The following is a 288,358-nucleotide window of genomic DNA, read 5'->3' as shown; positions in this document are numbered from 1 at the left end:
GTGCATCAACAAATCTCTGACTCTTTCAAATGACGTTAATTTTTATATAAACAACTTGCAATTCTTGGGATTTGTTCAGTAAATGAATTTATGCATTTATTATTTTATCTTATTCTGTAATGTCCGTAACTATGTGTGATGAGAATGGTTTAATGTTCCGTCTCGCTTGCCGTAGCAAAGCAGATGGTGATGTGACGAATAAGGAAATACGAAAGTTGAATACATACATGTTACAGAGTGGACTGCTAATAAAGAGCTCGTTGCTAAATCTCATCCTTGTCGCACGTCCATTTCATGACACTATGCACGGTCCCTTAAATGAAATACATTATACATAACTGCTTCAATATTTTCTGAAAAAAAATATTCATTGTGTATTTTTTTTAAGGCCATGCTGTAAATGAACTGATAAAATAATACAATAAAAATTATCTCAGTTCAAAATACAAACAGACTACACATCGGCGATGTCCCCAAGTGACATTGTAAAGTTGATTTTTATATCGTATAGAGAAGAGCAGGGGTTAATTTGAGCCGTAACACGCCGGAAAAAGTTCCGACACCTCTTGATTTTGGCCTGTGTGTTCCGGTACTTATTTTGGCACATCTGTCACCTATCGTGTATAGAAAATAATAATAGGATAGAAACGTTTCTAAAAGATGTATTGTAATAGCCCCGAATGGGGGGAAATAAGGGAAGGGGTCGTTGATGGCTTTCTCCACTTTATTGTGGCGACAATAAACAGCGGACTACCGCCACATTTGACCGCTAACTTTTGCTTCTCGACCGTCTCCCCCTCGATTCCTACTACCTTACAGCTTTTCAGTCCTGGCGTCTCTTTAAGCAGTGGCGGACTTGGCAATTTTGGGGCCTAAGGCGAACATATCCAGGGGCCCGCTTCATGGGTCAGGGGTTAAAAAGATGAGAAGAGTGTGGAGGAAATATGTTCCGGTACACTAGGGCTGTCCTAAACGACAAATTTACTCCTAAATTAGTCAGCCAACTAGTTTTACGATTAGTCGACTAATCTAATAATTTTCTTTTTTTAAACTATTTAAGCTATGAAATTTTTGTTGACGCTTATTAATTCACAAAACCATTTTGGAACACTTAAATTCTTTTTTAAATGTACAAATAATCATGTAAATAACAATAATTAATCACAATTAAACAATGAGGTTAAATGCTGACAGCATTTACTAGTGCAAAAGAATGGAAAGTAAATAGATTCAGAACACTGACTTTGCCCTTCCAACATTATTCAAAACAATTCTTAGCATTATTACTATAGTATACTACTATATATATAATAGTAGTATAATAATTACAATAATTATTCATTGCCAATCATATTTATCATTCAAGTGGCTTTCTTTTTTGTTTTGTTATTTGTTTGTTTGGTATGCTGACATAATTATACATGACAAATAGTTGGGAGTGATGCTGGCTCCGGTGGCCCAAGCCCTTGCTCGTTGGGGGCCCCCTACTGGTTGGGGGCCTAAGGCGATCGCCTACTTCGCCTGAATAGTAGATCCGCCTATGCATTTAAGTCAAATGACGCAAACTGCTTAGAGTGGAGTCTTCTTGCCAACCTCTCCTGTCTGTTCTTTGCGTCTCGATGTAATTTTTCTTTGCACTCTAACCCCCCCCCCCCCCCCCCCCCAACCCCCGGATTTTTGGAATTAATTAATCAGTGCTCATGGCGAGCGAGAAAAGCTAAACCAAGTGAGCCTAAATCGAATGCTTTAAAATGAAGCGAGTTCATTGTTATGGTCCATGATAAAAGAAGTTGTGAAGCAGTACAGTAATAACTTGGATAAAGACGGAACTTTCTAAGTATAGATTTACGGAAAAAGTTATGAGCCTTCAAAATTGAGACATTTGTAGTAATGACTCAGTTTCAGATTCATCATATTTTTGGAGTCGAGTGATGTGAAGGAGTTTGAGTTCCAAACGCGTCCTGAGCGTTTCTACTTCCGGTTCACGTGACGCAACGTTTGTGTACCCTCGCCACACTTGCAGTTCTTTCGTCTTCCGCTCTCTTAACCAAACGAGCTCCTTCAAAGCACTCTCATCGGGTAAGTACCCAAGTAAGAATTTAATGGACCAAAACGTTCTATCTTAAGGCTTAATGGAAGTCGTTTGACTTTATGTAATAGCTCCCTGGGCTTGCAAAACTTTATTTTATAGCTTAGCTCTCTAGCTAAGACACGCTAACGCATTTCGATTGCTTTGGCTTAAAGTGCCTGTGACACGAAAAGGCATGTTTATTTCATATTGCACGCGGTATTTTATGCTTCTGAATTATATTGGCCCGCTTGGATGTGTGTGGAAGCGATCGCTATATTTATTTAGTTTTCTGAATCCCTCGCCATGAAAATGAGTGACTTCCGGCAACAGTCTCGAGTTGAGAAAGAGGGCGCTGTGACATGTACGGAGATAGGAGTCCTCTTCACTATACAACCGTACTGTTGTATGAGAAGGACTAAGGATTCAGCTGATTTTGCGGATTAATAGGCTTATTTTTCGCATCACGCCAGCCAAACGGCTGCAGAAAAATCTTGCTGTATGAGGGAGAGGCATGTGCGCCTTTTTGGGGTTTCAAAAGGTTCCCATTCACCGGTAGATATTGGCCAAAACAAGCCCTACTACTGTGGGACCACGGGACTTACGAGGACGTGAGTAAACACTCTAGAGCTGAAACGAATACTCGAGCAACTCGAGTAACTCGAGTTTAAAAACTGATCCGAGTAATTTTATTCAACTCGAGTAATCGTTTATTTTGACAGCTCTAAGCATCACGTTTCGCTCGACTACTTTTAATGCGGGACAACGCGTTGACGTCACGTGCGTAGAGGAAGAAGCAATAAAAAAATATAAAAAACATTTCCGCAGCCGACAGCCGCTCCAAACTACGCTGACGTTGCTAAAATCTAGCCCGCATGATGTTAAGTTCGTAGCAGGTAGCATCTGATGAGTCTCATAGAGATCACATGTATGTTGAACTAGATGCGCAATGACAGACTCGGCCGCATCTGGGCAGCGTTAATAAACAGCCGCCATCTTAAAGCAGTAGAGCGCTAAGCACTAATAAAGAGCGCTAAGCGCTAATAAATAAGATTAAAGTTACTGTCTGAGTCACTAGCTCACGTAACGTCAGCCCTGCGGAGGGCTAGGTTTCTATTAATTATGACCACTTTCGATGCGTGGCTAATGTGGCTACAGGCTTTAACATAACATAGCTTTGTGGAGTGATGAGGGTGTAAAATAAAAACTCAATAATGCTAACTATCAATTTTAGCTTAGTAGTCATTGCTGGATAAAACACCAAGTAGCACTGGTCCCTAATGTGCTCCAATACAGCCTCTATCATACATTTATTTTGAACACTGCAAAAACTCAAAATCCTATCAGGACTTACAGTTTAGCGTAAAACTTAACTAGAACTTAAAAATGGCTTGACACAAATAGAAATTCAATTGAAACACATGGGAAAAAATCCTAACTTTTAAGTGATGTGTGTTATCAAGCGTAATGGCATTTTTAGGTATACATAATATATATACATATATATATATATATATATTTTTTAAATAAGATCTAAAGGTTTTTTGAGTGAAAGTGAATTTGTCTTTTTTTTTTTTATTCTAGTTACATCTGAGATGCAATTGTTGGCTGTTTTCAACAATATACATCGAAAATAAAGACATTGATTGACTGAAAATGGTTCAAGATTAGATGAAATGTCTTGTTTTCTCATGTATATTTATAATTGCTCTTCACCTAAAAATATATTTGTTTTATCCGATTACTCGATTAATCGATAGAATTTTCAGTCGATTACTCGATTACTAAAATATTCGATAGCTGCAGCCCTAAAACACTCTGTGTTGTATTATGTCAAATACTGGGATCATTTTAATATGTAGGTGGCTTGCATTTTGTGGCTGACATGCATGTGGGGCGGCTATTTTTCGGCACAACACAGGCAGCTTGTCGCACATCCACCCATCGGGAGAGCACTATATTCGGCTTATTGTGCTCATGTGCCCAGTGTTCTGTCAAATTTTCTGAGTTTGAATTAAAAATAGCCGCGAATACAGCGACTACAAAGTAAACACTACAAACTTTCTTTAAATAAAGGACTACTTCAGTTTGATCATGGATTGGCATGTAAATGTTCAGCGGTCATTGTCCAGCTGTTTCCTCAGCGAGGTCTCCTGTCCATATTAGCAGGGGAACGAGCTGTAAATTGCTCTCCGCCAGGCGTTTTGCCGATCGGCGAAGACAATCGACAACCCAGTCGTCATGTGAAAAAATCCGGGCTAGTTATGTGTGATTTTCTGCTTCGAAGACTTTGAAACATCACTCGGTTCGGGTTAGCGTGTCGGCTAGCTGTCACCCCTCTTGGTTTGTTTACATTCTCCGAAGCCGGGGAAGGGAAATGACATAAAACCGATTTAGGTGGCATAAAATATCGTTCGGGAGGTGCGACAGTAAAGGTGAAGTCGACAGTTTTGACCATTATGGAGTAATTTTGCCATGTCGTCTTGAAAAAATATATTTTTATTATTTCATATTCCATTTAGCACAAGACTGCTGTTTATCATGACCATGCCATTTATTTAGCTATTGGGAAAAAATACTTGGATAAAAAAGAATATCCTGTAAAAAATATTGGCATAGAGAGACTGAAACAATGACATTTTGCGGCTCTCTTCGTCACGTTTTCCTCGTTCTGAATAATTCCCCCTCAACGGGCTGACTGGTCCTTCTCAAGCCATTTATTTAGCTGTTGGGGAAAAATACTTGGATAAAAATAATATCCTGTAAAAATATTGGAGTAGAGAGACTGAAACAATGACATTTTGCGGCTCTCTTCGTGTTTTCGTCGCTGTGAATAATTCCCACTCAATGGGCTGCATACGAAATCAGATGAAATCGTGACTCCACTGACGTCATCCACCTGTTGGGGACGCTACAGCCCTATAATGGTAGGCGTGGCTAGATTTAAATACTATTTTCTCGTCATCTGCGCTTTGCTAAATTGTTGTATACAGTCGAATCGTCTCAAAATTAGATTCTAATTCACATAATAATCCTATTTAAGACGTTTTTTCTCGTGTCGTACGCACTTTAGTGGAATGACATACATGGCTGTCAATGGCATCCCGTTAAAAATGAATGGGCAAGTTTTTGGCGAATATTGGGGGAACAGTAATTTTTTATGCAAATTCTGTATACAACATTTATGCCCCTTACCACACTGCCAATGGGAAAACCCATTGGCATTGTATCAAATACTTGTTCTCCCCACTGTATATATACATTTTTAAAAATCGTACTTTAGGGGGAAAAGGGAGAAAAAAAACATGCCTTATATGTATCTTTTTCAAATGCTAAATCTGAATAAATACATTGAGCACACACACAAAAAAATAAAAATTTGAGTGGCGGGGTGCGCAACTTCGTGGTTTTTCACTTATCGCGGCGGGTTCTGGTCCCCATTAACCGCGAAAAACGAGGGATCACTGTACACTGTGGTCATTGTGAGTCATCCAAAGTCTTTCCAAAAAGCTATTCAAGTCATCTAGTGAAAATTTCTTTAAAAAAAAAAAAAAAAAAAAAAAAAACATTTAATATTGCATTATAATATCGCAAACCCCCCAAAAATCGCAGCAATAGTTTTTTCCAATATCGTTCAGGCCTAATTCCCATCGACTTGAAATGAAAGGAAGTTGACTCACACAGCCCCCTACGGGGCCGGCGGTGCGCGGGGAATACATGAAATGTCCTGTCAAGTAAATTTATGAAGTCTATGGCAAAGCCCTATATAATACAGTAGAGGAATTCTCCCACCAACTAACATGAAAATCACTGGAAAAGCTCAACTTACCAAATCACGTGATTTTTTTTTTTTTCTTCCCACCCAGTGTCCCACAGACGTTACCGAAGAAGACCTTCACCCTGAGAAGCACAATCCCCCTCCACTTTAAACAGGAGGAGGCGTCGGAGATGTTGTGTATTAAACAGGAAGTGGAGCCAGACACCCCCTACATTAAAGAAGAAGAACAGGAAAATGAAATCCCCAAGTTTCCAGGGACCGTCAGTGTGAAGAGCGAAGAAGATGAAGGCCCAAGAGAAGAGAGCGAACCAGTGAAACAATTGAATGACTGCTCATTTCAGCACCCAACAAAAAAAGGAGAGGAACAATCGCAACCGGATGACCTATCAGCACCGCTCTCGGACAGCGACGACGTAACGTCACACTCTTCTGACACTGACACAAATGAGGAGGATGTTGACTTTGACCAAAATGCTTTGAAATCCTTAAACAAGTCAACATTGAAAAGAGAGGCAAAAGAATGCGTGTTTGGGAAACCTTTTCCCTGCACACTTTGCGGCAAAAGATTTTCACAGAAGTCTCATTTAATAACGCATATGCGTACACACACTGGAGAAAAGCCTTTTGTTTGCAAACTTTGCATCAAAAGATTTTCTCTGAAGTCTCATTTAATAGCCCATATGCGTACACACACTGGAGAAAAGCCTTTTGTTTGCACATGTTGTGGTCAAAAATTCGCCGAGAAGCGAAATTTAATCCAGCACACAGGTACGAAATGCGGTGAGAAGCCTTTCGCCTGCTCACTTTGCCATAAAAGATTTTCTAAGAAAACTAATAAAGAAAAGCATATGCGTACACACACCGCAGAAAAGCCTTTTGTTTGCACATGTTGTGGTAAAAGATTTGCGGTAAAGAGAAATTTAAACACACATGAAAGAATACACACTGGAGAGAAGCCTTTTGGCTGCTCACTTTGCAACAAAAGATTTTCTCAGAAGTCTAATAGAGAAAGGCATATGCATACACACACGAGAGAAAAGCCTTTTGTCTGCCCGTGTTGTGGTGAAAGATTCGCCGAGAAGGGACATTTAAACCAACACACAAGCACACACAAAGTCAAGATTTTCACCTGTTCACTTTGCGACAAAAGATTTTCTCGGAAGTCTAATAGAGAAAGGCATATGCGTACACACACTGGCGAAAAGCCTTTTCACTGCTCAGTTTGTCATAAAGGATTCTCTCAGAAGACAGACAAAGAAAAGCATATGCGTACACACACTGGAGAAAAGCCTTTTGCCTGCTCAGTTTGTCATAAAAGATTCAGTATCAAGAGATCTTTAAAGAAACACGCAAGAACACACACTGGAGAGAAAACCTTTTAGTTTCTCACAAGCAGTGATGTCACAGATTACTTAAAAGTAATTTACTGATTAATGATTGCATCTCAAAAAAGTAATGTAGTTATTTTACTGATGACTTTATTATCAAAGTAACATAGTGTTTTCTGAAATTTCCAGGTTCGCGGTGAATCAGTAACAGGCACACTTTTGCAAAATAGACAATGTTTATTGATTAGAAAATGCAGAATAAATGAGATTTATTGATTACAATCCCACAAGAGCAAGAAAACAAGTATCAACAAATGTCAACGATGACGCTAGATTTGAGTTTGTCAACCCCAGAAGTTACCGTTACAGCAAAACGAAATGTCCCTTAGCAATTAAAATGGCTTACCATGACAAATGAGCGGGAAGCCAGCAACACTCCAGTAAAGCGGCAAAAGGACAAAGCTGGGCGATCTGTACGCTTAATCCACCAGCGGACTTTGTACGGATCGCCCAGCTTTGTCCCTTTGCCGCTTTACTGGAGTGTTGCTGGCTTCCTGCTCATTTGTCACGGTAAGCCATTTTCATTGCTAAGAGTTGATTTCACACGAACAGTGTCAAGATGTATACATATTATCGACCAAAAGTTTGGAGACACCTCAAGGGTGGATACTTTGAAGAATGTAGAATATAAATCCTGTTTTCAGTTATTTAACTTTTTTTTTGCCAAGTACATGATTCCACATGTTCCTTCATAGTTTTGATGGCCTCAGTGAGAATTTACAATAGTAGTGAAAACAAAAGCAAAAATGATCAGGTGTGTCCAAACTTTTGACTCTTGTTTCAGAGTCATCAGAGTCATAAACATGTTTTGCCCCCCCCCCCCCCCCCCCCCAAAAGAAAAACTCTGCGTATGCTTACAAACTGTAACTATAAAATGTACGTAAAGGCTGGTTACAAATTGTAGAAGTGCTAGCTGTCTCGTTACCTGTAGGCTTTGTTTTGAGTTTTGTCGCGTTGTGCTCTAATTCCAAGTGGTTCCTTGAATTGGATGTGGAGTTTTTAGCGGTTGACAGTTTTCTTGAGCCAGCGCAATGTTGGCACCGCACAGAGATATTTTTGTCATCTTTACTAAACAGAAATGTGAAGTAATGGCTGTATTTCCAGTGAGCAAATGCAGCCGTTTGTACCTCGTCAGAATGCTATGTTGTTGACCGCCATGGCAGACAGCGCTCACAAAGCATGGTAATACACGTGACCCTTTTTTTTTTTTCCTGATGAGAAAATGTGAGATGTGATGTCGTTGTTACTCCCAAATTCAAGACAATTTTTTTCATCCAAATGCTCTTCGTACATGACTACAGTATTTTTCATTCTACATACATTATGAGGCAACAACAAAATAGTAACACTAAGACAACTACGACACTAAGGAAACTAACTTTAATTAGATTACTGACTTGGCAAAATGAACGCGTTAGATTGATCGTTCGTGAAAGATAGTAATCAGATTACTAAGTAACGCGTTACTGACAAGACTGCTCACAAGGAAAATTTAGTGAAAAATGCAAGAAGCCGCACTGAGGAAAAACTTGAATTGCACTGTTTGAAAAGGTTTTTAAATTCCTGCAACACATTTACAGTGGAAAAGGATTTTTAATTTTCTTAGTCAGTTCCCCCTGAGTTGCTTTTGAAAAAGTTGTTGAAATGATTTTGCTGGTGCTGGTCTTTTTCTGATTTTTGTTTTGTTTTGTTTTTTTAATCGAATTAATTGGGATTAGGTTAGGTTACTTCATATCAAAGATGATTTTCTGTTTTATATTATGACTTTTCTCTGACTTTGATTTACTAGGATTTAGCTTTTGTCTCCTCTATTTGTTGCTTTTGTAAACTCTGTAGTAAAGTGACCTTGAGCGTCTTTGAAAGGCACTTTGAAATAAAACTTACTACACTGAACAACAACATCAAATTTGTGCATTAATTATTGATACTATTTGTAACTAAACTGAGCTCGTTGAATGCATTGCAAGTGTCCAAATATTTTTACGGAAAATATTGAAGCACATATTCTATTTAAGTCAAGTGACACAACCGGCTTTGAGTTGAGGCTTCTTGCCTACAGCGACCTCTCCTATCTGTTCTCTTCGAGGCAAGTCATTGATAGTGAACAAATCCGAATTGAGTCATTATTGTTTTTTTGTTTTATAAAAAAATATTTTTGGAGTCGAGTGATTTGCAGTTGGTTCCAAACGCTTTGTCAGTCTCAGTTACGCACACACCAGAGGTTGCACTAGACTTTTTCGTTGTCTGTCATTTTGACTGACAGGGTCATAAAAATCTGGTCATAGTCTATTTTTACCCGTCACTTAATTTTTTAAAAATGACTATATCTTGATGCAGTCACTATATGTATATACACATTAATACAATAATACTTTATAATATAAAGTAACTAACATTAGTGCAGTCATGGATTCAAATAAGCAGGCCAGTACTGTGTTTCCATATATTTTTTTATTATATTATGTATATACATGATATCTATCTCTATATATATATATATATATTTTTTTTTTTCCCCCAAGTGGGACCTTCCATGATCCTAATACATTTAATAATGATAATATATATGTATATATTTTTTAATTATTATTATTAGATAAAAATGCACGTTGATACGACGCACATAAAGGCAACTTCCAATTTTTTAAAAAATCGTTAGAATGTTGTATGGACTTACAATCCGCTAGCTTGTTGTTTCCTGTTGTCTTCCGAAATACACCTGGGTGACGGCGCGTCAAGTGTTCGTTCATAGCCGACGTGCTACCGTGGTATGCGAGCTCAGCTTTGCAAAAAGAGTACACACAGTGGTGGCACCCTCCATATTTTCCTTGAAATAATTTCAGGCTCTGGCTAGTCTGGTCCGCTTTTTTGGCTTTATGCCGCTTTCACCGTGTTACCAATTCTGCCCTTCTTGGTAATTGGCGGCGTTTTCAACTGCTCGCCGCAGTGAGGAGTGAACCGGCGATTCACTTGATTCGTTGTCATCCTCCACTGCATCAGTCCCTCTTTTTTCACCACTTTTATCAACACCATCGTCGTTTTGGGGCTTTTTGAAGAAACTTCGCACACTCAGTTGCCTTGACATTTTTCCGAGTAAGGCCAACGACGTCATGCATCAAGAGAGACAATAGCTAATTAATATGCTCACTCGCCACCCTGTGGTCTGGGGTGTGAATTGCAACCTGTCAAAATGACAGATGGACTTCAGTTTTTTCCGTCACCGTTTTAAAAAACCGGTCAACGACGGAAAATATTCGGTTAACGCGACCCCTGGTACACACACTAGAGAAAAGCCTTTTCTCTGCACATAATGTGGTAAAAGATTTAGCCAAAAGAGAAATTTAAACACACAAGAACACAGACCCAGCTGCAGAAAGAAATTACAGGGGGGCATTACATTTTTTTTGGGGGGGCACACTTCTTCAATGTAAATTTAGCCATAACAGTGGTGTTTTTACCCGTTATATTTTCTGATGATAGTGTCAGTCAGTGAAACTGTAGGAGGTGGCAGCGCTATCCCTTCATGTTGACTTTCGGCCGTGTCTTTGTCATGGCTTGAGTTCGTCTTTAGTTTCTTGAAAAAAACACGGATGTCCATTCCAATTTGAATTAGCAACGGAGGAGCCGCTCAATCGCCATTTCTGTAACCGGAGCAATCCCTATCCAATCGCAGTACACAATGGCCGGCTACTCAGCCCGCCCCCCTTATCTGTGATTGGCTAGAAATTGCCTACATTCGCTGCTCTGATTGGTTGAATTGAATGACGACAGATCAAGATAGGATGACTAGAGCAGTGTTTTTCAGCCTTTTCTGAGTCACGGGACGTTTTTACGTTGGAAAAAATCTCGCGGCACACCACACCAAAATGTTCCAAAATTACTTTCTGTATAGTATATTTAATTATAAAATATTTTCTCAGTATTTATACTTACTCAGTGTGAAACGTTTAGCAATTAGGCTTGAAAAACTATCAGACAGGGGACTTGAGCAATGCATTTAAGCACATCAGGGCTGGTCGTCTCGCTGACAATGGCTTTGCAGACAGGTAGTATTAACGTCTCTGCCACAGTTTGGGACTTTTAGGATTTAGCAACAAAGTAACTGGCTTTCAGGGCGTTCTTATTTACCTTTGTAGTTTTTCTCAAAAAAGTTGCCCATTTCTCTGTGTTTTCACGAAGGCGTACAAAATAATCCATCGACTTGTTCTGAAGCGATGGGCGTTCATTTGGAAATGACGTTTAAGGTTGTATGGCGCCATGGCGCTAGATAGCCGCTCGTGTCGCGTTCAAGAACTGCTCGGATTTCTAGGCATCTCCCACCTAGCTGTCCTCGATAATGTGTTGGAATAAAACAAAGAGGGAGGATTAACGGTCATCACATATGGATAAAATGGAAAGGACACTTTTGTATATATCGACACTTGACGAGTCAAATAATGAACAGTAGAAGTGCTGGGGTCCACATTGTTACGGAGAGCAAGGTGGCTGATGGCTAGAAATCGGAGCAGTTCTTGAACGCAACATGACTCTTCTGCACACAACCGAGAACTTTTTTTCCCCATTCCTTCCTTCCTACTGCAACTTTGACCAACGATGTTAAAAAAAAGCGACATTGGATAATTTCTCGCGGCACACCTGACGATCTCTCACGGCGGCGGCACAATCGGTTGAAAAACACTGGAATATAGAGTTCATTCTCCCCGTGTGTGTGTGTGTTTTTGTGGAAGATTTAAAAAAAAAAAAAATTACACAGTACAGTTTAATCGAGCTAGGGCGGGCACAGCCGTCTCTCAGGGCGGGCACGGCCCCCTAATGCCCGCCCATGCCGCCGGGTCTGCAAGAACACACACTGGAGAGAAGCCTTTTGCCTGCTCACTTTGCGATAAAAGATTTTGTCATAATATTAATTTAAAAACGCATATGTGTACACACACAGGAGAAAAGCATTTTCCTGCACATGTTGTGGTGAAAGATTCGCCAAGAAGGGAAATTTAAACCAACACACAATGTAGAGCTTTTTGCCTGTTCGCTTTGCGACAAAAGATTTTCTCAGAAGTATAATAGAGAAAGGCATATGCGTACACACACTGGAGAAAAGCCTTTTGCCAGCTCAGTATGTCATAAAAGATTCCGTCAGAAGAGATCTTTAAACAAACATGGAACAGCACACACTGGAGAGAAATCTTTTGGCTTCTCACAAGGGAAATTTGGTAAAACACGCAAAAAGCCAGACTGAGTAAAAAACTTGAATTGCGGTGTTTGACAAGGTTTTTAAACTCCCACCACACATTTACAGTGGAAAAGGCTTTTTAAATTTCCTCATTCAGTTTCCTTTGAGCCAGTTTTGAAGATTTTGCAGGTCCTGGTCTTTTTCACAACTATCCAATATATTTTTTTAATCGAAGAAATTTTGTTTACTTTAGGTTAGGTTACTTCATATCAAGCTTGATCATTTGCTGTTTTATATTATGACGTCTTTCCTGCTACTTTGATTTACTTAGATTTAGCTTAAGTCTCGTCTATTTTTTGCTTTTGTAAACCCTGTTTTAAAGTGACCTTGAGTGTCTTGAAAGGTGCTTTGAAATAAAAGCTATTACTCTGGTCAACAGTCAAATTTGCACATTAAATATTTATACATTTTTGGCTAAATTGAGGTCGTTGAATGCATTGCAAGTGTCAGAATATAGAAATTATCTCTAGTTTGCGAGTCCATACAGTTTAAATGTTCTCAATGACAATATTTTTGAAATATCTATGGAATATTTCCTTTAGGACTCAAAAGGCTGATCAAACCAAGAACAATGTATTACAATAATAAGCTCGTGTTATTATTTGAAAAACTTTTATGCTGCGCTTCCCTTTGTTTATTGTTTGTTTAGTTTCCAAAATGTATTTAAATGGTTTTAGGGATGATGTCTTTAGTAGTCCTGTGCATTGGATTATTTTCAAATCTGATTCATTTTAAAAGTACTTGACCTTTTATTTTTGTATTGCTGTTCATTTCCCCCCATACTTCCTCGACTGTGAGCCATTTTTGGAACTCTTTCCTTTTCAATATCAAAATAGATTATTAAATTAAAATAAAATAAATACAATTAAATTACAGTGTCAATTGGGGACGTAGCTAATGTGTAGTCTAATTTGAATTAAATTTACTTTTCTTTTTTTTTTTTTTTTTTATCATTTATGGCATAGAATTGAAAAATATACAAAAGTAAGTTTTCTTCCTGAAAATATTGGAGCAGTTATATATTTAATTTATTTAAGTCAAGTGACACAACCTGCTTTAAGTGTAGTCTTCTTACCAACAGTGACCTCTCCTGGCTTTTCTTTGCGCCTCGGTGTAATTTTTCCTTGCACTCTTTAATTTTTTTCGTATTTTTGGAATACATTAATCAGTGCTCATGGCTCGCGAGCAAGGCTGAATTAAGTGAGCCATAGAAACAGAATGCTTTAAAATGGAGCGAGTTCATTGTTATGGTTCTTGATGGAAGCTGAAGCAGTACAGTAATAAGACCGAACTAATGACTCGAATTCGGATTTATTTGCTTTATTGATTGAATATTTTTGGAGTCAAGTGATGTGAAGTTGTTTTAGTTCCAAACGCTTCGATATTTGCTTTATTGATTGAATATTTTTGGAGTCAAGTGATGTGAAGTTGTTTTAGTTCCAAACGCTTCGATATATGACACTGAAGTTTCAGAGCCTCAACGTATCTACTTCCGGTTTACTTGACGCAACGTCCGTGTACCCTCGCCACACTTACTTGTTTCGTGTTCCCTTCTCTTTACCAAACGAGCTCCTTCACAGCACTCTCATCGGGTAAGTACCCTTGTAAGAATTTAATGGACTAACGCTTAAGGCTTAGTAGAAGTCGTTTAGCTTGATGTAATCGCTTCCCAGGCTTGCAAAACTTTTTTTTTTAGCATAGCTCGCTAGCCAAGACACGCTAACGCGTTTCGATTGCTTTGGCTTCACGCCACTTCTAATGTGTAGATTTAGTTGTCGGGGGGCTCGCTCGGTTAACATTACGGTGATTACATTTTTAATTATATAAGATGCTTCTCGACTTGTCTTAAAGATGCTACAAAATATGACTGAGTGAATGCTAACTGTGGCGTTTTCGTCATTGGCGGAGTTTGACTTTCGAGCCAGGGGGGAACAACATGTTGATGACCCCAAAAACGCAGTGTCAGCAATAAAATCAACTTACAAGAATATTTATAATAATAAGTTGAAAATGAGCTTTTTTTCGCTATCATGAGTATTAATGAATGCTTACAACAGATGTCATTTAGTATTATCCGGCAAATTATCTCGCTTTTGAAGTGATCCAAACTGGACATGAATGGAGTTAGTAACATAATTTGCCAGATGACACTTAATGACATCTGTCATAAGCATTCAATAATGCTCATTATAGTGTCATGTCATAAATATGACCGTCTCATGGCAGTCCTATGACGCCACTGTCAAATAAAGTGTAACTAAATACCATAACAATCAATCTATGAAACAACTGGAACAGTAACTGAAGAATCAGCATAGAACATTGAATTTGGATTGTTATTTACATCTGTAGCGCTCCAATGTAGGGCTGCACCTATCGAATAATTTAGTAATTGAGTAATCGACTGAAAAATCTATTGATTAATCGAGTAATCTATTTTTAGGTGAAGAGCAATTATAAATGTACATGAGAAAACAAGACATTTCGTCTAATCTTGAACCATTTTCTGTCAATCAATGTCTTTATTTTCGATGTATATTGTTGAAAACAGCCAACAATTGCATCTCAGATGTAACTACAATAAAAAAAAGACTAATTCACTGCTTTCACTCAAAAAACCTTTAGATCGTATAAAAAAAAAAATATATATATATATATATATATATATATATTAGGCATGTGCCGGTATGAGATTTTGACGGTACGATAATCGTGAGCAAAAATACCGCGGTTTCACGGTATCACGGTATTGCAATTATAGCTCCAAAATTTTGAGATGTATGGGGTTTAAAAAAAAAAAAAAAAACTTTTTTCCATTGAACAGGTTTTTTTTTCAGAACATATTTGCAAATTGGAACATGAATATAATGTGAAAATAAATTAATGTGAAAATAAATAAATTAACAAAAAATAACAAATATTTTATATAAAATTAAAATAGATAGAACCTAGACTATACCCACAGCCAGAGCTCAAGTTGCTCAATAATAGAGCAAGAACAAAATAATTGCTATAAAAAAGTAAAAACACTTCTAAATAAAATTAAAAACATATACTGTATGACTTTTTTTGAGGGGGAGAAGCTGAAGTTTCGCCATTTTCAGCCACTGTGTCAACTCTCTTCTACATGATGTCATGCCTTTGTGTTAAAAAGAACAAAGAATTCATAAGTTAATAAGTTAGTTAAAAATGTATAAGTTAGTTTTATAAGTTAGTTAAAATGTAAATATTGTTGAGGTTTCAAGGTTTCATCTAAAACAAAAAGGGAGGAGTGAGACCTCCTTTCGCAATTAGCGATCTTTGGCGCGATCCTTTTTTTTTTTTTTTTTCTCCCCCCTTCATTCAAGCTTGTTTCTCACTCAGCGGCTGTGAGATATGAAACGTCGACGAAGCTGCTCTCCCAGCTTAGCCTAGGCTAACATTCGTCTTTGTAAGTTTTAGTTAGTTTGTATATTGAATTTGAAAGGAAAATGTATGTTTTGTTTTGGCGACATTTTTCATGGTGCTACTGCTATCCTGTTGAACCTACTCACATGTGGAAAAATACAAATGTATAACGTTTTAAATGTATTCATTTGTATATTTCACCACGATTTGAGAGCTCAATAAATTGAAGAAAAGTACGCCTTGTGTTTCGAGGGTTTGTTTTTGGGTTTGCTGGCTGTTTAGCAGAATAGCATTACTGACACTCACGGCAACAAACGGAAAGGGTGAGCGCTGCCGCACGAAGCCACTTCGGCTGCATTTTGGCACATGAAAAATGGCGAATACCGTACGAAGGTATGACGGAAAAATTTTGTGGTTTCTAGTGGTTTTGAAACCGCGACGTTTTCACACCACGGTAAACCATGAAACCGGTAACCGGCACATGTCTAATTAATATATATATATATATATATATATATATATATATATATATATACCAAAAATGCCGTTACGCTTGATAACACACATCACTTAAAAGTTGGATTTTTTCCCCACGTGTTTCAATTGAATTTCTATTTGTGTCAAGCCATTTTAAAGTTCTAGTTAAGTTTTAAGTTAGTCAGTTAGTTAGTTACTGTAAGTCCTGATAGGATTTTGAGTTTTTTGCAGTGTTCAAAATAAATGTATGATACAGGCTGTATTGGAGCACATTAAGGACCAGTGCTACTTGGTGTTTTATCCAGCAATGACTACTGAGCTAAAATTGATAGTTAGCATTATTGAGTTTTTATTTTACACCCTCATCACTGCACAACGCTATGTTATGTTAAAGCCTGTATGTAAGACACGTTAGCCACACATCGAAAGTGGTCATAATTAATAGAAACCTAGCCCTCGGCAGGGCTAACGTCACATGAGCTAGTGACAGTAACGTTAATCTTATTTATTAGCGCTTAGCGCTCTTTATTAGCGCTTAGCGCTGTACTGCTTTAAGATGGCGGCTGTTTACTAACACTGCCCAGATGCGGCCGAGTCTGTCATTTCGCATCTAGTTCAACATACATGTGATCTCTATGAGACTCATCAGATGCTACCCGCTACCAACGTAGCATCGTGCGGGCTAGTATTTAGCAACGTCGGCGTCGTTTGTAGCGGCTGTCGGCTGCAGTAAGTTTTTTTTTGCTTCTTCCTCTACGCATGTGACATCAGCGCGTTGTCCTGCAATAAAAGTAGTCTGAGCAAAACGTGATGCTTAGAGCTGTCAAAATAAACGATTACTCGAGGTGAATAAAATTACTCGGATTAGTTTTTAAACTCGAGTTACTCGAGTTGCTCGAGTATTCGTTTCAGCTCTACTCCAATGCATGCTCGGAGGCATAAATCAACAAATAAGCTGCACTGGACTACAAGCCGCAGGATTCAAAATGAAGGAAAAAAATAGCTGCTTAAAGTCCAGAAATTACAGTATGTTTTTATGGTACCGGTAAAAAGGTTTGGGCTCTGCGGCGTATTAAGAAGAAGAAAGTTGACGAATGTTCCCATCAATTAACATGATCATCACGAAAAAAGCTTGACTTTAGCAAATCACTTTTTTTTTTTTGTCCATCCCACCCAGTGTCCCGCAGACGTCACTGAAGAAGATCTTCACCCTGAGAAACACTATCCCCTCTATTTGGAACTGGAGTTGGAGTCGGAGATGTTGTACATCAAACAGGAAGCGGAGCCAGACATTCCCTACATCAAAGAAGAAGAACAGGAAGAAGAAATCTTTCCATTGACCGTCATTGTGAAGAGCGAAGAAGATGAAGGTCCAAGCGAAGAGAGCGTAGCAGTGAAACATTCCAGCGACAGCTCCTTTCAGGACCTGACAACAAAACAAGAAGGACGATCGCAACCGGACGGCCTCTTCGCTCCACTTTCGGACAGCGACAATGTAACGTTACACTCTTCTGTCACTGACACATATGAGGAGGAGGATGACTTTGACGCAAATGCTTTAAAATCCTTAAACAGGTCATCATTGAAAAGAAATGCAAAAGAATGTGCGGGTGGGAAACCGTTTGCCTGCACACTTTGCGACAAAGAATTTTCCCATAAGACTCTGTTAGAAAGACACACGCGTACACACACTGGAGAAAAGCCTTTTGTCTGCACACTTTGCAACAAAGGATTTTCTCAGAAGTCTCATTTAAAAATACATAAGCGCACACACACTGGAGAAAAGCCTTTTGTCTGCACATTTTGTGGCAAAAGATTCGCCGAGAAGGGAAACTTAAACCAACACACAAACATACACAGTGGAGAGAAGCCTTTCGCCTGCTCACTTTGTGATAAAAGATTTTCTCAGAAGACTCTGTTAGAAAGACACACGCGTACCCACACTGGAGAAAAGCCTTTTTTCTGCACACTTTGCAACAAAAGATTTTCTCAGAAGACTAATAAAGAAAAGCATATGCTTTCACACACTGGAGAAAAGCCTTTTGTCTGCACATGTTGTGGTAAAAGATTCGCCAAGAAGGGAAATTTAAACCAACACACAAGCACACACAGTGGAGAGAAGCCTTTCGCCTGCTCCTTGTGTGAGAAAAGGTTTTATTTTCAATCTCAGTTGACAAGACACATGCGTATACACACCGGAGAAAAGCCCTTTGCCTGCTCAGTTTGTCATAAAAGATTCTGTCAGAAGAGCTCTTTAATCAGACACGCAAGAACACATACTGAAGAGAAACCTTTTGACTGCTCAGTTTTGGCACAAGATTCACTCAGAAGGGACATTTAGTATTTCACGCAAGAAGCCACACTGAGGGAAAACCAATGAATTTCAGTGTCTGACAACTTATTCTGATTCCTGCAACACATTTACAGTGGAAAAAGCTTTTCAACTGCCATATTCAGTTTCCCGTGAGCCTCTATTGAAGGTCCCGGTCTTTTTCACAACTATCCAATATTTATCATTTTTTATTAATCGAATAAAATTGAGTTTTCTTTAGGTTAGGTTATTTGATATCAAGCTTGATCTTTTGTTTTAATTTGTATTTTGACTTTTCTGCTACTTTGATTTACTCAGATTCAGCTTCTGTCTCCTCTATTTGTTGCTTTTGTAAATCCTGTTGTGAAGTGACCTTGAGTGTCTTGAAAGGTGCTTTGAAATAAAACTTTTTACACTGGTCAACAGACAAATTTGCACATTAAATATATATTTGTAGCTAAATTGGGGTCATTGAATGCATTGCAAGTGTCCAAATATAGAAATTGTCTCTAGTTTGCGAGTTCATACAGTTTACTCTAAATCTTCTCAATGAGAATAGTTTACATATATCTGTATGGAATCCGTAGGACAAAAAAGGCTGATAAATTCAAGAACTATTTACAGTGGTACCTCTTCATACGAAATTAATTCGTTCCAGGGCCTTGGTTGTAAGTCGAAATGGTCGTACATCGAGCAGGATTTTCCCATGAGAATGCATGATAATTTCATTAACACAGCCCGAAAACCTACACTAAATCCTTAATAAATACTGCTGTTACTATTGCAAATCGCAATTACAAAGAGCAAAACAAATAAATTATGAATAAAAATCGGAATAATAATATAATAATAAAGGGATCGTATGTTGAGGTACTACTGTATTTCAATAATAAGCCTGTGTTATTATTTGAAAATTAATGCTGCGCTTCCCTTTGTTTATTGTTCGTTCAGTTTTCATAGTTTGAATTGTTTCAGAGAAGACGTCTTGATTCGTTTTGTGCATTGTATTATTTCCCCCTCTGATTCATTATTAAATTGCTTGATGTCAAGTTAAAAAAATAGATACTTAGGTAGACATTTGTAATATTACCCAAAAATAAGGAGAGAAGATACTCAGTTTTCTTGGCCAAGGAGAGCAAGGAGGGACTAGACAGTGAAATGCTGGATTACGCTGTTTAGTCACCAAAATTGATCTAAAACTAAACTCCTTGCTCCTTCTTTTATTAGGGGCTTGTCCTAACACAGAAAGGTGTCGCCCTAAAGGGAGGGGGAAACCAAGCTGGAGACACCCATGTGATTTTGATTGGCTATGTGTGAGCATGTAGGTGGAACTAACTAAATACACGTGTGTAAGCAAAGGCACTTAGATAAAGTGGTCAGAATGACCCAGACACTTCAGTTATGCAACGCTGCGGCCATGGAAGATGTCCTCGAATGGAAGATGTGCTCGAAAGTCTAGACCAGGGGTCCCCAACCTATTCCACTAAGGCACACTGTGGGTGCAGGATTTCATTCTTACCAAACAAGATGACAACACTTTTTCCCCAATCTGGTGTTTTACAAGTGCAATCAGTTGATTGCAGTCAGGTGTGGCTTGTTTTAGCAGAAGCCTCATTGGTTCAACTGTCTCTGCTGGATCGGCTGGAACAAAAACCAGGACCCACAGTGTGCCTTGAGGACTGGGTTGAAAACCCCTGGTCTAGACGTAAGATGCTGAAGATGTCCCAGAAGGTCTAGTTACGCAATGTTGCGGCCATGAAGCAAGGCAGTTGTCACCCCGACCCTCTTTAACACTTTATAACACTTAAACATTATACTACAACCTAGTATAGCAAGCAATAATCATTTACTGGTTATGTCAATAAGAAAAATATGGCAATTTGTATTATGTATGTATTAGGTATATATGAGCACAAGCAAATATTTAATCAATCAAGCAAATATTCAATCAACCCTCGATAATTAACTCAACACTTGACCTTTTATTTTTTTATTGCTATTCATTTTCCCCCAGACCTTACCTATTGTGAACCTTTTTTTTTTTTTTAGAGTTTTTTTCTATTCGATATGAAAATCAACTTTTGAGTATCACTTGTGGACATAGCCCATGTGTAGTCTGTATTTTGAATGACTTTAGAATAGAATACCATTGTATAAAATTATCAATTCACTTCTTGCATAGAACTGAAAACACACAAATGATTTGTTTTTTCATAAAATATTGAAGCAGTTATATATTTATTGAAATTGAGTGACACAATCTACTTTGAGTGGCGCCTTCTTGCCAACAGCGACTACTCCTGGCCATTCTTTGCGCCTCGACTGATTGATTGATTGATTGATTGATTGATTGATTGATTGATTGATTGATTGATTGATTGATTGATTGATTGATTGATTGATTGATTGATTGATTGATTGATTGATCGCTCGCTCGAGTAAAGCTAAATCAAGTGAGACTGGGAAGCTGAGATGCTTTAAAATGAAGCAAGTTCATTGTTATGGTCCTTGATGGAAGAAGTGCTGCGGAAGCGATACAGTATGTTTGATAAAGACTGAACTTTTAAAGTATAGATTTACGGATAATGTTCTGAGCTTTCAAAATTAAGTTATTGATAGTTATAATTCAGACTTATTTACTAATATTTTTGGAGTCGAGTGATGTGAAGTAGTTTTAGTTCCAAACGCTTCGATGTATGTAACTGAAGCCTCAGCGCCTGAACGTTTCCACTTCCGGTTCATGCAGGGCACAACACCGTACTTTCCGTTTTTTCGTTCCCCCTAACCAAACCAAACGAGTTCCTTCACAGCATTCTCAACGGGTAAGTAACAAAGTAACAATTTAATGGTCTAAAACGTCCTATCTTAAGGCTTAGTGGAAGTCGTTTGACTTGATGTCCGAGCTTCCCAGGCTTGCAAAACTTTTTGTTGTTGTTGTTGCTCTAGCCAAGACACGCTAACGCAATTCGATTGCTGTGTCTTAATGTCACTACTGATTTGTAGATTTTGTTTTCAGGGGAGCTCGTTGGTTAACATTACAGTGATTACATTTAATTGTATATAACGCTTTTTGACCTGTCTTACAGATGCTACTAAAATACTACTGAGTGAAGGCTAACTGAGGCGTTTTCGTACGCGTGTAATCTTACTTTAGATGAGAAAATAGGGCACTGCGAGACTCTTTCGTGGCGTTGTTTCACAACAACAACAACAACAACGACTATTCTTTATATAACAGTGAGGGCAAGGCAAGCCCCTTGGTTAAGATAAAACACAGGTCTGGCAAAAATAAGGAAGCAACAGAGGTGTTGGCACTGTGAAGTTTATTTTCGTGAATTTATTTTAACAATCATAAATAAAAACACTTTATTCAATGAATTCCTTAAAATCTTTGGGTGGATAATTTCGAAACCAAACCACAGCCAGCAACTCAAACGTGGGAGCTTTGCCCTGGGAGATACAGACTTAAGGCCCACCCAGTTGATTTCGGGACGTTTTGGAGTCACTTCCTGTTTATATTTAGTCGCTTCCTATTGAGTTGAGGACAGTTCGGGGATACTTCCTCTCGCTATCAGGTCACTTCCTGTTGATTTGGGGATATTTCAGGGACTCCCTGTTGATATCTGGTCATTTCCTGTTGATATTTTGATGTACATGGCGGTCAGAGGCATCGACTTACACATGCATCAATGGAATCCAAGTAAAATGGCGTCAATAGAATGGACATACATGGCCATCAATGGCTTGGACGGACTTTGGTACAGTGGTCCCTCGACATGCGATCGCTTCGGCACACAATCTTTTCGACATCCGACCTAAAATTTGACTTTCTTTTCTACATCCGGATGTTCGAAATAAGACGATTTATGACAGCGCCGCAGTTACTTTGTTTTCCCGCAAGACGGATGCACACCGGATTTTCTTGTGAGAGAAATCAACATGGGTTCCAAGAATGTTAGTGCAGGTGGCAAAAAAGGAAAAAGGAGAGGCTTACCATGGAAATGATACAAAAAATGAGCATAGTGGGCGCGTCCGTGAACTGACTTGACAATACCGCCGTAGAATGTCTAGAATCTCGACAGTCCTCCTCCGACCTCCGTTCGCCAGTTTTATAAGTTAAGGTTTCAATTATTATTGTAGTAACATCGCCAAAATGTCCCCAGCTTCGTCAGGTTTTAAATCATTTATTCCAGAACTTGTGCAACAAAACATGCCCGCCCCTGCTGGACAAAGTGAAAGTAGAAGCCCTCCCTCCCTCAGTCAAGTCAGCCACGAGGTGCGTTCAGGTACACCACACATAACACATCCGCCACATTAGAACGCCATTCGTTACATTATTACAGGTATTATGATTATTATTACTGTTATTATATTATTATTATGATTTTTATTCATTATTTATTTTTTTTGCTCTGTGTAATTGTTATTTGCAGTAATACCAGCAGCATTTATTAAGGATTTAGTGTAGGTTTTCAGGCTGTGAAACGAATTAATGGCATTATAATGTATTCTTATGGGAAAATCCTGCTCGAAATACGACCATTTCGACTTACAAACAAAGTCCTGGAATGAATTAACTTCGTATGAAGAGGTACCACTATATATATTTCATGGACCAGATGGACATGCATGGCTGTCAATGGCATCGACTTACTTGGTCACCAGTATTATGTCAACGGGATGTAATGGTATATGTATGGTCAAAAATCACAACCACACAGGTTTTGCAGCCGTTCAAAATGAATGGGAAATTGGGACGTACATGCCTGTCAATGTCATCGACATGGGCGCCAGTTGAATGTCAGTGAGCTGCATTGGTAAGTGTAAGGCCAAAAGTCAAAACCGCATATTTTTCTGCCATTTGTGCACCAGTCGAATGTCAATGGTCCGTCATCGTAAGTGGTAAAATCAAAAGAACCTATATTTTTACGGTACCAGTCAGTCAAACGTTTGGACTCTGCAACGTGATGTAAAAACGTAGAGAATAAGATGAATAATTATAAGAAGATAGTTGAGGAATTTTCCCATCAGTTTACATGAAAATCACGGCAAAAGCTAGTCTCATAGACTTCGTTATCAGTTGACAGGAAACGGGGAGCGGGGCCGCTCAGTTGGTGGCCTATTTTCAAAAACTTAAAATTCAAATATTTTGAAAACCAAAGCCGCTAGCGACCTAAAACCAAAACAGTTACCTCGCTTAGGCATATATGAGTCTCCATGAGCAGCGGCATAAAAAAACTTCAAGTCGTTCCTGCATAAAATCCCAATTAATTATGTTTTCTATAGTATAGCAAAACTTAAAATGGCTATAAAATTCTCAGATTTTATGCTAGATGCAAAAAAATCACCAAATGCAGAGATAATCACCTATATTTTTAGGATCAATAGCAGTATTTAGCACATCATAAGTTTTATCCCGAAATAGCGACTTAATTTTTGTGTGTGTGCAATTTTGGCATAAGTTTTCAACAGTTAATAAAGCACTCAATTTTTACATCAGAAACTTCATACTTGAGGAATGCATGCAGAAGCATCTTAATTTTACTCAGCAAAAGTAAAATTTGCATTTTCTGGATACAGTCACAACTTATTTGGGTTGAATTCTGATGTCATTATTGCCTCAGCACGTCTTACCAGCTATCCGGCCCTCATCGTTTTTAGTTTTAAATGTTACATAAAATCAAGCACGTAAAAGGCTAGTTTTTTTTGTTTGGACACAGAAATGTCTTAATTACTAGTTTTTTGCCCAAAAAACGGGCAGTTGCCCAAAAATGACCTGATTATTTGAATGTGAAGTTAGGCTATTGTGTATGGATGCAAAGTCCAACATTGCGGTCATCAGAAAACAAAGAGCTTTTTAAGTTGAAAATTCTTGTAAATAAATGCGTACATGCGTGAATTTCTATAGATATGAATGTAAAATAGTCTAGATTCTTGGTCAAAGCAAAAAACTGGGCAGTTATCAATCATTTCACATAAATATTTCAAGCTAAAGTCGAGCTAATTTTTTCCATTCATTTCAATTTTTCCACAACGTTTCAAAGTGCATGCATGGTGCTATTTTATACAATTACCTTGAATCCTCTACCTAATCACTCTTGAGACACTCCAGCCTGCTTGTATGCACTAAACTTTCGCCCTGTTTCCACCTAAATCCGGCGTTAGATCGCAGCTGGTGTTTGTGTTCATCGCAGTGAAAGCCGCCTCGACGCTCTGCCTGGCCCGCCCCCCACGGGAAGCCGCGATGCAATGTCTGTCGGAGCTGTCTCATCAACTGATGGTGGAGTCTATGCTAGACTTTAGCAAATCTCATGATTTTTTTTTCTTACCCAGTGTCCCGAGGATGTCACTGAAGATCTTCACCCTGAGAAACACCATCCCCTCCACTTTAAACAGGAGGAGGAGTCGGAGATGTTGTGCATCAAACAGGAGGCGGAGCCAGAGACCCCCAGCATTAAAGACGAAGAACAGGAATATGAAATCCCCAAGTTACCAAACACTGTCAGTGTGAAGAGCGAAGAAGATAAAGGTCCAAGCGAAGAGAGCGAAGCAGCGGAACATTCGAGCGACAGCTCATTTCAACACCTGACAGCGAAGGGAGAGGGACGATCACAACCGGTCGGCCTCTTACCTCCGCTTTCAGACAGCGATGACGTAACGTCACACTCTTCTGACTTTAACACTGATGAGGAGGATTATGACTTTGACCAAAATTCTTCAAAATCCTCAAACAAGTCATCACTGAAAAGAGACGCAAAAGAATGCGTGATTGGGAAACCTTTTTACTGCACACTTTGCAGCAAAAGATTTTCTCAGAAGTCTAATTTAATAAAACATAACCGTACACACACTGGAGAAAAGCCTTTTGTCTGCACACTTTGCAACAAAGGATTTTCTCAGAAGTCTAATTTAATAAAACATAAGCGTACACACACTGGAGAAAAGCCTTTTGTCTGCATATATTGTGGTCAAAGATTTGCCGAGAAGAGAAATTTAAACACACACGCAATTACACACAGTGGAGAGAAGCCTTTCGCCTGCTCCTTATGCGAGAAAACATTTTATTACCTGTCTCAGTTGACAAGACATATGCGTACACACATTGAAGAAAAGCCTTTTGTCTGCACCTATTGTAGTAAAAGATTCGCCGACAAGGCAAATTTAAACCAGCACACAAACACACACAGTGGAGAGAAGCCTTTCGCCTGCTCACTTTGCGATAAAAGTTTTTCTAAGAAGACTAATAAAGAAAGGCATATGCGAACACACACCGGAGAAAAACCTTTTGTGTGCACATGTTGTGGTAAACGATTCACAGAGAAAAGAAATTTAAACACACACGCAAGAACACACACCGGAGAGCATTTCGCCTGCACACTTTGTGAGAAGAGATTTTATTGTCAGTCTCAGTTGACAAGACACAAGCGTACACACAGTGGGGAAAAGCCTTTTGTCTGCACATGTTGTGGTAAAAGATTCACTGAGAAGAGAAATTTAAACAGACATGCAAGAACACACATTGGAAAGCAACCTTTCTGCTAATCACTTTGTGGTAAAAGATTCACTCGGAAGGGAGATTTAGTATCGCACGTGGGAAACCACACTGGGGAAAAAACTTTGAATTGCAGTGTTTGACAAGATATTCAAATTCCTGCCACACATTTACAGTGCAAAAAGCATCTCAATCTTCTTATTCAGCCTCCCTTGACCCTCTTTTGAAAAAACATTTGAAATGATTTTGCAGGTCCTGGTCTTTTTCCACAACAATCCAATATTCTTTATTTATTTATCTATCTATTTTTAATCTAATGAAATGGGTTTAGGTTAGGTTACTTTATATCAAGCTTGATCTTCTGTTCTGTAATATGTTTAGACTTCTTTGCTGCTACTTTGATTTACTTTTGTAAACTCTGTTGTAAGTGACCTTGAGTGCCTTGGAAGGCACTTTGAAATAAAATGTATTACACTTGTCACCAGGCAAATTTGTGCATGAATTATTTAGACTATTGGTAGTTAAATTGAGGCCATTGAATGCATTACAAGTGTCAGAATATGGCAATTGTCTCTAGTTTGTGAGTTCATACAGTTTAAATGTTCTCAATGAGAATATTTTAATATATCGGTATGGAATACTGTATTTCCATTAGGATACAAAAGGCTGATATATCCAAAAACAATTTATTTCAATAATATATTCTGTGTATTTCTAAGCCTTCTATTTTGTTTAGTTTTAAGCCTCTTTTTAACTTACTACCTTTGCACTGTATAGGAGAAGCTCCCCCAAATTTCGTTGGGCATTGTATGATGACAAAAGCTATTCTATTAGATTTTTAAAAGTTTGTTGCTGCACTTTCCTTTGTTTATTGTTTGATCCGTTTCCAAACTTTATTTGTATGATTTCAGGGAAGGCATCTATCATTATTATTATTGTTATTAGTCATGTGCATTGTATTATTTTTCTCTCTGATTCATTATACAATAGACGTTTGGTTGTAGTTTTGGTTTCAAACGCCTATACAGATTACACTGATGTTTCAGCGCCTTCTACTTCCGGTTCACTTGACGCAACGTCCGTGTACCCTCGCCACACTTGCAGTTCTTTCGTGTTCCTTTCTCTCACATAACGAGCTCCTTCAAAGCATTGTCATTGGGTAAGTACCCAAGTAAGACTTTAATGGACGAAAACGTCCCATTTTAAGGCTTCGTGGAAAACGTTTGGCTTTATGCTTCCCAGGCTTGCAAAGATTTTTGTAGCTTAGCTTGCTAGCCAAGACACGGCAACACATTTCGATTTCTTTGGCTTAACGCCACTTCTGGTTTGTAGATTTTGTTTTCAGGAGAGCTCGCTCGGTTAACGTGAGAGTGATTACATTTAATTGTACGAGACGCTACTCGACTTGTCTTAAGACGCTACAAAATACTACTGCGTGGAGGCTAAATGTGGCGTCTTCGTACGCTTGTAATCTTTAGATTAGAACATAGGACTCTGCGAGACTCTTTCGTGGCGTTGCTCCACAACAACAACGACAAATCTCTATTATGTCTGCGAATCATTCTCACAACCACACAAACCGGCGTTCGCGCATGCGCACAATAAATTAGGCGTATGTAGTTGCCGTGTATATTTCATACGGACAATCCTAAACATCAAGTCAAAGTGTAACGACGTACTTTCTGTTTATCTCAGGTCATTTCTTGTTAGTTTCGGGGCCTTTTTGGGTCACTTCTTTATCAGTTCATTGGCTGCCTTTGGCGGCACTAGACGGTCAATTCCATTTTGACTGGGAGGGGGCGAATGACCGAATTTGACTGCCGACACAAAAGTGAGCCAAGTGCAGAAATGCACAAATCTCCAGTTTTATTTTTTATTTATTTTTATTTATTTATTTTTTCCCTTCAGGCACGACAAATACAACAAACATACAGCAATTATATGTGTTTACAATTAATTCAACCCGAAAAGAAAAGGGCAGACGGGAGAAGCCGAAGCATATTGAAACATGCCCCCAGTATACCTTAGGACGCAGAAAATATCGAATAACAATTTTTGACATTCAGATTGCGTGGTGATTACAATGTTCTTTTTTTATTTTTTATTTTTATTTAACCATCCCCCTTGATTGTTCATTTTCCCAATAGTCCATGTCGACCGTGCCCATGTGAATTCAGCCATAATTTGCTCTAATTTTTGCATAGAAGATTTAAAATTTTCCTTGTCTTCAGACTTGTCACCTTTTTCTCGTTGTATTAGTGTAACGGGTACACGCAAGTCCATGTGGAGCGTGGAAACCTCCCTGCCGATTCCTTCATGTAAGGACGCTAGCGGCTGTGCTGTTGGCTCGAGCTTATTGGTGCAGTGGTTACCGATCTTGCCTGCCGAGTGGAAGCGTCGTTGGCGCGCGGGTTCGCGTCCCGGCCTAGTCAGAGGTGGGAGCGGAACGCGGGGCGTCGCTGACACAGGGGTTACAATGGTGCCGTGACCCGGATCGGCAGCGAAGGTTTCGGGGGGTGAGTGTAACGGGTACACGCAAGTCCATGTGGAGCGTGGAAACCTCCCTGCCAATTCCTTCATGTAAGGACACTAGCGGCTGTGCCGTTAGCTCGAGCTTATTGGTGCAGTGGTTACCGATCTTGCCTGCCGTGTGGAAGCGTCGTTGGCGCGCGGGTTCGCGTCCCGGCCTAGTCAGAGGTGGGAGCGGAACGCGGGGCGTCGCTGACACAGGGGTTACATTAGGCATATTTGGAAAGTTTCCTTCCAGCTGGCGCCTGAGTTATCACAGACAGATAAAGGGAGCTCAGGAAAATGCATCCTTCGTCCTCGAGTGTCACTGTTATGGCGTCGGTGTCAAAATAAAATCATGATATTCTCTATGCACGGTAGGGGACGGAACCTCAGGGCACCTCATTATACGATCCGATTCGCGATACAAGGCTCACGATAGCGATCATCTCATGATGACGCGATACAGTGATTATCGCTACACTTGGTCAGAAACTCGATATTCTACAATACAACTGTTAAAACGAAAAGCAAGATGTTTCAAAATACCGCTCCCGTTTTTTTTGTTTTTTTTTACTTACACCTTTAAATTGTTCATTTTGAAAGTCAATGGATTATTGACCCAAAAAAATGATTATCAATGTTTGCTTTGCTAAACGCCATATAATAAAATTGAGTAATTTTCCCATTAACAAGAAAATCATGGCAAAAACTCGACTTTAGCAGATCACGTGATTTTTTTTTTTTTTTTGTCCTGCAGACGTTACTGAAGAAGATCTTCACTCACCCTCTCCACTTTTAACAAGAGGAGGAGTCGATAATGTTGTACATCAAACAGGAACCGGAGCCACACACCCCCTACATCAAAGAAGAAGAACAGGAAGATGAAATCCCCAAGTTTCCAGTGGCCGTCAGTGTGAAGAGCGAAGAAGATAAAGGTCCAAGCGAAAAGAGCGGGGCAGCGAAACAATCGAGTGACTGCTCATTTCAGCACCTGACAACAAAAGGAGAGGGACAATCGCAACCAGACGGCCTCTTAGCTCCGCTCTCGGAGAGCGATGACGTAACGTCACGCTCTTCTGACTTTAACACTGATGAGGAAGATGTTGACTTTGAGGAAAATGCTTCGAAATCCTTAAACAGGTCTTCATTGAAAAGAGACACAAAAGAATGTGCGGGTGGGAAACCATTTGGCTGCGCACTTTGCAACAAAAGATTTTCTCGGAGGACTAATTTAGAAGTGCATAAGCGTACACACATTGGAGAGAAACCGTTTGACTGCTCATTTTGTGGCAAAAGATTCACACAGAAGGCACATTTAAACAAACACACAAGAAGCCACACTGGAGAGAAGCCTTTTGCCTGCACACTTTGCGACAAAAGATTTTCTCAAAAGACGAATAAAGAAAGGCACATGCGTACACACACAGGAGAAAAGCCTTTTGTCTGCACACGTTGTGGTAAAAGATTCGCTGAGAAGGGAAATTTAAACCAACACACAAGCACACACAGTGGAGAGAAACCTTTTTCCTGCTCCTTATGTGAGAAAAGATTTTATTGTCAGTCTCAGTTGACAAGACACAAGCGTATACACAGTGGGGAAAAGCCTTTTGTCTGCACATGTTGTGGGAAAAGATTTACTGAGAAGAGAAATTTAAACAGACACGCAAGAACACACACTGGAAAGAAACCTTTTGTGGTCAAAGATTCACTTGCAAGTGGAATTTAGAACCACAAGCAAGAAGCCACACTGTGGGAAAACCTTTAAATTGCAGTGTTTGACAAAATAACCAAAATAATACCACACATTTACAGTGGAAAAAGCTTTTCAATTTTCTTATTCAGTTTCCCTTGAGCCTCTTTTGAAAAAAGTGTTGAGATGATTTTGCCGGTCCTTGTCTTTTTCGCAATTATCCAATATTCTTGATTTTTTATTAATCGAATTAATTGGGTTCAGTCTAGATAAGGTTACTTCATATCAAGCTGGATCTTCTGTTCTGTTTGAAATTATGACTTTTCTGCTTCTTAGATTTAATCAAATTTGGCTTTTATCTACTCTACTTGTTACTTTGGTAAAATCTGTTGTAAGTGACCTTGATCTTCTTGAAAGGCGCTTTGAAAAAATATGTATTCCACTGGTCAACAGTCAAATTTGTGCATGAAATATTGAAACTATTTGAAGTTAAATTGAAATCATTTAATGCATTGCAAGTGCCAGAATATTGAAATCCTCTGCGAGTTACAGAGTTACACAGTTTATATATATATATATATATATATATATATATATATATATATATATATATATATATATATATATAATTATTATATTATTATATATATTATATTTTGTGCATTTTTTAGCCTTCTATTTTGTATATACAGTATATATATATATATATATATATATATATATATATATATTTTTTTTTTAACTTATTGCCTTTGCACTGTATAGGAGAAGCTCCCCCAAATCTCGTTGTCCATTGTATGATGACAATAAAAGCTATTCTATTAGATTTGAAAAAAAAAAAAAAAAACTTTGTTGCTGCGCTTCCCTTTGTTTATTGTTTTTTTTTCAGTTTCCAAACTTTATTTGAATGGCTTCAGGGAAGACATTTTATGTGCAGCGTATTAAAATATTGAAGAAGATGTGTAGTTCTTTTATTAGTGGTGAAAAACTTGGTTTGAGTGGAGGCTACTTCCCAACAGCGACCTCTCCTGGCCGTTCTTTGCGTCTCGATGTAATTTTTCCTTGCACTCTTCTTTTTTGCGATTTTTTTGGAATAATTATGGCTCAAGGCAAGTCATTAATAGTTATGACTCAAAATCGGATTTGTTACGATATTTATAGAATATTTTTGGAATCGAGTGATTTGAAGTTGTTTTGGTTACAAACACTTCAACAGATTACGCTAAAGTTTCAGAGCCCCGACGTTTCTACTTCCGGTTCACTCTACGCAACGTCCGTGAACCTTTGCCACACTTGCAGTTCTTTCGTGTTCACTTTCTTCACCAAACGTGCTTCTTCAAAGCATTCTCATCGGGTAAGTACCCAAGTAAGAATTTAATGGGCTAAAACGTCCCATTTTAAGGCTTTGTGGAAGTAGTTTGACTTTATATAAAAGCTTCTCAAGCTTGCAAAACTTTTTTTTTAGTTTAAGAAGACCACTGAGTGAAGGCTAAGTGTGACGTTATCGTTCCCTTCTAATCTTACTTTAGATTATAACATAAAATACTGCGAGACTCTTTCGTGGCGTTGCTCCACAACAACAACGACGGGTCTTTATCATGTCAGGTTCTTCGGCCAATCATATAGCGAGAGCGAGTGGATAGTGAGGGGAAGAGGATAGTGAACCTACACCGGCATTTATTCTCACAACCACACACATACCGGCGTGCACGCATGCGCACAATAAACAAGGCATAGGTAATTGGTGTATATATTTCACACTAACGCAATCACAAACATCAAGTCAGTGTAGCGACGTATGTTCTGTTGATCTCAGGTCACTTCCTGTTTTTTGGGGAGCCTTTTTGTGTCACTTCTTTGTCAGTTCATTGGCTGCCATTGACGGCACTAGACGTCAATTCCATTTTGACAAGGAGGGGGCAAATGACCGAATGTGACTGCCGACACAAAAGTGAGCCAAGTGCAGAAATGCACAAATCTCTAGTTTTATGGCGCCAATGTCAAAATAAAAGTATGTGATTCCGTATGCACAGTAGGGTTGAGATCCTCAGGGCACCTCAAGGTACGATTCGATGCAAGGCTCACGATAACGATTATCTGACGATTTCATGATAAAGCGTTTATCGATACATTGGTCAGAAAATCGAGATACGGTATTCTACGATACACCTCTTAAAGCGAAAAACAATATATTTTAAAATGGAAAAAAAGTTTTTGAGTCCTTTATTACACAGTTATACATTTTCTATACAACATTACTGTAAAATATAAATATACTGTTTTTTTTACCTGCATATATACAGTGAGGAAAATGAATATTTGAACACTCTGCGATTTTGCAACTTCTCCCACTTGGAAATGATGGGTGGGTTTGAATTTTTCATGGTAGATGCTTGTCCACTGTGAGACAATCTAAAAAAACAAATCTAGAAATGCCAGTGTATGATTTTTTAAACAAATTATTTGTATTATACTGCTGCAAATAAGTATTTGAACAGCTGAGAAAATCAATGTCAATATTTGGTACAGTAGCCTTTGTTTACAATTACAGAGGTAAAACTTTTCCTTCAACTTTTCACTAGAGTTTGCACAAACTGCATCAGGGATATTGCACTACTGCTCCACACAGGTTTTTCTGGGTTGTCACTGAAAAACATGGAGTTTGAGCTTCATCCTAAGATATTCTTTTGGGTTTAGGGCTGGAGACTGGCTAGGCCCCTCCAGAACCTTGATATGCTTTTTACCAAGCCACTCACTGGTTATTCTGGCTGTCTGCTTCAGGCCATTGTCATGTTGGAAGACCCAGTCACGACCCATCTTCAATGCTCTAACTGAGGGAACGAGGTTATTCCCCAAAATCTCACAATACATTGTCCTGGTCATCTTTTCCTTACTACAGTGCAGTCGCCCAGTCCCTTGTGGAGCAAAACAACCCCAAAGCATGACGTTACCACCACCATGCTTCACAGAATGGATGTTGTTTTGGGATGGTACTCATCATTCTTCTTCCTCCAAACACTATGAGTGGAATTAAGAGTTTTAGAGAATTAAGAGGAAAAAGTTACATTGTAATCTCAAATGACCTTATGACTTACTCCCATGACTCCTCTGGATCATCCAAATGGTCATTGGAAAATATTAAACGGGCCTAAACATGTGCTGGTTTAAGCAGGGGAATATTTCGGCCATGCATGATTTTAAACCATAACTTCTTAGTGTTTTACCAACAGTAACCTTGGAAACGGTGGTCCCAGCTCCTTTCAGGTCAATGACCAGCTCCTCCTGTGTAGTTCTTGGCTGATTCCTCACCATTCTTAGGATCATTGAGACCCAGCGAAGTAGATCTATCATGGAGCCCCAGTCGGAGGAAGATTGACAGTCATGTTTAGTTGTGTAGGTGTTCTAAAATTAGCTCCAACAGTCGATCTGCTGCTTGGCAATTGCCCCGTAACTCTTTCAAGCCTTGTCAAAGTCTACAATTCTGTCTCTGATGTCTTTAGACAGCTCTTTGGCGTGTATGGCGTGGACAGGTGTTTATATGCAGCTACAGGTCAAAAAGTCAGACTCAAAAAGTCAATCTGCACTTATTTAGGATAAAAAGTGGAGCAGAGGTGGACTTTTAAAAGGCGACTAACAGGTCTTTGAGGCTCACAATTCTACAGGCATGAAAATCTCTGACCTTTCGGCGAAATTCGCCGTTTTGAAGTCAAAAAGGGTGACCTACGTGAATTGTGTAGATTCGAGGAGAAGATTTTTTAGTGGGGGGGGGCCTTAACAGAGTTTAATGTTGGACGCTTGGTATGTAAGCGGGGAAAGCGGCACAAAGCCAAAAAGCGCACCAGAGTAGGCATGTGCCGGTATGAGATTTTGACGGTACGATAACCGTGAGCAAAAATATCGCGGTTTCACGGTATCACGGTATTGCAATTATAGCTCCAAAATTTTGAGATGTATGGGTTTAAAAAAAAAAAAAAAAAAAAAAAACTTTTCCATTGAACAGGTTTTTTTTTTCAGAACATATTTGCAAATTGGAACATGAATATAATGTGAAAATAAATTAATGTGAAAATAAATAAATAAACAAAAAATAACAAATATTTTATATAAAATTAAAATAAATAGAACCTAGACTATACCCACAGCCAGAGCTCAAGTTGCTCAATAATAGAGCAAGAACAAAATAATTGCTATAAAAAAGTAAGAACACTTCTAAATAAAATTAAAAATATATACTGTACTGTATGACTTTTTTGAGGGGGAGAAGCTGAAGTTTCGCCATTTTCAGCCACTGTGTCAACTGTCTTCTACATGATGTCATGACTTTGTGTTAAAAAGAACAAAGAATTCATAAGTTAATAAGTTAGTTAAAAATGTATAAGTTAGTTTTATAAGTTAGTTAAAATGTAAATATTGTTGAGGTTTCAAGGTTTCATCTAAAACAAAAAGTGAGGAGTGAGACCTCCTTTTGCAACTAGCGATCTTTGACGCGATCCTTTTTTTTTTCCCTCCCCCCTTCATTCAAGCTTGTTTCTCACTCAGCGGCTGTGAGACATAAAACGTCGACGAAGCTGCTCTCCCAGCTTAGCCTAGGCTAACATTCGTCTTTGTAAGTTTTAGTTAGTTTGTATATTGAATTTGAAAGGAAAATGTATGTTTTGTTTTTGGCGACCTTTTTCATGGTGCTACTGCTATCCTGTTGAACCTACTCACATGTGGAAAAATACAATTGTATAACGTTTTAAATGTATTCATTTGTATATTTCACCGCGATTTGAGAGCTCAATAAATTGAAGAAAAGTACGCCTTGTGTTTCGAGGGTTGGTTTTTGGGTTTGCTGGCTGTTTAGCAGAATAGCGTTACTGACACTCACGGCAACAAACGGGAAGGGTGAGCGCTGCCGCACCAAGCCACTTCGGCTGCATTTTGGCACATGAAAAATAGCGAACACGGTACTAAGGTATGACGGAAAATTTTTGTGGTTTTGAAACCGCGACGTTTTCACACCACGGTAAACCGTGAAACCGGTAACCGGCACATGCCTACACCAGAGTGATCAAAACATTGACTTATTTCAACGAAACAAAGGAGGGTACACTGTTGTGTCCTGTCTCTTCAATGCCAAGCTTGGCTGCACGTCGCCCGTGAATGAACACCTAAAGCGCCGTCACCCAATTGTAATTTTGGAAGACGACAGGAGAGTCCATCTAACTAACGACATTTTTCATTGAAGTTGCTAAGCCTGTCGCGATATGCAATAAGTCAATTAATTGCGCACTAAATAAAAATGAGGGTGGTAATTTTCACGGCTGCGTTTTATCACCAAGTGCGTGCCTGCGTGCATACATTTGTGCGTGCGTGTACACGTGCGTGTTGATGGCATATGAGACTCCAGTTCCTTTCACAGATGTTCATTGGTCATCAACACGCCGTAGAATTAAAATTCAGACATACAAAATCAAGAAACACATCGATATTAAACACTGTAAATGTTAGGTTTGCTATATTTAAGCTAATGGGGGGGGGGGGGGCAACCTACTTTAGCCTGCTATAAAACATTGGCAGTCTCCTACAAAACGCAAACTTTCGGTTAAAAGGTGACACTTAAAACATGAAAAATGCTGGTTAACAGCATTTGCAAACGAAAAAATGAAGAAAAAAAATCTTACTGACACCACATTCGATGACAAAAAGTGCTTTTTTTTGCGGAGTGTAACGGTTAGCAGTTTAGCGAACGTACTTCCGGGGAACATTTCAAAATAAAAGCACGTCATGTTCATCATATAAATAACGATATCTGGAGTTAATCCCATATACTTCAAAATTCAGATTCTACACTAAGAATAGCTTTCAAATGACACCCTTTATGAAAAATCTGATAGGCAATGAATAATTATTATAATACAGTGGTACCTCTACATACGATCACTTCGACACACGATCTTTTCGACATCCGACGTAAAATTTGAGCCGCCATTTGTTTCTACATCCGACGAGTTGCTCGAAATACGACGACATGACAGCACTGCAAACGAACGCACGGTGGATTTTCTTGTGTGAGAAATCAACACAGTTTTCAAAAAAAGTTGATACAGTTGGAGAAACAAGGAAAAAGTGATGCTTACCTTTGAAATGAAGATGCAAGTTATAGAAAAATATGAGCTTCGGGTGCGCGTCCCTGAACTGGCTCAACAATACAGCTCCATGGTCCTCTTCCGACCACCGTTCGCCACTATTTATAAGTTAAGGTGACAATTATTATTGTGGTAACAATGCCAAGGAAATCGCCAGCTTCGTCACGTTTTTATCATTTATTTAAGAACTTATCCAACACAAAACGCCCATTGTCTTAAGCAGTTGACTGCTCTCAAGAAAACGAAAGTATTATCTCTACCGCACCGGCCTATCTCACTGAGACGTCAGCTTCGCGGTGCGTTCAGGGACAGTAAAAAGTGTCCGCCATATTAGAATCCGATTCGTTACATTATTTACAGGAATAATTATTAATTATTCTTCTTATTAATATATTATTCTGAATTATTTATTTATAATTTATTTGTTTTTCTATGTTTAATTGCCATTTGTAACAGTGCCAGCAGTATTTATTAAGAATTTAGTGTATGTTTTTAGGCTTTGGAACGAATTAATGGAATTATAATGTATTCCTATGGGAAAATCCTGCTCGACATACGACCATTTCGACTTACAAACAAGGTCCTGGAACGAATTAAATTCGTATGTAGAGGTACCACTGTACTATTTTATATAGTAGTATACTATAATACTAATGCTAGATATTGTTTGTAAGAATTGTTTTGAATCATGTTGGAAAAGCGAAGTCGGGGTTTTGAATCTGTTTACATTCCATTCTTTTGCACTAGGGACAGCCCTAGTTGGACAGTGTACCGGAACATATTTCCTCAACACCCTTCTCACCTTTTTAACCCGTGACCCATTTTCATGCCTGATTCGAGCTCACAGACAGGTGTTCAGATACTTATCTGCAGCAGTAAAATATATATATATATGTATTTTTTAAAATCATACACTATGATTTCTGGATTTTTTATTTGGATTTTCTCTCTAAGTTGACATGCACCTACCATGAAAATTTCTAACCCGCCCATCATTTCGAAGCACTCATAGGGTGTTCAAATACTTGTTTTCCTCACTGTAGAAGGGAAAAAAACCACAACCACTGATATCTCTTGTAGAGATCACGATGAATGGCAACCTTAATTTCTATAACAAGAGGTGAATCTTTAGCAGTGCTGGAGGCATTTAATGATACTTTTTTGCCTTGCAAAGCTCCATGTAATAAACTTGAGGAATTTTCCTATCAATTAACATGAATGTCACGGCAAAAGCTCGACTTCAGCAAATCATTTGATTTTTTTTTTCTTCCCACCCAGTGTCCCTTAGACGTTACTGAAGATATCTTCACCCTAAGAAGCACAATACTCTCAACGTTAAACAGGAGGAAGAGTCCGAGATGACGTACATCAAACAGGAGACGGAGCCAGGGACCCCCTACATTAAAGAAGAAGAGCAGGAAGAGAAAATCACCAAGTGTACAGGGACTATCAATGTAAAGAGCGAAGAAGATGAAGGCCCAAGCGAAGCGAGCGGAGCAGCAAAACAATCATGCGACGGTTCATTTCAGCACCTGACAACAAAAGGAGAGGGACATTCGCAACCGGACGACCTCTTAGCTCCGCTCTCGGACAGCGACAACATTACGTCACACTCTTCTGACTATAACACTGATGAGGAGGATGTTGACTTTGACCAAAATGCTTGGAAATACGTCAAGAAGTCATCATTGAAAAGAGACACAAAAAATTGTGCGAGTGAGAAACCATTTGGCTGCACACTGTGCGACAAAGTATTTTCTCGGAAGACTAATTTAGAAGCGCATAAGCGTACACACGCTGGAGAAAAGCCTTTTGTCTGCACATGTTGTGGTAAAAATTTCACTGAGAAGAAAAATTTAAACAGACATGCAAGAACCCACAGTGGAGAAAAGCCTTTCCCCTGCTCAGTTTGTGGTAAAAGATTCACAGAGAAGGGAAATTTAACAAACACGCAAGCACACACAGTGGAGACAAGCCTTTCGCCTGCTCGTTATGCGAGAAAAGATATTATTGTCAGTCTCAGTTGACAACACACACGCGTACACACACTGGGGAAAAGCCTTTTCCCTGCTCATTTTGTAAAAAAAGGTTCTATCATAAGAGAACTTTAAACAGACATGCAGAACACACATTGAAGAAAAGCCTTTTGTCTGCAAATGTTGTGGTCAAAGATTCTCCGAAAAGGCTAATTTAAACCAACACGCCAGCACACACAGTGGAGAGAAGCCTTTTGCGTGCTCCTTTTGTGAGAAAAGATTTTATTTTCAGTCTCGGTTGACCACCCACACGCGTACACACACTGGGGAGAAACTTTTCATCTGCACACTTTGCGATAAAAGATTTACTCGGAAGGCTGATTTGAAAACGCATATGCGTACACACACTGGAGAGAAGCCTTTTATCTGCACGTTTTGTGGGAAAAGATTCACCGAGAAGAAAAATTTAAACAAACACACAAAAAGTCACACTGGAGAAAAGCCTTTCTCCTGCTCAGTTTGTGGTAAAAGATTCACCGATAGGAAAAATTTAAACACACACACACAAATCCACAATGGAGAGAAGCCTTTCCCCTGCTCAGTTTGTGGTAAAAAATTCACCGATAAGAAAAATTTAAACAAACACACACAAATCCACACTGGAGAGAAGCGTTTTGCATGCGCGCTTTGCGACAAAGGATTTTATCGGAAGACTCAATTAGAAGTGCATAAGCGTACACACACTGGAGAAAAGCCTTTTGTCTGCACATGTTGTGGTAAAAGATTCACCGAGAAGAAAAATTTGAACAGACACGTTAGAACCCACAATGGAGAGAAGCCTTTCGACTGCTCACTTTGTGATAAAAGATTTTGTTGGAAACATCAGGTGACAAAACACATGCGTACCCACACTGAAGAAAAGCCATTTTCCTGCTCAGTTTGTCAAAAAAGATTCCATCGTAAGGGAACTTTGATTAGACACGCGAGAACACACACTGGAGAGAAACCTTTTGGCTGTTCACTTTGTGGTCAAAGATTCACTCAGCAGTGGAATTTAGTAAAACACTTAAGAAGCCACACTGGCGAAAAACCTATGAATTGCAGTGTTTGACAAGATATTCAAATTCCTGCCACACATTTACAGTGGAAAAAGCTTTTCAATTTTGTTACTCAGTTTCCCTTGAGCCTCTTGTTGAAATGACTTTGCAGGTCCTGGTCTTTTTAACAACTATATAATATTCTTAATTTTTTATTATTTTTTTTATTGAATGAATTGTGTTAAGGTTAGGTTACTTTATATCAAGCACGATCATCTGTCCTGTTTTATATTCTAACTTCTTTCCTGCTAAGTTGATTTAGTCAGATTTAGCTTTTGTCTTCTTTGTCTTATTGCTTTTTTAAAACCTTGCTGTAAAGTGACCTTGAGTGTCATGAAAGGCGCTTTTAAATAAAACTTACTCCACTGGTCAACAGTTAAATTTTTGCATGAAATATTGATACAATTTGTAGCTAAATTAAGGGCATTTAATGCATTGTAAGTTTGAGAATATAGAAACTGTCTCTAGTTTGCAAGTTCATACAGTTTAAAGTGCCTGTGACACGAAAAAGCATGTTCATTTCATAATACATGCGGTATTTAATGCTCCTGAATGAAATGGACCACTTGGATGTGTGAAGAAGCGATCGATATATTTATTCAATTTTTTTGAATCCCGCGCTACGAAAATGACAGACTTCCGGCTTCGGTCTTGCATTGAGGGAGCGCTGTGATGTATAGGGGAAGAGTACTCTTCAGTAGACAGCTGTACTGTTGTATGAGAAGGACTAAGGATTCAGCTGATTTTGCGGATTAATACGTTTATTTTTCGCATCACGCCAGCCAAACGGCTGCAGAAAAAATTGTGCTGTAGGAGGGAGAGGCGTGTGCACCTTTCTGGGGTTTCAAAAGGTTCCCATTCACCTGTGCATATTGGCCAAAACCAGCCCTATTACTGTTGGACCATGGGACTTACGAGGAAGTGAGTAAACATCGTGTTTTGTATTATGTTAAATACTGGGATCATTTTAATATGTACATGGCTTTCATTTTGTGGCTGACATGCTCCTTGTCTCTTTGGCCGACAACCGGCGGCTTGTCGCACATCCCCCCGCTGGGAGAGCACGATACTCAGCTTATTGCCCTCTTCATGTGCCCGGTGTTCTGTCAAATTTTCCAAGCGATCAGAAATTGCAACTTTCTGTTAAAAATAGCCGCGTATACAGCGAATACAAAGTAAACACTACAAACTTTCTTTAAATAAAGGACTACTTACGTTTGATCATGGATGGGCATGTAAAAAGCTCTCCTCATACACATATTGTCATGTTAGCTGCATAACCACTGCAGCCGCTCTCCTACGAGTCTCTCGCTGTTTACGACTTCGCCGTGTAGTAAAGCATTATTTTGCCATATTCGTGTTAACCATTTGGCCGCTGCACGCTCCTCCGATGACGGCCGGTTTGTCCGGCGGTCATTGTCCAGCTGCTTCTCCGCAAACGAGCCCTCTGCCCTCAGCAGGGGAACGACGAGCTCTAACTTGTTCGCTGCCGGGCGGGTTGCCAATCGGCAAAGACAATCGACAACCCAGTCATATGAAATGATCCGGGCTAGTTATGTGTGATTTTCCGCTTTGAAGACTTTGAAACATCACTGGGTTCAGGTTAGCATGTCGGCTAGCTGTCATGCCTTTTGGTCTGTTTACATTCTCCGAAGCTGTGGAAGGGAAATGACATAAGCCCGACTTAGGTGACATAAGATATTGTTCGGGAGGTGCCACAGTAAAGGTGAATTCGACAGTTCTGACCATTATGGAGTAATTTTGCCATGTCGTCCTGAATAAATGCATTTTTATTTCATATTCCATTTAGCAAAATTTGTCATGACCATGCCATTTATTTAGCTATTGGGGAAAATACTTGGATAAAAAGAATATCCTGTAAAAATATTGGACATGATCGGATGGGACATCGCTATGAAATCCTGCATTTTTTTTAAATTGCAAAAAAAAAAAAAAAAAAAAAAATCGGCGATGGACTGAGGGTGCAATGTTTGAAGCGCGAAGTAACGAGGGATTACTGTATCGGTATTTCCTTTAGGACACAAAAGGCTAATATATCAAAGAACAATTTATTTCAGTGATAGCCATGTGTTGTTATTTGAAAAATGTTGATGCTGTGCTTCCATTTGTTTATTGTTTGTTTAGTTTGTTCATTTTATTTGAACGGTTTCGGGGAAGACGTCTTTATTAGTCTTGTTCATTTTATGATTTTCCACTGTGATATATTATAGAATTACCTGACCTTTTTTGTTTGACTACTATTGCATTTTTTTCTCCTTACTTCCTCGATTATCAATCACTTTTTTTTTTTTTTTTTTAGAGCTCTTCTCTATTCGATATAATAATGAACTTTAGAGTGTCACATGGGGACATGGCCAATGTGTTGTGTCTATTTTGAATTAATTTAGATTTTATTACCATTGTATTAATCTATCAATTCATTTATAACATAGAATTGAAATAAATACACATTTTTTAGAGAAAATATTGAAGCGGTTATATACAGTATTTCATTCGTTGAAGTTAAGTGACACAACCTGCTTTGAGTTGAGGCTTCTTGCCAAAAAACGACCTCTTCTGGCTGCTCCTTGCGCTTCGATGTAATTTTTCCTTGCACTCTTCTTTTTTCGTGTTTTCTGAATAATTAAGGCTCAATCCAAGTCATTAATAGTTAAAACTGAAATTCGGATTTGTTTACCCGATTTATTGAACATTTTTGGAGACGAGTTGTGCGAAGTAGTTTTAGTTCCAAACGCTTCAATGTATGACACTGAAGTTTCAGCGCCTGAACGTTTCTACTTCCGGTTCACTTGACGCAACGTCCGTGTACCCTCGCCTCACGTGCAGTTCTTTCGTGTTCCGTGTACCTCATCGGGTAAGTACGCAAGTAAGTTAATAAAACGTCCAATCGTAAAACGTAGTGGAAGTCGTTTGACTTCATGTAATAGCTTCTCAAACTTGCAAAACTTTTTTTTTTTTTTTTTAACTGAGCTCGCTAACCAGGAAACGCTAACGCATTTCGATTGCTTTGGCTTGCGCCTCTTCTGAGTTGTAGGTTTTGTTTTGAGAGGGCTTGCTCGGTTCATATTAGAGTGATTACATTTAATTGTATAAGAAGCTTATCGACCATCATAGGACACTGAGAGACTCTTTTGTGGCGTTGCTCCACAACAACAACGACTATTCTTCATTATGTCTGCCATTCATTTGCCACTAACACGTGCTGCGTTTCAATAACGGTTTTATGCGCCCTCACTCACTTGCCCTAGGCACTTGCCCTTTGGGGAAATGCCCGTCGCCATCTTAAGGGCTGTTCTCTAAACAACTGAAGTGAACTTAGTGAGATCGACCCTTCGAGGGCTTAGTGATCAGGTCAACAACGATGGTCACTTAAGAGGGCCATATAGACCCTACCCACCGACGTCACAAAATCACGTGATCGCTGTATTGTTCCACCCCCTTGTCCGTCATTTTGTGTCTGTATTATCAATGGTCTCAATTGATCGAGCAATTTATAATGCATTTCATGGAAGACCCGGTGCTTTCGGATGCCGTAAACTCACTTGATGCGTTGCATAAAAGGCGTTATGTGGAAAAGCTTCAGTTTATCCATTCGCCAGATCCATATTTGATGCCTAAATCGATGTTTTTCGACCCGCTGTCTCCGCCGTATTTGCCTGACATCTGCTAGCTACCCTGATATGTACAACTATCTTGTCCACACAAAATCAGCCTATTCTCACGAAAGTTTGAAAAACTTTAAGAGCTTGGAGGCTTATAAATACTTCGTTCCTGGTTGGGTGAAACAGGTCCTCGTCCACGAAAATTCGGCAGGAATCTATCTTGTGCTTGGAAAGGTGAGTTACAAAATTTTCAATTCAAAATCTTTTGTTCTTGCTAACATCCACTGTCAAGTCTAATGTATTTCATGTCATTTGTCAATGGAGCTGGGGCTTTTAATGTTTATATGGTTTAGCGATAGCACTCTCACTACATACATACGTGTATGCTGTCGGCCATTAGCCTTGCAATGATCTTAATTGTGGTTGTCAGCCCAAAACCCTCTAAATATATATTAAATGCATCTTACCAGATATAAAATGACTACTACATAATATGTGGTAATCGTTTGGAGCCCAGTTTTCTTGTCGAATTGCAGCAGCCCATCTCGCTCTCTCCTCTCCGGGTCTCTCGGAATCCGGTAGAACTTCAAGTCTCTCCGTCTATCTTCTGTTATTGCAACCGACCGCCACACACGCCTTCACCATTTTGATTATTTTATGTTAACGAGCAGAAAAACACGCCGTAAATAGGAGGAATGTACGTAGCCGTAACAGGTAAACACGATGTGTTGACGGACAATTGGGCGGCACCAGTCAGGAGGGCGGAGTTGTGACGTCACGTGGGTAGGGTCTATACCAGGGCCAGGCCATTTGGGGGCCCTAAGCAAAATAATGCCAAGGGGCCCATGTTTTTGTAAAAATGTATTAAAATTGTAACTTAATATGTATCTTTTTTGACTCTTTATCTTATAACTATGTACACTATGTACACTGCATTGCCAAGCATTACCTTGAGTTGTACATTTGGGGAAATCATCATTTTGTGAAGAGCTATTTGCTATTCGTGCATCTACTTTCCAAGCAAGTTTGAGCACCAATCATGGCAAAGCAGGTTCAACGTCACTCCCCAGGTTGCCAGATTGTAATGACAAAAAAATGGATTTTTGCATAGATAAACGGCAGTGCGCGCCACATTATTCACGATGCTCTATTAACTCATTTGCTCCCGGAACCATATAAATACGTTCTATTTCCAAATGCTTCAGTGTCCCGATTACGTATTTATACGTCTTTTGCGTTTTTTTGTACAAGAAGCATCTAGAGCTTTCGATCTATCGCCAAAACAAAAAACAACCCTCAAAACCCATTTTAAAGCAATAAAACTGGCCACTGGAGGGCAGTAGCGCATTTGTTAAGAGCCCACAACTCAATTCAAACAGTACAACTTTATTAGGGAAGCTAGCAGAGCCCCTCCGCAGCTTGCTGCTCATGTCCACCGCACGCTCGAGGGTCCTGCACGGAAACGCGCACGGCCAAACCAGTTCCCCCCCAGGAACATAAGTTCCCCTAGTGAACGAGACAGTGGTCACCACAAAAAAAGACTTTAAAAAAAATCCATCTTTACGAGACAGTCGGCAATGAGGGAAAAGTTTAACCGCTGTCGCAGCCACCAAACGTCATCTCTCAGTTAGGTAAGTGTGAATAAATTGTTACTTTGCTATGAAAAGCTCTATTTGGCTGGTTGTTCATGTTATTTTGTAAAAGGAAAACATTATTCAGATGTTTGGGATGACACTGAAGCAAAAAATAGCCGTGTTAAAGTCAAAATTATGTTTGAAATTTTTGCGTTTACAAAAAGCTCATTTTCTCCGTTTTTTCATCAGAAATTGGAAAAATGCTCAAACTAAGCTATTTTCTAATGCTGATTTCTAAAGAATGAAATAACGTATGAACTTACTTTTTTTTTCTGCTGAAAGAAGAGAGTCTAATCTTTCTTTTGGTGGGTTCCATGTTTATATAGCAATAGAACAGAATTTTTTGTGGGCCGTGCAAAATCAGTCAAAATCCAGTAAAATGGCCGGGAGCGAAGGGCCTTGCTCCGGTGAAAATGGCTGGGAGTGAATGAGTTAACAACGTATAAATGAGGCTGCCAGATTGGGGCCCCCTAGTGGTGGCCCTAAGCAGCTGCATAGTCTGCGTATAGGCTGGGCCAGCCTTGCCCTATACACCACAACGCATTGGTGGTGGTGCACTGAAAATATGTACATGCAGTGGTGCTAAGGAAGCTCAAACACCGTTGCCCACTGTCCATTTACCACCAAAGAAGAAGAAAATGCATTTTTAAGCTGCCAGCACGGTGTTTGAATGTTTTGCTAAACAGCCTTTCGAATTTTAAAATTCATCATTGTTGTTAAAAAAAATTGACTTGAGTAGTATGGAGGTAGATTTGTGTCTTTATTGTTCAATAAAAAAAAAACTTGCTTCAATCAAATAAAAAGTTGCTTCAATCAAAATATATATTTTCAATCGAAGAAAAAGTCACTTCAATCAAAAGAAAATGTGTTTGAATGCAAAAATAAATTTGAAACTCAAAAAAATGTATTTGAAAACTATTTTTCCTTGATTGAACATTTTTGGGGGGGATTTAAGTCAAGTTTTTATTATTTTTTTATTGAAACAACATTTTTGATTGAAGTAATGTAATTTTGCATTTGGACCATATTTTGGCTAGGACATTTGTGTCTTTATTATTCAATCAAAAAATAAGTTGCTTCAAACAAAAAATATATATATTTTCAAAAGAAAAATCACTTCAATTAAAAAAAAAAAAAAATCGTAGAAAAAAAGGTTTGAATGTAAAAAAATATTTGACTAGGAAATTTGCATTTGAACACACTTTTGTGTTTGAGCCACATTATGGGTAGGACATTTGTGTCTAAACCATTCAATCCCAATAAAAGCTGCTTCAATCAAAAAAAAATATTTTTAATCAAAGAAAAAATCATTTCTAAAAATATATATTTTTTGAAAATATTTTTTTATTTGAAATATATATTTTTTATTGAAATGTCACTTTTTTTTTTAAAAGCAAAAAGTTTTAAACTTTTTTTGTGGAAAAAGTTTTGAACCCACTTTTTTTTTTTTTAAGCGGAAAAAGGTTTGAAGGCACTTTTTTTCGATTGAATAATTTTGACACAAAGATTGAACTTCAATGCTACTTCCGACATGTTTGAGTGGCAGGTGACTAGGCCAATGGCATAAAAGTATGAAGCAAGAATAATGGCCAGGCACCGGTACCGGGGGGTGACATCGGCATCTCACCGGAGTGCCCGCAATGGTATGGTGGTGTGGTACTTCGCGCTTCAAACTTCACGCCCTCAGTCCTTCGTGGATATTTTTTCCAATTAAAAAATAAATAGGGATGAGCTGTCCCGAGCCGATCGAATAGTCTCACTCTCCCTCCCTCCCTCTACCTGCTGTGAATTGTGAGTGAATTGGAGTTGCTTATGAAAAGTAAATGATGATTGACAGATGGTTAAGCTTTGATCTTGCCAGAGACTCGACCTTCAAAGCGCTGCATGCGTCAATCATCGTTTAACTTGTTAAACAGTTGCTGTGGCAGCTCGTTGTGTGTAAGTAAGCAGCCGTAGCAGACTCACTCAATGAAGCATTTAAGAAAGACAATCTTTTTTTTAAACTTTTTTTTTTTTTAAATGGATTGGGCATCAACTTTTTTACTTGTTCGAAAATAATTTTGTGGGATGGGACAGTAACACTAAAACCTATCATAGTTATTACATTTAAAGTGCTTAAAAACCATTTATTAAAATATATATATTTATACATAAAAGTTTTTTTAATTATACATTGGGGAAAAGTGTCTTACATGTATGTTTTTCCAATGATAAATCAAAATAAATACATTGAACTCACAAAAAAAAAAAAAAATAGGGGGGGCATTACTTTGTAGCTCTTCACTTATCGTGGTGGTTTCTGGTCCCCATTAACTGCGGAAAACGAGGGATCACTGTAGTTCCTTCATAGTTACTATTATAAAATTAAAAGGAACATATCTCCGCTTTCGAGTCATGTTGAGGGCAGCGCTCTATGTCAAATACTTCATTTGTTATAGTGCTTTAAAGATGCCACATGATTGAAGAGGCTGGCGTGATCACAGAACAGCAAGCTTGCATCTGATTGGTGTAATAGAGTCATGTGATGATTGTTGCGCCGTCTCATTGGTGAAATTAGAGCTACTCTTGGCATTGCTGGCAAAAGAAATAATGAATCTAAGAAGTAGAGTAAAGAGAAAAAATGTAACTATTCTTGTGTAGCCCAAAATATTTTTTCTTCACAAATCTACTCAAGTAAAAGTAAATTGTATGGCTTAGTAAAACTACTCTTAGAAGTACATTTTTCCAAAAAGTTACTCAAGTGAATGTAACGAGTTACGACCCATCTCTGGTAGTTTGGCATGTATATTTCACTTTACGTGACACTAACGCAATCCCAAACATCAAGTCAAAGTGTAGCGACGTAAGTCCTGTTGATTTCAGGTCACTTCCTGCTGGTTTTGGGGCCTTTTTGGGTCACTTCTTTGTCATTTCATTGGCTGCCATTGACGGCGCTAGACGTCAATTCCATTTTCCTCACAATCCTCACAAAAGTGAGCCAAGTGTAGTTGCACAAACCTCCAGTTTTATTGTCCCAGTGTCAAAATAAAAGTGTGATTCTGTATGCTCATTAAGGGTGGGAACATAAGAGCACCTCACTATACGATACGATTCGCGAAGCAAGGCTCACGATAACGTTCTCACGATTTCGCAATCCAGCGATTGTTGATATGTTGGTCAGAAAATCGATATACGATATTCTACGATACAACTGTTAAAACAAAATACAAGATAGTTCAGAATTAGAAAAAAAAAGTTAATTGAGTCCTTTGTTACACAGTGACACATTTTATGTGCAACATTGCTGTAAAATATATTGCTAAATTTTTATCTGCATAAAATGCACTACATAATCACTCCCGTTCCGAGTCAAACTTACTCCCACTATCTTTTTTTTTTACTTACACCTTTAATTTGTTCATTATGAAAATCAATGGATTATTGGCAAAGAATATGATAAGTTGAGGAATTTTCCCATTAATAAACCTGAAAATCACGGGCAAAAGCTCAACTTTAGCAAATCACGTGATTTTTTTTTTTTTTTTCATCCCACCCAGTGTCCCACAGACGTTACTGAAGAAGATCTTTACCCTGAGAAGCACAATCTCCTCCACGTTAAACAGGAGGAGGAGTCTGAGATGCCGTACATCAAACAGGAGGCGGAGCCAGAGACCCCTTACATTAAAGAAGAAGAACAGGAAGAAGAAATCTTTCCAGTGACCGTCAATGTGAAACGCGAAGAAGATGAAGGACCAAGCGAAGCGAGCGGAGCAGCAAAACAATCGAGCATCGGCTCATTTCAGCATCTGACAACAAAAGGAGAGGGAGAATCGCAGCCGGACGGCCTCTTAGCTCCGCTCTTGGACAGCGACGATGTAACGTCACACTCTTCTGACTACAACACTGATGAGCAGGATGTTGTTGTTGATGACTTTGACCAAAATACTTGGAAATCCGTCAACAAGTCATTATTGAAAGGAGACACAAAACATTGTGCAGGTGGGAAACCGTTTGGCTGCACACTTTGCGACAAAGAATTTTCTCGGAAGACTAAGTTAGAAGTGCATAAGCGTACACACACTGGAGAAAAGCCTTTTGTCTGCACATGTTGTGGTAAAAGATTCACTGAGAAGAACAATTTAAACAGACACGCAAAAACACACACTGGAGAGAAGCCTTTCGCCTGCTCACTTTGCGACAAAAGATTTTCTCAGAAAACTCATTTAGAAAAGCATAATCGCACACACACTGGAGAAAAGCCTTTTGTCTGCGAATGTTGTGGCAGAAGATTCACAGAGAAGGGAAATTTACGCAGACACGCCAGAATACACACTGGCAAGCTCTTCGCCTGCACACTTTGCGACAAAAGATTTTCTCAGAAAACTAGTCAAGAAAAGCATATGCGTAAACACACAGGAGAAAAATCTTTTGTCTGCCCATGTTGTGGTAAAAGATTCGCCGAGAAGGCAACTCTAAACCAACACACAGTGGAGAGATGCCTTTCGCCTGCTCCTGATGTTAGAAAATATCTTATTTTCATTCTCAGTTGAGAACACACACGCATACACACACTGGAGAGAAAGCTTTCTCCTGCACACTTTGCGACAAAGGATTTTATTGGAAGACTAATTTAGAAGTGCATAAACGTACACACACTGGAGAAAAGCCTTTTGTCTGCATATGTTGTGTTCATAGATTCTCCGAGCTGAGAAATTTAAACAGACACGCTAGAACACACACCAGAGAGCTTTGCGCCTGCAAACTTTGTGAGAAAAGATTTCGTTGGAAGTTTCAGGTGACCATATAAATGCCTACCCAAACTGGAGAAAAGCCATTTTCCTGCTCAGTTTGTCAAAAAAATTCTGTCAGAAGGGAACTTTAAATAGACACGCAATACCACACACTGGAGAGAAAGCTTTTGGCTGCTCACTTTGTAGTCAAATATTCACTCAGAAGTGGAATTTAGCAAAACACACAAGAAGCCACACTGAGTAAAAGCTTTGAATTGGAGTGTTTGACAAGATATTCCAATTCTTGCCACACATTTAGAGTTTAACGGGCTTTTCTATGTTCTTATTCAGTTTCCCTTGAGCCTCTTTCGAAAAAGTTGCTGAAATGATTTTGCAGTTCCTGGTCTTTTTCTCAACTATCCAAGATTCTTGATTTTTTTTTTTTCCCTTATTGAATGAACTGGGTTTAGGTTGGGTTTCTTCATATTAAGCTTGACCTTCTGTTCTGTTTGATATTATGACTTTTCTGCTACTTTGATTTACTCGGATTTGGCTTTTGTCTGCTCTATTTGTTGCTGTTGTAAACTCTGATGTAAAGTGACCTTGAGTGCCTTGAAAGGTACTTTGAAATAAAACGTATTACACTGCTCATCAGTCAATTTTGTGCATGAAATATTAATACTATTTGTAGCCAAACTTAGGTTATTGAAAGTGTCAGAATATAGAAATTGTCTCTAGTTTGAGAGTTCATACAGTTTAAATGTTCTGAATGAGAATATTTTAAAAATATTTGTATGGAATATTTCTTTTAGGACACAGAAGGCTGATATGTCCATGAACAATTTATTTCAATAATAGGCCTGTGATATTATTTGAAAAACTTTGATACTGCGCTGCCCTTTGTTTGTTTGTTCAGTTTCCAAACTTTTTAAAAATGTTTTGAGGAAAGATGTCTCTATTAGTCTTGTGCATTGTATTATTTCCCACTCTGATTCATTAAAGAATTACTTAATCTTTTTTTTTTTTCAATTATTATTCATCTTCCTCCCATACTTTCTCTATTTGAAACCATTTTTAAAGGTCTTCTCTATTTGATGTATAAATCAACTTTCGAGTGTCACTTGGGGACATGGCCAATGTATTGTATTTTGAATTTAGTTTGTATTGTCATTAATTTATCAATTCATTTACAGCATAGATTTTTTTTTAAAATTCCCCCAAAAATCTGAAAATATTGTAGCAGTTATATATTTCATTTATCAAAGTCAAGTGAGACAACCTGCTTTGAGTGCAGGCTTCTTACCAACAGTGACCTCTTCTGGCCGTTCTCTTCGCCTCGGTGTAGTTTTTCCTTGCACATTTTTTTTTTTTTTTAACCGTGGTTTTTTAATCATTAGGGCTCACCCAAGGCATTGCTAGTTATGGCTCAAATTCAGATTCCTTTCCCATATTAATTGAGTATTTTTGGAGTCGAGTGATTTGAAGTAGTTCTGTTTTCAAACGCTCAAGAGATTACACTGAAGTTTCAGAGCATGAACATTTCTACTTCCGGTTCACCTGACGTAACGTCCGTGTACCCTCGCCACACTTGCAGTTCTTTCGTGTTCCCATCTCTTAACCAAAGGAGCCCCTTCAAAGCATCCTCGTCGGGTAAGTACCCAACTAAGAATTTCATTCACTAAAACGTCCTATTTTAAAGTTTAGTGGAAGTCGTTTGGCTTTATGTAATAGCTTCACAGGCTTGCAAAACTTTTTCTTTTAGCTTAGCTCGCTAGCCAAGACACGTTAACGCATTTGGATTGCTTATCTTACGCCACTTTTGATTTGTAGATTTTGTTTTCGTGGGGGCTCACTCGGTTAACATTAGATGATTAGAGTGATTACATTTAATCGTATAAGACGCTTCTCGACTTGTTTTAAAGATGTTACAAAATACTACTGAGTGAAGGCTAACTGTGGCGTTTTCGTACGCTTGTTATTTGACTTTAGATTGGAACGTAGGACACTGCGAGACTTTCGTTGCGTTGCTCCACAACAACAACGAAGGGTCTTTATTTTGGTCTGCCTATCATTCTCACACCCACACACACATAGTGGCGTGCGCGCATGCGCACGTTAAACAGGCATGGGTAGCTGGGCATGGTCCGTGTACCTTTCGGCCTTTCGTTTTTCTTTCTTATTTTGGAAAATGAAAAATGAGCCCAGTTCCGTTTTTCGTTTTTATATGAGTTACCAAAAACTGAAAAACGAACCGTTTCTCAATTCAAAACTGGTCATGCAATAACGAAAAAACAGTCTTAATCTGTTTTTTTTTTTTTTCAATATCAGTTTACTGAACGGAAGTCAAAAAACAAAACACAAACAATTTTTGTTTTCAACCATGCTCGCTTCAACAGTGAGCCATGACCCGGAAGACGATGTTCTTCTTCTTATAAATTAATATTATGAGGCTGAAGCAGGGTCTTGTCGCCCCCCGGTGCTACTACGACGATTTTGAGGTCCCAAACTATTATATTGGAAGAAAATCTGCAAATTTTAACTCAATTTTCATATGTTCACAGTAATCTCGCACAGCGCTACTTACTTCAGGAGAAACGGAAGCAACTTCATCTTGCAGTTGATCATCAGTCACATAGCTGGAGAGGCCTTGCTCTGAGATCCACCTTCGGACATTTTGCTCCAAAAACCCTCTTGTCTGGCCAAATTGGCTAGACAAGTGTGCAGCTATTTCGTTTGATGTCTAGCCAAATTTGGATAGCCAAAGCCATTGTTCAAAGACTTGGAGTACCCACGCTAATTATTAGCTGTAGAACATCATCTTCCGGGGCATGGCTAATTGTTAAATTGAACTTGGTGGAAAACAAATATTGGGCGTGTTTTGTGTTTCGACTTTCGTTGAATAAACTGATATTGGAAAAATGGATTAAGGCTCGTTTTCCGTTATCGAATTATCAGTTGTGAGTCAGAAAACGGGAAACTGTTTCTCTTTTTTTGTTAATACACATAAAAACAAAAAACAGAATTGGGATCATTTTGCGTTTTTTTTTTTGTTTTCCAAAATTAGAAAGAGAAACGAAAGGCCGAAATGTACTTGGACCTGGCATGTATATTTCACTTAACGTGACACTAACGCAATCCCAAACAGCAAGTAAAAGTGTAGCGACTGTTGATTTCAGGTCACTTTCTGTTGGTTTTGGGCCTTTTTGGGTCACTTCTTTTTCATTTCATTGGGTGCCATTAAAGGCACTAGATGTCAATTCCATTTTGACGGAGGGGGCGAATGACCGAATATGACTGCTGACACAAAAAGTTTTGAGGGTCATCCGAAAAATTCCATGCGTTGTGCGAAATTTCGGTTATTTTGATATTCGAACGGTAACGGTCGGTCAAACGGTTTAGGCTGTGTGGCGCGCCAAAGAAACATTAAATCACAGCAAAAGCTCGACTTAAGCAAATCACGTGGTTTTTTTTTTGGTTTTTTTTGTCTTCCCACCCAGTGTCCCGCAGACATCTCTGAAGAGAAACACGATCCCCTACACATTAAACAGGAGGAGGAGCCCGAGATGCCGTACATCAAACAGGAAGCGGAGCCAGAGACCCCCTACATTAAAGAAGAAGAACAGGAAGTGAAAATCCATAAGTTTCCATTGACCGTCAGTGTGAAGAACGAAGACAATGAAGGACCAAGTGAAGAAAGCGGACCAGGGAAACAATCGAGCGATGGCTCATTTCAGTCCCTGACAACAAAAGGAGAGGGACAATCGCAACCAGACAATCTATTAGCTCCGCTCTCGGACAGCGACGACAAAACGTCACACTCTTCTGACTTTAACACTGACGAGGAGGATGTTGACTCTGACCTAAATGCTTGGAAATCGTTAAACAAGACATCATTGAAAAGAAAGACAAAAGAATGTGCGCGTGGGAAACCGTTTGGCTGCACACTTTGCGACAAAGGATTTTCTCGCAAGGCTCATTTAGAAAACCATAAGCGTACGCACACTGGAGAAAAACCTTTTGTCTGCACTTGTTGTGGTAGACAATTCGCCGAGAAGGGAAATTTAAAACAACACACAAGCACACACAGTGAAGACAAGCCTTTCGCCTGCTCCTTATGCGATAAGAAATTTTCTCATAAGACTTATTACGAAAGGCATATGCGTACACACACAGGGGAAAAGCCTTTTGTCTGCACATGTTGTGGTAAACGATTCGCCGAGAAGGGAAATTTAAACCAACACACAAGCACACACAGGGGAGACAAGCCTTTCGCCTGCTCCTTATGCGAGAAAAGATATTATTATCAGTCTCAGTTGACCGCACACGTGCGTACACACACTGGAGAAAAGCCCTTTGTTTGCACACGTTGTGGTAAAGGATTCTCCAAGAAGGGAAATTTAAACCAACACACAAGCACACACAGCAGAGAGAAGCCATTCGCCTGCTCCTTATGTGAGAAAAGATTTTATTTACAGTCTCCTTTGACAAGACACATGCTTACACACACTGAAGGGAAACCTTTCGCTTGCACACTTTGCGACAAAAGATTTTCTCTGCGAGCCGATTTAAAAAGGCATATGCGTTCACACACTGGAGAGAAGCCTTTTGCCTGCACGTGTTGTGGTCAAAGATTCAGCGAGAAGGGAGGTTTAAACAAACACACACGCACACACAAGCACACACAAGCCGTTTCCTTGTCATAAAAGATTCCTCCAGAAGTAAACTTAAATGTATTTAAGCAGATATTTACAAGTTTCTTGAGCGAAACATAGGCAACATCATTTTTTACATTTACTGCTACGGATTTCCGGTTTAAGACAGAACCACAGGAATTGCGGTCGAAATAAACGATGTGTAGACGAAGTTAAAACTGCAAAATCAAACCAGAGGAACCCACGAAATCTCCAAAAATGGATTTAGGACAACGTAGCGTAACGTGCATATGGATCACTTCATTGATCGCTCGTGGACAAAATTCTAACAATTTGTTATGGTGTGCAACGAGAGGGGATCCAAATGCAGACAATCGGGTTGTGGCGAGTAATATTTTATCGGCGACAATAAGAAAAGTGGTGGGTGTAGATCGCTCTGCTGGCGTAGCTGAGGCAGGTGTGTAATCGGACGAGCGTGGATAAAACAGGACCTGGGGTGAGAGTAAAGTAGTCATGAGCTGTTGATCAGAGATATAATGAAGGAATGTGAGATAAAACTGACGGAGGACACAGCCGAAGTCATCAGGCGACAAGGTGGCAGCGTCCACTGGCTTTTAAGGACGGAGAAATTTAACATTAGTCGAGCCTTCCATCATTAAAGTAGAATGCACAGTCTTGATATATGTGCATAAACGTACAGTAAGGGCCCAAATGCACCAGATGCATCATTGTTCCGGGTCCAGTCCGGCTCTGTGTTGACTGCGTGCCACACAGTATGTCAAAAACAGGCAAATCATACCGGCTGCAGTCTGCCAACTCCGTCCCCTCGTGAGCTCTCACGTGATCGCGCGTGATAATGTGGCATTTAAAACAACGACAAACACACGGAGTCTGTACCCATCAGAAAAGCAGAGAGAATGCACATTTTTTTTCCTTGCATATTGTTATTTTAGTTGTGTCTGTCTCTTAATTCCAGATTGACTGCATCATGTTGAGATCAGGGCTCCGTGTGTGGGAGCTAGGGTGGGTGGGGGCCTATTATGCCCCTGGTTGTGTCGGTGGGCTTGTATCTTTGTGCACATTTAAAATTTATGGCACATAACATCTGATAGAGATGTTATAAACAGCTGTTAAATAATCTGTAATATTTATAAAATGGATAGCGAATTATATACTCCACGAACTAAACAACAGCGTACTTGGAATTGGTGTCTCATCACTGCAGATTCCTGTGCCCAGGGTTTTCAGCCAAATAAAAAAATAACAATTCTATTAGTCTTTCGCATGGTCCATTTGGTGTAAGTGGGAGAAAGAGAAAAACCACAAAAAAATTATAAAATAAAAGGATGAGTTGATGCAACACTCAGTCTTTGCTATAATTCCAAGGAGAAAAACAGTTATGTTTGACTGTGTCATAAACAACTCGTCTATCTGTTTTACATGAAACACACATACATCGCTAAGAAAAACAACAACAAAACAAAAGAATGATAGCAATTAAAATGAAAAATAAAATAATAATCACAATAACTTTAAGGAGAACTAAAAACAAAATTCAAGCATTCCATAACACAATAGGTAGGCATGAATATTATGATAAAACTCAATTAACCCTTTAAGGTCTGGGCCTATTTTGTCTGATTTTGCATGCCTTTGAAGTTGCCTTTATATTTCAAAGACAGAATTGTTTACGATGGCCTGGTTTGGTCCCTTTTTTTGTGACACCTTGAACTTCATGTCCAAACTGTTGTTTCCTTCACTGACCAATTATAAATCATAATTTTGGGCCCAAAAAGACCAAAAATTCCAAAATCGTTTTGTCAACATTTTTAATATTGATGTCCAATTGACAACCAAACATGCGTAACGAACCGTTTTGAAACTTTGTAATATTTATTCAACATGTTAGGATGAACATTCAACCAAAAAAATTTAGAATAAATAGTCTTTTATTTGACAATTCAACATAAACAACAGGTATAGCCATAGGCGTTTTTTGCATTTATACATGCTCTAGTCAAAACAGGTTATATACAGCAGACCAAACAGTGAAGAACAGTGAAAAAATATACCATCTAACACAAAAAGTGTTTAGAGGCCATCTTTTTATGAGTTTAGGTATTGCGGCCCATCACCTGATGAAAACTATGTACACACAATCAAGCTTCTTGAACACACATTTATATACACAAATTGAGAAGACTGATTGTGGGGAAAAATATATATATATATAACATTGGGGAAAAAAGTATTTTCAAAAATATTTACAATAAACAAGTTAAATTTTTTTCAGGCATGCCACTCCGAAAAGCAGTTTCGTCCTGGAATTAGACACAGGGCTACATCACAGCCCACACTTCCATGGGGTGTCGGTCCTCTTTCCACCCTTCCATTTTCATTTCACTTTACTTTCATTGTCACTATAAATGTACATGAAACAAAAGTCAATATTTATGAAAATAATAAAGTATAAAATAAAAATATATACAGCAATAAATAATAATGGAAATCTATATGTATGACAATAGAAAGAATACCGTAGCTGAATATGTGCTAAATCCCTAATCTTCATATAGAAAGAAGACCACAAATTATACTTTGATCTGATATGCACATTTTATTATTACATACACAAACACGCACTTATATTGCATCAAAATTAACTTTGTCTTGCAATATCAAAAGAAACTTTTACAGCATTTAAAAAAAAAAAAAAGTGAGTTGGCTTACCTCTGCTCGTCGATGGCGTCACCCACGTGTTCAAATCCGTCACTATCTTCACTCGAGGACTCTTCCGAAGAAGACGATGATGACGAATTTGGACCACCCTCTTCCTCAAGTTGATCAAAAAGCACAATTGCTTGCGCTAAATTTAGTTTTCCGTTCATCCTCAAAGTCACACAAAGTCGCTCGCTCGCTTGCTTGATTCAAACGGCCGTCGCTCGCCCCCTCGCTGCTTCAGAACACTCCTGCCTCTCGTTCGGTGGAACCTCGCACGGCAGTTATATTTATTAAAAAAAAAAACCGCATTTTGTGCTTCCACTGTGACTTCGAAAGGGTTCGTTTGATTTGTGTTTTTTTCATGGAGCTTCCGTTTTGAAAAAGGACAAGAAATGATGGAAATATAGACATAAACAAATGATCCATGCAGCGTTTTAATGTTTTTTTGAGAGGACAATAAAACTATAAAACTTAAATGACAATATCTCACGTTTTAGTTGGTCGATTGACTTCAAATAACAACGAGAGTAAACCGCAACTTCCGCACTTTAAAACGAGACCAACCAACGGCATGTGGGTGACGTAATTAAAAGGGTGCTTCAAAGACGACGTGCGCTGAAGGACGCGCCGGCGCGTCCTTCGACTCTCAAGGGTTAAAAAGGGAAGGGGTGGAGCAGGGCATGTAGTTGCTATTCTGTGGAGATTATTCATCCATCCAGATAGTTTCTGAAGGGCTGCCAGGTTTGGTGAAAGATATTATTAAGCTATTGTATAAAATATATTTTTCCCTACCAGAAAGTGAAAATCTTATCTTTTCTAACTCTAAATCCGTCAGAACCTCTTTGAGTCAACTGTTATAAGATGGGGGAAGTGCATGTTTCCACTTAAGTAAAATAAGACGTCTTGTTAATTAGGTCGTGGAAGCAATTAAATGTGGTATTGGCGTGGATAGGACAGGTGCTAGAGGATGGCAGTTATACACATATTAAAATCAAGTGGCACAACCTGCTTGAGTGGAGGCTTCTTGCCAACAGTGACCTCTCCTGGTCGTAAAGAGATGCCTCAATGTATTTTTTCCTTGCACTCTTCTTTTCCATTGTATTTATCAATTCGTTTACAGCATAGACATTTAAAAAATAAACATGAATATTTTTTCTTCCAGAAAATATTGAAGCAGTTGTGTATTTCATTTATAAAAGTCAAGTGAAACAACCTGCTTTGAGTGGAGACTTCTTGCCAACAGTGACCTCTCCTGGCCGTTAAGAGATACCTCAATGTAATTTTTCCTTGCACTCTTCGTTTTTCGTACATTTTGGAATCATTAGGGCTCAAGGCAAGTCATTGATAGTAATGACTCAAATTCGGACTTGGATCCTATATTTATTGATTTTTTTATTTTTATGGTCTAGTGATTTGAAGTAGTTTCGGTTGCAAACGCCTCAACGGACTACACTGAAGTTTCAGAGCATGAACTTTTCTACTTCCGGTTCACTTGACGTAACCTCCGTGTATCCTCGCCACACTGGCAGTTTGTTCGTGTTCCCGTAACCCCAACGAGCTCTTTCAAAACATTCTCGTCGGGTAAGTACCCAAGTAAGACTTTAATGGACTACAACGTCCTATTTTAAGGCTTAGTGGAAGTCGTAATTGGCTTTATGTAATATCTTCCCAGGCTTGCAAAACTTATTTCATTTTTAGCTTTGCTCGCTAATCAAGACACGTTAACACATTTGGATTGCTTTGGCTTAACGCCACTTCTGATTTGTTGTTTTTATTCCCAGGGGGGGCTCGTTGGTTAACATTAGAGCAATGCTTCTCAAACATTTTCTGTTACACCCCCACCTCCCCTCCACGAAAACGTAAACGTTTCGCGCCCCCCAACTCTCTGCTGCCGCTGTAAATAGTACAGTTTGTCTCAAATTATTAGAAGTATACCTCGGCATAACATTGTGTCCTTTCTTATATTAAAGGGGAAAAAATAGATCAACTTAGAACAAGGTACAACTTTATGAACATTGTTTTGTCTGTAACATAAGAGAGTTATAGCGCATCATTTTGCCTGAATAAAAAAGTCACATCCAAACTGTAAAAATACACTCAACGTACATTTTTTTGACCATCTGATAATAAAAAAATAAAACTTAATAAAATCAATCAATCATAATAAATTCAAAATGATTAGCAATATTAACTTGAGAAAACAATACGACAAACAATTTGACCGAAAAAACAAAAATACTACTAAAACGATAGCATCATTGGACAGAGGGACAGTTTTTATTTTTCCTGCAGGCAGTATCAACTCCTTTGCTATTGTGTGGGGTTATTTTTGCACTGAGCATGCTAACCGTGCATGCTGGTTAACTGATGTAACACTGACAAAGAAGGACGATTGTTGGCGATTTTCGGCACGTTTTCACTGAAAAACAATCAAGCGGCTTATCAAAGTGATTGGACTCTAATGTCTTTAAATGACGTCTTAATTGATTTTCTGACCTCCCATGAACAGCAAGGACACCCCAAAACATTGACGTGGTGAGACAGTCGTTTTTGAGATGTCCCTGATGGTCTGCCTGCAAACACACATCTGCTCTTGGGCTGTCTGCTCGTTCTGTGAGACGAATCCTTCATGAAGGATTGAAATTTCATTCCTACAAATTAGCTATGGTGCAGGAATTTAATCCACACCATTTGGGGTGTCCTTGGTGTTCGTGTGAGGCCAGGTTTCTTTTTCTTTCCATCACTCGTTTCCCTGAAGTTGTTTACCCATGAAACAATCGACTGCCGGCCAGGAACACGACCATGGGGGGCAATATTAAAATGTCTATAGAATGAGCGTAGCGTTGCGACGATAGACCCTACCCACCGACGTCACAAAATCACGTGCTCGCTGTATGGTTCCTCCCCCTTGTCCGTCATTTTGTGTCTGTATTATCAATGGTCTCAATTGATCGAGCAATTTATAATGCATTTCATGGAAGACCCGGTGCGTTCGGATGCCGTAAACTCACTTGATGCGTTGCATAAAAGGCGTTATGTGGAAAAGCTTCAGTTTATCCATTCGCCAGATCCATATTTGATGCCTAAATCGATGTTTTTCGACCCGCTGTCTCCGCCGTATTTGCCTGACATCTGCTAGCTACCCTGAACTGTACAATTATCTTGTCCACACAAAATCAGCCTATTCTCACGAAAGTTTGAAAAACTTTAAGAGCTTGGAGGCTTGTAAATACTTCGTTGCTGGTTGGGTGAAACAGGTCCTCGTCCACAAAAATTCGGCAGGAATCTATCTTGTGCTTGGAAAGGTGAGTTACGAAATTTTCAATTCAAAATCTTTTGTTATTGCTAACATCCACTGTCAAGTCTAATGTATTTCATGTCGTTTGTCAATGGAGTTAGGGCTTTTAATGTTTATATGGTTTAGCGATAGCACTCTCACTACATACATACGTGTATGTTGTCGGCGATTAGCCTAGCAATGATCTTAATTGTGGTTGTCAGCCCAAAACCCTCTAAATATATATTAAATGCATCTTACCGGATATAAAATGACTACTACATAATCTGTGGTAATCGTTTGGAGCCCAGTTTTCTCGTCGAATTGCAGCAGCCCATCTCGCTCTCTTCTCTCCGGGTCTCTCGGAATCCGGTAGAACTTCAAGTCTCTCCGTCTTCTCCGTCTATCTTCTCTGTTATTGCAACCGACCGCCACACATGCCTTCACCATTTTGATTACTAATGTTAACGAGCAGAAAAACACGTCGTAAATAGGAGGAATGTACGTAGCCGTAACAGAGAAACATGATGTGTTGACGGACAATTGGGCGGCACCAGTCAGGAGGAAGGAGTTGTGACGTCACGTGGGTAGGGTCTATTGAGCGATCGCTTGAAAGAAATGCCTCAACAGCGAAAGCACGTTCCAACTTCGTCCACTCCATGATGGTCACTGGAGTTCCTAAAAAATAAGCACAGAATATATAACGCACGCTAAGAACCAAACTTTAAGCCCTTCATCGACTTACTTGGGTGCTAGTTGAATGTCATTGGGCTGTAATGGTAAGCTTTTGGTAAAAAATCACAACCACACAGGTTTTTCTGCCATTGAAAATGAATGGGAAATTTAGACGTGCATGGCTGTCACTGGCACCGACTTACATGGACGTTAGTTGAATGGCACTGGGCTGTAATGGTAAGGTATTGGTCGAAAATCACAACCACATGTTTTTCTGCCATTAAAAATGAATGGGAAATTTGGACGTGCATTGCTGTCAACGGCACCGACTTAGATAGGCACCAGTTAATTGTCACTGGGCTGTAATGGTAAGCGGAAAGAAATCGCAACCACCTGTGTTTTCTTGCCATTGAAATGAATGGGAAATGTTTGTCGTTATAAATCAGGGGTCCTCAAATACAAATCTTGAAGGTCCACATTTTTTTTTTTATACAAGCATGGGTCCATTTATTAATGTCGGTAAAGTACAAGGCAGGTCGAAGGTGGTAAAGGTAGTTTTCTTTTGACCAACCAAAAATACAATGTACATTCTGATTAAATAAAAATAAATTAACATTTTTACCTAAAATAAAAATACAACAACAAAAAAATGCAAGTACAATGTTTACTCATGTACACTAAATAATTGACTAGATCTGTCATTAAGGTGCAAACAATAACTATTGAAAGCATATTTTGTAACTAAAACACTGCTGGACAGAAAAGAAAACGTGCAAGTAGTACAATACATGTTCACTTGTTCAGAACATAAATGACAAGCTCTGTCATTAAGGTGGAAACATAACAATTATTGACAGTAACTTGAACTGTAAAACACTGCTCAATGAGAGAAATGGCATTTGGGGTCACAAAGCTGTTTACTCACATCATCAGCCAGTACTTCAGTGAGTCTTGTGGTTGATAAATCTTAGAATGAGATTTGATTTTTGTTGTCATTTCCTCCTTTTCTTTCCCTTTGAACATTGCTGTCATCACTTCAGTCATGCTCTTTTATTATTTCTCCATCAGAGAACGGCTTCTTATGTCTGGTCAACACCCACGACACTGAGTGAGCACTCCGTTGCAATTTGTTTTTGTGTCATAAATATAACAATAACCTTGCTTGACTCTTGATATGGATGCATCAACGTGTTCATTTCTTGCCTTCTCAATTCTGATTTAGGACGAAACTTCTCTTCAAAAGAGCTGTGCTCTTTAACATAAAGGCGCTTCACATTTTCACTTTTTATCAGAGCAACTGTCTTTAAGCATATTAAGCACATAGGTTTGGTACTTGCAGTTGGTAAAATGGACGCATATTTCCCATTCCCATTTTCCATTCCTCATTGAAACAGTGATTTTCGTTGTCCACTTTTCTTCTCTTGGTCAACTTTGAGCATGCCACTTTGTTAGATTCGGTCTTCTACTGGTGGTATGTGTGGTGTTAGTGAACGTTGTGATCTCGAACGTTTCCTGCACGCAGCGAAAGTGCCAGGGTAACACGGGGAAATAAAAAAATAAATCATGTTTGCTCATAGTATGATTCATGTTCTTGAATGAAAAATAAAGTACACGACAGCATGTACAAACAGATTGCAAAGTGCCGGGTGCGACTCGTGTTTGAGGTTGCTGACACTGCTGCGGTCCGTCCAGGTAGCTAGTAGCATGCAGGCTCTCTCAGCCAATCAGCGCATCCATGCACACTCTCTCAGCCAATCAGCGCATCAGCGTTGTCATAGCGATGACAGCAGAAGTGAGAACATGGAAGATATTTGATTAAAAATGAAACAGAATTTAGCGATAGAATAGTAGTGCAAACATAGCGATAGATCGGCAATTCATACAAATGATGTATGTTGAAAAAAAGTTGTTTTTTTACTCTCGTTCGTCCGTGGGTCCGCAGTGAGGTGTGCCGTGGACCGCACTCCGCTAATTGAGAACCCCGGTTATAAATGAATGGAATGACATGCATGGCTGTCAATGGCATCCCATTAGAAATGAATGGGCACGTTTTTGGCGAATATGGGGGAACAGTAAATATTTGGCAAATTATATTAACAAAATGTATGCCCTTTAACAACATGGATTTATTATTATTATTGATATTTAAAACCCGCGTTTACAGGCGAACGAAAAAAATTTGGGGGCCAGCCGAAGAATTTTCCTGCTAATGTGCGAAAATTCTGTTCATTTTTATATTTGAACAGTGATCGTTAGTCAAACGGTTTGGGCTGTGTCGCACACCAAAGAATCATTTACTCTATGAGCCTTAAAGTGCCTGTGACACGAAAAAGCATGTTTATTTCATAATACACGCGGTATTTTATGCTCCTGAATGATATGGACCGCTTGGATGTGTGTGGAGGCGATCGCTATATTTATTTAGTTTTTTGAATCCCGCGCCAGGAAAATGAGTGACTTCCGGCTTCGGTCTTGCATTGAGGAGGAGGGCGCTGTGACGTGTACGGTAGAAGACGTCCTCTTCACTATACAGCGTACTGTTGTGTATGGGGACGAATGATTCAGCTGATTTTGCGGATTAATACGTTTATTTTTCGCATCACGCCAGCCAAACGGCTGCAGAAAAATCATTCTGTATGAGGGAGAGGCGTATGCGCCTTTTTGGAGTTTCAAAAGGTTCCCATTCACCGTGGATATTTACCGTGGGACCATTGGACTTACGAGGAAGTGAGTAAACATCTTGTTTTGTATTATGTCAAATACGAATACAGCGATTACAAAGTAAACACTACAAACTTCCTTTAAATGAAGGACTACTTACGTTTGATCATTGATAGGCATGTAAAAAGCTGTCCTAATGGTCATTAGCAGCAGCCCGTTAGCTGCACAACAACTCCAGCCACCCTCCTCCGGGGAATGAACTGTAAATTGCTCTCCGCCGGGCGGTTTGCCGATCCGCGACAACAATAGACAACCGGGTCGTCATGTCAAATAATCCAGGATAGTTATGTGTGATTTTCTTTTTTTTTTTTTTTTTTTTTTTTTTTAAACCTGTCCTGTTCAGCTGTTTGACACAGAGAATGGAAGTCTAAGTGCCCGGATTCTGAACAGTTTTAATGTTTCACATTGAGAGTCTGACATACTCCCATTGTGATCATTCAAAATACCTTTTTATTATGACAAAGCAGCGAACAGGAAGGGATTATGGGGGGACAGAAGAAAAGAAATACAAGAGAAGAAAGAAAAGAAACACATACACAAACAACAACAAGAAATACATTGAACATCTAAACTAGTTACTAATATGCTGGTGCTATCGTCAGCGAGATGTATTTCTGGTTTACACCATGTGGGGGCCTATTGGCCAGTGAAAGAGGAGAATGGGGGTGGGGGTGTCTATAAGACTATAAGCTAAGTGATTGAAAGGGGTAGAGTGTACACAAATCAGTTCTGTGATCTAGAACCCAGTAATCGTGTGAATCTCTTATGAGTGAAAGCCCGTTGGCGACCAACCCTACGCCGCCGCATCGCCAATCCCGGCACCGGAACCCCCAACCCGAGCATGCCCTACCACATCCAGCAGCACGCAAGCCCCACCGGGCGCGCGACAGCCAGCCAGTTATGTGTGATTTTCCGCTTTGAAGACTTTGAAACATCACTCGGTTCGGGGTAGCATGTTGGCTAGCTGTCAGGCCTTCTGGTTTGTTTACATTCTCCGAAGGCGGGGAAGGGAAATGACATATGTCCGATTTAGGTGTCATAAAATATAGTTCGGGAGGTGCGACAGTAAAGGTGAAGTCGACAGTTTTGACCATTATGGAGTAATTTTGCCATGTCGTCCTGAATAAATGCGTTTTTATTATTTCATATTCCATTCAGCACAAGACTGTTATTTGTCATGACCATGCCGTTTATTTAGCAATTGGGGAAAATACTTGGATAAAAAGAATATCCTGTAAAAATATTGAAGTAAAGAGACAGAAACAATGACATTTTGCCGCTCTCTTCGTCGCATTTTCCTCATTGTGAATAGTTCCCCCTCGACGGGCTGACTGGTCCTTCTCAAGCCATTTATATAGCTATTGGGGAAAAATACTTGGATAAAAAGAATATCCTGTAAAAATATTGAAGTAAAGAGACAGAAACAATGACATTTTGCCGCTCTCTTCGTCGCGTTTTCCTCATTGTGAATAGTTCCCCCTCGACGGGCTGACTGGTCCTTCTCAAGCCATTTATGTAGCTATTGGGGAAAAATACTTGGATAAAAAGAATATCCTGTAAAAATATTGAAGTAAAGAGACAGAAACAATGACATTTTGCTGCTCTCTTCGTCGTGTTTTCCTCGTTCTGAATAGTTCTCCCTCGACGGGCTGACTGGTCCTTCTCAAGCCATTTATATTGCTATTGGGGAAAAATACTTGGATAAAAAGAATATCCTGTAAAAATATTGGAGTAGAGAGACTGAAACAATGACATTTGGCGGCTTTCTTCGTCGTGTTTTCCTCGTTCTGAATAATTCCCCCTCAATGGGCTGAATAGTAAAATCGATGAGACCAGTCTACCGCTGACGTCATCCACCTGTTGGGGACGCTAAAGCCCTATAATGGTAGGCGTGGCTAACCGGCAGATTAAAAGGCTAATTTCTCGTCATCTGTGCTTTGCTAAATTGTTGTATATAGTCGAATCGTCTCAAAATATGATTCTAATTCACATAATAATGCCATTTAAGACTTTTTTTCTCGTGTCGTATGCTCTTTAACCTTGCAAAGTCCCATATAATAAAGTTGAGGAATTTTCCATCAATTAACATGAAAATCACGGCAAAAGCGCAATTTAAGCAAATCACCTGATTTTTTTTTCTTCCCATACAGTGTCCAGCAGACGTTACTGAAGAAGATCTTCACCCTGAGAAGGACAATCCCCTCCACGTTAAACAGGAGGAGGAGTCCGAGATGCCGTACATCAAACAGGAGGCGGAGCCAGAGACCCCGTACATTAAAGAAGAAGAACAGGAAGAAGAAATCTTTCCATTGACCGTCAGTGTGAAGAACGAAGAAGATGAAGGACCAAGCGAAGAGAGCGGAGCAGCGAAACATTCGAGCGAGGGCTCATTTCAGCAGCTGACAACAAAAGAAGAGGAACAATCGCAACCCGACGACCAATTAGTTCCGCTCTCGGACAGTGATGACGTAACGTCACACTCTTCAGATTTTAACACTGATGAGGAGGAGGATGACTTTGACCAAAATGCTCGGAAATCCCTAAACAATTCATCATTGAAAACAGAGACAAAAGAATGTGCAGGTGGGAAACCGTTTGCCTGCACACTTTGCAAAAAAGAATTTTCCCGGAAGACTGATTTAGGAAGGCATACGCGTACACACACTGGAGAAAAGCCTTTTGTCTGCACAAGTTGTGGTAAAAGATTCACCGAGAACAAAAATTTAAACAGACACACAAGAATACATACTGGAGAGAAGCCTTACGCCTGCTCGCTATGCGATAAAAGATTTTCTCAGAAGAATAATCAAGAAAGGCATATGCGTACACACACAGGAGAAAAGCCTTTTTCCTTCACTTGTTGTAGTGAAAGATTAGCCGAGAAGGGAAATTTAAACCAACACACAAGTGCACAGAGTGTAGAGCTTTTCGCCTGCACACTTTGCGACAAAACATTTTCTCAGAAGACGAATAAAGAAAGGCATATGCGTACACACACAGGAGAAAAGCCTTTTGTCTGCGCATGTTGTGGTAAAAGATTTGCCGAGAAGGGAAATTTAAACCAACACACAAGCACACACAGTGGAGAGAAGCCTTTCGCCTGCTCCTTATGCGAGAAAAGATTTTTTTGTCAGTCTCAGTTGACAACACACGCGCGTACACACACTGGAGAAAAGCCTTTTGTCTGCACATGTTGTGGTAAAAGATTTTGTCAGAAGAGATCTTTAAACAGACACGCAAGAACACACACTGGAGAGAAACCTTTTGGCTTCTCACTTTGTGGTAAAAGATTCACTCAGAAGGGAAATTTAGTAAAACAAGCAATAAGCCACAATGAGAAGAAACTTTTGAATTGCAGTGTTTGACAAGATATTCAAATTCCTGCCACACATCTACAGTGGAAAAGGCTTTTCAATTTCTTTATTCAATTTCCATTGAGCCTCTTTTGAAATTATTTCGCAGGTTCTCTTTTTCACAAGTATCCAATATTCCTGATTTTTTTTTTTTTTTTTTCATCAAATACATTGGGTTTACTTTAGGTTACTTCATATCAATCTTGATCTTCGGTTCTGTTTTATATTATTATTTCTTTCCTGCTACTTTGATTTACTTAGATTTAGCATTTGTCTCCTCTATTTGTTGCAATCCTAAACCCTGTTGTAAAGTGACCTTGAGTGGCGTTTTGAAATAATACAGTATGTATTCCAATGGTCAACAGCCAAATTTGTGCATGAAATATTTATACTATTTGTAGCTAAATTGAGGTGATTCAATGCTTTTCATGTGTCGGAATATAGAAATTGTTTCTAGTTTGCAAGTTCAAACAGTTTAAATGTTCTCAATGAGAATGTTTTAAAAAAGTATCTGTGTGGAATAGGCATGTGTTAGTATTTTAAAAACTTTGATGCAGCGCTTCCCTTTATTTATTGTCTGTTCAGTTTCCAAACATTTGTCTTTATTAGTCTTAAGTATTGTATTATTTTCCAATCTGATTCATTATAGTATTACTGACCTTTTTTTAATTTTAAATGTTTTCCTATATTTCCTCTATTTTGAACAATTTTAAGAGCTCTTCTCGATTCGATATAAAAATCAACTTGAGTGTAACTTGCCAATATGTAGTCTGTATTTTGACTTTAGTTTTTAACTGAAGAAAAAAGAACGTTCCAGAATCATCTCAAATTTATTCATTTTAAAATAATTGAAATGGACTGATTTATTATTTAATTATTTAGTAAGAATTAGAAGTCATTTTAACAAGTCATTTTAACAAATTAAAAGTAAATATCGGCACTTCTAAAGCATGAAATAAAAACTTGGATATTGGTTATATACAATTCTTGTTTTTGTTTTTTTTTTAAAAATAGATATACCGCAATGGTTTTGGCACTTTCTTTTGAATCACCCTGTATTTCATTGATTAAAGTCAAGCGACAACCTTCTTTGAGTGAGGCTTCTTGCCAAGAGCGATCTCTCCTGGTCATTCCGCCTCTTAGTTTTTCCTTGCACTCTTTTTTGTATTTTTTGAATAATTATGGCTCAAGTCATTCATAGTTATGACTCAAATTCGGGTTTGTTTACCATATTTAATATTTTTGGAGTCGAGTGATTTGAAGTAGTTTTGGTTCGAACGTTTCAACAGATTACGCTGAAGTTTCAGTGCCTGAAGGTTTCTACTTCCGGTTCTCCAGACGCAACGTCCGTGTACTTTCCGGGACTCGCAGTTCTTTCGTGTTCCCTTCTCTTATCCAAACGAGCCCCTTCAAAGCCTTCTCATCGGGTAAGCACCCACGTAGGAATTTAATGAACTAAAACGTCCTATCTTAAGGCTTAGCGGAAATCGTTTGGCTTTATGTTATAGCTTCCCGGGCTTGCTAAACTGTTTTAGCTTAGCTTAGCTTAGCTCACTAGCCAAGACACGATAACGCATTTCGATTGCTTTGGCTTCACGCCACTTCTGATTTGTAGATCTTGTATTCAGGGGGGCTCGCTCGGTTAACATTAGAGTGATTACATTCAATTGTATCAGACGCTTTTCGACGTTCTTAAATATGCTACAAAATACTACTGAGTGAAGGTTAACTGTGGCGTTTTCTACGCTTGAAATCTTACTTTAGGTTAGAACATATGACACTGCAAGACCCAGCATTGCTCCACAACAACAACAAGGGTTCTTTGTTATTCTGCTGTTCATTCTCACAACCAAACACATACTGGCGCATGCGCACGATCAATTGGCATGTATATTTCACTTTACTTGACACCAATGCATCAAGTCAAAGTGTAGCGACGTACGTCCTGTTGATTTTATGTCACTTCCTGTTTGTTTTGGGACCTTTTTGGGACATTTCTTTGTCAGTTCATTGGCTGCCTTTGACTGTACTAGACGTCAATTCCATGTTGACAAGGAGGGGGGAAATGACCTAATGTGACTGCCGAGTGCTGACACAAAAGTGAGCCAAGTGCAGAAATGCACAAATCTCCAGTTTTATGGCGCCAATGTCAAAATAAAAGCGTGTGATTCTGTGTGAACTGTAGGGGTGGGAACCCCAGGGCACCTCACGACGAGATACGATTCACGATGCAAGACTCTCAATAACAAATTTTCTTACTATGTCGCGATACAGCGATTATTGATTAATTGGTCAGAAAATCGATGTACGATATTCTACGATACAGCTGTTAAAACGAAAAATGAAATATTTCAACAACAAAAAAAAAGTTATTATTGGGTCCTTTATTACACAGTGACACCTTGACTGTATAACATTTCTGTAAAATATAAATGTACTGCAAAATTTTTACCTGCACATATAGCGCGAACAAACCACAACCACTGATATCGTTTGGAGAGCTCATGTTGAATGCCACCCTTAATTCATCGAACCAGAAGTGAATTACAGACAGATAATTTTCCTTGGGGTATTTTGCGGGTTATTTTTATTTTTGTCCGCACTACGGTAATGGAATATGGCTTCAACTCTCCTAAAATATTCTTAAGTCCCCCTAAATAATTTAATGTTTTATTTAAAAAAAAAAAAAAAGATGACAAAAATCCCCTTCAGTGCGTCGCTGTCCAATCCATTCCACTTGTTCATGTAGAAAATGCCCACATCTCTGAAAATCCAGTCCGTGTTTTCCCTGTGAGATTGTTAGCAATCAGTCCTACCTTCTGTTTTTATTTTTTTTCGCAGTCGGTCTCTGCGCATGTCTTACGTTTGTTTTGCGGTCAAAAGTTGCATCCCAGCTCAAAAATAACTGCTACTTAGCTGCTGCTAACTAGTTAGTCTGAAATGCATTATAATGGTCCTTGTAGAGTTAAGTGTGCACGCTTGTTACCACTATCTTTGGAGTGGCTTCCTTCTGGAGCATCAGCTGTGTTTTTCACTTTACACAGAGATGAGTATAGGAGCTGAGCTCATTCACGTATGATTATCATAGGTGGATAATCATAGTAATACACTAATAATAATCATCACTTCACCATCTTTATTGACCTGTAGGAGTCAGAGCAGAGGAAAGAAGAGGGTGACAGGGAGAGACCTCAACTTAGAAGGTGAGTAGGAGAGTAATAATAAGAAAATGGGAAAAAGCCAAGAAGATGATTATATATAGCAAACATACACTTACACACATACAGTACAGACCAAAAGTTTGGCCACACCTTCTAATTCATGGTTTTTCTTTATTTTCATGACTATTTACATTGTTAATTCTTACTGAAGGTAATAAAACTATGGCTGAACACATGTGGAATTATGTAATTAGCAAAAAAATAACTACGTGTAATATTCTAGTACTCTTGCCATCCCTCATGATGAACTTCAAGAATGAGTCACCTAAAATGGGTTTTGACTTCACAGGTATGCCTTTTCAGGGTTAATTAGTGGAACTAATTGCTTTATCAATGAGGTCGGGACATTTATTTGTGTCGTATTGAATGAGGTGTGTCCAAACTTTTGGCCTGTACTGTATGTATGTGAATATGTTGTGTATAATGTTTGGGTATATGTTTGTGTGCATTAGTGTGTGTAAGTCAAATTAGCCTGACCCAGATATTACTTAAATTCAAGTAATTAGTAGTATTTTTCAGGGTTTGAAATTACAGCCGTATTTGTTACATATTTGCCCAAAATGTAATCTGTGCGATTTACAAATATTTGGGTACAAACAGTTTCTGTGTTGTGAATGAAAGTTATGGCATTTGCCTCTCTGATTTCATATGTGTGTGTGTGTATGTATATATATATATATATTTTAAAAATTAGTCTTTGTCAGCTGTTTGTGAAGATTTGTGCTACGTGAACACTACGTTCACTTACATCCTGTGTAATGCCTGAGTTATGCTCCTGTCTTACGGTGACAGCGAAGTGACTACGGCGTCAATGAGCATTCGATAGTTCTGCGGTGAAGGAATGCGTTGCTCTGTAATTCACCGCCAAGCCACTAGAGCAGGGGTGGCCAACCCTGGTCCTCGAGAGCCGCAATCCAGCTTGTTTTCCATGTCTCCCTCCTCCAACACAACTGAAACAAATTATCAGGATTGTTATCGGGCAACTGCAGAGTTTGCTGATGAGCTTATCATTTGATTCAGGTGTGTTAAAGGAGGGAGACATGGAAAACAAGCCAGATTGCGGCTCTCGAGGACCAGGGTTGGCCACCCCTGCAATAGAGGGGTGTGGTGTTACTTTGTACGGTTTTGGGGCATGCTTGTTGACTTCCTCTAGTCTCGTTTAATGGAGAAAAAAATAAATAAACAATGCAAGATGGAACGGTTGAATGTGGATCTTTAGCTCATCAACATTGAATAAATATTGATCATACAAATGTTGAAGCGCAGGCGACGCAGAAGACGGTTTCGAGGCGGTCTGTCCAACTTTTGATGCCGCACAGAGAGTTCTATGTAGCCTCCGGTGGAAAACGGCAAGCTGTGGCGGCTAGCTTCGAACTGGCGTCGAGCACTGCGTCCAGTGTTTTGTCCGAGGTCTGCAAAGCCATCCAGCCCGATTTGTTTGCTGTGTACTACAACCAGCCAGTGGGAAGCCAAAGCAGATTTCTGGCGGCTATGGAACTTCCCAAACTGCGTTGGAAGCCTTTATGTTAACGTTATCATAAAAGCATAGAGGCACTCTCAATCAGTTATGATGTATCGAGTGTGAACTGTATGTTGTTGAAAATTAAACATCAACACAACTCTTTTGACACAAAACCTGTGCTTTCTTTTTCATATACTTGAAGTGTGACACGTAAATAAGTCACAGACTCACAGCAAACACATGTACACAATAAATGAGGAAGTGCACCAACCAAAATACTACATAAAGTGATAAAAAGCCGGCGGTTTTTGGCCAACTGGGTCACCGCTTCGTGTGGCCATTCGATTCCAAACACACACATACTTGTCTCTGTGGTCCTTTCAATTTTTTATTCAATCGCTGGCTGACCTCCAGCCCCGTATTTTCAGCAGTCTCCTCCCAACGAATTGCTTGCCATTTGGCAATCTTCATAATGTCTTGACGAAACATTGTAGAAGTTGTCGTACTTGCTCTTTGTTGATACTCTCGTCGGCTTGGTCCATTTTTGTGTGTAGAAAAATCATGTTTGACAATGTCGGTGATTTCGCGATGAACCGGAAACAACAGTCTGACCGGACCAATCATAGTCTATTTCTACCACGTCGCACACGTTGACGCGACGTAAAGTCAGAAAAATGAGAAGGAGCCAGAGAGGCTACGGTGGGGGGTCGTAAATTGGGTCTTCCTTGATGGCGCAGGTCTGACCCGAAAGCATAACTTGTCCTTAACTTCCGGGGACTAAAAATTACAAAAAAAAAAAGAAATATTCTAAATAAAATTAAAATAAATGCAGTCCATTAATTGAGCCTAAAGCCACAGCTCAACATTATAACAATCAGAACAAACATAATTGAAATATTTTCCATAAAATGCACGTGTGTATGACGCGTATCACGTTTATATTATACACACACTCTCTTTCTCTACACAGACAGTTGCCAGAGGGAAAAAAACATGTTTTACCACCTCTTTACACAATAAACACGCTGCAGTTAACTCTCGTAACTGGTGGGAAATGTTCTTGACAGTGTTTACTAACCTTCAATTTTGTATAAATGCGAAATATTGGAAGTATTGCCTCCTCGGGCAGTCATCGTCCACAAACATGTTTTACATGTCAGTTGGCCCTCTTCCTCTAAACCTTTAACTTTTTTTAAGCCGAAGTATTCCCATAAGCAATTTCGTTTCCTTCAATGGGGGGAGAATATGGGGGGGCAATATCAGTTCTGCCTACCCTCTCCAAGGTTTTAGAAGGAGTAGTCCATCACAAACCCAATAACTATCTAGACAAACTAAACATCATTGTCCCATCACAATATGGATTCAGAAAAGAAAATACTACATATATGGCAGTACTTGACTTAACAGAAAAAGTCTATGATGCAATCGACAAAGGTGACTTTGGAGTTGGCATTTTTTTTTGGACCTATCCAAAGCATTCGACACCATTAACACTGAAATACTCATCAATAAACTGCAGCATTATGGGATTAGAGGCCTAGCACTAGACTGGTTCCATAGTTACCTGTCTGGACGACATCAGTATGTCAACATTAGCTATTTTAAATCATCATACAAACTCATCAAACATGAGTCCCCCAGGGCTCCATCTTTGGGCCGCTCCTCTTCAACCTATACATTAATGATTTTGTTAATTCCACGTCCGTTTTGCATAAGGTAATATTTCCTGATGATACAAATTTGGTTTTTTTTCCCATAAAAATCCAACTGCACTTGAGCAAATCATAAATAGTGAATTTAAGAAAATAGACACATGGTTAAAATGTAATAAACTATCTCTAAATATCAATAAAACAAATTACATTGTGTTTCTCTCCCATAAAAAACAAGCCACTAAACAAATCTGCCTAAACATAAACGGAGAAAACATTGAAAGAGTCGACTCTACAAAAGTTTTGGGAGTCCATATTGATGAGTGCCTTAATTTTAGAAAACATATTGATGATCTTACAAATAAACTGTCAAAATATGCTGCTCTTTTCTTCAAACTGAGACACTATCTCCCACTCTCTGCACTTCTCATTTTGTATAAATCTTTATTTGAACCACACTTACAATATTGTAATGTCATATGGTGCAACACATATCCAACTTATTTACAAAAGCTTGAAATACTACAGAAAAAGTTATACGTGCCCTAACATGGTCTGAGTTTAATACTCCAACTAGAATAATTTTTCACCGCCACCACCTTCTGAGGCTTAAAGACTACAACTATTACCAAAATGCTTGTGTAATGTATCAGATTATCTATAGACTAAACTATAAATTAGGTGACCTCATCCCAGTCTGTACTCCTCAACACACATACAGTGGGGAGAACAAGTATTTGATACACTATTTGATACCCATTGGCTGTGTATCAAATACGTGTTCTCCCCACTGTATACTACCACAACAAAACATCAAATCACAGGGAAAAAACGAAGGCTAAAGTGTACAAGCTTTAGCATTGTGTGCAAAGGACCACAGATTTGGAATGAACTGGACGAAACACTTAAAATGTCACACTCCATCTCCATCGTTAAGAAAAAACTCAAAACTCATCTCCTAGCGATGTATATATAATATGCTGATTCTTTGAATTACACTACTGGTGTCTCATATCAAATCCAATGTAACCAAAATTTTGAAATTATCCACAGTTAATTGTATGTGTGTGTGTGTGTGCTGTCTAACTGGGCCCCTGCTAAAAGCTTTGAATAGCTTCTTTGGAGTGTCCTATTCGTCCATCTTAACATGTGAACTGCTAGTGTATGATCATGTACTGTATTTGATGATGTGCGAATAAACTGAAACTGAAAAGTTCAGGAGTTTCACCTCCACCAACCATCGTATAGCACAGCTGACCCACTGACACTGAGCAACAACTGGTGGAAATGATTTCTCCCTGCACTTTGAGACATAATAAATAGCGAAACCGTTGGGAAGGTATTACATGTAATTTGGTGAAAAATTGTAGAACTTGAATCATTGTGAAAAAAAATTGTTTTTCAAAAAACCCGCGTTTATGGGCAAATGTAAAATTTTTGGGTTCAATCAAAAAATTCCCCGCATCGCGTGAAAATTCCGGACATTTTGATACCTGAACGGTGACGGTCGGTCAAGCAGGTTGGCTTCTACGGCGCGCCGCAGAAACGCCATCCTAAACAAAAAAGCAATTTTCCTATACAGGCCCAATATAATAAAGTTTATGAATTTTCCCTTCAATTAACATGAAAATCAGGGCAAAAGCTCTTACTTAGCAAATCACGTGTTTTTTTTTTTTCTTCCCACCTAGTGTCCCGCACACGTTACAGAAGATCTTCACCCTAAGATGTGCGATCACACCCACGTTAAACAGGAGGAGGAGTCTGAGATGCCGTACATCAAACAGGAGGCAGAGCCAGACACCCCCTACATTAAAGAAGAAAAACAGGAAGAAGAAATCTTTCCAGTGACTGTTAGTGTGAAGAGCGAAGAAGATGAAGGTCCCAGCGAAGAGAGCGGAGCAGCGAAACCTTTGAGCGACGGCTCATTTCAGCACCTGACAACAAAAGAAGAAGGAGAATCGCAAACGGATGGCCTCTTAGCTCCGCTCTCGGAAAGCGGCGACGTAACGTCACACTCTTCTGACTTTAACACTGATAAGGGTGGGAAACCATTTGGCTGCACATTTTGCAGCAAAAGATTTTCTTTTAAGTCTCAATTAATAATACATAAGCGTACACACACTGGAGAAAAGCCTTTTGTCTGCACACGTTGTGGTAAAAGATTCGCCGAGAAGAAACATTTAAACACACACGCAAGAATACATACTGGAGAGAAGCCTTTCTCGTGCTCACTTTGCGATAAAAGATTTTCTCAGAAGACAACTAAAGAAAAGCATGTGCGTACACACAAAGCAGATAAGCCTTTTGTCTGCACATATTGTGGCGAAAGATTCGCCGAGAAGGAAAATTTAAACCACCACACAAGCGCGCTCAGTGGAGAGAAGCCTTTTGCCTGCTCTTTATGCGAGAAAAGATTTTATTGTCAGGGTCAGTTGACAAAACACACGCGTAGACACCCTGAAAAAAAGGCTTTTGTGTGCACATGTTGTGGTAGAAGATTCACAGAGAAGGGAAATTTAAAGAGACACGCAAAAACACACACTGGAGAAAAGCCTTTTGTCTGCACAAGTTGTGGTAAAAGATTCGCAGAGAAGATAGAATTAGACCAACACATAAGAACACATAGCGGAGAGAAGCTATTCGCCTGCTCCTTATGCGATAAAAGCTTTTCTCGGAAGACAAACAGAGAAAGGCATATGCTTACACACACTGGAGAGAAACCGTTTGCCTGCACACTTTGCGACAAACGATTTTTCCAGAAGACTGATTTAGAAAAGTGTCAGCGTACACACGCTGGAGAGAAGCCTTTTGTCTGCACGTGTTGTGGTAAAAGATTCACCCATAAGACGTATTTAAACAAACACTCAAAAATCCATGCTGCAGAAAAGCCATTTGCATGTACACTTTGTGGCAAAGGATTTAATCGGAAGACTCGTTTAGAAGTGCACATACGTACACACACTGGAGAAAAGCCTTATGTCTGCACATTTTGCGGTAAAAGATTCACCCAGAAGAAAAATTTAGACAGACACGCAAGACTCCACACCGGAGATAGGCCTTTCCCCTGCTCAGTTTGTGGTAAAAGTTTCACGGAGAAGGCATATTTAAACAAACACGCAATCATACATAGTGGAGAGAAGCCTTTCGGCTGCTCAATTTGTGATAAAAGATTTTTTGAAAAGACTTGCTTAACGACGCACATGAGGACACACACTGGAGAAAAGCCATTCCCCTGCTCAATTTGTGGTAAAAGATTCAGCGTGAAGGGAAGTTTAAACCAACACGCACGCACACATAGTAAAGAGACGCCTATTTACCTGCTCCTTCTGTGAGAAAAGATTTTATTGTCAGTCTCAGTTGACAACACACACGTTTACACACACTGGAGAAAAGCCTTTTGTCTTCACATGTTGTGGTAAAAGATGAGAAGGCAAATTTAAAGGGGACCACAGATGGAAAGACTTGTAGTTCTTAAAAGAGAAACTTTATTATGAGTTAAAATAATTTGATCTTAAAACCCCTATTGATGTTTTCGTTTTTATACAATTTGTAAAAATAGTTTAACTAGTAGGTCACCGTTGTTATTGAAGTCGCACGACGGTGACGTCACTGGGTTACACTGTCGGGCTTCCGGAGAATGACTCTTGCGACATAAACATGTCATCAGTTCAGCCCTTTGAATTTGAACCAGAGAGGAATAATAATGAGCAAAGCAACACTGTCGAGCTTTCACCAAACAAGCAGCAAAAGCAAAATGAACAGGAAAGACAGGATGAGACGAGATGAAAGTAGGGGGAAAAACGGTGCTCTGCCAAAATGTGCTACTCTGGTGAAACGCCTACAAGAGGCGAACTTGACACCCAAAGTATGACCGTGGGCTTTCAGCTTGTTTTGTTTAGATGCATACAGACAGAACATACTAAATATGACTTAAGAAAATTCTTAAACATAGTAATATCAAATCAGGGTGGATGAAATACGCTACGTGACTAATGTGGTCAACAAATCAATAATCTGCTTTAAAGCTACCACTTCTTTCCTGCTACTTTGATTTACTCAGATTTAGCTTTTGTCTCCTCTATTTGTTGCTTTTGTAAACTCTGGTAAAGTGACCTCGAGTGTCTTGAAAGGCACTTTGAAATGATATGTATTCCACTGGTCAAGTCAAATTTGTGCATGAAATATTTATACTTTTTGTCGTAAAATTGAGGTCATTGAATGCATTGCAAGAGCCAGAATATAGAAATTGTCTCTAGTATGCGAGTTCATACAGTTTAAATGTTATCTATGACAATATTTTTTAAAAAGCTCTATGGAATATTTCCTTTAGGCACAAAAGGCTGATGTATCCAAAAATAATTTATTTCAATAATAGGCCTGTGTTCTTATTTGAAATTATTATTAAATTATTTTCTTATTCAAAACCAATGTATCTCAGTCAGCAGGCTAATAATTTAGCAAACTCCCGTTCAAATTCTTCTCATTTTGAGAGCATTTTCTATAAACGGGTCAAAATTTGAGACCACGCTGCCCATTGGTCTGTTGTATTCTCTCATACCAAGTGAGAGTCAACCTTCCGCTGAGCAAACCAGTTCTTCCCATCAGATCAAGGACGAGCAGTTAAAAGAAATGGATTAAGCCTGTAAATTGAGAGCAAAACAGTCCAAAACCTGGTCTAATAAGCCACTTTGCCTAGATTTGATCAGTATACGAAAATAGGGCTCCGCATTTCTTTACTTTTACTGAACCCCATAGACTTACTCACCAAACCCCTGGGGTTTGATTAACCCAGGTTAAGAACCACTGGTTTTTATTCGTCTTGTGCATTGTATTATTTCTACTCTGATTTATTATAGAATTACGTTACTTTTTTAAAAATTACTATTCATCTCCCTCCTATACTTCCTCTATGTGAACAATTTTTAGAGCGCTCCATTATTTGTTATAAAAATCAACTGAAGAGTGTCACTTGGGGACAAAGCCAATGTGTAGTCTGTTTGTATTTTGATTGAATTTGGTTTTAATTTCCATTGTATTAATTCACTAATTCATTTACAGCATAGACATTTAAAAAAATAAACATGAATATTTTTCTTCAAGAAAGCAGTTGTGTATATCATTTATAAAAGTCAAGTGAAACAACAGGCTTTGAGTGAAGTCTTCTTGCCAACAGTGATCTCTCCTGGTCATTCTTTGCGTCTCGATGTAATTTTCCCTTGCGCTCTTCTTTTTTTTTTTTTTTTTTCCCGTATTTTTGGAATAATTTGGGCTCAAACCAAGTCACTGATTATTATGAGTCAAATTCGGATTTGTTTACCATATTTATTGAATATTTTTGGAGTCGAGTGATTTTAAGTAGTTTTGTTTCCAAACGCTTCAAAAGATTACACTGAAGTTTCGATTCCTTAACGTTTCTACTTCCGGTTCACTTGACGCAATCTCCGAGTACTCTCGCCACACTTGCTGTTCTTTTCGTTCCCTTCTAACCAAACCAGATTCTTCAAAGCATTCTCATCGCGTAAGTACCAATTTAATGGACTAAAACGTCCCATCTTCAGGCTTAGTGGAAGTCGTTTGGCTTTATGTTATAGCTTCCCAAGCTTGCACAACTTTTTTATTATTATTTTTTTTTTTTTAGCTTAGCTGTGTTTAGCCAAAACACGCTAACGCATTTGGGTTGCTTTGGCTTAACGCCACTTCTGATTTGTTTTCAGCGGGGCTCGCTCGGTTAACATTAAACTGATTATATTTATTTGTAGACGACGCTTCTCGACTTGTCTTCAAGATGCTACAAAATAGGCCTCCCACTGAGTCAAGGCCGAGTGCGGCGTTTTCGTACGCTTGTAATCTTATATTAGATTAGAACATGGGACACTGCGAGACCCTTTCGTGCCGTTGCTCCATAACAACAGCAACAACGGTTCTTTATTATTACTGCTATTCGATCTCACAACCACACACATTCCAGCGTGCGCACAATTGCACTTTCTGAAGAAAGTGCGATGAGAGCTTTGCTGTGGGAGATAAAGACCCGCTCAGTTGATATTGAAGCGTTTTAGAGTCACTTCCTCTTGCTATTAGGTCATTTCTTGTTTATATTTTGACGTACATGGCCGTCAATGGCATCGGCTTCCATATGTGTCAATGCAATTTAAGTACATTGGTATCAAGAGAATTGATGGCATGGACGGACATTGGTATCAATTTCATGGACGTACTTGGACGTGCATGGCTGTCAATGGCATAAACGTGCTTGGGCGCCAGTTGAATGTTAGTGGGCTGCAATGGTGCCGTAAGCGTATTGCCAATAGGGCTGCAGCTATTGAATATTTTAGTGATCGAATATTCTACTGAAAATTCCATCGATTAATCAGATAAAACTTATTTTTTGGGGTAAATGGCAATGATAAATACACATGACAAAAAAGACACCTAATATTGCACCATTTTTAGACAATGTCTTAATTTTTATGTACAGTGTATCACAAAAGTGAGTACACCCCTCGCATTTCTGCAGATATATGTCATGGGACAACACTGACAAAATGACACTTTGACACAGTGAAAAGTAGTCTGTGTGCAGTTTCTATAATAGAGTTAATTTATTTTCCCCTCAAAATAACTCAAAATATAGCCATTAATATCTGAACCCCTGGCAACAAAAGTGAGTACGCCCCTCTGAAAAAACGTACATCCATAAATGTCCAAATTGAGTACTGCTTGTCATTTTCCCTCCAAAATGTCATGTGACTCGTACAGGAGTGCTTTCAGTATTGCTGCATAGATTGAAAAGGTGGGGAGTCAGCCTGTTAATGCTCAGACCATACATCAAATTGGTGTGCATGGTTGTCACCCCAGGAGGAAGCCTCTTCTGAAGACCGTACACAAAAAAGCCCGCAAACAGGTTGCTGAAGACATGTCAACAAAGCACATGGATTACTGGAACCATGTCCTATGGTCTGATGAGACGGGCGGGCTTTCTTGTGTACCGTCTTCTCCTCCTAGGGTGACAGCCATACACACCAATTTGATGTAGAGTGCGGCATATGGTCTGAGCACTAACAGGCTGACCCCCCACCTCTTCAATCTTTGCAGCAATACTGACAGCACTCCTGTAACAAGTCACGTGACATTTTGGAGGGAAAATGACAAGCAGTACTCAATTTAGATATTTAGGGATGTACATTTTTTCAAACGGGTGTACTCACTTTTGTGATACTCTGTACATTGTTAAAAACAGCCAACAATTGCATTTGTACTTGCAATCATTTTCTGGGAGATTTTGAGCATTATCAGACAGAATTGCAGTGGTGCCAACTAGAGCTGGGAATCTTTGGGCGATTCGATTACGATTACGATTCAGAGGCTCCGATTCGATTATAAAACGATTATTGATGCAACCCCCTCCTTTTTTTTTTTATATATTTTTTTTAAATAATGTTTTGTACATTAGTTCCAAAATTGCTCAAAAATACTCTCAGGCTAAACCAAACTACTATTTCAGTATCAAGTAAACATATAGCAGTAAACAAATATACAAAAATAACAGTAAATAAAAAACTCCAGTCCCCATTCTGTATCAGCAGCTTTAAACTACATTCAATTAATTTAATGTTGTGAATCAACCGTTAAAGTTGTTAAAATTGCTCCTATTATTCCATAATTTCCCTTTTGTCTAGTTTCGACATGTGAAAGTTTTAAAACTATTTTAAAGATAGATTCAAGTCAATATTTTACCGATTTAGGAGTATTTTAGATAAAAAGTTAATTAGGTTTGCTTGGAAGGTTCGCTACAACAGCCTTGCAGGGAAGTGTACTGCTTTAAGATGGCGGCCGTTTACTAACGTCCGCATCTAGCTTTTTGTTGGTGTGCTGCTAACGCTACCGAATCTATATTGCGTCTATTCATTCATTCATTTTCCATGCCGCTTTTCCTCACGAGGGTCGCGGAGGTGCTGGAGCCTATCCCAGCCAACTACGGGCAGTAGGCAGGGGACACCCTGAACTGGTTGCCAGCCAATCGCAGGGCACAAGGAGACATACAACCATTCACGCACACACTCATACCTACGGACAATTTAGAGTGTTCAATCAGCCTACCATGCATGTTTTTGGGATGTGGGAGGAAACCGGAGTTCCCGGAGGAAACCCACGCAGGCACGGGGAGAACATGCAAACTCCACACAGGAAGGCCGAAGCCCGGGATTGAACCCTTGATCTCAGAACTGTGAGGCAGATGTGCTAACCACTAAGCCACCGTGCCGCCTTATATTGCGTCTAGTCCTATGTAAATGATATCTACCGTAACATTATGTGGATGTACTTTGTAGCAGCTTTTCGGCAGCAGTCAGGTATGGTGTTGTGTTTTTTTTATCTCGTGGCATGAGTTGAGCAAGAGCCGTGAGTTGAGTATTGGCATTACCCGAGGGGCTGGGTAATGAGAAGCATGATGTTTAGCTACTCTCGCTCCGTTCCTCATTGACCGCGCGGCGCGCTGAGTGTGTTGTACTTCTGCTTTAATAGGCATATTTCAATAATCGGAATTTGGATGTTTGTGAATCGTTCTCAAATCTTCCACGGCCGAATCGCGAATAATCTAAGAATCGGAAATTTTGCACAACTCTAGTGCCAACACTGTTGGCCGGCAATGTAATAAAGTTGAGGAATTTTCCCATCAATTAGCATGAAAATCACGGCAAAAGCCCTGCTTCAGCAAATCACGTGATTTTTTTTTTTTCCCGTCTTCCCACCCAGTGTTCCGCAGACGTTACTGAAGAAGATCTTCACCCTGAGAAACACGATCCCATCCACTTTAAACAGGAGGAGGAGTCGGAGATGTTGTGTATTAAACAGGAAGTGGGGCCAGACACCCCCTGCATTAAAGAAGAAGAACAGGAAGAAGAAATCTTTCCAGTGACCGTCAGTGTGAAGAGCGAAGAAGATGAAGGTCCCAGCGAAGAGAGCGGAGCAGCGAAACTTTCGAGCAACAGTTCCTTTCAGCACCTCACAACAAAAGAAGAGGGACAATCGCAACCGGATAGCCTCTTAGCTCCGCTCTCAGACAGCGACGACATAACGTCACACTCTTCTGACTTTAACACTGATGAGGAGGATGTTGACTCTGACCAAAATGCTTGGAAATCCTTAAACAAGTCACCATTGAAAAGAGAAACACAAGAATGTGCGGGTGGGAAACCGTTTGGCTGCATTCTGTGCGACAAAGGATTTTCTCGGAAGACTGATTTAGAAAGGCATCAGCGTACACACACTGGAGAAAAGCCTTTTGTCTGCACACATTGTGGTCAAAGATTCGCCGAGAAGAAAAATTTAAACAGACACATAAGAATACATACTGGAGAGAAGCCTTTCGCCTGCTCACTTTGCAATAAAAGATTTCCTCGGAAGACAAATAAAGAAAGGCATATGTTTACGCACACTGGAGAGAAGCCTTTCGCTTGCACACTTTGCGATAAGAGATTTTCTTGGAAAAATGATTTAAAAACCCATATGCGGACACACACTGGAGAGAAGCCTTTTGTCTGCACGTGTTGTGGTAAAAGATTCACCGATAAGAAACATTTAAACAAACACGCAACCACACACAGTGGAGAGAAGCCTTTCGCCTGTTCGATGTGTGAGAAAAGATTTTATTTTCAGTCTGAGTTGACAACACACACGCGGAAACACACTGGGGAGAAACCTTTTGCCTGCACACTCTGCGACAAAAGATTTTCTCAGAAGTCTGATTTAAAAACGCATATGCGTAGACACACTGGAGAGAAGCCTTTTGTCTGCACGTGTTGTGGTAAAAGATTCACTGATAAGAAAATTTTAAGCAAACACGCAAGCACACACAGTGGAGAAAAGCCTTTCGCCTGTTCCATGTGTGAGAAAAGATTTTATTTTCAGTCTGAGTTGACAACACACATGCGGAAACACACTGGAGAGAAACCTTTTGCCTGCACACTATGCGACAAAAGATTTTCTCAGAAGTCTGATTTAAAAACGCATATGCGTAGACACACTGGAGAAAAGCCTTTTATTTGCACGTGTTGTGGTAAAAGATTCACCGATAAGACAAATTTAAACAAACACACAAAAATCCACACTGGAGAGAAGCCTTTTGCATGCACGCTTTGCGACAAAGGATTTTCTCGGAAGACCCATTTAATAATACATAAGCGTTCACACACTGGCGAAAAACCTTTTGTCTGCACATGTTGTGGTAAAAGATTCACTCAGAAGAAAAATTTGAACGGACACGCAAGAACACACACTGGAGAAAAGCCTTTCTCCTGCTCAATTTGTGGTAAAAGATTCACAGAGAAGGGGAATTTAAACAAACACGCAAGCACACATAGTGGAGAGAAGCCTTTCGCCTGCTCCTTTTGTGAGAAAAATTTTTACTCTCAGTCTCAGTTGACAACACACACGCGTACACACACAGGAGAAAAGACTTTGTCGTAAAAGATTCTATCTGAAGAGAACTTTAAGCAGACATGCAAGAACACACGTTGGAGAAAAGCTTTTTGTGTGCACGCGTTATGGGAAAAGATTCATTGAGAAGGCAAATTTAAACCAACGCACAAAAGCCACACTGGAGCGCAGTATTTTTCATGCACGCTTTGTGACAAAAGATTTTATCGGAAGACTCATTTACAGTGTACCACAAAAGTAAGTACACCCCTTGCATTTCTGCAGATATTTAAGTATATCTTTTCATGGGACAGCACTGACAAAATGACACTTTGACACAATGAAAAGTAGTCGTTGTGCAGTTCATATAATACAATTAATTTATTTTCCCCTCAAAGTAACTCAAAATATAGCCATTCATATCCAAACCCCTTGGCAACAAAAGTACACCGCATGGGAACTACATACATCCCTAAATGTCCAAATTGAGTACTGCTTGTCATTTTCCCTCCAAAATTTCACGTGACTCGTTTAGGGCTGCAGCTATTGAATATTTTAGTAATCGCCTGAAAATTCGAGTAATCTGATAAAACATTTTTTTTAGGTAAAGAGCAATTACACATATAGATGAGAAAACAAGACATTACATGTAATATTGAACCATTTTCAGTCAATCAATGCCTTTATTTTCGATGTACATTGTTGAAAACCGCCAACTATTGCATCTCAAATGTGACAAAAAAAAAGACTAATTCACTGCTTTCACTCTAAAAACTTTTAGATCTTATAAAAAATATATTTCTCACCTAAAAATGTCATTATGCTTGATAACACACATGACTTAAAAGTTAGGTGTTTTTCCTACGTGTTTCAATTGAATTTCCACTTGTGTCAAGCTATAAGTTCTAGTTAAGTTTTAAGTTAGTCTAAACTGTAAGTCTTGGTAGGATTTTGAGTTTTTGCAATGTTCAAAATAAATGCTGTTCTGTATTGGAGCACATTAGGCACCAGTGCTACTTGGTGTTTTATCCAGCAATTCCTACTGAGCTAAAATTGACAGTTAGCATTATTATGTTTTTATTTTACACCCTAATCACTCTACAGCGCTGTTTTCACAGATCAAATAAAGCCTGTATCTAAGAGATAGTCATGCATCGACAGTGGTCATAATGAATAGAAACCTAGCCCTCCGCAGGGATAACGTTACGTGAGCGAGTGAAAGTAACGTTAATCTTATTTATGAGCGGCGAGAAGTGTACTGCTTAAAGATGGCGGCTGTTTTATTAACGCTGTCGAGTCGGTAATTTGGCATCTAGTTCTACGTACATGTGATATCTATGACACGCATCAGACGCTACCTGCTAGGCTGCTACCACCGTAGCAACATGCGGGTGTAGTTTTTAGCAACGTCGGCTCAGTTTGTAACGGCTATTGGCTGCAGTAAGGTATTTTTTTATTGCTTCTTCCTCTACGCACGTGACGTCAGCGCATTGTCCCACATTAAAAGTAGTCCGGGCAAAACGTGATGCTTGGAGCTGGCAAAATTAAACAATTCCTCGAGGTGAATAAAATTACTCGGATCAGTTTTTAAATCGAGTTGCTCGAGTATTTGTTTAAGCTCTAGACTCCTTACAGGTGTGCTTTCAGCATTGCTGCAGAGATTGAAGAGGTGGGGGGAGGGTCATTCCCACCACCAAGCTTGACTTTAGGTATGACACACTTATCTTTGTACTCCTCACCTGGTCGCCGCCACACATGCTTGAGGCCATCGGAACCAAACAAATGAATCTTCGTCTCATCAGACCATAGGACATGGTTCCAGTAATCCATGTGCTTTGTTGACATGTCTTCAGCAAACTGTTTGCAGGCTTTCTTGTGTCCCGTCTTCAGAAGAGGCTTCCTCCTGGGGTGACAGCCATGCACACCAATTTGGTGTAGATTGCGGCGTATGGTCTGAGCAATAACAGGCTGACCTCCTACCTCTTCAATCCCTGCAGCAATGCTGACAGCACTCCTGTAATGAGTCACGTGAAATTTTGGAGGGAAAATGACAAGCAGTACTTAATTTGGACATTTAGGGATGTACGTAGTTCCCATGCGGTGTACTCATTTTTGTTGCCAGGGGTTTAGATATGAATGGCGATATTTTGAGGGGAAAATAAATTATTATATAAGATGCACACAGACTACTTTTCATTGTGTCAGAGTGTAATTCAGTCAGTGTTGTCCCATGAAAAGATATACTTAAATATCTGCAGAAATGCAAGGGGTGTACTCACTTTTGTGATACACTGAAACAATTAGAGGTAAGAAGGGGCCTATAAATCCAGCTCGACCCGGCAAGTGGGTATTAAAGCCCAACCCGGCATGAGCCCGATCATTTAACTGGATTTGCAGGCCTGAGCCCAAAAAAACCCAAAATTTTATTTTTCATTTGTGGGCGCAAGCCCAAAACCCAACCCCCCGAAATTTTATGTTTTATTTGTGAGGACTCCGGAGAAAGAGGAAATGCAGGGATGTGATGCGTTAGTCAGACCTGGACAGAGCACTGCTTGGAAAAAGGGAGTAGGGACTGGTTGCGTTTTGTGTGATCAAATTTGTGACAATGCCTGTGCATAATGATAACAAATTAAAGGCTGTCTTTTGTCACAAATTCTCCCAGTTAAACGAGTATAAGATGCATATTCAATAAACATTTATCTTTTATATTTGTATATCTGTTCTATCAGGCGGATAGTTAATTTGACATTTTAATTTCTTTGAGTTTTCTCAATGTTTAAATAGTCTACATATTTTTATGATCATTACAAATGTATTTACAAAATGAAATAACGCTGGAGAAGTTTTTAAAATAAATTTCTCGTATGAGAGCAAAGCGCCACATTCGTTTCTTTCAGTGAAGCCGATAAAGGTCTCTGTATAGCATCTTCAACAATCAATTTGAAGCCTTTGCGTACCCCACTCCTACCGGTACATGTTTGCCTTTTCAATTCCCCCATCTTTAGTTTGTTTTTCACGTATTGCTGCTCCATATCGAAAAGGAAATACCAGGATATGGACTTGCGGAGGGCGTCAGGGCAGGAGGGGAAGATTAAAAAGAGGGCGGGGCCACAGCGTTCACGTGCGCAGGCATGCACTAGCTCTGCGGCTCCTGTATGCAATTACTATGCAGCACCTTCTCTGTTTTATTCAATTTTTTAAATTTATAATGAGTATTCCTTAGTTTAACATCCATACATCATTTTAGTATACATATATGAATTTTTCTTTATTAAAAAAAAGTCGACTCGACCCAAACGTTAAGAAATTACATTTTGGGACCGACCTGGCCCGAGAGTCCGGTTGGGTCAGGTTCATGTTGTGGTCAAAGATTCTCCCAGAAGAGAAATTTAAACAGACACGCAAGAACTCACAGCAGAGAGCCTTTCGCCTGAAAACTTTGTAAATAAGATTTTGGTGAAAGCTTTAGGCTGTCTATATATTTCAAATTTCAAGCTATTTGCTTTTTATTCATTGTCTGCTTTATTTTTATTTCCAATTTTAATTATCATTATTTTGATTCTATTGGTGATGTGATTCTATGTATTTTTTATTTCCTGTTTCAATTGTCTTTGTTTTAACCTTTTTTTTTTTTAATTGTGATTTTTACAAATTTTATCTCTGCTCATGGATCGTCATGTGATGTAAAGCACTTTGACTTGCCTTGTGTTGAATTGTGCTATACAAATAAATTTACCTTGCCTTGCCTTTAATCTTTATTAGTCTTTTGCATTATAATATTTTCCAATCGGATTAATTATAAAATTATTGGACTTTTTTATTATTCCTATTTTTGTAAAAATCCCAAGACTTCCACTATTGTGAAACATTTTCATTATCTTCTTTATTAGATACAAAAATCAACTTTAAAGTGTCACCTGGATACATAGCCAATGTGTATTTCTCTTTGCATTTATTTTGAATTCATTATTTTCGTTTTCATGACCATTGCATTAATTTCATTGTTCTGTTCTATGATGGAAGATGATAGACGGACGATGGAAGCAATACAGTAAGTGAAAGACCGAACTTAACACGTGTAGATTTACGAAGTTCTCAGTTTTTAAAATTGAGTTAGTGATAGTTACGACTCAAATTCGGATTTGTTTATCATATTTACACAATATTTTTGGTGTCTACTGCTGTGAAGTAGTTTTGGTTCCAAACGCTCGACGTTTTACACTGAAGTTTCGGCGCCTGAACGTTTCTACTTCCGGTTCACATGACGCATTGTCCGTGTACCCTCGCCTGACTTGCAGTTCTTTCTTGTTTCCTTCTTCTCAACAAACACGTTTCTTCAAAGCATTCCCATCGGGTAAGTACCCAAGTAAGAATTTAATGGACTAAAACGTCCCATTTTAAGGCTTAGTAGAAGTCCTTTGGTGTTATACGGAAGTTTTGCAGGCTTGCATAACTTTGTTTGGTTTAGCTTAGCTTGATAGCCAAGACACGTTAACGCATTTCGATTGCTTTATATTAGGCTCGAGCGTTTACGTCACAGCAGCACGGGATCATGCGAGATTTGCGACAACGCAGCCATTTCGGAAGCACGTCTGCATCACGGGACATTTAAACTTAACGGCAAATACAATTCAACTACGAGTGCCAAAGATGGAAAAAAAGTAAGGAAAAAGTAGCAATGTACTTCCGCTGAACATTTAAAAATAAAAGCAAGTTATGTTCAACATGTAAAGAAAGATTTCTGGATTTTATCTCACATTAACGGCATTAACGGTTCCTTTAAAATGACACCCATTACGAAAAATCTAATTGGCAATGAATAATATGGCTTCAAATTAGCAAACAAGTGCACTGTACAGGACAAGATGATAGTCATTTAGGATCAAATAAACACTTTTGATGGGCTCTAATTGGCAGAGAACAAAAATGGCTACAAGTTTGCGCTTCCAAAGTCGAAGCTGCTTGATCTACAGTTCCACAAAATGGAAGTTGAGTTTTTGCAGACACAAGACAGCTCTGAATAGGTTTTTTTTTTCTCAGCCAAGCGCATGCTTGTCAATTGTATTAGGCTCGAACGTTTACGTCACAGCAGCACGGGATCATGCGAGATTTGCGACAACCCAGCCATTTCGGAAGCACGAATGCATCACGGGACATTTAAACTTAACGGCAAATACAATTCAACTACGAGTGCCAAAGATGGAAAAAAGTAAGGAAAACTTCCCAGTTCGATACAGAGACAAACTTGTTACCAAGGCGAAGGACAGATATGTGAGCAATTTTAAGGATATGAACAATGTTGACCCTTACGAGCAAGCCGAACACAAATGGAATAAAGATGTCGACAAGCTTCCACCACTACGCGAAACTGACATCGTGCTGTATTTAGTGTTTGGTGTAAGTTACTACACTCATCAGCAATTCCGAAACTACAAATCGCTACAAAGCTACGTACAGTTTTGCTGCGGATGGGTGCAGGATCTGCACATTATGACCATAGCAAACGGCAACACCATCTTTCTAGCAAAGGTAGGCAATGTGTGTTTACATTAGTCTGTGACCACGGATGTACAAATTTTTTGTTGCAGAAAATGTAGCCTGTGTACAAATTCTTTGCCACTCTCTCACGTCAAAATATTACAGCTTTTTCATTTAGCAACGACAGGAATTATGTCTTATGAAGACAATGCACATGTATAAATGCTAGTTGTTTAGCTGTAGCTATAGCTAACAACAGGCCGACTTAGGGCATAAAATTACCGAAATTTGCGTAAACAAACGAAATTAACTTACCGGAGTGGAAGTGCATAGAGCAAACTCTGTGTGTAACTGGAGAATCAAACGTTATGCCCTTCCTTCTGATCGAGGCCACCCATGCCATTCTTCGACGTTTGTTAAGTTCAGATATGACCTTTCCCTCGCCTTTTCTCCATGTAGGGATCCGCAAGAAACTCAATGGTGTTCCGTCGAGCTGTACATTCTCCTTTCTATTCGATGGGTTGTTGCAATTCTTTACCGCACAATAATTTTCAACCATTTTTAAAGAGCGTCCTGTGTTGAAATGCCTCACTGTTTATGTTTACCGCTTCCATAATGGCAATAGCGGCGGAAACCTCGCGAGTGCCACGTCATACGCTCGAGCCTAATATAGGATCTTGATTCAGGAATCGCACAGGGTGTCCATAGCACACAAACCAACAAAAAATGGTCGCTGCTGGTTGTAATTTACTTTTGAATGACCAGACTGCGAGAGATCCAAGTGGGGCTTTAAACAGTTGCCCAATTAGTCAAAAACACAATCACAGTTTTATACATTTGGAACAGGTAGAAAAGAATACAATTGACAAGCATGCACTTGGCTGAGAAAAAAAACAAACTATTCAGAGCTGTGTTGTGCCTGCAAAAACTCAACTTCCATTTCGTGGAACTGTAGGTCAAGCAGCTTCGACTTTGGAAGCGCAAACTTGTAGCCATTTTAGTTCTCTGCCAATTAGAGCCCATCAAAAGTGTTTATTTGATCCCAAATTATTATCATCTTGTCCTGTACAGTGCACTAATTTGAAGCCATATTATTCTTTGCCAGTTAGATTTTTCATAATGGGTGTCATTTTAAAGGAAGGGCATGCTCGACTTTTCCGAGCAGTCGCAGAGTTGTGATAGAAATAAATCTTTACAAAACAACAAAAGCTTGACATCGGTAGTTGGGATGTTACAAACGATGCTCAGGTGCGCTCTCACCACTTGGAAAATAACAAATACAAACATATGGTGTGGCACTGCATATATTTCCTGGAAGCCGCTGCCAGGAGTGCTTGTGCATAACAGTGGCGATCCTGAAAGTGGCGACAGTTTTGACAGGGGGAAATATAATGGAAAAATACTGACTTGGGGTACCACGCAGGTCACTTTTCGGGGTTTAATTTTCCTCTACGCATTTTTATATACTCATGTTCGGTCGGCATTGAGTTGGGAGGGGCCAGCCCCGCAGCTGAGCGGGAGACAAGCTCTGTAAGAAAACACTCCTCTCTGCGTCATCCACGATGGGACGACCACAAATGGGCACTGAATTGAAGCATATTATTGGGACGTAGTTTGAAGGTTAAAGAAAAGTGTATGGGAAAAAAAGAGGAGCAGAAATGCCACGTCGTGATCGGCCGCCTCCATTGTTTACAATGCCAGCGTGGCGTACTAAAAGACGTCACTTCCTTAGTATCCGATAGTTGTTCTGACACAGCAGTCCTTATTAAGCAGTGGGTAATATTACCCACCTACATTATCCGTGTAACAACTAATCCGGACAAGTGGTGTACTAATGTGGCCGGAATGCCGTATAGTTGAACTAATTACACATTTAAGGCTATTATCCGTTAGCAGTGCAACGGTTTTCGGTACAAAGCCGAACCGTACGGTTCGCCCTGTACGGTTCAATACGCCTTTATGAAACACACCTTTTCGGTTATGCAATTAATTTATTCCGAACGCTTGTGGAATGAATTGGTCAAGCTCTGTGTGCCTGTGTGTGACGGGAAGCACCGCTGTGGAGAAATTCCCGCCCCACAAGTAAATGTCCGATCGCTGTCAAGCACCTGTGTAATAGAAGCCGAGTAACGCCCTCCCTCGCTTACGAGCGAAGTGAAGGTGAAACAAGAAAGAAAACAAAAAGCTATGGCGAGACCGAATTTTGAGGAAGGACCGGCTTCTTTCAAATCTGCGGTGTGGCAACATTTCGGTTTCCCCGTGGACTACAATGCAGAGGGAGAGAAAATTAAAAAAAAAAAAAAAATTTGCAAGCATTGCTCAGCTCAGCGCTTGTTCCCTATGCTAATGCGCCCCAGCCGGCATCACCCACAGATATTGCTTTCTCAGAGCAGGACAACCCCGAAGATGACACCAGTGAAAACACAGGGCGGACTTCCTTAATTTCTTTGCAACGCTTGACCCGCGTTACATTGTTCCCTCGTGGACATATTTCTCCAACAACGTAATCTCCGACATTTATGAAATGGCACTCAAAGCCATCGAAGATGATTTCGCTAAAGCACATAGTTTCGCCCTGACCACTGATAGTTGGACGTCCCATGCTACAGAGTGCTACTACCTAACTGTGACGGTCCACTATAATTCATACCTGTCAAGTTGTACAGTCTAGGAGTAATTTGTACAAGTGATCTATGATTTTTAAATACGTACGCAGTACGTAATGTTCAAAACCTGTACGTGTTTTGTGCATTACGTTTTTTTTCCTCCGTTCGGATTTCGTCACCATTTCAGCATGAGACAATGTGCGCTAATTAGGCCTGTCGCGATAACGAATTTTAGTGTGCGATAATTACAGTGCCTTGCAAAAGTATTCGGCCCCCTTGAATCTTGCAACCTTTCGCCACATTTCAGGCTTCAAACATAAAGATATGAAATTCAATTTTTTTGTCAAGAATCAACAAGTGGGACACAATCGTGAAGTGGAACAACATTTATTGGATAATTTAAACTTTTTTAACAAATAAAAAACTGAAAAGTGGGGCGTGCAATATTATTCGGCCCCTTTACTTTCAGTGCAGCAAACTCACTCCAGAAGTTCAGTGAGAATCTCTGAATGATCCAATGTTGTCCTAAATGACCGATGATGATAAATAGAATCCACCTGTGTGTAATCAAGTCTCCGTATAAATGCACCTGCTCTGTGATAGTCTCAGGGTTCTGTTTAAAGTGCAGAGAGCATTATGAAAACCAAGGAACACACCAGGCAGGTCCGAGATACTGTTGTGGAGAAGTTTAAAGCCGGATTTGGATACAAAAATATTTCCCAAGCTTTAAACATCTCAAGGAGCACTGTGCAAGCCATCATATTGAAATGGAAGGAGCATCAGACCACTGCAAATCTACCAAGACCCGGCCGTCCTTCCAAACTTTCTTCTCAAACAAGGAGAAAACTGATCAGAGATGCAGCCAAGAGGCCCATGATCACTCTGGATGAACTGCAGAGATCTACAGCTGAGGTGGGAGAGTCTGTCCATAGGACAACAATCAGTCGTACACTGCACAAATCTGGCCTTTATGGAAGAGTGGCAAGAAGAATGCCATTTCTCAAAGATATCCATAAAAAGTCTCGTTTAAAGTTTGCCACAAGCCACCTGGGAGACACACCAAACATGTGGAAGAAGGTGCTCTGGTCAGATGAAACCAAAATTGAACTTTTTGGCCACAGTGCAAAACGATATGTTTGGCGTAAAAGCAACACAGCTCATCACCCTGAACACACCATCCCCACTGTCAAACATGGTGGTGGCAGCATCACGGTTTGGGCCTGCTTTTCTTTAGCAGGGCAGGGAAGATAGTTAAAATTGATGGAAAGATGGATGCAGCCAAATACAGGAACATTCTGGAAGAAAACCTGTTGGTATCTGCACAAGACCTGAGACTGGGACGGAGATTTATCTTCCAACAGGACAATGATCCAAAACGTAAAGCCAAATCTACAATGGAATGGTTCAAAAATAAACATATCCAGGTGTTAGAATGGCCAAGTCAAAGTCCAGACCTGAATCCAATCGAGAATCTGTGGAAAGAGCTGAAGACTGCTGTTCACAAACACTCTCCATCCAACCTCACTGAGCTCGAGCTGTTTTGCAAGGAAGAATGGGCAAGAATGTCAGTCTCTCGATGTGCAAAACTGATAGAAACATACCCCAAGCGACTTGCAGCTGTAATTGGAGCAAAAGGTGGCACTACAAAGTATTAACGCAAGGGGGCCGAATAATATTGCACGCCCCACTTTTTAGTTTTTTATTTGTTAAAAAAGTTTAAATTAGCCAATAAATTTTGTTCCACTTCACGATTGTGTCCCACTTGTTGTTGATTCTTGACAAAAAATTTAAATTTAATATCTTTCTGTTTGAAGCCTGAAATGTGGCGAAAGGTTGCAAGGTTCAAGGGGGCCGAATACTTTTGCAAGGCACTGTATTCTCATAAATTATTGCAATATGCGATATTATTGCGCCCCCCCCCCCAATTTTTTTAAACCAATTTACAATAACAGCGAGAATACAGTATATATTAATAGATCAAGTACACCAATTTAAACGCGATAAATATTTACTCTTGAATTCAAAAATACTTTTTAAGAAATCACAACTAAAAACAATAGACCATGCCTCTTAAGTAAAAAACAACAATATTGATACCGCACAGAAACACAGAATAAATAAAATGTTTTAAAAAATAATAATAATAAAATTGCACTAAATAACTTAAGCATTTAGGCAAATGAAAACTTTTCCCGTCATAGCTTCTGCAGTGGTGTTTCATTGGGATGCAACGATACAGTTAAGTCAAGGTTCGGTATGATTTTTGATACGGGGGACACGATTTTCGATCCGACTCAATACATTTAATGCTCTGTAAAAAAATAACAATTATATTTTTTGTTTCATTTTTTTTGTTGATTTTTTTTTTTTTTTTTTGTGCTAACGAGCAAAAATTAAATTGCCATCATATAAACATGCATTTTAGTGCATAATATTTATGTGCTTACTTCTTACTGATCTGGGAAAAAAATGTATAAAAGTGCTGAGAACGATCTTTACTGTTTGTAAAGTGAGACAGGGTACACTGTTGATTGCTACAGCTCTCTTAGCAGCTAGGTTTACTACATGAGGAAGACATCCTATTTGTGGTCCGAATGCATCTGTGTCACGTACTGAATTAACAATATTTGCAACATTATCTGTAATCACTGGTATGGATTGATTTGGCCTTCTTAACTTCCATTCAGTCATAGTGGTTTTTAATTCATCGATGTAGTCTATGGACTACGTGTCCCATAATCACTCTGGGTTCATGTAGCCAATGGCATGAGACAAGGCACATCTAGTTTGCCATTTCATGATATCTAGTGTGTGGGCGCATTAAAAAAGTTAGCAAGCGCTGCTGAAGTCACGTCTGCTCATTGCTACACACACCAGCATATGACAATCGACTTTCATAAACAGGACGGGTTTGAAGCACAGCGCTCTTAATTTCATTCAGCTGTTCGTTGTCAAAGCGAGGTTGTTCGGAGCAGCCAAGTCAGTAACAATGTTTCGGCGGGCTTCGCTGTAAATATCCGGCTTTGTGCCGAAAAATAGCCGCCCCGCGTGAAATGTCACTCCTGACGGGAGCGCCCACACGTCAACAACACCGGCGCGCCGTAGATGGTCCACAACTCCGGAGCACTGACGCGGCCGCTCTACGTTGAACAATAGGATATAATGGGAACGAAGATGCATTTTGCGCAGTTGGTAACGAGGAATCCGAACTTTTAACAGCACGTCTGACGCACCCGCGCACGCACGTGCACGCGAGGCGATAAATCGCAGCGGAAAAATTACCGCCTTAATTTTTATTAATCGCGCGAAAAATGGAATTATTGCATATTGCGACAGGTTTAGCGCTAATACGTTGGTTGAATGATGCGAGAAAAGTCAGAGACACGGAGAGGGAAGAGTGTTTGTTGTGACGCTGTAGCAAACGTGATGCTAGGCTAGGTGGCTCCCATATTTCCTGACTGTAGCCGACAGCCTATAATCTACGCCTAGATATCTCATGCATAAAGAACTACATGCGAAATGACACTCGGTAGCGTTAGTAAACAGCCGCCATTTTAGAGCAATAAACTTCTCAGAAAGGCTCTGTTGTAGTGAACCTTCCTCGCGAACCTCATTAACTTTTTATCTGAAATACTCCTCAAATCGGCAAAATCTTGACTTGAGGCTATCTTTAAAGGATGAAACAGTTTGAAATTTTCACATGTCGAAAGTAGACAGAAGGGAACTAATGCAAAAACCGGATCAATTTAATCAGCTTTAACGGTTGATTCTCAACATTACAATGACCTTCAAACATAGCAAAGGTTACTATGTTTTGGGGTTTGTTTGTTTTTTAATGAAAAAAAAACAAAAAACATGAAAGGTATCACCAGTAACTTTGCCAAGTAACTTTTTTACTACTGTGTGTGTATTTCAGTAGTCTGTCACTACACTAGCCAAAGAGCTAAGAGATATTTTAACAGTTAAAAATGTTTACATTTTAAGTGTTTATTTCATTCTCTTAAAAAGCAAAATAAAGGCAGTTTAAAAAAAAAAAAAAAAAAAAGCAAACCGAAACCGTGATCCCAAAACCGAGCTTCAAACCGAACCGTGGCCTTACTGAACCGTTGCACCCCTATTATCCGTCCTAGTGTATAGACGTAGCCTAGTATGCAATCAACACGCGCGTTTGTCGCGTGCACATAAATGTATACACGCACACACGTGGCAACAAATCACATCCAGGAAAATTACCGCCCTCATTTTTAAGTACCGTGCGATTAATTGACTTATTGAATATCACGACAGGCTTATCGGTGTGAACACACCATATGAGAGAGATATGGAAGATGAGAGGAAACCCAATTCTAACTATTGACTGCAGTTGATTTAAAATGGATGTGCATAATAAAGTGCATTTACTGTATTTACAGCTAAAGGGTTCTTTGTGTCAGTAGAAAACATGCCATATTAAATCAAGGCAAAAGCTTGACTTTAGCAAATAACATAATTTTTTCCCCACCCAGTGTCTCCCAGACGTCACTGTAGAAGATCTTCACCCTAAGAAGCACGATCCAGTCAACGTTAAACAGGAAGAGAGTCGGAGATGCCGTACATCAAACAGGAGGCGGAGCTAGACACTTTCAGCATTAAAGAAGAAGAACAGGAAGCTGAAATCCATCCGTTTCCAGTGACTGTCATTGTGAAGAGAGAAGAAGATGAAAGTCCAAGTGAAAAGAGCGGAGCAGCGAAACCTTCGAGCGACAGCTCATTTCAGCACCTGACAACAAAAGGAGAGGGACGATCACAACCGAACGGCCTGTTAGCACCGCTCTCGGACAGCGACGACATAACGTCACACTCTTCTGACTTTAACACTGCTGAGGAGGATGTTGACTCCAACCAAAATGCTTCGAAATCCTTAAACAAGTCACCATTGAAAAGAGAAACACAAGAATGTACGGGTGGGAAACCGTTTGGCTGCACACTGTGCGACAAAGGATTTTCTCAGAAGATTTATTTAGAAAGGCATAAGCGTACACACACTGGAGAAAAGCCTTTTGTCTGTACACATTGTGGTCAAGGATTCGCCGAAAAGAAAAGTTTAAACAGACACGCAAGAATACATACTGGAGAGAAGCCTTTTGCCTGCTCACTTTGCGATAAAAGATTTACTCAGAAGATGACTAAAGAAAGGCATATGTTTACACACACTGGAGAGAAGCCTTTCGCTTGCACACTTTGCGATAAGAGATTTTCTCGGAAAAATAATTTTAAAACGCATATGCGGACACACACTGGAGAGAAACCTTTTGTCTGCACGTGTTGTGGTAAAAGATTCACAGATAAGAAGCATTTAAACAAACACGCAACTACACACAGAGGAGAGAAGCCTTTCGCCTGTTCCATGTGTGAGAAAAGATTTTATTTTCAGTCTGAGTTGACAATACACACGCGGACACACACTGGAGAGAAACCTTTTGCCTGCACACTATGCGACAAAAGATTTTCTCAGAAGTCTGGTTTAAAAACGCATATGCGTAGACACACTGGCGAAAAACCTTTTGTTTGCACATGTTGTGGTAAAAGATTCACTCAGAAGAAACATTTAAACGGACACGCAAGAACCCACACTGGAGAAAAGCCTTTCTCCTGCTCAATTTGTGGTAAAAGATTCGCAGAGAAGGGGAATTTAAACAAGCACGTAAGCACACATAGTGAAGAGAAGCCTTTCGCCTGCTCCTTATGTGAGAAAAGATTTTACTCTCAGTCTCAGTTGACAACACACATGTATACACACACTGGAGAGAAACGTTTTGCCTGCACACTATGCGACAAAAGATATTCCCACAAGTCTGATTTAAAGACGCATATGCGTAGACACACTGGGGAAAAACCTTTTGTCTGCACATGTTGTGGTAAAAGATTCACTCAGAAGAAAAATTTAAACGGACACGCAAGAACCCACACTGGAGAAAAGCCTTTCTCCTGCTCAATTTGTAGTAAAAGATTCACAGAGAAGCGGAATTTAAAGAAACACGCAAGCACACATAGTGGAGAGAAGCCTTTCGCCTGCTCCTTATGTGAGAAAAGATTTTACTCTCAGTCTCAGTTGACAGCACACACGCGTACACACACTGGAGAAAAGACTTTGTTGTAAAAGATTCTATCTGAAGATAACTTTAAGCAGATGTGCAAGAACACATGTTGGAGAAAAGCTTTTTGTCTGCACACGTTGTAGGAAAAGAGTCATTGAGAAGGCAAATTTAAACCAACACACAAAAGCCACACTGGAGCACAGCATTTTTCATGCACGCTTTGTGACAAAAGATTTTATCGGAAGACTCATTTACAGTGTATCACAAAAGTGTGTACACCCCTCGTATTTCTGCAGATATTTAAGTATATCTTTTCATCGGACAACACTGACAAAATAACACTTTGACACATTGAAAAGTAGTCTGTGTGCAGTTTATATAATAGTTAATTTATTTTCCCCTCAAAATAACTCAAAATATAGCCATTCATATCCAAACCCCTGGTAACAAGAGTAAGTGCACCGAATGGGAACTACATACATCCCTAAATGTCCAAATTGAGTACTGCTTGTCATTTTCCCTCCGAAATTTCACGTGACTCGTTACAGAAGTGCTTTTCAGCATTGCTGCAGAGATTGAAGAGGTGGGGGGGGGGGGGGGGGGTAATTCCCACCTCCATGCTTGACTGTAGGTATGACACACTTATCTTTGTACTCCTCACCTGGTCGCCACCACACATGCTTGATACCATCGGAACCAAACAAATTAATCTTCGTCTCATCAGACCATAGGACATGGTTCCAGTAATCCATGTGCTTTGTTGACATGTCTTCAGCAAACTGTTTGCAGGCTTTCTTGTGTACCGTCTTCAGAAGAGGCTTCCTCCTGGGGTGACAGCCATGCACACCAATTTGATGTAGATTGCGGCGTATGGTCTGAGCACTAACAGGCTGACCTCCTACCTCTTAAATCCCTGCAGCAATGCTGACAGCACTCCTGTAACAAGTCATGTGAAATTTTGGAGGGAAAATGACAAGCAGTACTCAATTTGGACATTTAGGGATGTACGTAGTTTCCATGCGGTGTACTCACTTTTGTTGCCAGGGGTTTAGATATGAATGGCGATATTTTGAGGGGAAAATAAATTAACTCTATTATATAAACTGCACACAGACTACTTTTCATTGTGTCAAAGTGTAATTTAGTCAGTGTTGTCCCCTTAAATATCTGCAGAAATGCAAGGGGTGTACTCACTTTTGTGATACACTGTAACAATTAGAGGTAAGAAGGGGCCTGAAAAATCCAGCTCGACCCAGCCCGTGGGTATTAAAGCCCAACCTGGCCTGAGCTTGATCATTTAACTGGATTTGCAGGCCTGAGCCCGAAAAGAACCAAATTTTTTTTATTTGTGGGCACTAGCCCAAAACCCAACCCCCCGTAATTGTATGTTTTATTTGTGAGGACTCAGGAGAAAGAGGAAATGCAGGGATGTGATGCGTTAGTCAGACCTGGACAGAGCACTGCTTGGAAAAAGGGAGTAGGGACTGGTTGCGTTTTGTGTGATCAAATTTGTGACATGCCTGTGCATAATAATAACAAATTAAAGCCTGTCTTTTGTCACAAATTCTCCCAGTTAAAGAGTGTGAGATGCATATTCAATAAACATTTATATCTTTTATATTTGTATATCTGTTCTATCAGGCAGATAGTTAATTTGACATTTTAATTTTTGAGTTTTCTCAATGTTTAAATAGTCTACATATTTTTATGATCATTACAAATGTATTTACACAATGAAATAACGCTGGAGAAGTTTGTTAAATAAATTTCTCGTATGAGAGCAAAGCGCCACATTCGTTACATTCAGCGAAGCCGATAAAGGTCTCTGTAAAGCATCTTCAACAATCAATTTGAAGCCTTTGCGTACCCCACTCCTACCGGTACATGTTTGCCTTTTCAATTCCCCCATCTTTAGTTTGTTTTTCACGTATTGCTGCTCCATATCGAAAAGGAAATACCAGGATATGGACTCGCGGGGGGCGTCAGGGCAGGAGGGGAAGATTACAAAGAGGGCGGGGCCACAGCGTTCACGTGCGCAGGCATGCACTAGCTCTGCGGCTCCTGTGTGCAATTACTATGCAGCGCCTTCTCTGTTTTAATCAATTTTTTAAATTTATAACGAGTATTCCTTAGTTTAACACCCATACATCATTTTAGTATACATATAAACATTTTTCTTTATTAAAAAAAAAAGTCGACTCGACCCAAACGTTAAAAAATTAAATTTTGGGACCGACCTGGCCCGAGAGTCCGGTTGGGTCAGGTTCAGACTTAATATCTTCCCTCTATTAACAATAAACTGGCGTACACACACTGGAGAAAAGCCTTTTGTCTGCATATGTTGTGGTCAAAGATTCTCCCAGAATATAAATTTAAACAGACACTCAAGAACACACAGCGGAGAGCCTTTCGCCTGAAAACTTTGTGAAAAAGATCTGGTGAAACTTGGTGAAAGCTTTAGGCTGTCTATATGTTTCAAATTTCAAGCTATTTGCTTTTTATTCATTGTCTGCTTTATTTTTATTTCCGATTTCAATTATCATCATTTTGATTCTATTGGTGGTGTGCTTCTATGTATTTTTATTTCCTGTTCCAATAGTCTTTGTTTTAACCTTTTTTTTTTTTTTTTTTTTTTTTTTAATTGTGATTTTTTTACAAATTTTATCTCTGCTCGTGGATCGTCATGTGATGTAAAGCACTTTGACTTGCCTTGTGTTGAATTGTGCTATACAAATAAATTTGCCTTACCTTTAATCTTTATTAGTCTTTTGCATTATATTATTTTCCAATCGGGTTAATGATAAAATTACTTGACTTTTTTATTATTCCTATTTTTGTAAAAATCCCAAGACTTCCACTATTGTGAACCATTTTCATTATCTTCTTTATTAGATACAAAAATCAACTTTAAAGTGTCACCTGGAGACATAGCCAATGTGAATTTCTCTTTGCATTTATTTTGAATTCATTAATTTCGTTTCTATTAACATTGCATTAATTTCATTGTTCTGTTCTATGATGGAAGACGCGCAGCGGAGGCAATACAATAAGTTAAAGACCGAACTTTTAACGTGCAGATTTACGAAGTTCTCAGTCTTTAAAATTGAGTTAGTGATAGTTGCGACTCAAATTCGGATTTGTTTATCATATTTACACAATATTTTTGGTGTCTACTGATGTGAAGTAGTTTTGGTTCCAAACGCCCGACGTTTTACACTGAAGTTTCGGCGCCTGCACGTTTCTACTTCCGGTTCACATGACGCAACGTCCGTGTACCCTCGCCTGACTTCCGGTTCTTTCTTGTTCCCTTCTTCTCAGCAAACACGTTTCTTCAAAGCCTTCCCATCGGGTAAGTACCCAAGTAAGAATGAAATGGACTAAAACGTCCCAATTTAAGGCTTAGTGGAAGTCGTTTGGTGTTATGCGGAAGTTTTGCAGGCTTACATAACTTCGTTTGGTTTAGCTTAGCTTGATAGCTAAGACACGTTAACGTATTTCGATTGCTTTGTATATAGGACCTTGATTCAGGAATCGCACTGGGTGTCCATTAGCACACAAACCAACAAAAAATGGTTGCTGCTGGTTGTAATTTTCTTTTGAAAGAGAGATCAAAGTGGAGCTTTAAACAGTTGCCCGATCAGTCAAAAACGCAATCACAGTTGAATACATTTGGAACAGGTAGAAAACAATACAATTGACAAGTGTGCGCTTTTGCTGAGAAAAAAAATATAAAAACCTATTCAGAGCTGTCTTGTGCCTGCAAAAACTCAACTTCCACTGTAGGTCTAGCAGTTTCGACTTTGGAAGTGCAAACTTGTAGCCATTTTTGTTCTCTCCCAATTAGAGCCCGTCAAAAGTGTTTATTTGATCCCAAATGACTATCATCTTGTCCTGTACAGTGCACTTGTTTGCTAATTTGAAGCCACATTATTCATTGCCAATTAGATTTTTCATAATGGGTGTCATTTTAAAGGAATCCTGAGCAGAATCTGAAGCATGTGAGATTAAATCCAGAAATCTTTCTTTGCATGTTGAACATGACTTTCTTTTATTTTTAAATGTTCAGCGGAAGTACATTTGCTAAGCAGCTAACTTTAAGCTTTACACTCAGTAAAAAATGCACTTGTCTTCTATTTTCCTCATACATGTGGTGTCAGTAATCATTTTTTCACCTTTTTTGTGTGTGCATCATTTGCAAATGCTGTAAACCAGCGAGTTTTCTTGTTTGAAGTGTCACCCTGCCACTGCCAATGTTTTATAGCAAGCTAAAGTGGTTATTACATTGCAATGCTAACATTTTACAATGTTCAATATAGATGTGTCTCCTTTTTTTTGCATGTCTGAACTTTAATTCTACGGTGTGCTAATGACCAATAAACATCTGTGAAAGGAACTGAAGTCTAAGGCTAAGTCTACCCTTGGACATATAATTTTCTCCAGGGTATTTTGTCGACTATTTTTATACCCGTCCACACTTTCGTTGTAGGTGCGTTTAAGGCCCCACCGCTTCTACAAGGTACGCCTGCATTTGCGCAAACTACGCATGCTTAGAAAGGACCAGCCTCATATTTTCCGTCATCGCCGCCCAGTTTACCTCTGAACCGGAAACTCATTACTCGCCGGCGGGAAATTTAGAAATGACTAAACCCTCTAGACCAGGGGTCGGGAACTCCGTTTTGTGATCACAGTTTTTTTCGCGAACACAATTGAACGCATCACGCAGGAGCGAGAGTGAAGGGAGGGCACGCTCGACTTTTCCGAGCAGTCGCAGAGTTGTGATTAGGGCTGCAGCTATCGAATATTTTAGTAATCGAGTAATCGACTGAAAATTCTATCGAGTAATCGGATAAAACAAATATATTTTTAGGTGAAGAGCAATTATAAAAATACATGAGAAAACAAGACATTTCATCTAATCTTGAACCATTTTCAGTCAATCAATGTCTTTTATTTATGATGTATATTGTTGAAAACAGCCAACAATTTCATCTCAGATGTAACTAGAATATAAAAAAAAGACTAATTCACTGCTTTCACTCAAAAAACCTTTAGACCCTATTAAAAAAAAAAAATATATATATATACTAAAATGCCGTTACGCTTGATAACACACATCACTTAAAAGTTAGGATTTTTTTTCCCACGTGTTTCAATTGAATTTCTATTTGTGACAAGCCATTTTTAAGTTCTAGTTAAGTTTTAAGTTAGTCTAAACTGTAAGTCCTGATAGGATTTTGAGTTTTTGCACTGTTCAAAATAAATGTATGATACAGGCTGTATTGGAGCACATTACGGACCAGTGCTACTTGGTGTTTTATCCAGCAATGACTACTGAGCTAAAATTGATAGTTAGCATTATTGACTTTTTATTTTACACCCTCATCACTCCACATCGCTATGTTATGTTAAAGCCTGTATGTAAGACATGTTAGCCACGCATCGACAGTGGTCATAATTAATAGAAGCCTAGCCCTCCGCAGGGCTAGCGTTGCGTGAGCTAGAGACAGTCACGTTAATCTTATTTATTAGCGCTTAGCGCTCTTTATTAGCGCTTAGCGCTCTACTGCTTTAAGATGGCGGCTGTTTACTAACGCTGCCCAGACGCGGCCGAGTCTGTCATTTCGCATCTAGTTCAACGTACATGTGATCTCTGAGCCTCTATCAGACGCTACCTGCTACCAACGTAGCATCGTGCAGGCTAGTATTTAGCAACGTCGGCGTCGTTTGTAGCGGCTGTCGACTGCAGTAAGTTTTTTTTTTTTTTTTTTTGGCGTCTTCCTCTACGCACGTGACATCAGCGCGTTGTCCCGCATTAAAAGTAGTCCGAGCAAAACGTGATGCTTAGAGCTGTCAAAATAAACGATTACTCGAGGTGAATAAAATTACTCGGATCAGTTTTTAAACTCGAGTTACTCGAGTATTTGTTTCAGCTCTAGTTGTGATAAAAAATAAATCTTTACAAAACAACGAAAGCTTGACATCGTTAGTTGGGATGTTACAAACGATGCTCAGTTGCGCTCTCACCACTTGGAAAATAACAAATAGAAACATAATGTGTGGCGCTGCGTATATTTCCTGGAAGCCACTGCCAGGAGTGCTTGTGCATAACAGTGGCGATCCTGGAAGTGGCGACAGTTTTGACAGGTGGAAATATGAAAAAAAACTGATTTGGGGAAGTTGGGGTACCACGCAGGTCACTTTTCGGGGTTTAATTTTCCTCTACGCATTTTTATATACTCATGTTTGGTCGGCATTAAGTTGGGGGGGGGGCAGGGGGGGCAGCCCCGCAGCTGAGCGGGAGACAAGCTTTGTAAGAAAACACTCATCTCTGCGTCATCCACGATGGGACGACCATAAATGGGCACTGAATTGAAGCATATTATTGGGATATAGTTTGAAGGTTAAAGAAAAATGGGGGAAAAAAGAGGAGCAGGAATGCCACATGGTGATCATTCGCCTCCATTGTTTACAATGCCAGCGTAGCGTACTAAACGACGTCACTTCCTTAGTATCCGATAGTTGTACTGACACAGCAGTCGTTATTAAGCAGTGGGTAATATTACCAGTGTTGTTAATCTTACTGAAAAAAAGTAATTCATTATAGTTACAAATTACTTCTCCCCAAAAGTAATTGCATTAGTAACTCAATTACCTGAATGTAAGAGTAATTAGTTACTTGGCAAAGTAATTGGTGATAATTACTTTTTTTTTTTCCCCCCTCAAAAAAAAAAAAAAAAAAAAAAAACATTGGCCACACTATGTGAAGTTTTTGGGAGGTTTTTGGTACAATTGGCCTGAGCCCAATTCTATACCCTAATTTACCCTTTACCCTGAATCAACTGTTAAAAGTTGTTAAAATTGCTCCCATTATTGCATTAGTTTCCTTCTCTCTACTTTCGACATATGAAAGTTTTAAAACTGTTTCATCATTTAAAGATATTCAAGTCAAGATTTTGCCGATTTAGAAGTATTTTAGATAAAAAGTTACTTAGGTTCGCTAGGAAGGTTCTCTACAACAGAGCCGTCCTAAAAAGCCTACTGCTTTAAGATGGTGGCTGTCTACTAACGCATTTAGTGCCATGTCTGTCATTTTGCATCTAGTTATATCTATATACATTACATGTGATATCTACCATGTCTACCATATCTACCATAACATGCGGGCGTAGTTTGTCGGCTATCGGCTACAACATGTATCATTGGAGCTACCTAGCATCGCGTTTGCTCGGCGTCACAACTTTCTTGCCTCCTCCCCGCTCCTGCTCTGCTCTGTCGTCTCGGTGAGTCCGTCTCCCTCAGACTTTTCGACCAATATAGTAACGCATGCCTTTCCGTCCTCAGTAACAGTAACGGCGTTGCCAAGATGAGAAAAGTAATTAATTAGATTACCCACTACTGAAAAAAATAACGCCGTTAGTAACGCCGTTATATTGTTACGCCGTTATTAACAACACTGAATATTACCCACCTACATTATACCTGTAACAACTAATCCGGACAAGTGGTGTACTAATGGGGCCGAAATCCTGTTTAGTTTAACTAATTACACGTTTAAGGCTATTATCCGTTAGCAGTGCAACGGTTTGCGGTTCAAAGCCGAACCGTACGGTTCGCCCTGTACGGTTCAATACGCCTTTATGAACCGCGCCTTTTCGGTTTTGCAATTAATTTATTCCGGACGCTTGTGGAATGAATTGGTCGAGCTCTGTGTGCCTGTGTGTGACGGGAAGCACCGCTGTGGAGAAATTCCCGCCCCGCAAGTAAATATCCGATCGCTGTCAAGCACCTGTGTAATAGAGGCCGAGTAACGCCCTCCCTCACTTACGAGCGAAGTGAAAGTGCAACAAGAAAGAAAACAAAAAGCTATGGCGAGCAGAGAGACCGAATTTTGAGGAAAGACCGGCTTCTTTCAAATCTGCGGTGTGGCAACATTTTGGTTTCCCCGTGGACTACAATGCGGAGGGAGAGAAAAAAATTAAAAAAAACAATTTGCAAGCATTGCTCAGCACTTGTTCCCTAATGGCAACACTTATAACATGACTCCGGCACCTCAGCCGGCATCACCCACAGATATCGCTTTCTCAGAGCAGGGCAACCCCAAAGATGTCACCAGTGAAAGCACATGGTGGACTTCCTTAATTTCTTTGCAACGCTTGACCCGCGTTACATTGTTCCCTCGCGGACATATTTCTCCAACAACGTAATCCCTAGGGGTGCAACGGTTCAGTTAGCCCACGGTTCGGTTTGAACCTCGGTTTTGGGATCTCGGTTTCGGTTTGCGTTTTTTTTTTTTTTTTTTTAACTGCCTTTATTTTGCTTTTGAGAAAATGAAATAAACACTTAAAATGTAAACATTTTCGACTGTTAAAATGCCTCTTGGCTCTTTGGCTAGTGTAGTGACTGACTACTGAAATACACACACCGTGGTAAAAAAGTTACTTGGGAAAGTAACTGGTGTTACCTTTCATGTTTTTCTTTATTTTTTTTATTTTTTTCAAAGAACAAACAAACAAAAACATAGTAACCTTTGCTATGTTTGGAGGTCATTTAATGTTGTGAATCAACCGTTAAAGTTGATAAAATTGCTCCCGTTATTGCATTAGTTCCCTTCTGTCTACTTTCAACATGTGAAAATTTTAAAACTGTTTCATCCTTTAAAGATAGACTCAAGTCAAGATTTTGCCGATTTAGGAGTATTTTAGATAAAAAGTTGCTTAGGTTCGCTAGGAAGGTTCACTACAAAAGAGCCTTTCTGAGAAGTTTACTGCTCTAAAATGGCGGCTGTTTACTAACGCTACCGAGTCTGTCATTTCGCATGTAGTTCTATGTGCATGACATATCTAGGCGTAGATTCTAGGCTGAAATGTTGCCACACCGCAGATTTGAAAGAAGTTGGTGCTTCCTCAAAATTCGGTCTCTCCACTAGAGCCTAGAACTTGAGCCCGAGCCGGCCCGAAATGTCAATCATTTACGTTTGGGTCGGGTAAAGGACTTCTCTCTCGCTATGTTTTTTTTTTTTTTTAAATAAATATATATTTGTATACTAAAACGATGTATGGATGTTAAACTCAAATTGCAGTTCTAAAACGTTTTTTTTTTGCAAAAACAATGTACACATTTGGGCCATTTTTTTCTGTTTTTCTGTGTAGAGTATAGGAGAAGTAAGTTAAAAGTTTGTAAAAAGCATAAAACTCCATAAATAAATGTAAATTAATAAATGTAGCTTGACTTGAACTGACAAAAACTATCACATGAAGTGTGCAACCGTGGGGTGTTCCCCTCCGTTGGGCCGCATTCTAACACAATGTATGTCTAGTGGTTGCATTTACATATGAATGGTTGCTGTCTGTCGGACAACGACTTGCTAATTCAAAAGCACTTGGGTCATTTGGGCCACCTCTGGGTTTTTTAGGAAGAGAGGCCAAATCGGCCATTGCTTGGGAATATTAGGAGTATTTGTCTTGGGGAAGGGCCGAGTCGGCCTTTGCTGGGTTTTCTAGTGTTAAACTAAGGAATAATTGTTATAAAATAAAGAAATTGGATAAAACAGAGAGAAGGCGCTTTGGTACTCCCAATCATGAGCCGAATCACAGCCAGTGCATTTTATGCGCACATGAACGCCGTGGCCCCGCCCTCCTTTTAATCTTCCCCTCGCGCGCTAGCGCTCTCCGCGAGTCTGCAACCCTGCATCCTGGTATTTTCTTTTCGAGTTTCGATATAGAGCACCAAGAGGTGAAAAGAAAACTAACGACGGGGGGATTGCAAAGGCAAGAATCCACAAGTGGGGTGTGGAAAGGATTTAAATTGATAGCCTGCCTACAAATAAAACGTAAAATTACGTTTTTTTTTTTCGGGCTTGGGTATACAAATAAAAAATAAAATTTCGGGTTTATTCGGGCTCGGGCCTGCAAGTTAAGTTAATTGCGCGGGCCGGGTTGGGCTGGATTTTTTAGGCCCAAATTAGGATCTACTCTACACTCCTCCGCTCGCCACAGCTTTTTCATTTCGCTCGTAAGCGAGAGAGGGCGTTACTCAGCGTCTATTACACAGGTGCTTGACAGCGATCGGACATTTACTTGCGGCGGGAATTTCTCCACAGTTGTGCTTCACATTGCACAGTCTCACAGAGCTCAACCAATTCATTCCACAAGCGTTCGGAATAAAGTCATTTCAAAACCGAAAAGGCGCGGTTCATCAAGGCGTATTGAACCATACAGGGCGAACCGTACGGTTCGGTTTTGAACCGCAAACCGTTGCACCCTTAGCACTCATCCGCAGCAAAACTGTTCGTAGCTTTGTAGCGATTTGTAGTTTCGGAATTGCTGATGACTGTAGTAACTTACACTAAATACAGCATGATGTCCATTTCGCGTAGTGGTGGAAGCTAGTCGACATCTTTATTCCATTTGTGTTCGGCTTGCTCGTAAGGGTCAACATTGTTCACATCCTTAAAATTGTTCACATATCTGTCCTTCGCCGTGGTAGCAAGTTTGTCTCTGTATCGAACTGGCAAGTTTTCCTTACTTTTTTTTCATCTCTGGCACTCGTAGTTGAATTGTATTTGCCATTAAGTTTAAATGTCCCGTGATGCAGACGTGCTTCTAAAATGGCTGCGTTGTCGCAAATCTCGCATGATCCCATGCTGCTGTGACGTAAACGCTCGAGCCTAATAGGCCTACTACTGAGTCAAGGTCGAGTGTGGCGTTTTCGTACGCTTGTAATCTTACTTTAGATTAGAACATGGGACACTGCGAGACCCTTTCGTGGCGTTGCTCCACAACAACAGCAACAATGGTCCTTTATTATTACTGCTATACATTCTCACAACCACACACACTCCGGCGTGCGCACAATTGCACTTTATGGAGAAATTGCGATGAGAGCTTTGCTGTGGGAGATAAAGACCCGCTCAGTTGATTTTGAGGCGTTTTGAGTCACTTCCTCTTGCTATCAGGTCATTTCCTTTTTATATTTTGACGTACATGTCCGTCAATGGCATCAGCTTCCGTATGTGTCAATGCAATTTAAGTACATTGGCATCAAGAGAATTGAGAATTAATTGATTGATTAATTGAGATTAATTGACTGATTAATTGAGAATTGATGGCTCGGACGGACATGGAGGAAGTCGGCGTGATGTCACGATGGCGTCACCTCGCTTAGCAACGTGTCGCCATTTTGTGAAGGGGGTACGCACAGCTTAACATTCCATAGACAGACGTCTGAAATTCTTTTTTCCTAAAAACGTCTTAAACGTGGCTTACTATTATCACGAGTCACTGCCGACAGACGGGAGGAGGCGATGCAATTTAAAATTAGCGTTTATTGGCGTACAAAGCTGCCGATACAAAGTCGCAGCTGATAGCTGGATAAACAAAGGAATGACCTGCAGTGGAGTTCGGAAACATCTACAACTACCTCATAAAGTCACCCAGTAAGTTGACCTTTATCATTTACGTGGAATATGTACTGGTGGAACTGAGAAAATTGGTAGTATATACGAAGTGATTATTTCTGCCGTTACCGGAAATTCGCGTCCAAGCTTTATTTAGCCGTCAACACGTCACGGCAAAAAAAACAATTCCCACTAGGCCAATAATATACCGATTGACTAATCAGAGCAGTTCACGGCAAAAGAAAAAAAACGCTTTGCGAGTTGCCAGTTAAGGTAAAAATAACCACTGCCTAGTCTATTGAATCGTAGCAGCTAATTGGGGCAAAATATAATCGATTAAACTCACCAGTAATAAAATGTCGGCTGCAAACGTAAATGTGCTTGGATTTAGGTTCCCACAGGCGAAAATAGTCCACGGAAGTCTTCTTTTACTGTTCCTCGATTACATTTGTTACTCCTTTTTTTCTCACGTGGAAGAAAAAAGAACTTCAAATGCGGCTCCGAACTCTTCCTTGTGTGACAACTCGCAACACAGCAACTTTTAGCCATTCCGACGGAAAAAAGATAGCAAATAAGACGAAAGTTCAATGCGTTTCTATTATAAGTGACTAGTCTTATACCCCATTGTCAATATGGCGACGCTTTGTTGTGGCTGGTGACGTCATTAAATGCCCGGATGTCCGTCTACCTCTATTGGTGTCAATTTCATGGACGTACTTGGACGTGAATGGCTGGCAATGGCATAAACCTACTTGGGTGCCAGTTGAATGTCAGTGGGCTGCAATGGTGCCGCAAGTGTATTGCCAATAGGGCTGCAGCTATCGAATATTTTAAGAATCGAATATTCTACTGAAAATTCCATCGATTAATCAGATAAAAATTATTTTTTTAGTTAAATAGCAATGATAAATACACATGACAAAAAAGAAATTTCACCTAATATTGAACCATTTTTAGACAATGTCTTAATTTTGATGTACAGTGTATCACAAAAGTGAGTACACCCAGGGCTGGCCCAGCCTATACGCAGACTTTGCTGCTGCTTAGGGCCCCTGACCACTAGGGGGCCCCCAATCTGGCAATTGTTTAATTTTTTAATTATTCTATTTTGTTTACTACAGTTTGCTTTATTTGACTTTTGTGAGTTTTGATACTTGATTACAAGCTTAAAAAAATAAATGTTCTTCCTTAACTTCTTTCTTCCCTGTTTTAGAGAAAGGTTTGGTTTTATCTACTGTAAGTACTGACAATCATTTGGGGTGAGAAGTTTGAAGTATGCAGTGCAACAAAATCTGATTAATATACAAAACATGGACGTATGGGTTGGATTGCACGTATGGGTTTCACAGTACACTGATGAAATGGTGGGCCAAAAATATGGGCCCCTTTGCATTATTTTGCTTAGGGCCCCCAAATGGCCTGGGCCGGCCCTGAGTACACCCCTCGCATTTCTGCAGATATGTAAGTATATCTTTTCATGGGACAACACTGACAAAATGGCACTTTGACGCAGTGAAAAGTAGTCTGTGTGCAGTTTATATAATAGAGTTCATTTATTTTCCCCTCAAAATAAATCAAAATATAGCCATTGATATCTAAACCCCTGGCAACAAAAGTGAGTACACCCCTTTGAAAAAACGTACATCCCTATATGTCCAAATTGAGTACTGCTTGTCATTTTCCCTCCAAAATGTCATGTGACTCGTTACAGGAGTGCTTTCAGTATTACTGCAGAGATTGAAGAGGCGGGGGGTCAGCCTGTTAATGCTCAGACCATACATCAAATTGGTGTGCATGGCTGTCACCCCAGGAGGAAGCCTCTTCTGAAGACCGTCCACAAAAAAGCCCGCAAACAGTTTGCTGAAGACATGCCAAAGCACATGGATTACTAGAACCATGTCCTATGGTCTGATGAGACGGGCGGGCTTTCTTGTGTACCATCTTCAGAAGAGGCTTCCTCCTGGGGTGACAGCCATACACACCAATTCGATGTAGAGTGCGGCGTATGGTCTGAGCACTTAACGGGCTGACCCCCCCACCTCTTCAATCACTGCAGCAATACTGACAGCACTCCTGTAACGAGTCACACGACATTTTGGAGGGATAATGACAAGCAGTACTCAATTTGGACATTTAGGGATATATATTTTTTCAAAGGGGTGTACACACTTTTGTGATACACTGTAGATTGTTAAAAACAGCCAACAATTGCATTTATACTTGCAATCATTTTCTGGGAGAAATTGAGCATTATCTGACAGAATTGCAGTGATGCCAGCAATGTAATAAAGTTGAGGAATTTTCCCATCAATTAACATAAAAATCACGGCAAAAGCCTGGCTTCAGCAAATCACGTGATTTTTTTTTTCCGTCTTCCCACCCAGTGTGCCGGAGACATGACTGAAGAAGATCTTCACCCTGAGAAACACGATCCACTCCACTTTAAACAGGAGGAGTCAGAGATGTTGTGTATTAAACAGGAAGTGGGGCCAGACACCCCCTGCATTAAAAAAGAGGAACAGGAAGAAGAAATCTTTCCAGTGACCGTCAGTGTGAAGAGCGAAGAAGATGAAGGTCCCAGCGAAGGGAGTGGAGCAGCAAAACCTTCGAGCGACAGCTCCTTTCAGCACCTCACAACAAAAGAAGAGGGACAATCGCAACCTGATAGTCTCTTAGCTCCGCTCTCGGACAGCGACGACATAACGTCACACTCTTCTGACTTTAACACTGATGAGGAGGATGTTGACTCTGACCAAAATGCTTGGAAATCCTTAAAAAAGTCATCATTGAAAAGAGAAACACAAGAATGTGCAGGTGGGAAACCGTTTGGCTGCACACTGTGCGACAAAGGATTTTCTCGGAAGACTGATTTAGAAAGGCATAAGCGTACACACACTGGAGAAAAGCCTTTTGTCTGCACACATTGTGGTAAAAGATTCGCCGAGAAGAAAAATTTAAACAGACATGCAAGAATACATACTGGAGAGAAGCCTTTTGCCTGCTCACTTTGCGATAAAAGATTTACTCAGAAGATTAATAAAGAAAGGCATATGTTTACACACACTGGAGAGAAGCCTTTCGCTTGCACACTTTGCAATAAGAGAGTTTCTTGGAAAAATGATTTAAAAACGCATATGCGGACACACACTGGAGAGAAACCTTTTGTCTGCACGTGTTGTGGTAAAAGATTCACAGATAAGAAGCATTTAAACAAACACGCAACTACACACAGTGGAGAGAAGCCTTTCGCCTGTTCCATGTGTGAAAAAAGATTTTATTTTCAGTCTGACTTGACAATACACACGCGGAAACACACTGGAGAGAAACCTTTTGCCTGCACACTCTGCGACAAAAGATTTTCTCAGAAGTCTGATTTAAAAATGCATATGCGTAGACACACTGGAGAGAAGCCTTTTGTCTGCACGTGTTGTGGTAAAAGATTCACTGATAAGAAAATTTTAAGCAAACACTCAAGCACACACAGTGGTGGAGAAAAGCCTTTCGCCTGTTCCATGTGTGAGAAAAGATTTTATTTTCAGTCTGAGTTGACAATACACACGCGGAAACACACTGGAGAGAAACCTTTTGCCTGCACACTATGCGACAAAAGATTTTCTCAGAATTCTGATTTAAAAACGCATATGCGTAGACACACTGGAGAAAAGCCCTTTATTTGCACGTGTTGTGGTAAAAGATTCACCAGTAAGACAAATTTAAACGATCACACAAAAATCCACACTGGAGAGAAGCCTTTTGCATGCACGCTTTGCGACAAAGGATTTTCTCGGAAGACCCATTTAGTAATACATAAGCGTTCACACACTGGCGAAAAACCTTTTGTCTGCACATGTTGTGGTAAAAGATTCACTCAGAAGAAAAATTTAAACGGACACGCAAGAACCCACACTGGAGAAAAGCCTTTCTTTTGCTCAATTTGTGGTAAAAGATTCACAGAGAAGGGGAATTTAAACAAACACGCAAGCATGCATAGTGGAAAGAAGCCTTTCGCCTGCTCCTTTTGTGAGAAAACATTTTACTCTCAGTCTCAGTTGACAACACACACGCGTACACACACTGGAGAAAAGACTTTGTCGTAAAAGATTCTATCTGAAGAGAACTTGAAGCAGACGTGCAAGAACACACATTGGAGAAAAGCTTTTTGTCTGCACGCGTTGTGGGAAAAGAGTCATTGAGAAGGCAAATTTAAACCAACACACAAAAACCACACTGGAGCGCAGCATTTTTCATGCACGCTTTGTGACAAAAGATTTTATCGGAAGACTCATTTACAGTGTATCACAAAAGTGAGTACACCCCTCGTATTTCTGCAGATATTTAAGTATATCTTTTCATCGGACAACACTGACAAAATGACACTTTGACCCATTGAAAAGTAGTCTGTGTGCAGTTTATATAATAGTTAATTTATTTTCCCCTCAAAATTTGAAAAGTAGTCTGTGTGCAGTTTATATAATAGTTAATTTATTTTCCCCTCAAAATAACTCAAAATATAGCCATTCATATCTAAACCCCTGGCAACGAGAGTGAGTACACCACATGGGAACTACATACATGCCTAAATGTCCAAATTGTGTACTGATTGTCATTTTCCCTCCGAAATTTCACGTGACTCGTTACAGGAGTGCTTTCAGCATTGCTGCAGAGATTGAAGAGGTGGTGGTGGTGGGGGGGGGGGTAATTCCCACCACCATGCTTGACTGTAAGTATGACACACTTATCTTTGTACTCCTCACCTGGTCGCCGCCACACATGCTTGAGACTATCGGAACCAAACAAATGAATCTTCGTCTCATCAGACCATAGGACATGGTTCCAGTAATCCATGTGCTTTATTGGCATGTCTTCAGCAAACTGTTTGCGGGCTTTCTTGTGTACTGTCTTCAGAAGAGGCTTCCTCCTGGGGTGACAGCCATGCAAACCAATTTGATGTATGGTCTGAGCACTAACAGTCTGACCCCCCACCTCTTCAATCTCTGCAGCAATACTGAAAGCACTCCTGTAACGAGTCACATGACATTTTGGAGGGGAAATGACAAGCAGTACTCAATTTGGACATTTAGGGATGTACGTAGTTTCCATGCGGTGTACTCACTTTTGTTGCCAGGGGTTTAGATATGAATGGCGATATTTTGAGGGGAAAATAAATTAACTCTATTATATAAGCTGCACACAAACTACTTTTCATTGTGTCAAAGTGTAATTTAGTCAGTGTTGTCCCCTTAAATATCTGCAGAAATGCAAGGGGTGTACTCACTTTTGTGATCCACTGTAACAATTAGAGGTAAGAAGGGGCCTGAAAAATCCAGCTCGACCCGGCCCGTGGCTATTAAAGCCCAACCCGGCCTGAGCTTGATTATTTAACTGGATTTGCAGGCCTGAGCCCGAAAAAAACCTAAATTTTATTTTTATTTGTGGGCACAAGCCCAAAACCCAACCTCCTGAAATTTTATGTTTTATTTGTGAGGACTCAGGAGAAAGAGGAAATGCAGGGATGTGATGCGTTAGTCAGACCTGGACAGAGCACTGCTTGGTAAAAGGGAGTCGGGACTGGTTGTGTTTTGTGTGATCAAATTTGTGAAGATGCCTGTGCATAATAACAACAAATTAAAGCCTGTCTTTTGTCACAAATTCTCCCAGTTAAACAAGAGTGTGAGATGCATATTCAATAAACATTTATATCTTTTATATTTGTATATCTGTTCTATCAGGCAGATAGTTAATTTGACATTTTAATTTTTGAGTTTTCTCAATGTTTATATAGTCTACATATTTTTATGATCATTACAAATGTATTTACACAATGAAGTAACGCTGGAGAAGTTTGTTAAATAAATTTCTCGTATGAGAGCAAATCGCCACATTCGTTTACATTCAGCAAAGCCGATAAAGGTCTCTGTATAGCATCTTCAACAATCAGTTTGAAGCCTTTGCGTACCCCACTCCTACCGGTACATGTTTGCCTTTTCAATTCCCCCATCTTTAGTTTGTTTTTCACGTATTGCTGCTCCATATCGAAAAGGAAATACCAGGATATGGACTTGCGGAGGGCGTCAGGGCAGGAGGGGAAGATTAAAAAGAGGGCGGGGCCACAGCGTTCACGTGCGCAGGCATGCACTAGCTCTGCGGCTCCTGTATGCAATTACTATGCAGCACCTTCTCTGTTTTATTCAATTTTTTAAATTTATAATGAGTATTCCTTAGTTTAACATCCATACATCATTTTAGTATACATATATGAATTTTTCTTTATTAAAAAAAAGTCGACTCGACCCAAACGTTAAGAAATTACATTTTGGGACCGACCTGGCCCGAGAGTCCGGTTGGGTCAGGTTCATGTTGTGGTCAAAGATTCTCCCAGAAGAGAAATTTAAACAGACACTCAAGAACACACAGCAGAGAGCCTTTCGCCTGAAAACTTTGTCAAAAAGATTTTGGTGAAAGCTTTAGGCTGTCTATATATTTCACATTTCAAGCTATTTGCTTTTTATTCGTTGTCTGCTTTATTTTTATTTCCTATTTCAATTATCATTATTTTGATTCTATTGGTGATGTGATTCTATGTATTTTTTATTTCCTGTTCCAATAGTCTTTGTTTTAACCTTTTTTTTTTTTTTTTTTAAATTGTGATTTTTTTACAAATTTTATCTCTGCTCGTGGATCGTCATGTGATGTAAAGCACTTTGACTTGCCTTGTGTTGAATTGTGCTATACAAATAAATTTGCCTTGCCTTTAATCTTTATTAGTCTTTTGCATTATATTATTTTCCAATCGGGTTAATTATAAAATTACTTGACTTTTTTATTATTCCTATTTTTGTAAAAATCCCAAGACTTCCACCATTGTGAACCATTTTCATTATCTTCTTTATTAGAGACAAAAATCAACTTTAAAGTGTCACCTGGAGACATAGCCAATGTGTATTTCTCTTTGCATTTGTTTTGAATTCATTAATTTATTTTTTATTAACATTGCATTCATTTCATTGTTCTGTTCTCTGATGGAAGACAGGCAGCGGAAGCAATACAGTAAGTTAAAGACCGAACTTTTAACGTGTAGATTTACGAAGTTCTCAGTCTTTCAAATTGAGTCAGTGATAGTTACGACTCAAATTCGGATTTGTTTATCATATTTACACAATATTTTTGGTGACTACTGATGTGAATTAGTTTTGGTTACAAACGCTCGACGTTTTACACTGAAGTTTCGGCGCCTGAAGTTTCTACTTCCGGTTCACTTGACGCAACGTCCGTGTACCCTCGCCTGACTTGCAGTTCTTTCTTGTTCCCTTCCTCTCAACAATCACGTTTCTTCAAAGCATTCCCATCGGGTAAGTACCCAAGTAAGAATTTAATGGACTAAAACGTCCCATTTTAAGGCTGGTGGAAGTCGTTTGACTTTATGTAATAGCTTCCCAGGATTGAAAAACTTTTTTTTTTTTAGCTTCGCTCGCTAGCCAAGACACGTTAACGCATTTCGATTGCTATATATAGAGGATCTTGATTCGCACAGGGTGTCCATAGCACACAAACCAACAAAAAATAGTTGCTGCTGGTTGTAATTTTCTTTTGAAAGACCAGACTGCGAGAGATCCAAGTGGGGCTTTAAACAGTTGCCCAATCAGTCAAAAACAATCACAGTTGCATACATTTGGAACAGGTAGAAAAGAATACAATTGACAAGCATGCACTTGGCTGAGGAAAAAAAAAAAAAACTATTCAGAGCTGTCTTGTGCCTGCAAAAACTCAACTTCCGTTTTGTGGAACTGTAGGTCAAGCAGCTTCGACTTTGGAAGCGTTTTTTCTGCCAATTAGAGCCCATCAAAAGTGTTTATTTGATCCCAAATGACTATCATCTTGTCCTGTACAGTGCACTTGTTTGCTCATTTGAAGCCATATTATTCATTGCCAATTAGATTTTTCGTAATGGGTGTCATTTTAAAGGAATCGTTAATGTAGAATCTGAAGCATGTGAGATTAAATCCAGAAATCTTTCTTTACATGTTGAGCATGACTTGCTTTTATTTTTAAATGTTCAGCGGAAGTAAATTGCTAAGCAGCTAACTGTAAGCTTTACACTCAGTAAAAATGCACTTGTCTTCTATTTTCCTCATACATGTGGTGTCAGTAATATTTCTTTTTCTTTTTGCATCATTTGCAAATGCTGTAAACCAGTGAGTTTTCTTGTTTTAAGTGTCACCCTGCCACTGCCAATGTTTAATAGCAAGCTAATTCTATGGTGTGTTAATGACCAATAAACATCTGTGAAAGGAACTGAAGTCTAAGGCTAAGTCTACCCTTGGACATATAATTTTCTCCAGGGTATTTTGTCGACTATTTTTATACCCGTCCACACTTTCGTTGTAGGTGCGTTTAAGGCCCCACCGCTTCTACAAGGTACGCCTGCATTTGCGCAAACTACGCATGCTTAGAAAGGAGCAGCCTCATATTTTCCGCCATCGCCGCCCAGTTTACCTCTGAACCGGAAACACGTTACTTGCCGGCGGGAAATTTAGAAATGACTACACCCTCTTGACCATGGGTCGGGAACTCCGTTTTGGGATCACAGTTTTTTTCGCGAACACAATTGAACGCATCACGCAGGAGCGAGAGTGAAGGGAGGGAATGCTCGACTTTTCCGAGCAGTCGCAGAGTTGTGTTAGAAATAAATCTTTAAAAAACAACAATAGCTTGACATCGTTTGTTGGGATGTTACAAACAATGCTTAGTTGCGCTCTCACCATTTGGAAAATAACAAATAGAAACATATGGTGTGGCGCTGCGTATATTTCCTAGAAGCCGCTGTCAGGAGTGCTTTTGCATAACAGTGGCGATCCTGGAAGTGGAGACAGTTTTGACAGGTGGAAATATCATGAAAAAAACTGACTTGGCGTTAGGGATGTCCCAATCCAGGTTTTTGCACTTCCGATCCGATACCGATATTGTTTTGCACTTCCGATCCGATACAGATACTGGCCGATACCGGCCTATCTGAGCATGTGTTAAAGTTTAAAATTATTTAGCCTCCTTACTTAGTTGTCAGACTCATGTTGAAAAGCGTTTTAGTACTCTTGATAACAACTAGCCAGCTGAATTAGGTGAGTTTGAATAACACACAACGGTTGGTAACAAGAAACTGACCTGTTTATTCAGTGACAAACACAAAACATTATAAATAACAAACAGAAATGGCATAGTCAGTCAGTAAAACGTGCAAATAATATTGTAAACTGTCTTAAAAAAGCAAAACACACTAACGACCTCAGTGGAAAATCCCACAACCCCCTCCCCCCCAAGCTATTAGATGCTTTTAATGTTTCGTGCATTAGTTACACTAATTGTATAAAAAGCCTCTCCAGTTTAAATAAACGACTATTTCAGTATCAAGTTAACGTTTTAAAACAGTAAATAAAATACTCAAGTCCTCATTCTGTATCAGCAGCTTTAAACTACAGTCAATTCATTTAATTTTGCGAATCAACTGTTAAAGTTGTTAAAATTGCTCCCGTTATTCCATAATTTCCCTTCTGTCTACTTTCGACATGTGAAAGTTTTAAAATTGTTTCGACGATAGATTCAAGTCAAGATTTTGCCGATTGAGGAGTATTTCAGATAAAAAGTTAATTAGGTTCGCTTGGAAGGTTCTCAACAGCCTACTAGGGAAGTCTCCTGCTTTAAGATGGCGGCCGTTTACAAACGCATCTAGTTTACCATACTTCAATGTTGCTAACGCCGTCGAGTCTGTCAGCAGTCAGGTATTCTTGTGTGTTTTTATCCAGCGGCATGTGTTGAGCTAAAGCCGTGAGTTGAGCATTGGGGTCTATGACAAGCATGATATTTACTCTCGAGACGCAATGCGGTCCATTTCTCATTGAGTCCCAAAGACCGCGCAGTGTATTAGTTCCACTTTACTCGACATATTTCAATAATCGGAATTTGGATGTTTGTGAAACGTTCTCGAATCTTCCAACTAAGTGTTGGATGGTGCGTCTTTACTCACGAGAGATAATGGCTCGTCATCCAGAATGAATTCCTCGGCAATGACTCTTGTTATTCCCTGGGCTTTGGGACTTTCGAGTGCCAGTTTGTCACGCTTAGCAAAAGTTTCTGCCAGTGTTAGTTGCGTAGGACCTTTCTTTTTGTCTTCGGTTTTCTTAACAAACTCCTTATATTGTTTGTGGTGGTATTTCCCTAAATGCTTGATTAGGTTGGTTGAATTAATACTTCTTACAGCTTTACCACCACGCTTGACTTTATTGTGGCATATGTTGTGCTCTGCCTCTTCGTCTTTGTCGTCCTTTAAGGTGAAATGATCCCACACAGATGACATTTTTACCGATAAAGTCTCTCGGTAAATTGGGAGACGGTAACGTAAATGTAGTGTGTTGAAGGTGTGCCGTAAAATGCGGACCGGATTTTAGGGAAACAGGAGCAAAAACTGGAATGGATTATGTAAATCGATGCGCTGGTAAACCCGGACAGGACTTTGAAAAAAAAAAACTGAATCGGAAGTCTGGATCGGAATTTTTCCCGTGTTCCGATCCAATACCGATACGCATTTTTTTGCCCATATCGGCGTCAGATCCGATCCAAATATCGGATCGGGACATCTCTGATAGACGTAGCCTAGTATGCAATCAATACGCACGTGTGTCGCGTGCACGCAAACACATGCACACATACAGTGCTGCTCGAAAGTTTGTGAACCCCACAGCGATGGTCAGATTTTTTGTAAAAAAAACTAAAATAACCTTATTAAATGTTAAATTATACCAAAATCCACAATACTGACATTCCAAATAATGGACTGAAACAAAAGAAATAGTTATATTGTCATTCTTTATTTAACAAAAGTGGTTGATTTAAGAAAAACTCAGATATCATGTGTGCAAAAGTATGTGAACCCCTTCAGTTAATAGGATATTGCGCCTCCTTTTGCAGAGATTACCTCAACCAAACGGTTTCTGTAGTGACTAATCAGCCTCTCACATCTACTTTGGGGGATTTTTGCCCATTCTTCCTTGCAGAACGCAGTCAGTTGAGAGAGGTTTGATGGGCGTCTGGCATGAACTGCTCGCTTCAGGTCCCGCCACAGCATTTCAATGGGATTTAGGTCAGGACTTTGACTGGGCCAGTCCAGAACACAAATCTTCTTCTTTTTCAGCCATTCCTTGGTTGTATTGCTGGAATGCTTTGGATCATTATCATGTTGCATGATCCACCTTCTGCCAAGCTTTAACTTCAAAACAGATGGCGTCAGGTTATGTTCTAGGATTAGGCCTGAACGATATTGGAAAAAACTATTGTTGCGATTTTTTTTAGGTGTGCAATATATGGCGATATTATATTGCGATAGTAAAAAAAAAAAAAAAAAAAAAAATGTAAAGAAATATTCACTAGATGACTTGAATAGCTGTTTGGAAATACTTTTCATGACACACCGTGACCACAGTGTATTCATATAATACCGTTTCATTTGTGAATGATTAAGATTGCTGTATTATTATGAAGGGATCCAGGAAGCCATGTCTGCACAAAATAGATAATTTCTTGAACACAATATTTGACACTTCAACAGCAGCAAATACATTAAATGACAAATAAAAGAGCAGGTGCATTCGTCCCCTGAGTTTTTGACAAAATATAACAATAAATAACAACTTCGGTAAAATAACAACAAAGTTGTAAACATATTTGAACAAAAATATTAAATATGACAAATAAGAGTTGTTCACAAACTATAACAATAAATAAGAACCTCAGTAAAACAATAAAGTTGTCAACATATTTGAACTTAAATATTAAATCTGTCAAATAAAAGTGCAAGTGCATTAGTCCCCTGAGTTGTTTACACAAAATATAACAATATAGAACTGCAAAACTGCAACAAAGTTGTAAAAATATTTAAAAAATATTAAGTATCAAAACTTTATGTGCAGCTGTACTATAGTGATTTGAAAAATACGATTTACAGTTAATTTAAATATAAAAGAAACAGAAACTCAATTAAACTTGTAAATAATTGAACTGAATAACAGCAAATAACTGATGAATAACAGAACCATTTTAACTCCCAAATTTATGTATTTGTCTGCATATCGTCCACCTTCCTTGCTCAGCAATTCTCAACTGGGTCTCATAGGTTTTTGGCCAAGACTACTAGTTTATCCACCATTGCAGGCTTGAGACAACAACGTTGGCACGTAACAATGTTCCCACCTGTACTAAAAAGCCTCTGATGGGAAGCTCGTAGCAGGAATGCATAGATACCTGCGTTTTAAATGGTCCCACATGTTCGACGGATTACTTCTTGTTGAGGCAACCATGGCGAGGCACTGTCAACAGGGCTGTTTTTTGTTCCTTATATTCTTGTCGATAGCCAAAATACTTCCAAAACTCCTTTTGGAGACAGTCTTCCCTATTCAACGTGCTGCTTGATTGCTTGCTTTCACTTTGAAAACGGCCCCTCCTCCCTCCGCTCTGCTGTTCGGCCCCTCCTCCCTCCACTCCGCTCTAGCAGGGGAGGGGGAGGAGCCGATGACTGCGAGCTGGAGAGAATGAGAGACTGTGCACTCTCTTTCTCGCTCCTTGCTCAAAACAAACGTTTGTGGATTTAAAAAAATGAAATGAAAAAACTATCGCACGTCCTTGCGATGGGACTATTGCGCATGCGCACATCGCGATGGCGATGTTTAAACGATATATCGTTCAGGCCTATCTAGGATTTGACAATATTCCTCAGAATTCATGATTCCCTGGACTATGTGGAGTTGTCCAGGTCCTGAGGATGAAAAGCAAGCCCAGATCTTGACATTCCCACCTCCATGCTTCACTGTTGGGAGAAGGTTCTTTTGGTGGTATGCAGTGTTGACTTTTCGCCAGACATGGCGGTTTTGGTTGTGACCAAACAGTTCAATTTTGCACCTACATCAGTTGATGAAAACTCTTTTTAATTTAGTCTCGACAACACAACTGTTAAAAAAACAAAAAAAAACTACTGAATTGATTGATTAGGAAATCAGGTTGAAATAATGGAAAATTCCAAAATGTTGAGGGGGTTCACAAACTTTTGAGCAGCACTGTAAATGTATACACGCACGCACGCGGCAATAAATCACAGCCGGGAAAATTACCGCCCTCATTTTTAATTACCGTCCGATTCATTGACTTATTGCATATCACGACAGGCTTATCGGTGTGAACACACCATAAGAGAGAGATGTGGAAGATGAGAGGAAACCCAGTTCTAACTATAATTATAATTCTAACTACCGACTGCAGTCAAAGAGTTGATTTAAAATGGGTGTGCATAATAAAGTGCATTTACTGTATCAACAGCTAAAGGGTTCTTTGTGTCGGTAGAAAACATGCCATATTAAATCAAGGCAAAAGCTCGACTTGAGCAAATAACAGAATTTTTTTTTTCACCCAGTGTCTCCCAGACGTCACTGTAGAAAATCTTCACCCTAAGAAGCACGATCCAGTCAACGTTAAACAGGAAGAGGAGTCGGAGATGCCGTACATCAAACAGGAGGCGGAGCCAGACACTTTCAGCATTAAAGAAGAAGAACAGGAAGCTGAAATCCCCCAGTTTCCAGTGACTGTCATTGTGAAGAGTGAAGAAGATGAAAGTCCAAGTGAAAAGAGCAGAGCAGCGAAACCTTCGAGCGACAGCTCATTTCAGCACCTGACAACAAAAGGAGAGGGACGATCGCAACCGAACGGCCTGTTAGCACCGCTCTCGGACAGCGATGACATAACGTCACACTCTTCTGACTCTAACACTGATGAGGAGGAGGATGACTTTGATCAAAATGCTTGGAAATCCTTGAACAAGTCATCATTGAGAAGAGATGCAAAAGAATGTGCTGGAGGGAAACAGTTTTCCTGCACACTGTGCGACAAAGGATTTTCTCGGAACACTCATTTAATAATACATATGCGTACGCACACTGGAGAAAAGCCTTTTGTCTGCACATGTTGTGGTAAAAGATTTTCCGAGAAGGGAAATTTAAAGAGACACATTGGCACACACACTGAAGAGAAACCTTTTGCCTGCACGTTTTGTGGTAAACGATTCAAAGACAAGGGAAATTTAAAGCAACACACAGGGACACACACTGGAGAGAAGCCTTTTGCCTGCACACTTTGCGACAAAAGATTTTCTCAGAAGGCTCATTTAATAATACATAAGCGTACACACACTGGAGAAAAACCTTTTGTCTGCACATGTTGTGGTAAAGGATTTGCCGAGAAGGGAAAATTAAACTCACACGCAAGAACACACACTGGAGAGAAGCCTTTCGCCTGCCCACTTTGTGACAAAAGATTTCGTTGGAAGCAACTTCTGACAAAACACCTAAATACACACACTGGAGAAAAACCTTTTGTCTGAACATGTTGTGGTAAAAGATTCCCCAGGAAGGGAAATTGGGGAGAAGCCTTTCGCCTGCTCATTTACTTATCCATTTTACTGCTCAGTTTGTCATACAAGATTTGTTTTTTCTTGGAATGAATTGGGTCTTTCTGTTGAGAATGTTCCATGACTTACATGGGGTTTAGGTTAGGTTACTTCATATCCAGCTTGATCCTCTTTTCTGTTTTATACAGATAGTCCCCGGGTTACAGCGTACTCGACTTGGGCGATTTCGACTTAACGACGCCAGAGTCTCGTCCGGCATTTTGTCTCCAGTCTTTTTGTGCAACTAGAAAAAAAAAGAGAAAAAAAAAATTATACCTCACAGTATCTGATTTTTTACTTTAGTTTATTAACATGACTTGTTTTGTCCTCACTAAATGTGAAGTTGTTCATCTTAACAGATAGCAAATAAAACAACTGTGCATTTTGAAGCTTTTTACTTCCTTTTGACAATTTATAAAGCTGTAACAGACATATGTACACATCTGTTCAAAACGACACGCATTTTAACAATACAACAGTCGAGACAAAATGACTGATGTTCAAACGTCCATCTAGTCTTGATTAATATGCAAATTTAGTAGATTAAATTAGCCTAATTTGGCTTCACAAAACTTCGCTATCTTGAATGCTACAAATGCTAACGTATTCACATTTCTCATAGCAAATTGCTCACAGGTGTGTCCACAAACTGTAGCTCTAAATTAATTTCAAATGCACACACAAACATATATTAGCTAATACAACTTACAGCATCAACCACAGCGCAGCCATCCTTTATGTGAGATGTCAGAGTGCTCCTTAGGCATGTGCCGGTTACCGGTTTCAAGGTTTACCGTGGTATGAAAACGTCACGGTTTCAAAACCACTAAAATTTTCCGTCATACCGTAGTACGGTACTCGCTATTTTACAAGTCTCAAAAATGCAGCCAGAAGTATCTTGGAGCGGCAGCTCTCACCCCTCCCTCTCCGGTTGTTGATGTGTGTGTATCAGTGAGGCTAATCTGCTAAACACCAAAAAAGAAACACTCCAAACAAAAGGCGTACTTTTCTTGAATTTATGCAAGTCTCAAATCATGGTAACTGAAATATACAGTTTTAAAATGTTGTACAATAGTATTTTACACGTGTGAGTAGCTTCATTAGCACAAACACAACAGAATGTGAGGAAGTCTTCCATGAAAAAGTTCGCCAAAAACAAAACAAAACACACATTTTCCTTTCAAATTCAAAACACAAATTAACTAAAAACTTACAAAGACGAATGAGAGCAACTTCATCGAGGTTATAAATCTCACGGCCACTGAGAAACAAGCTTGAATGTAGGAAAAGGGACAACATCAAAGATCGCTAATTGCGACAGATGATCTTGCCCTAAGCACAAATGTACGCTCGCTGGACAAGGGGAGGTCTCACTCCCAGTGTTTTTAGATGAAACCTTTACACAACAACATTCACATTTTAACTAACTTATCCATTTTTAACGTATTAACTTATGAATTCTGCGTCTTTTTAACACAAAGGCATGACATGTAGACTAGAGTTGACACAGTGGCTGAAAATGGCGAAACTTCACTTGAGCTTTTGCCCCCTCAAAAAAAAGTACAGTCAACATTTTTCTAGAAGTGTTTTTACTTTTTTATAGCAATTAATTTAGTTCTTGCTACAATCTTGAGCAACCTGAGCTGTGGCTGTGGGTAGTCTATAAGTTCTATTTATTTTAATTTTATTTAAAATATTTTTTGTCTATTTATTTTAACATAATATTCATGTTCCAATTTGCAAATATTTTCTGAAAAATAAAAAAATATTGGAAAAAAGTTTTTTTTTTTTTTAACCCATACCTCTCAAAATAACACATTTTGGAGCTATAATTGCAATACCGTGATACCGTAAAACCGCGGTATTTTTGCTCACGGTTATCGTATCGTCAAAATCTCATACCGGCACATGCCTAGTGCTCCTGTATAGAAGCATTACTGAACGACAGTCCAGATAGACCCAACACTTCCACCAGAGGGCAGTGTATCGTCCACCCTTAAACAAAATACAATACTTTTTGACTTTTGGGATAGTTATTTTGAATTTTTAAAGGGTTAATTCCGATTTATGTGGAAATTCGGGTTACATCACCTGCGTAGGAACATTCGTCACCCGGGGACTACCTATATGATGACTTTCCTGCTACTTTGATTTCCTCGGATTTAGCTTTTGTCTCCTCTATTTGTAGTATTTGTAAGCTCTGTTGTAAAGTGTCCTTGAGTCTCTTGAAAGGTGCTATGAAATAAAATTTATGAAACTGGTCAACAGTCAAATTTGTGCCTGAAATATTTATACTAATAGTCGCTGAGCTCATTGAATGCATTGCAAGTGTCATAATATAGAAATTGGCTCTAGTTTGCAAGTTAATACAGCTTAAATGTTCTTAATGAGAATATTTTATAATATCTGTATGAAAAATTTCCTTAAAGGGGAAATTCTGAATGTTTGACATTAGGCTTCATCTTCGAGTGTAGCGGGGAGAGGGGAGTGGTTAATCTAGCACAAGTCAGTGGGCCTGTCCTAGGATGCAGATAATAACATATGCACGCATAAAAATCACCAATGACCCATGCAATCAATAGTGTTGGCAATATTTTCAGGATGAAGTTATTAAAATTTACCATTGCATATCAATAACTGTAGTATGAACATCAACAATTGTAATCCAGCAGCTCTGTAGGAAACAGGCTGCAGAGCGGAGTTATATTTTTCCCACCGGTGTGTTTATTTTGTAGCCAGCAGCAAGTATCCACAGTTTGTATTGTTCCTCGTTCTTCATAGACAATTTGTGGATGTTCTAATTTGCCCATTTCTTCTGTCTGTTTCCAGAGCCTTTAAAAAAACGCACGTTTCACTATGTTGCCATTCTTCAGCCAATACGCCGTAGACTTATGCTGCATTCGGGGAAGGTGGGAAGTCGGATTTTTCCAACCTCCGACCAGGAAAAATATAATTGAAACGCCACTTGAACTGGGAATTTTTTTTTTTTTCATTACCATTGTATTAATTTGTCAATTCATTTGTAGCATGGAATTAAAAATATACACAAAAATATATCTATGGCGGAAAACAGACAAGACTGAAAAAGCAGTTTGTGCTCTTGCACCCCTCTTTAATATAAACTGCTGTATTTTAAGTCAGAAGAACTGTTGTGTTTGATAGAACAATATGTCTATATGTTGCCATAGTAGATTCATGGCGCATTAAGTCCCCAAACTATTTTAAATTTGTTCGTTTTACCCTGGAAATCCCCGTTTACAGACTTCCCGCAACCAATTTGTTTCAACCTATCCATAAAAAGAAGGTAAGTAATCGTATTTATTATTTGAAATGTCTGTCATTTTTAGCTTAGAATCATTAATTGATGTCTAATATTTAGTTTAAAAAACGACTAAGAAAAATTATTCACTCGCATATTTTAAACTTTTAAACAAATTACGTCACAGTGAAAAAAATGGTATCTGTAAAAAAGTCACGGATATCTTCCTCATAATTATCGCTTAACTGTATTTTTTGTTACTGAAAAAAAAGTTTAAAAGGGTAAATATATGAAAAAGAAAATCTCGACCACTCCTTGATGTCTGCGATTTCTGCATCGCGACCCTTGTTATATTACCTAGTTTCACCTATAAAATCCCCTAAAATCCGGCTGTGGCCATTCACAGCTGTGTCTTGACACTCGGTGATACATGCTACATGGAGTTTTTGAATCAAAACAAGGCAAGTACGAGATAATATCTCGTTAAAGTCATGGCATCTTTAATTCTGCTCTCGCGTGCTCTCACTTCCAGATAGGGTTTGCTGTTTAATTTTTTTTTTTTTAATGCCCTCCTGTTCTAAATTTTTCTTCCCACAGAAAATCGAGATTTTAAGCTTTCCAGTGATGTATCACACATGCATATCGGACAATTTTGAAATTCGGCCAAATCGGGGGTCTCAGAACGAAAGTCGCCTGAGTGTTTTCCGCCATACATATTTTTCGAAAATTATCGAAGCAATTAAATATTTCCTTTATTTAAGTCAAGGGACACAAGCTGCTTTTGAGTGGAAGCTTCTTTCCAACAGTGACCTCTCCTGGCCGTTCTCTCCACCTCAATATCGTTTTCCCTCTTGTTTTGGGGTGGGGGGAGGGGGTCGTATTTTTGGAAATTTTAGGGCTCGTGGTTTGCTAGAAAGGCAAAACCAAGTGAGCCCGAGAAGCTTCAATGTTCAACTTTCAACGTATGGATTTACGGACAAAGTTCTGACCCTTCAAAACTGAGTTGAGGATAGTTATGAGTCAAATTCAGATTTTTCATATTTATTGAATATTTTTGGTTTACAATGATGTGAAGTCGTGACGGTTCCAAATGCTTCAACGTATTACACTGAAATTTCATTGCCTGAACGATTCTACATCCGGTTCACCTGAGGCAACGTCCGTGTACACTCGCCAGTTTTTTCGTGTTCCCTTCTCCTTAAAAAACGGTTTCTTCAAAGCATTCCCATCGGGTAAGTACCCAAGTGTTTTATTGGACTAAAAAGTCACATCTTCAATCTTAGCTGAAGTCGTTTGGCTTCCTTGTTAACGTTTCGTTGGCTTACTTAACTTAGTTTTGTTTAGCTTAGCTCGCTAGCCAAGACACGTTAACGCATTTCGATTGCTTTGCCTTAACGCCATTTGCGATTTGTGAATTTTGTTTTAAGTGTGTGTGTGTGTGGTGTGTGTGTGTGTGGGGTGGGGGGGGGGGGGTCGCCGCCGCTCGGTAACGTACGTTAGAGTGATTACATTTAATTGTATAAGACGCTTCTTGACTTATCTTAAAGTTGCAACAACACGCTACTGACTGAAGGCTAACCCAATCCCAAACATCAGGTTAAAGAGTAGATACGTGGAAGATGAGAAAAAATCCAGGTCACGACAGCATACTGAAAAACGAAAGAAAATGGGGGTAAGATCATGACATTACTTGTTTTTTTTTCAATGAAATTTCAGACTTTCATTTATGTGATCCTGATCATTGATTGTGATTGTAAGGCAAAAATTCCATATCTGACTTGCGATACGAGGTTTACAATGACGATGATCTCACGATATGGCGATGCAACAATTATCAATACATGGGCCAGGAAGGAAATCGTTCCAAGATATTCTATAAAACAACTAATAAACAGGAAAACAAGCTTTTCTCATCCTTCTGTCTTGAATTTCGATGAATTGGACCTCTATGGTTGTCTGTGAAAGCCAAATAGTTCATTTTGGGTCACATCCTGTGTATTTTGAGGTTTCTCAGTGTCACTTCCTGCACAATTTGGATCCTTTACTGCTGATTGTAGGGCATTTTTGAGCCATTTCTTTTTATTTGAGGGCATTTCCGGGCCACTTTCAGTTCATTGGTTACTTCCTTTTGATAATGGAACTCTTCCTTGTAATTTTAAGATACTCACTTGTCACTTCCATCACATTTTGGTGTGTATTAGTGTCAATCCTGTACATGGACATGGTTGTCAATGGCATCCCATTAAAAATGAATTGGAAAGTTTTGGCAAATTTTGGTGAAATGGTACATTTTGGGCAAATTCTGTTTGCAAACTTTTTGCCGCTTACCATCCTGGAATTTTTTTGATGTGTGAATTATGTGATTTGGTGAAAAAGCGTTTTTGATTACCCCCCCCCCCCCCAAAAAAAAAAAAAAAAAAAGAAAAGAAAAAACAAACAAACAAAAAACTCGTTTACGGGTGACCGGAAAAATTTCGGCTGGTCATTCGAAAAATTCCATGTGTCGCGTGGAAATTCCGGTCCTTTAGGCTAGTTCAAGTTTTCATACCACAGGTCTTATTGCACAAATTCGATTTACTGTCATATGTTTTTTTGGCGTGCCCGTTCAGACTGCATTTGTTCATTGAGCCCGTTCAAGTATCACGCATGCGCACTATTTCGCAGTCCGAGATGTGCTGAGGAAAATGACCGCATGCGCGGGAGCATCAAAACAAATGACCACACATGCTGGCTCAACGTCATTAAAAGATGATCATGTTTTGATTTCCAAAAAGAGGACACAAATAACAGACATAAATAATCCCCATTTAGTCTAATATTCAAAGTTCATATGGATCGATAGCATGCATGCAATGTCCATGCATGAAACACACATATGGACAGTTGGCCTTGACTCTCGGCTGTGTAAGCAATCTTGAAATATTGCCCTTTGGAGCAGAGAGAAAACTGAGCATTCTCAAGCTTATCTTCAACCCATTTTAATTTTTATGACTGTGGTCAAGCCCGACCCTTCCTCAAAAGCCGTGTTCAAGGCAAGCTAGGCACTTACGCATAGCTGCACCACTACCGTGGAGCCCTGTCTCTCTCGCTCTTTGCTGACGTAATTGCTGCATGAATTCTGATTTGGGAGATTTGACAGTTCAGACCGCCATGACACTCTGGAAAAATGTGGCCCAGATCGGATTTAAACCACATACGAAATTGGCCCAGATCGGATTTGAAATGGTTCACTCCCATGCGACTTGTCCCGTTCGGACCGTCAAGTTAATGCCTCACTCGAGTAGGAAAAACACGAAAAAATCGGATGCGTGCATTAAGACCTGCAATATTAACCAAGCCTTAGAGATTTGAGCGAACCGACCAGGCAAACATTTTGTAGGCCTGTCGCGATAACAAATTTTAGTGTGCGATAATTTATCTAATAAGTTATTGCGATGTGTGATATTATTGCGCCCCCCCTATTTTAAAAAATCAATTTACAATAACACTGTGAGAATACAGTATATATAAATAGATCAAGTACACCCATTTAAACGTGATAAATGTTTACTCTTAAATTCAAAAATACTTTTTAAGAAATCACAACTAAAAACAATAGACCATGCCTATTTTAAGTAAAATACAACAATATCAATACCGCACAGAAACACAGAATTAAAAAAAAATGTCTTTTTCAAGAAAAAAAATAGATTGCACTTAATAACTTAAGCATTTAGGCCATGGGTGTCCAAACCTGTCTGCAAGGGCTACTGTGGGTCGTGGTTTTTATTCCTACCAATCGAGCACAGACAGTTTAACCAATGAAGTTTGTGCTAAAACAAGCAGCACCTGAATGCAATCAACTGATTACACTTGTGAGACACCAGATTGGTGAAAAGATGTCATCTTGTTTTGTAGGAATGAAATCCAGCACCCACTGCGGCCCTGTGTGGAATAGTTTGGACACCACTGATTTAGGCAAAGAAAAACTTTTCCACTCATAGCTTCTGCTATGGCGTTCCATGTGTAGTATTCTGATTGGATGTTTTCCGAGGCACCATGAAGTGCACGCAACGGTGATGTTATTTTGTTCATGTGACGCGGCAGTGAGAGAGAGTTACACAGCCTGCCGTGAGCCACAGGTTGAGGAAGTGTTGTTAGCGCCGTGTGTTAATAAAAAAGTTGCCAGCAGGTCATGTGTTTGATATCATTTCCAGAAAAACACACCTAATAGGACACCATCCAACTTCCTTTTTTAATGTTGTCCTTATAATGATGATCTGCTGCATCATAAATTTGTGACTTTCCACCTCCATGACGAAGCGTTCTTCTTCGTCCCGGCAAAAATAAAAAATAGCCTAAACCATCCGGCGGGCTCCGGCACGCCGGAGATGGTCAGCAGTCAATCCGGAGCACTGACGCAGCCGATATACATTGAACATTAGGATATTGTGGGAACGGATTGGGTCCGGCGCTATTTTTTGCCGGACCCTGAACGAAAATGCATTTTGCGTAGTTGGTAACGAGGAAGCCGAACTTTTAACAGCACGTCTGACGCATGCGCGCATGCACGTGCACGCGAGGCAATAAATTGCAGCGGAAAAATTACTGCCTTCATTTTTATTTACCGTGCAAAAAATTGAATTATTGCATACTGCGACAGGCTTAACGGTTTGGTCTGTGCTGCGCGACGAAAAAACGCGGAGAATAAGGGGCAAAACACAGGGGAGGCGATGAGCGATGGTAAAATGCGAAAGTCATCGCTGTTGAGCGGAAAGCCAACACACAGGGTGCGATGTAACTGCAGTGGCAAGCGACAATGACACTCATCATCTATCTGGCTGTGCGTCATCGCTCGACTCTGGCTATGAATTTGGAAGGTTTGAAATTTTCTGCCTTTTCTGAGCACCAAAAACTTCACATGCTGCTGCTTTTTTATTCATGGCCTGGAATCATGCCGAGAGGTATCATAAAGTGTGTGCTAATCGCACGTACACTGCTAAAATGACAAGTTCCTCAATGTTGACAATTTTTTTTTTAATGAGAAGCAATGTTATACAGTCATTCAAACCTGTAAATAATGGCAAATATACAAGAGATACGAGATAAAAATTAAATATCCATGTTGACAGTTTATTGATTTTATTTTATTTTTTAATTCCCAAGTTGAAAATGTGTGGCGTGTGGATGTCAATTTCCGGGTTGGCCAGTGTCCTAGCAGGTGATTTGTCGATCAATAAATCTGTTACCGATTGGTTGTAGCGCCAGGCCATAGCAACAGAAATGGAACCATTTCCCATTTTCTTATATCGCATAGCTGGTCCGCGTGTGCACGTGTATGAACTAGGGCTGTTAAACGATTACAATTTTAATCGAGTTAATCACAGCTTAGAAATTAATTAATCGCAATTCAAACCATCTCTAAAATATGCCATTTTTTTTTTGTAAATTATTGTTGGAATGGAAAGATAAGACACAAGACGGATGTATACATGCAACATACTGTACATAAGTACTGTATTTGTTTATTATAACAATAAATCCACACATGGAATTATTAACATTCTTTCTGTTAAAGTGATCCACAGAAAGACTTGTAGTTCTTAAAAGATAACTGTTATAGTTTCAAGTTAGAGTAATTTTATATTAAAACCCCTCTTCATGTTTTTGTTTTAATAAAATTTGTAAAATTTTCAATCAAAAGTAGAGTTCATATAATAATAATAATAAGAAAAATAATAAGAATAGAGTGACCGAAATCTGAGTAAGTTGTATGTGTATTTTGCATAGCTATTTTGACTGGGAATGCCAGTTCACTTTGTACTGTTGTTTAACTGTGTGAGAATAGGGCCTCATTATTACAGACTGAAGTGCTTTTCTTTTTGTGAACATTATTTTTTTTGAGAGATAGGAATATTATTTTTGTTGTGCTTTCACTAAATGATACTTATGTTTGTTGTGAAGGAGTTGCTGAACCTTATGCCTTATGGACGGCGCGGTCCAAAGAACGCCTGTGTCCACTCGCTTTTATAACATATATATCTCGGTACATATCTTACCCAAAATACAACAAGAGACACATAATTGCCACTAAAAAGAAGAAAACTTACAGAAATATGTGTGGAGCACAAATAGCACAATGCAACAGCATAAACGTCTCACAACTACTAATTCTCCCACTATGAGAAGGGATAACATTAGTATGGAACGGCGCTGCCCCCAAGCGGCCGGTTGCATTCTCTTCACTCTTAATGTCCATAAACGGCGTCATTGTAATCTGTTTGAGGCAATGGGTGAGCGGGTCATTCAGTGCATGCGTTAATTGTAGAGCTGAAACGAATACTCGAGCAACTCGAGTAACTCAACTTTAAAAACTGATCCGAGTAATTTTATTCACCTTGAGTAATCGTTTATTTTGACAGCTCTAAGCATCACGTTTTGCTTGGACTACTTTTAATGCGGGACAACGCGCTAATGTCACGTGCGGAGAGGGAAAAAAAAAAAAACTTACTGCAGCCGACAGCCGCAACAAACAACGCCGACGTTGCTAAATACTAGTCCGCACGATGCTACGTTGGTAGCAGGTAGCGTCAGATGCGTCTCATAGCGATCCCATGTATGTTGAACTAGATCCCATGTATGTTGAACTAGATGCATAATGACAGCCTCGGCCGCGTCTGGGCAGCGTTAGTAAACAGCCGCCATCTTAAAGCAGTAGAGCGCTAATAAATAAGATTAACGTTTCTGTCACTACTAGCTCACGTAACGAGGGCTAGGTTTCTATTAATTATGACCACTGTCGATGCATGGCTAACGTGTCTTACATACAGGCTTTAACATAACATAGCATTGTGGAGTGATGAGAGTGTAAAATAAAAACTTAATAATGCTAACTATCAATTTTAGCTCAGTAGTCATTGCTGGATAAAACACCAAGTAGCACCGGTCCCTAATGTGCTCCAATACAGCCTGTATCATACATTTATTTTGCACACTGCAAAAACTCAAAATCCTATCAGGACTTAAAGTTTAGACTAACTTAAAACTTAACTAGAACTTAAAAATGGCTTGACACAAATAGAAATTCAATTGAAACATGTGGGAAAAATCCTAACTTTTAAGTGATGTGTGTTATCAAGCGTATCGGAATTTTTAGGTAAGATATATATATATATATATATATATATATATTTTTTTTTTTTTAAATAAGAACTCAGTTTTTTGAGTGAAATCAGTGAATTAGTCTTTTTATTATTCTAGTTACATCTGAGATGCAATTGTTGGCTGTTTTCAACAATATACATCGAAAATAAAGACATTGATTGACTGAAAATGGTTCAAGATTAGATGAAATGTCATGTTTTCTCATGTATATTTATAATTGCTCTTCACCTAAAAATATATTTGTTTTATCCGATTACTTGATTAATCGATAGAATTTTCAGTCGATTACTCGATTACTAAAATATTCGATAGCTGCAGCCTTAGTTAATTGCGTCAAATATTTTAACGTGATTAATTAAAAAAATTAATTAACGCCTGTTAACGTGATAATTTTGACAGCTCTAGTATGAACGCAAAATTTCATGTGCACGAACGTTGCGTGTCGATAGAAAATCTATTAAACGCGAACGACGTTGCCTCCCGTGTGTTTTGCCTCTAAGATGAATAAGAAGAAAAAATGTGAAGAATTTTATTAGATAGGCTTTGACTTGCAAAGCTCCCATCAATGAACATGAAAATCACAAGGAAAAAAAAAATCAACTTTAACAAATCACGTTTTTTTCCCCCCACCCAGTGTCCCGCAGATGTCACTGTTGAAGAACTTTACCCTGAGAAACACGATCCCATTCCACGTTAAACAGGAGTCGGAAATGCCGTACATCAAACAGGAGGCGGAGCCGGAGACAACCTACATTAAAGAAGAAGAAGAGGATGATGAAATCATTGCCGTGACCGTTGGCCTGAAGAACGAAGAAGATGAATGTCTAAGCGAAGAGTGTGAGGCAGCGAAACCTTCGAGTGAAAGCTCATTTCAGCACCTGACAACAATAGGAGAAGTACAATGGCAACCGGATGGCCTGTTTGCTCCGCTCTCGGACAGCGACGACGTAACGTCACACTCTTCTGACACTGATACCAATGAAGAGGATGTTGACCTTGACCAAAATGCTTTGAAATCCTTACACAGGTCATCATTGAAAAGAGACGCAAAAGAATGTGTGGGTGCGAAACGGTATACCTGCACACTTTGCAACAAAGCATATACTCGGAGGACTCGTTTAGCAATTCATAAGCTTACACACACTGGAGAAACGCCTTTTGCTTGCACGTGTTGTGGTAAAAGATTCAACGACAAAGGAACTTTAGACCGACACACAAGAGGACACAATGGAGAAAAGCCTTCCGCCTGCCAATTTTGTGAGAAAAGATTTCGTACGAAGCATGAGGTGGCAAGACACATGCTTACGCACACTGGAGAAAAGCCTTTTGCTTGCTCACTTTGCAATAAAAGATTTTCTCAGAAGACTCATTTAGGAAAGCATCAGCGTACACACACTGGAGAAAAGCCTTTTGTCTGCACATGTTGTGGTCAAAGATTCAGTGACAAGGGAAATTTAACCAGACATGCAAAAATACACTGAAGAGGTTTTCGCCTGCACACTTTGTGACAAAAGATTTTATCAGAAGACTCATTTCACTGGAGAAAGCCATTTTCCTTCTCAGTTTGCCATAACAGATTCTGTCAGAACGCAAGAAGACAAACACCGGAGAGATGCCTTTCGCCTGCTCAATTTGTAAGAAAATATTTAGTCATAACTATAAGTTGATAAGACACATGCGTACACACTGGAGAGAAGCCTTTCCCCTGCTCAGTTTGTCATCTCGGATTCTGTCTCAAGGCAAATATAAACAGACGCAAGAACACACTGGAGAGAAACCATTTGAATGCTCAATTTGTGGTAAAAGATTCACTCAGAAGGGAAATTCAGCATCGTGTGCAAGATGCCACACCGGGGAAAAACCTTTGTATTGGAGTGCGTGACAAGATTTTGTAATTCCTGCCACACATTTACAGTGGAAAAAGCTTTTCAATTTCCTTATTCAGTTTCCTTCGAGCCTCTTTTGAAAAACTTGTTGAAATGATTTTGCAGGTCCCATTCTTTTTCACAACTGTCCATTATTATTGATTTTGTTTTGTTTTTTTAACTGAATGAAATGAGTTAGATGTCTTTTCTGTTGAAATTGTTCTATAACTTACTTAGGGTATAGACCCCAATCACCAACGTCACACAATCACGTGATCGCTTTATTGTGCCGCCATATTGTCCGTCATTGTGTGTCCATATTGTCATTGATCGTAGTTTCTAAAGGTGGATTCACTTGCAAATTATGGAAGCACCGGTGCTTTCAGACACTGTAAACTCATTGGATGAGTTGCATAAAAGCCGTTATTTGGAAAAGCTTCGGTCGATCCAGTCGCCAGATCCATGTTTAATGCCCAACCCGATGTTTCCTCCCATCCGGTCCCGTCCCGTGCGTCAGAGCTCGTCCTGAGACCACAAAATTTCCAATCATACTCCAGTTTATGTCACGATGAGGAGTCGGGTACCTAAAATCGGCACCGGTCCGAATATAAACCGACATTTGGTCTGCTGAGCGTCACCGTTGTCATGATTGTAAAATGAAACTTGATCGACAGCTGCCCCGCGTGAAATGTCCCCTCTGACGGGAGCGCTTATTTGTAACGCTTTATTGACGTGAAAACATCAAATATTTTCATGGACGCATTACAGTAATGGATTTACAACTGTAAGATCAGTTTTAATTATTAAATTACACAAAATATTAGTACTGTATTTTAGTAACAAATCGTGGACTGGGCCACATAACCATCTTTGAACAGAAATGTATTAGTCTACAGGTTTTCACGATCATATCCCAATGACAATCACACAGGTATTTATTAGTTCAAGCAGAGTAAAATAATACATATTCACGGTACAAGAAAGTCGTTTCCGTGTGGGCGCTTCCGTCAGGGGGGACATTTCACGCAGGGCGGCTATTTTTCGGCACAACTCCTGTTGTTGCGCTCACCTTCTTGCTGCGCGACCGTGGCGACGAGCTTCATAGTCTCCGTCTGATGATGTCTGCGATCGTGTTGGCATCAAATTGATGTTTTCGCCGCTGTCTAACGACTGTTGACACAAACGCATCATGGACTGAGATAAACAAACTGTGCTGCTTTGAGATTTGCCCTTTTAACAATGGGCACACAGCAACTACTTAAATGACCGTTTATCTTCTCTATTACTGCAACCAACCGCCACACATGCCTTCACCATTTTGATTAATCAATGTTAACGATTGACAGGAAGGTTTTTGGGTTTGTTTACTAGGCGGTGATTCCCTAGACGAGCAGAAAAACATGCAGTAGTAGGAGGAATGTACGTAGCGGTATTATGTAAACACGATGAGCTGACGGACAATAGACCCTACCCACGTGACGTCACAACTCCTTCCTCCTGACTGGTGCCGCCCAATTGTCCGTCAACACATCATGTGTACCTGTTACGGCTACGTACATTCCTCCTATTTACGACGTGTTTTTCTGCTCGTTAACATTAATAATCAAAATGGTGAAGGCGTGTGTGGCGGTCGGTTGCAATAACAGAGAAGATAGACGGAGAAGACTGAGAGACTTGAAGTTCTACCGGATTCAGAGAGACCCGGAGAGAAGAGAGCGAGATGGGCTGCTGCAATTCGACGAGAAAACTGGGCTCCAAACGATTACCACAGATTATGTAGTAGTCATTTTATATCTGGTAAGATGCATTTAATATATATTTAGAGGGTTTTGGGCTGACAACCACAATTAAGATCATTGCTAGGCTAATCGCCGACAACATACACGTATGTATGTAGTGAGAGTGCTATCGCTAAACCATGTAAACATTAAAAGCCCTAACTCCATTGACAAACGACATGAAATACATTAGACTTGACAGTGGATGTTAGCAATAACAAAAGATTTTGAATTGAAAATTTCGTAACTCACCTTTCCAAGCACAAGATAGATTCCTGCCGAATTTTCGTGGACGAGGACCTGTTTCACAACAACCAGCAACGAAGTATTTATAAGCCTCCAAGCTCTTAAAGTTTTTCAAATTTTTGTGAGAATAGACTGATTTTGTGTGGACAAGATAGTTGTACATATCAGGGTAGCTAGCAGATGTCAGGCAAATACGGCGGAGACAGCGGGTCGAAAAACATCGATTTAGGCATCAAATATGGATCTGGCGAATGGATAAACTGAAGCTTTTCCACATAACGCCTTTTATGCAACGCATCAAGTGAGTTTACGGCATCCGAAAGCACCGGGTCTTCCATGAAATGCATTATAATTTGCTCGATCAATTGAGACCATTGATAATACAGACACAAAATGACGGACAAGGGGGCGGAACCATACAGCGAGCACGTGATTTTGTGACGTCGGTGGGTAGGGTCTATATGGCGGCACCAGTCGGGGGGCGGAGTTGTGACGTCACGTGATTGGGGTCTATTGGTTATGTTAGGTCAGCTTCATGTCCAGCTTGATTCTTTGTTCCGTTTTTTTTTTTAATCATGATTTCTTTCCTGCTACTATGATTTACTCGGATTTAACTTTTGTGTCCTCTATATGTACTACTTTAGTAGTTTACAATGTACAAACGTGACGTGACTCAGAAAAAGTTGAAAAACTGATCTAGAAATGAATAAAGATCATGCACGAACAAAAAACTTTTTGATTGTAGGCTGGTGTTATTATTTGAAATAATTTGACGCTGCCCTTCCCTTTGTTTAGTTGTTTAGTTTTCAAAACATTATTTGAATGGTTTCATGGAAGACGTCTTTATTAATCTGTGCATTGTAATATTTTCCGATCTGATGAATTGTAGAGTTACTTGACCATTTTACTATTCCAAGCCATTTCTTTCCCCCATACTTCCTCTATTGTGAACCATTTTAGAGCTTTTCTCTAATGGATATAAAAATCAACTTTAGAGTGTGACTTGGGGACATACCCAATATGTAGTCTGTTTGTATTTTAGAATTTAGTTTTTAATACCATTGTATTGATTTATCAATTCATTTATAGCATAGAATAAAAAATAACATATTTTTCAGAAAATATACAAGCAATTATAAAAGTCAAGTGACAAAATCTGCTTTGAGTGGAAGCTTCTTGCCAACAGCGACCTCTCCTGCCCCTTCGTCTCGACGTAATTTTTCATTGCACTCTTCTATTTTCGTATTTTTGGAATCATTAGGGCTCCGGGCTAGCGAGAAAATCTAAACCAAGTGAACCTGAGATGCTTTAAAATGAAGCAAGTTCATTGTTATGTTCCTTCATGGAAGAAGTGCAGTAGGCTGCAGTAAGTTGGATAAAGAGCGAACTTTAAACGTATAGATTTGTGGACAAAGGTCAAAATTGAGTCCGTGATAGTTATGACTCAAATTCGGATTTGTTTACCATATTTATTGAATCATTTTGGAGTCCGGTGATTTTAAGTAGTTTTGGTTTCAAACGCTTCAACGTATTACACTGAAATTCCGGCGCCTGAACGTTTCAACTTCCGGTTCAGTTGACGCAACGTCCGCGTAGACTTGGCAGACTTGCAGTTCTTCCGGTTTTCCTTCTAAACAAACGAGATTCTTCAAGGCCTTTCCATCGGGTAGGTACCCAAGTAAGAATTAAGTTAACGTAAACGTCCCATCTTACGGGTTAGTGGAAGACGTGTGTTGAAGCTGCAGGCTTACATAACTTCATTTTGTTTAGCTTAGCTCGCTAGCCAAGACAACGCATTTAAAAATGCTTTTGCTGAATGCCACTTCCAATTTGTAAATTTGGTTTAAGGAGTGGGGGTACCTCGGTTAACATAAGAGTGATTACATTTCCTACAAGACGCTTCTCGACTAACAACAAATCCTATTGACTGAAGGCCAACGTAAGCCCGAACATCAAGTTAATGTAAGACGTGGAAGATGAGGAGAGGAAATCCAATTCCGACTATTATCTTCAACGGCAGTGAAAGAGATGATTTAAAATAAGTTGGCATAGTAAAGTGTATTTACTGTATCCCAAGGGTGAAAGTGTGCCGGAACGAGGCGGAACGGCGTACCGGGATGAACTTTTCAAGCGGAACACCGTTCCGGCATCCGGTGCTTTGATCCCGAAAATATGACGGCAACTGTCAAAGCCCCATGTTTGGAAAAAAAACCTGCCACGCTGCCACACATGCATCTTTAATAAGAACAATCTACTAATGTCAGATTTACATACACTAGTGTTAACAAAAACCATAATAAAGAGCTTGTGTAGCATCATCCGTTTCCACCAATATTTATCATTCATTTATTTACTCTCCTTAGTTCTTCCCAGCGTCTCTCTGTATTGCCCCTTTCCCACTGAAACTAGTGGGTCAACGCGCGTTTTTCCAAGCCGATGCATCCCACTAGCAATTGGCATTGGGCACCTTTCCCATTGACAAAAAAAGCCGTGTCTTTTTTTCCCTTTTTTTTTCACCCGTCTAACCCCCCACCCCTCCTCAGCCGTGCGTAAGGTTCGTGACGTCACCACGCTAAGATGCACTTCGACAAGTGCGACCGAATTCATTCATTTCAAGGAAGTAAACAATGCAGAGCAACATGGAAGCCTCCTTTCCGTTTGTGTTCTCTGTTTTCATGCTTTTTACTGCCCGGAAAATGGTCGAAATGCAGCAAATGATCAACACTGTGCTTGTGCTGAGGCGACGTGACTTTTGGTTTGAAATTGAAAGGAGTCGTGTACGTCACAGAAGGAGGAGAATGAATGAATGAATGTGAGTATTGATAACGCTGCTACACCAACTGTTCGCCGTATGTGGATCCGGGCTAGAGCACGTGGTTTTTGTTATGACGCATCACGTACTAGCCTACGTCACCACGTACAGTGGGGAGAACAAAAAGTTTGTTAAATATATTTCTCGTATTCAAGCAAAGCGTCACATTCGTTTACATTCAGCGAAGCCGACACAGGTTTCTGTATAGCATCTTCAACAATCAATTTGAAGCCTTTCCATGCCCCACTTTTATATTCCTTAGTTTAACACCCATACATCGTTTTAGTATACATACATAAATATATATATTTTTTAAAAAGTAGTTAGGGAGAGAGAAGTACGGCCCGACCCAAATGAAAATAATTGACATTTTGGACCCGACCTGGCCCACAATTCAGGTCTTGTTCAGGCTTAACATCTATCCTCTATGAAAAAAAAAAAAGCTTGTTGAATTAAAGGTGCAATGCAACGGAAAAAGATTTAAGAGAAAGGAAAGAGTTGATTAAGTTTGTTTTGTATTTTATTGTATTTGGGTGGTTCAGAACACCTTCCATGTTTATGTGCACTTATTTTCGTTCATTTATGTAAGGCTACTTATTTATTTCCTTACGATTAAAAAAAGTCTGTTTGCTTTTTCTATATATATATATATTCATTCCATTTCACTGTGCATAATATGTCATTTGCACTTTTTTTTTAAAATGGATTTTACTTATATCTTTATTATAAAAAAACAAACAAAAAAAGAAAACCAGTGTTTACAGTATATTATCTTCAATTTTAAAGTATATATTATGTTCTTGATTAGTTAAAACTGATGTTTTGCTTTCAAAGTTGAGGAAATATAAAAATTAGATGATGTTTTAGATGGAATTTTGTAAATCAGTGAAAAAATACTATTTTGAATGGAAATCAGCAGCCTAATGCATTTATGAAACCTATTAATTCATTCATTCATTTTCTGAGCCGCTTGAACTCAAAGGTCAGGGGGGCGCTGGAGCCAAGGGAGTTCCGACAAGAAATTCTAGCCACTTTCACCCCTGCTGTATCCACAGATAAAGGTTTCTTGGTGTTGATAGAAAACATGCATCATGAAAATCGGGGCAAAAGCTGGACTTTAGCAAATCATGTGATTTTTTTTTTCCCCCACCCAGTGTGTCACAAACATCACTGAAGAAGATCTTCACCCTGGGAAGCGTGATCCCCTCCACATTAAACAGGAGGAGGAGTGGGAGATGCCGTATATCAAACAGGAGGCGGAGCCAGAGACCCCCAGCATTAAAGAAGAAGAACAGGAAGATGAAATCACCAAATTTCCCATGACTCTCGGTGTAAAGAGTGAAGAAGATGAAGGTCTGAGCGAAGAAAGTGGAGCAGCGAAACCTTCGAGCGACAGCTCAATTCAGCACCTGACATCAAACGGAGAAGAACGATTGCAACCGGAAGGCCTCTTATCTCCACTTTCGGACAGCGACGATGTAACGTCACACTCTTCTGACTTTAACACTGATGAGGAGGATGATGACTTTGACCAAAATGATTCAAATTCTTTAAACGAGTCATCATCGAGCAGAGACGCAAAAGAATGCGCGGTTTGGAAACCTTTTCCCTGCACACTTTGCGACAAAAGATTTTCAAAGAACACTGATTTAGAAAAGCATAAGCGTACACACACTGGAGAAAAACCTTTTGTTTGCACATATTGTGATAAAAGGTTCACAGAGAAGGGAAATTTAAACAAACACACCAGCACACACACTGGAGAGAAGCCTTTCACCTGCTCATTTTGTGAGAAAAGATTTCGTTCAAAGTTTCAGGTGACAAGACACACGCGTACACACACTGGAGAAAAGCCTTTTTCCTGCTCAGTTTGTCATATCGGATTCTGTCAGAAGGGAACTTTAAACAAACACGAAAGGACACACACTGGAGAGATGCCGTTCGCTTGCTCATTTTGTGGGAAAAGATTTCGTTCCAAGTATCAGGTGACAAGACACACGCGTACACACACTGGAGAAAAGCCGTTTTCCTGTTCAGTTTGTCATAACAGATTCTATGAGAAGGGAACTTTAAACATACATGCAAGAACACACACTGGAGAGAAACCTTTTGACTGCTTAGTTTGCGGTAAAAAATTCACTCAGAAGTCACATTTAATATCGCACGCAAAAAGCCACACTAGGGAATAACCTTTGAATTATCAGTTATCTTGGCGCTGTCCAAGCCAAGACACGTTCGTTGTTTTCCAATGGACTGCACCACCGTGATCATTATGGACGTCTCTGTTGTCCTTGATGTCTGTTCCCTTGGCTTATCACCGCTGCTGGGTCATTTCACCTCATCTTTTTTATCGGACACTCAGACTCACGTACTTTGGGCTCTTTTGCCCACCCCCACAATCATTCCTCTCAAGCACTCATATTTTAAATGTCTTCTGTTTGTCAATTACACTATGGTTTTAATAATCTTATCTCTTAGGTACTGAAGTAGCACTGCAATGAAAACCGGTGTGTTTAAGCATGATCAATGTTTACTTGGTTAGCAAACATTTAAAGAATTACTTGATCTTTTTACTTTAACTATTAAATATTTGTGTTCATTATTGTCACTTGGAAACATAGCCAATGTGTATTTCTGTTTGTATTTATTTTCAATTCATCGATTTAGTTTTGAATGGCATTGTATAAATGTATCCATTCGTTAATATAATAGAATTTGCCAAATACACAAATGGCTAATAGCTTATTTATTTATATGCAATTATATTTTATTTCAGGGAATACGTCGTTATTAGTCTTGTGCATTGTAGTATTTTACTCTCTGAATTATTCTAGAATTGCGTGACCTACTATTCCTATTGATTTGTTTTTTTGTTTGTTTGTTTGTTTTTTACTTCCTCTGTTGTGAACGCTTTTTAGAGCTCTTGTCTGTTTTATTTCAAAATCAATTTCAGAGTGTCACTTGGGGACATAGCCAATGTGTATTTGTCTTTGTATTCCTGTGGAATTTTGTTTTTTTTTTAACATTGTATTAATCAATTTTTTTACATCATTAGAAAAATATATAAAATTAATCATTTATAACTATATAATAAATATTGTAATTGGTTATATTTATCAGTCAAGTAAAAAAAAAACCTTACCAACAGCGACCTCTCCTGGCCGCTCCTTCTCGCCTCGATGTAGTTTTTCCTTGCACTCTTCCAGGGTTCATGGCTAATGAGTTAAACCTCGTGAGCTTGAGAAGCTCCAATGCTTGAAAAAGAAAGCGAGTTCATTTTTATGTTCCTTGATGGAAAAAATGCAGGTGAAGCAGTACAGTAAGTTGGATATACACCGAACTTTGAACGTATAGAATTACAAAATTCTGAACGTTCAAGATTAGTTCAAGAGTTAGTGAGAGTCATGACTCAAATTCGGATATGTTTATATACTTATTGAATATTTTTGGAGGACAGTGATGTGAAGTAGTTTTGGTTTGAAACGCTTCAACGTATTACATTGAAATTTCAGCGCCTGAACGTTTCTACTTCCGGTTCACTTGACGCAACATTTGTTTATCCATCCGGGATTTGCCGTTTTTTTTTTCGTGTACTGTTCTCCTAGCAAACGAGCTCTTTCAAATCATTCTCATCGGGTAAGTATCGAAGAAAGCATTTTATTTACCAACACGTCCGATCTGTAAACTAAGCTTCTCAGGCTTACATAACTTCATTTTGTTTAGCGTAGCTCGTTAGCCAAGGCATTTCGATTGCTTTTGCATGCCATTTCCGATTTTTAAATTTTGTTTTCGGGGAATAAGATGAGTGTAAGCTCATGACATTAACTGTTTTACTTGCAAGATCATTACTTGCTTTGATCATGTGACCATGATCAGTGATTGTGGCTGAAAGGCGAAATGCCTGTATCTGACTTGCAAAACAAGGCTCACGATAACGATGATCTGACGATATGGCGATCAATGTTGTTCATCTGACATTAAAAAACTCAAAACAAAAGTCTCCCAAAAAGCAATTGATTTAGTAATTCAGTTACCTCATTGTAAGAGTAATTACCGTAATTTTCGGACTCTAATCCGCTTTTTTCCTTCTTTTTGAATCCTGCGGTTTATAATCCAGTGTGGTTTATTTATTGATTTATTTGGGTTAATAGTTAACACTTTATTTGACAGTGATGTCATAAGACTGTCATGAGACACAATCATAGGCATTACTGAATGCTTATGACAGATGTCATTAAGTGTCACCTGGCAAATTATATAACTAACTCCATTTATATCTAGCTTGGATCTTTTACATACATTCAAAAGTGAGATAATTTGCTGGATAACACAAAATGACATCTGTTATAAGCATTCATTAATGCTCATGAGTCATGACAGTGTCATATCATAATTATGATTGTCCAATGACAGTCTTATGGCGCCACTGTCAAATAAAGTGTTGCCAAATACTAGCCCTTTTGTGATAAGAGGTTTTAGTGTGCAATAATTTATTTCAGAAATTATTGCGATATGCGATATTATTGCACCCCTTCAATTTAAATAAAAAATTACAATAACACTGTGAGTATATACAGTGTATACAGTATATATTAATAGATCACGTACACCCATTTAAACGCAATAAATGTTTACTCTTAAATTCAAAAATACTTTTTAAGAAATCACATCTAAAAACAATAGACCATGCCTCTTTTGAGTAAAAAGACAACAATATTAATACTGCACAGAAACACAGAATAAATAAAATGTGTTTTTTAAGAAAAAAAATAAAATTCCACTTAATAATTTAAGCATCTAGGCAAATGAAAACTTTTCCCCTCATAGCTTCTGCTATGGCGTTCCATGTGTATTACAGTGGTACCTCTACATACGAAGTTAATTCGTTCCAGGAGCTTGTTTGTAAGTCAAAATGGTCGTATGTCGAGCAGGATTCTCGCATAAGAATACATTGTAATTCCATTAGTTCGTTCCACATCCCCAAAACCCACACTACATCATTAATAAATACTGCTGTTACTATCGCAAATAGCAATTACAAAGAGCAAAACAAATAAAATATGAATAAAAATCAGAATAACAATAATATAATAATAGCAATAATAATAATACAGTACAGTACCTGTAATCATGTAACGAATCGGGTTCTAATGTGGCAGACTTTTTGGCTGTACCTGAATGCACCGCGGGAGAGTGCTATTTTACTTTCTGTTTCGATCCTGACGTCAATAGCAGTGTACACTCGGTGATTTGATGGAATAAATGATTAGAAACCTGACGAAGCTGGTGATTTCTTTGGCGATGTTACCACAAAAAGAACTGTCACCTTAACTTATAAAGACTGGCGAACGTAGGAGGACCGCCGGCCGAGATCGACATTCTGCGGCCTTATTGTCGACCCAGTTCATGGATGCACACACCATGCTTATATTTTGCTATCATTCACATCTTTATTTCAATGGGAGCGTCCTCCTTTTCTTTTTTTCTCCACCCGCACTAAGCTTAAACTGCACTAAACTAAAAAATAGCCTAAACCACAGGTATCAAACCGATTCCAGAAAGGGCCAAGTAGGTGCAGGTTTGCTTTCCAACCAATGAAGAGGACACCTTTTCACCAATTAGATCTTTTACATGTGTAATCAGTTAAACTTTGTCAGGTGCTGCTTGTTTCAGCAGGAAGTTCATTGGTTAAACTCTCTGCGTTGTATCAGTTGGAACAAAATCCAGCACCCACTTGGCCCTTTCTGGAATCGGTTTGACACCTGTGGCCTAAACCATCCGGCAGGCTCCGGCACACCAGAGATTGTCCGCAGTCAATCCGTAGCGCTGACGCGGCCGGTATACGTTGAACAATAGGATATAATGGGAAAAAATGGGCTCCGGCGCTATTTTTTTGCCGGACCCAGAACGGAAATGCATTTTGCGTAGTTGGTAACAAGGAAGCTGAACTTTTAACAGTACGTCAGCCTGCACAAACGTGCACGCGAGGCGATAAATCGCAGCGGAAAAATTACCGCCTTCATTTCTTCTTTCTTCATTTACCGTGCAATAAATGGAATTATTGCATATTGCGACAGGCTTACCAAATACCATAACTAGCGATTAATGAAAAAAGTGGAACAGTAACTAAATAAATAACTAGCACAGAACATGAATTTTGATTGTTATTTAACATCTGTGGCGCTGCAATGCATGCTAGGAGGCATATTGGACAACATTAGTGTTGACAGCAGGTGGCAACAGAGGTTGACTGTCTCCCCCAAGGGAGCAGTGATGGCCAAATCAAGCTTCTTGAAGCAATGAAGCTTGGCAGCCAATTGGTTCAAGGCTTCATGATGGTTCATTTGGTTTTATGACAGTCGTATGATGCCGCTGTCAAATAAAGTGTTTCCGGTTACTATCTTTTGGTGTAAATATCCCATAATACAGTGAGGACAGCTAAGGCTTATGTATGAATGTTACGAGTACCCCTGGTGGTCAGGGGCCGCGGCGTAACATAAGACGGCAGGTGTGCAAGGAGGAGGCTGGGGCAAGTCAAAATTGCAAATAAAAAGTTTATTTAACAGAAAAGAAACAATGGACACAGAGCACACAAACATTTACCCAACCCCCTGCACTATGCAGCAAACACCAAATAAACAGTTCAAAAACCCCAACTAAACCTAGAACCCAAAACAACCCCCAAACTAAAACACTACAGTGACAGGCACCTATTGTGCCCCAAAATACATGGGTGGTGTTGCCGCTCTATCTAATGGACTAATACAGAGAGTTGGTACCTACGTGAGGTGGGAGACACGATGTAGACCTGCAGGTGTCTAACTAAAGTCCCTACCTCTGTGCTCTGCGCCAACCTAAAGAAAAAGACAAAAGAGATCATTAATAAACAAGTGGCAGAAAGTAAACTTCACAAACAGAATCAAAGTCAAAACATAACAGGCTTCAACAAACCAATACAACCAAAGTGAGAGCTGCCACCGCCTCTCCTGAACAGAGCAAACAATTCAACTTATATAGTGGCAGGACGAACAGATGATTGGATGATGAACTAATGAGGAAGTGGTTCCAGCTGTGGAGGCCTTCTGTGATCACACAGGTGGAAACTACTGCAAAGGAAAAATACAGGTGAAAACCAACATAAACCAGTACAAAGTGAAAGGAAAAACATACATACCTGAACAAAAGGAAAAATTACTCCCCATCCGTAACACTCCCCCCCTAAAATATCAACTTCCAGTTGATAAACAGGCCTATCCGGAATAGCCCATCCATCTAATGCAAGCGTATGTCAGAAGGGTAGCAAAGCTATGGCGAAGTAACTAAACTGGCTTCGAACCAAAATAACAGATGCCACAGCAAAATAAATAATACCCCGCTACTGACCACGAGACAGGGCATCAGCAAACACATTCTCGACACCTTTTCTGTGTTTAATGATGAGGTCATAGCCCTGGAGGCACAGAGACCACCGCATCAACCGCCGATTGCGATTGTACATTTTATGTATGTACACCAATGGATTATGGTCTGTGTATACAATCACGGGCGCAACACTGGAGCCCACGTACACATCAAAAAATTGCAAGGCCAGAAGAAGAGCCAGGGTTTCCTGTTCAATAGTCGAATACCTCTGTTGACATCGATTGAACTTTTTTGAGAAGTAGGCAACCGGGTGGTCTAACCCTTCATCGTCTGGCTGCAATAAAACCGCTCCAGCACCCGTACAACTGGCGTCGACCTCCAAGGAAAATGGTCTTGAAAAATCTGGAGCGCTCAAAACTGGGGCACTACATAATAGAGCCTAACAGTTTTCAAATGCTCGTTGGCATTTGTCAGTCCACTGAAATGGATGCTTCGGACTGACAAGGTCCGTTAGTGGTGCGGCCACAGAAGAAAAGTTCTTACAAAAACTCCTATAGTATCCTGCCATACCCAGGAAGCGCCGCAATTCCCTCCTAGTGGTAGGCACTGGAAAAGAGTTTATGGCTTCTATCTTAGCTGTCAAGGGGCGGACTTTTCCACCACCCACTTGTTTGCCCAAGTAGGTGACTGAAGCCTTACCGAACTCGCACTTAGCCAAATTAATGGTAAGTGAGGCATCAGCTAGACGCTGAAAGATGGTTCTGAGAGTCTTAATGTGATCCTCCCACTCATTTGAATGGATGACCACATCATCCAAATATGCAGTACAATCTGGGACATCGCCCAGGACGGTATTGACCAACTTTTGAAAAGAAGCCGGCGCATTCTTAAGCCCAAAAGGCATCACAGTGTACTGCAGAAAGCTGTCTGGTGTTACAAACGCAGATATTTCCGACGCACGATCAGTAAGGGCCACTTGCCAATACCCCTTTAGCAGGTCCAACTTTGACACGTAACGTGCCGAGCCAACTGTATCAACACAGTCATCAACGCGAGGAAGAGGAAATGCATCCGGCACCGTCAAGTTATTCACCTTCCGGTAGTCAGTGCAAAACCTGAACGTGGAATCGGGCTTTGGAACAAGGAGGCATGGACTACTCCATGGACTAGAGCTAGGTTTCGCCAGACCATGCTCGAGAAGATATTGAGTCTCCAGTCTCATGGCCGCCCTCTTTACTGCATCGGCCCGATATGGATGTTGTTTTATGGGTCGTGCATCACCGATATCAATATCGTGCTTTAAAACGTTCGTGCGAGATGGAACATCTCCAAACAACACAGTGTTTTTAAAAATCAAGGACTCCAGATCCTTCTGCTGGTCAGTGCTCAAATGAGTCAGACTCGACAAATTGCGCAACATTTCTGTATTGGACAACCGAGGAGTTTGCAGCTGGAGCCTACTGGTGTCCAACCCGTCGTCATCACACTCTGTTAAGGACTCCTCGGAACTGGGAACAGTCACCGCAACTGCGGCCACTAAAGGCCCACTCCCAGTACTAGAACGGTTATGATATGGTTTGAGCATGTTAACATGGCATACACGTGTTTTTCGCTTACGGTCGGGAGTCTTGATGGCGTAATCGGTTTCACTGAGCTTTTTCTCCACAGTGTATGGACCTGAAAACCGAGCAGACAAAGATGAACCTGGAACCGGTAACAAGACCAGTACCTGGTCACCCGGCCCAAACGAACGACAAACAGCGGTCTTGTCATACCGTTTCTTCATGTCGCTCTGCACTCCCGACAAACACTCCTTGGCCAAACTACATGCTCTGTGTAGCCGCTCACGAAACCGGCTCACATAACTGAGGATGTTTCTCTTCTTTGACAGTCCCGCACCTAGGATTTCATCTTTTACCTTTAAAGGCCCTCGTACAGTGTGGCCAAATACGAGCTCTGCTGGACTGAAACCTAGGGATTCTTGTACAGTCTCCCTGACTGCAAAGAGAGCCAAAGGGACAGCATCATCCCAGTCTCTACTGTTATCAAAACAGTACTTACGCAGTATTGATTTTAATGTGCCATGCCATCTCTCCAACGCTCCCTGGGACTCCGGGTGATATGCACTAGATGTTCGATGTGTGATAGACAATGTTGTTAAAACCTGCTCAAAAATACCAGAAAGGAAATTAGTACCCTGATCAGTTTGTACCAATTTCGGCAGCCCAAAAGTAGAAAAGAACTTGATCAGAGCCTTGACTACAGACTGTGATGTTATTTTTCTGAGAGGTATTGCTTCAGGATATCTTGTCGCAACGCACATCATAGTGAGTAAATATTGATTACCACTCTTCGTCTTAGGTAGCGGGCCAACGCAATCAACAAGGACGTGTTCGAATGCTTCGCCCAGCGCAGGGATTGGATGTAGGGGTGCTGGTTTAAGCCTCTGGTTTGGCTTTCCCACCACTTGACATGTGTGGCATGTACGGCAATACTGCACAACATCCTTTTTCAAACCAGGCCAGAAAAAATGTCCCAATAAACGATCATAAGTTTTTGTCACACCTAAATGACCTGCCCATGCATTTTCGTGAGCCAACGATAAAACTGCATGGCGGTAACTTACCGGGACAATCACTTGAACAACGCTAAAATCTGTGTCCAAACGAGACTTCCATTTTCTTAAAAGCAACCCATCCTCAATAAAATACTTTGCATCCTTATTCTTTAAGTCATTCGGGCGCTGAATAGCCTCAAAACATTTGTCTAGACTGGTGTCAGATTTTTGCGCAGCAATAAGGTCATCTCGAGTCATCGTTAGAGAAACTGAATCAAATGCTGATCCTTTTAACACAGACTCAGTAGTCTTACTCCTCTCTGGGTTAACTAATCCGTCCGCGAAAAAGGTGTTCGATAAATCGACCTCATTACCCAGCTTTTTCAATTGTGCACGAGTGACGACACAGACCGGGAACACGTCAGGGTAAGCCTGCCCCAATTCGTCTGGTTGCGACTCATCAGGTTGCTGCACGACTTCCAACACCAATGTGACCTTACCACCAGCGATGTCGTTCCCCAACAGAAAAGTGACGCCTGGCATCGGCAATGATGGGCGAACCCCAACCGAAAACGTGCCTGCCAAGAGATCACAAGACAAGTTTACACAGTGTAAAGGTACAGAGAGGTACTCCATTCCAATTCCTTGGACCAATACACTCGAGCCACATGAAGACTCTTCATTAAAAGGCAATACATCACTCAAGATAAAAGATTGTGCTGCTCCGGTGCCCCGAAGGATGCGAACCGAGCACTTCTCACCTGAGCCTAGAGAAACATAACCGTCAAGCATAAAAGGTTCATAAGAGGAAACTTCACCTTTATTTACTCGAACTGGTGGAGAAGGCACCGTGCATAATCCAGTCGGAGAAGATTCAGCCTTTTGGTTATTTCTTCGCTCTGGACAGTTGGCTATCAAATGATCATTTTTATGACAAAGAAAACAGCGACGTTCCGCCGAAGTAGGTGGCGACGCCCGTCCTGACCAAGACCGGCTTTTAAAACTCGATTTACTTTTGTCCCGTTTCTCAAAGTCATCTTTTTTGTCAATGTGCTGTCGGTGAGTAATCACATACTCATCTATCAGCACAGCTGCCTCGGACACATTAGTGACCTTCTGCTCATTTAAATAAGTAGCCAACCGATCCGATAGACTATTCTTAAAATCCTCCATCAAAATTAAATCACAGAGCGAATTAAAATCCGTGACTTCACTTGCCTTTAACCAACGATTGAAAAGAGTCTGCTTTTCACTTGCAAACTCTACAAAGGTTTTTTCGGGTGCTTTTCTGTGAACACGAAAACGCTGTCTGTATGCTTCAGGAACAAGGCTGTATGAACGCAGGACAGTCTCTTTTAGCGTAGCATACGTCATGCTATCCCTCAAAGGCATTTTATTCATTACATCGCGAGCTTTCCCAATTAACTTGCTCTGTAACAAGGGCGCCCACGCCTCTGGTGGCCATTTAAAAGCTGCGGCTATTCGTTCAAAGGTCTCAAAATACTCATCCACCTCCGACTCTCGGAATTCGGGGACGAGACCAATTTGCCGACTAGCGTCAAATGGCTTCTGTGATGAATTATCACCCTGAGTTGCGACCAAATTAGTACCCGACGTTACATCAAGCCTTTTAATTTCTAGTTCCAATTCCTTTAATCGGACAGCATTTTTAGCCTCAAGTTCTAATTTATACATGGCCTGCTGATGTTTGTATTCGAGCTCACGGTCCCTCTCCTCTTTCTCAAGCTTCAAACGAGCTAAGCGAACCCTTAACCGAGGGGATGAACCGGCTCCATCTAAGGAGGACCTAGGGCTAGTGGGAGGAGTCTCACTCCTCACAGCCCGAAAAACGGGAGGAATTTCCTCCTGAGAATCCGAATGACCCTCTACTCCCTCAATAGACACGCCCTCTTTAACCAGCAAATCAATGACCGATGCCTTCAGCTGAGCCCAAGTTTTAGACATTAGGAGCTCAACTCCAAAATGCGCACCGACCGCGCAAAAATCCGCTTTTCTACAGAGGTCCAATTGTCCCACCAAGGGACCCGCCAAGAAATCCTCAACACTAAAACCTGTGGCCATTATCTACCAGGGCGCGCAGGGAATTACCAAAAAAGTTAAAATAAACAAAACTCGCAATCCGACCGCCACTGCACACCAACACACCTGCCGCCTCCGCGGAACCACAAAGCTCCCGGACGAGCCCCCAAATGTTACGAGTACCCCTGGTGGTCAGGGGCCGCGGCGTAACATAAGACGGCAGGTGTGCAATGAGGAGGCAGTGACAAGTCAAAATTGCAAATAAAAAGTTTATTTAACAGAAAAGAAACAATGGACACAGAGCACACAAACATTTACCCAACCCCCTGCACTATGCAGCAAACACCAAATAAACAGTTCAAAAACCCCAACTAAACCTAGAACCCAAAACAACCCCCAAACTAAAACACTACAGTGACAGGCACCTATTGTGCCCCAAAATACATGGGTGGTGTTGCCGCTCTATCTAATGGACTAATACAGAGAGTTGGTACCTACGTGAGGTGGGAGACACGATGTAGACCTGCAGGTGTCTAACTAAAGTCCCTACCTCTGTGCTCTGCGCCAACCTAAAGAAAAAGACAAAAGAGATCATTAATAAACAAGTGGCAGAAAGTAAACTTCACAAACAGAATCAAAGTCAACACATAACAGGCTTCAACAAACCAATACAACCAAAGTGAGAGCTGCCACCGCCTCTCCTGAACAGAGCAAACAATTCAACTTATATAGTGGCAGGACGAACAGATGATTGGATGATGAACTAATGAGGAAGTGGTTCCAGCTGTGGAGGCCTTCTGTGATCACACAGGTGGAAACTACTGCAAAGGAAAAATACAGGTGAAAACCAACATAAACCAGTACAAAGTGAAAGGAAAAACATACATACCTGAACAAAAGGAAAAATTACTCCCCATCCGTAACAATGAACAAATGCCGTTTTCATGCCAAATTTGGTGGGTGGTGGCTTATAGTCAGGCAGGTGCGCCTTATAATGCGAAAATTACGTTATTAACTCAGCAAAGTAACTGATGTTACTTTTCATGTTCTACACATTATTAGGTTATACACTTTTTTTTTTTTTTTTAATTTCACTGATACGGTGAAGAGCAGAAGTGTTTGCACCCCTTGTGATTTTACAAGTTCACCCACTTAGAAAATAGGTAGAGGTCTGAAATTTCAATCATAGATGCATTTCCACTTATAGAGACATAATATTAAAAAAATAATCCGGAACTCATATTATTAGATTTTTCAATGACTTATTTGTAATTAACTGGGTCATGGCAAAAGCTCGACTTTAGCAAATCACGTGATTGTTTTTCCCCTCTACCCAGCATCCCACAGATGTCACTGTGGGAGATCTTAACCCTGAGAAACAAGATCACCTCCACATTAAACACGGGGAGGAGTAGGAGATGCCGTACATCAAAAAGGAGGCAGAGGCACAGACGCCCAGCATCAAAGAAGAAGAACAGGAAGATGAAATCACCAAATTTCCAATGACTCTCGGTGTAAAGAGTGAAAAAGATGACGAAGAGAGCGGAGCAGCAGAACCTTCAAACAACAGCTCATTTCAAAACCTGACAACAAAAGGAGAGGGACGATCGCGACCGGACGGCCTGTTAGCTCCCCTGTCGGACAGCGACGACGTAACATCACAGTCTTCAGACTTTAACACTGATGAGGAAGAGGAGGAGGATTTTGACCAAAATGCTGCAAAATCTTTACACAAATCATCATTTAAAAGACACGCAAAAGAATGGGTGGTTGGGAAACCTTTTTCCTGCACACTTTGCGGCAAAAGATTTTTACAGAAGACTGATTTAGACAGGCATAAGCGTACACACACTGGAGAAAAGCCTTTTGTGTGCACATATTGTGGTAAAAGATTCACCGAGAAGGGAAATTTAAAGAAACACACAGTTACACACACAGGAGAGAGGCCTTTTGCCTGCACACTTTGCGACAAAAGATTTTCTCAGAAGATTAATTTGGAAATGCATAAGCGTACACACACTGGAGAAAAGCCTTTTGTCTGCAGATTTTGTGGTAAAAGATTCACTGAGAAGGGAAATTTAAACAAACACACAAGCACACACACCGGTGAGAAGCCTTTTGCCTGCTCTCTTTGTGAGAAAATATTTTGCCGTAAGTATCAGTTGACAAGACACATGCATACACACACTGGAAAGAAGCCTTTCGCCTGCTCAGTTTGTCATCACGGATTCATTCTGAAAGGAAATTTAAACAGACACGAAAGAACACACACGAGAAAGATGCCTTTCGCCTGCTCATTTTGTAAGAAAAGATTTCGTTGGAAATATCAGGTGAAAAAACACTCACGTACACACACCTGAGAGAAGCCCTGCACCTGCTCAGCTTGTCATAACAGACTCTGAAGGGAATTTTAAACAGACATGCAATAACACACACTGGAGAGAAAACTTTTGACTGCTCGCTCTGTGGTAAAAGATTCACTCAGAAGGGACATTTAAGCCCCTTTCACAAACATATCCCAGTAAATTTATGTGTAAGGTGACACGGGATTTACTCGCATAATGCTTTCACACATGTAGAAATATCCCGGAAATGACGCGGGTTGGACACATTCCCAGACTTGTCCCGTCTTTTCCACTGGTGCTCTCTGTGTGGGGCGTGGTGCTTGCGCAATTTTATAACCTGGACATTACCTCATTTTTGTTTGGCTTCGGCTGCCACAATGTTGGTCAAATCTTGTTTTGTTACAGAGCCCTTTTGTAGGAGCGTTACCGATGTTGTTGTAACTGCAGCCAATTCAAGCTCATCAAGACTGTATTTAAGCCCAAGCGATCCAAGAGAAGGGTGCTGAGATATTAACTTGCTCGTCGCCATTCAACACCTCTGCTGCCCCTGATTTGAAATCCCATACCTGTCAAGTTATACGGTTTCGGCTTAATTTGTACAAGTGAGCACTGATTTTTAAATTTGTACGCTGTACGTTCAGAATCTGTACGTTTTTTGTGCATTATCTTTTTTTCTCCGTTCGGATTTTGTCACTGTTTTGGCAACGAGACAATGCGTTACTATACGTTACTATTTTGGTTGAATTACGCGAGAAAAGTCAGAGACCCGGAGAGAGAAGAGTGGGAGTGGGAAGGAGGGAAGAGTGTTTGTTGTGACACTGTAGCAAACGCATTGCGAGGCTAGGTGGCTCCAATATTTCCTGACTGTAGCCGGCAGCCTGCAGTCTACGCCTAGATATCACATGCATATAGAACTACATGCGAAATGACAGACTCGGCGGCGTTAGTAAATAGCCGCCATTTTAAAGCAGTAGACTTCTCAGAAAGGCTCTGTTGTAGTGAACCTTCCTAGCGGACCTAAGTAACTTTTATCTAAAATACTCCTAAATCGGCAAAATCTTGACTTGAATCGATCTTCAAATGATGACACAGTTTTAAAACTTTCACGTGTCGAAAGTAGACAGAAAGGGGACCAATACAAAAACGGGAGCAATTTTAACAACTTTAACAGTTAATTCACAACATTAAATGACTTCCAAACATAGCAAAGGTTACTATGTTTTTGTTGTTGTTTTTAAAAAAAAATAAAAATAAAAATAAAAAACATGAAAGGTAGCACCAATTACTTTGCTACATAACTACTCTTACATTCAGGTAACTAACACCAACTACTTTTTGGAAGAAGTAATTTGTAACTTTAATTAATTACTTTTTTAAAGTAAGATTAACAACACTGGTCATAAGGATGAAGTCTGCAGATTGAAAAGTGATGAAAGCGGAGATTTTGTTCTGCCAATTTGTTGCCAAACACAATTTTCCAGCAACTATTGCTGATCACTTCTCAAAATTAGCAAAAGAAATGTTCCCTGACTCAAAGATTGCATCGATAAGTTAATTTTATCAATTGAACTTTTTAATTTATAATTGGACACACTATTTATTATTACTATTATTAACTATCCGTTATACACTTTTCGAACTACCTTCAAGTCAAACTGAATTGCGAGGTTAAGTCCCATGAAGTGCAGCCATAAAAGACATGATAGAAATTGCCTAAAGTGCTACATACAATTATAACAAAAGCAGTTAAATTTTAGTAATCGTGACGTACCTGAAGATATTGATTGTTCTTTCATTGCACCAGGTTATATGTTGCAATATTACCAATAAATTCATATTATTTTCAAAATGGATTCTTATTTTTGTTTCACATTGCATGCTATATAAAACGTCAGATTAGTCACCAATTTGTAAGGGCATATGTCACTATTTGTATGATTGCCAACGGCCTCGTTGTTGACAGGTATGAAATCCCCTACGTTGTGCTGGTATTTGAGTGTATTTGTTTTGTTGTCTATTCGGTGGTCTGCCTAGCACCTAGTTTAGAATTATTGATCCCTGTTGACCTACTGTCATGGACCCATTGTGTTATTCCACCCTCCCTGTGATCGCGTGTATTTTTGTATTTAATAAACCCTTGAACACATCCTTTCGTTGTTTTCTGCTTTGAGGTACAACCTTGTCTCCGCAGTTGCGTACCCTAATATCGGCAACAAAATAAACCACACATTTCCAAAGATGGGCGATGGACTCTCTTCCTCGGCTCTACGATCCAGTAGCAGTTTAATTTCGTTATATTTTCAGTTGTTTGTCGCTTTTCGTCTTACTACGAAGAAAGCGGAAGTGACGATCGGCCTGCCATGATATTTCCCCTATTTTTCGGACTATTAAGTCGCAGTTTTTTTTCATAGTTTGGCTGGGGGTGCGACTTATACTCTGGAGTGACGTGTGAAATTATTAACACATTATTATATCATTTCACATGTTATTTTGGTGTTTTGGAGTGACACTGATGGTTTGGTAAACTTCTTAGCATGCTGTTTATGCTATAGTTATCTGAATATCTCTTAATAGCTATGTTACGTTAACATACCAGCCACGTTCGCATTTCGTTGTTCATGCATCATGTAACATTATCATACTGTACACTTATTAAGCATGTTGTTCTCTATTGTATTTAATTTGCCTTTCAAGATGATATTTGTTTTATGTGTTGGATTTTATCAAGCAAATTTCCCCTAAAAATGCGACTTATACTCCGGTGCGACTTATGTTTTTTTCCTCTTCGTTGTGCATTTTATGGCTGGTGTGACTTATACTCGGGTGCAACTTATAGTCCGAAAAATATGGTATGTCATCAGCCATTGTGCTGTGACCCGGGAATGTAACACTTGCCTTCACAAGTCCCAGACATTATACTAAGACGCATCCGTCAAATGTCCGCGTAATCTCTGTGTCAGTCGACCCGGGAAATTGCTTTCACCTACAAGGGCTGCCCCTTTAAGTCCCGGGATTTTAATGGGGTTTAGGTGTATGTGAAAGGGGCTTTAGTATCGCAAACAAGAGGCCAAAAAGCTTTTCAATTTCCTTACTCAGTTTCCGTTGAGCCTCTTTTAAGTTGTTGAAAGGATTTTGCAGGTCTCGTTCTTTTCCACAACTATCCAATATACAGGTAGTCCCGGGGTTACGACATACCTGACTTACGCGATTCCGACTTAAAAACGCCGAAGTCTCGTCCGCCATCCTGTTTCCAGTCGTGTTTTATTATTTTCTTGTCGCGTAAACAGTACCTAGTGCTTGCCATGCCTCCTCCCCCGGCAGCGTCGCCGCCATCCTGCAGTTCCTGACGGCGTCAGAGTTCACCCGGTATCATCTCCGGTTCTCATGTGTCTGCCCGAGAAGTGCATGACGCCCACCCCAACCTCCGGCTCTCCTATCACCATCAACAAAGCGCCTTTTTCGGACTGGGCTCAAGTTTTTTTTACTTGAGCTTAATAAAATGATGCATAATACATGCTTTTGGACAGTTAATTTGGATTTAAATGTACTTAAAGAGTTAATTCCGATTTATGCGGAAATTCAGGTTACATCGCTAGCCGAGGGATGGAACTTCTTCGTAACCGGGGGACTACCTGTGTAGCGTTTTTATTTTTCAATCAGTTAATAACATCTTTGATGTGACAGATGTTATAGAATGTATAATGCAATAACGTGCAGAACATGAAAAGCAAATTAATTACTTTGCTGAGTAAGTCATTATATTACAATAAGTTTGGGGAGAAGTAATTTGTGACTAATTACTTTTAAAGAGTAAGATTAACCAGTAATTCGTCTTGTGCATTGTATTATATTTCAGTCTGATGAAGTAAGAAATATTTTACCTTATTATTACAATGATTTTTTTCCACCCAACGTCCTCTGTTGTGAACTATTTTTAGAGCTCTTCTCTGTTCGATGTAAAAATCAACTTTAGATTGTCACTTGGGACATTGATATTGTGTATTTCGGTTAGTATTCATTTTCAATTCATTCTTGCCAACAGTGACCTCTCCTGGCCGTTCCTTCTATTCCCCTCGATGTAGTTCTTCCTTGCACTCTTCTTCTTTCGTAATTCTAAAAAAATAGTGCTCATTATTAGCGATAAAAGCTAAACTGAACCTGAGATCTTCAATGCTTTGAAATGATTTTTTCCCCATTATTTTCTTCCCTTTTGGAAAAATTTCAGCGGAATCAGACAAGTAAAAGTTGGATAAAGACCGAACTTTCAACGTATAGATTTACAAATTCCCGCTCCTTCAAAATTGAGATAGTAATATTTATGACTCAAATTCGGATATGTTTATCATATTAATTATAGTATTTTATAATATTTTTGGAGTCCAGTGATGTGAATTGGTGATGGTTCCAAACGGTTCAACATATTACACTGAAGTTTCAGCGCCTGAACTTTTCTACTTCCGGTTCACATGACGGCGTGTACACATCTCCGAACCAAACGAGCTCCTTCAAAAACGTTTCATCAGGTAAGTACCCAAGTAATAATTTAGCGAACTGAAAATCCCATCTTTTAGATTAGTGGAATTCGTTTGGCATTATGTTGAAGAGTCACAGGCTTACTTAACCTAGTTTTGTTTCTCTTAGTTAGCTAGCCAAGACTCATGAACGTATTTCGATTGCTTTGTTTTAACCCTTTAAAACCTGGGCCTACTTTGTCCGAATTTGCATGCCTTGGATGTTGCCTTTATATTTCAAAGACAAAACAGCCTTGTTGGGTCCCTTTTTTTAGGACACCATAACCCCCATGCCCAAACCTGTTACTTGTTTTCTTCACTGACCAGTTATAATCAACATTTTGGACCCCCCCCTTAAAAAAAAAAAAAAATCCAATTTTGGGGGGGGGGGGTCAAAATTTGTAATATTGATGTCCAATTGACAACCAAACGTGCTCAAAGAAGCGTTCTGAAGCTTGATAACATTTATTTAACTTGCTAGGATAAACATTCAGCAGAAATAAATGAGATTTAATAGTTTTATATCTGACTAGGGCTGCAGCTATCGAATATTTCAGTAATCGAGTAATCGACTGAAAATCCTATCGATTAATCGAGTAATTGGATAAAACTTTTTTTTTTTTTTTTTTTAGGTAAAGAGCAATTATAAATATAGATGAGAAAACAAGACAATTTCATCTAATATTGAACCATTTTCAGTCAACCAATGTCTTTATTTTCGATGTACATTGTTGAAAACAGCCAACAATTGCATCTCATGTGACTTAAAAAAAAAGACTAATCACTGCTTTCACTCAAAAAACTTTTAGATCTTATAAAAAATTTCTTACCTAAAAATGTCATTATGCTTGATAACACACATCACTTAAAAGGTAGGTGTTTTCCCCACGTGTTTCAATTGAATTTCCACTTGTGTCAAGCTATAAGTTCTTGTTAAGTTTTAAGTTAGTCTAAACTGTAAATCCTGATAGGATTTTGAGTTTTTGCAGTGTTCAAAATAAATGCTGTGCTGTATTGGAGCACATTAGGCACCAGTGCTACTTGGTGTTTTTTCCAGCAATGACTACTGAGCTAAAATTGACAGTTAGCATGATTAAGTTTTTATTTTACACTTTAATCCCTCTACAGCGCTGTTTTCACAGACTAAATAAAGCCTGTATGTAAGAGTTAGCCACGCATCGACAGTGGTCATAATGAATAGAAATGATTCCTCGAGGTGAATAAAATTACTCGGATCAGTATAGTTTTCGATTTATTTTGCGCGTTTCATAGTCGCTCGCTACTTCGCCTCTCTCTTCTTTGGTGGCGCCTCGCCACCAAAAATTTATTAAAAATGTTCACATTACGTCCATCCTTCGTGACCTCACAGTGGCTCCTGGGATCTGTAGTTTTTCGTGGTTCTTTCGGTTTTGAAAAAGGACAAGAAATGATGAAAATGTGGACAAAAAACGGTCCTATTTATGAGGAATAGAACTAATAAAACTACAATGACATTATCTCCAGTTTTACTTGGTCAATTACTTAAAGTAAAACTGGTCTTGGACCTCAACATCCGCACTTTCAAATGGGACCAACCAGTGCCAAATGGATGGTGTAATTACAGCGTGACGAGGCTTCAAAGATGATATGTGTAAACGTGTGGCCACGTCCGTTGTTAAAGGGTTAATGCCACTTCCAATTTGTAAAGTTAACATGAGAGTGATTACTTTTATTTGTTTAAAACACTTCTCGACTTGTCTTTAAAAGATGTGACAAAAATACTACTGGTTGAAGACTCAGGCAATCCCAAACATCAAGTCACAGACGTGGAAGATGAGGAGAGGAAATCCAGGACACGACCAGGTGCTGAAAAACGAGAAAAAAATGAGGGTAAGATATGACATGACAGGTAGTCCCTGGGTTTCGACCAAGTTCAGTTCCAAAGCTCGCGACTTAACGCGCAAATCGGAATTAACTAAGTACCCCTAAATACCTCCCATTAGAGCAGGGCGGTAAACCGAAAATTTACCGTCACCGAAATTCTTAACGATGACCGACGTAATTTTGACCATGTCGGTAAATTCGGTAAATTAATAAAACAAGAAAATAGTCTTTTCATCCCGCTTTGATTCTGTGTTGTTCGTCTATGTCCATTCCCCTTTAAGAAAGCAGTGAATGTGCTTACGTAGGGAGTCACGTGATCATCAGGAAGCCAATCAAACAAAAGCCCGGTAAGCTAACGCTAGCAGCTAACGCTACAAGCAAAACGTGATGGAGTGTGGCTTAAGGGAGGTTCACCAAACTTTCAACCGACATTTAGTAGACTCTTGGTGGCATCCAGACGGGCTTTCACCCGCTGTCCTCCTTTGTTCTCACGATTTCCGGAGATGGTGCTTTCAGTGCTTTCTACTGGTAGCCAGGCTAACGCTAGCTAGCGGCTAACGCTACAAATGAACGTTATGGAGTCGGATAGAGGCTCTAACCTGGTCGAAACGGCTGAACTTAATGAGTGGATTGGGCACGGACTGCATCTAGCAATTACTATGTGGCGTTATTTTGTATCTGTGTGTGTGATTCCTCTGATAGCTTTTGTGATGGTAAAGAATTCTGCATAAAGTACAATCCAACGGCGAAACTTATAATGACCGAGAAATGGCCCCAGCTATTTTTATTGTGCGTGCATTTATGAAAAAATGCACTGGGGGGGAAAAAAACCCTTAAACCATAAAGTAAACACTTGTATTTAATAATTATATCACAGCAGCCATTAACAATAAGTTGTCTTTTTGAAGTGTACTGTTCAAGCTGCAAGTCATTTGTGTTACAATTACATGTTTGCACAGGCATATTGATTTTGACAATGTACATTGTTCAAGTCATACACGCTGTTATAAATGTTCATACTTGAATTCTTATTGCTTACAATACATTTTTATTAGGGCTGTCAAACGATTAAAAATTTTAATCGAGTTAATTACAGCTTAAAAATTAATTAATCGTAATTAATCGCAATCCAAACCATCTATATAATATGCCATATTTTTCTCTAAATTATTGTTGGAATGGAAAGATAAGACGCAAGATGGATATATATTTTCAACATGCGGTACATAAGGACTGTATTTGTTTATTATAACAATAAATCAGTTCTAAATCAGTTATAGAAATTTTATATTAAAACCCCTCTTAATGTTTTCGTTTTAATAAAATTTGTTAAATTTTCAATCAAAAAATAAACTAGTAGCCCGCCATTGTTGATGGCAATAATTACTTACACTATAAAATCAGTCGCACCCAAACGCCAGCAGAGGGCAGCAAAACTCCGCAAAACACAATTAACAGGTGGGCCTTTCACTCTTGTGACATTTAAATATGTCTGAGCTGGGCAAGTGCGTTAATTACGTCAAATATTTTAACGTGATTAATTAAAAAAAAATAACGCCAGTTAACGCGATAATTTTGACAGCCCTAATTTTTATAAATTTAATGTTTAGACTGCATGTACAATTGTTAAATACAGTATATCAAATTGAATGCTGGTAAATAAATCAACAAGAAATAGTTAATCTGTATTTCATGCATTGATTCAGATTTTCAAATTATATAACAGTCCGCTTGGGCGAATTTATCGTCATTTATCGTTATCGAGATAAATCTGCTCAATTTATCGTGATACGTGTTTAAGGCCATATCGCCCAGCCCTACACTCCCATATCTCAAAAGAACTAGAGGTGGGTAGAGTAGCCAAAAACTTTACTAGACTAAAAATAGTCATCCAAAAATTAAGTACAAGTGAAAAAGTATTTGTTAAAGAATGCTCAGTTGGTAACATTGTGAGTAACTGCTTTGAATGTCAGATATATATATATATTTTTTTTTTTTTAATAATGGCATGTTTTATTTCTCAGAACAACGTCATCTATTTGAATTGTTATTATTATACTGTACTATGACTGATTACATGAACATATTAGGCCAAAAATCTGACACAAGAATTGTAAAATTCAGACCAAAACAACACTTGAAACATCACCCATCCTTTAATCTTAAAACATTATTCAATTCAATTCAATTCAATTCAATTTTATTTGTATAGCCCTCAATCACAACAGAGGTCTCAAAGGACTTTACAGAGGCAATATGATACACAATTAGAAATGAAGCAACAAAGATGAATAGATACAGTTCAAGTCCTGGGTATCCCCTATCCTTAAGACCCTCCATGCCGGCAAGGAAAAACTCCAAAAACTCCAGAGTCAATTGGGAGAAAAATGAGAAACCTTGGGGAGTACCACAGTCAGGAGAGATCCACTCCCAGGACGGATAGACAGGAACCCCAGAACGGCTAATGGAAATTAGCAAGCAAAATTATAGTCCGTAAAAATACAGTGGAGTAAAGGAGCAAGAAGAGGTCCCTCTAGTCAGATGAGACGGGGGTAGCAGCGAGGACGTCTATCCAGCCAGGGGTCCGGACAGTCAGGAGGCTGCAGCTGAAAAATAGCCCCTCCCCAGAGGGGAGGGGGGAAAGGGGACACCGGGTGACTAGTGATGAAGAGACTAGACAACTAGATATTAACATTGGAAAATAGAAATAAAGTAAGACAAGTGTTAGGTAGAGTAAGAGAAGGAGATAGAACTCAGCGGCTGTACTGCCCCCCAGCATTATAGCTTCTAGAGCAACTTAAACTGTGAGTCTATTCCGACTTCAACTAGCCTAACTATAAGCTTTGTCGAATAGGAACGTTTTTAATCTAATCTTAAATGTGCAAACTGTCTCGGCTTCTTTAATACTAGCTGGAAGCTGATTCCATAAAACAGGGGCTTGGTGGCTAAAGGCTCTAGCTCCGACAGTACTTTTATGAACCCTGGGAACTACCAGTAGACCTGCATTCTGAGATCGGAGTGTTCTGTTGGGGCGGTATGGAACCAGAGCATCGGTGAGATAAGATGGCCCCAACCCATTAATGGTCTTAAATGTAAGAAGGAGTATTTTAAATTTAATTCTAAACTCGACTGGAAGCCAGTGAAGTGCCTGGAGCACAGGGGTGATGTGCTCTCTTCTATTGGTTCCTGTTAAAAGTCTTGCTGCTGCGTTTTGGACTAGCTGAAGACCTTTTAGAGAGCTTTTAGGACAAGCTGCAAGTAGGGAGTTACAGTAATCCAATCTCGATGTAACGAACGCGTGAATTAATTTTTCTGCATCGCTTTTAGATAAAATATTTCTAATTTTGGCGATGTTGCGCAGGTGAAAGAAAGCCGTTCTACAGGTTTGTTTAATGTGTGCTTTAAACGATAAGTCAGGGTCAAATAAAATTCCTAGGTTTTTAACTGTGGCGCTGGAGGCTACACTTACATTGTCCAGAGTGACTATCTGGGCAGATAAAGAGTCTCTAACACTTTTCGAGCCTATTATAAGGACTTCTGTCTTTTCAGGGTTAAGTAGAAGATAGTTAGTGCTCATCCAGGTATTTATATCTCGGACGCAGGCGCTTAGTTTTTCTACTTGCCTGACCTGCTCAGGTTTAATTGATAAATACAGTTGTGTGTCGTCAGCGTAACAATGAAAGTTAATGCTATGTTTTCTGATGATGTTACCTAGAGGAAGCATATACAGCGTAAACAAGATGGGCCCGAGGACAGATCCTTGCGGCACACCATAACTAACTCTAGAGTACGATGATGATTGCTGGTTTACATTGACAAACTGGTACCTATTAGATAAATATGATTTAAACCAGCATAGGGCTGCTCCTCTAATGCCTATGTCACATTCTAATCTCTGCAATAAGATATTATGGTCGATTGTGTCAAAGGCTGCGCTCAGGTCCAGCAGAACCAGGATCGAGACTAATCCAACGTCAGCGGCAAGTAACAAGTCATTAGTTACTTTAACTAATGCGGTTTCAGTGCTATGATGAGCTCGAAAGCCAGACTGGAACTGTTCAAATAAACTATTGTCCTGTAGGTGCTGACAGAGCTGTTTAATTACCACTCTTTCAAGGACTTTGGAGAGAAATGGTAAGTTAGAAATAGGTCTATAATTGGCCAGAATATCAGGATCAAGAGTAGGTTTTTTCAAGAGCGGTTTAATAACTGCATATTTAAAGGACTGCGGCACGTAGCCAGTAACTAATGAGGTATTTATTATATTTAAGATAGTGTCAATAGTTAGAGGCAGGGTCTCTTTAAAAAGTTTGGTTGGGATTGGGTCAAGGAGGCACGTTGATGGTTTGGAGGACATTATAATTGAAGTTACATCAATTTGGTCTACAGTGGTAAAGTTATTTAATATTTTAGAGGGGTTTATAGGAGATTCCGAATTCTTTGTCTGCACTTTATCAGACCTAATAATTGGAAGTGATTCATTTATTTTATTTCTAATAGTTGCGATTTTATTGTTAAAAAATTTTAGGAAGTCATCACAGCTAAGGGTGGTTGGGATATAAGGTTCTATTGAGGTGTGACTGTTTGTCAGCCTTGCTACAGTGCTGAACAGAAACCTAGGATTATTTTTGTTTTCCTCTATTAAGGATGAGTAATATCTGGTTTTAGCCGTGCGCAAGGCCTGCTTATATGTCACTAAGCTGTGTTTCCAAGCAGAGAGGGTGTGCTCTGTGTTGGAACGGCGCCAAAGTCTTTCTAATTTACGTGTCGATTGTTTAAGAGAGCGTGTTTCAGCATTATACCAGGGAGATGCTCGTCTCGGCTTGACAAACTTTAATTTGGAGGGAGCGACGACATCTAGGGTGGTACGAAACGTAAACAGAACACGATCAACAAACTCGTCATTAACAGCAAGGCCGGACATCACTCCTTCATAATTAGATGACATGGAGGCAAATATAGGCTGAATTATCTGTTTATACTCTGAAACAGAGTGATCACCTAATGTCCTTTTCATCTGAGTTCTAATCACTGGTGGTGGATTATCTTGAAGCACAAACCGAAAGGTAATTAGAAAATGATCAGACAGTACAGGGTTGTGGGGATGGACACTAAGATCACTAATCTCAGTACCGTAGGTTAAAATCAAGTCCAGGGTGTGCTTGTGACTATGAGTTGGTTTATTTACATTTTGAATGAAGCCAGTCCCATCTAGTAGGTCATTAAAGGCCTTACCAAGGGAGTCACCTTCATCGTCAACATGTATATTAAAATCCCCTACAATTATAATTCTATCCCAGCTTAGCAAAATACTAGATAAAAAGTCAGAGAAATCTAACAAAAACTGTGAGTAGGGACCAGGGGGACGGTAAACCACTATGAACAGAACTGGTTTTTGGTTCTTCCAGTTAGCGTCTATAATTGATAGTGCTAGACTTTCAAAGGAGTTATAAATGTAATTAGCTTTACTTTTTGGGCTCATACCTAAACAAGAGTGTGATATTACTGCCACCCCCCCTCCACGGCCCGTGCTTCTAGCTGTGTGAAAATTCACGTGACTTGGGGGTGTGGATTCATTAAGTCTAACAAAGTCATCCTGCTGAAGCCAAGTTTCAGTCAGGGCCAAAATATGAATATTGTAATCCCCAATTAAGTCATTAACTAACAGAGATTTGGGCGAGATTGACCTGATGTTTAATAATCCGCATCTTATATATTTATTAAGAGCAAATTTATTTTCACTGCTATCAGGGGCTATATGTATTAAATTCTTTGGTCTCGTTCCTATAGTACTCGGTTTTCCCCTGTTCACTATACGAGGCACGGACACAGTCTCTATCTTCTGTCCTGAATTTTGGATTTGTGACAGCTCGGAAAGAGGCGAGTGGTCACTACTAACAGTGTTATGTTTTACACTACAACACTGCGCCCGGGCCCCCACTCTCAAGTGTCACTTTGGGAGACTTAGTTTGGCGGCCAAATTTCGAGTTAAGAGAGCAGCACCGTCCCAAGTCGGATGAATGCCGTCTCGGCGCATGAGCCCGGGCTTGCCCCAAAACGCGTGCCAGTTATCAACAAAGACTATATCGTTTTCTGGGCACCATCTAGACAACCAGCGGTTAAATGATGAGAATCTAGAGTACATCTCATCATTGACCAAATTAGGCAGAGGACCAGAGAAAACTACGGTGTCCGCCATCGACTTAGCAAGTTCACACACCGAGGCTACGTTTAATTTAAGCACCTCAGACTGTCTCCGCCGGGCGTCGTTACCGCCTGCGTGAATCACGATACGGCGGAACCTCTTCCTACTCTGCTTTAAGAGTCTGAGGTTTCCTTCGATGTCACCGACTCTGGCCCCTGGGTAACACCTGACAGACACCGCCGGGTGCTTCACGTCTCTAACTATGGAGCTTCCAATTACGAGAGTGTCTGGTTCAGCCGGTGTGTCGCTGAGGGGGGCAAACCTATTGCTGACGTGAAGCTGCTGGTGCACTAAGGTTGTGCGTTTACCTCTGCGCTTCCCCCGTTATTAACTGGTTTGTCTTGTGACTTATAGAGATTTCAAAGTCGGCATTAGTTCATTGGTACTACGTTACCATGCTGTTACAGTATTTTGAACCGCTTTTAGAATTATTTTAATTGCTTTTTCTCGCCTTTAGGTACTGCGAGTTGATCAAATGTTAAATGAAATTTTTAAAAAAAATTCTTGTGGGAAAAAAATAAAAAGAGAGCATGAGCGCTCAGAGGTGGATGGATGGGCGATCACTACGGGGCTTACCGGCTTTGCTGGCTTTACCCACCTCTTCATGGTCTTCAGTACTGTTTTTAAATCGCTGTACTCATCTTTTTACAGTACTATAGTCTTTGGTATCATACTTGTAGACATTTTCCAGCCGGTTGTGAATCCTCAGAGGGGTTTCTCCCTCTGCAACAAGGAATTCGATTACAGCTCTTTGTTTCTGACGAGCTTCAAGAGGGGCTGCCATTTTGGAAGCTAGTTTAAGCTTTAAAAATCTGAAAATGAGAAAAACACATATAACAATCGCAAAAAGGTGTGTCCTATCATGTTTGTGCAAAATATAAACAAGATTGGTAAAATCCTGTACGAGCAATGCACTTGAGTGCATTACTTTTTGAATGCCCGCCGTACGTAACTTATCCCACACTCTTCAAATCCATACTTAAAACTAGTGTTGCAGCGATACCATTTTTTTGGCCCCGATACCGATACCTGGCTGTGCAGTATCGGCCGATACCGATACCATACCGATACCACCCCAATTTTATATATATATATATATATATTTTTTTTTTCTTTTTTCCCCCAAAGAGCTACATAATTGGATGTGAAATCATTGCTATCAAGGCTTTGTCAGGCTGTTGCTTACCTTTGCAAAATAGGAAAAAGTACACTAAACCCTAGTAGACAATAGTTGAATAAACCTTCCTCTCTCAAAGGCCAAAATAGTGCTAAATTTGTGAAATTAATAAAACATGTATAATACTAGCCCAACAGTAAGAAAGTAAAAATAAATTCATAATAATAAACTCTGAATGAACTGAATAAACTTTTTTAAACCTCTCAAAGTCCAAACAGTGCAACTTTCATGAAATTATTGTCACATTCTGCTGCTGGTTAGATTGTGTTTTGTTGCTGGGCGTGGGGGCGTGGCACTTGAATCCAATGCAGGCTCGTCAACGCAGCATTTAAGCACGGGTGATCTCAGAGAAGGCTGCCGAGATATTTGCCTTGCTGATCGCTATTTGACATCTGGCACAATAATCTCGCTACATTTGCTTGTTATGCCCCTGCATTGGGTTTTTCTGTTAGTGTGCTGCTCTCGTTTGTAACCGCTGCCTATCGTCTTAGTTTGTCCGTCGACCTGCTGTCACGGACTCCTTTTGTTATTTCTTCTGTCCCGCGATCGCGTGTTATTTTTTGTTTGCAATCATTAAACCCTTTTATGTATCCCCCGCTTGTTGTCTGCTTCGAGGTTCAACCTTGTTTCCGCATTTGCGGACGCTAACAATTATAAGTAATAATAATTGACCACAGGATCCTGTCTCTCCTTTTTTTCGGGAGGTGGGAGTCCCTTATTTCTATTTCTGAAAGGTGGCAACAATACTTTGGAAACACTTCCCAAATTACTGCGGCATTTCTTTCAGTAAAAGACAATAAAAGTAAAGTAGACGAAGTGAACTGACCAGAGATTGTTGCTCCGGTCCAGCGGCTTTCTTCCTCTGGATAGCAGTCCTGCCCTTGCAGGCTCAAACTCGTTGTGTTCGTTCACGTTTCGTCTTCAAATGTTTTATCAAGTTCGAGGTATTGAAACTGGCCGATTTAACTCCACATCTCCAAACTTTCAGGCCGCAAATCTTGCATGCAGCCATTGATTTTAATCGACGGGATTTCTATTTGGAAATATTTCCCGACCGCCGCGGCGCCGCCATATTTCCTAGTTTGTTTTTCGTCCATATGAAAATTCCCCCTTTTGATTGGTCAGGAGTGGCTATTGGCCCGCTCTCATTGGTCTGGAGCAGGCCAATAGCGATGGCTGCTTGGTGTTCACGTGTCATCACACAACACAGAGACAGAGTGTAGTGAGTGCCAGGAGGAGAAAAAGGCTGTGGTCAAATGTTATAATAATGGACCGGTAAATGGTATCGGCGCCGTCTTTGTTGGTACTCGCCGATACCGATACCACCATTTCGGGCCGGATCGGCGCCCCCTGCCGATACTAGTATCGGTATCGGTGCATCTTTACTTAAAACCCAACTATTCAAATTATCATACACAGCTTGACCTCTGTCCTGCTATGTGCTATGTCTTTTAAATGTTCGTTTTTCAATGGGGTTTTTTTTGCTTTTGATCTGTGCGTTTTATTCATTGTTCTTGTACAGTGACCTTGGTTGTTCAGAAAAGCACCTTAAAGTAAAATCCATTGTTAATATTAACATGAAAATCACGGCAAAAGCTTGACTTTAGCAAATCTCCCCCCCCCCCCCCCCACCCAGTGTCCCGCAGACGTCACTGTAGAAGATCTTCACCCTGAGAAACATCATCCCGTCCAGGTTAAAGAGGAGTCTGAGTCAGAGATGCCATACAACAAACAGGAGGCGGAGCTGGAGATCTCATACATTAAAGAGGAAGAAAAGGAATATAAAATCCCCAAGTTTCCTGTGACCGTCAGTGTAAAGAGCGAAGAAGATGAAGGTCCAAGTGAAAAGGGCGGAGCACCAAAACATTCGAGCAACAGCTCATTTCAACCCCTGACAACAAAAGAAGAGGGACGATCACAAACGGACGGGCTCTTAGCTCCATTCTCAGACAGCGACGACGTAACGTCACACTCTTCTGACTTTAACACTGATGAGGACACTGATGAAGAGACCAATATGGAGAGTGATGATGGCTTTAACCAAAATGCTTCAAAATCCTTACACAAGTCATCATTGAAAAGAGTCGCAAAAGAATGCACGGTTAGGAAACCTTTTCCCTGCACAATCTACGACAAAAGATTTTGTCAGAGGACTAATTTAGAAAACCATAAGCGTACACAGGAGGAGTCTGAGATGCCACACATCAAACAGGAGGCGGAGCCAGAAACCCCACACATTAAAGAAGAAGAACAGGAAGATAAAATCCCCAAGTTTCCTGTGACCGGCAGTGTGAAGAGTGAAGAAGATGAGGGCAGAGCAGCAAAACATTTAAGCACTAGCTCATTTCAACACCTGACAACAAAAGAAGAGGGACAATCACAAATGGACGGCCTCTTAGCTCCGTTTTTGGACAGTGACGACGTGACGTCACACTCTTCTGACTTTAACACCGATGAGGACACAGATGAGGACACTGGTGATGACACTGGTGATGACACTGGTGATGACACTGATGAAGACACTGATGATGACACTGATGATGACACTGATGATGACACCGATATGGAGGGTGATGAAGACGACTTTGACCAAAATGCTTCGAAATCCTTACACAAGTCATCAATGAAAAGAGTCGCAAAAGAATGCACGGTTCGGAAACCTTTTCTCTGCACAATCTGCAACAAAAGATTTTGTCAGAGGACTAATTTAGAAAAGCATAAGCGTATACACACTGGAGAAAAGCCTTTTGTCTGCACATGTTGTGGTAAAAGATTTGCCGAGAAGGGAAATTTAAACCAACACGCAAAAACACACACTGGAGAGAAGCCTTTTGCCTGCACACTTTGCGACAAAAGATTTACACAGAAGACTCATTTGAAAATGCATACGCGTACACACACTGGAGAAAAGCCTTTTTCCTGCTCAGTTTGTCCTAAAAGATTCCGACTGAAGGGATGTTTAAACATACATGCAAGAACACACACTGGAGAGAAGCCTTTCGCATGCTCAAATTGTGAGAAATTATTCGGTCTTAAGTGTCAGTTGAAAAGACATATGCGTACACACACTGGGGAGAAGCCTTTCGCCTGCACACTTTGTGAGAAAAGATTTCGTTGGAAGGGAAGTTTCAAGAGACACACAAGAACACACACTGTAGAGAAGTCTTTCGCCAGCTCAATTTGTGAGAAAAGATGCCATTGGAAGTATGAGGTGATATAACGCATGCAAACACATGGACAAAATTCTTTTTCCTGCTCAGTTGTTCACTACTAATTCTGCCTAAAGGGAACTTTAAGCATACCTTGGGTGTTCAGAAAGACGCTTTAAAATAAAATGCATTATTAGTAAGGGTGTAACGGTACATGTATTTGTATTGAACCGTTTTGGTACGTGGTGCTCGGTTCGGAACGGAGGCGTACCGAACGAGTTTCTGACATAATGTAACCCTTTTCGAGGCTGTGAGTCGATCGGGTTACAGTTTCTTTGTGTAGATTATATTTACTCTGTCTTCTCTAGTATAATGAGGACCAACACAGTAGGACAGTATAACCCAGAAACGTCAACGGCGTGACAACGTGGCCGCCGCGAGAACGCAATGAAACGCGGGCGTTGAAGTCAATCGGCCAGTGCACACCAGTCGCAGTGCGGCCGCGTGTTAGACGCGTCCCAGAAGCGGCTCAACACAACGCAGGCGTTAAGAACGGCAGAGTTTATTATTTGACGCGAGACGCGACCCTCCTGCGTCATTACTACTACCGGTAGCTAGGATCGGGCAGACCGGAAGTCACTCAAGTAAAAATACGGTGGATCCGGACGATTTTCAAACTAATATGCAATCGTAACCCACTTTTTGAGTCCATCAGATCTTTTGAGTGGTAGATCGGTCCACAGTTGACTTGTCTTTGTGGATTTACTGCTGTCTTCTCTGCTATAATAATCACCAACACGGCCCCGTGTTCAATACAAAACCCTCGTACCACAACAAAACAAGTAGGAACCAATATTCACATAGGAACTAAAGTTATACAACATAAAATTTACAATGTAAATGAATACTACATCACATTTGTAAAATATAAACACATAATAAAATAATAGCCCAATTAAATAAATTGAAATGAGCTAAAACACCTGTAATTAAATAATAATAATACACAGATCCTGCTTACCCAATTAAATTTATTAATTTCTGTGTGGCGCTTTAACTTGAGAAAATCCACCAATAAAGCTTTTGAAAACCGTTCATAAGAAAAAAGATTCATTTAGGCATTTCATTTATAAATTACATGTTAAAATCTTTGCGATTGCTTTTCTCTTTAGCACAGGACTTCTTTTTTCTTCTTTCTTTCAGAAAGAAAGCTGACCAATACGCGGGGTCTGAAAGGCAAATTGTTGTTGGATTATCTTTAAATTTTTGAGCAGAATTCTAGCTTCGTATAGGCTAATGTTCCTATTATTGAAAGCACAAAGGTGTGTAATAAACAACTAGCACATTTATATTTTGCATTTTGTTTTCTTACTATACCGAAAATGAACCGAACCGTGACCTCAAAACTGAGGTACGTACCGAAGCAAGATTTTTGTGTACCGTTACACCCCTAATTATTAGTATTAACATGAAAATTACTGCAAAAGCTTGAGTTAAGCAAATCACGTTTTTTTTCTTTCCCCACCCAGAATCCTGCAGATGTCACTATAGAAGATCTTCACCCTGAGAAGCACGATCTCCTCCACGTTAAACAGGAATCTGAGTCGGAGATGCCGTTCATCAAACAGGAGGCGGAGCCAGAAACCCCACACATTAAAGGAGAACAGGAAGATGAAATCCCCAAGTTTCCTGTGACTGTCAGTGTGAAGGGCGAAAAAGATGAAGGTCCAAGCGAAGAGGGTGGAGCAGGGAAATATTCGAGCAAGAGCTCATTTCAACACCTGACAACAAAAGAGGTACGATCGCAAACGGACGGTCTCTTAGCTCCGTTTTCGGACAGCGATGACGTAACGTCACAGTCTTCTGACTTTAACACTGATGAGGAAACCGATGAGGAGACTGATGAGGAGGATGATGATGACTTTAACCAAAATGCTTCGAAATCCTTAAACAAGTCATCATTGAAAAGAGAGGCAGAAGAATGTGCGGTTGGGAAACCTTTGTCCTGCCCACTTTGCGACAAAAGGTTGTCAAAGAGGACTGATTTAGAAAAGCCTTTTGTCTGCAATTGTTGTGGTAAAAGATTCACCCAGAAGGGAAATTTACAGAGACATGAAAAAACGCACACTGGAGAGAAGCCTTTCGCGTGCACACTTTGTGAGAAAAGATTTCGTTTTAACTATGAGGTGACAAGACACATGCAAACACACAGGTGAAAAGCCTTTTTCCTGCTCAATATGTCATTACAGATTCTGTCCTAAGGGAACTTAAGACATACGCAAGAACACACTGGAAAGAAATCTTTTGACTGTCCACTTTGTGGTCAAAGATTCACTCAGCATTGGAATTTGGTAAAAGACGCAAGAAGCACACTGGGGAAAAACTTGAATTGCAGTGCATGACAAAATATTCTAATTCCTGCCACACATTTAAAGTGGAAAAAGCTTTTCGATTTTCTTATTTTTTCCCTTGAGCCTCCTTTGACAAAGTATTTGAAATGATCTTGCAGGTCCTGTTTTTCACAACTATCCGATTATCTTGATTTTTTTTTTTTTTTTTTTAACCTATCCAGTTAAGCTGCTGGACAAGGAGAATGGGAATCTGAGTGTCCTATTGGTCTGAACAGTTTTAATATACAACATGAAAATATGATATACTCCCATTGTTATTATTGTTTAGTTTATTACGAGAAAGCAGCAAAAATGAAGGGGTTATGGGGGACAGAAAGGGAGAGACAGAAGAGAAGAACAAGAAATACATTCAACGCCAACACTAATTATGAATATAGTAGTGCTATCGTAAACTAATTGTAATTCCGGTTGACACCATGTGGGGGCCTGATGACGGGAGGAAAAAGGAGTGGGGGTTGGAGCGTACACAAATTAGCAATGTGAGGTGTAGAACGCAGTAGATGTGAATCACTCGTAAGTGTGGATATGCTGACATCTTATTCTATGCTGCCTGATCGCTAATCCTGGAACTGATCGTTTCTCTACTTGAGTGTCTAATTGCACCCAGTCATGCGTGAATCCCATCAGACGTGTGATAGTCCTGCAGACAAGTGGAAATGCTGCACGGGGCCCACCCCAGGGCCAGGTCCCTTCCCAGCCAATTGGGGTGGAGGGGGGTGCCAGCGCAGCCCATTCCTGCTCCAGCAAGAGGGCCGCCATCATCCCCTGGGATCCAGGGCAGTACCCCGGACCATCCACGCCCCCATTAACCAGCCTGAAGGGATGAGGGGACTCTTCACTGCCCCCCACGCCCGCCTCCACTACCACCCGCCACTGGTGCAACCCTCCAACCGACACGGCACACCGCAGCACCCCCGCGGGCCACTAGGCCCGGGGCAGGACAGAGTCTCCACCTGGAGTGGGCAATACCCCACCGGCCGACCCCGCATCGTCGGTGTATGATGCAATAAAAATCAAGGTGGAGCCTGCTCGGGCCTGTACTGTACGGCCCTGTTCCAACTCTTCCCGAAGACATGAATGAGTGTGTAGGTGCCAAAGGTGAAAGATATTTTTCCGTTTTTAAAAAAAAAAAATTATTGAATGAATTGGGTAAAGTGTTTAACTATTGAGATTGTTTCTTAAGGGGTTAGGTAATTTCATATCTAGCTTGATTTCTGTTTAATGTTCTGCCTTCTTGCCTGTTACTTTGATTCACTCAGATTTAGCTTTTGTCTCCTATTTTAGCTTTGTAAACTCTGTTGTAAAGTGTCTTGAAAGGTGCTTTGAAATTAAATGTATTACACTGGTCAACAGTCAAATTTGTGCATGAAATATTTATACTATTTGTCGCTCAACTGAAGTCATTAAATGCATTGCAGGTTTCAGACGGTAAAAATGATCTCCATTATGCGAGCGAATACATTTTCAATGTTAACATTTTAAAATAGGTGTATGGAATATTTCCTTTAGGACACAAAATGCTTATATTGCCAAGAAAAAAATATTTCAATAAATTGAACTAGATGAACTTCAAATACCATTGAATTATTGACACACCAACTTTAGCAAACATGATTAAATATAATTAAAGCCTGCGATGATCATGCAGAAATCACAATCAGTGTGACTTTTAGGCTCGAACCACGCCATTGGAATTACGAATTGCATTGATTTCACTGACCGTTGGTCCATTTCCTCAAAATCCAGATACACGAAACACAACATTGGTGTGGAGCCCGAAGCGTATCTTGATGCCCTATTTTCATGCCAAAATAAGCTTCTTGTGATCTTTTAATGAAGTTAGTAATGCCTTGACACTGTTCTTTCAGGAAATACTCTTCACAAATGTAGCAAAGTACATTTGAAACACTTTTACAACTTCGTTCTGCCATTATTCATAGCATGAAGAAAGCAACGTTTAATTGTAAAGATCTGAAATGCCACGTTTGAAACCGGATGGTTCTAGTTCTCTAGAAATGACTAGATAAACCTCATGCACTAAACAAGTTTTTGTTTGGTATGTTTTTTGAAATACTTTCATGCTGCCCTTTGTTTAATGTTTGTTCAGTTTGTTCACCTAGCCAAGACACGTTAAAGCCTTTCAATTACTTTAGTTAAATGCCACTTCCGATTTGTGAATTTTGTTTTCAGGAGAACTCGCTCGGTTAACATTGGAGTGATTACATTTAATTGTATGAGACGATTCTCAACTTGTTTTAAAGTTACAAAATACCACTCATTGACTGAAGCCCAAAGAGTCAAGACGTGGAAGATGAAGTGAGGAAATCCAGACCAGGACGACGTACTGAACAACGAAAGATGATGAGGGTAAGATCACGACATCAGTTGTTTTACAGTACTTTTTACGCAATATCAGACTTGCTTTGATGTGACCGTGATTAGTGATTGTGACTGTAGGGCAAAATTCCCCTATCTTACTTACGGTACAAGGCCCACGCTAACGATCTCACGATATGGCGATACAACAATTACATGGTTTAAAGTTCTCTGTCGTAGTGACGGAAATCCATCAATAGGGATGCTGGTGGGTCGTAATGCAAGAGGAAATAAAGGCAGTGTACAAGTCTTAGTGATTGCTACAGTTGTTTTTGTTTGTATTTTAGGTTTGTTGTTGCGTTACACACCTCCGGTTTTAGCTTGTAATTCATCTTAATTTATTAGTATCTATTACAGTATTATAAACCAACAAGGTTAAGCTATTCAATTGGAATAAATCCACTATGTACATGCACTTTACCCATGTTTTATTGGCCTTTGAGCTGGACAGAGCAAGATTGTGGTTTCATTTATGAATTCTTATTGGGCTATCTATTTTCAATGATTCACAAAAAATGATGCAGGTATTAAGCTAGCTGTGAAGTATGGGGGTGGGTCAGTGATGCTGTGGGGCTGTTTCGCTTCCAAAGGCCCTGGGAACCTTGTTAGGGTGGATGGCATCATGGATGCTTTGAAATAGCAGGACATTTTAAATCAAAATCTGTTGCACTCTGCCTGAAAGCTGAAGATGGGTCGTCACTGGGTCTTTCAGCAAGACAATGACCCTAAACATGTGGCCAAAGCTACACAAAAATGGTTCACCAGACACAATTCAAGCTCCTCCCATGGCCATCTCAGTCCCCAGACCTTGTTTTGTTGGCAAAAGGGGGTTGTACAAAGTATTAACACCAGGGGTGCTAATAATTATGACACACATTATTTGATGTCAAATAATTATTTCTTTATGTGGGATTTTTTTCCCCACTGAATAAATGCACTTGTATTGAAGGTTGGATTTTTCTTTTTTTTTCCATTAAGGTCCCATATTATTTGAATAAAAAAAATATTAGAAGCTAAAAAACACATCTTAACCAGGGGTGCCAATAATTATGGAGGGCACTGTAAATTTATTGGATGATTTCTCACACCTGACGATTTCTCACGGCACACTAGTGTGCCGTGAAAAACCCTGTCTTACCCCGTAGCACACCAGGCACGTCTACGGCCCGATAATGGTGCCGCCGCGTCAATGCAGTAAAACACGGCCGTTAAAGTCAAACAGCCAGTGCACACTACTCGCAGTGTTACCGCGTTTTAGACTTGTCCTAGAAGCGGTTCAACACGTCGCACACGAAAAGAATGGCAGAGTTTATTATTTGATGCAAGACGCAACCCTACTGCGTCAATACTACTAGGTAGGATCGGGTAGACCAAAGTCACTCGTGTAAAAATATGTTGGATCTGGTCGATTTTAGACGTGGACATAGACGTGCCTGGTGTGTTACCAGGGTTAGAGGGGCCTGTGAGCTACAGCTCAGAAAAAAAGCCTTTGGTCAAAACTCTTAAAGGCCAGTAAGATCTGGAACAGTCTACCACTCGCCATCAAGGAGTGCCCTTTATTTCAAACCTCTGAAACTCACCTCAAGCAGTGGCTGAAAGTAAACCCGTCCTGTAACCACCAACTTTTAACTTCATAGTGATTTATTGTACTGTGCTGCGTTTTATTGTAACGTCTTGTTCTCTCTCATGTCGTCTTGTGTCTTTCTGTTCCGTTACCTGCCTAGGGATTGCGGATGTAAATTAGCATGAGCACTCATTGGCAAACTTAAAACGGGCCTCCCCATGTGCTGGTTTAAGCAGGGGTACCTTCCGTGCCATGCATGATTTTAAGCCGTGACAACTTGGTGTATTACCAACAGTAACCTTGGAAATGGTGGTCCCAGCTCCTTTCAGGTCATTGACCGGCTTCTCCAGTGTAGTTCTTAGCTGATTCCTTACCATTCTTAGGATCACTGAGACCCTACGAGGCAGATCTTGCATGGAGTCCCATACCGAGGGAGAATGACAGTCATGTTTAGCTTCTTCCATTACTGTTAAAATTTTGTCAACGAAGTGACAAGAACAATCTTTTAGGTGGATCCTTTAGCTTTGAAGCAGGGAGCCACATCCTGTCGCTGGTCAAAATATTCCACTTCCAACCATATTATCGGCGCTTCCAGGTGTTCATACAACCATGCACAGGACAGAAAGTCGCAGAGCCTCCTTTACGTCGTGCTGAATCCATTTTTGGAGATTCCGTGGGTTCCTCTGGTTGTATTTTGCAATTTAACTACACCCTCTACACACCGCTTACACCGCACTTTGTTGTTCTGTCCAAACCGGCAGTCCGTAGCAGAAAATGTCAGAGATGGCGCTGCCCATGTTTCGCTCAGGAAACTTGTCTATAAAAAATACCTTTATATTGTTATTTGGGGACATAACCAATGTGTATTTCTATATGTACTTATTTTGAATTCATGAATTTATTTTTTATTAATATTGTATTAATTTATCAATTTATATCATAAAAATAAGCAAATGAAAAATAATATAAATAATATGAAAATATAATAGTTTAGGTTTATCAAAGTCCAGCCTCACAGCTTTATGGTCCATGATGGGAGAAGAGCAGCGGAAGCGGAAGAAAATTTTGAGGGGCCAGTTAATTTTCATGGTCGCCCACTTGATTCCAAACGCTTCAACACATTACATTGAAATCCCAGCGCGTGAGCGTTTTTTTACTTCCGGTTCACGCGACGCAACGTCTACGCACCAACACGAGACTTCTTTCAATTCTTTCATGTGCCCTTCTCTCTTTTTTTTTTAAACAAACTCGCTCCTTCAAAACATCTTCATCGGGTAAGTACCCAAGTAAGCATTTAGTGAACTAATACGTCCCAATGTAAAGGCTGGTTAAGTTCGTTTGGCTTTATATTGTAACGCATGGGCTCATTTGGGTTAGCTTTGTTTGTCTAGCGCTAGCCAAGACAGGTAACACATTTCGATTGCTTTGGCTGAACGCCACTTCCGATTTGTAAATGTTGTTATAAGGTTGGGGGCGGGGTCGCTTGGTAAACATTTGATGTTTGAAACAATGTGATTATATTTAATTGTACAAGACGCTTCTTGAGTTGTCTTAAACATGCGACAAAATACTGTGTAGCTGGTGATGTATGGGAGTCAGAGGCAGCGAGTTGAACCGGTGTGTTGAATCAGAGAACTTCTATTTGCAAATATGCAAATAGAACATCACGCCCCCGGTCGTCATTCATCAAAAAAACAAACAAACAAAAAACAACGCGTCTGCACTCACGCGGGTCAGCCTCTCGTTGTCGCAACCCAATGTGAGTACCGACAGGATGTGAGTGGTGCATGAAAGTACATGCACAAGCTAAACGTGCATGCGTTGATTTGCGACCTTCTTACGGCAGTTTGGGTATGTGATGTGTTTTGGCGATTTTTTAAAAATTATGTTTGATAATACTAATACAGTGGTACCTCTACATAAGAGGTAAATTCGTTCCAGGACCTTGTTTGTAAGTCAAAATGGTTGTATGTCGAGCAGTTTTTTCACATAAGAATACATTATGATTCCATGAATTCGTTCCACTGCCCGAAAACCTACAATAAGTCCTTCATAAATACTGTTGTTACTATTGCAAATAGTAATTACAAATTGCAAATTAAAAAAATTATGAATAAAAATCGGAATGATAATATAAGAATAGTAATAATAATAATTGTAATAATGTAACAAATCGGGTTCTAATGTGGCGGATGTATTTTGTGTGGTGTACCTGAATGCACCATCTGTCTGACGACAGTGTAATAGAGAGTGCAGTTGAGATATTACGTTCTCTTTTAATGTCCTGTTGTTGCTGGCGTCAACTGCGGCGGACAGTTGGCGTGTTGTGTTGCACAAGTTCTGACATAAATGATTAAAAACCTGACAAAGCTGGCGATCTCTTTGGCGTTGGTACCACAAAAATAATTGTCACCTTATAAAGACTGGCGAACGGAGGCCGTGAAAACAATGACATTGCGACGCTGTCATAAATCGTCGTATTTCGGTTATTTCATCGGATGTAGGAATAGTAGCAAAGAGTGGATGCTCATCAATTTAAAATTGTTCTTTTATAGTAGCATAGTATCAGATGGAGTCATATTCATCTATAAAATCCTGAGTTTTCGAGTAAGTCTGACGAGCGTCTAGCAAGCTTTATCGGTGCTAGTGTAGTGTCTGAGAGCTATGTTATGGCAAAATTTGGAAAGCCATTCTTTTAAAAACTAATTATCCGATTTTATAATTTTAACAAGAAAATATGAAGCTCGTTTGTTAAAAAAAAACAAAACAAACAACAACAACAAAAAAAGAAGCCACTTTTTTATAAAAGCCGCAAGGTAGAAACGGCGAGAAAAAAGTAGCGGCTTATAGTCCGAAAAATACAGTAATCGTGAATTAGTTTGTCAGCAGAAAAAAAAAGCTATCTTACTGGTCGCACATGTGCGAATACGTGAAAAAAGTACTCGCGCTGCGTCTAGTTTTAGATACAAAATGCCCCCATTTGGTGGCAGTCTGGAACCCTGTAAAATGGGTTTACCTAATAAATTGTATTTACTTTATTTACAGCAAAAGGGTTCGTTGTATCGGTAAAAAAATATGCAACATGAAAATCACGGCAAAAGCTCGCCTTTAGTAAATCATGTGATTTTTTTTTTTTCCCCATCCAGTGTACTGTAGACATCACTGAAGAAGATCTTCACCCTGAGATGCACGATCACACACACGTTAAACAGGAGGAGGAGTTGGAGATGCCGTACATCAAACAGGAGACCGAGCCAGAGACCCCCTACATTAAAGAAGAAGAACAGGAAGATGAAATATCCAAGTTTCCAAAGACTGTCACTGTAAAGAGCGAAGAACATGAAGGTGCAAGCGAAGAGAGCGGACACCTGACAACAAAAGGAGAGGGACGATCCGAACCTGACAGCCCCTTAGCTTCGCTTTCGGACAACGACGACGTAACGTCACACTCTTCTGACTTTAACACAGATGAGGAGGAGGATGACTTTGACCAAAATGCTTTGAAATCCTTAAACAATTCCTCACTGAAAAGAGACGCAAAAGAATGTGCGGTTGGGAAACCTTTTCACTGCACACTTTGCAACAAAGAATTTTCTCAGAAGACTAATTTAGACGTGCATAAGTGTACACACATTGCAGAAAAGCCTTTTGTCTGCACATGTTGTGGTAAAAGATTCACCAAGAAGGGAAATTTAGACAAACACACAAGCACACACTCTGGAGAGAAGCCTTTCCCCTGCTCAGTTTGTCATAACAGATTCTATCAGAAGGACAGTTTAAAGAGACACGCAAGATCACACACTGAAGAGAAGTCTTTCGCCTGCTCATTTTGTGAGAAAAGATTTCGTTGGAAGTATGAAGTGACAAGACACATGGTTACACACACTAGAGAAAAGCCTTTTACCTGCTCAGTTTGTCATACAAGATTCTGTCATAAGGGATCTTTATATAGACACGCAAGAACACACATTGTAGAGAAACCTTTTGACTGCTCACTTTGTGGTAAAAGATTCTCTTAGAAGTGGAATTTAGTAACGCACGCAAAAAGCCACAATGGGGAAAAACTTTTTAATTGCAGTGTGTGACAAGATATTGTAATTCCTGAAACACATTTACAGCAGGAAAAGCATTTCAATATCCTCATTCAGTTGTTAAAATGAGTTTGCAGGTTCGTCTTCACAACTAGCCTATACTTTGTTTTTGTTTTTAAATGAATGAATTGCGTTACGTGTCCTTATATTGAGAATGTTCCACAACTCATTGCTTTTCACTATTTTACTTCTGAGTGTTGGCATTGACACCGAGCTCTATAATTCCTTGAAACCAACCATATGCTGTAAATTCTTTCCCATTTTTCAAAACTCAAAACATATCCGATTAAATGACCATATCCAGCTTGATCCTCTTTTTTTCATTTGCAATATGACTTCTTCCCTGTTACTTTGATTTACATGATTGTGTTTTTGTGTATTCTATTTGTAGCTTTGGTCAACTCGGTTGTAAATTGTCCTTGAGTCTCATGATAGGCGCTTTGAAATACAATTATTATTTTTTGAAATACAGTAGATCACAAAAGTGAGTACACCCCCCGCATTTCTGCAGATATTTAAGTATCTTTTCATGGTACAACACTGACAAAATGACACTTTGACACAATTAAAAGTAGTCTGTGTGCAGCTTATATGATAGTTAATTTATTTTCCCCTCAACATATAGCCAATAATATCTAAACCCCTGGCAACAAAAGTTAGTACACCACTTTGAAAAAACGTACATCCCTAAACGTCCAAATTGAGTACTGCTTGTCATTTTCTCGCCAAAATGTCATGTGACTCGTTACAGGAGTGCTGGCAGCATTGCTGCAGATATTGAAGGGGTGGGGGGTCAGCCTGTTAGTGCTCAGACCATACGCCGCACTCTACATCAAAATTGTGTGCATGGCTGTCACCTCAGGAGGATGCCTCTTCTGAAGACTGTACACAAGAAAGCCCGCAAACAGTTCGCTGAAGACATGTCAACAAAGTACATGGATTACTGGAACCATGTCCTATGGTCTGATTAGACGGGCGGGCTTTTTTGTGGACCGTCTTCAGAAGAGGCCTCCTCCTGGGGTGACAGCCATGATGTAGAGTGCGACGTATGGTCTGAGCACTAAAGTCCTGACCCCCACCTCTTCAATCTCTGTAGCAATGCTGCCAGCACTCCTGTAACGAGTCACATGACATTTTAGAGGGAAAATGACTAACAATACTCAATTTGGACATATAAGGATGTAATTTTTTTTCAAAGGGGTTTATTCACTTTTGTTGCCAGGCGTTTAGATATTAATGGCTATATTTTGAGTTCTTTTGAGGGGAAAATAAATGAACTCAATTATATAAGCTGCACGCAGGCTACTTTTCATTGTGTTCAAGTGTCATTTTGTCAGTGTTGTCCCATGAAAAGATATGCTTAAATATCTGCAGAAATGTGAGGGGTGTACTCACTTTTGTGATACACTGGACATTGACTCTGCCCTTCCCTTTGTTTATTGTTTGTTCAATTGCCAAATATATGATTATCTGAATGGTGTCAGTTGGAGGTAGACTGATTATCTTGCCCAAATTTAACTATCGGCCTTTTTTTTTTTTTTTTTTTTTTTTTTTAAATCCGACCGGCCAATATGAAAAAAATCCAATTAAAACTGGGTTATTTCGGCTCATATGCAGCTGCATCCCCCCCCCCCCCCCGCCTGCTGCCTCCTGCACCAGTATTCACCTCGTCCTCCTATAAATGGTCAATGAAGTTACACTTGCATTGCACCTGTCCATCTTTTTAAGGCCTTCAAAGCGATTCACACGATATCCTCATCTACCTAATGGTGACGCAGCAAAAGGAGCATTGTGGGGTTTAGTACCTTGCTCAAGGATACTGAGACGAGGTAAATTATGCATTAAGCATTGCATGCAGATTTAGTGGTAAAACAAATATAGTTAAAGTGAGATAGAACGTAATACGGTTGGAAGCAAAAAAATTTACTACACTGAGGTCGAGAAATGCCTTTCTGAAATGTGATACATTTGGCAAAATAGTGAATGTGCACGTTGGAGTGATTTTTGTTTATTTACCTACAGTATGTTCGGCTACTTATTTATTTTCTTGTAAAGTCAATATTTGCAATGTCTTCAAAATATATCTCATTTCACTGTGCATTATGTATGGCATTTGTACTTATTTTTGTTATGTTATTTTTCTCATGTTTACAATATCTTCAATTTTAATGTACGTCCATGTTATTAAGTAATCAAAATTGAGGTTTTGCATTTAGATGCGAGCAAATGAGGGAAAATAAAAATTAGGAGAGGGAGGTTGGGCTTACTGTATGGTTTTTGTTTACTGTTATTTAGCAGATCATTGAAAAAATACAATTTTGGACGGAAATCCGTTTCTCATATATTTTGTTACAGTAAATGTAATGTAGTAGCCTAATGCATGTGTAAAACCTTTTGTGTTTTATTGGTATACAGTGGCGCCTCCAGAAATTTTTCATAGGGGTGGCCAGATGGGGCCACTTAAAATCCTGGGGTGGCCAAAACTAAAAGCCATAATTTCAGGTTTTCATTATATTATTGCAGTAAAAAGGTCAGGGGAAAAATATCAGAAAGACTTAAGAATACGGCTACTGATATGCTTTGGTGTATTGTGTAATATTTGATGTTACTAATGATTTAATGTGCATAGTCCATAACTGTCCAGTCAACATTTTGAGTTCCACAACAATTTTGTTTTATTGTGTTATGTATATATTAGGCATAAGGTGTACATTTAACTAGGGCTGTCAAACGATTACAATTTTTAATCGAGTTAATCGCAGCTTAAAAACTAATTAATCGTAATTAATCGCAATTCAAACCATCTCTAAAATATGCCATATTTTTCTGTAAATTATTGTTGGAATGGAAAGATAAGACAAGACCGATATAGACATTCAACATACTGTACTTAAGTACTGTATTTTTTTATTATAACAATAAATCCACAAGATGGCATTAACTTTATTAGCATTCTTTCTGTGAAAGGGATCCACGGATAGAAAGACTTGTAATTCTTAAAGGATAAATGTGACTTTTTATATTGTGACTAAATATTCCCATCTAGTGTATTTGTTGAGCTTTCAGTAAATGATACTGTAACGACTTAACTGTTCTGCCCAAATGCATGATGGGAAGTGGTGCAACCATGACTGTGTGTGGTGGCTGGAAATGCTATATCTTCCCTGTGTTGGGTTCACTACAGGGTGTTAAGAAAAAGATCAACTCCTGTCATTCTTCCCCACGTTGCTTCCCACAATATTTATAGCTGCTGTGGGAGAGATGACAAAGCTTTTGCCAATTAAAAGCACGGCCCCAATGAATGCTTGTATCTACTCCACTCTGCCTCTTGTCTCTGTATATAAGTAAAACTGCGCCATTGTAGGCTGTTTTGCGGCAATGCGTGAATGAATCGTACTGGGAATGCGTTAATTGCAATAAATATTTTCACCTGATTAACTTTAAAAAAAAAAAAAAAAATTAGCGACCGTTAACGTGATAAATTTGACAGCTCTACATTTAACAAAACAAAATAAATGTATTCATTAGGGAAGAAATGCATAACTAATGCTACAACAATCTAACGATATACTGGCAAGCGGGGTGGCCAATGGGGTGGCCAACCAATTGCCACCCCTGGCTACCCCCTGCTGGCGCCACTGTTGGTATAACTGCCAAAAGCTGTTTTCTTTGCATTTCTGTCTTTTAGGAGGTTTGAACCTTTATGTCAGGGGAGTTCAAAACCTCTAGCCACTTTCACCCCTGCGTTTACAATTATTGACAAAGTTATGAGCCTTCAAAATTGAGTTATTGGTGGTTATGACTACAATTCGGATACGTTTACAATAATTATTGAATTATGTTGGAGTCGAGTGATGTGAAGTAGATTTAGTTCCAAACGGTTCAACATATTACACTGACGTTATAGTGCCTGAACGTTTCTACTTCCGGTTCACTTGACGCAACGTCCGTGTACCCTCGCCAGACTTGCAGTTCTTTTGTGTTCCCTTCTAACTAAACGAGGGCTTTTAAAGCATTTTCATCGGGTGAGTACTCAAGTAAGAATTCAGTGGACTAAAAAGTCCCAACTTAAAGCTTCGTGAAAATCGTTTGGCTTGATGTAGAAGCTCCCCAGGCGTGCATTCCTTAAGTTTTATTTAGCTTAGCTCGCTAGCCAAGACACGGGATGCGCTTGAGTCGTTCTCGCTCACTTGTTTTAAAAGTGTACAATGTAAGATTTCCACTTCAATTGTTCATGAAATTGCCTAAATGTTTAAATGGTCATGCAATTAATACGTTTTTGTAAATGCTTCTAAAACGGATCTAAACGGTTAAGCAGAGATTTTTTCCATTTTAAAAGACTGTTTTGCTTCCGTGGTCAACATTAGCCAATCACGAGACCAGTTGTGGCAGTCGTAGCAGGTGGCTCCATTGACAGGCCAGATATTACGTGTGTATATACGGTATTTAGTCAGCAATTGAACTTAAAATGGATGGAGCAATTAAATCGTCTTTGTGGATGCTGTCAATGCATTATCAAATGATATATATATTTGCCGGTGTGTGATTTCTCTCACAAGAAAATCGCCGTGCATGCGGCAAAACAAAGAAACTGCGGCGCAGTCATAAATCGTCGTATTTCGAGCATGTCGTCTGATGTAGAAACAAATAGGCTATTTGAAATAGCGATTCAAATTTTACGTAGGATGTGAAAAAGATCGTGTGTCGAGGTACCACTGTACATACTGGCCAAAAAGGATCCCTTATAACGAATACAGCAGACGTTATGGCCCACAGAAATCAAGGGGGCGCCGCACCCCCAATTGCACAGCGCGAAGTGTAAAGGGTTAAACTGACAGGACTGCTCATCATTCAGTGCCATTGACGATGCTAGACGTTAATTCATTCACCCCTCCTGGTCAAAATGAATTGGACGTCTAGTGCCACCAATGGCAGCCAATGAGCAGTGTTGGGCACGTTACCTTAAAAAGTAATTATTTATAGTTACTCACTACTTCTTCCAAAAAGTAACTGAGTTAGTAACTGAATTACTCTATAGTAAAAGTAAATAGTTACCAGGGAAAGTAACTATTTTCGTTACTTTAAAAAGAATTTGTTGTATGTCAAAGGATTTGTCATTTTCTGAGCAGAATAGAGAAGAACAGACAGGTACTTGTGTAATAGAACTTAGTAATATTTATTGCACCTCACCAGCAACAGATTTATCCTACACTTGAAGTGCAACAAAAATAAACAGATTTGAATTGCTTACCACAGATGTCGACAAAAGCTTTGCCCCGGGACATAAATTACACTTTACATGCACGTTCTTTCCTTTAATTTCGACCAACTTGAAATAGTGTTTATATCTCCACCTCATAAAGGATAAATTTTCCTCTGAATGCTCTGCCATCATATCCCTCTGCATCTGTTTTGCGTGTTTGTGTTTGCCGCACGCGCTGTTCCGGTTTGTGTGTGAAAACACCGGCTCTGAAGTACATGCACTATTGGCTCGAGCATTTACGTCACAGAATGGGGGATCACGTGAGATTTGACAACAACGCTGCCATATTGGAAGCAGGTCTGGCTCGCCGGACATTAAACTTTAACTTGCCAGTTCGATAAAGAGACAAACCCGTTACTAAGGCGAAGAACAGATATGTGATCAAACTTAAGGATGTGAACAATGTTGACCCTTACGAGCAAGCCGAAGACAAATGGAGTAAAGATGTCGACAGGCTTCCACAATTACGCAAAATGGACATTGTGCTGTATTTATTGTTTGGTGTATGTTATTAAACTCATCAGCGATTCCGAAATTACAAATCGCTACAAAGCTACGAACAGTTTTTGCTGCGGATGGGTGCAGGACCTGCACATTATGACCGTATCAAACGGCAACTCCATCGTTCTTGCAAAGGTAGGCTATGTGTGTTTACTATTTTCATTGCCATGAACCTGAACGCACCCCAAGTCTTGGATGACAAATAAACAGAGCAGAGTAGACTCGCTACGGCTGGTAGTTTCTTCAATTTATTCAAAGTAAGTAACGCACCGCTTTTGACCGTCAGTAACGGTAATGGCGTTGTAACGGCGGAAAAAATATTTAGTTAGAGTACCCTGTTACTGAACAAATAACGCCGTTATGTAACTGCATTATTTATAACGGCGTTATTCCCAACACTGCCAATGAGGGAACAATTCTGTCATCATCATCAATGGCAGTGATCGATGGGTTTACCTATTAAATTGTATTTACAGCAAAAGGGTTCTTCATGTCGGTAAAAATATTCAACATGAAAATCACGGCAAGATATTTACTGAATGAAATCATGTGATTATATGTATATATATATGTCTATATACAGTGGGGAGAACAAATAGTTGATACACTACAAATGGGTTTTCCCATATATATTTTTTTATTTTGTTTTTTTTTTTTCCATCCAGTGTACCACAGACGTGACTGAAGAAGATATTCACCCTGGAATGTGCGATCACACCCATGTTAAACAGGAGTCGGAGTCGGAGATGCTGTACATCAAACAGGAGGTGGAGCCGGAGACTCCCTACATTAAAGAAGAAGAACAGGAAGATGAAATCATTGCAGTGACCGTCGGTGTGAAGAGCGAAGAAGATGAAGGTCCAAGCGAAGAGGGCGAAGCAGCGAAACATTGGAGCGACAGCTCATTTCAACAGCGAACAACAAAAGGAGAGGGACGACTGCAACTGGACGGCCTATTAGCTCCGCTTTCGGACAGCGACGACCTAACATCACACTCTTCTGACTTGAACACAGATGATGAGGAGGATGACTTTGACCAAAATGCTTCAAAATCCTCAAACAAGTCATCATTGAATAGAGACACAAAAGCGGTTTGTAAGCCTTATATCTGCACACTTTGTGACAAAAGTTGTTCTCAGAAGAGTCATTTAGAACAGCATATGCGTACACACACTGGAGAAAAGCCTTTTGTTTGCACATATTGTGGTAAAAGATTCACCGTGAAGGCAAATTTAAAGAGACATGCGAAAACACACACTGGAGAGAAGCCTTTCCCCTGCTCTGTTTGTGGTAAAAGATTCACAGATAAGGGAACTTTAAAGAGACACGCAAGAACGCACACTGGAGAGAAGCCTTTCGGCTGCACCCTTTGCGACAAAAGATTTTCTCGAAAGACTCTTTTGGAGATGCATAAGTGTACACACACTGGAGAAAAGCCTTTTGTCTGCGCAGTTTGTGGTAAAAGATTCTCCCAGAAAAGAAATTTAAACAAACACATACGCACTCACACTGGAGAGAAGCGTTTTGCCTGCGCACTTTGTGACAAAAGATTTTCTGAGAAGTCTCATTTAGAAAATCATAAGCATACGCACACTGGAGAAAAGCCTTTTGTCTGCACAGTTTGTGGTAAAAGATTCACCGAAAAGAGAAATTTAAACAAACACACAAGAACCCACACTGCGGAGAAGCGTTTTCCCTGCACAGTTTGTGACAAAAAATTTTCTCAGAAGATTCATTTAGAAAGACACATGCGTATACACACTGGAGAAAAGCCATTCGCCTGCTCAGTTTGTCATCAAAGGTTCTGTCAGAAGGGAACTTTAAGCAGACACGCAAGAACCCACACTGGGGAGAAACTTTTTGCCTGCTCAGTTTGTCATCAAAGATTCGCGGAGAAGAGAACTTTAAACAGACACGCAAGAACGCACACTGGAGAGAAACCTTTTGCATGCTCACTTTGTGATCAAAGGTTCACTCAGAAGAGACATTTGGTGTCGCACGCAACAAGCCACACTGAGGAGAAACCTTTGAATTGCAGTGTTTGACAAAATATTCGAACTCCTGCCACACATTTACAGTAGAAAAAGCATTTCAATATTCTTATTCAGTTGTTGAAATGATTTTCCATTTCCCATTCTTTTTCACAACGCACCAGTATTCTAGATTTTTCTTGTTTAATTAAATGAATTGCTTTGCATGTCTTTCTGTACAGAACCCCAAAAGAGTCCAAATTAAATAAAAACTAGGGTTGTCAAACGATTACAATTTTTAATCGAGTTAATTACAGCTTAAAAATTAATTAATCGTAATAAATCGCAATTAATCGCAATTCAAACCATTTATAAAATATGCCATATTTTTCTGTAAATTATTGTTGGAATGGAAAGATAAGACACAAGATGGATATATACATTCAACATACAGTACGTGAGTACTGTATTTCTTTATTATAACAATAAATCAACAAGATGGCACTACCATTATTAACATTTTGTTAAAGCAATCCATGGATAGAAAGACTTGTAGTTCTTAAAAGACAAGTTATAGAACTTTTATATCAAAGCCCCTCTTCATGTTTTCGTTTTAATAAAATTTGTAAAATTTTCAATCAAAAAATAAACTAGTAGCCCGCCATTGTTGATGTCAATAATAACTACTTACACAATGCTCAGGTGCTGAAGCCTATAAAAGCAGTCGCACCCAAGCGCCAGCAGAGGGCGGCAAAACTCAGAAAAACACAACAAGTACACCTTTCACTGTGCTCTCATTTTAATTTGTTTGAGCGGGGCATTTGTGCGTTAATCGCATCAAATATTTTAACGGGATTAATTTAAAAAATTAATTACCGCTCGTTAATGCGTTAATTTTGACAGCCCTAATAAAAACATTTTGAAATAAATACAATTTTGATAAATACAAATTGTGTAATATGGCCCTTAAATGGTGAAATAGGGTAATATAATTATGAATGATTTTAAAGCAACACTACGTAACTTTTCAACCTTCATATAAAATATTTTCATAACATTTGTAATGATATGTCGACTGACAACTAGTTGAATGACACCTCCTTTGAATCTTGAGGGGGTCTGCATTGCTTTCACAAACTGTAATTAAATTTGAGGAGGGTGGCAGGAACTACAAAAACATTGGTAGAAGACTAAAAATGTGTTGACTGCTTCACGGCATTCGTCACTTCCCCCTTTCCTCATTCATTTCTACAAAGATGGCAGATGTTCGAGGAGGAAAGAATAAAGGGATGCTACCAGGTTACTGAAGAATAAACATTGGTCCAGCTTTCACTTGCCAGCGTGACGTCCCCTCAACCGAAGTCATTAGCGTTGACGAGTTCGGTTTGCCACGCTAAAGGGCTGTTTAGATGGCGACTCTGCGACACCAAGACACAATGACTGTTTTGCGGGATGGCCTCGCCTTTATATGGTGTCAGCAAAAACGAAAGGTGAAGACAAAACCTTGAATCCGGGCTCCAAAGTGGAAGGATTCGATTGAGGGGGCTTGCTCCTTATCCATATCAATGGAAAGCTCCCGCGCCGATAACGTCAGCACTAGAGGTGCACGATAATTATAGGTCCACTTATAGGAATTATGACGTCATCCCATTAAATCCGATGACATTATTAATAGGCCCGATTATATATAATAATTTTGGCACGGTGTCGGTGGATTGGGATGTATGCTTTTGTGTCCACTCCCGTTTTGCCCGTATGCAAAGTTCTGTTACTATTCTTGAGTCCGTATTTTTTCATCATAGAGTGATAAACCTTACTATGGAAATTAGCAAATGTTTTCATTTTACAGTGTTATGTTTACAAGTTCTTCAGAGGCCTTTAGGTTATTGATAGGCCTGCTGTCCTATAATTGCCAGGTTAAGAAAGTTGTTTCATGGACCAAGACCACAAAAGTCTCCTCTCCTGTTGCACCAAATGTTTTTTTTCTGCTGGAAAAGCACAATACCTGTTGGGTTTATTTTAGTTCAATCCTCATTGTTTAGGGGAACACATTGTCAATGACATCGACTGATTGTTTGTGATTTACTCAAATTATATTCATTTGAAAAAATAAAAATGGGCACTTTTTTAAAGTCAAAACTGTCTGATCTTTGTTTTGTTCATTACAATAATGTTTATGTCATCATGAAAAGCGTGGTGAATTAATGCAACGGGAAATTGAACAGATTTTAAAGAGAAAGGAAAGAGTTGAAGAGACTTTCTTTTATCTTATTTGCTCTGATGGGGAGATTCAAAACATCTTCCGTGTTGTTATCCCTGACCCCAGAAATAATGAAGAGATTTTTTTTAATTTGAAAGCTTTATGTGATCGTTAAACATAAAATATATATTTTAAAAACAATTTAAAAACAATTACATATGTAATTCATATCATAAATGATACATTAAGCATGACATGCAATTCTCGTGGTAAAACATATAACTAAAGTGAGAACACAGTATGGTTTTAAGCAAAAAATGTTATTGCTTTGAGGTCGAGAAATGCTTTTCTGAAATGTGGCAATATAGTTAATGTACACTTTGGACTTATTTTTGTTCATTTCCCTATGTTAGGGCTACTTAATTATTTCCTTATAATATAAAAGTCAGTGTTTGCGTTACATCATGCACAGTGAAATGGAATATATTTTGAAGGTAAGTCATTTGTACTTATTTTTGTTCATGCATGTTACTTTTTTCTTAAAAAAAGAAAACAATATAGAAGTAAATGTTTACAATACAATAAATTTTAATGTACATCCTATGTTATTAATCAAAATTAAAGTTTTGCATTTAGATGCGAGGGAATGAGGGAAAATAAAAAATTAGGAGATGGAGGTTTGAGTTACTGTATGGTTTTTGTTTACTGTTATTATGCAGATTATTGGGGGGAAAAAATACAATTGTGGACGGAAATCAGTTTCTCATATATACCTTGTTACAGTAAATGTAATGCAGTAGCCTAATGCATGTGTGAAACCTTTTGTGTTTTATTGGTATAACTGCCAAAAGCAGCTTATTATTATTATTTTTTGCATTTCTGTTGTTTTTGGAGGTTTGAACCACCCGGCTCCGTGGCGACCTTTATGTCAGGGAGTTCCAGACCTTCTAGCCACTTTAACCCCTGCGTATATATTTATGGACAAAGTTCTGAGCCTTCAAATTCAGTTATTGATGTATAGGGCGCCATTTGTAAAGCAGATCATGCTGAAAATTTCGACAACATTTTCTCACATTTGGGGCCACACAGTGTTAAAGGTGTGGTGTGAAATTTTTACAGTCACTTTTTTTTGCACATTTACAACATTGTTTAGCAACTTATTTATTTTTAAATACTATGTATTGGACTTGAATGTGTAAATCCAGAACTAAATATTTATTTAAATCGTAAATGTAAATGTTAAATGTATTTCCGAAATGTAAATCTGATATGTATATTCTAAATATTTATCTGAAATTAATATTTGAAATTTTCATTTTATATCTGAATTTTATATTTATATCCTAATTCTTAAATCTAAATACTAAATTTAAATGTTATATCTGGAAACGGTTGCAACTATTTATTTAGCGTAATATGCAAATTCATATGACTGGACACCGGAAGTAACAAAATAAAAGCTGGAGCAGCTCAGACTTTGTTTTTGTTGCTTGAGAATGAATAAAACTTACTCAACGTGGCAGTCGGCTCTTGGACATGAATCATTGGGATAATAATCATATCTATGTAAAATACTTATCCCTCCTCCCGCCGCCCAGAAAAGGAGCCATCGCCCCCCACCCCCGGGATCCAAGGTGGTCCCCCGGGCCACCCGCGCACCCATCAACTGGCCTTCAGGGATGGAAAGAGGGGACGGACCACCAACTCCACGCCTACCCCCACCCCGCCCGTCCATCCAGACCACGGGCCACAGCCGCAGCCCCCCAACTGATACGGCACGCCACGGGACCCTCAGCGGCCCACCAAGCCCAGGGCAAGGCAGGGTCCCCCGCCGGTGCAGGCAACACCCAGCCAATACACCGGCGCCCAGGCAACGACCCGCGACGGAGCACAGGGCGGATATCCAGTCAGAGAAGAGAGGGGAAGGCGGAGGCAGGAGAATGCCGAGGAACCGCCACGGAATATCGAATATAAATTTCAGATAAACATTTAGGATATACATATCAGATTTACATTTCGGAAATACATTTAACATTTACATTTACGATTGAAATAAATATTTAGTTCTAGATTTACACATTGAATTCCAATACTTATTATTCAAAAATAAATATTTAAGTTGCTAAACAATGTTGTAAATGTGCAAAAAAAAAAAGAGACTAAAAATTTCACACGACGTTTTTAACACAGTGTGGCGCTAAATGTGAGAAAATGTCGTAATTTTCACCATGATCTGCTTTACAAACGGCAGCCCAATATTGATGGTTATGACTACAATTTCAATAGTTACAACTTACAATGTTTATTGAATTATTTTTGTTGTCAAGTGATGTGAAGTAGTTTTAGTTCAAAACGCCTCAACATTTTACACTGACGTTTCAGCGCCTGAACGTTTCTACTTCCGGTTCACTTGACGCAACGTCCGTGTACCCTCGCCACACTACTTGTTCTTTCGTGTTCGCTTCTCTTAACCAAACGAGCTCCTCGAAAGCATTCTAATCGGGTAAGTATCCAAATAAGAATTCTGTGCACTAAAAAGTCCCAACTTAAAGCTTTGTGAATGGAGTTTGGCTTGATGTAGAAGCTCCCCAGGCGTGCATTACTGAAGTTTTGTTTAGCTTAGCTCGCTAGCCAAGACACAGAATGCGTTTGAGTAGCCCTCGCTCACTTGTTTTAAAGGTGTACATTGTAAGATTTCCACATCAATTGTTGATGAAATAGCCATAATATTTAAATGGACATGCAAGAAACACGTTTTTTGTAAATGCTTCTAAAACGGATCTCAACGGTTAAGCAGAGACACTTTCATTTTAAAAGACTGCTTTGCTCTCGGTGGTCATCATCAGCCAATCACGAGACCAGTTTCCAGTCTTCGTCCGGGTTGCGCCATAAAATAAGGCCGCGACAACTTTTACAGTTTGAATTACGTCTACCACTCGGGCAAAAAAACAAAAAAAAAAACAAAAAAAAAAACACGTTACGAATCTCGAATGATTAAAAAAAAAAAAAAAAAAAAAAGAAATTAAGTGGTTGTGCTACCCTATTTAGCATGTGGCTCCATTGACAGGCCAGATATTACGCGTGTATATACAGTATTTAGTGAGTAATTGAACTTAAAATGGATGGAGCAATTAAATGGCCATTGTGGATGCTGTCAATGCATTACCAAATAATATATTTCTTTGCCAGTGTGCTTATACATTGAGAAAAGTAACTCTCCCTCACCAGAGGTGGGTAGAGTAGCCAAAATGTTTACTCAAGTAGGAGAAGCGTTACAACAAAATAATATTACAAAAGTAAAAGTAGATAAAATGTAAAAAAAAAATGTACTCAAGTACAAAAGTATTTGGTGAAAAGAATACTCAATTAATGAGTAACAGTTTGAATAAATGCTTATATATTTGTTGGATTATTTTTAAACAATGGTATTTTTTTTCCTGAGCACAAAGTTATCTATACGAACTGTTGTTATAATAATACTGTACAATCACCCATTACATAACCACATTGAGCTAAAGAAATACAAACACAATCATTGAATTCTCACTATAAAAAAAAAAAAAATCTCTGATGGATAAAATAGTTCCTAGTTTGAAAAGTGAAGAATTCCTTCATAATTATTAATTCATTCATTTTCCTAGCCGCATACCCGCACAAGGGGTCACTGGAGCAAATTCCAGCTAACTCTGGGCAGTAGGCAGGGTACGCCGTTAATCGGTTGCCGGCCAATCGCAAGGCACAAGGACACCAACCATTCGCGAACACACTCATACCTAGGGACAAGTTCGTGTTCGATCAGCCTACCATGCATATTTTTGGAATGTGGGGGGAAACCAGAGTACCCGGAGAAAACCCACACAGGCACGGGGAGAACATGCAAACTCCACACGGCAAGGCCGAAGCCCAGGATTTAACCCTTGATCTCAGAACTGTGAGGCGGACGTTCTAACCACTCTGCCACTAATATTTTGAAATTAAAAGGGTCATATTGAGCAGACTGGTGTGAAGACAGAAGGGGAAACTTGCGTTTGATTGTTATAATGTAGTCATGTGATTATTGTTGCGACGTCTCATTAGTGAAATCCGTAGCGCTACTCTTAGCATCACTGGCAAAAAAATATTTAATATGCAGACTAAAGAGGCACATGTAACGACTCTTGTGTTGCCCAAAGTAGCTTAGTAAGAGTAGCGTTTTTTTCTTCATGTATCTTCTCAAGTAAGAAATATAGCTTAGTAAAAGTACTCTTAAAAGTAATTTTTTCTCAAAAAGCTACTGAAGTAAATGTAACGAAGTACATTTAATGTATTACAACTAGAGGTGTGCAAAATTTCCGATTCTTAGATTATTTGCGATTCGGCCGTGGAAGATTCGAGAACGATTCACAAACATCCAAATTCCGATTATTGAAATATGCGAAGTAAAGCGGAAGTACGCAACACTCAGCGCGCCGCGCAGTCTTCGGGACGGAACGGAGCGAGAGTAGCTAAACGTCATGCTTCCCATTACCCGGCCCCTCGGGTAATGCCAATGCTCAACTCTCGGCTTTAGCTCAACTCATGCAACGAGATAAAAAAAAACACAACAACATACCTGACTGCTGTGTCGTTCATTATAAATGACACTAAGTCGAGTAATGAACGTAAGAGCTGGTGCTCTCATTTATTAGCCAACAACTTCGTTAGGCTTGGTTTTCTCTTTGTTTTCGACATACCGGAAGTATCTATCCAAAAACTCCTCCCGTCAACACTCAACACAAATACAAACACATAGCGCCCTCTGCTGCTAATAATAATAACAACATCCATAATTTCACATATCAGGACAACTGCTGCCGAAAAGCTGCTTCAAAGTACATCCATATAATGTTACGGTGGATATCATTTATATAGGACTAGATGGAATATAGATTTGGTAGTGTTAGCAGCACATCTACAAAAAGCTAGATGCGGGCGTTATCAACGGCCGCCATTTTAAAGCAGTACACTTCCCTGCAAGGCTGTTGTAGCGAACCTTCCAAGCAAACCTAATTAACTTTTTTTCTAAAATACTCCTAAATCGGTAAAATATTGACTTGAATCTATCTTTAAAATAGTTTTAAAACTTTCACATGTTGAAAGTAGACAAAAGGGAAATTATAGAATACGGGAGCAATTTTAACAAATTTAACGGTTGATTCACAACATTAAATTAATTGAATGTAGTTTAAAGCTGCTGATACAGAATGGGGACTGGAGTTTTTTATTTAATGTTATTTTTGTATATTTGTTTACTGCTATATGTTAACTTGATACTGAAATAGTAGTGTGGTTTAGCCTGAGAGTATTCTTGAACAATTTTGGAACTAATGTACAAAACATAAAAAAAAAAAAAAATTAAAAAAAGAGAAAAAAAAAGGAGGGGGGGGCATCAATAATCGTTTTATAATCGAATCGGAGCCTCTGAATCGTAATCGAATCGTTAGGTGCCCAAAGATTCCCAGCTCTAATTACAACCAACCTCTGCCCCTTACTTTGGTCATGGTGACGTAAACTAAGTTGGACCTCGTATCATCGCTCTTGTAATCGTCATTACTAAATGTTTGCATTATTACACTGAAAACATCTTGCATGAAAATTACAAACAAGATATACCTTGCGTATCACCCATAAACTAAACCATAAACTAGGTGATCTCATCCCAATCTGTTCTCCTCAGCACACATCTACTACTAGAAGAAAAAAATCACATCACTGGGAAAAACAGAAGGTTAAAGTGTACAAGCCTCGGTATTGTGTGCAGAGAACCACAAATCTAGAATGAACTTCACGAAATACTTAAAATGTCACACTCCATCTCCATTTTTAAGAAAAAAAAACTTACCTTCGACCAATGTATGCTTAATTTTCTGATTCCTTGAAAAACATTACTAGGGTACCTCATATGAAATCCGATATAACCAGAATGTTGAAATTTTCCATAGTAAATTGTATGTATGTGTATGGTTGTGTGTATTAAGGATGCAACAATACTCAGTTTTATATTGTTGTGTTCGATAAAATGTTCACCGGAGGTACGTTCACTAAACCGCTAACCGAAAGCTTTACACTCCGTAGAAAAACATTCTTCTTCATTGCTTGTTGTGTCACAAATAGATGTAATTTTTTTTTTCATGAGCAAATACTGTTAACCAGCTGTTGAGTGTTATTGTATGACTGATTGGAACTGTACTGCATTGTTTCGCCACAGGGTTTGCTGTCGAGTATTTTATGTTCGGTGTGAAGAAGAAGAAAGTTAAAAGAGGCATGAGCGGCCTGTTCTCAAATTCTCCCTCACTGCACTTTGGCTCTCATGGACAGCACGTTTGCTCATGTGTTCGCAATGAATGATAGCCGACTTGCAAAGTAGCAAGTGAGCTGTAAAAATAGCGAGCTTAGTGGCATGAAAAACGTGGGAGAGCTAAGTGAAGCTAACGAACAGCTAAGCGGAGCTAAGCGATGCTAAACGGAGCTAAGCAAAGTTAAACGGTGCTAAATGAAGCTAAGGGACTGATACTCAGTCCGTCGTCGTGGATTCAAATGGCTTTCTTTTTTGTTTTGTTATTTGTTTGTTTGGTATGCAGACATAATTATACATGACAAATAGTTGGGGGTGCTGCTGGCTCCAGTGGCCCAAGTGCTTGCCCTGTTGGGGCAAGGGCAGCTGGTTGGGGGCCTAAGGCGATCGCCTACTTTGCCTGAATAGTGGATGGATCCGCCTATGTATATATCTTTGTATATGTCCATGTTTTGTGTGTACTAGGTCTGAACGATATTGGAAAAAACTATTGCTGCGATTTTTTGGGGGTTTGTGATATTATATTGCGATATTTTTCAAAAATGTTGTTTTTTAAAGAAATTTTCTCTAGATGACTTGAATAGCTTTTTGGAAAGACTTTGGATGACTCATAATGACCACAGTGTACAGTGATCCCTCGTTTTTCGCGGTTAATGGGGACCAGAACCCACCCTGCACACCCCGCCCCCCAAATTTTTATTTTTTTGTGTGTGCGCTCAATGTATTTATTCAGATTTAGCATTGGAAAGAGATACATATAAGGCTTGTTTTTTTTCACTTTTTCCCCAAAGTATGATTTTTAAAAATGTATACATATATACACACACACACACACACACACACACACACACACACACACACACACACACACACACATATATATGTATATATATATATATATATATATATATATATATATATATATTAATAAATAGTTTTAAGCACTTCAAATGTAATAATTATGATCAGTTTTAAACATAACTGTCCAACCAAATCATTTTTGAACAAGAATAAAGTACTCTAGTAGAAACATGCTTGGCTTTATTAAATACTTCTGTTTATCTACCTTAGCTGTGACTCTTGGTGGACATGTAGAAATTACAAACTCCTCCTCATCACTTCTGGCATTTATATGTCTCAAACGTCTCCACACACACACACACACACTTCTGGCATTTATATGTCTCAAACGTCTCCACACACACACACACACACACAGACACACACACACACATTCATACATTCATACATTCATTCCAAAGCGGCTTCCTTGCAGAAACTGTTTAACAAGTTAAACGATGATGGACAGCTGCTGCGCCGTGATGTCTGCTTCTTTGGCAAGATCAAAGATACCAGCATCGTTAACTTTAATAAGCAAGTGCTGCAGTGACTGTGAGGTTCAAAGAGCTGGGAGAGGGAGGGTGTGAGGCCTTGCACAGAGCAGAAAGCAGGGCGTATGTGGATTAAAGAAAATAAAAACTATCGCACGTCCTTGCGATGGGACTATCGCGTACGCACACATCGCGATGGCAATGTTTAAACGATATATCGTTCAGGTTTAGTATGTACCTTGAATGATGTGTGGATAAACTGAAACTACCTCCTGCGGAAAACTCGTCGCTTGCCACTTAAAGTTCTTTTGCTGCTGGTTCTCCAATGTCATGTGATTTTATACATATATATATATATATATATATATATATATATATATTTTTTTTTTTTTTCATCCAGTGTACCACTGACGTGACTGAAGAAGATATTCACCCAGGAATGTGCGATCACACCCATGTTAAACACGAGGAGGAGTCGGATATGCCGTACATCAAACAGGAGGCAGAGCCAGAGACTCCCCACATTAAAGAAGAAGAACAGGACAATGAAATAATTGCGGTGACCGTCGGTGTGAAGAGCGAAGAAGATGAAGGTCCAAGCGAAGAGAGCGGAGCAACGAAACATATGAGCGACAGCTCATATCAACACCTGGCAACAAAGGGAGAGGGACGTTCCCAACCGGACGAACTATTAGCTCCGCTTTCGGACAGCGGCGACCTAACATCACATTCTTCTGACTTTAACACAGATGAGGAGGAGAATGACTTTGACCAAAATGCTTCGAAATCCTCAAACAAGCCATCATTGAATAGAGACGCAAAAAAATGCGCGGATTGTAAACCTTATATCTGCACACTTTGTGACAAAAGTTGTTCTCGGAAAAGTCATTTAGAACAGCATATGCTTACACACACCGGAGAAAAGCCTTTTGTCTGCACATATTGTGGTAAAAGATTCAGCGTGAAGGCAAATTTAAAAAGACACGTGAAAACACACACTGGAGAGAAGCCTTTTCCCTGCTCAGTTTGTGGTAAAAGATTCATAGATAAGGAGACTTTAAACAGACACTCAAGAACGCACACTGGAGAGAAGCCTTTCGCCTGCTCAGTTTGTGGTAAAAGATTCACAAATAAGGGATCTTTAAAGGGACACGCAAGAACGCACACTGGAGAGAAGCCTTTCCCCTGCACACTTTGCGACAAAAGATTTTTTCGAAAGACTAATTTGGAGCTGCATAAGTGTACACACACTGGAGAAAGCCCTTATGTGTGCACACTTTGTGACAAAAGTTGTTCTCGGAAAAGTCATTTAGAACAGCATATGCTTACACACACCGGAGAAAAGCCTTTTGTCTGCACATATTGTGGTAGAGGATTCAGCTTGAAGACAAATTTAAAGAGACACGTGAAAACACACACTGGAGAGAAGCCTTTCCCCTGCTCAGTTTGTGGTAAAAGATTCACAGATAAGGGAACTTTAAACAGACACGCAATAACGCACACTGGAGAGAAGCCTTTCCCCTGCTCAATTTGTGGTAAAAGATTCACATATAAGGGAACTTTAAAGGGACACGCACGAACGCACACAGGAGAGAAGCCTTTCCCCTGCACACTTTGCGACAAAAGATTTTTTCGAAAGACTAATTTGGAGCTGCATAAGTGTACACACACTGGAGAAAAGCCTTTTGTCTGCGCAGTTTGTGGTAAAAGATTCCTCCAGAAAAGAAATTTCAACAAACACATACGCACTCACACTGGAGAGAACCGTTTTGCCTGTGCACTTTGTGACAAAAGATTTTCTGAGAAGTCTCATTTAGAAAATCATATGCATACACACACTGGAGAAAAGCCTTTTGTCTGCACATTTTGTTGTAAGAGATTCACCGAAAAGAGAAAATTAACCAAACACCTAAGAACCCACACTAGAGGGAAGCTTTTTCCCTGCACAATTTGCAACAAAAGATTTTCTCAGAAGATTAATATAGAAAGACACATGCGTATACACACTGGAGAAAAGCCATTTGCCTGCTCAGTTTGTCATCAAAGATTCTGTCAGAAGGGAACTTTAAGCAGACACGCTAGAACGCACACTGGAGAGAAGCCTTTCCCCTGTTCAGTTTGTGGTAAAAGATTCACAGATAAGGGAACTTTAAACAGACACGCAAGAACGCACACTGGAGAGAAACCTTTTGCCTGCTCACTTTGTCATCAAAGATTCACTCAGAAGAGCCATTTGGTGTCGCACGCAACAATCCACACTAGGTAATGAGTAATGTAAGGATATGTCGACTGACAACTAGTTGAATGACACCTCTGTATCGTTTTCGCAAACTGTAATTAAATTTGAGGAGGTTGACAGGAACCCTGCCACACACAAAACACTACAAGTGTGCGTCACTTCCCCCTTTCCTCATTCGTTATAAAGACAGAAGTCGATGCAAACGCTTTTGCCCGATTTCTATGGCAGAGCAACGGAGACAAAAATTTTTGTTCGAGGAGGAAAGAAAAAAGGGATGCTAGCAGAATACTCAAGAATAAACATTGGTCTAGCTTTCACTTGCTGGCGTGATCCCCCCCCCCCCCCCCCCCCCCCCCCCACCCCCTCAACTGAACTCGTCAGCATTGACGAGTTCGCTTTGCCACACTAAGGGGCAGTTTACATGGCGTCTCCGCAACACCAAGACACAATGACTGTGTTGCGAAATGGCCTCGCCTTGTATGGTGTCGGCATAAACAAAAGGCGAAGATGCAAACCTTTGAATCCGGGCTTCGATTGAGGGGGCTTGCTCCTTATCCATATCAATGGAAAGCTCCCGCGCCAATAACGTCAGCACTAAATGTGCACGATAATTATCGGTCCAATAATGGGAATTATGACGTCATCCCATTAAATCCGATGACATTATCAATAGGCCCGATTATATACAGTGGGGAGAACAAGTATTTGATATCAAATACTTGTTCTCCCCACTGTATATAATAATTCTGGCACGGTGTCGGTGGATTGGGATGTGTGCTTTTGTGTCCACTCCCGTTTTGCCCGTATGCAAAGTTCTGTTCCTATTCAAGAGTCTGTATTTTTCCATCAGAGTGATAAAGTTACTATGGAAATTAGCAAATGTTTTCATTTTGCTGTGTTATTTTTACAAGTTCCTAAGAGGCCTTTAGGTTATTGATAGGCCTGCTGCCCTATAAATGCCAGGTTAAGAAAGTTGTTTCATGGACCAAGACCACAAAAGTCTCCTCTCCTGTTGTACCAAATGTTTTATCTGCTGAAAAAGCACAATACCTGTCTGTTTTATGTTTGTTTTAGTTCAATCCTCATTGTTTAGGGGAACACATCGTCATTGTCATTGACTGATTGATTGTGAGTCACTCAAATGATTTCTTTTGAAAAAATAAATATAAGCACTTGTTTTGAAGTCAAAACTGTTCTGATCTGTGTTTTGTTCATTACAGTAATGTTTATGTCATCATGACAAGCGTGTTGAATTAATGTAACGGGAAATTGAACAGATCTTAAAGGAGTTAAAGAGACTATCTAATTTGCTCTGAAGGGGAGGTTCAGAACATCTTCCGTGCTGTTATCCCTGACCCCAGAAATAATGAGAAAATTTTTAATTTGAAAGCTTTATGTGGTCCTTCATCATAAAATATATATTTTTTTAAACAAAAAAAATGTGTATATATGTTATGTGATTTATATCATAAATGATACATGAAGCATGACATGCAGTTCTCGTGGTAAAAAATATAACTAAAGTTAGAACACAATATGGTTCTAAGCTAAAAAATTTTACTGCATTGAGGTTGACAAATGCTTTTCTGAAATGTGGCAATATAGTTAATGTGCACTTTGGACTTATTTTTATTCATTTACCTATATTACGGCTACTTCATTATTTCCTTATAAAAGTCAATGTTTGCATTACATTATGCACAGTGAAATGGAATATATTTTGAGGGTAAGGCATTTGTACTTATATTTGTTCATGTACAGTGCCTTGCAAAAGTATTCGGCCTCCTTGAATCTTGCAACCTTTCGCCACATTTCAGGCTTCAAACATGAAGATATGAAATTTAATTTTTTTGTCAAGAATCAACAACAAGTGGGACACAATCGTGATGTGGAACAACATTTATTGGATAATTTAAACTTTTTTTAACAAATAAAAAACTGAAAAGTGGGGCGTGCAATATTATTCGGCCCCTTTACTTTCAGTGCAGCAAACTCACTCCAGAAGTTCAGTGAGGATCTCTGAATGATCCAATGTTGTCCTAAATGACCGATGATGATAAATAGAATCCACCTGTGTGTAATCAAGTCTCCGTATAAATGCACCTGCTCTGTGATAGTCTCAGGGTTCTGTTTAAAGTGCAGAGAGCATTATGAAAACCAAGGAACACACCAGGCAGGTCCGTGATACTGTTGTGGAGAAGTTTAAAGCCGGATTTGGATACAAAAAGATTTCCCAAGCTTTAAACATCTGAAGGAGCACTGTGCAAGCCATCATATTGAAATGGAAGGAGCATCAGACCACTGCAAATCTACCAAGACCCGGCCGTCCTTCCAAACTTTCTTCTCAAACAAGGAGAAAACTGATCAGAGATGCAGCCAAGAGGCCCATGATCACTCTGGATGAACTGCAGAGATCTACAGCTGAGGTGGGAGAGTCTGTCCATAGGACAACAATCAGTCGTACACTGCACAAATCTGGCCTTTATGGAAGAGTGGCAAAAAGAAAGCCATTTCTCAAAGATATCCATAAAAAGTCTCGTTTAAAGTTTGCCACAAGCCACCTGGGAGACACACCAAACATGTGGAAGAAGGTGCTCTGGTCAGATGAAACCAAAATTGAACTTTTTGGCCACAATGTAAAACGATATGTTTGGCGTAAAAGCAACACAGCTCGTCACCCTGAACACACCATCCCCACTGTCAAACATGGTGGGGGCAGCATAATGGTTTGGGCCTGCTTTTCTTCAGCAGGGACAGGGAAGATGGTTAAAATTGACGGGAAGATGGATGCAGCCAAATACAGGAACATTCTGGAAGAAAACCTGTTGGTATCTGCACAAGACCTGAGACTGGGACGGAGATTTATCTTCCAACAGGACAATGATCCAAAACATAAAGCCAAATCTACAATGGAATGGCTCAAAAATAAACATATCCAGGTGTTAGAATGGCCAAGTCAAAGTCCAGACCTGAATCCAATCGAGAATCTGTGGAAAGAGCTGAAGACTGCTGTTCACAAACACTCTCCATCCAACCTCACTGAGGTCGAGCTGTTTTGCAAGGAAGAATGGGCAAGAATGTCAGTCTCTCGATGTGCAAAACTGATAGAAACATACCTCAAGCGACTTGCAGCTGTAATTGGAGCAAAAGGTGGCGCTACAAAGTATTAACGCAAGGGGGCCGAATAATATTGCACGCCCACTTTTCAGTTTTTTATTTGTTAAAAAAGTTTAAATTATCCAATAAATTTTGTTCCACTTCACGATTGTGTCCCACTTGTTGTTGATTCTTGACAAAAAAATTAAAAATGTTTATCTTTATGTTTGAAGCCTGAAATGTGGCGAAAGGTTGCAAGGTTCAAGGGGGCCGAATATTTTTGCAAGGCACTGTATGTTACTTTTTTCTTAAAAAAAAAAAAAAAAAAAAACATACAAGTAAATGCTTACAATATCTTCAATTTGACTGTACATCCCATGTTATTAAGTCATCAAAACTGAGGTTTTGCATTTAGATGCAAGGAAATGATGGAAAATAAAAATTAGTAGATGGAGGTGTGGGATACTGTATGGTTTTTGTTTACTGGTATTTTGCAGATCATTGGAAAAAATACAATTTGGGACAAAAATCAGTTTCTCATATATACCCTGTTAGAGTGAATGTAATGCAGTAGCCGAAACGTGTGAAACCTTTTGTGTTTTATTGGTATAACTGCCAAAAGCAGTTTATATATTTTTATTTTTGCTTTTCTGTGGTTTTTGGAGGTTTGAACCCGGCTCCTTGGTGACCTTTATGTGAGGGAGTTCCAAACCTTGCCACTTTAACCCCTGCGTATACATTTATGGACAAAGTTCTGAGCCTTCAAAATTGAGTTATTGATGGTTATGACTACAATTTGGATATGTTTATTGCAGTGTTTATTGAATTATTTTTGTAGTCAAGTGATGTGAAGTAGTTTTAGTTCCAAACGCTTCAACATTTTACACTGACGTTTTAGCGCCTGCACGTTTGTACTTCCGGTTCACTTGACGCAACTTCCGTGTACCCTCGCCACACTACTTGCAGTTCTTCCGTGTTCGCTTCTCTCAACCAAACGAGCTCCTCCAAAGCATTCTCATCGGGTAAGTATCCAAGTAAGGATTCAGTGGACGAAAATGTTCCAGCTTAAAGCTTCGTGAAAGTAGTTTTGCTTTATGTAGAAGCTCCACAGGCGTGCATTACTTAAGTTTTGTTTAGCTTAGCTCGCTAGCCAAGACATAGGATGCGTTTGAGTCGTCCCCGTTCACTTTTTTAAAGGTGTACATTGTAGGATTTCCACCTCAATTGTTGATGAAATGGCCATAATGTTTAAATGGACATGCAAGAAACACGTTTTTTTGTAAATGCGTCTAAAACGGATGTCAACGGTTTAGCAGAAACATTTCCTTTTAAAAGACTGCTTTGCTCCCATGGTCATCATCAGCCAATCACGGGACTAGTTTCCAGTTTTCGTCCGGGTTGCGCCGTGAAATAAGGCTGCTCCAACTTTGACCGTTTGAATTATGTCTACCACTCGTGCCAAAAAACGTTACGAATCTCAAATGATTCAAAAGAACAAGAAACAAAGTGGTTGTGCTATACTATCTAGCATGTGGCTCCATTGACGGGCCAGACATTACGCTGGTCTATAAAGTATTTAGAGAGTAAATGTGTAGTAATTTTATAACATGCCAAATAGGGTCACAATTAAAGTAATTAAACATTGTCCAACAAATAAAGCATGAAAAAATCATTTATATGTTGTATATTTGACAAAATAATCGCGTTTCCGAAGTTCGAGCCTGAAAGGGGACCAACCCGGAAGTGATACGTCACACCGAGAACAGCGATGGCAGCGCTCCATACGGCCGCCATACAAAGCCCTTCAAACAATGATTCAAACCGCGATATAAGCGATAGATCGAGCGCAAGGGAGGAGATCCAAGTTTTTGAATAGTTGGAGGAAGAAGAGGAGGTTGGAATTTTATGTTGGACCTAACATGTATTAGTCAGACGCTAATCAGGATGCATACAATGTGCCTAGACTACCTGACATAGAATGGAGACAAGACCCAACGAGATTACAAGATTGGTAAGATATGGGCTGTTATTATTTTCATAATTTGAAGATGCAGGCATTTGCACATAATTTTATGTTTTTGTCTATCTGATGACATTGTTTAAAAAAAATAATAATCAGACTGCATTTTCATTTTGGCAGATCCGGCAGCTCTCGTACATATAAAATATTCATCTAAAAACGTTGGGGGGAAAGAAGGAGATGAGTCGTTGATGGCTTTCTCCACTTTATTGTGGCAACAATAAGAAAACAAAATAATAGCGGATTGCCGCCACATTCGACCGCAAAGTTTTGCTTCTCGCTCATCTCCGCCTCGCCTCGTACTACCAGCTACTACTACTTCCAGTCCCAGCGTCTCTTAAACGGATCGTGCATAGTGTCTTGTTATGAGCTTTTTGTTTACAAATGTATCGAACACACGACGTGCTGACAAATTTGTTTCTTCATTAACACATGGAGCTAACTGGGGCTCTCGGCAGGAAGTGGCGTCTAATGGCGTGAGGAAATGTAGTTTTTTCACACAAGCGAATAGATTACAAAGCACCACTTCAGTGTTGTCCCGAGACTACATATTTCCCATGATTCACTGCGTGACCTGCGCGCTCGCTGATTCGCTGCCAGACACGCTTGTTGGGGTCACCTGTCAGCGGCATTTGACAGCATTCTGCCGCGGTCCTCCTCGCCAGTTGTTTGCTCGACATTCACGCTCGTTTGCTAAATCCAAAGTCCCGCACTGTGGCAGAGACCTTATTACTACCTGCGAGCTGTTCGGCCCTGATGCAGTTAAAGACATTGCTAAAGTCCGCCCGTCTGATAATTCTGAGCTTTTCAAGCCTAACTGCTATAAAAAAGAAAGCTGTTGATGAAGATTCCTGCCAGGATATCAGCTTTGGGTTCATCTAAACAGGCTCAAGTTTCACACTGAGAAAGTATAACTATTGAGAAACTATTTTATAAATAAATATACTATTCAGAAAGTAAATTTGGAACATTTTTGGTTTGTGGTGTGCCACGAGATTTTTTTTTTATATAAAAACGTGCCGTGACTGAGAAATGGATGAAAAATACTGTGCTAGTCAATAGTTTGATCTAGTTGCAGTACAATTTTTGGCCATCAATCCTGCATTGTGCACCTTTAACTCCGAGCATTTTTTGTGAAATTAGGGGTTGATTTTTCTATGACTACAGTATTTGTAAACTAAAAAAAAAACAGTTCACACATGCCTTGTGGCACATCTTTCTAATCAAACAATTATGTCATTAATTATTTTCCAAAATTTTTACAGTTTTGAAAGTTTCATAACCAGCTAAAGTTGAAGAATTTCAAATGCTAGATATGGAAATTCACACACATTTCTTTATTACTGATATACTATCAAACTCAAGCAAGCAAGGTTTTGACGACTGATCATAAAAATTTAACATCTTAGCTTTAATTTTACATATTGCACATCGAGGTTGAGCAAATGAGCACGGAATAATGACATTCCAAAAATTGCAGTTTTTGACAATATTTTGTAAACAATAGACATTATTGACATGTAACGGGGAAAATAATATTTTCATTTAATTCTGAAGGGGGGTCTGTTCATTATAATGACTATATTTTTTCATTTTATTACCTTCTTGGAGGGGATCAATGCCATTGTCGATCAAATTCCCTTCCTGCAAACCCATGTCTGTTTTCTGTGGACTCATCTTCAGAGTCTGCATAATTCACTGCTTCTACTCACCTGCAAAGCACCGGATGCTCTTCTACTGGTGCTCTACACCTCTTCTACCCCTGCCTTGTCGTTGTGATGCCATTTTGTCGATGTATTTGTGAGAAAAATTTATTCTTTTAGCGGGGACGTGAGATGAAACATTGCGGCTACAAGATGGCGGCCACCGAAGCAAACTTCAAATCACGAACTTAGTGTCAGCTCAGGAAAACACCTTGAGTTACTATGCGACAGTGCTGCCATCTGGTGTTGAATGAAAGAGCTACTGTTCCTCCACAGTGGTATCCCTATATACGAAGTTAATTCGTCCCAGGACCTTGTTTGTAAGTCGAAATAGTCATATGTTGAGCAGGATTTTCTAATATTAAGAATACATTATAATTCCATGAATTTGTTCCACAGCCCGAAAACCTACACTAATTCCTTAATAAATACTACTGGTAATATTACAAATGGCAATTACACATAGCAAAACATATAAATTATAAATAAGAATTGGAATAATAATAATAATTCCTTTAATAATATAGCAAATTGGTTTCTAATGTAGCGAATGTGTTTTGCGTGCTGCACCTCAACGCATCGCGTGGCTGACCTGACAGAGTGAGAAAGGTGCGGTAGAGATTTTACTTTGCCTTTAATGTTTTGTTGTTGGCGTCAACTGCGGTGGACACTAGGCGTCCTGTGTTGCACAAGTTCTGATTCTGATTAAAAACCTGACGAAATGATTTCTTCGGCGATGTTACAGTAATAATATTTGTCACGTTAAAGGGGAAGTTTAGAATTTTGACATCAGGCTTAATGTTCGAGTTGGCAAGGGTTGACTAGTCAGTAGAATTGATTTCATTAAATTCCGTGCAGTTTGTTCGTTATTTGTTAGTTTCAGTCCTCCAGAGTGGCTAAGCTAGCTTGAGTCAATTGGGCTGACTTAGCATGCCAATAAAAAAACAACATACTGTATGCACACATGAAAATCATTGATGACCCATGCAATCAATAGTGTAGGCCAGGGTTCACTAAATCCGGACCTCGGTGCCACTTTTCCTGTCGTGTTTTCCATGTCTCTCTCCCCTAACACACCTGAATCAAATGATTATGTCATCAGCAACCTCTCCAGAAGCCTGATAATGATCCTGATTATTTTGATTCAGGTGTGTTGGAGGAGGGAGACATGGAAAACACGACAGGAAAAGTGGCACCGAAGTCCGGATTTAGTGAACCCTGGTGTAGGCTATATTTTCAGGATAAAGTTATTAATACTTACCAATTCATGTCAATAATTGAAGAATGAACAACATTTGTAATCAGCAGCTCTGCAGAGGAGCAGAGCAGTGATCTTAAGTCGCTTTTTTTTCATCCGCTGATTGTTTTATGTCGTTGCCAGCAGCAAGTAACTATTTTGTATTGTTCCTCGTTCTTCATCGGGAATTTGTGGGAACTTTGCTTTGCCCATTTCTTCTGTCTGTCTCCACAGCGTCTAAACGCACATTTTGCCATGTTGCCTAATGTCAAAAATTGTCAAAAAAGACTGGTGAACAGAGGTCGGAGGAGGACCGTCGAGAGGGTACACATTCTACGGCCGTATTGTCGATCCAGTTCAATGATGCGCGCAACACGCTTATATTTTTCTAGCATTTCCATCTTCATTTCAATCGTAACCATCACCTTTTTCCTTTTTTCACCACCTGCACTAACCTTCTTGGAACCCGTATTGATTTCTCTCACAAGAAAAAACCACCGTGCTTGCGACAAAACAAAGAAACTGGCGCAGTCATAAAACGTATTTCGACCATGTCGTCTGATGTAGACACAAATGGTGATTCAAATTTTACCTCGGATGTCGAAAAGATTGTGTGTCGAAGCGATCGTATGTCGATGTATATACTGGCCAAAAAGGAGCTCTTTATAATAAGTACAACAGATGCTATGGCGCACAGAACTCAAGGGGGCGCCGGCATCCCCAATTGTACAGTGGAGAGTGTAAAGGGTTAAACTAGCAGGACTGTTTGCCAATCATTCAGTGCCATTGACGTTGCTAGACGTCAATTCATTCACCCCTCCTGGTCAAAATGAATTGGACGTCTAATGCCACCAATGGCAGCCAGTGAGTTAGCAATTCTAGCTATCATCATCGAGGGCAGTGAAAGACTTATGGTTTTACCGCATAAATTGTATGTATCGAGAGCGAAAGGGTTCTTCATGTCGGTAAAAAATTTCAACGTGAAAATCACGGCAAGATCACGACTTTATAAAATCATGTTATTATATTTATATTAGGGCTGTCAAAATTATCGCGTTAACGGGCGGTAATTAATTTTTTTATTTAATCACGTTAAAATATTTGACGCAATTAACGCACATGCCCCGCTCAGACAGATTTAAATGACAGTACAGTGAACTGCCCACTTGTTAATTGTGTTTTATGGAGTTTTGCTGCCCTCAGCTGGCGCTTGGGTGCGACAAATTTTATAGGTTTCAGCACCCATGAGCATTGTGTAAGTAATTATTGACATCAACAATGGCGGGCTACTAGTTTATTTTTTGGTTGAAACAAATTTTATTAAAACGAAAACATTAAGAGGGGTTTTAATATAAAATTTCTATAACTTGTACTAACATTTATCTTTTAAGAACAAGTCTTTCTATCCATGGATCGCTTTAACAGAATGTTAATAATGTTAATGCCATCTTGTTGATTTATTGTTATAATAAACAAAAACAGTCCTTATGTACTGCATGTTGAATGTATATATCCATCTTGTGTCTTATCTTTCCATTCCAACAATAATTTACAGAAAAATATGGCATATTTTTTTAGATGGTTTGAATTGTCATTAATTGCGATTAATTACGATTAATTAATTTTTAAGCTGTAATTAATTCGATTATAAATTTTAATCGTTTGACAGCCCTAAGCTATATATTTTTTTCATCCAGTGTACCACTGACAAGACTGAAGAAGATATTCACCCAGGAATGTGCGATCACACTCATGTTAAAAAGGAGGAGGAGTCAGAGATGCCATACATAAAACAGGAGGCGGAGCCAGAGACTCCCCACATTAAAGAAGAAGAACAGGACGATGAAATCTCCAAGTTTCCAAAGACTGTCAGTGTAAAGAGACAGCTCATTTCAACACCTGACAACAAAAGGAGAGGGACGATCGCAACCGGACGGCCTATTAGCTCCGCTTTCAGACAGCGATGACCTAACATCACATTCTTCTGACTTTAACACAGATGAGGAGGAGGATGACTTTGACCAAAATGCTTCGAAATCCTCAAACAAGTCATCATTGAATAGAGACGCAAAAAAATGCGCTGTTTGTAAACCTTATATCTGCACACTTTGTGACAAAAGTTGTTCTCGGAAAAGTCATTTTGAACAGCATATGCTTACACACACCGGAGAAAAGCCTTTTGTCTGCACATATTGTGGTAAAAGATTCAGCTTGAAGGCAAATTTAAAAAGACATGTGAAAACCCACACTGGAGGGAAGCTTTTTCCCTGCACAATTTGCAACAAAAGATTTTCTCAGAAGATTACTTTAGAAAGACACATGCGTATACACACTGGAGAAAAGCCGTTTTCCTGCTCGGTTTGTCATCAAAGATTCTGTCAGAAGGGAACTTTAAGCAGACACGCAAGAACACACACTGGAGAGAAGCCTTTCCCCTGCTCAGTTTGTGGTAAAAGATTCACAGATCAGGGAACTTTAAACAGACATGCAAGAACGCACACTGGAGAGAAACCTTTTGCCTGCTCACTTTGTCATCAAAGATTCACTCAGAAGAGCCATTTGGTGTCGCACGCAACAATCCACACTAGGTAATGAATAATGTAACGATATGTAAACTGACAACTAGTTGAATGACACCTCTGTATCGTTTTTGCAAACTGTAATTAAATTTGAGGAGGTTGACAGGAACCCTGCCACACACAAAAAACTACGTGTGCTGACTGCTTCATAGCATTTGTCACTTCCCCCTTTCCTCATTCATTATAAAGACAGAAGTTGATGCGAACGCTGTCGCCCGATTTCTATGGCAGAGCAACAGAGACAAAAAATTTTGTCCAAGGAGGAAAGAAAAAAAGGGAGGCTACCAAGATACTCAAGAATAAACATTGGTCCAGCTTTCACTCGCCAGCATTGACGAATTCGGTTTGCCACACTAACGGGCAGTTTACATGGCGACTCCGCAACACAAAGACGCAATAACTGTGTTGCGGAATGGTGTCGGCGAAGACGAAAGGCGAAGATGCAAACCTTTGAATCCGGGCTCCAAAGTGGGAAGATTCGATTGAGGAGGCTTGCTCCTTATCCATGTCAATGGAAAGCTCCCGCGCCGATAACGTCAGCACTAGGGGTGCACGATAATTATAGGTCCAATAATAGGGATTATGACGTCATCCCATTAAATGCGATGACATTATTAATAGGCCCGATTTTATATATATATATATATATATATATACAATCATTTTGCCACGGTGTCGCTGGATTGGGATGTGTGCTTTTGTGTCCACTCCCGTTTTGCCCGTATGCAAAGTTCTGTTACTATTCTAGAATCCGTATTTTTCCATCACAGAGTGGTAAACCTTACTATGGAAATTAGCAAATGTTTTCATTTTACAGTGTTATATTTACAAGTTCATAAGTGGCCTTTAGGTTATTGATAGGCCTGCTGTCCTATAATTGCCAAGTTAAGAAAGTTGTTTTATGGACCAAGACCACGAAAGTCTCCTCTCCTGTTGCACCAAATGTTTTATCTGCTGAAAAAGCATAATACCTGTTGGTTTTATGTTTGTTTTAGTTTAATTCTAATTGTTTAGGGGAACAGATCGTCAATGTCATTGACTGATTGATTGTGATTCACTCAAATTATTTTCTTTTGCAAAAATAAATATAGGCACTTAAAGTCTAAACTGTTCTGATCTGTGTTTTATTCATTGCAGTAATGTTTATGTCATCATAACAAGCGTGTTGAATTAATGCAACGGGAAATTGGACAGATCTTAAAGAGAAAGGAAAGAGAGACTTTATCCAATCTGCTCTAATGGGGAGGTTCAGAACATCTTCTGTGTTGTTATCCCTGACCCCAGAAATAATGAAGAGATTTTTTTTTTCTTTTTTTTTCTAATTTTATTTTATTTTATTTTTAATTTTCACACAACAACATTGACACGACACTCCCCACAACAAAGCAAACACCAACACCAAACATAAAAGATAAATATAACTAGTAAGCACCAAACGAGCCTGTGTTCCCCACTATCATGATGAGTCAAAGTTCCACATTATACCCCCCCTCCCCGGAAGTCAGCCACTTCCCCCAGTTTTTCCAAAACAAATATTCCTTTATCTTTAACCTATATGTTAGCCGTTCCATGTCAAGTATTTCATTTTCACATATAATGTTGACTCAGTTACAGAGTCTCTCAAAATGCGGTATACACAATTTTGGGGATAACATTGTCATATGACCGTACCAGCATCTGTATCATAGGGTGTACTTTACCTTCACCTATCTTAACCTCCTTAATATAGTGTAGCGTTTGCTAGCGGAAGTTTGGTCGCGAAAACAGCACACGAGCCTCAGCGCCTTTTTCCTCTTTTATTAACTTCCCGCCACCACACCAATGCCAAAACAACAATTATATACACTGACGCAATCCAGTCCACCAATCGGAGCGTCGCGCCGGTGCACCAGCACACCAACGACAGTCCTGTGCTGGTGCATAAATTAACCCATTGATGACAGCCCCGGCGACGCTTCACAGCCCCCACCTAACCGGTTAGTTGTCCCCAGCAACCGTAGCGTCCAGAATGTAATCCTGTAACCGGAAAGGAAGTCTGCGGTGCCGCCGAGGACGCCCCGTCTCTACTCCAGCCAGCGTAGGAGGTGTCCGAGAGTTCTCAGCCCGTTCCTCCAGACTGGCCTCTGTCTCTGGAGTTGCCCGGGGTTGATAAGGGGCGAGCCGGTCCCGATGGAGGACGACCACCCGGTTCCTCCTCAATGTCTGTACTCGATACACCACATCCGACAGTTTCTCCAGAACAGTGCACGGTCCCACCCAGTGGCTCATGAGTTTTGGGGACAATCCCCGCTTCCGCTCTGGGCTGTAGATCCAAACCTGTGCGCCGACAGCGAAGTCTTCCCCTCTACAGCGGACGTCATATGCCCTCTTCTGGCGAACGCCAGCCTGGCCGAGGGTCTGTCGGGCTACGTCGTGAACCTCTCGTAGTCTGTCTCGCAGATGGCCATAGTAATCCATTCCGGCCTCGCCCACCACCTCTGGCTCAGGAGGGGATCCAAACACCAGGTCAACAGGAGTGCGGAGCTCTCGCCCGAACATGAGAGCCGCGGGAGTGCATTTAGTGGACTCCTGAACCGCTGAGCGATATGCCCATAGGACCAGAGGTAGATGTAAGTCCCAATCACGTTGCTGACGGCTGGTCAAGATGGCAAGTTGAGTGGCCAGAGTGCGGTTAAAACGTTCCACCAAACCATCACTCTGGGGGTGCAGTGGCGTAGTACGGGTCTTCTTGATTCCGAGTCGCTTGCAGACCTCACTGAAGACCTTAGCCTCGAAGTTCCGCCCCTGGTCACTATGCAATTCCTCTGGGGCACCAAATCTGCAGAACATCTCATTGACCAGATGTTCGGCGGTAGTGATGGCACTCTGGTCAGGGACAGCATAGGCTTCAGGCCATTTGGTAAAATAGTCCATGGCCACCAAGACATAGCGATTTCCTCGTTCGGTGACTGGAAAGGGGCCCAGGATGTCAACGGCCACACGCTCCATGGGTGCCCCCACCTGGTACTGTTGCAGGGGGGCATGCGAGCGTTGGCCTGGCCCCTTCTGTGCTGTGCAAGTGTCACAGCGGTGCACATGGAGTTCAACATCTTGGCGACATCCTGGCCAGTAGAATCGGGAACGGAGGCGCAGCAGGGTCTTGGTGACGCCGAAGTGACCCGTTCCGGCCGAGCCATGGACGAGCTGGAGGACTTGCATCCTCAGGTTACGAGGCACCAGGAGTTGGAGGATATCACGGGTGCCAGCAGGATTCTTCCAGCGACGGTAGAGAAGGTTGTCACGGATGACAAGGCCAGCCCACTGCGAATGGAGTGCCTTAGTCTCTTGGTCGAGCATAGCGATGGCCGCCCATGCTGGACGCTGGTCGGCCTCCAGCCATCCTCGAACACGGCTGAGAACGGGGTCTCCTTCTTGGGCGTGTCGTAACGTCACCAGGTCAACCTCAACCATGTTGGGAGCCGTCGCTGTCGCTCGGTCGTTTGCCCCACCCCGGCCGAGAGTATTCTCTTCGGCCGCGGCTGCTTCTCGATGTGCCGCTGCCACTGTGGCCACCGGTTCTCGTTCCTCCTGGCGTTGGCAGTGTCGGCAGTCATTGCAGGGCCGCCGTGACAGGGCATCAGCGTTGGTGTGTTGACGCCCTGGACGATGATGGATTTCGTAGTCGTAGTCCTGCAGCGTCTCCATCCACCGAGCGAGCTGTCCTTCGGGCTCCCGGAAAGTGAGAAGCCAGGTGAGCGAGGCGTGGTCAGTGCGCAGAAGGAATTTTTGCCCATACAAATATGGCCGGAACCGGCGCAGTGCCAAGACCACAGCCAGCAGTTCCCTCCGTGTGACACAGTAATTTCGTTCAGGCCGGCTGAGGGCACGACTGTAGTAGGCGACGACTTGCTCACCGTGCTCGCCTTCTTGTGACAACACTGCCCCTATGCCAACGTTACTAGCATCAGTGTCCACTATAAATGGTCGCTGGAGGTCGGGGTAGGCCAACACTGGAGCTTCAATTAAGGCTCTCTTGAGTCTGGTGAAGGCCCGGCCACAGTCCTCAGTCCACTGAAACACTTGCCCCTTTTGCGTCAATTTGTGCAGAGGGCTGGCAATGGAGGCGAAGTCCCGAATGAATCGACGGTAGTAGGACGCCAGGCCCAAAAAACTGCGCAGCTCACTGACATTCCCCGGCACCGGCCAGTCTTTCACGGCCGCTGTCTTAGCTGGGTCGGTGGTCACCCCCGCCGCATTGATGACGTGGCCCAAGAATGACGTCTCTCGTCTAAACAGGTTGCACTTCTTGGGGTGGAGACGAAGCCCAGCTTGTCTGATCGCGTCGAACACCTCCCGTAGGTGGCTCAGTGCGCTCTGGAAGTTAGCTGCATGGACTAGAAGGTCATCCAAGTAGACAACACAGCGGCTGCGTGGTATGTCAACGAGCACTTTCTCAAAGGTGGCTGGAGCATTGCAAAGTCCAAATGGCATAACTCTGAACTGCCATAATCCTTGTCCCAGGGAGAATGCAGTCTTTGGTCGTGCCTCTGGGGCTAGTTCAACCTGCCAATATCCGCTCCGCAGGTCAAGAGAGCTGAACCAGCAGGAGCCGGCGATGTAGTCAAGGGCATCGTCGATACGCGGCAGGGGGTAAGAGTCCTTGCGTGTAACTTTATTGAGCCGCCGATAGTCTACACAGAATCGCCAAGTGCCATCTTTTTTCTTGACCAGAACTACTGGGGCTGCCCATGGGCTGGACGATGCCTCGATTACTCCCGCCTCCAACATCTCTTGAATTTGTTTTTTGGCTGTAGCACGCTTGGCGAAGGGAAGGCGCCGAGGCCGAAGGCGAATGGGGCTTGCATCCCCGGTATCTATCTCGTGCTGAACCAAGCCGGTGTGCGTGCAGTCTTTGTCTTTGGCGGCAAAGATGTCAGCGAAGCAGTCCAACAGCTCCTTCAACTGATGACGCTGGCCGCTTTCTAAACCATCACTGCTCCGTCGGTACAGCTCCTCGATGGCTTGCTTGGTCTCAGCGGATGGTGGTTGTGGATTCGGTCTCGTGGCTTGTGGTCCATCGTGCCTTCTCATCGCCGATGGCATGGACGTGTGTCGCAGTCCTTTTCCACCAGCCGTTTGCAGGGGAATCACCTCAGAGTCCAATTTTAGTGCAGTACTGGCTATGTCCACCACTGCTTTCCATTTCGAGAGCAAGTCTAGCCCAATGATGCAGGGGTCTTGTATTTGTGCCAACCAGAACTGGTGGTCCACCTGTTGTCCAGCCACGGTCACAGTGAGAGTCTTAACGCCCCACATCTTGGCTCGTTCTGCTGTGACAGTCATTATGTGCAGTTTGGTGCGTTTCCATCCTTGGGGTTTTTGGGCCGTGGTACCAGGCAGGGTACCAGGGCAGATGAGGGAGATGGTGGACCCTGTGTCCACCAAAGCCTTACACAGGGTCCCATTTATGCAGCAGTCCAAGTATAATCCATGTGCTTGCCCGAGGCGACCCAGTCGTAGCAAATCCGTGTGGGAGGACGAGATCGGTGGCAGTTCTCCCGCTGTGCCACCCCTCTTTAGTTTAACTGTTGGTCAGCGAGTGTTTTCGGTGCCGGAGCTGGACAATGGCGTGCGACGTGCCCAGGTTCACCGCACCGGAAGCACTTCTCTTTGTCTTTGTTGCGACGCCACTTCGGCCGGTGCTGGGGTGCGGTGGCGGCTTGGCAAACCACTTCGTCGTCGTGGCCATCTTCGTAGTCTCCTAGATCAACGCGGTGAGCTCTGTGCCTTGGCCCACAGTCTGCCCTGCTGTCACACAGTATGTGCTCGACACGCTCAGCCTCACCGAGCGCACTAGCCAATGTCTTTGGTGCGCACAAACGAACATGTTGTTGAAGCTGCTGTGGACGAAGACCCCGAATGAAGGCTTGCAGGGCCAGTTCTTCCTGCGCCATGGAACTGAAAGTGCTGTAACCTTGTCTTGCATGAAGCTGGAGGTCTGCTGCATAAGCGCCCAAGCACTCGTTTCCTTTTCGATGACGGTTGAACAGCTTGTCCCTTGAATCATCAGCGTAGTTGCGGTGTCCAAAACGTTGACGCAGAGCTCCCTCTAGTGCTTGCCAACAAAGCCGTTCTTGTGGCCGAAGATCAGTTAGGATCTACAGGGCATTTCCTTCCAATGCAAGGGCAACTTGGACCGCTGTCTCTTCATTTGACCAGCCATTAAATTGTGCCGCCATTTGAACTTGGATGAGGTAAGTCTCCAGCGGTCCCTCACCATTGTAACGTGGCAGTTTGGTCATCACTTTTTGCCTCGGCATCTCCACAGTTCCACTTGCTGCTTGCACACTGCTTCCCATGTTATATTCATGGCATTTGGGAATGCTTGATGTCGCATAATGGCGCCCCCCATGGCAAGGACGGGGATCGATCCTCATCCCATCAAAGCCCTCCCCCTCGTTGCTCGCCTCCACTCGCTGATTGTGAGCGCGGCGCTCGCTTGCTCCGTCAGAGTAGCGTAGTTGCTTTGGCTTGATCTGATAAGGGAGGGGGGTGCACGCCGTCTCGTAAAGCCGCCCCCTCTCATTACTTGCTTCAGCTCGTCGTTCTGGGGAGCGACGCTCGCTCGCTCCGTCAGGGTGGCGTTGTCCTTTCAGTTTGCTCCGATTCGCCAAACTCCCGTGCTCCATTTGCAAGCGTGAAATGAAATCTTCAATCTCCTCAATTGTGGTCGCCATCCTGCAATCCCACTTCTGACACCAAATGTAGCGTTTGCTAGCGGAAGTTTGGTCGCGAAAACAGCACACGAGCCTCAGCGCCTTTTTCCTCTTTTATTAACTTCCCGCCACCACACCAATGCCAAAACAACAACTATATACACTGACGCAATCCAGTCCACCAATCGGAGCGTCGCGCCGGTGCACCAGCACACCGACGACAGTCCCGTGCTGGTGCATAAATTAACCCATTGATGACAGCCCCGGCGACGCTTCAATAGTAATCAAGTATTTGCAGATATCTAAAGAAGTCTTTGTTTGTGAGATTTAGGCATGTGCCGGTTACCGGTTTCACGGCAGTGGTGTGAAAATGTCGCGGTTTCAAAACCACTAAAATTTTCCGTCAGACCGTAGTACGGTATTAGGCTCGAGCGTATGACGTGGCACTCGCGAGGTTTCTGCCACTATCGCTATTTTTCTTGTGTCAAAAATGCAGCCAGAAGCGGCTTGGCGCAGCAGCGCTCACCCCCTCCCGTTTGTTGCTGTGTGTGAAAGTGACGCTATCGGCTAGAAGGCCAGCTAACCCAAAAACAAATACTCCAAACATAAGGCGTACTGTTCTTCAATTTATTGAGCTCTCAAATCGTGGTAAGTGTAATATACAAAATGAATACATTTAAAATGTTGTGCAATTACATTTTTCCTTGTGAGTAGCTTCAACAGATTAGCAACATGAAAAAGTTCGCCAAAAACAAAACGCACATTTTCCTTTCAAATTCATTATACAAACTAACTAAAAGCTTACAAAGACGAATTTTAGCCAAGGCTTACCTGGGAGAGCAACTTCGTTGAGTGTTAAAGCCGCAGAGTGAGAAAACAAGCTTAATTCGCTTGAATGAAGGGGAAAAAGTGATAGCGTCAAAGATCGCTAATTGCGAAAGATGATCTTGCCCTAAGCACAAATCCACGTTCGCTGATCAAGGGGAGGTCTCACTCTCAATGTTTAAATTTTTTAAAAATTTTTTATTAGGGCTGTCAAAATTATCGCGTTAACGGGCGTTAATTTTTTTTTTTTAATTAATCACGTTAAAATATTTGACGCAATTAACGCACTAGGCCCGCTCAGACAGATTTAAATGTCAGTACAGTGAAAGGCCAACTTGTTAATTGTGTTTTATGGAGTTTTTCCGCCCTCTGCTGGCGCTTGGGTGTGACTTGCATATGTTATGTGGCGTAATGTCGCCCTCTGCTGGCGATTCAGTGTAGCTGATTATTTGGGTTTCGGCGCGCTTTTCTGACGTGATAAAATGTCGACGCGAACTCACACTAATAGACAGTGCTATTCAGACCAGCTAACGTCCGCATCCAGTATTCAGTGGCAGTTCTCATAGCCCCATCACACTGTTTGTGTCTAATACATGCACCGCTTGTGAGTTATATTCCTCCTTTGTTTATATTCATGAGCATTAGATAGTTATTGATGATGTGTATTTGAATTTGTTCATATATATGGTGAAATGCAGTTACATTGTTAGATGCTTGTGAGCTAATTCGCTAGTGCTACTGCTCAAATGGACACGTGTGTGTACATTTTATGTTATTTTGTGATTTATGCAAGTTATTGACACATTGCCTTGTTATTTTCAGTTTTACAAAAATACAAGAAACGTGCTCCTGTCAAAAAGAAATGACTTCAGTAAAGCCCATGCAACTTTGCCACACCGTCTGATTTCTTTTTGGAACTTATGTTCGCTATCTGTCAATTTGTGTACTCACACACATTGAGGAGAGAATAGGGCTACTAGTATATTTTTTGATGGAAAATTTTACAAATTTTATTAAAACGAAAACATTAAGAGGCGTTTTAATATAACATTTCTATAACTTGTACTAATATTCATCTTTTAAGAACTACAAGTCTTTCTATCCATGGATCACTTTAACAGAATGTTAATAATGTTAATGCCATCTTGTTGATTTATTGTTATAATAAGCAAATACAGTCCTTATGTACCGTATGTTGAATGTATATATCCATCTTGTCTTATCTTTCCATTCCAACAATAATTTACAGAAAAATATGGCATATTTTATAGATGGTTTGAATTGCGATTAATTGTGATTAATTACGATTAATTAATTTTTAAGCTGTAATTAACTCGATTAAAAAATTTAATCGTTTGACAGCCCTATTTTTTATATATGAAACCTTTCCACAACAATATTGACATTTAACTTATACATTTTTAACTAACTTATTAACTTATGAATTCTTTATGTTCTTTTTAACACAAAGGCATGATATGTAGACTAGAGTTGACAGAGTTGCTGAAAATGGCGAAACTTCACTTGAGCTTTTCCACCCTCAAAAAAAATCATGCAGTATAAATTTTTTAAAATTTTTATTCAGAAGTGTTTTTACTTTTTTATAGAAATTATTTTGTTCTTGCTCTAATCTTGAGCAACTTGAGCTGTGGCTGTAAGTATAGTCCATAAGTTATATTTATTTAAAACTTTATTTAAAATATTTTTTTCTATTGATGATTTATTTATTTTTAACAATATATTAATGTTCCAATTTGCAACTATGTTCTGAAAAAAAAAAAAAAAATCTTGTTCAATGGAAAAAAAATAATTTTTTAACCCATACGTCTCAAAATTTTTTGGCGGTATAATTGCAATACCGTGATACAGTGAAACCGCTGTATTTTTGCTCACGGTTATCGTACCATCAAAATCTCATACCGACACATGCCTAGTGAGATTGTATGTATTTTTTAGTTCTTGGAAACTTTTTATTTCTCCCCTTTTCACCACTTTACTTATAGCTGTAATTCCTCTATCTGTCCATAACTTAAATCCGTCATCCAGTTATCCAGGCATGAATTTATCATCATATGATATCCATTTCAGTAGACCAATTTCTTTATCTATCTTTAAAAGTTTCACTACAGAGTACCATACATCTAATGTAAAGGACACTACCACAAATTTTTAATTTGAAAGCTTTATGCGGTCCTTAAACATAAAATATAATTTTTTAAACAAAAAAAAATTTGTATATATGTTATGTAATTTATATCATAAATGATACATGAAGCATGACATGCAGTTCTCGTGGTAAAACATAAGTGAGATAGAACACAATATGGTTTTAAGCAAAAATTTTTACTGCATTGAGGTCGAGAAATGCTTTTCTGAAATGTGGCAATATAGTTAATGTGCACTTTTGACTTATTTTTGCTCATTTACCTATGTTAGGGTTACTTAATTATTTCCTTATAATATAAAAGTGTTTGCGTTACATTATGCACAGTGAAATGGAATATATTTTGAAGGTAAGTCATTTGTACTTATTTTTGTTCATGTATGTTACTTTTTTCTTAAAAAAACAACAACAACATAATATATAAGTAAATGTTTACAATGTATTAAATTTTAATGTACATCCTATGTTATTAATCAAAATTGAAGTTTATGAAGACTTTTGTTCATTTACCTATATTAGGGCTACTTAATTATTCCCTTATAATATAAAAGTCAATGTTGCATTACATTATGAAATGGAAATAGAATGAAATGAAGTGAAATGGAATATATTTTGAAGGTAAGGCATTTGTACTTATTTTTGTTCATGTATGTTACTTTTTTCTTTAAAAGAAATTGAATAATATACAACTAAATGATTACAATATCTTCTATTTTAATGTACATCCCATGTTATTAAGTTATCAAAATTGAGGTTTTCCATTTAGATGTGAGGAAATGAGGGGAAAATAAAAATTAGGGGATGGAGGTTGGGGTCACTGTATGGTTTTTGTTTACTGGTATTTTGCAGATTATTTGAAAAAATACAATTTTGGACAAAAATCCGTTTCTCGTATAAACCTTGTTAGAGTGTAATGCAGTAGCCTAATGCATGTGTGAAACCTTTTGTGTTTTATTGGTATAACTGCCAAAAGCAGTTTATTTTTTTTGCTTTTCTGTGGTTTTTGGAGGTTTGAACCACCCGGCTCCTTGGCGACCTTTATGTCAGGGAGTTCCAGACCTTCTAGCCACTTTAACCCCTGCGTATACATTTATGGACAAAGTTCTGAGCCTTCAAAATTGAGTTATTGATGGTTGTGACTACAATTCGGATGTGTTTATTGAATTATTTTTGTAGTCAAGTGACGTGAAGCAGCTTTGGTTCCAAACGCTTCAACATGTTAAACTGACGTTTCAGCGCCTGAACGTTTCTACTTCCGGTTCACTAACTTCACTTGACGCAACATCCGTGTACCCTGCCACACTACTTGCAGTTCTTTCGTGTTATCTTTTAACCCAACGAGCTCCTCCAAAGCATTCTCTTCGGGTAAGTATCCAAATAATAATTCAGTGCACTAAAAAGTCCCAACTTAAAGCTTCGTGGAAGTCGTTTGGCTTGATGTAGAAGCTCCCCAGGCGTGCATTACTTAGGTTTTGTTTAGCTTAGCTCGCTAGCCAAGGCACAGGATGCATTTGAGTCGCCCTCGCTCACTTGTTTTAAAGGTGTACATTGTAAGATTTTCATCAATTGTTGATGAAATGGCCATAATATTTAAATGGACATGCAATAAACTCTTTTGTAAGTGCTTCTTAAACGGATCTCAACGGTTTAGCAGAGACATTTCAATTTTAAAAGCCAGTCTTCGTCCGGGTCGCCACGGCTCTGTACGCAACGTAAAATAAGGCTGCGCCAACTTCGACAGTTTGAGTTATGTCTACCACTCGGACGAAAAATGTTACGAATCTCAAATGATTCAAAAGAACAAGACACAAAGTGGTCGTACTACGCTATTTAGCATGTGGCTCCATTGACCGGCCAGATATTACGCGTGTATATACAGCATTTAGTGAGTAATTGAACTTAAATTGATGGAGCAATTAAATCGTCTTTGTGGATGCTGTCAATGCATTACCAAATGATATATTTCTTTGCCGGTGTTCTCATACGTTCGGAAAAGTAGACCTCCCTCCAGAGCTGTGTAGAGTAGCCAAAAAGTTTACTCAAGTAGTAGTACCAGCGTTACTACAAAATGATATTACTCAAAAGTAAAAGTAGTCGTCCAAAAAATGTGCTTCGTAAAAGAGTGAGTTAAAAAAAACCAAACTATTTTGTGAAAAGAATACAGAATTAATGAGTAACATTGTGAGTAACTGCTTATATTTTTGTTGGATTAGTTTTTTTGCTTGTTTTTTAAACAATGGTATTTAATTTCCTGAGCACAAAGTTATAGACCCTACTCATGTGACGTCACAACCACGCCTCCGCGCCATGTTGTCCGTCTACTCGTCGTGTTGACACATTACCGCTACGTAAATTCCTCCTATTATGGCGTGTTTTTCTGCTCGTTAACATTAATAATCATAATGGTGAAGGCTTGTGTGGCAGTTGGTTGCAGTAACAGAGAAGATAGACGGAGAGACTTGAAATTCTACCGTATTCCGAGAGACCCGGAGAGGAGAGTGAGATGGACTGCTGCAATTCCACGAGAAAACTGGGCACCAAACGATCACTACAGATTATGTAGTAGTCATTTTATATTTGGTAAGATGCATTTAATATATATTTAGTGGGTTTTGGGCTGACAACCACAATTAAGATCATTGCGAGGCTAATCGCCGACAACATACAGTTTCAAATTCCACCATCATTATTTTTTGAATAAAATTTAGCTGGTACCAAGTGAAAGAAGCTGGCCTCGTCCACGGATCATCAGTTAAATAGGTGTGTCCAAACCTTTTGCAAAGGGGGCCAGATTTAGTGTGGTAAAAATGTGGGGGGCTACCTTGGCTGGTTTACATAGAACAATATATTTAAACAAATTTTAGCAAGCCCTTTTGTGTGTCACATTTGCTTTATTATTTTTTTTAATTCATAATTTCAATAATCTCGTCTTTGTGGCGTTCTATTTCGACACTCGGGCTCTTGCGAAATACTGCTGCTGTGAAATTAAACTAGCTTCAAGTTGCTATAATTTCTCGCTGCGTATCTTCCCTGTAATGTTGTCGTAAATGTCAGCGTGTCTTGTTTGGTAAAATTGCGTCACATCGAACTCCTTGAAAACAGCGACTGTCTCTTTGCAAATGAGGCAGACACAGTTGTTGTGTGTTTTATTGAAGAAATAGTCCAATATCCACCTATCCTTGAAGCGTCGGTCATCGCAGTCAACTTTTTTTTTTTATTGATTGTCGCCATTTTAGAAAATTGGAAGTAAAGGGTCACACGGGGTAATGTTGCTTAGACTGCTCTTTAAAGTTTTTCAAACTTTCGTGAGAATACGCTGATTTTGTGTGGACAACATAGTTGTAGATATCAGGGTAGCAGATGTCAGGCAGAGAGGGCGAAGACAGCGGGTCGAAAAATATCGATTTAGGCATCAAATATGGATCTGGCGAATGGATAGACTGAAGCTTTTCCACATAACGGCTTTTGTGCAACGCATCCAATGAGTTTACAGCGTCTGAAAGCACCGGGGCTTCCATGAATTGCTCTATAACTTGCACGACTAATTGAAAACAATGAGAATAGGTCTAAAAAATACGGACAATATGGCGGCCGGATACAGCGACACGTCATTCTGTGACGTTGGTGAGTAGGGTCTATAATGAACTGTTGTTTTAATAATACTGTATAATCACCTATTACATAACCACATTAAGCTAAAGAAATACAAAAACAATCACTAAATTCCGACTAGAGAAAATGATTAAATAAATGAACCATCATTCGTCGAAACAGCCTTAGTGCCCTCTGGTGGAGAAAATAGTTCCTAGTTTGAATAGTGTAGAGTTTCTTCATAATTATTCATTCATTCATTTTCCTAGTCGCTTACCCTCACGAGGGTCACTGGGTGCTGGAGCCAATTCCAGCTAACTATGGGCAGTAGGCGGTCGAGCTGGGAATCTTTGGGCACCTAACGATTCGATTACGATTCAGAGGCCCCGATTCGATTATAAAACGATTATTGATGCACCCCCCTCCTTTTTAAAATTTTTTTTTATGTTTTGTACATTAGTTCCAAAATTGTTCAAAAATCCTCTCAGGCTAAACCAAACTACTATTTCAGTATCAAGTTAACATATAACAGTAAACAAATATACAAAAATAACAGTAAATAAAAAAACTCCAGTCCCCATTCTGTATCAGCAGCTTTAGACAACATTCAATTAATTTAATGTTGTGAATGAACTGTTACAGTTGTTAAAATTGCTCCCGTTATTCCATAATTTCCTTTCTGTCTACTTTTGTCAAAAAGTTTTAAAACTATTTCATCATTTAAAGATAGATTCAAGACAAGATTCTGCTGATTTAGGAGTATTTTAGATAAAAAGTTAATAAAGTTCGTTACAACAGAGCCTTCTCGAGAGGTCTACTGCTTTAACCCTTTCATGCCTGGAACATGAAGCAATTGTCAGAGAATCCCAAAACTTCAAAAGATAAGGTCCTAATGGTACTTTTTCCAAATTTGTAGAAAAAGAAAAATCAAAATGAATATGTGTAATAAGCGCTCTAATATCTGTAACCCTAGCTAAATCCAGATTTTTTTTTTTCTCATGGAACCTGCAGATTCATGTGTTGACTTGCATCCATCAATCCATCTTTTTTTTTTTTTTTTTTTTCGAATTTCAAAATTCTAAATTAGTCTCAAAATAATGAAATTCTGAGTGTATCAAATGTGATACACTAGGCTAGAAGGGGTTAAGATGGCGGCTGTCTACTTACGCCGGAAAGTCATTTCGCATCTCTGTTCAATAATACATGTTCTAACACCGACGTCGTCTGTCATTTTGCATCTAGTTCTACATATATCTGCTATATCTGATATCTACTGTAGCCGTATGTTTGTAGCAACTAGCAACTGGGCGTTGTTTGTAGCGGCTGTCGGCCGCAGTCAGGTATGATTGTTTTTTTATCTAGCAGCATGAGTTGAACATGATATTTACTCTCGGTCCATTCCTCATTGCGTCCCAAAGACCGCACTGACTGTGTTTTACTTCCGCTTTACCTGGTATAATTCAATAATCGGAATTTGGATATTTGTGAATCGTTCTCGAATTTTCCACGGCCGAATCGCGAATAATCTAAGAATCGGAAATTTCGCACGCCTCTTGTAATTACATTCCAAAAACTGCAATTTTTGACAATATTTTGTAAACAATTGACATTATTGACATGTAATGGGGAAAATAATATTTTCATTTAAATCTGGAGGGGGTCTGTTCATTATAATGACTAGATTTTTTCATTTTATTACCTTCTTGGAGGGGATCAATGCCATTGTTGATCAAATCCTCTTCCTTCAAATCCATGTCTGTGTTCTGGGGACTCATCTTCAGACTCTGCATAATTCACTGCTTCTACTCACCTGCAATTCTACTGGTGCCCTACACCTCTTCTACCCCTGCCTTGTCGTTGTGATGCCATTTTGTCGATGTATTTGTGAGAAAAATTTATTCTTTTAGCAGGGACGTGAGTTGAAACATTGCGGCTACAAGATGGCGGCCACCGAAGCGAACTTCAAATCACGAACTTAGTGTCAGCTCAGGAAAACTCCTTGAGTTACCTTACGACAGTGCTGCCATCTGGTGTTGAATGAAAGAGCTACTGTTCCTCCACAGTGGTACCCCTACATACGAAGTTAATTCGTCCCAGGACCTTGTTTGTAAGTCGAAATAGTCATATGTCGAGCAGGATTTTCTCATATTAAGAATACATTATAATTCCATGAATTTGTTCCACAGCCCGAAAACCTACACTTATTCCTTAATAAATACTGCTGGTAATATTACAAATGGCAATCAGACATAGCAAAACATATAAATTATAAATAAGAATTGGAATAATAATAATTCCTCTAATAATATAACAAATTGGTTTCCAATGTAGCGGATGTGTTTTGCGTGCTGCACCTGAACGCATCGCGTGGCTGACCTGACAGAGTGACAAAGGTGCGGTAGAGATTTTACTTTCCCTTTAATGTTTTGTTGTTGACGTCAACTGCGTAGGCGTGCTGTGTTGCACAAGTTCTGATTCTGATTAAAAACCTGACGAAGCGCTGTTATAGTTATAATATTTGTCACCTTAAAGGGGAAGTTCAGAATTTTGACATCAGGTTTATCTTCGAGTTAGCGAGGGTTGAATTAGTCGGTAGAGTTGATTTCATTAAATTCCGTGTAGTTTGTTAGTTAGTTATTTGTTAGTTTCAGGCCTTCAGAGTGGCTAAGCTAGCATGAGTCAGTTGGGCTGACTTAGCATGCCAATAAAAAACAACATATGCACCCATGAAAATCATTGATGACCCAAGCAATCAATAGTGTAGGCTATATTTTCAGGATAAAGCTATAAATACTTACCAATTCATGTCAATAATTGCAGTATTTACAACAACATTTGTAATCAGCAGCTCTGCAGAGTAGCAGAGCAGTGATCTTACATCGCTTTTTTTTCACCGCTGATTGTTTTATGTCGTTGCCAGCAGCAAGTAACTGCTTTGTATTGTTCCTCGTTCTTCATCGGAAATTTGTGGGAACTTTGCCCATTTTTTCTGTTTCCACAGCGTCTAAACACACATTTTGCCATGTTGCCTAATGTCAAAAATTGTCAAAAAAGACTGGTGAAAGGAGGTCGGAGGAGGACCGTCGAGATGGTACACATTCTAAGGCCGTATTTTCGATCCAGTTCAATGATGCGCGTAACATGCTCATATTTTTCTAGCATTTCCATGTTCATTTCAATGGTAAGCGTCACCTTTTTCCTTTTTTTCACCACCTCCACTAACCTTCTTGGAACCCGTATTGATTTCTCTCACAAGAAAATCCGCCGTGCTTGCGGCAAAACAAAGAAACTCCGGCGCAGTCATAAATCATCGTAGTTCGAGCATGTCGTCTGATGTACACACAAATGGCGATTCAAATTTTACGTCAGATGTCAAAAAGATTGTGTGTCGAAGCGATCATATGTCAAGGTACCACTTAGAGCTGGGAATCTTTGGGCACCTAACGATTCGATTACGATTACGATTCAGAGGCTCCGATTCGATTATAAAACGATTATTGATGCACCCCCCCCTTCCCTTTTTTTTTTTTTTTTTTGTTAATGTTTTGTACATTAGTTCCAAAATTGTTCAAAAATACTCCCAGGCTAAACCAAACTACTATTTCAGTATCAAGTTAACATATAGCAGTAAACAAATATACAAAAATAACAGTAAATAAAAAACTCCAGTCCCCATTCTGTATCAGCAGCTTTAAACTACATTCAATTAATTTAATGTTGTGAATCAACCGTTAAAGTTGTTAAAATTACTCCTGTTATTCCATAATTTCCCTTTTGTCTACTTTCGACATGTGAAAGTTTTAAAACTATTTTAAAGATAGATTCAAGTCAATATTTTACCGATTTAGGAGTATTTTAGATAAAAAGTTAATTAGGTTTGCTTGGAAGGTTCGCTACAACAGCCTTGCAGGGAAGTGTACTGCTTTAAAATGGCGGCCGTTTACTAACGCCCGCATCTAGCTTTTTGTAGATGTGCTGCCAACTCTACCGAATCTATATTGCATCTAGTCCTACATAAATGATATCTACCGTAACATTGAGTGGATGTACTTTGTAGCAGCTTTTCGGCAGCAGTCAGGTATGTTTTTGTGTTTTTTTATCTCGTGGCATGAGTTGAGCTAGAGCCGTGAGTTGAGCATTGGCATTACCCGAGGGGCCGGGTAATGAGAAGCATGATGTTTAGCTACTCTCGCTCCGCTCCGCTCCGTTCCGTCCCAAAGACCGCGCGGCGCGCTGAGTGTGTTGTACTTCCGCTTTACTTGGCATATTTCAATAATCGGAAATTGGATGTTTGTGAATCGTTCTCGAATCTTCCACGGCCGAATCGCGAAGAATCTAAGAATCGGAAATTTTGCACACCTCTTGTACCACTGTATATACTGGCCAAAAAGGACCTCTTTATAACAAGTACAACAGACGCTATGGCCCACAGAACTCAAGGGGGCGCCGGCGTCCCCAGTTGTACAGTGCAGAGTGTAAATGGTTAAACCAGCAGGACTGTCTGCTCATCATTCAGTGCCATTGACGTTGCTAGACGTGAATTCATTCACCCCTCCTGGTCAAAATGAATTGGACGTCTAATGCCACCAATGGCAGCCAATGAGTTAGCAATTCTATCTATCATCATCAAAGGCAGTGAAAGACTCGATTAAAGGGGTTGGGTTTACAGAATAAATTGTATGTATCGAGAGCAAAAGGGTTCTTCATGTCGGTAAAAAATTTCAACATGAAAATCACGGCAAGATCACGACTTTATAAAATCATGTTATTAATATTTATATATTTTTTTCATCCAGTGTACCACTGACAAGACTGAAGATATTCACCCAGGAATGTGCGATCACACTCGTGTTAAAAAGGAGGAGGAGTCAGAGATGCCGTACATCAAACAGGAGGCGGAGCCAGAGACTCCCCACATTAAAGAAGAAGAACAGGATGATGAAATCTCCAAGTTTCCAAAGACTGTCAGTGTAAAGAGTGAAGAAGATGAAGGTCCGAGTGGAGCAGCGAAACATTTGAGCGACAGCTCATTTCAACACCTGACAACAAAAGGAGAGGGACGATTGCAACCGGAGGGCCTATTAGCTCCACTTTCGGACAGCGACGACCTAACATCACGTTCTTCTGACTTTAACACAGATGAGGAGGAGGATGACTTTGACCTAAATGCTTTGAAATCCTCAAACAAGTCATCATTGAAAAAAGACAGTCAAAAAGGCGCGGTGAGGAAAGCTTTTCCCTGCTCACTTTGTGACAAAAGTTGTTCTCAGAAGACTCATTTAGAACAGCATATGCTGACACACACCGGAGAAAAGCCTTTTGTCTGCACATATTGTGGTAGAAGATTCAGCGTGAAGACAAATTTAAAGAGACACGTGCAAACACACACTGGAGAGAAGCCTTTCCCCTGCTCAGTTTGTGGTAAAAGATTCACAGATAAGGGAACTTTAAACAGACACGCAAAATACCACACTGGAGAGAAGCCTTTTGTCTGCACAGTTTGTTGTAAAAGATTCACCGAAAACAGAAATTTAACCCAACACACAAGAACTCATACTGCAACTCGCACTGGAGGGAAGCCTTTCCCCTGCTCAGTTTGTGGTAAAAGATTCACAGAGAAGGGAACTTTAAACAGACACGCGAAAACACACACTGGAGAAAAGCCATTTGCCTGCTCACTTTGTCATCAAAGATTCAGTCAGAAGGGAACTTTAAGCATACACGCAAAAACGCACACTGGAGAAAAGCCATTTGCCTGCTCAGTTTGTGATAAAAGATTCAGAGATAAGGGAACTTTAAACAGACACGCAAGAACGCACACTGGAGAAAAACCTTTTGCCTGCTCAATTTGTCATCAAAGATTCTGTCAGAAGGGAACTTTAAGCAGACACGCAAGAACTCACACTGGAGAGAAACCTTTTGCCTGCTTAGTTTGTCATCAAAGATTTGCAGAGAAGAGATCTTTAAGCAGACACGCAAGAATGCACACTGGAGAGAAAGCTTTTGCCTGCTCACTTTGTCATCAAAGTTTCACTCAGAAGAGCCATTTGGTGTCGCACGCAACAAGCCACACTGGATAATGAATAATTTCATGATATGTCGACTGACAAGTAGTTGAATGACACCTCTTTTAAATCTTGAGTGGGTCTGTATCGTTTTCACAAACCGTAGTTAAATTTGAGGAGGTTGGCAGGAACCCTGCCACACAAAAAAACTACAGGAAGTACAACGACAAGAAAGCCCGCCTGTCTCATCAGACCATAGGATATGGTTCCAGTAACCCATGTGCTTTGTTGACATGTTTTCAGCAAATTGTTTGAGGGCTTTCTTGTGTATCGTCTTCAGAAGAGGCTTCCTCCTGGAGTGATAGCCATGCACACCAATTTGATGTAGAGTGCGGCGTATGGTCTGAGCACCAACAGGCTGACAATCTCTGCAGCAATGCTGACAGCACTCCTGTAACAATTCACTTGACATTTTGGAGGGAAAATGAAAAGCAGTACACAATTTGGACATTTAAAGATGTACGTTTTTTCAATGGGGTGTACTCACTTTTGTTGCCAGAGGTTCAGATATTAATGGCTATATTTTGAGTTATGTTGAGGGAAAAATAAACTATTATATAAGCTGCACACAGACTAGTTTTTATTGTCTCAAAGTGTCATTTCGTCACTGTTGTCCCATGAAAAATTATACTTAAATATCTGCAGATATGCGAGTGGTGTACTCACTGTTGTGTTACACTGTAGAACACAATATGGTTTTAAGCAAAATGCTTTACTGAATTGAGGTCGAGAAATGCCTTTCTGAAATGTGATAAATTTGGCAATGTAGTGAATGTGCACGTTGGATTGATTTTTGTTTACTTACCTATGTTTGGCTACTTATTTTCTTATAATGTAAAAGTCAATATTTGCCTTGTCTTCAAAATATATTTCATTTCACTGTGCATTATGTAAATCATTTGTATTTATTTTTGTTAATGTATGATACTTTTTTCTATTTAAAAAAATCATAAGTAAATGTTTACAATATCGTTACTTTTCATGTACGTCCTATGTTATTAAGTAATCAAAATTGAGGTTTTGCATTTAGATGCGAGCAAATGAGGGAAAATAAAAATTAGGATGTGGAGGTTTGGGTTACTGTATGGTTTTTGTTTACTGTTATTTTGCAGATTATTCGAAAAAATACAATTTTGGACGAAAATCAATTTCTCTTGTGTTCCTTGTTACAGTAAATGTAATGCAGTAGCCTAATGCATGTGTAAAACCTTTTGTGTTTCATAGGTATAACTGCCAAAAGCAGTTTTTTTTTTTTTTTTTGCATTTCTGTTGTTTTTGGAGGTTTGAAGCTTTGAACCCCCTCCCAAATAATAATCCGGCAATACATTCTAGCCCCTTTCACTACTGCGTATACATATATGGACAAAGTTCTGAGCCTTCAAAATCGTAGTTTTAGTTCAGAACGCTTCAACATTTTACACTGACGTGTCAGCACCTGAAGGTTTCTACTTCCGGTTCACTTGACCCAACGTCCGTGTACCCTCGCCACACTACTTGCAGTTCTTTCGTGTTCTCTTAACCAAACGAGCTCCTCCAAAGCATTCTCATCGGGTAAGTATCCAAATAAGAATTCAGTGCATTAAAAAGTCCCAACTTAAAGCTTCGTGAAAGTCATTTGGCATGATGTCGAAGCTCCCCAGGAGTGCATTACTTAAGTTTTGTTTAGCTTAGCTCGCTAGCCAAGGCACAGGATGCGTTTTAGTCGTCTTCGCTCACTTGTTTTAAAAGTGTACAATGTAAGATTTCAACTGTTCCTGAAATGGCTATATTATTTAAATCTACATGCAAGAAACACGTTTTTTGTAAATGCTTCTAAAATCGATCTCAACGGTTAAGCAGAGATATTTCCATTTTAAAAGCCTGTTTTGCTTCCGTGGTCATCATCAGCCAATCGCGAGACCAGTTTTCGTCCGGGTCGCGCCGTAAAATAAGTAGGGTTGGGAATCTCTGGCATGAAGCCGATTCGATATGTATCTAGATACACAGGTTACGATTCGATTAAAAAATGATACATTTCTAAGGCCGAGCGATTCGATACGATTCGATACAGTTTAAGAACGATACGGTTCGATACAGAGTGAAAACGATACGATAGTAAACATTTGTTGTGTGTGTTCGTACAGTATTTTAAAAATATAAAAAGACCACATTTTTTAATAGCAAAATTAACAAAATTTCATACCAATGTTACGTTTTATTTATTTATTTATTTTTTTAATGAGAAAATAAATAAGGCTTACTATATGACCGTCATTTTGTTGGATGGGATTGATAATAAAATAAAACTCCAGTGACAGACAACAATAAAGTGCAGTAATTCAATTACTGTATTTCATGGTGTTTTTAACACAAGAGGTAAGTAATTTAAGTGCAAACTTTCAATGTAAACATCTTACAAACAAAAAAAATTAATTATATGCAGCAGCTCTTGAAAAAAATAATTAAACCTGCTAGTTTTATCATAAATAAATAATAAATTATGCTTTACGACTGGTATAATTGGGGGAATAAAAACATGGCATTTTAGACAGGTCAATAATCATTACTTTAACCTATTACACAGCAAAGTCATTCACTTATGCCTGTGCTTCCTCATTTTTTATTGCTAATGACTGTCCATATCTTTTTTGAAGGGCAGATTTTTCTTGAGGAAGATCAACTAATCCACATGTTCATGTTTAAGCAGACTGCGTTTCGTGGAAACAATATGCCGCCCTTTCCAGCATTGTAGTGGGTTATTTTTCAGGGTTAAAACTCACAATTTCTGTACCGCTCCACACTTCACACAAGCTCTGTCCCATGCGAACAGATCTGGCTGCCTTCATTACTTCAAAGTCTGACTTTTGTTTTCCTGGGTGCGTTGAAAATCAATCACAGCACGTTGCTGCCGTCGGTGATCACATTGTCCATTGTTTTAGCATGTTGCTTCGTTGCCACTACTAGTTTCGTTTTCGTTTTGGGCTGTGAAGAAAACGCTACGCAGCTTGTGTTACAGTGGTTTCGTTAACTCTCGCGTTGTTATGACACGCCCGTGACGATCGGGTAATGACGGCGACTAGTAGTGGTTCTGCCGAAATGCATGGGAAGTAACTTGTGGCAACCACGACTGTGAGTAGTGCTTGTCCATATTATATCATGTGTGCGGTCTCGATCTAAGTGTGCGCTGTGTGGTGAATGGCGCGCACTTGTGTCATTCACTGAAAGAGCAGCATGTGAAGTAAAAGCTAAATTATCATATTTAGCAGTGCATTGAACTAGGCATTAGAAGCCGATTCTTGTGCTCGCGATAGCCGAATTCTATCTCTACTATCGGTTCACTGAATATTTAGTGGCTAATCACTGTCGAATGGTAACTTTACTATCGATACATCTGTATCTCTCACCTGGAAAACCGGATATCTGGTCGTATCGGTTTATCGTTCTCAAGCTTAAAAATAAGGCTGCGCCAACTTTGACAGTTTGAATTATGACTACCACTCGGGCAAAAAAAACACACACAAAAAAAAAAACGTTACCAATCTTAAATGATTCAAAAGGACAAGAAACGAAGTGGTTGTGCATTGAGAAAAGTAACCCTCCCTTGCCAGAGGTGGGTAGAGTAGCCAAAAATTTTACTCGAGTAGCGTTACTACAAAATAATACTCAGGTAAAAGTAAAAGTAGTCGTCCAAAAAATGTTCCCAAGTACAAGTAAAAAAAGTATTTGGTGAAAAGAATACTCAATGGCGTACCGCAAGTAACACGGTACTTCCGCTCAATAGTATTCATGGCATTAGCTACTGTTGCTAAGCTGGGACAAAGCTAGGACAAGCCACTGTTTGTCCCTATTAGGAAATGAATGGAAATCGTGTACGAAGGAGATGTTTACAGCGCTAAACCTACCAATTCTCTCCAAAAATGATGTGCCTGGTGCCAAATTGACTGGCATAGATGTGGAAGAACATAAAAATGTTCAGTTAAAGAGATGGCTTTAGTGTCGAAGGCTGAAAAAGACGAAAAAAACGAGCCGACGTAAGCATAGCTTTAGCTTTTTTTTTTTTTTTTAATCCACGCGACTGACAATGACATTCTCCGGTTTCAACAAGCTATCCTTTACCATCAGCCCTGTCTTTCTTATATATCCTCTGGTTGTCCTACGTCTCTTACCGTTCTTGGGGGTAATTTAGTTAGCTTTGTGTAGCGATCGCAAATGCTACTCAGTGACAGCCAACGAACACTTTTATTTTTTCATTGATAACACATCTTAATCCTATAATTTATTTACACTTCCCCCTTACTAAAATGGTTTTATATATATATATATATATATATATATAACAGAAACGGTAACAGTGGCAGTCAGATACCATTGTAATTTTTTTCAGGTCATTCATTGTCAGACAGAAGCAGTACGGCACAACGTTATGCAAAAAAAAAAAAGTAAAAATATAAAAATGGCTAACCTCTTTGTCCTCTGAAAGACCATGCCAACCCAACATAATGTTTACTGCATATGAAACGTGAATGGATTCGCCGAGCTGGTGTTAAAGTCCGCGCAAGTTGATTCGGTTTTCACATTTTTTCCTCCCGAGTTTTTGGTTTCCGGGAACGTATGAAGAAAACATCCTTCATGGTCGTAATGTCTAGAGTCGTTTCTACAAGTTCCAAAAAAGCAATGCGTGATCGGCATGTTAGTTTTTGAAAGATTACCGGCGAAAAGTAGCACTTTTTACGTTGGGTCTATGCGAGGGCGGGTCTATAATGTCCCACATCGGCTTTACTTCCGCTTTACGATGCGACGTCACGGTCTAAAAATAGCCTGCGTGCGGTACGCCATTAGTGAGTTCATAAACGGATTTTAAGGGGGGGCGGTGGCGGGCCCCACCTGGTGGCCGAAATGTGTCATCGCATGAAATTGACTTTCCTAGTTGTAAAGCAATAAAACTGCAACAATAATGAATGAAATGAATAAAAAAAATCTTTATAATTGGTTAACATTATTTTTCGAACAGATTATGTGACTAGCACCTTAGATGGTCATTTGCTTTGCATATAATCCCCCCCCCCCCCCCCCCCCCCCCCCCCCCAGAAAAAAAACATTTGGGAAAGGTAATTTTATTTTATAAAAGATTTTTTTTCTTTGATTGAAAATAATTTTTTTGATTGAAGCAACTTCTTTGGGGATTGAATGATTTTGACAGAAATGCCCTACCCATAATGTGGCCTAAACACAAAAAGGATTGGTTCAATCAAAGAAAACCTTTTCAATGAAAAAGTGTTCAAATGCAATTTTTTCATATTTAAAAACGTAATCTATGATTGAAATTTTTTTTTTTTTGATTGAAGTGATTATCTTTTTGAAAATATAAATTTTTTAAAACAACTTAATTTTTAATAAAGACAAAATCGTCCTAGCCAAAATTTAGCCCAAACACATCATAATTACTTTAATCAAAAAAAGTTGCTTCAATCGAATAAAACTTGACTCCAATCTTCCGAGAAAAACAGCTTTCACATGCATATTTTTTTGAGTTTCAAATAGAGCTGAAACGAATACTCGAGCAACTCGAGTAACTCGAGTTTAAAAACTGATCCGAGTAATTTTATTCACCTCGAGTAATCGTTTATTTTGACAGCTCTAGGCATCACGTTTCGCTCGGACTACTTTTAATGCGGGACAACGCGCTGACGTCACTTAATTATGACCACTTTCGATGCGTGGCTAACGTGTCTTACATACAGGCTTTAACATAACATAGCTTTGTGGAGTGATAAGGGTGTAAAATAAAAACTCAATAATGCTAACTATCAATTTTAGCTTAGTAGTCATTGCTGGATAAAACACCAAGTAGCACTGGTCCCTAATGTGCTCCAATACAGCCTGTATCATACATTTATCTTGAACACTGCAAAAACACAAAATCCTATCAGGACTTACAGTTTAGAGTAGCGTAAAACTTAACTAGAACTTAAAAATGGCTTGACACAAATAGAAATTCAATTGAAACAGGTGGGAAAAAATCCTAACTTTTAAGTGATGTGTGTTATCAAGCGTAATGGCATTTTTAGGTATAAATATATATATTTTTTAATAAGATCTAAAGGTTTTTTGAGTGAAAGCAGTGAATTTGTCTTTTTTTAAATTCTAGTTACATCTGAGATGCAATTGTTGTCTGTTTTCAACAATATACATCGAAAATAAAGACATTGATTGACTGAAAATGGTTCAAGAGTAGATGAAATGTCTTGTTTTCTCATGTATATTTATAATTGCTCTTCACCTAAAAATATATTTGTTTTATCCGATTACTCGATTAATCGATAGAATTTTCAGTCGATTACTCGATTACTAAAATATTCGGTAGCTGCAGCCCTAGTTTCAAATTTATTTTTGCATTCATTTTTTTTTTTGATTGAAGCGACTTTTTTTAATTGAAAATGTATATTTTGATTGAAGCAACTTTTTTTTTAATTGAAGCAACTTTTTTTTTATTGTACAATAAAGACACAAATCTACCTCTATATGGCTCCGCCCAGGGGATACAATTTTCGACTGGGGTAACTACATTGGCATGACACCGGCGGCCGTACCATATTCAATGGATGACGATCTTGGCGAAAAGTATTGTCTAAGCAGCCTGATTTAGAATTCCCCTCAAGAATGATGGGAAACAAAAAAACGCTCATTGTCAACTTATTATTATAAATATTGTAACTTAATTTTGTTGCTGACACTGCGTTTCGGGGTCATCAACATGTTGTGCCCCTCCTGCTCCAAAAGTCAAACTCCGCCTATGAGTAACATTGTGAGTAACTGCTTATGTTTTTGTTGGATTAAAAAAAAAAAATTTTTTTTTAAACAATGGTATTTTTTTTCCTGAGCTCAACGTTATCTATATAAACTGTTGCTATTATAATACTGTACATTCACCCATTACATAACCACATTAAGCTAAAGAAATACCCCCCCCCCAAAAAAATCATTGAATTCCATCCAGAGAAAGAAATTAAATAAATGAACTATCATTCGGGTTAAAGTGCTGCTGCCTTTTAGTGGGTAAATGAGGAGTAGCATTTCATGTGTAAACTACATTATATGCTGGTTGCAGTATCGCTGACAAATTTATTAAGTCTGTGTGCGGGCCAGATGTTATTGATTTTATGACAGAGGCTGGGGGCCGTATAAAATTTGTCCACGGGCCGCATTTGGCCCCCGGGCCGGACTTTGGACATGTCTGATCTAAATGACAGATTGTCTGACATTGTGTAATGATAAACTTTTGGCAACAATTACTTACAGAGTAAATACCTAAGTTGCACAAAAAAGCCTTTAAAAGTAAGCCATTCCTAGCATATATAACATTAATACACTGCAAAAAACACCTCCTTAAAACTAGTCAGTTTTAAGTGTAAATCTATTGGCAATAAGTAAAATTATCTGCCATCGCTTCAAGTGTATTTCTCTCAGATTTCTTGGAAGAAAAATAGCGAGCTGAAAATAATCTTAACAGCCATGTTTTAAGCAATACATTATTATACTTAATCCTAAAAAAAAAAAAAAACTTGGAAAAAGGAAAGGTTTTGAATAATATTTGTGGCTACAGAATGTTGATTTAAGAATTTGATTATCTACTGTGACTGTAATTGGTCAGAGAAATAAGTTAAATAATTTGAAAAGTGATTGCTAATGTTATATGCTTTGTTGCAGACTGTGAAAATGATTAACTCAAAAGAGCGAGATGTCATGTACCCATTCTGCAGCGCTTTGTTTACATTTGCGGCTTTCACGACATTTGCTTTACAGCAGCTAAACTGATGCACGGCAGTACTATTTGGACGGAGTTGGAGCTTGCATCCGCGTGCGTGTTGTTTTGTGCCTGAGTTTTGTTAAGCCGAAAATAAAGGCAGCGTTACAAAGTCATCTGACCGCTCGTCATTTTACATACTGAATGCATGGCTGACTTCGTTTTCTCCATTTTTAAATTATCATCTAACCACTGTGCCGTCATGATAAGCTTGCTTACTGGACATCACTTTTTCATGAAGAATGGTGGACGTATAAACTGCATTATTTTTTTTATCCAGGGCTTTGGTTCTCGGGTCATTTAGGTTAAAAAAACAAAACAAAAAAAAACGTGTCTTGTGTCGGCGGCGGCGGCAGCTACGTTCGTACCGGATAATCCGCCCGCCCCGGCCGGTTCGCCGCAGCGTATTCAGGTCCTGGCTCTGCTCGCATGCCGTGGGGGAACGCTCGAGAAACTGGGGTGTTCGCCGGAGGTCCCGAAGCCGGGGAACCGGGCTTGGCCCGGCCAGAGCGGCGGGCTTCGTCGGAAGACGGCTACTTGCCGACTATCGGTTTCCAGTCGTGCCGGTGTTTAGCCTTAGATGCGAATTTACCACCCGCCTTGGGCTGCATTCCCAAACAGCCCGACTCTGTATTGTCAAAAGCCCCGTAGTTTAGCTTGTGTTTACAATAGCCTTAGCATTCCCGCGAGCAGCAACCTCATATTCGTTCCAAAAATCTTGCTGCTGGGTTAGTGGTTTTGAATGAGGACTCTTTCTGCCTCGTGGAACTTCTACGGTACATGTTTTGCAGATGGCGAGAGCGTCGTTTTTTTTAGTAACAGCCGCCATAATATTCAACTACTTCTTGTCTTGTAACTCCGCCTCCTCTACCCCTCCTCCCTCAGGGGCTTCAGAGAGGGGAGGGGTTGAGGAGGCGGCGTGCTGAATTCTTCGGTTGCGCACATTTGGAAGCTAAATCAAGTATATAATTATCGGAATGCATTATCGTTTGAATTTTTTTATTATCTGGATTATCTGTGTGACGTCATAATTGCCATTATTGGCCGATAATTATCGGTGACCGATATTATCGTGTATCTTTATTTTTTTTATCCAGTGTACCACAGACGTGACTGAAGAAGATATATACCCTAGAATGTGCGATCACACCCACGTTAAACAGGAGGAGGAGCCAGAGACACCCTACATTAAAGAAGAAGAACAGGAAGATAAAATCTCCAAGTTTTCAAAGACTGTCAGTGTAAAGAGTGAAGAAGATGAAGGTGCAAGCGAAGAGAGCGGAGCAGCGAAACATTCGAGCGGCAGCTCATTTCAACACCTGACAACAAAAGGAGAGGGACAATCGCAACCGGACGGCCTATTAGCTCCGCTTTCAGACAGCGACGACCTAACATCACATTCTTCTGACTTTAACACAGATGAGGAGGAGGATGACTTTGACCAAAATGCTTTGAAATCCTCAAACAAGTCATCATTGAAAAAAGACAGTCAAAAAGGCGCGGCGAGGAAAGCTTTTCCCTGCTCCCTTTGTGACAAACGTTGTTCTCAGAAGACTCATTTAGAACAGCATATGCTTACACACACCGGAGAAAAGCCTTTTGTCTGCACATATTGTGGTAGAAGATTCAGCGTGAAGACAAATTTAAAGAGACACGTGAAAACACACACTGGAGAGAAGCCTTTCCCCTGCTTAGTTTGTGGTAAAAGATTCACAGATAAGGGAAATTTAATCAGACACGCGAAATACCACACTGGAGAGAAGCCTTTTGTCTGCACATTTTGTTGTAAAAGATTCACCGAAAAGAGAAATTTAACCCAACACGCTGCAACTCACACTGGAGGGAAGCCTTTCCCCTGCTCAGTTTGTGGTAAAAGATTCACAGAGAAGGGAACTTTAAACAGACACGCGAAAACACACACTGGAGAAAAGCCATTTGCCTGCTCAGTTTGTCATCAAAGATTCTGTCAGAAGGGAACTTTAAGCAGACACGCAAGAACGCACACTGGAGAGAAGCCTTTCCCCTGCTCAGTTTGTGGTAAAAGATTCACAGATAAGGGAACTTTAAACAGACACGCGAAATACCACACTGGAGAGAAACCTTTTGTCTGCACATTTTGTTGTAAAAGATTCACCGAAAAGAGAAATTTAACCCGACACACAAGAACTCACACCGGAGGGAAGCCTTTCCCCTGCTCACAGTTTGTGGTAAAAGATTCACAGAGAAGGGAACTTTAAACAGACACGCAAAAACACACATTGGAGAAAAGCCATTTGCCTGCTCAGTTTGTCATCAAAGATTCTGTCAGAAGGGAACTTTAAGCATACACGCAAAAATGCACACTGGAGAGAAGCCTTTCCCCTGCTCAGTTTGTGGTAAAAGATTCAGAGATAAGGGAACTTTAAACAGACACACAAGAACGCACACTGGAGAGAAACCTTTCCCCTGCTCAGTTTGTGGCAAAAGATTCACAGATAAGGGAACTTTAAAGGGACACGCAAGAACTCACACTGGAGAGAAACCTTTTGCCTGCTCAGTTTGTCATCAAAAATTCACTCAGAAGAGCCATTTGGTGTCGCACGCAACAAGCCACACTGGGTAATGAATAATTTCATGATATGTCGACTGACAACTAGTTGAATGACACCTCTTTTAAATCTTGAGTGGGTCTGTATCGTTTTCACAAACCGTAATTAAATTTGAGGAGGTTCGCAGGAACCCTGGCACACAAAAAAACTACAGGTACTACAACTACAAGAAAGCCCGCCCATCTCAGCAGACTATAGGATATGGTTCCAGTCACCCATGTGCTTTGTTGACATGTTTTCAGCAAATTGTTTGAGGACTTTCTTGTGTACTGTATTCAGAAGAGGCTTCCTCCTGGAGTGATAGCCATGCACACCAATTTGATGTAGAGTGCGGCGAATGGTCTGAGCACTAACAGGCTGACCCCCCACATTTTCAATCTCTGCAGCAATGCTGACAGCACTCCTGTAACAAGTCAATTGACATTTTGGAGGGAAAATGAAAAGTAGTACTCAATTTGGACATTTAGGGATGTACGTTTTTTCAATGGGGTGTACTCGCTTTTGTTGCCAGGGATTCAGATATTATTGGCTAGATTTTGAGTTATTTTGAGGGAAGAATAAACTCTATAAGCTGCACACAGACTAGTTTTCATTGTGTCAAAGTGTCATTTCGTCACTGTTGTCCCATGAAAAAATATACTTAAATATATGCAGATATGAGATTGGTGTACGCACTGTTGTGATACACTGTAGAACACAATATGGTTTTAAGCAACATTATTTACTGCATTGAGGTTGAGAAATGCTTTTCTGAAATGTGATACATTTCTCAATATAGTTAATGTGCACTTTGGACTTATTTTTGTTCATTTACCTATATTAGGCTACTTAGTTATTTCCCTATAATATAAAAGTCAATGTTTGCATTATCTTCAAAATATATTCCGTTTCACTGTGCATTATGTAAATCATTTGTATTTATTTTTGTTAATGTATGATACTTTTTTCTTTTTAAAAAAAATCATATAAATAAATGTTTACAATATTGTTAGTTTTAATGTACGTCCTATGTTATTAAGTAATCAAAATTGAGGTTTTGCATTTAGATACGAGCAAATGAGGGAAGATAAAAATGAGGACATGCAGGTTTGGGTCACTATGGTTTTTGTATACTGTTATTTTGCAGATTATTCGAAAAAATACAATTTTGGACGGAAATCAATTTCTCGTGTGTTCCTTGTTACAGTAAATGTAATGTAGTTGCCTAATGCATGTGTAAAACCTTTTGTGTTTAATAGGTATAACTGCCAAAAACAGTTTATTTTTTTGCATTTCTGTTGTTTTTGGAGGTTTGAAGTTTTGAACCCCCTCCCAAATAATAATCCGGCAATACATTCTAACCACTTTCACTCCTGCGTATACATTTATGGTCAAAGTTCTGAGCCTTCAAAATCGAGTTGTTAATGGCTGACGACAATTCGGATATATTTACAGTGTTTTTTGAATTATTTATGTATTCAAGAAATGTGAAGAAGTTTTAGTTCAGAACGCTTCAACATTTTACACTGACGTGTCAGCGCCTGAAGGTTTCTACTTCCGGTTCACTTGACGCAACTTCCGTGTACACTCGCCACACTACTTGCAGTTCTTTCGTGTTCTCTTAACCAAACGAGCTCCTCCAAAGCATTCTCATCGGGTAAGTATCCAAATAAGAATTCAGTGCACTAAAAAGGCCCAACTTAAAGCTTCGTGAAAGTCGTTTGGCTTGATGTAGAAGTTCCCCAGGCGTGCATTACTTAAGTTTTGTTTAGCTTAGCTCGCTAGCCAAGGCACGCGATGCGTTTGAGTCGCCCTCGATCACTTGTTTTAAAGGTGTACACTGGATGATTTCCACATCAATTCTTGATGAAATGGCCATAACATTTAAATGGACATGCAAGAAACACGTTTTTTTTGGTAAATGCTTCTAAAACGGATCTCAACGGTTTAGCAGAGACATATACATTTTAAAAGACTGTTTTGCTTCCGTGGTATCATCAGCCAATCACGAGACCAGTTTCCAGTCTTCGTCCGGGTCGCCACGGCTCTGTACACACAGTAAAATAGGGAATGGGACGTACTACGTCATTGTTTGGACGCACCTCCATGCTGATAATATGCTTTACTTCCTGTCCGCCAAACTCAACGGGGATTGTAACGTGTGGTAGTGCTAAGCTAATTCCTTCGGTGTATTAGAAATAAATTATGGGTGTGTATTGTTGTGTTACCGGGTGCAACAGCGTCGCCCACCCACGACAAAAAAAAAAGGGCGAGGAAAACTGGACTCACTTTTCACCGTTTTCCTGCATGGGGGACCAAATATCAGATCACGAAGGTACGACGGATGGCTGGATTGCAGCGGTTCGTCGGAAAATCATTTCTTATGATCATATTTCTGCTGGAATGAGAGTGTGTTCCTGTCATCTCTACTCTTGTAAGTTGAACAATTTATCCACTTTTGGCTTCAATACGTTTTTGTTTTTTAGACCGTTGTGTTAATCTGCCTCGGTAGCAATGCTCGCCTACTACGACTCACCTACCTGTTGTGTTCCTAGGTAAACCTGCTGACAACACATCCCGATTGGTCACCATCTCTCTTCTTGGATCATTTGACAAAGAAAATTTGTTCAATGGAGTGGTTCCATTTGTCCTGTGTCGGACTCAAACAAGCCCCTGCAGCAGACGCCATCTGGGTCTGCCCTTCTTGTCGATAAACTGCGGGCTTTTAACTTGTGAAAATGCAAGAACTTTAATGCACGTATTTATTCTGCCTGGCTATTTAACTAAGGCCAGTGAAGTGTTTTTTGTTTTGTTTTGTTTTTTTAAACCACTTTGACAAAGACACGTTTCATTGTAATGTTGAATTTATATATTCTTTTATTATTTATAATTTAAAATATTCTTGTTTGCACTAATGTAGACTTTAGACTGTCAATTCAAATAGTGTTGGAAAAGTTGCAATACCTAAAATAGAAATGCAAGAACTGTAAAGTACATATTTATACACCTTTATTTACCTAAGGCCACTGAATGTTTTTTAACTGCTTTGAAAAATACAGGTTTTGTTGTGATCTTGTATTTATATAGTATATAGCTTTTTATAATGTATTATATTATGTATTATAATATTTGCTGCCCCCTGCCAGAGTGTGGGCCATTTTGTACTAAAAGGATTTTAAACGGTCAGTTCAAATACTGTGTTGGAGACTAGTACTTGCAATACTTAAAATGGAAATGCAAGAACTTTAAACCACATATTTATTCTGTCTGGCAATTTACCCAAGGCCAGTAGTTTTTGAAACTGCTTTGACAAAGACACGTTTATTGTAATCTTGTATTTGTATATATTACTTATAATTCTATAATATTTGGCCTTGTTTGCACTAATTTAAAGATTTTAAACTGTCAGCTCAAATATTGTATTGGAGAAGTTGCAAATACTTGAAATAAATCTATTGCAACTTATCAGTCCCAGTTCTTGTCTACAACACTGTCCAAAAATGGTCAATTCTATTCCAAATAGAATAACAAAATTAAGTCACCTGACTTTGTAAGTATTACACCTGTTTATTATGAAGACCTGAAGTAAACAACAAGCAGTTACAGTTTGTCAAGAAGTTGTTCAAGTCATGTTTTGGTATTCATATTTTATTGACTTTTCACAACAACACTTGGGCTCGTGTTTGTAAGAGCACAGCAAACAGAAGTTTCAGCGTGCACTCTTCGCCTTTCCAGCCTCTCATAACGCTCCGATGTGGTGCGCTTGACCTCAGAATAACCCAAGAAGAGATATGGTGACCAATCGGGATGTGTTGTCAGCATTTCATATGCAGGTTTTCCTAGGAACACAACAGGTAGGTGAGGAGGAGTAGTAGGTTAGCATTGCTACCGAGGCAGATTTACACAATGGTTAAAAAAAAAAAAAAAGACGTATTGAAACCAAAACGGATAAATCGTTCAATTTACAAGAGTAGAGATGAGGGGAACACACTCTCATTCCAGCAGAAATATGATCAAGAGAAATGCTTTTCCGACGAACCGCTGCGCCCCAGCCATCCGTCGTGCCTTCGTGATCTGATATTTGGTCCTCCATGCAGGAAAGCGGTGAAAAGTGAGTCCAGTTTTCCTCGCCCTTTTTTTTATCGTAGGAGAAGCTGTTGCACCCGGTAACACAACAATACACACCCATAATTTCTTTATAATACACCGAAGGAATTAGCTTAGCACTACCACACATTACAATCCCTGTTGAGTTTGGCGGACCGGAAGTAAAGCATATTATCAGCATGGAGGCGCGTCCAAACAATGACGCAGTACGTCCCATTCCCTATAAGGCTGTGCCAACTTTGACAGTTTGAATTATGTCTACCACTCGTGCCAAAAAAAAAAAAAAAAACGTTACGAATCTCAAATGATTCAAAGGAACAAGAAACAAAGTGGTTGTGCTACACTATTTCGCATGTGGCTCCATTGACCGGCCATATATTACGCATGTGTGTAGACCCTACTCACATGACGTCACAACCATGCCCCCGCGCCATATTGTCCGTCAACTCGTCGTGTTGACGCATTACCGCTACGTAAATTCCTCCTATTATGGCGTGTTTTTCTGCTCGTTAACATTAATAAAATGGTGAAGGCGTGAGTGGCGGTCGGTTGCAATAACAGAGAAGATAGACAGATAGACTTGAAGTTCTACCGTATTCCGAGAGACTCGGAGAGGAGAGTGAGATGGACTGCTGCAATTCGACGAGAAAACTGGGCTCCAAACGATTACCACAGATTATGTAGTAGTCATTTTATATCTGGTAAGATGCATTTAATATATATTTAGAGGGTTTTGGGCTGACAACCACAATTAAGATCATTGCTAGGCTAATCGCCGACAACATACACGTATGTATGTAGTGAGAGTGCTATCGCTAAACCATATAAACATTAAAAGCCCTAACTCCATTGACAAACGACATGAAATACATTAGACTTGACAGTGGATGTTAGCAATAACAAAAGATTTTGAATTGAAAATTTCGTAACTCACCTTTCCAAGCACAAGATAGATTCCTGCCGAATTTTCGTGGACGAGGACCTGTTTCACAACAACCAGCAACGAAGTATTTATAAGCCTCCAAGCTTTTTCAAATTTTCGTGAGAATAGGCTGATTTTGTGTGGACAAGATAGTTGTACATATCAGGGTAGCTAGCAGATGTCAGGCAAATACGGCGGAGACAGCGGGTCGAAAAACATCGATTTAGGCATCAAATATGGATCTGGCGAATGGATAAACTGAAGCTTTTCCACATAACGCCTTTTATGCAACGCATCAAGTGAGTTTACGGCATCCGAAAGCACCGAGTCTTCCATGAAATGCATTATAAATTGCTCGATCAATTGAGACCATTGATAATACAGACACAAAATGACGGACAAGGGGGCGGAACCATACAGCGAGCACGTGATTTTGTGACGTCAGTGGGTAGGGTCTATTGAGGTCAAAAGCCAAAAAATAAATTCAACTAGGGACAATCTGGAGTAGTGCAATCACACTTCATATTTATTACATATTATATATGTATGTAGTGAGAGTGCTATCGCTAAACCATATGAGTATTAAAAGCCCTAGCTCCATTGACAAATGACATGAAATACATTAGACTTGACAGTGGATGTTAGCAAGAACAAAAGATTTTGAATTGAAAATTTCGTAACTCACCTTCCCGAGCACAAGATAGATTCCTGCCGAATTTTCGTGGACGAGGACCTGTTTCACCCAACCAGCAACGAAGTATTTATAAGCCTCCAAGCTCTTAAAGTTTTTCAAACTTTCTTGAGAATAGGCTGGTTTTGTGTGGACAAGATAGTTGTAAATATCAGGGTATCAGATGTCAGGCAGAGACGGCGAAGACAGCGGGTCGAAAAACATCGATTTGGGCATCAAATATGGATCTGGCGAATGGATAAACTGAAGCTTTTCCACATAACGCCTTTTATGCAACGCATCCAATGAGTTTACAGCGTCAGATAACACCGGGGCTTCCATGAATTGCTCTATAAATTGCACGACTAATTGAAACCATTGAGAATAGGGCTTAAAAATGACGGACAATATGGCGGCCGGATACAGCGACACGTCATTTTGTGACGTAGGTGAGTAGGGTCTATACAGTATTTAGTGAATAATTGAACTCAAAATGGATGGAGCAATTAAACCGTCTTTGTGGATGCTGTCAATGCATTACCAAATGATATATTTATTTGCCGGTGTGCTCATACATTGAGAAAAGTAGCCCTCCCTCACCAGAGATGGGTAGAGCAAGTAGGAGTAGCGTTACTACAAAATAATATTACTCAAGTAAAAGCAGTCGTCCAAAAAATGTACTCAGGTACAAGTTAAAAAGTATTTGGTGAAAAGAATACTCAATTAATGAGTAACATTATGAGTAATTGCTTACATTTTTGTTGGATTTTTTTTTTAAACAATGGTATTTCTTTTTTCCTGAGCACAAAGTTGACCATTGTTATAATAATACTGTACAATCGCCCATTACATAACCACATGAAGCCAAAGAAATACAAAAAAATCATTCAATTCTGACGAGAGAAAAAAATTAAATAAATGAACCATCATTCGTCCAAAGAGCATCTGTACCTTCTGTTGGAGAAAATAGTTCTTAGTTTGAATAGTAAAGAATTCCTTCATAATTATTCGTTCATTCTCCTAGCCACTTACCCTCACGGGGGTGCTGGAGCCAATTCTAGGGCAGTAGTCGGGTTACACCCTGAATCAGTTGCCAGCCAATCGTAAGGCACAAGGAGATGAACAAACCATTCGTGCACACACTCATACCTAGGGACAATTTAAAGTAGGCCTGAACGATATTGGAAAAAAACTATTGTTGGGATTTTTGGGGGGTTTGCAATATTGCGATTTATATATATATATAATTCCCCAAATCAACAGGAAATGACCAGATATCAGTAGGACGTGTCCACCAGACTTCCCTGATTCCATTGATGCCTAATAAGGGTGCTGCCATTGACGGCCATGGACTTATAAATTTCCCATACATTTCTAATGGCATTTTGTTTAATGCAATTGACAGGCATGTTTGTCCATTCTATTGATGATAATGTAGTTGGATTCCATTGGCGCCTATGTAAGTCAATGCCATTAACGGCCATGACCGTCCAAATTTTTTCCCATTCATTTTCAATGGCAGTAGGACGTGTCCCCCAAATGTCCCCGATTCCATTGACGCTTATGGGTGGCGCTGCCATTGACTGCCACGGAAGTCCAAATTTCCCATTCATTTCTAATGGCATTTACTTTGTTTAATGCCATTGACGGGCATGTTTGTCCCTTCTATTGATAGCACTGGGCGGGGCAAAGATCTGTATAGTCACACAGCAAAGACCCAGAGTAATTTCTCCTGACCCAGAGTAATTTCTCCTGAAATTGCAGTTTCTAGTACTCAAAAGCTTCTCTGATGGGGAGCTCATACCAGGAATGCATAGATGCTTGGCGTTTCAAATGGTCGAACGTGTTCGACGTCTTACATCTTGTTGAAGCAACCACAGCGAGGCACTGTCGACAGGGCTGTTTTTTGTTCCTTATCATCTTGTCAATAGCCAAAATACTTCCAAATTTCCGATGTTGCGTTTCTTTTCGGGAGTCTTCAATCACTTCCTTTCAGTTCGAGAATGGCCCGTCCTCCCTCCGCTCTGCTGTTCGACCCCTCCTCCCTCCACTCCACTGTAGCAAGGAGTAGGGGAGGGGCCGATGACTGCTGAGCTGGAGGGAAAGAGCCATACAGCCTCTCTCCTTCCCAAAAACAAAAGTTTGTAGATTAAAAAAAAAAAAGATACATATATATACTTATTAGGGCTGTCAAACGATTAACATTTTTATTCGAAATTAATCGTAATTAATCGCAATTCAAACCATCAATAAAATATGCTATATTTTTCTGTAAATTATTGTTGGAATGGAACGATAAGACACAAGACGGACATATACATTCAACATACTATACATAAGTACTGTATTTGTTTATTATAACAATAAACAAGATGGCATTAACATTAACATTCTGTTAAAGCGATCCATGGATAGAAAGACTTGTAGTTCTTAAAAGATAAATGTTATTACAAGTTATAGACATTTTATAATTAAACCCCTCTTAATGTTTTCGTTTTAATAAAAATTGTAAAATTTTCAAACAAAAAATAAACTAGTAGCTCGCCATTGTTGATGTCAATAATTACACAATGCTCATGGTGTTTTCAACCCATAAAATCAGTAGCACCCAAGCGCCAGCAGAGGGCGACAAAACACAAACACAAGTAACAAGTGGATTTAAGTGGATTTAATCTGTTTGAGCGGGGCATGTGCGTTAATTGCGTCAAATATTTTAACGTGATTAATTTAAAAAATTAATTACCGCTCGTTAAAACGATAATTTGACAGACCTAATATTTATATATACATATAAAATAAAAAAAACTCGCACATCCTTGCGATTGGACTATATACCCTACCCACCGACGTCACAAAACCACGTGCTCGCTGCGTGGTTCCGCCCACTTGTCCGTCATTTTGTCTCTGTATTAGCATTGTTTTCAAGTGATCGAGGAATTTAAAATGCATTTCATGGAAGACCCGGTGCTTTCTGATGCCGTAAACTCACTGGATGCGTTGCATAAAAGGCGTTATGTGGAAAAGCTTCGTTCTATACAGTCGCCAGATCCATATTTGATGCCCAAATCGATGTTTTTCGGCCCACTGTCTTCGCCCTGTCTGCCTGACATCTGCTACGCAGATATTTACAATTATCTTGTCCACACAAAATCAGCCTATTCTCACGAAAATTTGAAAAACTTCAAGAGCTTGGAGGCTTATAAATACTTCGTTGCTGGTTGGGTGAAACAGGTCCTCGTCCACGAAAATTCAGCAGGAATCTATCTTGTGCTTGGAAAGGTGAGTTACGAAATTTTCAATTCAAAATCTTTTGTTATTGCTAACATCCACTGTCAAGTCTAATGTATTTCATGTCGTTTGTCAATGGAGTTAAGGCTTTTAATGTTTATATGGTTTAGCGATAGCACTCTCACTACATACATACGTGTATGTTGTCGGCGATTAGCCTAGCAATGATCTTAATTGTGGTTATTTGTCAGCCCCGTAGACGAGGCCAGTTTCTTTCACTTGGTACCAGCTAAATATTATTAAAAAAATAACGATGGTGGAAGAAAGGGAAGTCACAAACATCTTGAATTTGAAACTATGTCGTACTACGTCGTATGTTGTCGGTGATTAGCCTCGCAATGATCTTAATTGTGGTTATTTGTCAGCCCCGTAGACGAGGCCAGTTTCTTTCACTTGGTACCAGCTAAATATTATTCAAAAAATAACGATGGTGGAAGAAAGGGAAGTCACAAACATCTTGAATTTGAAACTATGTCGTACTACGTCGTATGTTGTCGGCGATTAGCCTCGCAATGATCTTAATTGTGGTTATTTGTCAGCCCAAAACCCTCTAAGTATATCTTAAATGCATCTTACCGGATATAAAATGACTACTACATAGTCTGTGGTGATTTGTTGGTGCCCAGTTTTCACGTCGAATTGCAGCCGTCCATTTCGCTCTCCTCTTTGGATCCCTCGGAATACGGTAAAACTTCAAGTCTCTGCTTCCATCTTCTCTGTTAGTGCAACCAACAGCCACACACGCCTTCACCATTTTGATTATTAATGTTAAGGAGCAGAAAAACACGCCGTAAATAGGAGGAATGTACGTAGCCGTAACAGGTAAACACTATGTTTTGACGGACAAGTGGGCGGTACCATTCAGGAGAGCGGAGTTGTGACGTCACGTGGGTAGGGTCTATTGCGCATGCGCACATCGCAATGGCGATGTTTAAACGATATATCGTTCAGGCTTAACATCTACAGCCACCAATGGCAGCCGATGAGTGAACAATTCTATCATCATCAATGGCAGTGAAAGACTCGATTAAAGATGGGTTTACCTAATAAATTGTATTTACTTTATCTCCAGCAAAAGTCTTCTTCATGTCGGTAAAAATGTTCAACATGAAAATCATGGCAAGATGTTGACTTGATAAAGTCATGTGATTATAATTTTTTTCATCCGGTGTACCATAGACGTGACTGAAGAAGATATTCACTCAGGAATGTGCGATCACAACCACGTTAAACAGGAGGAGTCGGAGATGCTGTACATCGAACAGGAGGCGGAGCCAGAGTCCCCCTACATTAAAAAAGAAGAACAGGAAGATAAAATCTTTGCAGTGACTGTCGGTGTGAAAAGCGAAGATGATGAAAGTCCAAGCGGTGAGAGCCGAGCAGCGAAACATTCAAGTGGCAGCTCATTTCAGCACCTTTCAACAAAAGAAGAGAGACGACCGCAACCTGACAGCCTACTAGGTCCGCTTTCGGACAGTGACGACTTGACCCCACACTCTTCTGACTTTAACACTGATGAGGAGGAGAATGACTTTGACCAAAATGCTTTGAAATCCTCAAACAAGTCATCATTGAATAGTGATGCGTTTTGTAAACCTTATCTCTGCACAGTTTGTGACAAAAGTTGTTCTCAGAAGAGTCATTTAGAACAGCATATGCGTACACACACCCGAGAAAAGCCTTTTGTCTGCACATATTGTGGTAAAAGATTCTCCGTGAAGGCAAATTTAAATAGACACACGAAAACACACACTGGAGAGAAGCCTTTCCTCTGCTCAGTTTGTGGTCGAAGATTCACAGATAAGGGAACTTTAAACAGACACGCAAGAACGCACACTGGAGAGAAGCCCTTCGCCTGCACACTTTGCAACAAAAGATTTTCTCGAAAGAGTCTTTTGGAGATGCATAGGTGTACACACACTGGAGAAAGGCCTTTTCTCTGCACAGTTTGTGGTAAAAGATTCTCCCAGAAAAAAAATTTAAGCGTACACATACGCACTCACACTGGAGAGAAGCGTTTTGCCTGCACACTTTGTGACAAAAGATTTTCTGAGAAGGCTCATTTAGAAAATCATAAGCATACACACACTGGGGAAAAGCCTTTTGTCTGCACATTTTGTGGTAAAAGATTCGCCGGAAAGAGAAATTTGAACAAACACACAAGAACCCACACTGGAGAGAAGCGTTTTCCCTGCATAATTTGCGACAAAAGATTTTCTCAGAAGATTTATTTAGAAAGGCACATGCGTATACACACCGGAGAAGAGCCATTTGCCTGCTGAGTTTGTTATCAAAGATTCTGTCAGAAGGGAACTTTAAGCAGACACGCAAGAACACAGACTGGAGAGAAACTTTTTGCCTGCTCAGTTTGTCATCAAAGATTCACAGAGAACAGAACTTTAAACACGCAAGAACACACACTGGAGAGAAACTTTTTGATTGCTCAGTTTGTCATCAAAGATTCACAGAGAACAGAACTTTAAACACGCAAGAACACACACTGGAGAGAAACTTTTTGACTGCTCACTTTGTCATCAAAGATTCACTCAGATGAGACATTTAGTATCACACGCAACAAGCCACAGTGGGGAGAACCCGTCATAACTACAGAACGCACACACATCACAGATAAGATGTTCTCACAGCAAAGGATGATTAAATGTCAGGGTTAGAGAATAAGACATAAAACTTGCTCTTAGGATATGCCCTTCAGCAAAATCGCATTACTGAGCTGCCATTGCAACGAGAGTGCCGTGTTTCAACTGCTACAAAATGGAACTTGTAGATTGGGCATTGAGTTCGCTGCATAAAATATTTTCTACGATGAGGCCTACACCTAACCAATGCCCATGTCCAGCCAACACCTTCACGTCTGGTCATGTGGAGGATGCCTGGGGAAAATGGAGGCCATTATGCTTAACGTCGCTCCAGATTGAGGACGTCGAGGACCTCTTCATCTTCGGCTCTCTGATGGCTCTTGCCTTCCTGTTGCTTTTTGGTGCCCTCTGGGTTTGCCGATTCTCGATGAGGATAAAGAATCAACTCAACGAGATGTTGGAGGTTGCTCATCACATCGGCGACAAATTGTCACAGGTGACGAAGGAACAAGCAGCACTAAATGATGCCGCCGCTCAAATGGTCACAAAAATCAACACGGACCTCCGTGATCATGAGAGGCTCGCTCGAGCAAACCGGGCAAGGGAGGATGATGACTAATCTTCTGAAACGGATACAACAGACGCGAGCCTCCATTGCACCCCCGGCCTTCCCTCCCTACACCTACTTGGACATCAACTGATACAATGAACCCACTCGAATTGACAATATGTGAAAATCCATGGCAATCAATGACTTTTGAACGAAATGTGAAAATTATGACTGGACTGATACACAATATGCCGTTTGTGCATCCCGGGCTAATGGGGGACGGGTTTTGATAAGCATCTGCTTTTTCCGTCTTCCTTGTCTGTCGTCATCTTTCCTTCGAGTAAAAATTCCACACTCTGAAACTGTCAATGATTTTGATGATGATTACAACGACAATAAATTCAATCAAACCCTTTGAATTGCAGTGTTTTACAAACTTCTAATTCTTGTCACACATTTACGGTAGAAAAGCATTTCAATATCCTGAGTCAGTCGTTGAAATGATTTTTCACTTCCCGTTTTTTTTCTACAACTCAATCACAGTATTCTAGATTTTTATTTTTTAACTGAATGAATTACTTTGCATGTCTTTCTGTACGGAACCCCAAAACGGTCCAAATTAAATAAGGTAATATTATTATGAAAAAGATTTTAAAGGAACACTAGGTAACTTGTATAAAATATTTTCATAATATTTGTAGTGATATGTCGACTGACAACTAGTTGAATGACACCTCTTTTAAATCTTGAGGGGGTCTGTATCGCTTCCATAAACACTAATTAAATTTGAGGAGGGTGGCAGGAACCCTGCCTCACAAAAAAAACTACAAATGTGTGGCATTCGTCACTTCCCCCTTTCCTCATTCATTATAAAGACAGAAGTCAATGCGAACGCTTTCGCCCGAATTCTGCAAAGATGGCAGAGCAACAAAGACAAAAAGTTTTGCCCGTCACTTTGCAACAAAGAATTTTCTCAGAAGACTAACTTAGAAGTGCATAAGTGTACACACATTGCAGAAAAGCCCTTTGGCTGCACATGTTGTGGTAAAAGATTAACCGAGAAGGGAAATTTAGAAAAACACACTGGAGAGAAGCCTTTCGCGTGCTCAGGTTGTCATAACAGATTTTATCAGAAGGACACTTTAAAGAGACACACAAGAACACACGCTGAAGAGAAGTCTTTCGCCTGCTCATTTTCTGAGAAAAGATTTTGTTGGAAGTATGACGTGACAAGACACATGGTTACACACACTAGAGAAAATTCTTTTACCTGCTCAGTTTACTAGATTCGGTCATAAGGGCTCTTTATATAGACGCGCAAAAACACACATTGTAGAGAAACCTTTTGACTGCTCACTTTGCGGTAAAAGATTCTCTCAGAAGGGGAATTTAGTAACACCCGCAAAAAGCCACAATGGGGAAAAAGCTTTCAATTGCAGTGTGTGACAAAATATTGTAACTCCTGCCAGACATTTACAGCGGGAAAAGCTTTTCAATATCCTTATTCAGTTGTTAAAATGAGTTTGCAGGTTCTTCACAACTAGCCAATATACACTATATATAAATATATGTTTTTATTGAATGAATTGCGTTACATGTCTTTATGTTGATAATGTTCCACAACTCACTGCTTTTTGCTATTTTACTTCTGAATGTTGGCATTGGCACCTAGCTGTATAGTTCCTTAAAACCAACCATATAAATTCTTTCTCGTTTTTCAAAACATATCCGATCAAATGATCATATCCAGCTTGATCATGTTTTCTTCTGCAGTATGACTTCTTCCCTGTTACTTTGATTTACACTGATTTTGTTTTTGTGTATTCTATTTGTAGCTTTGGTCAGTTCTGTTTTAAATTGTTCTTGAGTGTCTTGAAAGGCGCTTTTGAAACACAATGGGAATACTTTGAAATACTTTGACTCTGCCCTTGCCTTTGTTAATTGTTTGTTCAATTTCCAAACTTTATCTGAATGGTTACAGGTAGAGATACAGACCATTGGTGCCGAAAATTGGAAATTTGACTAATATCGGTATCGGCCTGTTTATGTTTTTTTTTTTTTTTTAATCCGACCGGGCACCACGAAAAAAATCAATTTAAAACCAAGACAATCTTTACCAAGTGTGTGTTTTATAGTGGGCAGGGCAGCTTTAAACACTCATCAGTGATTGGTTACACACCTGACTTACATTGTATGGTAAAAATGGGTTTCAATTGCTGTTTAAGTCTCCTTAGGCAGAGGGTTGACTTACTTATTTTTCCCCTTTCTGTCATTGTATGCATGCTATCCTCATTAAAATCTGAAAACCTATAAATGTTTGGGTGGTTTTAGTTAAAGCAGACACTTTTTTACATCTGTGTGATTTTGACAAAGATCAGGTCACATTTGACGGTGATTTTATGCAGAAATGTGAGAAATTCCAAGAGGTTCAGATACTTTTTCATACCACTGTCTCTGAGTCCGACGAGACAGCCGACTCTCGTCGATGTACACATGCAAACCACCCTGCCTGGAATACAGTTGTCGTTCAATTGGCTGATATACTGACATGTGATCAGCATGGATAGTTAGCTCTGATTGGTTCAAATGCATGTTTCTGAGACGACAGAAAAAAGAACAAGCGTGTTGAATTAATGCAACGGGAAATTGAACAGATCTTTAAGAGAAAGGAAAGAGTTGAGACTTTCTTTAATCTTATTTGCTCTGATGGGGAGGTTCAGAACATCTTCCATGTTGTTATCCCTGACCCCAGAAATAATGAAGTTATTTTTTTTAATTTGAAAGCTTTATGTGGTCCTTATACATAAAATATATATATTTTTAAACAATTTAAAAAATTGTATATATGTAATGTAATTTATATCATAAATGACACATTAAGCATTACATGCAGCAAAAAAAATTACTGAAATGAGGTCGAGAAATGCTTCGCTGAAATGTGATACATTTGGCAATATACAGTGCCTTGCAAAAGTATTCGGCTCCCTTGAACCTTGCAACCTTTCGCCACATTTCAGGCTTCAAACATAAAGATATAACATTTTAATTTTTTGTCAAGAATCAACAACAAGTGGGACACAATCGTGAAGTGGAACAAAATTTATTGGATAATTTAAACTTTTTTAACAAATAAAAAACTGAAAAGTGGGGCATGCAATATTATTTGGCCCCCTTGCGTTAATACTTTGTAGCGCCACCTTTTGCTCCAATTACAGCTGCAAGTCGCTTGGGGTATGTTTCTATCAGTTTTGCACATCGAGAGACTGACATTCTTGCCCATTCTTCCTTGCAAAACAGCTCGAGCTCAGTGAGGTTGGATGGAGAGTGTTTGTGAACAGCAGTCTTCAGCTCTTTCCACAGATTCTCGATTGGATTCAGGTCTGTACTTTGACTTGGCCATTCTAACACCTGGATACGTTTATTTTTTAACCATTCCATTGTAGATTTGGCTTTATGTTTTGGATCATTGTCCTGTTGGAAGATAAATCTCCGTCCTAGTCACAGGTCTTGTGCAGATACCAACAGGTTTTCTTCCAGAATGTTCCTGTATTTGGCTGCATCCATCTTCCCGTCAATTTTAACCATCTTCCCTGTCCCTGCTGAAGAAAAGCAGGCCCAAACCATGATGCTGCCACCACCATGTTTGACAGTGGGGATGGTGTGTTCAGGGTGATGAGCTGTGTTGCTTTTACGCCAAACATATCGTTTTGCATTGTGGCCAATAAGTTCAATTTTGGTTTCATCTGACCAGAGCACCTTCTTCCACATGTTTGGTGTGTCTCCCAGGTGGCTTGTGGCAAACTTTAAACGAGACTTTTTATGGATATCTTTGAGAAATGGCTTTCTTCTTGCCACTCTTCCATAAAGGCCAGATTTGTGCAGTGTACGACTGATTGTTGTCCTATGGACAGACTCTCCCACCTCAGCTGTAGATCTCTGCAGTTCATCCAGAGTGATCATGGGCCTCTTGGCTGCATCTCTGATCAGTTTTCTCCTTGTTTGAGAAGAAAGTTTGGAAGGACGGCCGGGTCTTGGTAGATTTGCAGTGGTCTGATGCTCCTTCCATTTCAATATGATGGCTTGCACAGTGCTCCTTGAGATGTTTAAAGCTTGGGAAATCTTTTTGTATCCAAATCCGGCTTTAAACTTCTCCACAACAGTATCTCGGACCTGCCTGGTGTGTTCCTTGGTTTTCATAATGCTCTCTGCACTTTAAACAGAACCCTGAGACTATCACAGAGCAGATGCATTTATACGGGGACTTGATTACACACAAGTGGATTCTGTTTATCATCATCGGTCATTTAGGACAACATTGGATCATTCAGAGATCCTCACTGAACTTCTGGAGTGAGTTTGCTGCACTGAAAGTAAAGGGGCACGCCCCACTTTTCAGTTTTTTATTTGTTAAAAAAGTTTAAATTATCCAATAAATGTTGTTCCACTTCACGATTGTGTCCCACTTGTTGTTGAGTCTTGACAAAAAAATTAAATTTCATATCTTTATGTTTGAAGCCTGAAATGTGGCGAAAGGTTGCAAGATTCAAGGGGGCCGAATACTTTTGCAAGGCACTGTAGTTGGCTACTTAATTTTTTCCTTATAAAGGCAATATTTGCGTTATGTTCAAAATATATTCCATTTCACTGTGCATTATGTAAGTCATTTGCACTTATTTTTGTTAATGTATGTTTTTTTGTTTTGTTTGTTTTTTAAATCATAGAAGTAAATGTTTACAATAGCTTCAATTTTAAAGTACATCATCTGTTATTAAGTAATCAAAATTGAGGTTTTGCATTTAGATGCAAGGTAATGAGGGAAAATAAAAATTAGGAGTTGGAGGTTGGTGTTACTGTATTGTTGTTGTTTACTGGCATTTTTCAGACCATTGGAAAAAATAAAATATTGGACGAAAATAGTTTCTCGTGTGTAGCATGTTACAGTAAATGTAATGCACTAGCCGCCAAAAAGTTTTCTTTGCATTTCTGTGGTTTTGTTATGAGTACAATTCGGATATGTTTACAATATTTATTGAATTATTTTTGGAGTCGAGTGATGTGAAGTACTTCTTTTACTTCCAAACGCTTCAACATGTAACACTTACGTTTCAGCGCCCGAACGTTTCTACTTCCGGTTCACTTGACACAACGTCCGTGTACCCTCGCCACACTACTTGCAGTTCTTTCGTGTTCTCTTAACCAAACGAGCTCCTCCAAAGTATTTTAATCGGGTAAGTATTCAAGTAAGAATTCAGTGGACTGAAAAGTCCCAACTTAAAGCTTCATGAAAGTCGTTTGGCTTGCTGTAGAAGCTCCCCTGGAGTGCATTACTATTAAGTTTTGTTTAGCTTAGCGCGCTAGCCAAGGCACAGGATGCGTTTTAGTCGTCCTCGCTCACTTGTTTTAAAAGTGTACAATGTAAGATTTCCACTTCAATTGTTCATGAAACGGCCATATTATTTAAATGGACATGCAAGAAACACGTTTTTTTGTAAATGCTTCTAATATTGATCTCAGCTGTTAAGCAGAGATATTTCCATTTTAAAACATTGTTGCTTCCGTGGTCATCATCAACCAATCACGAGACCAGTTTCCAGTCTTCGTCCGGGTCGCGCCGTAAAATAAGGCTGCGGCCACTTTGACAGTTTGAATTATGTCGACCACTCGGGCAAAAAAAAAACCCCAAAAACGTTACGAATCTTAAATGATTCAAAAGAACAAGAAACAGAGTGGTTGTGCATTGAGAAAAGTAACCCTCCCTCGCCAGAGGTGGGTGGAGTAGCCAAAAATTTTACTCGAGTAGCGTTACAACAAAATATTATTACTCAAGTAAAAGTAAAAGTAGTCATCCAAAAAATGTAAATGGTGTTATACTTATATAGCGCTTTTCCACCTTTCAAGGCGCTTTACACTATCTCGCCATTCACCTACTGGTGACGCAGCACCAGGAGCAACGTGGGGTTCAGTATCTTGCCCAAGGATACTTAGGCGAGTTCATCAGGGCGAAGAATCGAACCCACAACCTCTGGGTTGGGGGACAACCACTCTACCACTGAGCCACGCCACCCCACCGAAGTACAAGTAAAAAAAAGTATTTGGTGAAAAGGATACTCAATTAATGAGTTCATAAGCGGATTTTAAGGGGGGGACAGGCTCCACCAGGTGGCCGAAAAATGTCATTGCATGAAATTGACTTTCCTAGTTGTAATGCAATAAAACGGCAGAATTTTAAAAAAAAAATCTTTATAATTGGTTAAAATTATTTTTTCGAACAGATGATGTGACCAGCACCTTAGACGGTCATTTGCTTTGCATATAATCCCCCCCGCCAAAAAAAAAAAAAAAGAAATTAGGGGAAGGTAATTTTTAGGGCTGTCAAAATTATCGCGTTAACGGGCATTAATTAATTTTTTAAATTAATCACGTTAAAATATTTGACGCAATTAACGCACCCGCTGGCATATCGCCTCAAACATTACAATGAGGCCGTTTATGGACATTAAGAGTGAAGAGAATGCCACCGACCGCTTGGGGGCAGCGCCGTTCCATACTCATGTTATGTCTTCTAAACGTGGGAGAATTAGTAGTTGTGAGACGTTTATGCTGTATTCATAATGCAATGCAAATTGCTATTTGTGCTCCACACCTATTTCGGTAAGTTTTCTTTCTTTTAGTGGAAATTATGTGTCTCTTGTTTTATTTTGGGCAAGATATGTACAGATACAGTGGTGAGAACAAGTATTTGATACACTGCCAATGGGTTTTGGCAGTGTATCAAATACTTGTTCTCCCCACTGCAGTAAAGGCGAGTGGACACAGGCGCGCCGTTTATTGGCATAAGCTTCTCCTTCACAAAAAACATAAGTATCATTTAGTGAAAGCACACAAAAATAATATTCCTATCTCTCTCTCAAAAAAAAAAAAAATGTTCTCAAAAAGAAAAGCACTTCAGTCTATAGTAACGAGGCCCTATTCTGACACACAGTTAAACAACAATGCTAAATAAACTGGCATTCCATATCAATTTAGCTATGCAAAATACACGTAAAACTTTTCACTCTATTTTTATTCTTCTTATTAGTATATTAACTCTACTTTTGATTGAAAATTTTACAAATTTTATTAAAATGAAAACATGAAGAGGGGTTTTAATATAAAATTACTATTACTTGTAACTATAACATTTATCGTTTAAGAACTACAAGTCTTTCTATCCGTGGATCACTTTAACAGAAAGAATGTTAATAATGCCATTTGTGGATTTATTGTTACAATAAACAAATACAGTACTGATGTACAGTATGTTGTATGTATATATCCGTCATGTGTCTTATCTTTCCATTCCAACAATAATTTACATAAAAATATGGCATATTTTAGAGATGGTTTGAATTGCGATTAATTGCGATTAATTACGATTAATTAATTCTTAAGCTGTAATTAACTAGATTAAAAGTTTTAATCATTTGACAGCCCTAGTAATTTTATTTTATAAAAGTTTTTTTTTTTTTTGATTGAAAATAATTTTTTTGATTAAAGCAAAGTCTTTGGGGATTGAATGATTTAGACAGAAATGTCCTACCCAGAATGTGGCCCAAACACAAAAAGGATTGCTTCAATCAAAGAAAACCTTTTCAATGAAAAAGTGTTCAATGCAATTTTTTCGCATTCAAAAACGTTTTCTATGATTGAAATTTTTATTTTTTTTATTGAAGTGATTATCTTTTTGAAAATATTCATTTTTTAAAACAACTTAATTTTTGATTGAATAATAAAGACAAAAACGTCCTAGCCAAAATGTAGCCCAAACACCTATCATAATTACTTCAATCAAAAAAGTTGCTTCAATCAAATAGAACTTAACTCCAATCCTCCAAGAAAAACATCTTTCACATGCATTTTTTTTTAGTTTCAAATTTATTTTTGCATTCATTTTTTTTTTTTATTCAAGCGACTTTTTTTTTATTGTACAATAAAGACACAAATCTACCTCCATATGGCTCCGCCCAGGGGATACAATTTTTGACTGGGGTAACTACATTGGCATGACACCGGCGGCCGTACCATATTCAATGGATGACGATCTTGGCGAAAAGTATTGCCTCAGCAGCCAGATTTAGAATTCCTCTCAAGAATGATGGGAAACAAAAAACCGCTCATTGTCAACTTATTATTATAAATATTCTTGTAACTTAATTTTGTTGCTGACCCTGCGTTTCGGGGTCATCAACATGTTGTGCCCCTCCTGCTCCAAAAATCAAACTCCGCCTATGAGTAACATTGTGAGTAAGTGCTTATATTTTTGTTGGATTTTTTTTTTTTTTTTTTTTTAAACAATGGCATTTTTTTTTTCCTGAGCTCAAAGTTATCTAGGCAAACTGTTGTTATTATAATACTGTACATCCACCCATTACATAACCACATTAAGCTAAAGAAATACAACAACAAAAAAATCATTGAATTCCGACCAGAAAGAAATTAAATAAATGAACCATCATTCGTCCAATGGGCATTAGTGCCGTCTGGTGGAGAAAATAGTTCCTAGTTTGAATAGTTCCTTCATTTTCCATCCGCTTACCCTCACGAGGGTCACGGAGCCAATTCCAGCTAACTATGTGCAGTAGGCAGGGTACACCCTGAATTGGTTTCCAGCCAATCACAAGGAGACGAACAAACCATTCGTGCAGACACACTCCTACCTAGGGACAATTTAGTATATTAGGGATTAAACCCTTGATATCAGAACTGTGAGGTGGACGTATTATCCACTCTGCCACCATGCCGCCTCCTTCATAATTAGTTGTACGATAGTATATATATATATATATATATATATATATATATATATATATATATATATATATATATATGTATAGAGCTGTCCCGACTAGTCGACGTCATCGATGACGTAAATCCGTCGACGAGCACAACATCCCGTCGACGGTTAATGAAGCGTTAAAAAAAAAATACATGCGTGGAAAGTTCAGAATGTCGGATGCTCTGTATGCAAGCGGGGAAAGCGGCATAAAGCCAAAAAAAAAGCGCACCAGAGTATCCAAAACATTGACTTATTTCAAAGAAACAACGAAGGGTAGTCTTCTGTCCTGTCTGTTCAATGCCAAGCTTGACTGCACGTCGGCCGTGATTAAACACCTCAAGTGCCGTCACCGTTTGTAATTTTTTTTTTTTTTTTCCATTTTTTGTACACCAGAGGGTGCTGTCGCCTTACTGAATAATAATGTTTCATTGACAATGGGCCTATAAGTGCTATTAGTATTGTCCTTAATGCTAACTGAAAGGTATATTTCATGTTATGGTTTATTTTATGGTATAGAAAATTATATAAGGTTAAAAGGTCATAAATATATACAGTATATACAGTGATTGCACTCAAGGGAGAGCTTGTCAATGATAAGGTAATAAATTAAGGTAAAGGCAATTCATTGATATATAAATAAGGTTTAAAAGGAAAAAGGTGAAAAGTTTTTGTTAATTTCTAATTGTGTTGTTTTATTTGTGTGCACCATAGCTCTTACTGTGTGATTACATCAAGGATGGAATAAAAGTTGTAAACCATCAGTTTAAGAGACCACCATTTCAATCAGGGATGCTACACTAGTAAATTTTATCAGCATTTGAACTAATTGTTTATTTGTGATTTATTATTATTTATGTGTTCATTTGTACTTTAATAAATAATTTAAGTGTTCCAATATGTTTTTTGTGAATTGATAAGCATCAACAAAAATTTCATTGCTAAATTAGTAAACAAAAACAAAAAATTTTTAAATTTTTTAAAAATTATTAGATTAGTCGACTGATCGTAAAAAATAGTCGGCTGACTAATCGGGAGAAAATTAGTCGTTTGGGACAGCCCTAATATATATATATATATATATATATATATATATATATATATATATATATATACACACACACTCACCGTCTACTTTATTAGGTACACCTGTCCAACTGCTCGTGAACACTTAATTTCTAATCAGCCAGTCACATGGCGGCAACTCAGTGCATTTAGGCATGTATACATGGTTTAAGACAATCTCCTGGAGTTCAAACCGAGCATCAGTATGGGGAAGAAAGGTGATTTGAACGACTTTGAATGTGTCATGGTTGTTGGTGCCAGAAGGGCTGGTCTGAGTATTTCAGAAACTGATCTACTGGGATTTTCACGCACAACCATCTCTAGGGTTTACAGAGAATGGTCCGAAAAAGAAAAAATATCCAGTGAGCGGCAGTTCTGTGGGCGGAAATGCCTTGTTGATGCCAGAGATCAGAGGAGAATGGCCAGACTGGTTCGAGCTGATAGAAAGGCAACAGTGAGTCAAATAACCACCCGTTACAACCAAGGTAGGCAGAAGAGCATCTTTGAACGCACAGTACGTCAAACTTTGAGGCACATGGGCTACAGCAGCAGAAGACCACGCCGGGTGCCACTCCTTTCAGCTAAGAACAGGAAACTGAGGCTACAATTTGCACAAGCTCATCGAAATTGCACAATAGAAGATTGGAATGACGTTGCCTGGTCTGATGAGTCTCGATTTCTGCTGCGACATTCGGATGGTAGGGTCAGAATTTGGCGTCAACTACATGAAAGCATGGATCCATCCTGCCTTGTATCAACGGTTCAGGCTGGTGGTGGTGGTGTACTGGTGTGGAGAATATTTTCTTGGCACTCTTTGGGCCCCTTGGTACCAGTTGAGCATCGTTGGAACGCCACAGCCTACTTGAGTATTGTTGCTGACCATGTCCATCCCTTTATGACCCCAATGTACCCAACTTCTGATGGCTACTTTCAGCAGGATAATGCGCCATGTCATCAAGCTGGAATCGTCTCAGACTGGTTTCTTGAACATGATAATTAGTTCACTGTACTCAAATGGCCTCCACAGTCACCAGATCTCAATCCAATAGAGCGTCTTTGGGATGTGGTGGAACGGGAGATTCGCATCATGGATGTGCAGCCGACAAATCTGCACCAACTGTGTGATGCCATCATGTCAATATGGGCCAAACTCTCTGAGGAATACTTGCAGCACCTCGTTGAATCTATGACACGAAGAATTGAGGCAGTTCTGAAGGCAAAAGTGGGTCCAAACCGTTACTAGCATGGTATACCTAATAAAGTGGCCGGTGAGTGTGTGTGTGTATATATATATATATATAGATAGTACATGTAATAATAGTAGATATAATATTATACGATAGAACAGCAAGCTTGCGTTTGATTCGTATAATTGAGTCATGTGATTATTGTTGCGATGTCTCATTAGTGAAATCGGTAGAGCTACTCTTAAGCCTGAGTTATACTCCCGCGTTGCAGGGACGGCGCAGCGACTACGGCGTCATTCGACATTCGGTAGTTCTGCGGTGAGGGAACGTGTTGCTCTGTAATTCACCGCCAAGCCACTAGAGGGATGTGGCGTTATGTTTGTACGGTTTTGGGGCATGCTTGTTGACTTCCGCTAGTCGGAGAAAAAATAAACAATGCAAGATGGAACTCTTGAAAGTAAACATTCTGCTCATCAACACTGAATAAATATTGAACATACAAATGTTGAGGGGCAGGCGACGCAGAAGACTGTTTCGAGGCGGTCTGGCCGACTTTTGATGCCGCACAGAGAGTTTTAGAGTCGGGTGGAGAGAGCTAGCTGTGGCGGCTAGCTTCAAACTGGCGTCGAGCACTGCGTTCAAGGTCTGCAAAGCCCTCCAGATCGATTTGTTTGCCGTGTCCTACAACCAGCCAGTGGGAAGCCATAGCAGATTTCTGGCGTCTATGGAACTTCCCAAACTGCGTTGGGAGCCTTGATTTTAACGTTATCATAAAAAGCACCGAGGCACTCTCAATCAGTGATGATGTATCGTGTGTGTGTGAACTGTCTGTTATTGAAAATTAAAGATCAAAACAACTCTTATGACACCAAATCTGTGCTTTATTCTTTATATACTTGAAATGTGACACGTAAATAAGTCACAGACTCACAGCAAACATACAGTGCCTTGCAAAAGTATTCGGCCCCCTTGATTCTTGCAACCTTTCGCCACATTTCAGGCTTCAAACATAAAGATATGAAATTTAATTTTTTTGTCAAGAATCAACAACAAGTGGGACACAATCGTGAAGTGGAACAACATTTATTGGATAATTTAAACTTTTTTAACAAATAAAAATCTGAAAAGTGGGGCGTGCAATATTATTCGGCCCCTTTACTTTAAGTGCAGCAAACTCACTCCAGAAGTTCAGTGAGGATCTCTGAATGATCCAATGTTGTCCTAAATGACCGATGATGATAAATAGAATCCACCTGTGTGTAATCAAGTCTCCGTATAAATGCACCTGCTCAGTGATAGTCTCAGGGTTCTGTTTAAAGTGCAGAGAGCATTATGAAAACCAAGGAACACACCAGGCAGGTCCGAGATACTGTTGTGGTGAAGTTTAAAGCCGGATTTGGATGCAAAAAGATTTCCCAAGCTTTAAACATCTCAAGGAGCACTGTGCAAGCCATCATATTGAAATGGAAGGAGCATCAGACCACTGCAAATCTACCAAGACCCGGCCGTCCTTCCAAACTTTCTTCTCAAACAAGGAGAAAACTGATCAGAGATGCAGCCAAGAGGCCCATGATCACTCTGGATGAACTGCAGAGATCTACAGCTGAGGTGGGAGAGTCTGTCCATAGGACAACAATCAGTCGTACACTGCACAAATCTGGCCTTTATGGAAGAGTGGCAAAAAGAAAGCCATTTCTCAAAGATATCCATAAAAAGTCTCGTTTAAAGTTTGCCACAAGCCACCTGGGAGACACACCAAACATGTGGAAGAAGGTGCACTGGTCAGATGAAACCAAAATTGAACTTTTTGGCCACAATGCAAAACGATATGTTTGGCGTAAAAGCAACACAGCTCATCACCCTGAACACACCATCCCCACTGTCAAACATGGTGGTGGCAGCATCATGGTTTGGGTCTGCTTTTCTTCAGCAGGGACAGGGAAGATGGTTAAACTTGACGGGAAGATGGATGCAGCCAAATACAGGAACATTCTGGAAGAAAATCTGTTGGTATCTGCACAAGACCTGAGACTGGGACGGAGATTTATCTTCCAACAGGACAATGATTCAAAACATAAAGCCAAATCTACAATGGAATGGTTCAAAAATAAACGTATCCAGGTGTTAGAATGGCCAAGTCAAAGTCCAGACCTGAATCCAATCGAGAATCTGTGGAAAGAGCTGAAGACTGCTGTTCACAAACACTCTCCATCCAACATCACTGAGCTGGAGCTGTTTTGCAAGGAAGAATGGGCAAGAATGTCAGTCTCTCAATGTGCAAAACTGATAGAAACATACCCCAAGCGACTTGCAGCTGTAATTGGAGCAAAAGGTGGTGCTACAAAGTATTAACGCAAGGGGGCCGAATAATATTGCACGCCCCACTTTTCAGTTTTTTATTTTTTAAAAAAGTTTAAATTATCCAATAGATTTTGTTCCACTTCACGATTGTGTCCCACTTGTTGTTGATTCTTGACAAAAAATTAAAATTTTATATCTTTATGTTTGAAGCCTGAAATGTGGCGAAAGGTTGCAAGGTTCAAGGGGGCCGAATACTTTTGCAAGGCACTGTATGTACTCATTAATGATGAAGTGCACTAACCAAAAATACGACATAAAGTGATAAAAAGTTGGCAGTTTTTGGCCGACTGGGTCACCGCTTCATGTGGCCACTCGATTCCGAACACACGTCTCGGTGGTTCTTCCATTTTTAAAATTTTTTTTTCAATTGCCGACCTTGCCATTTGGCAATCACAATAATGTCTTGACGAGACTTGCTCTTCGATGATACTCCCGTCGGCTTGGTCCATTTTTGCATGTAGAAAATAATGTTTGATTCTATTCTACAATGGCGGTGATTTCGCGCTAAACCAGAAACAACAGTCTGAGCGGACCAATCACAGTCCGTTTTTGCCACGTCATACACGTCTACGTGACGCTAAGATTAGAAAAATCGAGAGGCGCGCGTCAGGCTACGGCGTAGGGTCGTAACTCGGTTCTTCCTTGACGGCGTAGGTCTGACGCGGAAGTATAACTCGGCCTTTAGCATCGCTGGCGAAAAAAAATAATATGTAGACTAAAGTGAAAAAATGTCAATGGCAAGATCTTGACTTTATAAAATCATATGATTATGTATTTTATTCATCCAGTGTACCACAGACGTGAATGAAGAAGATATATACTCTAGAATGTGCGATCACACCCACGTTAAACAGGAGGAGGAGTCGGTGATGCCGTACATCAAACAGGAGGCGGAGCCAGAGACACCCTACATTAAAGAAGAACAGGAAGATAAAATCTCCAAATTTTCAAAGACTGTCAGTGTAAAGAGTGAAGAAGACGAAGGTGCAAGCGAAGAGACCGGAGCAGTGAAACATTCGAGCGGCAGCTCATTTCAACACCTGACAACAAAAGGAGAGGGACGATCGCAACCGGATGGCCTATTAGCACCGCTTTCGGGCAGCGACGACTTAACATCACATTCTTCTGACTTTAACACAGATGAGGAGGAGGATGCCTTTGACCAAAATGCTTTGAAATCGACCAACAAGTCATCATTGAAGAAAGACAGTCAAAAAGGCGCAGCAAGGAAAGCATTTCCCTGTTTACTTTGTGACAAAAGTTGTTCTCAGAAGACTAATTTAGAACAGCATATGCTTACACACACCGTAGAAAAGCCTTTTGTCTGCACATATTGTGGTAGAGGATTCAGCTTGAAGACAAATTTAAAGAGACACGTGCAAAGACACACTGGAGAGAAGCCTTTCCCCTGCTCAGTTTGTGGTAAAAGATTCACAGATAAGGGAACTTTAAACAGACACGCAAAATACCACACTGGAGAGAAGCCTTTTGTCTGCACATTTTGTTGCAAAAGATTCACCGAAAAGAGAAATTTAACCCAACACACAAGAACTCACACTGCAACTCGCACTGGAGGGAAGCCTTTCCCCTGCTCAGTTTGTGGTAAAAGATTCAAAGAGAAGGGAACTTTAAACAGACACCAAAGAACGCACACTGGAGAGAAGCCTTTCCCCTGCTCAGTTTGTGGTAAAAGATTCACAGCTAAGGGAACTTTAAAGGGACACACAAGAACTCACACTGGAGAGAAGCCTTTTGCCTGCTCAGTTTGTCATGAAAGATTTGCAGAGAAGAGAACTTTAAGCAGACACGCAAGAATGCACACTGGAGAGAAAGCGTTTGCCTGCTCACTTTGTCATCAAAGATTCACTCAGAAGAGCCATTTGGTGTCGCACGCAACAAGCCACACTGGGTAATGAATAATTTCATGATATGTCGACTGACAATTTGATGTAGAGTGCGGCGTATGGTCTGAGCACTAACAGGCTGACACCTCACCTTTTCAATCTCTGCACCAATGCTGACAGCACTCCTGTAACAAGTCACTCGACATTTGGGAGGGAAAATGAAAAGCAGTACACAATTTGGACATTGAGGGATGTACGTTTTTTCAATGGGGTGTACTCACTTTTGTTGCCAGGGGTTCTGATAATAATGGCTATATTTTGAGTTATTTTGAGGGAAAAATCAACTCTATTATATAAGCTGCACACAGACTAGTTTTCTTTGTCTCAAAGTGTCATTTCGTCAATGTTGTCCCATGAAAAATTATACTTAAATATCTGCAGATATGCGAGTGGTGTACTCACTGTTGTGATACACTGTAGAACACAATATGATTTTAAGCAAAATTCTTTACAGCACTGAGGTTGAGAAATGCTTTTCTGAAATGTGATACATTTCTCAATATAGTTAATGTGCACTTTGGACTTATTTTTGTTCATTTACCTATATTATGCTACTTAGTTATTTCCCTATAATAGAGAAGCCAATGTTTGCGTTATCTTCAAAATATATTCCATTTCACTGCATTATGTAAGTCATTTGTACTTATTTTTGTTCACGAATGGTACTTTTTTCTTAAAAAAAAAAAAAAAAAAATCATATAAATAAATGTTTACAATATCTTTAGTTTTAATGTACGTCCTATGTTATTAAGTACCCTAATTTTCGCACTATAAGGCGCACCTGACTATAAGCCGCAGCCCACCAAATTTGGCACGAAAACGGCATTTGTTCATAGATAAGCCGCACTGGACTATAAGCCGCAGCTGTCCTCACTGTATCAAGGGATATTTACACCAAAAGATATTAACCGGTACAACCTTGTTTGATAGCAGCATCAGTTCAGTTCAGTTCAGTTTAAGTTTATTGTCCCCTAAGAAGAGGAAACTTGTCTTGCAGCAGGGAAGCATGCAGATAACAGATAACACAACCACTCATACACATACAATAAAATAACACAGACTACAAATTTAAAATGCCATAGACAGTTTTGCATCTAAGTGCAAGAAATGTGCAAATTTAGCAACCGAATTGCACTGGGTAGGAAGGAGTTCTTTGTCCTATTTATCATATGACCGACTGTCATAAGACCAAAAGAACCATCATTAAACTTTGAACCAATTGGTGCAAAGATTTATTACTTCAAGAAGCTTCATTTGGCAATCACTGCTCCCTTGGGGGAGACAGTCAACCTCTGCTGCCACCTGCTGTTGACTGTTGTCATCCAACATGCCTCTTAACATGCATTGCAGTGCTACAGATGTAAATAACAATCAAAAATCATGTTCTGTGCTAAATATTTCTTCAGTTACTGTTCCAATCGTTTCACCAATAGCTAGTTATGGTATTTGCTAACACTTTATTTGACAGTGGTGCCATAAGACTGTCATTACACAATCATAATTATGACAATTCTCTGTTCTGAGCATTCATGAATGCTTATAACAGATGTCATTAAGTGTTATCCGGCAAATGATCCCACTTTTGAATGGATGCAAAAGATCCAAGATGGACAAAAATTGAGTTTGTGACATAATTTGCCAAATTACACTTAATGACATAAGCATTCAGTAATGTCCATGATAGTGTCATATCATAATTTTGATGATCTTATGACAGTCTTATGACACTGCTGTCAAATAAAGTGTTACCTAAAAAAATCAACAAATAAGCCGCACTGGACTATAAGCCACAGGTATCAAAATGAAGGAAAAAAGTAGCGGCTTATAGTCCGAAAATTACGGTAATCAAAATTGAGGTTTTGCATTTAGATGCGAGCAAATGTGGGAAGATAAAAATTAGGACTAGAGGTTTGGGTCACTATGATTTTTGTCTACTGTTATTTTGCAGATTATTCGGAAAAAATACAATTTTGGACGAAAATCAATTTCTCGTGTGTTCCTTGTTACAGTAAATGCAATGCAGTAGCCTAATGCATGTGTAAAACCTTTTGTGTTTAATAGGTATAACCGCTAAAAGCAGTTTTTTTTTTTTTTTTTTTTTTTGCATTTCTGTTGTTTTTGGAGGTTTGAAGTTTTGAACCCCCTCCCAAATAATAATCCGGCAATACATTCTAGCCACTTTCACTCCTGCGTATACATTTATGGACAAAGTTCTGAGCCTTCAAAATCGAGTTATTAATGGTTTACTACAACTCGGATATATTTAAGGTGTTTTTTGAAATATTTATGTATTCAGGTGATGTGAAGTAGTTTTAATTCAGAACGCTTCAACATTTTACACTGACGTGTCAGCGCCTGAAGGTTTCTACTTCCGGTTCACTTGAAGCAACGTCCGTGTACCCTCGCCACACTACTTGCAGTTCTTTCGTGTTCTCTTAACCAAACGAGCTCCTCCAAAGCATTCTCATCGGGTAAGTATCCAAATAAGAATTCAGTGCACTAAAAAGTCCCAATTTAAAGCTTCGTGAAAGTCGTTTGGCTTGCTGTAGAAGCTCCCCAGGCGGGCATTACTTAAGTTTTGTTTAGCTTAGCTCGCTAGCCAAGGCACAGGATGCGTTTTAGTCGTCCTCGCTCACTTGTTTTAAAATTGTACAATGGAAGATTTCCACTTCAATTGTTCATGAAATGGCCATATTATTTAAATGGACATGCAAGAAACACGTTTTTTGTAAATGCTTCTAAAACCGATCAACGGTTGAGCAGAGATATTTCCATTTTAAAAGACTGTTTTGCTTCCGTGGTCATCATCAGCCAATCACAAGACCAGTTTCCAGTCTTCGTCCGGGTCGCGCCGTAAAACGAGGCTGCGCCAACTTTGACAGTTTGAATTATGTCTATCACTCGGGCAAAAAAAAAAAACCGTTACGAATCTTAAATGATTCAAAAGAACAAGAAACAAAGTGGTTGTGCATTGAGAAAAGTCACCCTCCCTCGCCAGAGGTGGGTAGAGTAGCCAAAAACTTTACTCAAGTAGGAGTAGCGTTACTACAAAATAATATTACTCAAGTAAAAATAAAACTAGTCATCCAAAAAAAAAAGTACAAGTAAAAAAGTATTTGGTGAAAAGAATACTCAATGAGTTCATAAGCAGATTTTAAGGGGGGCGGTGGCGGGCCTCACCTGGTGACCGAAAAGTGTCATTGCATGAAATTGACTTTCCTATACAGTGATACCTCAGCTCACGAACATAATCGGTTCCCAGAAAGTGTGTGTAAGGCAAAAAGTTCGTCTTCCGAACATTTATTTCCCATAATAAACCATTAAAACCAGAATAATCCGTTCCCAGGTCCCCATTAAACATAATTTTCTACTAAATAAGCCTACACAAAAATATACCTTATTTTATGTATAATAAATGTGCTATTGTATTATAATTAAAGAAATAAACTGTACTTTGTAATAAAGTCGTTTTATTTACCTTTGTGATGGTAGGTGATGGCTTGATGGAATGGAGTGGGAGGAGGAGGGAGGGAGGGAGTTACTGTTTGGAAGGAGAGTGTTACTGGCAAAGTGCGCAGTTAGCGTAGACTCCGCTGCTGTGCCCCCCACATGCTTTTGGTTGTTAATAAAAGCCTTCCGACGCCTCTGGGTGTTTGTATGCACGCCGCCACCTTTCTGGAGAGGAAATCGGGCGAACCAAAGACAACCGACGACAACGAGCCAACGTGACTCGCCGGTCCACTTCTCACTACGGTGGGAAGCTGAAAGCACCGCCAATTACCAGTCGAGGGCGAATTGGTAACACGAGTCACCTTCCATAAGGACTGTAGGTAACTCTTTTTCGGTCCCATAATAGCAAAAGTACACTCAATATGGTCCAAAATCTCTATCAAACACAAACCACGTCCGCACTCAACGAAAGTGAGGGGACGAACTGGGACGCCGTGAGCGTGCGTCAGCTTCTCGTGGCGCTTTTCGACCGCGTGAATTGGTTCGTCCGCCGAAAACTAGTTCGTCAGCAGAGACTATATGCTCGCGAATTTAATGTTCTTGAGGCGAAAAGTTTGTGAGCTTAAGCGTTCGTGAGCCGAGGTATCACTGTATATATAAGTTGTAATGCAATAAAACTGCAATAAAAATGAATTAAATGAATTTTTAAAAAAAATCTTTATAATGGGTTAAAAAAAATTTTTCGAACAGATTATGTGACTAGCACCTTAGACGGTCATTTGCTTTGCATACAACCCCCCCCCCCCCAAAAAAAAAAAATTTAGGGGAAGGTAATTTTATTTTATAAAGATTTTTTTCTTTGATTGAAAATATTTTTGGGGATATATTTGGGGTTTGAATGGTTGAGACAGAAATGTCCTACACATAATGTGGCCCAAACACAAAAGGATTGCTACAATCAAAGAAAACCTTTTCAATGAAAAAGTATTGAAATGCAAATTTTTCAATCTAAAATATTTTTTCGCATTCAAAAACGTTTTCTATGATTGAAATTATTTTTTTTGATTGGAGTGATTTAGATTTTTGAAAAAAAAAAAAAATTTTTTTAAACAACCTAATTTTTGATTGAATAATAAAGACAAAAACGTCCTAGCCAAAATGTAGCCCAAACACATTTCATAATTACTTCAATTAAAAAAGTTGCTTCAATCAAATAAAACTTGACTCCAACCCTCCAAGAAAAACAGCTTTCAAATGCATTTTTTTTTTAGTTTCAAATTTATTTTTTTTTAGTTTCAAATTTATTTTTGCATTCAAACATTTTTTTTTTTTTTGATTGAAGCGACTTTTAAAAAAAAAAATATTGAAAATATATATTTTGATTGAAGCAACTTTTTTTTTTAAATGGAGCAACTTTTTTTTAATTGTATAATAAAGACAAAAATCTACCTCCATATGGCTCCTCCCAGGGGATACAATTTTTGACTGGGGTAACTACATTGGCATGACACCGGCGGCCGTACCATATTCAATGGATGACGATCTTGGCGAAAAGTATTGCCTAAGCAGCCTGATTTAGAATTCTCCTCAAGAATGATGGCAAACAAAAAAACGCTCATTGTCAACTTATTATTATGAATATTCTTTTAACTTAATTTTGTTGCTGACACTGCGTTTCGGGGTCAACATGTGTTACATTGTGAGTAACTGCTTATATTTTTTTTTTGATTTTTTTTTTTTTTTTAAAACAATGGTATTTTTTTTCCTGAGCTCAAAGTTATCTATACAAACTGTTGTTATTATAATAATGTACATCCACCCATTACATAACCACAGTAAGCTAAAGAAATTTAAAAAAAAAAAAAAATCATTGAATTCCAACCAGAGAAAGAAATTAAATAAATGAACCATCATTCGTCCAATGGGCATTAGTGCCCTCTGGTGGAGAAAATAGTTCCTAGTTTGAATAGTTCCTTCATTCATTCATTTTCCATCCGTTTACCCTCGGAGGGTCACGGAGCCAATTCCAGCGAACTATGGGCAGTAGGCGGGGTACACGCTGAATTGGTTTCCAGCCAATCACATTCGTGCACACACACTCCTACCTAGGGCATTCGTGCACACACACTCCTACCTAGGGACAATTTAGTATATTTGAGATTGAACCCTTGATCTCAGAACTGTGAGGTGGACGTATTAACCACTCTGCCACCATGCCGCCTCCTTCATAATTAGTAATAATAGTACATATATTATACGATAGAACAGCAAGCTTGTGTTTGATTCGTATAATTGAGTCATGTGAGTTAGGGCTGGGCGCCCAAGCAGACTGTTATATAATTTGAAAATTTGAATCAATGCATGGAATACAAATTAACCGTTTCCCGTTAAGTTTATTTAACCAGCTTTCAATCTAACAATTGCACATGCAGTCTAAACATTAAGTATTAAAAATTTTTTTGTAAACAATAAGAATTCTAGTGTGAACATTTATAACAGCTTGTATGACTTGGAAAATGTACAACATTATAAAAATCAATATGATGACTATGCAAACATGTCATTCTAAAACAAATGACTTGCAGCTTTAACAGTACACTTCAGACAATTTATTGGTAATGGCTGCTGTGATATAATTATTCAACACAAGTGTTTACGTCAAGGTTTGTTTTGTTTTGTTTTTTCCCCAGAAACATTTTTTAATACATGCACCCTCCACACAGACACAACCAGATTAAAGCTGTATTGTTCTGATGCCAATGAAACATTTAAGGTTTTATGATGGCAGAATAAAGCAAACACATACAGAAAAATAGCTGTGGCCATTAAACTGTCATATATAAGCTTCACTGTTTGATTAGGCTACTTTATGCTGAGTGCTTTACCATCATGAAAGCTTTCAGAGAAATCACACAGAGATGCCAAATAACGCAACATGATGATTTCTACATGAAGTCCGTGCCCAGTCCACTCATTAATTTCAGCCGTTTCGACAAGGTTAGAGCCGCTCTCCGACTCCTTCACGTTCATTTGTAGCCGTTGTTAGCTGCTAGAGTTAGCCTGTGGCTTGGCTACCAGAAGAACGCACTGAAAGCATCCTCTCCTAATATCGTGAGAACCAGGGAGGACGGCGGGTGAAAGCCCGTCTGGAACCCGCCAAGAGTTTACTTAATGCCGGGTGAAAGTTTGGCGAAGCTAAGTTAGCTAACTTAAGCCCGACTCCATCCCATTTACTTTTAGCGTTAGCCGTTAGCATTAGCCTACCGGGCTTCTGTTTGATTGGCTTCCTGAAAACCACGTGACTCCATACGTAAGCACACTGCTTTCTTAAAGGGGAATGAACATAGCCGAACAACACAGCGTCAAAGCGGGATAAAAAGACTATATTTTCTTTTTTTATTAAATTACCGAATTTACCGACTTGGTCAAAATTACGTCGGTCATCGTGAAGAATTTCGGTGACGGTAAATTTTTGGTTTACCGCCCTGCTCTAATGTGATTATTGTTGCGACGTCTCATTGGTGAAATCGGTAGAGCTACTCTTAGCATCGCTGGCTAAAAAAAATAATATATGTCGACTAAAGAGGAAAAATGTCAATGGCAAGATCTTGACTTTATAAAATCCTATGATTATATTTTTTTTTCATCCAGTGTACCACAGACGTGACTGAAGAAGATATATACCCAAGAATGTGCGATCACACCCACGTTAAACAGGAGGAGGAGTCGGTGATGCCGTACATCAAACAGGAGGCGGAGCCAGAGACACCCTACATTAAAGAAGAAGAACAGGAAGATAAAATCTCCAAGTTTTCAAAGACTGTGAGTGTAAAGAGTGAAGAAGATGAAGGTGCAAGCGAAGAGAGCGGAGCAGCGAAACATTCGAGCGGCAGCTCATTTCAACACCTGACAACAAAAGGAGAGGGACGGTCGCAACCGGACGGCTCCTTAGCTCCGCTTTCGGACAGCGAGGACCTCACGTCACATTCTTCTGACTTCAACACTGAAGAGGAGGAGGATGACTTTGACCAAAATGCTTCGAAATCCTCAAACAAGTCATCATTGAATAGAGACACAAACGAATGCGCGCTTTGTAAACCTTATCGCTGCACACTTTGTGACAAAAGTTGTTCCCAGAAGAGTCATTTAGAACAGCATATGCGTACACACACCGGAGAAAAGCCTTTTGTCTGCACACATTGTGGTAAAAGTTTTTCCGTGAAGGTAAACTTAAAGAGACATGCGAAAACACACACTGGAGAAAAGCCATTTGCCTGCTCAGTTTGTCATCAAAGATTCTGTCGGAAGGGAACTTTAAGCAGACACGCAAGAACGCACACTGGAGAGAAGCCTTTCCCCTGCTCAGTTTGTGGTAAAAGATTCACAGTTAAGGGAACTTTAAAGAGACATGCAAAAACACACACTGGAGAGAAGCCTTTCACCTGCACACTTTGCAACAAAAGATTTTCTCGAAAGAGTCTTTTGGAGATGCATAAGTGTACACATACTGGAGAAAAGCCTTTCGCCGACACACTTTGCGAAAAAAGATTTTCTCTAAAGAGTCCTTTGGAGATGCAGAAGTGTAGACACACTGGAGAAAAGCCTTTTGTCTGCACAGTTTGTGGTGAAAGATTCCCCTGGAAAAGAAATCTACACATACACATACGCACTCACACTGGAGTGAAGCGTTTTGTCTGCACACTTTGTGACAAAAAATTTTCTGATAAGTCTCATTTAGAAAATCATAAGCATACACACACTGGAGAAAAGCCTTTTGTCTGCACATTTTGTGGTAAAAGATTCACAGAAAAGACAAATTTAAACAAACACACAAGAACCCACACTGGAGAGAAGCGTTTTGCCTGCACAGTTTGTGACAATAGATTTTCTCAGAAGATTCATTTAGAAAGACACATGCGTATACACACTGGAGAAAAGCCATTTGCCTGCTCAGTTTGTCATCAAAGATTCTGTCAGAAGGGAACTTTAAGCAGACACGCAACAATGCACACTGGAGAGAAACTTTTTGCCTGCTCAGTTTGTCATCAAAGATTCCCAGAGAAGAGAACTTTAAACAGACACGCAAGAACGCACACTGGGGAGAAACCTATTAATTGCAGTGTTTGACAAAATATTCTAATTACGGCACACATTTACAGTGGAATAGGCATTTCAATATCATTTAGTCGTTGAAATGATTTTTCACCTCCTGTTCTTTTTCACAACTTGCCAATATTCTAGATTTTTATTGTTTAATTTAATGAATTGCTTTGCATGTCTTTCTGTACGGAACCCAAAAAGGGTCCAAATTAAATAAAAACTTTTTTAAATAAATGCAATTTTGATAAATACAAACTGTGTAATATGGCCCTTAAATTGTAAAATAAGGTTTTATTATTGTGAAAAAGATTTTTAAGCAACACCCGGTAACTTTTCAACCTTTATAAAATATTTTCATAATATTTGTAATGATATGTCGAATGACAACTAGTTCAATGACACCTCTTTTAAATCTTGAGGGGGTCTGCATCACTTTCAGTAACACTTAATTTACTTACTAACTGAACTAAAACTTGTACCCTCCAAGCGGCATAAGTCTGACTTCCCACCTTCCTCGAATGCTGCATGAGCACAAGTGGCCGAAGCACTCCTCTCTATTGTGGATGTGTTACGCATCCCAAATAATATTCCTGCAGAATAAAATGAATTACAGCAGTTTTTGAGAAATTGTTAAGGCCGCATGGTTGTTTTGGAACAACGATCTGCATCTTGAATTTATTTGACTATGTTAGATGTGTTAATATCGTTTTTTATTGGCATGCTAGGTTGGTATAATGGACTCACGCTAGCTTATCCACTCCAGAGCCCTGAAACTAACAAATGACTTACAAAGTGCACAGAATTTGTCAAAAACAACTCCACCAACTAATTTAACCCCCGCTAACTGGAAGATTAAGCCTAATGTAAAAAAGTCAGAACTTCCGCTTTAAGGCAAAACACTACCACTTTTGTCCACCGGCGTCGCTAAAATTGACCAAAACTAAAAAGTTATAGTTTTTCAAAAAATATTTTTTTAATTTCAGAATGCCTTTTTCCACAATAGCCATTTTATTTCATTATGTCACTTCTCAGCACAATATTTTACAAGATAAAAAGCATTTTTCACAAATTCATTTTTTTCCCTGTCTTTCCAAAATGGCCTTTTTATTTCATAATGTCATTTTCCAACTCAATGAAGTGTGTGCTGTCAATCAAATGCAGTCAGGCGAAAAAGTTAGGACACCCCATTAAATATTCATTATTAAGAAATGTTCACATATCAATATCTCACCTTGTTTTTCTATATCTCTGGAAAAGAAAATAGTTTAATTTCAGATAACATTGTTTTACTCATTAAACCAAATATAGCAACAAAAATGCATATTCTAACTGAGGAAAAAGTTAGGACACCTTACCACCTAATAGCTAGTGTTACCCCCTTTGGCTGAAATAACGCTTTTTGTAACCATCTACCAGTCTTTGACATCGGTCTGAAAAATATTTGCCCCACTCCTTAACGCAGAATACTTTCATCTATGATGATGATGATAATATGTTTGAAGGGTTTGTTGCATGTGCAGCCTATTTCAAGTCACCCCACAGCATCCCAATGGGATTAAGATTTGGACTTTGACTCGGCCATTCCAGGAATCTCCATTTCTTCCTTTTCGGCCAGTCCTTGGTGGATTTACTGGTATGCTTTGGGTCATGGTCATGTTGCAGGGTTCAGTTTTGCTTCAGCTTTAATTTTTTTTTTTTTTTTTACAGATGATCTCACATGTTCCTCAAGTACCATCTGATACACGAGAAAATTCATGGTGGGTTCCTTGATGGTGAGCTGGCCAGTTCCTGCTGTAGCAAAGCATCCCCAAACTATGAAACTTCCACCACCATGCTTCACAGTTGGTATGAGGTTCCTTTCCTGAAATGCTGTATTGGGTTTATGCCAAACATGTCCTCTGTTCTGAAGTCCAAATAATTCAATTTTAGACTCATCTGTCCAAAAAACTTTATTCCAAAAGTCCATATGACCAAATATGTTAGAAAACACAAAGGCTTCCATAGGGTGTCCTAATCTTTTCACATGACTGCTTGTTAGGCCACGTAATTATTTCCTTAAAATAAAAAAGTCAATGTTTGCGTTATATTCGAAATACAGTGCCTTGCAAAAGTATTCGGCCCCCTTGAATCTTGCAACCTTTCGCCACATTTCAGGCTTCAAACATAAAGATATGAAATTTAATTTTTTTTGCCAAGAATCAACAGCAAGTGGGACACAATCGTGAAGTGGAACAACATTTATTGGATAATTTAAACTTTTTTAACAAATAAAAAACTGAAAAGTGGGGCGTGCAATATTATTCGGCCCCTTTACTTTCAGTGCAGCAAACTCACTCCAGAAGTTCAGTGAGGATCTCTGAATGGTCCAATGTTGTCCTAAATGACCGATAATGATAAATAGAATCCACCTGTGTGTAATCAAGTCTCCGTATAAATGCACCTGCTCTGTGATAGTCTCAGGGTTCTGTTTAAAGTGCAGAGAGCATTATGAAAACCAAGGAACACACCAGGCAGGTCCGAGATACTGGTGTGGAGAAGTTTAAAGCCGGATTTGGATACAAAAAGATTTCCCAAGCTTTAAACATCTCAAGGAGCACTGTGCAAGCCATCGTATTGAAATGGAAGGAGCATCAGACCACTGCAAATCTACCAAGACTCGGCCGTCCTTCCAAACTTTTTTCTCAAACAAGGAGAAAACTGATCAGAGATGCAGCCAAGAGGCCCATGATCACCCTGGATGAACTGCAGAGATCTACAGCTGAGGTGGGAGAGTCTGTCCATAGGACAACAATCAGTCGTACACTGCACAAATCTGGCCTTTATGGAAGAGGGGCAAGAAGAAAGCCATTTCTCAAAGATATCCATAAAAAGTCTCGTTTAAAGTTTGCCACAAGCCAACGGAAATACTGTGACTTCACCTTTTTAACAAGAGTCAAAACAATTCTTACTTTTTTTGTGGTATGTCTATAGTGTTCAAAATGTTAAAATGAATTGCAATGTCCCTCATGTCCCGGACAATCATCTTCAGAATCCTTTGTGTGAGTTCAGATGCTCTTTCGGGCGTGCATTCTGCATTTTTGGGGGAGGGGAAAAACTGTTCAACTTTTGTTTTAACCTGAAAATAGATAAAGCAGAGGGCACACTGAATTTAACTGAAATATTACCACAATTATTCTGAATGAAAGGCACACATAGTCATAGTAACAAAAATAAAATATATAGTATTAATTTTATGGTATACTACTATATGTATATACACAATAATACTTTACAATATAAACTAAAATTAGTGCGGTCATGGATTACAGTAGGCAGGCCAGTGCTGTTTCCATATATTTTTTTTATTATATTATGTATATACAGGATATATGTATATATTTTCCCCAAGTGGGAGCTTCCATGATCCTAATAAATTTTAATAATAATTAAAAAAAAAATTATGTAATTATATTATAAATATATATAAATGATTAAATAAAAATGCACGTTGATATGACGCACATAAAGGCAACTTCCATTTTAAAAAATCGTTAGAAAGTTGTATGGACTTCAATCCGCTAGCTTGTTGTTTCTTGTTGTCTTCTGAAATTACACTTGGGTGACGGTGCTTCAAGTGTTCGTTCATAGCCGACGTGCTTCCGTGGTATGCGAGCTCAGCTTAGCAAAGAGAACACACAGTGGCACCCTCCATATTTTCCTTGAAATAATTCCAGGCTCTGGCTATTCTGGTCCGCTTTTTTGGCTTTATGCCGCTTTCACATGTTACCAATTCTGCCCTTTTTGGTAATTGGCGGTGTTTTCAACTCCTCGTCGCAGTGAGGCGTGAACCGTCGGTTCGTCCGATTTGTCCGATTTCCTCCTCAGGAAGGCGGCGGCATGCACAAAAACGCCAAAAGGCGTCGGGTGGCTCTTTATGGATACTTTTAATTGACCAAAACAAAAACCTGGGGGATGCAGCCACTCAACTACGCGCACTTTCCCAACTCACCGATCTTGCTCCCTCTCTCTCGCTCGCCCACTTTCTTCCTCTTTGCTCAATTTGACAATGCCGGTCACATTGAAATAACAGCGGACCCCTTGGGAGTGCCAGTAACAACCGCTTGCATCGCGAGCACCTGCCATTCTAAACTTTATCCGCATGTAATTTTTTTTTTAACCCGTCATTACCCGTCGACGGTATGTTTTGCCCGTCGATGCATTTCCGTCATCGATGACGTCGACAACGTCGACTAGTCGGGACAGCTCTACTTGACAATAGTGAGAGATGGGTGTACAGCTTTTCTCTACTTAATGCAAATGGGTGATACTGTATATTTTATGATTTAGATTTTGTATAATTTGCTACTTAATACGTCTTATATGTTCTGATTTCAGGATGAGAGCTTTAGACTTGTATATGTTAAATTATTATGTACTGTGTTTAATTCGAGATGTCTCTGGTTGCACTATGAAATGCACTTTTCCGCGCATGCCGTGTGTCCATGTTACTTTGTCACCTTTTTCACCCCTAACCAGTTTGCATGCCTGAATAATTGTAGGGTCAATGCTTTTCTTGCAACATATGGGAATGCAATCTAAATTGCCTATGTAACTGAGCCCATTATAGAATGCATATAAGTTTGCTTAAAAGTTGGTGGGGACAATTTGAGCATCCTGTCAAGTCCGTACTGCTATGTCCCTACCGTCCCTATGCTAGGGTGACCATATTTTGATTTCCAAAAAAAGAGGACACTCGGCCCGGCCTCGAGATACTTGAATTTTACTCGCAGTTCACTCAAAGATGCCTATATGACTTTAATATATTTAAAGTGTGCCGCCTCAGTCTGGACAGAAAAATTCAGTTTTATTTTAAAAAATGGCATATAGTACATATTATATACTATATGGAAATAAGTTTTTACTTAACAGCCTTTATTCTTACAAGCAAAAAAAAAAAAACCCCAAAAAAATTAATGACAAAAAAAAAAAAAATCATGCAGACCCGTGGAAATATAATAGTCAATACAGTAGGCTGTGCCACATAATTTTTTCTTTTAATAAATAACTATCACGATAATAGTCGTTGAGAAATTGTTATTCCCACACAATTTTTAATCTCATTTAATTTTCTAGGTTACACGCAAACAATAACCAAAATAAACAGACAAACTATTCAACCAGCATGTTTCCGAACGCAGCAGTTCAAAACTACGTTTCCCATAATGCCTAGCGCAGCTTAGCTCACTGATAGCTACCCTATTAGCGAGTACCGGGAGATGAGGCAAAATCAAACTTTGCTATCTAAGTTTACAATCATCGGTAGCACAACGATTTGACATCAAACGGGATTTTACAGATCACGCCAATACAAAGCTCTGACAGAAGTCAACAGTTGCCATTATATATGTATTTATCGTAAAAAACTCTTAACAACTGGGCAGGCGCTCCTACTTAAAATATAATACTAACATTAAACCAAATACACGAACGCAGAACAATTAATTCAAGACTAATACAACATACTGTTGAAATTCGCCCCCCCGGCCCAGACGCACCCGCGGACAGCACCAACCAAAACAAGTGCCGCTTGGCTGACGCTGCACCGCGTGCGCCCGCCGGGAAGGCCGAATCTCGCGCGTCCTCTTATTTTAACCCTTTGTACTGACTCCATGTTTCAAAAGCTTGAAGAACACTCACCGAAAACAGGTTGACAATTTTTTCGTCGACAATGGTAAAAACAAGGCAAAAACAGACGACGGAGGGGCAATTCTGGATCCAAAACAAGGCTATATGTTTCCGAGCAGAAAAAATCTGTCTTATCTCAGTGTCCAGTCTTTTTAAAGTCTTTGCTGAGGCGGGCCTTGTCTAAGGCGTTTCTGGGCGTTGCTTTTGGGTCATCCCCTCTGTGGCCGGTTTTGGGCGGCTTTGGTTCGTGCGCGGATTGGGACGCCCGCGATCAACTTTGCTGTCCGGGCTGGTTGTACTTGTTTTAGGACAAAGCGCTTTGTCCTTGGAGTTTGCTGGGAGAGCTGATTGCACAAGTTGGTGCGTCAGTCTTGTGATAAGACAGCATTGTGTATCTCTTCTATTTCTTCTCATTAAACTATGGTGTGCTATTTATTTTATATTAGTAGTGTAGTCCTACCGTAAATATGAAAATGATACTATTTCCTGATTAATTACATTACGTGTGTTAGAGTAATGCAAACAGTTAGACGGTGCCACCCTGTACCATATGTATGTGTTAGACTATATATGTGTTAGACTAATGCAGACAATTATATGGTGTGTGCGATGACGATATATTTTCCCCTTTAATACTGCATCTCTTTGTACCCATATATTGTATGATATATAACAGAAGACACATGAGCGACATTAACAGAAGATAAACTTACAGAAAGGTGTACGAAGGACTAGAAACGTCTCTTGAAACTACTTCTTATTGTAGTCTGTAACTGCCTCTTCTCTTGCCAAACCGTCAACCCAGTAAATGGCGGTAATGCCCCATAATACAAGGGGTAAACTGCACTCCTTCTCCCGCCCCTACTAGTAGGAGCTACGACAACGCAGGCAAGTGCTGTCCCCAGCGGCCGGAGATATTCTCTTCAAATTGATCCCATGAAAAATCATAAAAACCGGACATTTTAATGAATTTATAAAACCCGCCCGGATGATGAGGACACGACGTGAAAGGTGGACATGTCCGGGCAAAAGAGGACGTTTGGTCACCCTATCCTATGCAAACCTACACCCTTGGTTTACGGACAAAGTTTTGAGCCTTCAAAATTAGGTTATTCTTAATTATTACTCCAATTCTGATATGTTCATCATGTTTATTGAATATTTTTGGAGTCCCGAGATGTGAAGTAGTTTTAGTCCCAAACGCTTCAACGTTTTATATTATACTGACGTTTCAGAGCCTGGACGTTTCTACTTCCGGTTCACTTGACGTAGCAACATCCGTGTACTTATTCGGAACTTGCAGTCCTTTCGTGTTCCCTTCTAACTTAACGAGCTCTTTTAAAGCATTCTCATCGGGTAAGTACCCAAGTAAGAATTTAGGAGACTAAAAAGTCCCAACTTAAAGCTACGTGAAAGTCGTTTGGCTTGATGTAGAAGCTCCCAAGGCGTGCATGACTTCAGTTTTGTTTAGCTTAGCTCGCTAGCCAAGACACGGGATGCGTTTGACTCGCCTTCGCTCACTTGTTTTAAAGGTGCACAATGTAATATTTGCATTTCAATTGTTCATGCAATAGCCATGATATTTCAATAAACATTAAAGAAACACGGTTTTTGTAAATGATTCAAAAACGGATCTCGACGGTTAAGCGGAGATTTTTTTTTTTTTAAATGAAACAACAAACATTACAACATAAGTGGCATGGGACATTGTTAAACTACTTCAAACGTAACAGACAAGCCTAAGGAATAATCATTAATACAACATCAGAAATTACAATCATATATAACTGCAAGTAAAAAAAAAAAAGATATGAAATAAATAGAATAATAATAATAGTAAAAGCCAAGTTAAGCTCCTCAACAGTCCCACACAGTTTCAGAGCATTTTCCCCTTCATACAGGTATATTTCAAACAAGAAAAATAATGACATAATTCTGTGTGAAAAATATTTTTAAAAATTGGAGTAGATTTGAAATATTAATTGTTATGAATGAAAAATTTCCCAAGAATTATAATTGTGTTGATAGCTTGGTCGTGCGATGACTCTAATACAGAGATGCCATATAAAACATTTTCTTTTGTCAAACTAGGAAAATTAATCTATTTATTAGTTTTTAAATAATTAGGAAATAACCAGTCATAGAAATGTTAAATTAACAATCAAAAAATAAATTGTGAAATGTATTCATTACAAAAAAATACAGTTGTGTGGTCCAAATTAAAACGGGAGCCTTAAAAATTCTGAAGAGGGCTACACTCAGTTAATATTTTTTTTATAATGGACTTCCTTTGCCTTTGGTAAAATTGGAAATTTAAAGAATTTGGATATTATAATCTTTCTAAGAAAAAAATTGCATAATTGAAGTTCTGTTTGTCAAACGAGCGAGTTAATATTTTGATCAGTTGCAGTACCATTTTTGGCCATCAATCCTTTGTGTACCTTTAAACCAGAACCAAATGGAAGCCAATGAGTGAACAATTCTATCACCATCAATGGCAATGAGAGACTCGATTAAAGATGGGTTTACCTAATAAATTGTATTTTTATTTTATCTACAGCAAAAGGGTTCTTCGTGTCGGTAAAAAAATTCAGCATGAAAATCACGGCAAAAACTTGACTTAAGAAAATCATGTGATTTTATATAAAAATATATACATATACAAGTATATTATACAAGTATATTAATTATTTGAGATCAAATAATGTGTGTCACAATTATTAGCACCCCTGGTGTTAATACTTTGTACAACCCCTTTTTGCCAACAAAACAAGGTCTGGGGACTGAAATGGCCATGGGATGAGCTTGATTTTGTGTCTGGTGAATCATTTCTGTGTAGATCCGGCCATATGTTTAGGGTCATTGTCTTGCTGAAAGACCCAGTGACGACACATCTTCAGCTTTCGGGCAGAGGGCAACAGATTTTGATTTAAAATGTCCTGGTATTTCAAAGCATTCATGATGCCATGCACCCTAACAAGGATCCGAGGGCCTTTGGGAAAATCTGTTGCCCTCTGCCCGAAATCTGGCAATGGGTCGTCACTGGGTCTTTCAGCAAGACAATGACCCTAAACATATGGCCAAATCTACACAGAAATGGTTCACCAGACACAAAATCAAGCTCCTCCCATTTGTTGGCAAAAGGGGGTTGTACAAAGTATTAACACCAGGGGTGCTAATAATTGTGACAAACATTATTTGATGTCAAATAATTATTTCTTTACGTAGGATTTTTTCCCCCACTGAATAAATGCACTTGTATTGAAGGTTGGATTTTCCTCTTTTTTTACCCATTAAGGTCCCATATTATTTGAATTAAAAATATATATTAGAAGCTAAAAAATACATCTTAACTAGGGGTGCCAATAATTATGGAGGGCACTGTATATATGGCGGAAAATACAGACAAGGCTGAAAAAGCAGTTTCTGCTGTTGCACTCCTCTTTGAAATAAACTGCTGTATTTTGAGCTAAAAGAACCAAGATCCATTTCTGATTTCAATTTTATGTGGTTTTCGTGTATTATTTTATTTCCTGTTTCGATTGCCTTTGTTTTAACGTTCTTTAGATTTAATGTCATTTTTATGACCTTCATGTGATATAAAGTACTTTGAATTGCCTTGTGTTGAATTGTGCTATACAAATAAAATTGCCTTGCCTTCATCCAGTGTACAACAGACGTCGCTGAAGAAGATCTTCCCCCTGAGATCACACCCACATTAAACAGGAGGAGTCAGAGATGCCGAACATCAAACAGGAGGCGGAGCCAGAGACCCCCTACATTAAAGAAGAAGAACAGGAAGATGAAATCTCCAAGTTTCCAAAGACTGTCAGTGTAAAGAGTGAAGAAGATGAAGGTGCAAGCGAAGAGAGCGGAGCATCGAAACATTCGAGCGGCAGCTCATTTCAACACCTGACAACAAAAGGAGAGGAACGATCGCAACCGGACGGCCTATTAGCTCCGCTTTCGAGCGACGACCTAACATCACACTCCTCTGACTTTAACACAGAGGATGAGGAGGATGACTTTGACCAAAATGCTTCGAAATCCTCAAACAAGTCATCATTGAATAGAGACGCAAAAGCGGTTTGTAAACCT

General features: G+C 39.6%; 21 protein-coding genes across 28 annotated transcripts; all 21 read left to right on the top strand.

Moving 5' to 3' along the window:
* The first annotated feature begins 1,959 nt into the window (after positions 1-1,959).
* On the top strand, positions 1,960-7,558 carry LOC130922782 (gastrula zinc finger protein XlCGF57.1-like). Its single transcript, XM_057847823.1, has 2 exons — positions 1,960-2,079; positions 5,935-7,558. The coding sequence occupies exon 2, from the start codon at positions 6,017-6,019 to the stop codon at positions 7,226-7,228; it is 1,212 nt and encodes a 403-aa protein (XP_057703806.1). The 5' UTR covers positions 1,960-2,079; positions 5,935-6,016; the 3' UTR covers positions 7,229-7,558.
* Positions 7,559-13,938: 6,380 nt separating this feature from the next.
* Positions 13,939-19,108, top strand: LOC130922477 (gastrula zinc finger protein XlCGF8.2DB-like). The gene is made up of 2 exons (XM_057847289.1): positions 13,939-14,056; positions 17,506-19,108. The coding sequence occupies exon 2, from the start codon at positions 17,587-17,589 to the stop codon at positions 18,667-18,669; it is 1,083 nt and encodes a 360-aa protein (XP_057703272.1). The 5' UTR covers positions 13,939-14,056; positions 17,506-17,586; the 3' UTR covers positions 18,670-19,108.
* Positions 19,109-21,381: 2,273 nt separating this feature from the next.
* LOC130914007 (gastrula zinc finger protein XlCGF7.1-like) lies at positions 21,382-30,851 on the top strand. Of its 5 annotated transcripts, XM_057833155.1 has the most exons (4): positions 21,382-21,461; positions 22,833-22,915; positions 24,805-24,890; positions 24,973-26,611. In XM_057833155.1, the coding sequence occupies exon 4, from the start codon at positions 25,051-25,053 to the stop codon at positions 26,179-26,181; it is 1,131 nt and encodes a 376-aa protein (XP_057689138.1). In that variant the 5' UTR covers positions 21,382-21,461; positions 22,833-22,915; positions 24,805-24,890; positions 24,973-25,050; the 3' UTR covers positions 26,182-26,611. The 5 variants fall into 5 exon arrangements, with proteins under 5 accessions (XP_057689138.1, XP_057689065.1, XP_057689088.1 ...); XM_057833082.1 differs by lacking the exon at positions 24,805-24,890; XM_057833105.1 differs by lacking the exon at positions 22,833-22,915 and having other exon boundaries at positions 21,391-21,461.
* Positions 30,852-31,593: 742 nt separating this feature from the next.
* LOC130914311 (zinc finger protein 39-like) lies at positions 31,594-38,720 on the top strand. Its single transcript, XM_057833417.1, has 3 exons — positions 31,594-31,686; positions 37,742-38,277; positions 38,439-38,720. Exons 2-3 carry the CDS (start codon positions 37,822-37,824, stop codon positions 38,655-38,657), a joined length of 675 nt encoding a protein of 224 aa, XP_057689400.1. The 5' UTR covers positions 31,594-31,686; positions 37,742-37,821; the 3' UTR covers positions 38,658-38,720.
* A 3,613-nt stretch (positions 38,721-42,333) lies between these two features.
* Positions 42,334-50,481, top strand: LOC130922996 (gastrula zinc finger protein XlCGF7.1-like). Its single transcript, XM_057848384.1, has 2 exons — positions 42,334-42,411; positions 48,330-50,481. The coding sequence occupies exon 2, from the start codon at positions 48,411-48,413 to the stop codon at positions 49,320-49,322; it is 912 nt and encodes a 303-aa protein (XP_057704367.1). The 5' UTR covers positions 42,334-42,411; positions 48,330-48,410; the 3' UTR covers positions 49,323-50,481.
* A 593-nt stretch (positions 50,482-51,074) lies between these two features.
* LOC130912322 (gastrula zinc finger protein XlCGF57.1-like) lies at positions 51,075-56,639 on the top strand. The gene is made up of 2 exons (XM_057830366.1): positions 51,075-51,152; positions 53,000-56,639. Exon 2 carries the CDS (start codon positions 53,066-53,068, stop codon positions 54,203-54,205), a length of 1,140 nt encoding a protein of 379 aa, XP_057686349.1. The 5' UTR covers positions 51,075-51,152; positions 53,000-53,065; the 3' UTR covers positions 54,206-56,639.
* Positions 56,640-58,366: 1,727 nt separating this feature from the next.
* Positions 58,367-67,060, top strand: LOC130912385 (gastrula zinc finger protein XlCGF8.2DB-like). Its single transcript, XM_057830486.1, has 2 exons — positions 58,367-58,456; positions 65,699-67,060. Exon 2 carries the CDS (start codon positions 65,780-65,782, stop codon positions 66,911-66,913), a length of 1,134 nt encoding a protein of 377 aa, XP_057686469.1. The 5' UTR covers positions 58,367-58,456; positions 65,699-65,779; the 3' UTR covers positions 66,914-67,060.
* A 1,176-nt stretch (positions 67,061-68,236) lies between these two features.
* Positions 68,237-78,311, top strand: LOC130928263 (gastrula zinc finger protein XlCGF57.1-like). The gene is made up of 3 exons (XM_057854690.1): positions 68,237-68,328; positions 70,052-70,104; positions 74,925-78,311. Exon 3 carries the CDS (start codon positions 74,961-74,963, stop codon positions 76,566-76,568), a length of 1,608 nt encoding a protein of 535 aa, XP_057710673.1. The 5' UTR covers positions 68,237-68,328; positions 70,052-70,104; positions 74,925-74,960; the 3' UTR covers positions 76,569-78,311.
* A 325-nt stretch (positions 78,312-78,636) lies between these two features.
* Positions 78,637-85,712, top strand: LOC130928256 (gastrula zinc finger protein XlCGF57.1-like). Its single transcript, XM_057854678.1, has 2 exons — positions 78,637-78,754; positions 81,991-85,712. Exon 2 carries the CDS (start codon positions 82,072-82,074, stop codon positions 83,701-83,703), a length of 1,632 nt encoding a protein of 543 aa, XP_057710661.1. The 5' UTR covers positions 78,637-78,754; positions 81,991-82,071; the 3' UTR covers positions 83,704-85,712.
* A 2,200-nt stretch (positions 85,713-87,912) lies between these two features.
* On the top strand, positions 87,913-98,244 carry LOC130921975 (gastrula zinc finger protein XlCGF57.1-like). The gene is made up of 2 exons (XM_057846383.1): positions 87,913-88,006; positions 96,242-98,244. The coding sequence occupies exon 2, from the start codon at positions 96,322-96,324 to the stop codon at positions 97,873-97,875; it is 1,554 nt and encodes a 517-aa protein (XP_057702366.1). The 5' UTR covers positions 87,913-88,006; positions 96,242-96,321; the 3' UTR covers positions 97,876-98,244.
* A 2,808-nt stretch (positions 98,245-101,052) lies between these two features.
* On the top strand, positions 101,053-114,200 carry LOC130915382 (gastrula zinc finger protein XlCGF57.1-like). Its single transcript, XM_057835399.1, has 2 exons — positions 101,053-101,162; positions 111,593-114,200. Exon 2 carries the CDS (start codon positions 111,605-111,607, stop codon positions 113,303-113,305), a length of 1,701 nt encoding a protein of 566 aa, XP_057691382.1. The 5' UTR covers positions 101,053-101,162; positions 111,593-111,604; the 3' UTR covers positions 113,306-114,200.
* Positions 114,201-139,630: 25,430 nt separating this feature from the next.
* On the top strand, positions 139,631-143,948 carry LOC130922454 (oocyte zinc finger protein XlCOF19-like). The gene is made up of 2 exons (XM_057847282.1): positions 139,631-139,656; positions 141,945-143,948. Exon 2 carries the CDS (start codon positions 142,026-142,028, stop codon positions 142,977-142,979), a length of 954 nt encoding a protein of 317 aa, XP_057703265.1. The 5' UTR covers positions 139,631-139,656; positions 141,945-142,025; the 3' UTR covers positions 142,980-143,948.
* A 143-nt stretch (positions 143,949-144,091) lies between these two features.
* LOC130920655 (gastrula zinc finger protein XlCGF7.1-like) lies at positions 144,092-157,231 on the top strand. Its single transcript, XM_057844050.1, has 2 exons — positions 144,092-144,426; positions 154,087-157,231. Exon 2 carries the CDS (start codon positions 154,168-154,170, stop codon positions 155,107-155,109), a length of 942 nt encoding a protein of 313 aa, XP_057700033.1. The 5' UTR covers positions 144,092-144,426; positions 154,087-154,167; the 3' UTR covers positions 155,110-157,231.
* Positions 157,232-159,556: 2,325 nt separating this feature from the next.
* Positions 159,557-182,951, top strand: LOC130924345 (gastrula zinc finger protein xFG20-1-like). 3 transcript variants are annotated; one of them, XM_057850869.1, is made up of 5 exons: positions 159,557-159,617; positions 161,352-161,474; positions 170,487-171,500; positions 173,529-173,795; positions 181,497-182,951. In XM_057850869.1, the coding sequence occupies exons 2-5, from the start codon at positions 161,418-161,420 to the stop codon at positions 182,367-182,369; spliced, it is 2,211 nt and encodes a 736-aa protein (XP_057706852.1). In that variant the 5' UTR covers positions 159,557-159,617; positions 161,352-161,417; the 3' UTR covers positions 182,370-182,951. The 3 variants fall into 3 exon arrangements, with proteins under 3 accessions (XP_057706852.1, XP_057706830.1, XP_057706841.1); XM_057850847.1 differs by having other exon boundaries at positions 170,487-172,061; XM_057850858.1 differs by lacking the exon at positions 181,497-182,951 and having other exon boundaries at positions 170,487-172,061; positions 173,529-174,235.
* A 3,378-nt stretch (positions 182,952-186,329) lies between these two features.
* Positions 186,330-192,284, top strand: LOC130921585 (zinc finger protein OZF-like). The gene is made up of 2 exons (XM_057845652.1): positions 186,330-186,466; positions 188,871-192,284. Exon 2 carries the CDS (start codon positions 188,910-188,912, stop codon positions 190,248-190,250), a length of 1,341 nt encoding a protein of 446 aa, XP_057701635.1. The 5' UTR covers positions 186,330-186,466; positions 188,871-188,909; the 3' UTR covers positions 190,251-192,284.
* Positions 192,285-194,773: 2,489 nt separating this feature from the next.
* On the top strand, positions 194,774-202,589 carry LOC130924487 (gastrula zinc finger protein XlCGF57.1-like). The gene is made up of 2 exons (XM_057851107.1): positions 194,774-194,878; positions 200,420-202,589. Exon 2 carries the CDS (start codon positions 200,459-200,461, stop codon positions 202,283-202,285), a length of 1,827 nt encoding a protein of 608 aa, XP_057707090.1. The 5' UTR covers positions 194,774-194,878; positions 200,420-200,458; the 3' UTR covers positions 202,286-202,589.
* Positions 202,590-206,320: 3,731 nt separating this feature from the next.
* On the top strand, positions 206,321-233,068 carry LOC130924496 (oocyte zinc finger protein XlCOF6.1-like). The gene is made up of 2 exons (XM_057851117.1): positions 206,321-206,376; positions 230,965-233,068. The coding sequence occupies exon 2, from the start codon at positions 231,001-231,003 to the stop codon at positions 232,246-232,248; it is 1,248 nt and encodes a 415-aa protein (XP_057707100.1). The 5' UTR covers positions 206,321-206,376; positions 230,965-231,000; the 3' UTR covers positions 232,249-233,068.
* A 644-nt stretch (positions 233,069-233,712) lies between these two features.
* Positions 233,713-243,484, top strand: LOC130921449 (gastrula zinc finger protein XlCGF8.2DB-like). The gene is made up of 2 exons (XM_057845367.1): positions 233,713-233,784; positions 241,114-243,484. Exon 2 carries the CDS (start codon positions 241,153-241,155, stop codon positions 242,251-242,253), a length of 1,101 nt encoding a protein of 366 aa, XP_057701350.1. The 5' UTR covers positions 233,713-233,784; positions 241,114-241,152; the 3' UTR covers positions 242,254-243,484.
* A 680-nt stretch (positions 243,485-244,164) lies between these two features.
* LOC130917144 (gastrula zinc finger protein XlCGF8.2DB-like) lies at positions 244,165-255,546 on the top strand. Its single transcript, XM_057838281.1, has 2 exons — positions 244,165-244,240; positions 252,750-255,546. Exon 2 carries the CDS (start codon positions 252,779-252,781, stop codon positions 253,850-253,852), a length of 1,074 nt encoding a protein of 357 aa, XP_057694264.1. The 5' UTR covers positions 244,165-244,240; positions 252,750-252,778; the 3' UTR covers positions 253,853-255,546.
* Positions 255,547-259,830: 4,284 nt separating this feature from the next.
* Positions 259,831-270,660, top strand: LOC130917840 (gastrula zinc finger protein XlCGF8.2DB-like). The gene is made up of 2 exons (XM_057839607.1): positions 259,831-259,945; positions 268,931-270,660. Exon 2 carries the CDS (start codon positions 268,970-268,972, stop codon positions 270,053-270,055), a length of 1,086 nt encoding a protein of 361 aa, XP_057695590.1. The 5' UTR covers positions 259,831-259,945; positions 268,931-268,969; the 3' UTR covers positions 270,056-270,660.
* A 1,717-nt stretch (positions 270,661-272,377) lies between these two features.
* Positions 272,378-278,850, top strand: LOC130917581 (gastrula zinc finger protein XlCGF57.1-like). Of its 2 annotated transcripts, XM_057839258.1 has the most exons (3): positions 272,378-272,517; positions 277,148-278,267; positions 278,436-278,842. In XM_057839258.1, the coding sequence occupies exons 2-3, from the start codon at positions 277,187-277,189 to the stop codon at positions 278,621-278,623; spliced, it is 1,269 nt and encodes a 422-aa protein (XP_057695241.1). In that variant the 5' UTR covers positions 272,378-272,517; positions 277,148-277,186; the 3' UTR covers positions 278,624-278,842. The 2 variants fall into 2 exon arrangements, with proteins under 2 accessions (XP_057695241.1, XP_057695161.1); XM_057839178.1 differs by having other exon boundaries at positions 277,148-278,850.
* Positions 278,851-288,358: the final 9,508 nt, after the last annotated feature.

Source organism: Corythoichthys intestinalis, chromosome 1, assembly GCF_030265065.1.
Source record: "Corythoichthys intestinalis isolate RoL2023-P3 chromosome 1, ASM3026506v1, whole genome shotgun sequence".
Taxonomy (NCBI): domain Eukaryota; kingdom Metazoa; phylum Chordata; class Actinopteri; order Syngnathiformes; family Syngnathidae; genus Corythoichthys; species Corythoichthys intestinalis.
The sequence above is the reverse complement of the archived record's forward strand: the minus strand, read 5'-3'. Positions and strand labels throughout refer to the sequence as shown.

Excerpts from the sequence above, each read along its gene's own strand:
- LOC130922782 (XM_057847823.1), top strand. The coding sequence starts at position 6,017 with ATGTTGTGTATTAAACAGGAAGTGGAGCCAGACACCCCCTACATTAAA.
- LOC130922477 (XM_057847289.1), top strand. The coding sequence starts at position 17,587 with ATGTTGTACATCAAACAGGAAGCGGAGCCAGACATTCCCTACATCAAA.
- LOC130914007 (XM_057833082.1), top strand. The coding sequence starts at position 22,850 with ATGCCCGCCCCTGCTGGACAAAGTGAAAGTAGAAGCCCTCCCTCCCTC. Across the intron at positions 22,916-24,972 it reads TCAGTCAAGTCAGCCACGAG|TGTCCCGAGGATGTCACTGA; the intron begins GTGCGTTCAGGT and ends TTTCTTACCCAG.
- LOC130914311 (XM_057833417.1), top strand. The coding sequence starts at position 37,822 with ATGACGTACATCAAACAGGAGACGGAGCCAGGGACCCCCTACATTAAA. Across the intron at positions 38,278-38,438 it reads ACGCTGGAGAAAAGCCTTTT|CCTTTCGCCTGCTCGTTATG; the intron begins GTCTGCACATGT and ends AGTGGAGACAAG.
- LOC130922996 (XM_057848384.1), top strand. The coding sequence starts at position 48,411 with ATGCCGTACATCAAACAGGAGGCGGAGCCAGAGACCCCTTACATTAAA.
- LOC130912322 (XM_057830366.1), top strand. The coding sequence starts at position 53,066 with ATGCCGTACATCAAACAGGAAGCGGAGCCAGAGACCCCCTACATTAAA.
- LOC130912385 (XM_057830486.1), top strand. The coding sequence starts at position 65,780 with ATGCCGTACATCAAACAGGAGGCGGAGCCAGAGACCCCGTACATTAAA.
- LOC130928263 (XM_057854690.1), top strand. The coding sequence starts at position 74,961 with ATGTGCGATCACACCCACGTTAAACAGGAGGAGGAGTCTGAGATGCCG.
- LOC130928256 (XM_057854678.1), top strand. The coding sequence starts at position 82,072 with ATGTTGTGTATTAAACAGGAAGTGGGGCCAGACACCCCCTGCATTAAA.
- LOC130921975 (XM_057846383.1), top strand. The coding sequence starts at position 96,322 with ATGCCGTACATCAAACAGGAGGCGGAGCTAGACACTTTCAGCATTAAA.
- LOC130915382 (XM_057835399.1), top strand. The coding sequence starts at position 111,605 with ATGACTGAAGAAGATCTTCACCCTGAGAAACACGATCCACTCCACTTT.
- LOC130922454 (XM_057847282.1), top strand. The coding sequence starts at position 142,026 with ATGCCGTATATCAAACAGGAGGCGGAGCCAGAGACCCCCAGCATTAAA.
- LOC130920655 (XM_057844050.1), top strand. The coding sequence starts at position 154,168 with ATGCCGTACATCAAAAAGGAGGCAGAGGCACAGACGCCCAGCATCAAA.
- LOC130924345 (XM_057850847.1), top strand. The coding sequence starts at position 161,418 with ATGAGGAGAGGAAATCCAGGACACGACCAGGTGCTGAAAAACGAGAAA. Across the intron at positions 172,062-173,528 it reads GATGCCATTGGAAGTATGAG|AATCCTGCAGATGTCACTAT; the intron begins GTGATATAACGC and ends TTCCCCACCCAG. Across the intron at positions 173,796-181,496 it reads AACACCTGACAACAAAAGAG|TGTACTGTAGACATCACTGA; the intron begins GTACGATCGCAA and ends TTCCCCATCCAG.
- LOC130921585 (XM_057845652.1), top strand. The coding sequence starts at position 188,910 with ATGTGCGATCACACCCATGTTAAACAGGAGTCGGAGTCGGAGATGCTG.
- LOC130924487 (XM_057851107.1), top strand. The coding sequence starts at position 200,459 with ATGTGCGATCACACCCATGTTAAACACGAGGAGGAGTCGGATATGCCG.
- LOC130924496 (XM_057851117.1), top strand. The coding sequence starts at position 231,001 with ATGTGCGATCACACTCGTGTTAAAAAGGAGGAGGAGTCAGAGATGCCG.
- LOC130921449 (XM_057845367.1), top strand. The coding sequence starts at position 241,153 with ATGTGCGATCACACCCACGTTAAACAGGAGGAGGAGCCAGAGACACCC.
- LOC130917144 (XM_057838281.1), top strand. The coding sequence starts at position 252,779 with ATGTGCGATCACAACCACGTTAAACAGGAGGAGTCGGAGATGCTGTAC.
- LOC130917840 (XM_057839607.1), top strand. The coding sequence starts at position 268,970 with ATGTGCGATCACACCCACGTTAAACAGGAGGAGGAGTCGGTGATGCCG.
- LOC130917581 (XM_057839178.1), top strand. The coding sequence starts at position 277,187 with ATGTGCGATCACACCCACGTTAAACAGGAGGAGGAGTCGGTGATGCCG.